Consider the following 243,793-nt stretch of genomic DNA (forward strand, 5'->3'; position numbering starts at 1 on the left):
GTATCTGGACATTCGACGTCGTGGCTCTTCCCTCAAAGGTGAGGATGATAGTTTTTGTTCCATTGATCTATTTATGGGCTCTCAAGTGGCTTATGTCCAATCTTGGAAAGTGGCCCACAGAGTGAAGACGCCTGTGCATGTATTTATTTAATGTGTACTTAATGTTGCACTCCAAGAAGCCCACAATACTTCACAAATCAACCAACTAATTTCAATGGCATTGAAACCACGACGATTGGAGCTGATGGATTTGTTGCAGCCTTCGTCTGCCTTCACAGGCGTTGAGTTCAGAGTAATTGCGTCCGCCTGTTCCACCGCTGAGGACATGGTTGGATTGTTTTTTGTCAGGGACCTCACCCTTGACCACCATGGGTGGCCCTACCAGGAGCATAGCTCCAGATGGCATCACTCTCAGGATCTCAGGACCACACAAGCTTCTCCACCATGACAAGGTGATAATCCACAGAGAAGATTTGAACATTACACTTATGTATATGATAATAAACAGTTGCATAACTCCAAAGGAAATGGGCCAATGACAATTTTTCTCAAGCAAAATACTTCAGTAACAATTGGATCTAGAACAGTGATTCTCAACCTTCCCTTCCCACTCACATACCACCTTAAGCAATCCCTTACTAATCACGGAGCACCGATGGCATAGGGATTACTTAAGGTGGTATGTGAGTGGAAAGAAGGTTGAGAACCACTCTTCTAGCATTTGGCATGTTTACCCTGGAGAAAAAGGGTCTTCCAGCAACTTGGAGCCACTGACAATCCACTGGAGGAACTCAGCAGCATCAATGAGAGAAAAAGAATGGTCGCCGTTTCAGGAGGGAATCCTTCATCACGACTCCAGCAGACTGTTTATTGCTCCAGATTTCAACATCAGTAGTATCCTATGTGCCTCCTTCAGCAACTTGTTTTATTCTTATTAACATTACATTTGACAGGAGATTGCTGGCCACAGATAGCTATATTTTTGAAAACTAGGGAGCTTACAGGCTAAGGTGAATGGTTGGGTAAGTGGAGCTCAGTCTGATTCACCCATGAGGGTGTCAAAGGTGATAAGGAGAAGGCAAGAGAATGGGACTGTAAGGAAAAATAATCAGCCATGATTTGGATAGCGGAGCAGACCCAATGGGCTGAATGACCCAATTCTGCTCCTAACTCATGATCTTATTGAATGCAAACGTCCAACCCCTGCTCCTATTTCTTATTTTCTTCAGCAGTCCCTCATGATCGAGGATCACACCCTTCCACCAATTCGTTGGATTCTGAGGTGGTTGATGAGGATTAAGTTGGATCACAGACCATGCCAAAGATGGTACATGGTTGCTAGCCACAGCAGATGGAATAGGTTTAAAAAGTGGCCCTCTCATCACAGGTTTACTGCTGGGGTTCTGCAGTCTCAGAACACGGACTCACTCAAAGTTCTCAATACACTTCCCAGTGGTTCTCCACTTTGAATAATCATAGACCAAGGATTTCAGCAGAGTCCATCGGGATGCTGGACTTTTTTTAAGCCTTCGAGCACACCTTGGAATCTTTTCCTCTATCCAGCTGGGAACTCATCCTGTGATAGAGCTGACAATAGAGAATATAGCTTGGGAGCTTGGATCAGGCATCCGAGTGGTGTTAGCTGCCTGATGGATCAACTGAGGGCAACAAGGTGGTTCAATCCTGATCTCTGTCTGTGAGGAGCTTGCACGTTCTTCTGCTGACTGAATGGGTTTTCTTGGGTGTGCCAGTTTCCTCCCACATCTCAAACACAAGGTGGTAGGTTAATTGTCAATCCTAAACCAACTGCTGGGACTTAAGGACCTGAGTTACAGAGAAAGGCCAAACACTTTAGAACTCTATTCCCTGAAGCAACAGACAATGGAGGTAAATTTCACAGAGGTGCACAAAATTATGAGAGGTGTAAACAGAGTACTGTAAATGCAGGTAGGCTTTTTCCATTGAGGATACGTGAGACATCTGGGGAAACTTCACAATAAGTGGTGACATTGTGGAACGTGCTGCCAAGTGAAATGATGAATTTAAGCATATAAGAAAAATTTTGATTGGCCCATGGATGGTAGGGATATGTAAGGCTATGGTCTGGGTGCAAGTCAATGGGACTAGGCAGAATAATAGCTTGAAACAAACTAGATGGGCTGTAAGGCCTGCTTTTAGTATTACAGCACAATACAGGCCCTTCAGCTCACATTGTGGTGCTGACCTGTGTAAACCTATTCCACAACAATCTAATTTTTCCCTACCTCACACCCACAACCCTCTAATTTTTTTACATCCATGTGCTTATCTACAAGTCTTTTAAATGCCTTATTGCACCAGCCTCCACCATTAGCCCTGGTTATGGATCCCAGGTACACAACCCTCCCTGAGTAAAACACTTACCTCTGACATCTCCCCTAAACTCTTCTCCACTCACCTAAAACCAGTGTCCTATTGTATTTGCAGTGTTTCAGTGTTGCAATTTTCTGTGCTTCCCATCTTCAAAGTGGGCTGACGAGTCAAAGGGAAGAGGAGGGCATGTGCAGTAAATGGCAAGGCTGCAGAGACTTGAGCTATGGCAAGCAAAGGTTGACAAATTTTACTTAAATTTAAATTTAGATATACAGCATTTAGCAGCTCCTTATGGCCCATAAGCCCATGTCACCCAAATGCACCCATTAACCTACAACTCCCATTTGTTTTCTTTTAAGAATGACCGGAATCCCACACAGACACAGGGAGAACATGCAAACTCCTTACAGGCAGTGCCAGATCCGAACCCAAGTCACGGGTACTGCACTATTTGCTATGCAAACTGTGCCCTGAGATCTTGGATCTTGAATGAGGAAAGGGGGTTTAGCATTGGTAGGATTGCATCTGGAAGCTGTCATGAACACCCTCCTTACAACTAGCAAGTAAATGGTTAACTTGATAGAAAATTAACATGGAAAGGATTTTAAAAAAAGCAAGGACCTGTACTATACTTTCAGCTTTACTGGACAGGGACAATGGATAGAGAACTAAACAACAGTCAGTCGAGCTACCACCATGGTCTAAGATCCCGAAGGCTGGAGATTAGATCGCTGCCTTAACAAGTGTACCAAAAATACAAATGTATCATTTACAATCAACCTGAGACAGATAGTTTGGTCTCTAAATGCACCTTGTGTGGCCCAGTATTTTGTCCTGACTGGCAGGGTTCTGGTCTGGGGGAGATGAGCAACAACAACTTCCATTTCTCTAGCCACTCCCAACAGGTAAAAAACAGCTCAAGGGTATTTCAGTGGAGTGTAAATAAACATTCACCTTGTACCACACAGGGAGAAAGAGAGAAAGTGACCACAAGCTTGGACTAAAGAGTGGGTTTTCAGGAGACACCTTAAAAGTGGATAAAGGAGAGAGCTGCCAGTGGTGAAGGGATTAAATTCAGGGTGGTTAAGAATTCCAGAGTGTTGATGTGCTGGGGGTCCAGTCAGGGACAGGCAGATGAAGGTACTACTACTTGAACAGGCAACCTCCTTTCTTTAGTGTGCAACACCCAAGGGTTTGTGCTGTTGGAATCTTAATTTATACAGTTAGTCATGCTTCCAAATTTCCTTTCAGCCCATCAAGTTCATGGCAGCTCATCCAGGAATCACATTCCCTACTAAGCCAGATCCATCATAGGCTCTGACCTCACGAAGGCAGCCAACATCATAAAGTGCCCCCATCATCCTCTAAACCCATCCGATCCATATTTCTTACATGTTGTAATAGTACCTGTCTTAACCCCCTTCTCTGGCAGCTTGTTACTTCATGACTTGCAGACGTGGTGAAGATCGACTTGGAAGAACACCAGTTTTTATTTGGTGATGCTCCTTGAAGCATTTGGTTTCACAAGGTTGAAGGTGCTGTACAAAGAAAAGCTAACACAGCATCATGGGAGACACCAAGCCATTTGGTTCATAGTGTAGGAACAAGTCTTCTTGATTGACTGTGGTAAAAGTGGCACGTTCCAGGGTGATACCCAGACTGCTAGTAGATCCCGTTCCCTCATAGCTCTAGCAGCCCCAGTTCAGTTCTGATGTCCATCACTCTGTGCAGAGTTTGCACATTCTCCTATGTCCAAAAGATGTGTGGGTTGGTAGATTAATTAGCCCCTGTAAATCACCCCTGGTGTGTCGGTTGTTTAAGGGGCAGAACCCAGGAGAGTTGATGGGAGAATAAAATGGGATTAGTGTGGGATCAGTGTAAATGGATGCTTGCTGGCTGGCATGGATTTAGTGGGTCTGGTTTCCTTGTTCCATGGCTCCATGAACCTCCAGACATTCCGTGCTCATGTTTCCCAATGCAGGTGCCAACCTGGGTCAGCTGCTCTTTAGTTCAAGGGAATAAGGGGACTCGCGATACATTGATTAAACAACACAAAGTCTGCTTGGCTCAACTTGTAAAGTGATCAGGCAGACTCCCATAAAGGCTGGGATTATCCTGTGAGTGATCACATGGCTTTTTGAGCTCCAAAACAAGCTGCAACATTTTCAACAAATATGTGAAGCACTGCTTTCTCTTTCTTTGGTCCAAAGAGTTCACTTGGCAGGCTGACTGTATTGTGTAGAAGCTGATTAGAGGCTTAATGCACATAATGTACTTGTCAATGTGGCTGACGGTGAGGATCAGACCTGACGTGGTTTCTCAGTGCCTGTCAGTTATGGTGTTGTGTGCTCAGACTCACAAAGAAACAGCCTGCACATTGATGGAGGAAGATGCTTGGTCCACGTAGTAAGGGAAGTATCTCCAGGCTCTGGCACTTTCTGCGTTGACTTTGCCCTTTCTCCCCTCTGACATGTGCGTTGGTGGCAGTGGTGCAAACCTGGGAGGGAACAGAGACACGGACTCTCGGCGCTCTTCCTCCTCCGGGTCTTCCTTCCCAGCTGTGCAGCTCCACAGATTTAAACACCCTGTGCAATGGGGCCAGCAGCATTTTGTTTTACATTAAAGACCATTGGAGGTCCATGGCAAAGATGGTGGTGCTCATATTTGTCAGCCCAGATAAGGAGGGGTGTGTGCATCGGGAATCAGGAGAACGGCGTGGGGAACCATGCCCACTACGAGAAAGAGAAGCCTGAGAGAGGACCCTACAGGGGAGGAGACCTCAGCAGTGGGACCAATGAGGGGAACACAGGCCATGGGCTGCTGGAGACCAGCTCATGGGAACCAGGTATCAGGACTAGCATCTGTAAGGGTGCGGATTATGAGTAGGGCTCCCGAAGGGACTCGTGCTTTGACAGCTTCCAGATTGTGTCGAAGTCAAATGCTGATGGTGGAGACTTGGCACTTGGAGCTCAGGTTCACCATTGGACCAGACAAGAGGCTGTGGGTGCAGAGGAGGTGGCAGGATCCATGGACACGCAATGTCTCTGAAATGAGTCTGTTTGCTTCTCTTTCTCGTCTTGATGGGAAGAGTGGGGACCAGCAGTGAGACAGAGACAGGCAGAGGTCTGGAATAGGAAGAAAGCAGAAAGAGTAGAGAAAGCTCCCACCAAACCAGTGTCTGCGGCTGGTTACTTAGATTAGAACCCCTCATTAATGCATCATTACACTGGTTGCTTGGATTAGGATTGACCAATGGAAACAGAAATGTTCACAAATGGACACCCGCTACTCTCTCCACTCTTGAACCAGTCACGCTGCACACTATGGCATCTCCAGCCTCAGCCTTGCCCTTTCCCAGGGTGCCACTCCCCATTCCTTTACCACGGTTACCCCAATACTATTACAGTGCCAGTGTAGTATTCAAATCCACCACTGTCTGAGGAAGATTGCACATTCTCCTTGTCTGCATTGGTTTCCTCCATTCGGTCTGGTTTCCTCCCACCGTCTAAATTACATGGAGTTGGTAGGATAATTGGGTGTCATTGAGTGGCATGGGTTTCACTGGTGGGAATCAGCATCTACTGTGCTGTAAATAAATTTAAATTTCAAAAATTAAAAATTTGAATTGCTTTCAAGGGAAGCCATTCGTTCATCTTGTCTCTCTTCTCTAGAACTTCACTCTGTGTGACTTCTATCTATTGAAATCATCCCAGTATTTCGACACCCGTTTCTCTTCTCATGTACTTAGGTAGGCAATCAGCAATCTAACCTTCAGGCAGTCTGAGAATGGACAGGACTCAATAAAAATCAGCCCCTTCATCTTTAAACAGAGGCCACTGTTCCTTCCAATGGAAAAGAAACCACTGCTCAAACTGATAGGAATTTATTTCTGCAATCATACTTAAAATAAACATGTTAATCTTCTGAAGCATTCCCAGATTTTGTGATCTGGAATTGTTGAATGAAGCTGAGAGTGACAGGTGGTCGTGATTGATATCCTTTGGATCAGTGCAGCCAAGCCCACAAACCATGGCAAAGACCATAACCGACCCTTACTGAATGTCCCCACTTTACTCAGAGATTTGGTCTGCAAAGGCAGAGCTGCAAATTGACTGAACAAGCTTTTTATTACAGCAATAACATTCTTATCTCTGGATCACAGCCAGCTCACTGAATTCCCCGCAGAGCCCACATTTTTGCAAGGAATTTGATTTGTCTCACTGTTAACTCCATGACCCTGAAATATTAAGTACATTTTAACGATGCAGTGTTTTTATTTTCATATGTTTTACAAGATAAATTTTAATAATGAAAGCACAATCTATTGTCTGTTTACTTGACGGTGCAGTATTGATTGCAAGCCCAAGAGAAAGGGATGGGCCTAGTGGATGGATTCCCACCCACACCTCTTCACCAAAACAATGGAGTATTTAGAGTACTGAGCACAGCTTGAGTTACCCAGATGTAGGAAGGTCATCAATAAGTTGGAAGTAGTGCAGAGGAAATTCACCAGGATGTTGTCAGGATCAGAGGGTTTGAATTATAGAGCTATACAGCGTGGAAACAGGCCCTTCAGCCCAACCTGCACATGCTGACCCAATGTCCTACCCTCACTAGACTCACCTGCCTGCATTTGGCCCATATCCCTCTGAACCCATCCTATCCATGTATCCATCAAATTTCTTTCTTAAATATTGTAGCAGTATCTGCCTCAATGACCTCTTTTGACAACCGTTCCATACACTCACCATTCTCTATGTAAAAAGGTTACTCCTCACGTTCCTGTTAAATCTCTCCAGCATTCCACCTCCCCCCCCCCCCCCCCCACCCCTTAACCTATGTCCTCTAGTTAGTGGTTCCTCTTCTCTGTGGGAAAAACATTCTGCGTTCACTCATTCTATTCCTCTTGTATGGATAAGATAGATAGGCTGCAACATTATTCCCTGAAGCAGAAGGGGCTGAGGGGATTAAGTTTACAAAATCATGACGGACATGGAGAAAGTGAATGGTCATAATCGTCTTTCTGCCTTTACCAATTTCAGTTGTCCAGTATCCTTTCACCTTTCAGACTAAGATGTGGGTTTTAGGCTTGTATGGATTTGATATATGGATTGTGTAATTACACAACAGTCACATTACATGTTATTAGGCCATTCAGCCCATATTTCATATCAAGCACCCATTTGCATTAAACCTATTTTGTTCCTCCTACATTCTCCTCAGCTCCCACCCCAGATTCTACCATGCACCTATTAACTCGAAGGAATTCACAGTGGCCAATTATTGAACCAACTGGCATGCTTTAGAGAAAAATGGAGCCCCTGGTGGGAGGGGGGTGGGGGGGAACTCTCGCAGTCACAGGAAGAATGTCCAAACTCCACACAGACAATGCCAGAGGCCAGGATTGAACCAGAGTTTTCATGAGGCAGCAACTCTACCCACTGTGCCACCATGCTGGCCTCCTTCCGAGGCCTAAAAATGTCACCAATGAAAGAGATGACCCGAGAGAAGGAAAAAGGATAAATAGTGATAAGGGACAGCAGAAAGAAGGTCCCTAGTCTCTGGTGTCTCCACAGTTTTGAGTTGGCAGCTGAGATATCTGCTCTGTGCTTTAGGAGATTTGTTAATCTGTCTTCATATCTCACAGCTGGCCTTTTGAAGTAACGTGTAAGTGCTATAACCAACTTCCGAGTTCAAACTGATGATCGCGTCCTGTTCCCTATCCAATCTTGAACTGACAGCACTTGTCAGATCAGAAGGCATGACAGACAGATGGACCAACCAGGAGCACTAAAATGTAGAAGCTTCAGGACAGAGATTCAAAGGGAAAGAATTTTAAGATAAATAAGGAATGAGCCCATGATTCAGAGGGAAAACCTGAGAGTTTGAATCACAGGCTCTTGCTGTGTTAACTTGAAACAAGACGTCTCAATCAATTATTTTTCAAAAAGGTACTAGAAGTATCACTTTTGAGTTCTTCAGAAATGTTGAGACAAACAATAATATAAAAGCCCATTTCACTGGGATTCCAAAGTTTATTTTCTTTAAACGCTCAAGCACTTTTTTAAAAAGATTTTGAGGGAGCACATCCCAACCTAATCAATCATCTTATGAAACTCTCTGGGCTGAAAGGTCAAACGAGGTCAGATCCTGTGTCGGTGGTGACTGACAGGCAGTAACCTCTCACGCTGAACCAGTCATTTTGAAGAAATGAAGGTCAGGACCCTGGAGAGAGGCAGGACTTCCTGCTGGTTCAGGCGACAGCAACTCCCACCCTTGCGGACACTTCAGACCCAACCATCCCAATGGGCGTGTCAAAGAATTTCAGGTCCCTCTTGATGAAAGAAAATGAGGAATGGGCAGCAGGGAACTGTTGGAAGTGGTCCACATGGACGAGGATGAAATGTTGCATTAAAGGTGATGGGGCTGCTGATCCATTAAGAAACTGCATGTGGTGGAGAATCATAGCAACATTGCATCCACTGTGCTTCAGGTTCAATCAAGTGTCAATTGCCACAAGAAACCGTTTGTAGCCTAACTGATGCCTGTAGCCTAAATGGTCTTAGCACATTGCTGTTTGTGGAGTCTTGTTGTGTGCCAATTGCTACAATGCATCGGTGGGTTCATGGGATTATGCAAGAAATCAGTGAAACAAAGGTCTACAGATGCTGGGGTCAAGTGCAGTACACAAACACACTAGAGAAACTCAGCAGTTCGTGCAGTATCTATAGCAATGATCTTCAAACTGCCCCCTAAACTCACATTCCACCTTAAGCAGTTCCAATGCCATAACTGCTCTGTGATTAGTAAGGGATTGCTTAAGGTGGTATATGAGTGGGAAGGGAAGGTTGAAATATTTTGCTTGAGAGAAAAATTGTCATTGGCCCATTTCCTTTGGAGTTATGAAACCGTGCACATAACGAGTCAATTAGGTACGATGAAAACAGTGGTTTTCAAACTTTTTCTTTCCACTCACATACCACTTACTAATCACAGAACACCTATGGCATAGGGACTACTTAAGGTGAAATGTGAGTTATGGGGGGCATTTTGAAAACCACTGCTCCATAGGAAGTAAAGGGTGACCAACATTTCGGGTCTGAGCCCCTCTTCAGCAGTGCCAAAACTCTGCTATCCCTTACCTGTTAGCCTGTGTTCCTCCTCCTTCTCCTTCCCTCCCACCCCGTCTTTTTATTCTGGCTGCTGCCGGATTTTCGGCACTCCTGAAGAAGGGTTCAGAACTGAATTGTGGACTGCCTTTTGCTTCCTGTTGATGCTGCATGACTTGCGGAGTTTCTCCACCATGTTTGTGTATTGTACAAGAATGCATCTGATCTGCTTTTAACCACAGCAGGTCAAAGGCTTCTGCCCACCTTTTGGACCACTTGCAAGCATATTCTGGACGACATACTCTGCCTGCGTCCTCATGCCGGATGAGATGATCATAGGAGAATGATGTTAATTAGAGCCTTAAGGTGAGAATCCTCTTGATGCCTTAATTTTCCTGTTAATAGGCACTGGAAAGCAAGCCCAGAAGCAGAACAGTTCCTATTGATTTGTTCAAACTGGAGGTTCTCCCAATATTACGCGAGAACATTTTTTGCTGTATCATATCCTATTTGCCATTCCAAGAGCAACACTTTTCACCTTTAAGGCATGACAAGATGCCCTTGGTCCTTCACACCAAAGATGATCTTCACACTGAACTACCAAAGGAGATTTCCTGGCATGGGTTAAACTTGGGACAAAGGTAGGAATTAAAGGAGGAAAGAAGCACAATTTTATTTTTTTGTTGGGAGTGGAGGTGAAGGAGTGGGGGGGGGGGGTGGGGTGTTGTTGGGAATAATTCTGGAGCCATGAGATCAGATCAATATGGTGAGAACAATTTTAAACCCATCTCTGACCAGGAGCTGGAAACAGCAGCAATAATCATGCAGTCAGGGTTTTGTGGATTGTAATGCTGGAACTATTTCAGATTATGTCGTCGGCTGGCCATTGCTGGATGATGTTCCCATTGGAACTTATTTTGCCTTCTTCATTCTGTGGTTTTTTTGGCACAACCAAGGAGCGTTATCCTCTGCTCCAAACAAACTTCATTCCAGGCATCAAAGCTCGCCCATCAGTGACTCCCTCTTTTCCTCTTCGACTTATATTTATCCAACTTCACCTTAAACCTATCTACATGATCCATCTCAACGGTTCCCTGTGGGAGCAAGTTCCACATTCCAGTCGCTTCTTGGATTAAGGTTGTTCTCCTCAATTCCCAATTGGATTTTCCGCAGGCCTTCATTTTAGATTCTCTCACTGGCCGGAAATATTTTATGCTTTTATTTGTGCTGCATAGCTTCATATTTTTCACTGTTTACATTCTTTGCACCGCTGACTTTTCAGTCCAGGTTTCAGTGTAGTCTGGGTCTGTCTCGCCACCGTGTGTTAAGAGGAATGAACAATTTTTCATCTTGACAGATCAAAAAAAAAACAAGACCAGCCTTTCTGCCAGTGATGCAGGAGATAAAGGAATTGACCAATGCCTTAATCAGACTGGCACATTCCAGCTCTGACCTTTGACCTGGAGTGATTTAACCAATCCCATTTGGGACAGTTAATGGGCTGTATTAGTGGGGGTGGGTGTGAGCAGGGGAGGGGGTTAGTGAGAGGGGAGGAGCTAGGGGTTCCATCTCCTCATTATTAATGGAAAGATGCATGAACAGCAGAATCAAGCAGACTCTCAAGGTCAAACTGCCCCTCTTCAGTCTTCCTTGCATGCAATGCTATTGGGCAACAATAATACAATGCAATGGTCTACAGAGAGCATAGAGGGGTATAGTGCCTTCAGAGCGTGCCATCTACAGAATGCACTGTGGTTACACCCCCAGCCTCCAGATAGCACCTCCCAAACCCACGAGAACTATCACCAGAGGAGAGCACCACCACCCACAGGTTCCCCTCCATCTAGACTTGGAAATGTATCCCTATTCCTTCATCATCTCTGGATCTAAATGCTGGAACTCCCCCTCCAACAACACTGTTGGAGCACATTCAACAGAAGGACTACAGGCTTATCACCACCTTCTTAATGGCAACCAAGAATAAGAAATAGACATTGATCTTATCAGCAAAACCCAGATCCCAAAAAATAAATAAATGTACTCCATAAATAAATAAAGCTTCCCTCGAATCATGTATTATTAGTGATTGACTGAATGAATGAAGTTTATGGTTGTATACTTGAGTACAAAGTTCAGATGCAATAAGAATCTTACTTGCCGCAGCTTCCTAAGTACATAAAACACACAACGTAACAACACATAAGATGTTAAAAACAGATAATATACAAGTAAAAGGAAAGAAAAATAATAAATATTTACAATTGGAGATTCGTCATAGTGAAATTCTTGTTCAATCAATTACTCAATGCATCTGCTTTCTCAAAATATCAAAGATGTCCATGCAATCACCCTTTTGCCTCCTCTCTTCCTTATAACTCACAAGCGGTTTTGTTGCAACGGAGGCACTCTCTCATAGGACTTCAAAAGATGACAGTTGCAGTGATTAGCTGACTGATTTTACAGTTGTCATTTTTGGAAGACACTCGAGCTTTCAGATGTATTAGCTTGAATTGTAGTTAGATGCACACATTTTGAAAAGTATTTACAATGACAAGTTAGATATGTCTATAATTTGTTCTTCATTCACTGTCTTGGGCCACAAAGCAAGAGGGATTACAATGCATCCATCGATGTGTCATAAAAATATTTCCTTGTGTACTAATTGCTTTAACATAAATCTCTCTAATGGCTTGAGAAAGAATGAGCTTGACACTTCAGTAACTTAAAACCACATACTTGATATCGGAGTAATTCCTACAATTACCAAGGAATCAGCTAACTCTCTCTGCACATTGCAAGTAAGTCTACACTGCTTTAATGCAATGCATTTTATTTACTTAAAAGGGCAAGTTTCAACTACACATATCATCTACAATAGATATTGTGTTCCCAACAAGGTTTAGGAATTGGATTGGTCCCTGAGTAAACTGTGTGTGAGTGTGTGGGGAAGGAGAGGGACATTTTCACCCTAACCCATACAGCATCCAGCTGATAAATCGTGTCGAACCAGATGACCTTCATAGATAGTATGTCACTGAAAATGACCACTTGCTCCATCACGTTTGTGCTGACCCTTGCTCCTCACCTATCCTGATTCAAATCCCTTCCTAAATTCTTCCATCTCAGATATTTATTTAAGGTGTCATCCATGGCAGAGCAGGCTTGATGGGCCAGGTGTCCACTCCAGCTCACATTTCTTATGTTCTTAGGATGCTACAGAAGGAAAGTCTTTCTTTTATACCGCAACGTAAAGTGAAAACAAGACACTCAGTCTGCTGTTCCCACCATTATTTGATCAGAAGAATCTCTTGACATCAAAGATTCATAGAGTCATACATGATGAAAATAGGCCATTTGGCCCAATCCATTTATGCCAACCTAATTGCCCACTTGAGCTGATCCCATTTGCCTGAGTTTGACCCATATTTGTCTGAATCTTTCCAATCTTTGAAATTTTCAAATGTCTTTTGAATGTTGTTAAAGTTAACCCTCAGTTCATTTTTAACTCTTTCTCCTTTAACTTAACATCTAGTTTTAGACACCTTATCCTGGGAAATAAGACTGTGACTATTCACCTCAGCAACGTCCATCATTATTTTATATCCCTCTGTATATTTGGCAGTCAGCCTCCTACGTTCCAGAGGCATGTCCCAGCCTGCTCAGTCTCTCCTTAGAACTCAAATCCTCCAGTCATGGTGACACCCTCATGAGTTTTTCCTTCTTCTTTCCTAGCTTAATGATGTCTCTTCCATAGCTAGGTGGTGAGGACTGCCCACAATGTTTCAAGTGAGATTGCACCAATGTCTTGTTCAGCTGTAACATAAATGGCCCAACTCTTGTACTCGTGATATGGCAGGGTTTCCATGTGAATGAAGTGGATCATAGCAAAAAATATTATCCTTTGTTTTCTTTCCTTATCCTTAGATGTTAATCCTTTATTAATTATTCATTAATAATTAATTATTAATTAGATTTTTGTTCTCGCCCTTTCCCGAACCACTGAAATTTTGTTTCAATAGGAAAAGTTTGGTGAGAATTTTTGGGGATTTTGAACTCCTCAATTGAATTCCTTCCTTGTAATTAGTTGTATTTTATCTCGTGTAATTGAAATGTGTGTCCCATTACTGAGATCTTATCCTGCAGACAAATGTTAAAAGTAGAAGCTGATCCTTCTAACTGGTGACTCCTGGGTTTCTTCACCTGATACAGTGGCTGAACAGATGCTGAAATCAGTCCATTTGACAGAATTACAATCATTGGTTAAGATTTAAAACGCTTTATTTAATTGCAATTTAACAAACTCTATCTGTCGATTCAACAGCCAAGAAAGTGCTCCAGTGCCTCCACCTCTTCAGAAGCCTGAATAACTTTGACAGGTCACCAACATCCATCAACAACTTCTACAGGTTCACATTGAAACCATCCTGTCAGGGTGTATCCCTGCAAGGGACGGAAATTCCTTCACCAAGACCTCAAGGATCTGTATCATTAAATTAGAAATTAAAAGCACTAATGTCGTCCAATACAGGTAATGTCTTGCTGAATCTTCTCTGCACCATTTCAGGGCAATCAAATCCTTCCAATAAAATGGTAGCCAGATAGCACACAACATTTCAAGTGGTCTAACCAGAGATTAAAAGAATGTCAGGAATGGGGTAGGAGTAGGCCCTTCAGCCATTCTATCCTTTCCAGTCTGCCCAGCCATTCTTCAAGATCATTGCTTATCTTCCACCTCTGTTCCTTTACCTGTTTCATCCTCTATGACCAAGAAATCCACCTCAACCTGCCTTGAATGAAATCAGTGACCGACTTTGCAGCTCTCCAATGCAGAGAATTCAAAAGATTCACCGCCCAGTGAGGGCGTCAGTCCTCATCAGTCCGAATTGACGAATCCCTAATTGTGAGACAGTAATCCCTGGTTCTAGACACATCAACTGGGAAACACCCTCAGCATCCATCCTGCTGAGATCTACAAGGGTTTAGTAAGTTTCAATGAGACCAACACTCATTGTTCTAACCCGTGCATTTGTTATCGATGGTCTGTGGTGACATGACGAGGGCAAATATCACTTACATAATAAACAACTTATATGTAAAATAAGGTTGAAAATTTGAAGACAAAAACTCCAAAATATTCTTACCAAACTTTTCCTATCCAAACAAAATTGAAATCCCATCAGTGGTTTGGGAAAAGGGCTCAAATTCCCCCCTCCCCTCCCCAAGAATTAGATCACAGTTTTTTGTAGGTGGTCTCTGCTAATTAAAGAAATATGTCAGGTGATCTGTGCGAGAAAAGGGTTTAGAACTATTGACTGGAGAACATAGTCTTAATCAGTCTTCTCAATCGTGCTTCACAGAATAAGCTCCACCCCAGAGGTTTGGGAAGACACTCCTGTGCAATGCTTTGTACTATAAACTGAGGTGATGGTTGAAAAAGTCTCTGCAATACATTTATCCCTTACTGAATGATCCACTGCGAATGGTTGAAATGAACAGGTATGAAAAATCTTGAAAGAGGTTGGGCAAGAAGATGAGAAAGATGAGGAAGAGGGTGATGTTGATCGAACTCAGTGAGGGAAAGTAGGAGGCAGATAAATATGAGTATAGACAGATTGGGCTGCATTGCCTATATCTGTGCTGTGCATTCTATGCAAACCACATTCACACAGAAAATGGTGGGAGTGTAGAACGAGCTCCCAGCTGAAGCGATAAATGTCAGCTTAACATTTAACAAAAATTTGGGCAGGCATATGAATGGGAAGGATATGGTGTGGGTGCAAGACAGTGGGACTAGACAGAATTATATTTTGGCACAAGCTAGAAGGGCTGAAGGGCCTGTTGCTGAGCTGTAGTATTCTATGGATCTTTGGCTATCTGAATGCTATATGTGAAAATTGTGAATATTTCTCTTTGCCTTTATATTTTATAACCACTTTTTTTTAACCTCACGATACATTGTGGTCATTGAATTTATTCTCTTGTTGGTGGTGTACCTTATGTACTGGTGTGGCTGCAGCAAGTAAGAATTTCAGTACATCTGTATGTTGTACTTATGTATATAACAATAAACTCTCATACTCATCTACTAATTACATTTTTCTCTTGAGTGCTAATTTAATTTGTACTTTTTGTTTTTAATTTTAAACAGCTCGGTGTTTAATATGATCATTCCCTAGAGGCTGTGGAGAAGCTGCCCTCGCTGGAACTCAACACCCTGCTCTGTAACTGGATTCTGGACTTCCTAATGCAAATACCACAGTCTGTCCAGGTCGGTAGCAGAACGTCGAGCACCGTCATGTCGAGCACTGTCTCATCTCAGGGCTGTGTGCTCAGCCTGCTTCTGTTCATGTTACTGACCTACGGCTGCATCACCAGATCCAGATCAAGTTTACAGATGACACAACAGTATTTGGTCTCATCAGCAACAACGATGGGTCGCCCTACAGAGAAGAGGTGGAAAATCTCGTGATATGGTGCAAGAATAATAACCTGAGTCTCAACATGGACAAGATGAAGGAGATGATCGTGGACTTCAGGAGAACCAGGAACAACCACCCTCCACTACACATCAACAACTCTGTCGTTGAGAGTGGAGAGCACCAAGTTCCTTGGAGTTCACTTAACTAGTGACCTATTGTGTACACTCAACATCTTCTCACTTGTCGAGAAGGTACAACAGTGACTGCACTTCCCGAGAAGACTGAAGTGGGCAAGGCTACAAGCCACCATTATGTCAACCTTCTATAGGACCTCTATCAAGAGTGTTCTGGCCAGCTGCATCACAGTGTAGTATGATTTCTGCAGAGAAATGGATTGGTGGACAATCCACAGGACCATAAGAATGGCAGAGAGGTTCAATGGAGTTTTCCTCTCCACCATTGAAGTGATTTCTGAAAAAGGTGCACAAAATCATTGAAGACCCCCTTCCACCTGAACACAGTATCTTTCAGCTTCTCCCATCAGGAAAGAGATGCAAGAGTATCGGAGCCACAGCCACAGGGCTAAGGAACAGCTTCTTCCCACGGGCAGTGAGAATGCTGAACGACCAAAGGAACTGCTCACACTATCAGAGAAACAATTTTTTTTTATTATTTTGTTTATTAATCTATCTATCTATCTATCTATCTATCTATCTATCTATCTATCTATCTATCTATCTATCTATCTATCTATCTAACTATCTATTTATTTATTTGTATAGTTGAATACTTGTCTGCAAATGTTTTGTTTGTCTGTGAGTTTGTTATGTTTGGTTGTGTGTCTGCATGTTTTAAACCGAGGACCAGATAAAGCTGTTTCATCAGGTTGTATTTGTACAATCAGATGACAATAAGTGACTAGTTTGCATGTGTATTTTATGTTCCTGTGTGGCTGCAGTAAACAATAATTTAATTGCATCTGCAAATTGTACTGATGTAAATAACAATAACTCATCATGGTCGGCTCGGTTAGCTTAGTGGTTAGCACAACTTTATTACAGCGCCAGCAACCAGAGTTCAAATCCATCGTTGTCTATAAGCAGTGTGCATGTTCTTCCTGTGCTTGCATGGGTTTTCCCCGGGTGATCCGGTTTCCTCCCACATTCCAATTATATACTGGATTGGTAGGTTAATTGGCTCTTTTTGGACAGTGCAGCCCCGTGGGTCGGTTGGTCCTGTTACCATGCTGTATCTCTAAATTTAAAAAAAATTAAATCATCATATCAGACTGTTTTTTATGGGATTTCCCTGTGTGAAAACTAATGCAGCTGTTCCCCAAGTAAGAAGTGAGAGCACATTTCCTCACTACCTATTGAATGCTTTGGGATGTTCTGAAAGGCTTGAGAAAGGTGTTTCAGAAATATAGTTTTCTTCTTAAAGTTGTGAGGTTTTCAAATTTCTAGATAGTGTGATTCTTACTTGTTTTCTTTTCTTTCTCAAACCACCATGACGGGAGGTATACAATAGGTTATTGGTCTTTTCCTGATGAATTGAGTTCAGCTCAAGTTTATTGACACGTACTGAGATACAGTGAGTAAGTTTGTTTTGTGGGATGTCTAGCAGTGTATAGCAGTGAAAACAGTGCAGGGAGTGTTCCTGGAACTATAACATAATCTTTTTGTTGCTGCACTCCAAGTAAGGAACACAAAAATGTTGGAGAAACAGCAAGTTGGACGGCCTTCATAGAAAGCAAAAGGCAGTTGATGTCTTGGGCATGAGCCCTTCTCCAGGAATAGGTCAATTGCCTTTTACTCCCTGTGTATGCTGGGTGACCTTTTGAGTTTCTCCAGCACTTGTTTGTACTGTACTAGACCCCAGCAACGGCAGATGTTCTTGTTTCCTTTCAAGTAAAGCGCATTGCTTCGTCAGTTAGTTTAAAGTGTTGAGTTGCACTCTTTGCATCTCCTGACCTTTTCCTTGTGGATACTGGTGAGGCCTTGGTTCTCACTCTCTATAAGATACCTAGCCTCTGATCTCTTCTTGTAATCATGTCATTCAAGATGTGGTTAAGGAATACAGGAAGGAGATTGAAAGCCCAGTGCCATAGTGCCTAGATAGCAACCTGTCTCTCTCAACATCAGGAAGGCAAAGGATATGATTATTGACCAGGAGAGGGAGAAGAATTGACATTCCTGTCCCTATCAACAGTGCTGAACTTGAAAGGGTAGTTGGATTCAGGTTCATAGGAATAAACAACTTCAATACTTGACCAAGGACAACTATGTTGATGCCTGGTCAAGAAAGTACACCAAAGCTTCTCCTTTCTTGGAAGACTGAGGAAGTTCAGTATGTCCTCCATTATCCTGCAATTACTACAGGGGCACCATCACAAGCAGACTTGCTGGATCCATCACAGAGTAGGAAGGGAGCTGCTCTGCTCAAGATTGGAAGAAGCTGCCGAAGGTGGTGAATGTGGGTCAGAACATCACACAAACCCTTCCCCTCCATGGACCCCATCTACACCTCCCATTGTCTAAGAAAGGCAGCCAACGTACTGAAGAACCCATCACACCCTGGACACACTCACTTCTCCCTCTCCCATCAGGGAGAAGGCTCAAGAGTGTGAAAGTGGCATCAATAGTGTGGTGGTACACCGCCGGCCTACTGCAGGGGGCAACCTCTTTTCCTGCAGGAGTGTACCGCCGACCTATTGCAGGGGGGCAACCTCTGTACCAGCAGGAGTGTACCAACGGCCTACTGCAGGGGCAACCACTGTACCTGCAGGAGGGTAAGGAGACAGGATAACACCTGGCCAGCTGTCAATCAGTCGGCCTTAATGGATCAAGCCCCATCCGGTCGGGTATATCCCTCTGGGATATAAGCCTGCGCCGGCCTTCCGAGGTCTCAATCAGAGTTGCTGCAGCTACAGCCAGCCTTGCTCTGTGGAAGTCTTTGTGAATTAAAGCCTGCTGTGCAGTCTTTACCTTGTGTGTGTCTAATTCTGTCCAACAGCGCACCACAAATAGGTAGTTAGTTAAAGATAGTTTCTTCCCCACACCCATCAGACTCCTGGCTGAACCCCATAAATATGCTCTTATGTTGCCCTTGCCTCAAACTAAATGCATTATAATTGTACTCTTTGTACAGCTATATTGGTGCCTGCCACATTGACCACCACCAGTGGGCCGATATCACCTCCAACCGTGCATCTTGGCGCTTCACAGTTCGGTGGGCAGCAACTTCCTTTGAAGAAGACCGCAGAGCCCACCTCACTGACAAAAGACAAAGGAGGAAAAACCCAACACCCAACCCCAACCAACCAATTTTCCCTTACAACCGCTGCAACCGTGCCTGCCTGTCCCGCATCGGACTTGTCAGTCACCAATGAGCCTGCAGCAGACGTGGACATACCCCTCCATAAATCTTCGTCCGTGAAGCCAAGCCAAAGCAAACAGCTATATTAATGTTAGAGATAACCTGTTAGTCTGCTTGCAGTTGGACCCAGTTCACTGTGCTCAGTATTTTGTTGCAAATAAACTTAGATTTGAGTTTCTGCTTAATGTTGTACCCATGTGAGGTTGGAAGAGATGGGTGGGGTGAAGAGGGAGAGGATGGCAAGGTTGGAGAGGCCACAGAGGAGGTTTAACAGAATGATTCCAAGAATGAAAAGGCTAACATTAGCAGCTCTTGGACTCTATTCATTAGAATGTAGGAGAATGAGAGGGGATTTCATAGAAACATTTTGAATAATGAATGGATTGGACAGAGTATATGTAAATAAGATGTTTCCACTGTTGGGTGATTCCAAGACAAGAGGGCACAGTTTTATAATTAAAAAGTACCAATTTACAACAAAGATGAGGAGAACTTTCTTTAGCCAGAGGGTAAACGATTTGTGGAATTTGTGCAGCTGTGGAGGTAGGATAATTGGGGGAATTTCAAGGGGAAATTGATAGGTATCTAATTAGTCAGGGTATCATGGGATATGGGGACAAGGCCGGAACTTGGAACTAGATGCAAGAACAGTTTAGCTCAGGGAGGTTTCATGGAGCAGACTCGATGGGCCAAATGGCCTGCTTCAGTTCTGTTTTCTTGTAATCTTGTGATGGTTGGGAACCCAAAGAGATGTATAAGGTACAATTATGAAAGGTAATGAATTGAAAAAGACAGTTGCTGTTGTTGGTAAGACAGGTCTATGAGATGGAAAGGCATTCCTACAACACACCTGTTCCACTGACATGTTCCCACTGGATCCCTGAACAGAGCTGAATAGGACCTTAATTAAAAACATACAAAACAGGATAATCCAATGTTTAATTTTCAGAAATGTCTAGCTCTAACATACTATTATGCTCATTTAGTTAATGAACTTATACTGCAATTGTAAACATTGCTTTCTTAAATATTGTCAACTGGCAACAAAAAAAGGAAAACAGGTGATAAAGCTGGGGGTCGTTCTGCTGCAGAGATATCTGGGCACAGGGGAATAATTGAACAAATGTTTTGGCAACTCGAGTCTGCACTTTCACCATTCAGAGGATGAACTTTGCAGTTACATTCTCTGAGAATAAGATTGCGTTTATTGATATACATACTGTATAAGTACAATGCACATATTCATGAAATTCCTTACTTGCTCAAGCCAGACAGGTACATTTTGTAATAAAAAAATATTATTTAAATTACACTGAAACAGAAAGAAATAATAAAAGATAAATAATAAATATTCACAGTTGCTGTGGTGCTATAATAGTGCCGTCAGGTCTTTTTGCGGTGCCTGAGTAGTTTATGGCTAGGGTTGTAAGGGAGATTCAAGAGCCTGATAGCTGTTGAAAAAAAAACATTCTTTAACCTAGAGGTGCTAATCTTCAGGTTTGTATACCTTCTTCCTGAAGGTAGCAGTGAGAAGACGTTGTGACCAGGTTGGGAGTCCTTTACAGTGATGGCTGCTTTCCACAAAGACCACAGTCTGCCTACGTTGGCAGCAAAACATTGAGCATCATCCCACTGCTCACTGAGTCGTCAGCCCGCTCCTCTTCATGCTTCTAACCCACGACTGCATCGCCGGATCCACTCCAACAGAGTCATCAAGTTTGCAGATGACACAACAGTAGTTGGCCTTATCAGCAACAACGAAGAGTTGAAATTAAGATAAGAGGGGGAATATCTCATTAAATGGTGTGAGATTAACAACCTGAATTTCAATTTGGACAAGACAAAGGAGATGATCATGGACTTCAGGAGGACCACCCTCCACTAGACATTAATAGCTCAGTGGTGGAAAGAGTGGAGAGCACCCGGTCCAATGAGTTACTTAAGAAGTGACCTATTCTGGACATGTAACATCTCCCTACTTGTCAAGAAGGAGTAATATTGACTACACTTCCTTAGAAAGCAAAGGCGGGCAAGGATGCCTGCCACCATTCTTTCAACATTGGACAGGAGTTCTATCGAGAGGGTCCTGGTATGGTTGCTGTAGACATTGGATCAGAGGTCAAGCAGCAGAGAGAATCACTGGGGTTTCCCACTCCACCCCCACCCCCCCACCTCCCACCATCGATGTGATTTACCTGGATCTTTATTAAAACTGTGCTCTTGAAATCAGCAAGGACCCTTACCCTCCCACAAGCAGCATCTTCCAGCTACTTCTCTCGGAAAGGAGATACAGCAGTATCAGAGCTACCAGGCTGAGGAACAACTTCTTCCCATTGGCAGTGAGACGGCTGAATGACTGATTCAAGATTCAATTTATTCTCATGTAATAAAAACATTGCCATATTACATTAAATTGCTTTTGTCTGCTGTAAGCAGACAGATTCGCTGTTGGCACAAGTTACCTGAAGCGCCTCTTACAGTCATTCAGAGAAAGAGAAGCAAAAGAGAGATCCCCCCCAGAGCCACCAAGTGTCCATGGATTCACCCCAACGTTCCCATAGCCTCTGCAGCCACAGAGTCCAGTCCAAATCATCGGCAACGTGAGCTCCAGATCCAAAATTCCAATATGATTAGTAATCCTTCAGTGCCCTCGGCACCCTCTTGTATCCCAGTTCCATTACATAGTACCCCTGCAGCCTGTTTTGAGCCAGTCTCCAGCAGTCCACAGCCTGGTGTGAGTTGATTGACCACAATCTCTAGCAGCCCACAGCCTCCATGGGTTCCTCACTGAGTCGTTCACTGGTCTGCCACCTGTGGGTTGTCTCCTCTGCTTCTCCTTCTCAAATGGTTGGGGGGGGGGGTTAGTCTTTCCATTTTCTGGTGCCCTGCTCCAGTCTCTGCTCCCCTTGAGCCTATGTCCCCTTGCAGCTGCAGCTGATCATAGGCGGTGCTATTTTGGGTTGCAGGATTTTAAATAAAACCACCATCGACTCCTTTAACTGGCCATTCAAAACCCATATGGAGCTGGCTGCCGTTGGACTGGGAGTTGGAGCCCTTGGGAGCATTGTGTCTCCTCTCCTGGCTCTCCATGTGTCTACACCAGCAGTTACTGATACAGCAACTCCATCAGCGCCACCATCTTCGCAACTGCTAGAACAACTCCCAAAGACTCTATTATTATTAATAATATTTGTTTTAATAGATGTATATAGGTTCTGTGCATATGTATTGTTTATCTGATCATACATGATGTATGTTCACACTGTTTTGCACTTTGGACCGGAGAACGCAGTTTCATCGGGTTGTACTAATTGGATGATAAATGAACTTGAACTTGAATTTCTTGAGGCAGTGCCTCACTTGGATCACTCCTGTCGTCTGGCTGTCTGCATACTGGGCAGTGGAAGATTCAAACAACTGAGCTCCTTTTAGCTCTCACCTGCTCTGCAACCCGGTTCATTTGGCATGTGATCTTGGGCTTCTGTGGGAGAGAAGGGTAGGTGATGATAGGTGAAAGCAGATAAGGAGAGGGAAAAGGAAATGGAAGTAGGTGGGAGGAGGAAGATGGAAACAGTGGATGGAGATTTCAAGGCGGGATCTTCTGTTGTTCAATTCAGCCAGTAGTGTACCCGACGACATGCGAAATCTCTTCGGCACAGTAACACACTCCTCAGAAAGAAGAGGTGGTGGTGTGCCTTCTTCAGGGCTGCCTCAATGTGCTGGCTCTAGGAAAGGTCTTCTGAAATATGGGCAGTCAGCAACTTGGAGGTTCTGCCTCTCTCCACCTCTGTCCCATCAATGGAAACTGGTATGTGGTTCCTTAGCTTCTCCTAACATCAACAATTGGTCTTGCTGACACTGAGAGCAAGATTGTGGTTCTGGCACCACCCAATCAACTTCTCAATCTCCATCCTGTATTCTGACTGATCATTTCCAGACAACAACCCCCGCCCATTCTCCCTCTAACCATATGGGTTCCCCCTGTTTCCCAAAGATGTGACTGTTGGGAGGGTATTGGTTCATTGTGGCAGGTGAGTGGCAGTATCCTAGGAAGCTGGTAAGAATGTGGGGAGAATAAAAAAAACAGTCTTCATGAAAAATTTGTGTAAATGGGCACTTGTTGGTGCAGACTCAGTGGGCTGAAGGCCCTGTTTCTGTGTTGTATCTTTCCAAGATTCTATGACTTCAACCCTCCAGTAATGCCTGAAATCACCATTAAAACTCATTGGTAGCTCTTTTAGATAAAATGTAAAAAAAGTCTGGGACAGGACCTGCAGTTTTCAATCTCTGAAGAAACTTGGAATGTAATTTTTAAATTGATTAATGCCTCATCTTTATGTGCTTGCCACTCCCTCCTACAATTTAAAGTAGGCTATAGGGCCCACATCCAAAGTTAAGCTATCTTGCTTTTATGCAGATACATCTCTTTGTTGTGATAGATGCAATAATGGAGATGCAGCTCTAATTCATATGTTTTGGACATGTCTAAGTCTTGAGATGTACTAGAAGGAAGTATTTCAAAATTTTTTGTACTTTATAGAGTAAATTTTAAGCTTTGTTTGGTTTTGAAGGAGAGAGTGGCATAACTTCAATGGCATCTGATTTGCATGTATTGGCTTTTATTTCTCTAATGGCTAGGCAAGTAGTGTTGCTCAGATGGAAGGACATTGCTTCGCCTACTCACCCTCAATGGTTATGTGACATCATGTCATGTTTAAATTTAGAGAAGATTCGACGCTCAATATCTGATTTGGATTTAAATTTTCAAACACTGTTAGGACCCTTTTTGAATTACTTTCAAAATATTTGATTTGGTATTAATGCAGAGGAGTTGGCTAATAAGGTAATTTATTACTGTGACAGGGAATTTTTTTCTCACTTTTATTTACAAACAGCTTCAGTTTTGGTAGTAGTGGGGTTAGATTTTCTTTTTATAAGAAAATAAAACCAAATTGGTGATTATCACATCATACAACACAACAGGATCAAGGGCAGGATGTCCTCAAGATATCCTCAAGGTTCTGGAGAATGTCTTTACAATTTATGATTTGCGTTTTTTTTTAGATACAGCCATTCCGGCCCACAAACCTGCACTGTCCCAATACACCTGTGTGACCAATTAACCTACTAACCCCGTACATATTTGGAATGTGAGAGGAATCCAGAGCACCTGGAAGAAACCCACGCAGACATGGGGGGAATGTACAAATGCTTTACAGACAGTTCCAGATTCAAACCCTGGTACTGTAGTAGCATTGCGCTAACTGCTACACTAACCGTGCCAGCCTTTTGCCCCATTTGTTTACTGTAATACTGACTCCTCTTGTAGCTGCCAACTGTAATTTAAAGCCACTTTTATCCCTAGCATATCCTCTCAAGTTATATTAGAGTTTAAGATATGGTTTCAGAGCTGCGCTGAGGTATTAACATTTCACTTGATCCGTCCTCGAGATTAATTTTCCTTTATTACAAGAAGAAATCTATCAGAGAGGAATTTTAAACCATTTTCAATTGTCAAAATTCCGAGAGAGCACCTTGAAAAATCATTTAGCATAATGAAAGGAATCATTGGTCGCTAAGCAACCTGAGCTGAAAGAGTACTGTCAGGATATCAAGTTTTCCCCAATCTTTATACCGGAGAAGGTACAAAGATATCATTATATCACTGTTACAGTCTGAGATACAGAGGTCAGCTTGAAAGGGTTTAAAGCAGTCCTTATTTATCAGTGAGCTGGAGCTGGAATAATGGCTCTGAAATAGAGGAGATGTGTGAAGGAGAAAAGTAGCAGGTGGGAGCAGTAATATTGCTGTCAGGGTTTGTGGTAAGCAGCAACTATAAGCTGTGATTTAGAGCAGACTAGAACTTTAATATCCCAAATTGTGTGGTCTGAATGCTGCAACACATTGAAAAGATTTTCTTGACATCATTCCCAATATTTACATGATGGATGCTAACATGTTTGGGTTCTGTATTCAATAAAATATATAGCATGGTGCCTGAGTTTTGTGTGGTAGGTGCTGGTTTAAAAATATTAAATAAGTTCCTAAAATTAGTTGCCTTTCTACAGTGCACTGCAACATTCTGTTGTGGTTGTCCACACAAGAGTCATAAACATGCAGAGGACTTATAGTGCAGGACAAGGCCATTTAGCCCATACTGAATGGTTGATGTTCTTAATGCTCAGTGTATTTGATATGGCTGGCACTACTTGACAGTCTTAACCCATTTAAAGGACTGTTCCAACCTTAACCTGACTCACAGACCATCACTAAAACAGCTGCATAACTCTCCCTGATGTACCTTGGATGTGGTGAACATCTTTGTGAAAAGCAGGACATGAGTAGGGACATGTGGCCCTTAGCAGTCATGCATCTATCCAGAGGACCTAGGTTTAAGGTGAAGGGGGAGTTTTAACAGGAACCCGAGGGGTAACATTTTTACACAGAGGGCAGTGGGTACATGGAAAGGTCTGCAGGAGGAGGCAGATGAGAATGATACTATTGCAATATTAGAGGAAAAAAAATTAAACCATGACATGGATAGGATGGGTTTAGAAGGATATGGGTTAAATGTAGGCAGGTGGGGCTAGTGTGGTTGGGACATTTTAGTCAGCAAGTTGTGCAAAGGGTCTGTTTCCTTGCTCTCTAACTCTGTGACTCTATCTTTGCACCTGTATCCAATGCTCTCTTTATTAATGGCTTTCTAATTGCTTACTCCACCCATGGTTGCCATGATGCCTGCTCCCATCTCTGAACTGAGACCAGAAGGCTGTCCTTGCCCTGTGCCCTGACCTCAGGTTGCCCATCAAAGTCAAAGTCGCCTGCTGACATTTTTCCATGCATTGATAAAGGGGTTAAGCCCGAATTGTCGGTTACGGACCTTTAGTTTTGCTATTGACCTGCTGAGTTTCTCCATCATTTTGTTTTTACTTCACAATTTTCCTGTTGCTCAAACATGGTAACTCAGTGGAAGTCAGAAGGCCTGGGATTTATGATCTCACACAGGCCACATGACCAAATTTCCCTTCAGGACCCTTTTTAAATCTTTCTCCTCTTACTTTACACATCTGCCTTCAAGTTTTACATTTTCCTGTTCTTCAGAAAATAAAGTGACTATTCATTTATCCATGCCCCTAAAGTCAGGGAGAGAAACAGGCCCTTGGGTGCACTGAATCCATTCTGAGCTTCAACCAGTCATTTAGTCCAATCCTACATTCATCCCACTTTTATTCTCCCTGTAGCCCATCAACTGTCCCAGATTCTACTTCACACCTATACCCCAGAGGCAATGAACAGAGGACAATTAACCTACTGGAACTAAAAATCATCTATTGGAAGAACTCAGGCGGTCGAGCACCATCAGTGGAAGAAAAAGAATGCTCAATGTATCAGGCTGAAACCCTTCATCAAGACTTGATGAAGGGATCTAACCCAAAACTTCTTTTTCTCCCACTGATGCCCCACTGAATTCTTGAAGATTTGGTTTTTTTTGCTCCAGATTCCAGCATTTGCAACCTCCTGGAAGATCTTTGGGATGTGGGAAGAAACTTGAGCAGAAAGGATGTGCAGAGTCCATCCAGTCTGTACCCAAGGTCGGGATGGAACCCAGGATTCTGGTGCTGAGAGATAGTGACTATCTGAAATACCACCCTGCACCCCTTCCCCGTATCTCTTCACCAGCAACTTCCCAGCAACTGCCTTGTTCGTATCTGAGCTTAGATGGACAGAAAGTTATTATAGGCTATATTGTATTCTATGAGGGCTCTGGTTTCCTCCTACATTGAAAAGACATACAGAGCTGCTACATTGATTGGTCATATAGGTGTAATTGGGCTTGTGTGCAGCAAGGGCCTGTAACTGTGCTGTATCTCTCAATTAAAACAAAATTCATGCAGAGATTAGTAAGAATGTCAAAGTGACAGGAAGAAGGCAGGAAAAAGGGGCTGAGGGGGAAAAAAATGAGCATCTGCCATGATTTGAATGGCAGAACAGACTTGATCGGCTGAATGGTCTCATTCTGCCCCTCCATCTTATTAAAAGCCATTCAACACCTCAAGCTTTCATAGAAGGCCTCAGCCAGCCTGGCAAAGGCACCTCAAATCTCTTGTGTCTATGAGGTCCTGGGCAGCAACCAGGAGCAGAAGCACCAGGCAAGTCCCCCGCTCCCTCTTCCTTATGTCAGCGATGGCTGCCTTACCCCAGACTACTCACCACAGTCCTCCTCCCCACTCAGGGACACACAGAGGGAGGGGTTACCCTGGAGCACTGCACCAACCCAGCACAACATTGTTTAAGACCAACACACAGATATCATTTGAAAAAAAAAGTATCATTTAACCAATTAGATAGTAGGTGGAGGAGCTGCGAGAAATATTGTGGGGAAGCAGTCAGAATAGATGGCATTTGATCGAGGTGTCTGCTGCAGGCATGACCACAGATTCTCACTTCTGTCTAATCTATATTGCGTTGCCTCAGATCTGTGAAATATAATCTTTTCCATTTTGTACTGGAGTTGTAATAATTCCACTACCTATACTATGAGTTAATGGTGCTCTCATCAGTTGGAGGTCCAGATGAAAGGGAAAGTTTTGCTCAAGGACAGTCATTGTCTGCTTAGGAGAAATGATTGGATTACGGCAGGTCTGCCTGTGCTGTTTTGTCTGTGCAGTCCATTGGGGTGTTTGTGATATCCGCCTTGTGAGGCCTACGTCCACGTGTCCATTAATCAACTTGCTCCTTGAGCCTCCGACAGGTCATACCTTTCTTGGTCCATGAGATACTACCCCCACTCCTACCCCTCCTCTGACTCCATCTATTACTCCCTTGGCTTTGGGGTCACAGCCAACACATTTAAAGGCTCATCCCATGCCAGTCACACCTTCCTTACCCCTCGTCTCCTGTCAGGATGAAGAATCACGAGTTTGAGATCATTCACTATCACCTTCAAGGACAGCTCCTCTCCTGCCTGAATGAGTTTACATTAGTACAACAATGATGTCTTTGCTCTATAGAACTTCATCTCTCTCTCTGTGTTTCTTCATTGTTGTATCAAACTGGCTTACTCATAAAACAACTTCTATCAGTATACAATTGGTATATGTGACATTAAAATTGAACTTGATTATGACCAGTGCACAAAATCCAGGCTGTGAGGCTCCTTCAGTCGAATGGTCTGCTTGGCAGCAGAAAGTGTTCTGAAGGAGGGAGCCATCACCCATTGTCAGAAAGTATCCAGCATGCCACAGAAGCATAGCACGAGACAGGCCTTTCTGCCCAAGGCAGTCATGCTGACCAAGTTGACATTCTGGGCTCATCTTGTTTGCCTGCATTTTCCCCATATCCATTAATCATCCAAATGTCTTTTGCATGTTGTAATTATACCCTCCTCGGCAATTTCTTCTGACAACTTATTCCAGACATGGACCACCCTCTGAGTGAAAGAATGATCTCTCAGGTCCCTCATAATCTCTCCCCTCTCACCTTAAACCTCTGCCCACTATGGGAAACAAGACTGCAAGCACTTACCTTATCCATGCTCCTCATGGTTTTATAAACCTCTAGAAGATCACTCCCCGGACTCTTACACTCCAGGGAATAAAGACCCAGCCTTTCCAACCTCTCCCTATAACTCAAACACTTCAGTTCCAGCAGCATCTCGGTGAATCTCCTCTGCATCCTATTCAATTTGCTCATGTCCTTTCGATATCTGGGCAACCAGAACTGCACATACTATTCCAAGTGTGATCTCACCAGCACCTTGTACAGCTGAATCATGAGGTCTCAACTTCTGCAGTGAAGGCCAGCATGCCAAATGCCTTTTTCACTACGTCATCCACCTGAGTCACCACTTTCAGGCACAATGCACCTGTGCCTCTTGGTCTCCCTCTTCTCCATCACTTTCCATTTGCAGCCGAATAAGGGAAGATCCATGTGTTCTAGGGCGACACAGTTGGTGTAGCAGTTAGCACAATGTCTTTACAGCGCCAGTAACTAGGACCAGGGTTCAAATTCCGTGCTGTCTGTAAGAAGTTTGTACATTTTCCCCAGGGGTTCTGGTTTCTTCCCACTGTTTGAAACGTACTGGAGGTATAGGTTAATTGGGTGTAAATTGGGCGGCACACGACTCGTGGGTTGAAATGGCCTGTTACCATGCTACATGTCTAATTTTAAAAATATAAAATCACAGACTGAATCTCCCCTTCAGTTGGAAAGTACGATGACAACATAGGATGATGGTCAATGACCTCAGCGGACTAGACCAACAACAATTGCTACTGCTCATGGCAGCTTGTAGGATCCAGGGGCATATACATTAGATTGGAGAAGGATGCTGAGAATAAAATCCTCGCACAGCAGGAGGATGAATATGGCTTTCTCTTCTCAACATAGACTTCTAAAACCAAATAAAAGTTATAAAAACAGACTGAGAAATGGAGACAATTGTTAGGTTCAAAGAAAACGTTTGGACAGGTACATGGATAAGGAAAGGTTTGGGGAAACGTGGGCTGAATGCAGGCAAAAGGAACTAGCTTGGACTAGATGGGTCAAAGGGACTGTTTCTATGAGATGCTTCAATAAGTGGTTGGTGTTGAGGGTCAGACAGATGCTGATGTTTGTTCTTTGCATTTTAACAAATCTGATCAGACCATTGGCTCTGATCAGGAGTTCAGCAGCGGAGAGATAAAGTGAGCCCATTGACATGATTTTGAATCCCACCATTTCAGCCTGTGGAAATTAAATTCCAATATTAAAATGATACAAAGTGAGAATTGTAACCAGTGTACTGTGGGAATACACATACAGATATCTCATATCCCACAGAGGTAGAAATTCTGTTTGAAGTAACTTTTCCCACTCTCGTTCACTCAGGGGCATGTGAGAATGAAGAGTACATGCCAGCACTCCCAACATCACATGAATTTTGAGCAAGAACAAGTCAAAGGCATATGGCAGACCGCAGATGCTGGAATCTAGAGCCTGCTGGGGGAACTCAGTGGGTCGAGCAGCATCCATGGGAGAAGAATGGTTGACATTTATGGTCGGAACCCTCATCAGGATTTAGAATAAGGAGAGGAGACTATACAAGTTTCTCCAGCAGACTGTAACAGCAAGTTGAAATTTATACCACCTTTAACTTAGCAATTCCTTCAAATAAAACTTGTCAGGGAGCTACAGAAAGAGATTGGTGCAGGCAGCTAGGGGTTGGGCAAGAGCTTGGTGGAAAGAGAGATCATGGGGGTTGAGTTTAGGGAATCTGTTTCAGAACTGAAGATCTAAGCAGGTGAAATAACAGAATTTGGTGGGGTAACAAGTGAATTCAGGCTGATGTGAGGCCAGAATCGAAAGAATGCAGAGATCTCTCAATGCCAGAAACTAGATGTTGGAATGCAATGGGGGTCTCCAAGAATTTAAACTCAAGGCATTGCCAAAACACAAGTAAAGGTTGGTTTCTGAGCTGTGGGGTAATGGGTGAATGGAACTCAATGTGAGTTAAGAGACAAGGAGTGGCAATATGAAGGTTGCATTGTGCTGGCCGAGTGAAATATTGCAGTCTTAGTACAATGTGATAACTTCAGGTGCATGGAATATTTCTGTCACTCAGGAGACAAAATTATTGGCATCTGTGCAGAGGGACAAGCTATAAGCAGTTCATCCATTTCTTCCCATTGCTGGATTTGAAGAAACATCCACTTATGGTTAAAACCAACAAAATAACTCTTTACTCAAATAATTTATAAATATCCATAACATTATTTAATGTTTTGCCCTCTAGATTATGAGATTATGGTTCAGGAGATTATTTAAGACAATCTATAACTTAAAAGATACATTCTGTCTTAATTTTAAATCATACTTTAAGTCTATAAAATGTCATTGATGGAATTATTAATATAATATTTCTATATTTCAGATTTTATTTATTCTTGGGATTTGGTTTCCAAGAAAGTGCAGACGCAATAGAGTTCTCGACGTGCTGGGATAATCCCACAGACGAATAGGAACTTGATTGAGTGGAAAGGCCAGGTCTGATGGTTGGAAGCTGCAGAGGATTCAGACCCAGGAGCCTTGACATTGTATCCATGCTGCCACCTATTGCTCATGTGTAGCACTGCATCAAGAGTTCACAGTGAAAGAAAGGCTTCATTTTGTTCTTTCCTCACAGATGCTGCCTGACCTATGGGTCATTTCCAGAATTGCCCTTTCATTTCATGTTTACAGCAGTTGCCATGTCCTGCATCTTATATCCAGCATTCTTCCTTTATTCATCTTCCTCTCTTCACATTCATCTCCCTCTAATTATATCTCCTCCAGACAGATTGTCACAAGCCTTCATCACAACCTGATTCATTTAGTTACACTTGATTTCTATCCTGTTGTCTATACTCCTTCCCCTTCTCATAAACCTTAAACATGCTTGGTTTCTAACTTTGCTCAGTTCTGATCCAAAGCCGTCAACCTGAAATGTTAACTTTGGATTTAATGCTGTTACCTCCAGAATACTGCACTTTAAAGACTATGGAGTCAGTCACACTGCAAACACAGTACCCGAATCACCAGACCAAATCGTGCGATGGCAGGTCTGATATGTGCAGAAAGACTGGTTAGACCAGGGTTATACCCAGTGGAAGTTAGAATGAGAAGGGATCTCATCAAGATATATACAATTCTGACAAGACTAGTATGTTCCCGATGTCCAGAACCTGGGGTCACAGGCTGAGGATAAGGAGGAAGCCATTCAGGATTGAGAGGAGGAAACTCACTTTATTCAGAGAGTTGTGAACTTGTGGAACCCCCTCCCACAGAAAGTTGTTGAGACTCTTGAGGCCAACTTGCCCATGACAACCAAAATGTGCCACCTACACTAGTCCCAACTACCTGCATTTCACCCATGTCCCTCTGAACCCATCCTGTCCATGTATCTATCCACTTTATTTCTTAAAAGATGCAATAGTACCTGCCTCTACCACCTCTGGCAGCCCATTCCACATATCCACCACCTTCTGTGTAAAATGTTACCCCCAAAACCTTAAACCTATGTCCTCTGGTTACCAATTCCCCTACTCCAGGGAAAAGACTGTGTTCATCCAATTTATTCCTCTCATAACTTTGTACACTTCTAAGAGACCACCCCTCATCCTCCTGCACTCCAAGGAACAAAGCCCTAGTCTACTCAACCTCTCCCTATAGATCAGGGGATGGACGGAATAGGTTCAGCCCTTCAAACCTGTTCCATCATTAAATATGAGTGTGACCTTAGTTCCCTATTTCTGCTTTCTCTCCATACTCCTTGACCCCTTTAGCCACAAGGGCCACACCTCACTCCCTTCTGAATATATCTAATGGACCGGCCTCAACAGCAGTCTGTAAAAGGGAGTTCCAAAGGTTCATAGCTCCGAGTGAAGAAGATGCTCCTCATTGTGGTTTATCTATGATCCTTAGACTGTGACTTCTTTTTCTGGATCTGAGGATTTTTTTTTTGCACCGAGAGTGTTTAAAATCTGTAAGTTGTTGCCAGAGGAGAAGATGGAATCTAATCCCATTACTATGTTCAAGAGGCATTTAGTCAGGCAATCACTGACAAAAGGCAAAGGAGGAAAAACCCAACACCCAACCCCAACCAACCAATTTTCCCTTGCAACCGCTGCAATCGTGTCTGCCTGTCCCGCATCGGACTTGTCAGCCACAAACGAGCCTGCAGCTGACGTGGACTTCTTACCCCCTCCATAAATCTTCGTCCGCGAAGCCAAGCCAAAGAAGAAAAGGCAAGGTATAGAAGGATATGGTCCTAAAGTGGGCACACAGGATAAGAATAGATGGACAAAAGGGTTGACATGAATGCAGTGGGCCAAAGGGCATCGTTTTGTGTTGTAGGACTCTGTGTATTGCATTAGGAATCTACAAACTCCAGACACCAACAAAGCCACCTTTTTGCTGCCTGATGCTACTGTATATTCAGAGAGTAAAAGCTCCAAATGGCTTATGCAACATAAGTCATTCATCTATTGCAGTTAAACATTTATTTTAAATGTTTATTCATTGGAAGGAATAAAAGTTCTCTGTCTGATGGCCTTTAAATTTGTGGCAAAATCCGAAGGGGTGAGAGCCAGCCTTGCCACAGACTGTCAATCAACTGATGATGAGCAGGTGTCGGATACTCACAGGTGAGGGCTGTCACCACATCACTCTCAACAGTCCACTGATTACTTGCCACTTGAAAAAAATTAAATTCATTGCTAGTGGAGGGACAGAACCAGTTCACAGGGCAGTGGATCGATGAGCAGCTGTAATGGTGATGCTTTTTCGCTGATAGGAACACCTACATACACTCTGTTTGTGGGTCTAAACGTACTTCCTGGAGCCAACCATTTCAACTCCCCCCCCCCCCCCCCCCCCCACCATTCCTACAGTGACACATCTGTCCTCAGCCTCATCCATTGCCAGGCTGAGGCCAAATATAAACTTGAGGAATAACAGCCTTTGGCCCATTCATCCTAGACAGCCTTAAACTTAATAGCATGAACATCGATTTGTTCAATTTTAAGTAACCCCTACTCCTATCTGGTTACACTGTTTCTACCTCTTCTTTACCTACTCCTGGACATTTTTTTCCTTTAATTGTTCCCACCTCTCATAGTGGTATCTCCATCTCCCTGCTTCTTCACTTTTCACACCTTCTGCCCCATACCTTATCACCTCTGGGTCCATCCCCCTAGCTTGTTTCCCCTTTATATATGTAATTTCACATTTTTTTTAAATCTTGCGCTTGATAAGAAATGGCGACTGACCACAGATCCTGTCTAACCCACTAGCAGTTCATAGGTTGCTAAGATTTCCTTTCACTGTTAAAAGCTAGGTCAAAGCAGCAGATCAATAAGGAAGCAAGTCTGACTGGCCTTTGACAGAGCCAGAGATGGGCTGACTGGCCTCCTCTATGCTGTCCCATTTTGACTCGAAGGCACTAAACAGAGCACCATTCTTTCAGAACACAAGGCACAGCCAACAATCAATCAGACTCAATTTGTGTTTTAGTTACCGAGGGAATCTGAATTCAAGTAATTAAATACAAGCAATATCGAAATGTTACTGAACTCTAGTCAGTGCAGCAGTGGGTATGACAGTGCACCCTCTGGTTTACTAATCATACAGGGGAAGGTTTTGTCTCCTTACTCTGTTTGGCCTTCATATGAGTTGGACCGAATGACTCCACTCTGTGACTCCTAACTCTCTCCTCAGTGTTGGAATAATTAGAGATGGACACCAATTGCCTGCTGCAGTGACCTCCACATTCTATGAATAAAAAATAATTCAAAGCTGGTGAACAAAAACCCTGTCATGGAAAGATCTCTGAAATTTCATTGTATTTATAATAGTATACTTGTGGCTATGTTTCCATCCTCTCTGGAAATAGGAGTGGGAGGGGGGAGCGGGGTTTATTGTAATATGCATCATGCAATTAAATTAATTGTTTGTTGCAGCTATGCAGGTTCGTAAAATACTTCAACAAACAAGAAGTTTAAATTAAATTAACAGAATAAAAGGAATAAAATAGACATATAAGGATATATAGATAACATTCACAGTTGCAGTCAGTGAAAAAAATAAATGATGATGCTTCAATGGTGCAGATAGATTTGGTGGTCCCAGGGTAGGTTATGGTAGAAAGGGAAGGTTAAGGGGCTGATGGCTGTTGGAAAAATTGTTCTTGAACTTAGATTTGCAAGTCTTCAGGCCTCTGTACCTTCTCTCTGGAGGTTGTGAACCAGGGTGATAGAGATTCTTCATGATGTTAGCTGCCTTCCATGATGTTGCTGGAAAACACAAACTTCCTGCTTCAAGGATAGTTTTTTTTCTCAAAGGATTGTTATCAAATTCTTGAATGGATCTCAGAGGGTGTTGGTGTATGCAATGAGCTGCCAGAGAAAGTGGTAGAGGCTGGTACAATTAGGCACAGTAAGGGCTACACTATTACAGCGTCAACAACCTGGGTTCAAATGTCTGTAAGAAGTTTGTATGTTCTCCCTGTGACCGTGTGGGTTTTCTCTGGATGCTCCAGTTTCCTCCCACCCTCCAAAACGTATGGAGCTTGTAGGTTAATTAGCTGGTATGGGGCTTGACCAGTAAAATTAAAATGTAAATAAATGAGAAGAGATGTGTGGATAGGAAAGGTTCAGAGGGCAATGGGCCCAAAGAAGGCAAATGGGACTAGCTCCGGCAGACAATTTGGTTGGTATGTATGAGTTAGGCTGGAGGTCCTGTTTCTGTACTATGCAACACCATGTGGTTCTTGCACTATGGGGAAGAGCAGAGGGGTAGGACTGATTGAATTCAATGGGCTAAATAGCCTCCTGCTCTGTGAGAGTGTTATCATTTGATGAGTGTACTATCATTGAATTGGCAACCGAACATTGATGGAGGTATTCTGCTTCTTGGGGTTCACTGGCTAAACAGCCTGGTGATTCTACTGATAGCAGGCGATCTCATGAAGCTCCTGATTCCAGCGACAAAACAAATGGCAGGCACACACAAAGTGGCTTGCTGTTGGCCTTCTCTATGCTCGGTCGAGCTGGATTGGAATGATTGAAAGTGGCTCTCAGCCTGGGAAGACCCAGCTGAGGTGCTGTGGCCATCAGGTCCATTATCTGTGGCCAAGACAGGCCACAGCCTATACACCCACCAAGCTGCAGGGCCCCACATTGCTCACCTCCCCTCCTCCCTCCACCCCTTCACAAAATCTGTCCCACAGCCCCCACCCTTTTACTTAGGACTCCGATTAAATAAAGGTGAGTCAATGTTAAAAGTACAAGGTAAAACAATAAGAGAAGGGACCTTGTAACAGAAATGTGTGTGGGGAGGAAGAGACCTTTCATTGTTTAGTACATAAACATCAGAACATGTCAAATATAAAAGCAACAACAGCTGTGTGAGAGACAATGTACAAAGAGCTGGTTAACCCCTATTGAAGGAGGAAACTGCATCTTCCTTTATAACTCTTGTCATTACAAAGGTCCAGTAAAAAGATCTGTCATCGTGTAATATGCATGGCAGCACCAGCATCTTTAGTTTAATTATTTGGCAATGGAGAACTATTTGTGTACTGCTCTGAAAGCTCGATACAATTAACCTTGGAGACAAACAGCCTGAGGTTTGGATTGCGTTGCCTATCTGTTTGCCTTGGCTGATCGTGGGCAAGCTTCAAGCTGCACTCTTGCACAGTGAGGAGAAATGGATAGTAAGCAACCATTGTGTGCCTGACACTGAATTCTGATCAGCAACAAACGGTGATGAAATACAGCTGAATTGTGCTACTGAGTGACAGTCCCAGGTGTAATAATAAACACTGGAAGTTCCACTTCCTTAAATGCAGGACAGCAAATAAAAAGCAGTCACCAGTCCTGCACTAATTAGCTCCATTTTCATCCATTGTCATGGCACTATTTATCAAGTGATTTGACACACGTTTCTGGTTAATGTGCAGGGCTACAACACCAGGTCTTGTTGTCTACCTGCTTTAGACTGCTGATAGCTTCTCTTAAGTGCTGGAGCAGTCCAAGTGGCTGTTGGCAAAGGCAATGACCACATGAGGAATGGTTGCAGTTTCCATAACCTTTGTATGTCAGCGGAACAAAGCAAACACTGGAGGCGGATCCTCGCAGCGTGGCTTGGATTCACAGTGGCTGGTGGTGGAGGGAGCAGTGCCTGGCTTCCCGGAAATGGAAGTGGGGTGGTGGTGGGAGGGGGGTTGGTGTGGGTTTAATAATGTCCCCTCCACCTCTCCATCCTGCACCTCACCACACCTCCCCATCCAATCTCCACCCCTCCATATCCCCCTCAAGAGTTGAACTGTGCTGAATTGTTACATGAACGAAGATACACAAAGTAGCAAACACTGCCAGGTCCTCCCATCCATTTCAGACATCTGGGTGATGCCCTAAAAAGACAGCAACAATCATAAAGGACCCCCATCACCCTTGTCACAATCTCTTCTCGGTGCTACCAAGGTACTGAGGCCTGAGGACCTCCAGCTTATTTCCTAAAGATATCAGGATCTTGAATCTCCCCTTGTTACATTAATCATGGACTGCTCCAACACCATTATTGTAAACCCCTTTCTTGTGTGTGCTATTATAATTATGAATATTTATTAACTATCTTTTGCTTTTATTGTCTCTTAATCTAATTCAATTAGTTTGCTATTATAATTTTTCCTTTAAAAGTACTTTGTCAAGTAAGAATTTTGGTGCATTTGTACTTTATTCAATGTGTACGACAATAAATTCATATGCATTATCAATATCATGCAGTAAAAAGCCATGTTGTGCATGCTATCCAGGCAAGTTAACTCACGCACCACAAGTCTTGCCTTCATGCATTCACAAGCTTCCTAACACCAGGCAGCTGCCCTTTACCACATGTCCTTGCTTTTAACAAGCTGCGCTGTTGGAGATCTGTCCGCTTCCAACCCCAGGGTCCAGGATTGGATGACAGAGTCATTACATCCTGCCATTGACCTGGGTAGATAGACGTGACTTTGTGATGGGTTCCATAAGGCCATAGGATGTATAAGCAGAATAAGGTCATTCAGCTCATTAAGTCTGCTCTGCCATTGGAATCCTGGCTTTCAACCTCATTCTGCTGTCTTCTCCCCATATCCTTAGACACCCTTTCTATTCAGGAAGCTCTGCTTTAAATATGACAAATGACTTGGCCTCCACAGCTGTCTGTGGCAATGATTCACCACCCTCTAACAAAAAAAAATTCTTCTCTTCTCTGTTCTAAAGGGATGTCCTTTTATTCTGAGGCTGTATTCTCTGATCCTAGGCACTCCCACACCTTCACCACATCCACTCTATCCAGCCCTTTCAAGATTGAGTAAAAACACAAAATGCTGGAGAATGCCTCACCTCTGGCCACTTCCCTCCCACGGCCTCCAACCTCATTGTCTCCCTTCCCCATACTGCTTGCTTCTACCTTTTAGCCAAGATACACAAACCCAACTATTCGGGTAGATCCATTGTTTCCGCCTGTTCCTGCCCCTCCGAACCAGTTTAATCCTACCTTGACTCTATCTTTTCTCCCTTGGTCCAATCCCTCCCCACCTACATCTACGACACCTCACATGCCCTCTATCTCTTCAATGACTTCAGATTTGCCGAAATGGACCACCTCATCTTCATGATGGGTGTCCAATCCCTTTTTACCTCCATTCCCCACACAGAAGGTCTGAAGGCATTTTTCTTCTTCCTGGACTAAAGACCCAACCAGTCACCCTCTACCAACACCCTCCTCCTCCTGGCAGAACTTGCCCTCACTCTAAATAACTTCTCCTTTAACTCATCTCGCTTCCTCCAAATCAAAGGAGTAGCTATGGGTATCCACATGAGTCCCAGCTATACCTGCCTGTTTGTGGGCTTGGTGGAGCCATCCATGTTATAAGGCTACACAGGCAAGACCCTTCAGCTCTTCCTCTGGTATATCAACAACTACATCAGGGCTGCATCGTGCACCAGCAATTTCCAACCCATTCACCAACAACACTTCCTCTCTCTCCAGCTCTGGGGACAAGCTTTCCATCGACATATATCACTAAGCCTCTAACTCCCACAACTATCGTGACTTCCTCACACCCTGCCCCCTGCAAGGATTCCATCCCCTTCTCTCAATTTCTTTGTTTCTGCCGCATCTATTCCCAAGATGAGGTCTTCAAATCCAGTTTTTTGTGCTTTTACTTCAACCATGGTGCCTACAGATTTTCGTGATTACTTCCTTTCAATATTCAGTAGGTTTCAATGAGATTCCCCCTATATTTCTAATCACCAATGAGTACTGACCCAAAGCTATCAAATGATCCATATCCATTTATCCTCTGATCCTTGGGATCATTCTTCTTTTAAAATCGTAAGAAATCAATTTATCTATTTAGGTGTAACAATTACTAAAAACCATAAAAAATATATTCAGAGAAATTTTTCTCACCTTAATCAAACACGTGAAAGGGGTATTATCAAATTGATCACCCCTTTCATTGGAGGAATCAACTTTATTAAAATAAATATGTTACTTAAATGTTTAACCTTTTTCAGGCTTTGCCTGGTTTTATTCCTAAGTTTTTTTGATTCCCTTAACTCAATATTATCTTCTTATATATGGAAAAATAAACATCCTTGCCTAAATAAAGTCCATTTACGAAAACTTAAAAAGAATAGAGGTTTCGCCTTACCAAATTTTAGGTTTTATTATTGGGTAGTCAATACACAAAATCTTACATTCTGATTATACTATATTAACCATAAGACTGTCTAGTATGGGTCTCTTTGGAATCTAATTCTGTTACAATATTTTATTTCATTTCTCTACTTGGATCCTCATTTCCTAGATCTTTAAATAAATTAACTAATAATCCTGTGGCTAAACATACTTTGAGGATCTGGATACAATTTAGAAAACATTTTGATTATTGAGATTTTCTCTTTCTAGTCCTTTTTTTCTAATTATTTGTTTAAACCTTCCATGATTGATGTAGCTTATAAAGAATGGTAATAGATTGGGCATTAAATGTTTTAAAGATTTATTTGTCGAGGGAAGTCTCGCTTCCTTTGAACAATTTTCAATTTAATATGGACTAACAAATATTCAGTTCTTTCATTATCTACAGATTAAAGATTTTTTTACATTAATTACATACATTTCCTGAGGACTGATAAGAATTTAATTGATGTATTTTTAATTTACAACCTCTCTATAATGATTCAATATCTTACAATTATGCTGTTGGGAATAAGAGAGGCTCCCTCAGATAAAATTTAAAAAACCTGGGAACAGGACTTACACCTTTTAATTTCTGAAGAAACTTGGAATGTAATTTTCAAATTGGTTAATACCTCATCTTTATGTGCCCGCCACTCTCCCCTACAATTTAAAGTAGCTCATAGGGCTCACATGGCCAAAGTCAAACTATCTTGTTTTTATGTGGATGTATCTCCTTGTTGTGATAAATACAACAATGAGATGCTTCATTAATTTATATATTCTGGACATGCCATAGTCATGGGGAATATTGGAACAAAATATTTCAAACTTTCTTGGTGCTTTTTAAAGTTAATTTTAAACTTAATCCCCTAACTGCTCTGCCCTAATGTTGGAGAGAGTGACATAACTTTAACGGCATCTGAGCTGCATGTATTAGATTTTATTTGTCTATATGGCTAGCCAGGTGGTGTTGCTCAGATAGAGGGACATTACCCCTGTCTAATTATGCTCAATGGCTACATGACATCATGCCATGTTTAAACTTTCAAATTTTCAAACACAGTGGGGAACTTTTTTGAATTACTTATATAATCTTTGATTCATTATGAAGGGTGAACTATTGATTAATGAGGTAATTTATCTCTCTGATAACAATTCTGTAACTTTCTTTTTGGCTAAGCAGCTTCTTTCTTATTAGTGGGTTTAGATTTTCCTTTTTTATAATAAAATATCAATGCAATATAATCTGTTTGATTAAAATGTGGGGTACCTTGGATGAAATTATATGATTTAAGTGCAATGTATCTTTTTTGACTTTTAACATTTATCTGGATGTACTCTGTATTTCTGAATGTGAAATTTCAGTGTTAATAAAAATATTGAAAAAGAGATAATTCTCGAAAGCCACCTCCTGGTCTCCCTCCAATGCCAGATATCCTTCCTGAGATGGGGTTCAAAACTACTTGCAATATTCCAGATGTGGTCTGACCACTGCCTTATAAAGCCTCACATTACATATTTGCTAATATATTCCAGTCCTCTTGGGGAGAATGTTAACATTACACTTGCCTTCTTCTCTACAACTTGCCTTCCTTCACAAAGGAGCTTGAGAACTTCAAAGTTAATTCATTTCAACCATTCGCTGGCAGAACAAGGAGACAAGCCTCCCCTTAGTCCTTGCAGTGAAGAGATTCCCCCCACTCTAGGTTCTACCTGTTTTCAGCCTGTCCTTCCTGCATATGTTGCCTCAGACACTCCCCAAGCTTATATATTACAGCACACCCAAACTATTTCATTCCTGCTGTCATTATGAACATGCATCCTATTACAAAAGCTCCTGGGCATTTACATTGAGGCATTGCTTTGTCTGGAATTCTTAAAGGAACCAGACATCCTTTGCTCCAAGACTTGAGTTTTCTTTGTTCAATTTTTCTCTCTGAAGCCTATAGTATGGACCGAGTGACACAGTGATGCAGCTGGGAGAGCCATTGCCTCACAGCTCCAAAGACCTGAGTTCAATCCTCGCCTCGGATGTTGAAGGTATGGAATTTGACCAATCTCCCTAGGTTTCCTTCAGGTGCTCCAGTTTCCTTCCACATCCCACAGATGTGAGGGTTGCTGGGTGAATTTGGCCTGTGTATGTAGGTGAGAGGGAGAATCTGAGGAATACACATTCAATTGTATGAACTCAATAGACTAAAATGGAAAGGTTAAATAGGTTTGAACTTTTATCCCTAGAGCATCAGAAAATGGGGGTAGATTTGATAATGGTGTATAAAATTATGAATGGTTGAGATAGATTAAATTCAAACAGGATTTGTTCACTGAGGTTGGATGAGAGAAAAACTAGAGGACATGGGTTAAGAGTGAAAAGTGAGATGCTTAAAGGGAACATTATGGGGAACTTCTTCACGTAGAGAATGGTGAGAGTGTGGAACAAGCTGCCAGATGAAATGCTGAATTCAACTTTGAGTTTGACAAAAGAAATTTGGACAGGTACATGGATGGAAGGGGTCTGAGTGCAGGTTGATGCAGAATAACAGTTTTTCACAGACTAGATGGGCTGAAGGACCTGTTTCTGTACTGTCATGTTGAATTTAAATTTTCTTTTATTTTAAATTTAGACATACAGCATGGTAAACAAGCAATTTCAGTTCACAAGTCCATGCTGCCAAATTTACATCCAATTGACCTACACCCCAGTACATTTTGAAGGGTGGGAGGAAACTGGAGTCCCGGGAAAAACTCATGTAGACGCGGAGAGAATGTACAGACTCCTTACACTCAGCACAGGATTCGAACCCCAGTCCCAATCGCTGGCTCTGTAAAAGCGTTGTGCTAACCGGTATGCCAACTGTGCTGCCCATGTTCTATGCTTCCGTAAGGAAACATTGAACTTCAACAGTGTCTTTAGACTTTGGGGGGGAGGGGGGAGGTGAAGAGAGACTACAACCTGTCCACATCAAATGCATGATGTGGAGAGAGCAGGCAGCTTTAAGTTTTTGGGAGGAAACATTTCCAATGACCTGACCTGGGACAAGCACGTCAATGCGATGGCCAAGAAAGCACACCGATGGCTCTATTTTCTCAGAAGACTAAGGAAGTTTGGCTACTTCTACAGGGGCACCCTTGAAAGCAGACTCGCTGGGTGCATCAAAGGGTGGGATAGGAGCTGCTCTGCTCAAGAAGTTACAGAAGGTAATGAATGCAGCTTAGAACCTCACGCAAACATCCCTCCCCTCCATCGACTCCATCTACATCCTCTGCAGCCTTGGAAAAGCAGCCAAGGTAGTGAAGGACCCAACACATCCTGGACACACTTTCTTCTCCCTCCTCCAATCAGTGTGAAAGCACCCACCAACAGGTCTCAAGGCAGTTTCTTCTTCGCAGCCATCAGCCATCAAAAACTTGGCAAACTTCAACAGATGTGCAATGGAAAGTATGCAGACTGGCTGCATTATGACCTGGTATTATAGCAAGATTTTCATTGTAATACTGCCACAAAACAATGAATTTCAGAACATATTCATGACTAAAAATTCTGAATCTGATTCCAATGACCTCTGAGCAAAAAGCCCTTATAAAGGTAGTAGACACAGCCCCGTACATCACAGACTAAACTCTCTCCACCATCAGGAAATTTTACATCGAACGCTGCCATGAGAGAGCAGCAGTAATCATCAAGGATCCACTCCACCCAGCACATGCTCTGTTCTCACAGCTGCCATCAGGAAAGAGGTATAGGTCCCACAAGACTTGTTCCATCAGATTCAGGATCATAGAAACATAGAAGATAGGAGCAGGAGTAGGTCATTCGACCCTTCGAGCCTGCTCCGCCATTCAACGAGATCATGGCTGATCTTAAAATTCAGTACTCCGTCCCCGCCTTCTCTCCGTAACATTTAATACCCTTATACTGAAGAAATAGATCTAATTCCCTCTTAAATATATTTAATGAACCTGCCTCTACTGCCCTCTGTGGCAATGAATTCCACAGATTCACCACCCTCTGGGTCAAGAAATTCCTCCTCATCTCGGTCCTAAATGGTTTGCCTATTATCCTCAAACCATGGCCCCGGGGTCTGGATTTTCCCATCATTGGAAACATCCCATCTGCATCCATTCTGTCCAGTCCTGTCAGAATTTTATATGTCTCTATGAGATCCCCTCTCAATCTTCTAAACTCCAGCGAGTACAATCCCAATTTGCGCAATCTTTCCTCATAAGTCATTCCTGCCATTCCAGGTATCAGCCTGGTGAATCGCCTCTGCACTCCCTCCATTGCAAGAACATCCTTCCTTAGATAAGGTGACCAAAACTGCACACAATACTCCAGGTGGGGTCTCACCAAGGCCCTGTACAGCTGCAGTAAGGTATCCTTGTTCCTGTACTCAAACCCTCTTGATATGAAGGCCAACATACCATTTGCCTTTTTAACCGCCTGCTGTACCTGCAAGCTCGCCTTCAGAGACTGATGCACAAGTACCCCTAGGTCTCTCTGCACTTCCCCATCTCTTAATCTATTGCCATTCAAATAGTAATCTGCCCTCCGGTTTGTATTACCAAAGTGGATAACCTCACATTTATCCACATTGTAGTGCATTTGCCATATATTTGCCATGATCAGTTGCTACCCCTCCACCAACAGACTCCTGAATGACAAACTCAATCGGTGACTCCTTTAAGAACTCTTATTTTGCATATTATTTATTACTGAATATTTATTTTCTACATTGCACAGTCAGTTTGCTTACATTTCATTCTTTGTTTACAGTTCTCTCTTTTGTATGGGTATCTTTACTTGAGTACAGTTTTTTGCATTGCAGATAAGTAAAAATTCTGCCTGGTCTGCAGGATAAAGAATCTCAGGGTTGTATGTGAGGTCATGTATGTACTCTGAAAATAAATCTGAACTTTGAACTCTTGAACGAACCCCACATCAGCAATCCCATGCTGCCTTTGCTGTGTACTAATTGATCTTTTTCCCCATTGTGTCTCTACACTGTGTAATCGTGCTCTTGTCCTACTTTTATGGCTGTGTGTATGTTAGAGTGGACCTGTTGCACTTCACACAGAACACTTCTCACTGCACCAGGTTTAATGTGGCAAGTAAATAAACCTAAAAAAGCATAGCTGTAGAGGGATTAAACTGAGGAGGAGCTCCAGTGCTGTCTGTGTGGAATTTGCATGCTCTTTTGTGACTGTATGGGTATCCCCTGGGTACTCTGGTTTCCTCCCACAGCCCAGTTTGGATGTGCATGTTGGTAGGTTCATTGGCCAATGTAAATTGCCCCTAGTGAAAATTTGTAGTGGAATCTAATATAACTAGTGTAATGGGCGGTGGTTGGTCAGAAGGACACAGAGAGCAAGAGGTGATGCTTCCTTCCTGTTTGACTCAATGATCTTTGAACCATAAGGTAACAGACATTCCTCGTTCCTGGCTTGAGGCAGTGGGGCCTGAAGTGGTGACTTTGCTTTTGTCTTCTGGTTGCACCTTCCCCTCCACCCCTTTGCCTCATCCGTTCACACAGATGGAGTTCTTCAGCCAATGATGTTGGGGAGACCACACAGTTGAGTACCATGCACATTTCTGGTCACCCAGCTCTAAGAAAGGTATCATTAGGCTGGAAAGATTCACAAGAATATTACTGGAGCAGGAGAGGATGAATAGGATTGGACATTCCCCCTGGAGTGTAGATAACTGAGGGAGGGGGAACCTTATAGTGGTTTATAAAATCATGAGAGGATAGATAAGATGAATAGTCTTCACCTTTTTCCCAGTGTGGGGGATTTTAAAAATAGAATCAGTTCAACTGAGCACTCATTTACACAAATCCTGCAGTAATCCCATTATTGTGATTGAAAACCAGAGGCTTCTCCTATTAGAACTCAGAGCCTTAAATGTTGGCTACCAAGAGGGTGGGACTATCAAGACTAACACCCAAGGAGTGGGGCTAAAATAATGGTCAACTCTAGACATTAAGGAATGGAAGGGAGCAAGTTTGACAGCTATAGGGTGTGACATAAAGGGTCAGTTTAGGGTTGAAGCTGGCAGGGGTGACCAGAGCCAAGGTACTGGGGCTGTGAATGATTTTTAGTATTGATGACTAGGGTAAGAAACATTGGACAAAGAATGTGGTTTAGAAGTTCCTGCTCTACCATGAAACAAAACTACATGACGATCTTTAAGGGGATTTTACCGAGTTGGGTTTGCTGTTTAATTTCATACTGGGCAGTTCAAATTCAATCATGAGAATTTTTCCTGTCCTGCAATGGAAGAGAAAGCAGAAGCTGGAGATCGCGTAATCTGCCAAGACCCTGAGATCTCTTCTAATCCCATAAACCAATGGGACCTCCTCCAAACCACCTCAGCATTTCTGAATTTCATTGCCCTGCCATTGGTGTCCAATAAACTCCTCTCTCTTTTCATTCCTCCTTCCCTTTTCATTTTATCCCCTCGCCATTCTCTACCTGCCATTTCCCATACCTTCAGTTTCCCATCCCTTTTCTTCCTTCCCCATATCTCTGCCTCTTCCTCCTATCACCTCCTAGCTTCCTACTTTTTCCCCATCTTGCCCGTCCACCAATATTCATCTATTACCTTTCAGCCTGTGTCCACCCCCTTCCCCCCCTCCATACAATTTTTTATTCAGGCTTCAGTCTTCTTTCCTCCTATTCATAATGAAGAGTTTTAACATTGATTATCTGTTGCCTTCCACGGATGGTGCCTGACCCATTGAATTCCTCCATCATTTTGTGTGTTGCTCCAATTTTCATCCACCTACAATCTATCTCGTTCATCTCCTTTCTCAAGGGTTTACTCTTCTGACCTAGTACCAGTTAGACTCCTTGGACAGCAGATTCCAAACCCACAAGTTCAACCACCTATTGGGTCAAGGGCAGCAAAAGCGGAGGGGTCCACGTCACTGGCCGGTTGCCCAAAAATCCACACACTGAATGATATCACTGCTGCTGAGTCAAAATCCAGGAGCTCCTTCCCACATAGTTGTACCCATGCCTCAAGGAGTCCAATGGTTAAAGAACTCAGCTCACCAATGGGAAATTAAATGCAGATTCAGCTTGTGAATAACATCCCCTGTATGAATTTTTAAAAAGTTAATGACCCTGCTGTTAAACTTTCTTAAGCTATTCTCTTGCCGATGGGACACTGTGTATAACCTGCCCATATTCCTAGTTCAGAACTATGTTTGACCACATTCCAGCTCCCAGTCACATGTCCACCTATATTCCCAGTCCCTGGTACACCTTCTTCCAGAGGGGATGAACTAGCCTGACCCATGTCTTAGTGTCTCTCCTAATGAAACTCGTGAATCTCCTCTCAAAGTGGTGAAAGAAAATTTGGAATGTAATCAAGCCCTGGAACACACTGGAACCCCCATGTAAAGTGGCAGAAGGAGTAAACTAAACTACTCAGTCCCATGCCAGGAACCTGCAGTCTCATCTGTGGAAGAGTCTGCCCTTCTTCCAGATGGCCTCATTGGGCACTTCAGAGAGGAACCACTCAAGTAAAAAGAAACGGAGGACCCCATTGGCCTGCAGTACTACTGGGGTAAGTGGCTGAAATCGATCTCTTACTGATGTCACCAGTGTAGAAAGGCCTGAACCACAGGAGAAAGGTGGGAAAGGAAATGTTTAAAGGAAACATTTTGGGGGAACTTCTTCACATACATAATGGTGAGTGTGTGGAATGAGCTGCCTTAAGTCGTGAATGTGGGCTCAATTTTGACATATAAGAAATATTTGGACAGGCACATGGATGGGAGATTCATGGAGGGCTATGGTCTAGGATCAGGTCATGGGATTAGGCAGATTAATAGTTCGACACAGACTAGTTAGGCCGAAGGGCCAGTTCCTGTGCTGTGGTGTACTAAATTTTATGGTCAATGCTCCACAGGAATACTCTTTGTGCCCCAGCAACAGAGGTGCAGACACACAGTCCCTTGGAAATATAATGCAGTAAATGCCATGCACAGGCCCACTGCTGAGTCACCACCTCTGATCTTTCACTGAGGTGACTTGCCGAGATGTTGGTGAATCGCTCAGTTCAATGAGGCTGTGGGTTGTAGGTGAAGTTAGATGGCCTGCTTTCTCCAGTCTAAGGTTTGCTGGAAATTCAGTAATAAGTGTGCATCCCATGTAACAGTCGAGGCTCTGTTACTTGGAGGAATATAAATATAAATATCAGTTGAGAGCCAAATAAAATAGAAGTGTCTGTTTTGCATTGCCCAGAGGTTGGTGTTGTGAATTCTGGGAACAAACAGCTGTTCGATTTCTGTCTCGTGTCATTGTTTCAAAGTAACACAGACCTCATTGTTTACATTCCTTCACATGGCTCATTGTACACTGCACATTATTCCAATTCTTGTCCAATGTTTCAACAGCCCCCCATCATTAATCATGTAGTCTTGAGGTGAAGAATGCAGACTATCATTTTTCATAAGGGTGCTCTCTCCTTCACGCTCTCTCTCTCTCTCTCTCTCTTTCACACACACACATACACACCCACACACACACACACACACACACACACACACACACACACACACACACGCATGCACGCACACACATACATACATAGACAAGCACACGCACACATGCACCCATGCGCGCATGTACACAAACACCCATACATGCACACACATACACACGTACACGAACGCACACACTCATGCACACATATACACGCACACTTGTACAATCATTCAATGCTGCTTTCACACAACTGCAAAAAGAAACAGCTTGAGAAACTCAAGAATGGCAAACACTGGAATCTTGAGCAAACAAGGAGAAGCTGGAGGGAATCGACAAGTCAGGCAAAGAAATGATCAGTCAACATTTTGGGTCAAGTCAAGTCAGATCAGTTTATTGTCATCTGATTGTACAAATCCTTGGTACAAAGCACGCAAACACACAACCAGACAGATGAGAGTCTCGGATGGTTAGTGTGAGCAGTCCCTTTGGTCGTTCAGCATTCTCACTGCCCGTGGGAAGAAGTTGTTCCTCAGCCTGGTGGTGCTGGCTCTGATACCCCTGTATCTCTTCCCTGATGGGAGCAGCTGAAAGATGCTGTGTGCAGGATGGAAGGGTTCTTCAGTGATTTTGTGCGCCCTCTTCAGACAATCATCCCAGTAGATCACGTCAATGGGGAGCAGAGAGATTCCAGTAATTCTCTCGGCCACTCTTAAGGTCCTGTAGATTGACATTTCTCTCTACAGCAGCTGTACCACACTGTGATGCATCCGGCCAGGAGACTCTTGATACAGCTCCTTAGAAGATTGACATAATGGTGGATGGTAGCCTTGCCCGTTTCACTCTTCTCAGGAAGTGCAGTTACTGTTGAGCCTTCCTGACAAATAAGGAGATGTTGAGTGTCCATGAAATGTCAGTAGTTAAGTGAACTCCAAGGAACTGGGTGCTCTCCACTCTCTCTAATACAGAGTTGTTGATGTGTAGTGGAGGGTGGTTGTTCCTGGTCCTCCTGAAATCAAAGATCATCTCTTTCGTCCTGTCCACATCACGACTCATGTTGTTACTTTCGCACCATTTCACAAGATTTTCCACCTCTTCTCTGTAGTGCGACTCATCATTGTTGCTGATGAGGTCACTTACTGTTGTGACATCTGCAAACTTGATGACACTTGGAGCTGGACCTGGTGACTCAGTTGTAGGTCAGTAGTGTGGACAGGAGTGGACTGAGCACATAGCCCCGAGGATCATGAATAAAGTAATCAGAGACGGGATCTAGTTAAGTTAGTCTCATTGCCTGCATATGGCCTATGTCCCTCCATGCCCTGTTCACGGGAATTGAGGGACATAGGCCTTTTGTCCCTCGTCTAAATGCATCTTAAGCATTGTTACCATATCTGCTTTCACCATTTTCACTGGCACTCCCATATCAGCCAAATCTACTATCAAACTAAACGATCTGGAACTTTGTTTGTTCAAGTTCATTTGTTATTGTACAACCAGATGAAACAACATTTCTCCAGACCATGGTCCACACATATACACACATAATGTACAGCACATAATAACCACATTTATACATAAAAATATAATGTAGAAAAAATACAAACAATGCTTTTGAAATAATTTACTTAGACCCAAGAGAACCAAGGTTATAGGATACCATTCATCAGTCCCGCACCCTGCAAGATAAAGCTATTCCCCAGCATGGCAGTCCTGATTTTGTCCCTCTCCAACCAAATCCTCAACTTCCTCATTGGCAGTCCTCAATCTGTGCAGATTGGCCACATCGCCTCCTCCTTGCTGACCATCAGCGCAGGGGCATGTCAAGGCTACTTGCTTAGTCTTTTTGACTCATGACTGCATAGCGAAATTCAGCTCCAACAACATTTCAGGGGAGCAGGACTCCAAAAAACAGGGAAAACTCCTGCCCCCACCCTCCCCATCCCACTGATAAGCCTAGAAAATGGCCATGCAAGAAGATGACCACAGCAGCAGGCAAGTGAGGGGCTCTGTGGCTGAAGGAACCACACACCCTGCAGGCTGTTGGCCACTTGGCTGGAGGACTCACATAGGCTGCAGGCTGCTGGAGACTGGCTCATGGGAACCAGCTATTGGAATGTGGATTTGAATGGGGATTTGAGGGCAAGAAGGGCCCTAAGGCACTGAAATCTTCCTGATTATATTGGAGGTTTTAGATCTGAAGCTTGGGTTGCCAATGGATTGAACAGGAGTCTGTGACTCTGCAGAGATGAAACATTCAATGTTTCTGAAGGGATTCTCTTTTGTTTCTCTTTCTCTTATTATTGGGGGCACTGGTTCATGATGACTCGTTATTTTCCTTTATGGCAGGCAAAATTTGAGGTATATCGTGTCAATTACAATTTTTGTGTTACATGACAATAAAAGGAACCTTTAAACTTTGAACCTTTGAACTTTACTGATTACAACACCATTGCTGGCCAAATAATGGGAAATGATGAGCCAGAATACACGATGAAGATCAGAATACTATTTAAATGGCAATTGATTGCAACATCCTGTCATGCAGAAGGACTTGGGGGTGCTTGTGTATGAATCAAAAAAGGTTGGTTTGCAGGTGCAGCAGGCTATCAAGAAGGCAAATGGAATGTTGGCCTTCATTGCTAGATTTAAGAGCAGGGAAGTTATGCTCCAACTGTACAAGGTACTGGTGAAGCCGCATCTGGACCACTGCATGCAGTTCTGATGTCCTTACTTGAGGACGGTACAGAGGAGGCTCACCAGGTTATTTCCAGAGATGAGGGCATTGGTCTATGAAGAGAGATTGGGTCGTTTGGGACTGTACTCACTGGGCTTTAGAAGAATAAGAGGGGATCTTATATAAACACATAAATTTATGAAAGACATAGATAAATAGAGGTAGCTAAGTTGTTTACATTAGTAGGGGAGACCAGAATGAGAGGACATAGCCTCAAAATTCAGTGTAGGATGGCTATGAGGAGGAACTGCTTTTCCCAGAAGGTGGTGAATCTATGGAACCCACTGCCCATTGAAGCAGTGGAGGCTACCTCAGTAAATATATTTAAGACAAGGTTGGAAAGATTTTTGCATAGTAAGGGAAGTGAAGGATATGGGGAAAGGAGGTAGGTGGAGATGAGTCTATCATCAGATCAGCTGTGATCTTATTGAATGGTGGAGCAGGCACAATGGTCCAGGTGGCCTCCTCCTGCTCCTACTTCTTATGCTCTTATGAGAATCTGGTCATGTAGAGACAGAACAACAATCTTGCTCTCAACGTCAATTGGAACAAGGAACTTATTGTGGATTTTAGGAAGGGGACTCTGAGGACAATGCACCCGTCTTCATTGATGGGTTGAAGGTAGAGAGTGTTAGTACAAATATTTGAGTCCAAATATCGGAGGATGTCGCCTGGAGCCAGATATCGAAGCAACCGTGAAGAAGGCACACTAACGCTTCTGCTTTCTAAGAAGTCTGAAGAAATTTGGGATGTTGTTAAATACTCTATCAAACTTCTACAGGGAAACTGTGGAATGTATACTGGTCCGTTTTGGAAATATGAATGCCCAGGAACATAGATGGCTCCATCCATGTGAGATGCTGCCTCAAGGAAGCAGCCAACATCATAAAGGGCCTCATCACCCCGATCACAACTTCTTCTCACTGCTACCTTTGGGCAGAAGGTACAGAATCCTGAAGACCAGCATCAATAGGTTCAAGAGCAGTTTTTTCCAATAGAAAGCAGGACTGTCAACCTTCTCTATTACCCTAAACATAAACTACTCAGGAACCACAAAAAGACCTGCCTGCGCTATTGAAACACCTCTTTTATTCTCATGCACTGATTGCAACTATGAATATCTTTCTTTTGTATTTATTATCCTTTTCCACACGAGGGTAATTTAATACATTTTATTGTTTTCTTGTACAAAAAATACCTGTTTTGCTGCAGTAAGTAGGAATTTCAGGAAGAATGTGTATTCTCCTACCCAATCACATACACATTAAAAAGTCACTACTCCTGCCAGCCCTAATTCTCTTCCCTTGTATTTTATAGCTGTGACCTCTAATCCTCAACCCCTTCAAACATCCTTCCACCATCTACTCTCTTCTTAGAGTTGCTCCCATTGCAGAAGCGATGCAGGAGTATCAGAGCCAGCACCACCAGGATGAGAAACGGCTTCTTCCCACGGGCAGTGAGAATGCTGAACGACCAAAGGAACTGGTCACACTAACCATCCAAGATTCACATTTTACCAAAAAAAATCATTTATTTATTTGAATATTTGAATAAACATATGAATTGTTTGTTAGTATGTGTGTCATGCCTGGCTAAGTGTCTGCATGTTTTGCACCGAGGATCGGAAAATGCTATTTTGTCAGGTTGCAATCAGATGAAAATAAATTTGACCTGACTTGATTTGACTTGCACCAAATCACTTCATATACTCCAATCAAATCTCCCCTCAATTCTTTAAAGAAAACAAAGCTTAATTGTCCTTTTGTCAGACTTAAAGGGCTGAATGGCCTGTTCACCTAACTAGGTCTCTTCAGATAAAGCTGTAAATCTAGAGAATGATTCGCTTGAAATATTTGTTCCCAAACATATCTGCCTTTGAGCTAAACCAGATTTTATGGCATTTCCTTTTCATTGCTGTATACATTTAGGAAGCAATGCAAATTGTAATTGAAAAGAGCCAGGATTATCAAACAATGAAGCTTTCTTATTTACACCTTATGCTTCTTTCCTTTGGCAGTTCAACCATTAGATTTCTTAAAAGTATTTCAACAAATTCCCAGAGCGGCTTTCATTTCTGGAAGCAAATTCATCACACCCTCAGAAAGAATTACTAATTGCTAAAACTTTAATGAACATCTTCCCTTGGGCTCTCAAGGGTCAAAGAATAATGTTTTAGTATGTGGTGAAGCTCAATATTGTGATTAAATTCTGGGTGGTCCAGATAATAATTAAACAATAAATCTCTCCAATTTACACATTCTGATTTTCTTCGTGGGTCTACATTAAACACAGCTCATTAATACTGGAATAGGTGATTAAAACCTGATGGTTTTAAAAGGGATTTCAACTAGACCCTCGAGGGCCTTCCATTCTTGGAGCTTCATGATGAAATGTGTTGAGACAAGTAGGTGAAAGGCTCCTACCATCCATACTGAGGCCAGGAATAGAAACTAGCTTGGGGAAGCAAAATCAGCTGCCAGCCAGGTGGGTGGTCCCTTCCAGAGGGAGACCACCTCCTTCCTAAACCAGCCAAAACTTAGGCCCTACAAACAATACAACAGTCAGAAACTTCAACCAGGCAGCCGTAATTCTCCACACTCACCTCCAGTGATCTCAGTGCTTCATTGGTTGCTAAGCACTTCAAGACTTTTGCAAAGTCCCCACAAACACTCCAAAAGTTTTTTCTTTCTCACCTTATTTCCTTTTTTTTTATGCACTGTATCGATGGATTATTATGTTCCTAACTTGAGGAAAAGAGTTTGAGCATCTGTAGCCGTTATGTGGGAAATACAACAGGCAAATTATGCACAGTAAGCTCCCATGCGCAGCCATGAAATAAACTCATAGAGTCAAACAATGCAGAAAAAGGCCCTTCAACCCCATTAGGATTGAAGAGTGTCTGTTTAGATCTGAGATGTTGAGGGATTTCTTCAGCCAGAGGGTGGTGAATCAATGGAATTTATTGCCACAGGTGGTTGTGGAGGCCAGTTCATTAGGTGTATTTTAGGCAGAGATGGGGTTGTATGTGATGTCATGTACGTAGTCTGACAATAAATCTGAAATCTGAAAGAGATTGATAGGTGCTTGATTAACCAGGGCATCAAAGGTTATGGGGAGAAGGCCAGGCAGTGGGGCTCAGTGGGAAAATGGATCAGCTCATGATTAAATGGTGGTGCAGACTCCATGGGCTGAATAGCCTATTTCTGCTCCTATGTCTTATGGTCTTAAATCCATGCTCACCTATTTTAGTTAATCTCAGTTAGACAGGGGATTAAAGAAAGTGCCTGGCACACTTGCCTTCATTGGCCAAGGCACTGAGCACAGGAGTTGGGATATCCTGTCACCGTTGTACAAGATGTTGGAACATTGTGTGTAATTCTGGGCACCTTGCTAAAGGACAGGTGTGGCTTAATAAGAGAGAGTGCAGAGAAGGTTCATCATGTTGGCATATCGCATAGATGAGACTGTTTTCCTTGGAGCAAAGGAGACTGAGGGGTAACCTGATAGAGATTTATAAAATTATGAGGAGCATAGATAGGGAAGATAATCACTGTCTTTATTTCCAAGGGAAGGGGAATCCAAAAGTAGAACCCATAGGTCAACATGAGTGGCGATCTATTTGAAGGGGATAACCTGAGTGGCAAATTTTTTCCACACTGAGGGTAGTAGGTATATTGAAAGAGCTGCCAGAGAAAGTGGTAGAGGTGGAACTACTGTTTAAAAGTCCACCTAGATCTGGGTCAGGCAAATGAGTTGGCACCTTGATTGGCATGAACAAATGGGATTGTTTGACTCTAAAACTTGGTACCAGCACTTGGTCCATTGACTAGATTGTGTCAATGTTGTGATGCTATCTGTCACCACCACCCTCTCAGATGCTGTGTTCCAGATTCTGTCCCCCTTTTCTTTGCCAGATCCAGCCAAAGCCCCTTCCCCCGTATCCTAACCTGTGCTCTTTAGATTTAGACAAAGGTTTCCTACTGTCTATACAATAGGTACCCTTCAGCCTTCTCTTCTCCAAGGGAAACAAACCCAACCTATCCTGTCTTTCCTCATCCCACTTGGAATATTGTGTTTTGCTCTGGTCACTTCACTACAGGAAGGGTGTGGATGCTATCGAGAGGGTGCAGAGGAACTATAAAAAGTTCCAAAAATTCAAACATTCAAATTTATTGTCAGAGAATATGCATGACATCACATACAACCTTGAGATTCTTTTTCTATGGGCTAGGCTTAGTAATCTCTATATTGGTAACTGTAAACTATACTTAAAGAAAGAATGAACTATGAACAAACAGGCTGTGAAAATGCAGATGTAGGTATAAATATACAGTAATGAATAATGAGCAATAATGTCCTTCAACGAGTCTATCACCTATTGTTCAAAAAATCTGATAGTGGAGTGCTAGAAAATATTCCTGAACTTTATAGTTCGAGTTCTGTGGCACCTGTACCTCCTCCCTGGAAGCGAGAACAGAGCACGTTCTGGGTGATGTGAATCTTACAAGGATGTTGCCTGGATTGGAGAGCATGCCTTATAGGTTGAGTGAACATGGTCTTTTCTTCTTGGACCAATGGAGGATAAGTGGTGACATGATAGATGTGTACAAGATGATAAGAGGCGTTAATCATGTGAATGGTGTAAGGTAAAACATCATGAGATGGGAATGTGTAAGGAGTTACCCTGTGCAGGGCTGTAACAAGATGTGAATGCATCCTTGTACTTACAAGATAAGAGAGACATTGATGGATTGAGAGGCAGGAAGCTAGCAGGGAAAGGATAGCAACAGTTTTAGTCATTGGACAAGTAATGATATGATGATGTTCTAAGCACGTATCCAAGGGTATAAAAAAATCACCATTTTGCTGATAACGGCAGAATGCATTCTCCAACTAACATTGTTAGTTGCAAGTGTTACAATCCGGTAATAAAGAACAAAGAACCCTGATTTCGACTCAGTCTGGTGTTTGTCTCACTCATTCATGAACAAAGCAGACCTAACAATGGCCAAAGGCCTTTCCCCAGGGCTGAAGTGGCTAACATGAGGGGACATGCTGTTAAGGTGAGCAAGCACAGAGGGAATGTAAGAGATAAGCTTTTCACACAAAGAGTGGTGGATGCATAGAATGCACTACCAGCAATGGTGGTAGAGGCAGGTACAATAGGATTTTTTAAAGACTATTAGATAGGTGCATGATACTGAGAAATATAGAGGGTTATGCAGTAGGGAAATTCTAGGCAGTTGTTAGAGTAGATTATTGGGTCAGCGCAACACTGTGGGCCAAAGTAGTGCGCTGTAGTTTTCTATGTTCTATGTTCTTAACTGAAACATCATCCCAGTCCACATCCTGGTGAGCCAGGAGACAGAGGGTAGCTGTGGAAGGATGCTTCTCTGGTTAGAAGTCTTGTGACCAGTGGCGTATTGCAGGGATCTCTGCCGCGGTCCTTGCTGTTCATGTCAACCTTTCTATAGGAGTTCTATCAAGACCCTCCTGGCTGGCTACATCACAGTGTGGTATGGTTGCTGCAGAGAAATGAATCAATGGTCAATCCACAGGATCTTAAGAGTGGCAGAGAGGAGCAATGAAGTCTCCCTCCACCCCATCGATATGATCTATTGAGATCATTGGCTGAAGAGGATGCACAAAATCATTGAGGACCCCTTCCACCCTGTACGCAACATCTTTCAGCTCCTCCCATTGGGGAAGAGATACAGGAGTATTAGAGCCACCAACACCAGGCTGAGGAACAGCTTCTTCCCATAGGCAGTTAGAATGCTGAGCGACCAAAGGAACGGCTCACCATCCGAGACTCGTATTTCCAAACCAAAATCTATTTATTTATTTATTTGTATATATGAATTCTTGTCCTGCATCTGTATTGTTTGTCTGTATATGTGTTATGTCTGGCTATGTGTCTGTGTGTTTTGCACTGAGGACCGGAGAGCACTGTTTCATCCACTTGTACTTGTGCAATCAGATGACAATAAACTTGACTTGACTTGTCTAATGGCTGCAGGGGGATAAAAAACTGTCTTTAAGCTTGCTTTCTCATTCTTGAGCCTTGTCTCTGATGCAAAGCAGAAGAAGCAAGTGTGTCTGGGGTGTGATGTGTCCTGCAGTGGTGTGTTGGCTGCCTTTCCTAGACAATTAGGATAACAGAGAAAGCATATGGCATGCATTCCTTTAGAGGCGAGGGTCTGACAGTAAGCTGGGATATCATATTCCTTTAGAGATGAGAGTCCAACTGTAAGCTGGGATATCGGTCCGAGCTGTGAGACTGGCTAGCAGCCTTTTCCCCCTACTTGACCCGTTCGCCCATCAAAGATGTTTCCATTCGATTCCCACTTACAAATAGTTCTCTTGTACAGAATCCTTTCATAACCCAAAGACTGCCTCCATACAAAAATTATGCAAGACATAGATATGAGAGTTAGACTAAATCCTTCCACCTGAGTTGTGGGGTATTGGAAACAAAAGGTGTAGGCTTAAGGTGAGAGGATGGTGTTTGACGCAGAAAGTGGTTGAAGCCAGAGGAGGTGGTGGAATCAGATCCAGTCACTACGTTGAAGAAACATTTAGACAACTATTTCAATAAATAAGTTAGGGAAGGATAAATACCTAATGCAGGCAAATAGGATTCATGTCAATGGACAAAAAAGTAGCCATGGATACAGTGGGCTGAAGGGCCTGTTTCAATGGTGCACAACTCTATACTCCAGGACCCTGTAAATCTCCTCAGCATCAAGCCAAACTCTCCCAAATATTGGCATGACATTGAAACCTAATGTATTCTGAAGGAGTTGTGACAGCATTTCCTCTATTGGGGGAGGCTGGAATGAGAACACAATTGTCTTGGGATTTAAAAATAGAGATGAGGAAGAATTTCTTCTGTCATATAACCACAGAAGAATGGTTATTGAGTCATAGAGTCCCACAGACAGAAACAGGCCCTTTGGCCCAAATTGCACATGGCAACCAAAATGTCCCACGCATGCTAGTCCCATTTGCTTGAGTTTGCCCATGTTCCCCCCAAATCAATTTTATCCATGAATTTGTCCAATTTTTTTTCTTAAACATTGCAACAATGCTTGACTCAATCGCCTCCTCTGGCAGCCTGTTCTATATATCTACCACCCTCTGTGTAAAAATGTTAAATCTCTTCTCCCTCAACTTAAACTGACTCTGGACAAAAGGCTCTGTGTTCATTTATCTATTCCTCAGATAATTTTGAACACTTCTATGAGATCATCCCTCATTTCTTGCCTGACAAAGCTGTTGGAAATCTGATGAAATAGAAGGAAGGACAAACAAAGGAGAGTCAGTGGATGTTGTTTACTTGGATTTTCAGAAGGCCTTTGACAAGGTACAGCACATGAGACTGCTAAGCAAGATCAGAGCCCATGGTATTATAGGAGAGATTTTGGCATGGATAGATTGGCTAACTGGCAGGAAACAGAGAGTGGGGATAAAATGAGGCCTTGTCTGGTTGGCTGCTGGTAAACAGTAGTGTTCCACAGCTGGAACCACTTCTTTTCATGTCAATGATTTGGGTGACAGATTTGATGGCTTTCTAGCCAGGTTTGTGGGCAATACAAAGAGGAGGGGCAGGTAGTCTTGAAAAGGACGGATAGGAAGCAGATTGAGCAAGGAAATGATAGATGGAATACAGTGCAGAGAAATGTATGATCATGCACTTTGGTGGAAGGAATGAGAGGGTAGACTATTTTCTAAACAGACGATGAATTCAGAAATCAGAGGTGCAGGAGTCCTTGTGCAAAATTCCCTAAAGGTTAACTTACAGGTAGAGATGGTGATAAGAAAGGAAAATACAATGGTACCATTCATTTTGAAAGGAATAGAATATAAAAGCCGGGATTGAATGTTAAAGGTAAAGGTAAAGGTTCTATTATTGTCACATAATACTACATTTAGAACGTAACATACATTAAATTCTTTAATTTTTGTCTACTGTAAGTGCCCCTCACAGAAACCTACAGCATCTGGTGTTCCTAGGCGGTCTCCCCTCCAAATACTGAGGAGGCTTTATAAGCCGTTGATCAGACAACACTTGATCACATGTGAGCAGTTGTGGGCTCGTTCTCCAAGGAAGGATGTGTTGGCATTGGAGAGGGTCCAGAAGACGTTCACTGAATGATGCCCAGAATTAAAGGGTTATCATATGAAGAGTGTTTGATGGCTGTGGGGCTGTACTCACTGGAGTTTAGAAGAATGAGGGGATTCTGAAAGGACTGAATAGAGGGAATGTGGAGAGGATATTTCTGGTGATGGGTGAGTCTGGGACTAGAGGGCACACCTCCAGAATACAAAATACTGGCCCGTGATCTTGATGTTTTGGGAGTGAAAGAATTAATGCAGCTGCCACACTGCCTCTGTGTGGTCTCCATACAGCTGGTTGCATCTGCTCCTGGTGAGAAAGTGGCAGCCCCACAGCATGGTGAAGATCTTCAATTCCGACACCTAATTTTTTGGCCCTCTTTCCATGCTTTCCCGATTGCTTATTTTCTTTGCTCCTATTCTTGGCTGCAGACAGGGTTGAGGTTAAGGAAGGGACTTGGGAACAGGAAGAGGATTTCCTCTCCATGGCCTACCCCATTTAGATGAGAGGGTGTGGAGGTGTTGGGAGGGATTGAACAGAGAATGAGGGGGAGGGGGAGAGGGAATGAGAGAGGGATAGGAAAGACAGAGGAAATCATGAAAAAAGATGGGACGAGAGTGGAGGATGGGGAGGACGATGGAAAGTGAGAGCATGGGTGTGGGAACAGAAGAAAGAGGTAAATGGGGATAGGAAGCCAGCACGGAGACCCGAGTTCGATACTGTCTGTGTGGAGTTTGCATGTTCTTGTGGATTTCTCATGCTTCTACCAATGTCCTCCCACATCCCAAAGGCATGCGAGTTGACAGGTTAATTGGCCACAAATTGTCCCCAATGTGTGGTTGATTGGTTGGTTGGTAGAATCTGGGGGGAATTTAATGACAATTACATTGTTTTGAGAGGAGACCAACAGACATCTCAGACATAATACAAGTAATACATAGTACAGAAGGGCCAATTACAGAGATAAGAGGAGTAAAGACAGTATAATATTACTATTTGGGTGTTCAATCAGGAGTCTGATAACAAAGAACACAGAAACTAGGACATAGAACATACAGCACAAGAACAGGCCCTTTGGCCCACGTCTGTGCCGAACATGCCGTCCCAATCAAACGAAAAATTCTACTGCTTGCACCTGATAGATACATCTCTATCCCCCTTCATATTCCTGAATATATCTAGAGGCCCCTTAAACGCTACTTTTACATCTGCTTTCATCACTCCTCCTGGCAGCCTTTTCCAGGCACCCACCACTCTCTGTGTAAAGTATTTCCCTGGCACATCTCCCTTAAACTTCTTCCCTCTCTCCTTAAATACGTGTCCTTTAGTGTGTGACACTTATGCCCTGGGGAAAAGATTCTGGCAGTCCATCCTATCAATGAGTCTCATTATTTTATGCATGTCTATCAGGTCAGCCCTTGGCCTCCTAGGCTTCAGAGAAAACAACCCAAATTTCTCCAACCTCTCCCTGTGACAGCAGCAAAGAAACTGCTCTTGAGCCTAATGGAACATGATCCCATACTCGTGAATCTTCTTCCTGTTGGGAGGAAGATGGGATATGTTGGCTGCTTTTCTAAGGCAGCAGGAGGTATGGATGGAGTTAATGAAGGGGAGGGGCTTGTGTGTGCCAGGCACAATGAAAGAGCAGAATTAAAGGAGTGCAGAGGTTCTGGAGGTGATCAGGCCAGAGAAGGTTACACGGAGAATGGGGGACAAGAGAATGAACTCCAGCGTTCTTCCCACTGTTATCAAACTCCTCAATGAACCCCAGAATGGTAAAATGATTTTGCCTTTACTCCGTACCAACTGGCCTCTCTCTCTAACTTTGCACTTTTGTACTTTTTGTAGTATGCCATACTTGTTGTCCTATGTATGAGTTGTCCACTAGTCTGCTCTCAAAATAATCTGGAATGGGGTGCCAGGGTGAGTGGTGGAATCAGGTACAATACTAGTGTTTAATAAGCATCAGTGTAAACACATGAATAAACAATGGATGTGGATCATGAGCAAGTAGAGAGTTTTAGTATAATTTGGGCATCACATTTGGGACAGACGTCATAGGCCAAAGGGCTTGATTTTGTGAGGTACTGATTGATGTCAACCTGCCAGATTTGTGGTCTGCTCAGAGAGGAGGGGGGCGTGTTCAAAAGGATCTCAGCCTGTACTCCGGACTGGGTTAAAGTAGCCTCTGACAATCAGGAAAATAGATTGTCATGAAAGAAAAAATTACTGCATTGGATCTTATATTGTCAAAGTGTTTCAGAGGTTTGGAGTGCCTCAGTAGGAGATGAAACCTGATCGTTCCAAACCCCTCCCATGTTGGGCCAAGAAAGACACTTACAAGCCACTCTTTCAACTCCTCCTTTGTACTGGAATTAGTTTTACTCTATCCGTCATGTCGAGATCTATTTTTTGCTAAAAAGCTGCCAACAGATATTGGCAACTTATAACAAATGGTGTGTTCAATGGGATTGGCTCGCCCCAAACAGGCACGCGATTGGCTGCCCTGAAGCAGGTAAGGAACACTTGAGAAATGCTGTGGTTTCTAGCATGCCGGAGGCATCACACTGATGGTCTGCTTATTCAGGCCTCCAGCCATTGGCTGAGTCTACAATAATTCCTCGCACATTTTCTTTCTGTTGTTGTGAATTGAGGGAAAGTACCCCCCCACCCCCAGCCCCAAATCACACCCTGACACATAATCTGACTCTATCATATCAGGTTTGCTAAAAAATTACTTTAATGCAGCCTCCCTTTGTGTAACAGAAGTATCAGACATTAAACATTCTGACACAGGAATGTCTGAAAGTGCAACTTGGAGGGATATGTTGAATAGAGGTGGGAAGGCTAAACTGTCCAATGTCCAGGTGTATCTAGTCACCATGTGTGAAAGGGTTATTGGTTTTTGCTGCATATCTCCCATTGTTACTCCTCCCCCATTAATAGAGCTCCCACAGCCTCTAACCCTTCCTTCATTTATAAATCTCTCTTGGCTCCAAATGACCCAATGCTTTCATTTTTTTCTGTCTCCCATGATCCACCATGGCAGTCAGTGGTCAATCCCAGCAGAGAAAGTTCAGGGAGAGTCTCAGAGTCGGCACAACCATGGAAATCATGAATCTGCTGGTTTTAGTGGAAGGTGAGCGAGGAACCCATAGGAGAGGTACAAATCTCCAAGCCAGAAAAAAAGGTTCACTCCAAGCTCCCTGAGGTTGCATTTCAAGTTCAAGTTTATGATACATGTGCAACCAAGCAAAGCAATGTTTCTTCAGACCATGGCAAACACACATACAGAGACAATGCACAGCACATAATAATTATATATATATATATATATATATGTGTATACAGTATATATAAAGATATAATTGAAAATAAATATATAAATATTTTGCAATGATTTATTCAGATACATGATACCTTTCGTCAACCTCACAGCCTGTGGGAAGAAACTATTTCCCAGTCTGACAGTCCTAATTTTGAACTCCTATCCCTCCTTCTTGATGGTAGAGGGTCAAATAAACTGTGTAATGGATGGTAGGGATCCTCAATAATTCTTTGAGCCCTATTTAAACAATGGTCCTGGTAAATGTCTTCATTGGAGGAAGGTAAGACCCCAATAAACCTCGTCATTTTGATGATCCACTGTATTGTAAGATCTCGTCCAATGCTTTGCAGTAAATGGGGGCCTTTTTCTCTATGTCATTGCCCACTGGATGGGTAGATTCACCAGTGGCTTCATATTGCAACTCCAGAATCAGAACATAGAATACAGGAACAAGAGTCAGCTATCTGGTGCGTCAAACCTGCTCTACCATCCAATAAGGTTGCAGCTGATCTGACTGTGGACTCAGCTCCACTTAACCCTTGATTCCCCTACCATTCAACTGGGGAGGCACAGTTAGCATTGCAGTTAGCGCAACACTATTATAGTCCCAGTGACTCGGGGTCAAATCTGGAGCTGTCTGTCTGTAAGGAGTTTGTACGCTCTCCTGTGTCCAGGTGGGTTTCCTCCAGATGTTCCGGTTTCCTCCCACCTTTTAAAATGTATGGGGCATTGCAAGTTAATTGGCGTATTGGGTGGCATGGGCTTGTGGGACGTGTTGTTTGTCTAAATCTATCTATCTGTACCTTAAATGAATTCATTGAGGTATCCTCTAATTGGGCAGAGAACTCCACAGATACACCTCTCTCTGCAAGAAGCCATTCCTCCTCATCTCTGTCTTAAGACAATATCCCCTAGTTCTAGTCTCACCTACCAGTGGAAGCAACTTTCCTGCCTCTATCGTACTTATACCTTTCATGTTTCTGAAAGATCCTCTCTCATTCTTCTGAATTTCAGTCAAGTCCCAGGCCACTCGGTCAAAGGCAGGAGAATTGGATTGAGAGGAAAAAAAAACATCAGCCATCAGGCAGTTGATGTTTTGGACTTGAACCCTTCCTCAGAAAGGAGGCATTGGGGCTGACACACAGTAAATAACTCGAGAGGATGAGACTGAGTCACTGATTTATAGGCTTTTTTTTAACATTTTTTATTTTTCACACTATGAACCATATTGACCAAAATACACACAAACATTTCCCTCCTGAATATACACAGTATCATTTTCTCCCCTTTTTCCCCCTCCCTTCCCTCCCTCCTTCCCACCCCCCTCCCCACCCACTAAACATTCAACATATACGATACATTAAATCCATTAAACAATGTCATCGCACAATGAAAATAAACAAGAAAATAGTGTCATCTACTTTTACACACTGGGTGAGTTCATTTCATCTTCTTCTCATTCTGTCATTTTAGGTGGTGGAGGTCCACGGTAGGATTTCTCTGTTGTGTTCCATGTACGGTTCCCAAATTTGTTCAAATACTGTGATGTTATTTCTTAAATTATATGTTATTTTTTCCAATGGAATACATTTATTCATTTCTATGTACCATTGCTGTATTCTCAGGCTATCTTCTGATTTCCAGGTTGACATTATACATTTTTTTGCTACAGCTAAGGCTATCATAATAAATCTTTTTTTGTGCTTCATCCAAATCGAGGCCAAGTTCTTTACTTCTTATATTACTTAGAAGAAAGATCTCTGGAATTTTTGGTTGTTGCTTTTTGTGATTTTATTTAATATCTGATTTAGATCTTCCCAAAACATTTCCACTTTCTTACATGCCCAAATTGCATGTACTGTTGTTCTCGTTTCCTTCTTACAGCGAAAACATCTATCTGATACTGTTGGGTCCCATTTATTTAACTTTTGGGGCGTGGTGTATAGCCTGTGTAACCAATTATACTGTATCATGCGTAACCTTGTGTTTATTGTATTTCTCATAGTTCCGGAGCATAGCTTTTCCCATGTTTCATTCTTTATCTTTATGTTTAGATCTTGTTCCCACTTTTGTTTGGGTTTACAGCTTATTTCATCATTCTCTTTCTCTTGCAGTTTGATGTAAATGTTCATTATAAATCTTTTAATTATCATTGTGTCTGTAATAACATATTCAAAGCTGCTTCCTTCTGGTAACCTCAGCCTGCTTCCCAATTTGTCCTTCAAGTAGGTTTTCAGTTGGTGGTATGCAAACATTGTACCGTGAGTTATACCATATTTATACTTCATTTGTTCAAAAGATAATAATTTATTTCCCGAAAAACTATTTTCTATTCTTTTGATCCCTTTTCTCTCCCATTCTCTAAAGGAAAGGTTATCTATTGTGAAAGGGATTAGTTGATTTTGCATCAATATTAATTTTGGTAGTTGGTAATTTGTTTTATTCCTTTCTACGTGAATCTTCTTCCAAATGTTGAGCAGATGGTGCAGTACTGGTGAATTCCTATGTTGCACCATCTTTTCATCCCACTTGTATAGTATATGTTCAGGTACCTTCTCCCCTATTTTATCTAGCTCTAATCTGGTCCAATCTGGTTTTTCCCTTGTTTGATAAAAATCTGATAGGTATCTTAATTGTGCTGCTCTATAATAATTCTTAAAGTTTGGTAGCTTTAAGTCCCCTTGTTTGTACCATTCTGTTAATTTATCTAGCGCTGTCCTTGGTTTCCCCCCTTTCCATAAGAATTTCCTTATTATTTTCTTTTGCTCCTTGAAGAATTTCTCTGTTAGGTGAATTGGGAATGATTGAAATAGGTATTGTCTCCTTGGGAAGATATTCATTTTATTACAATTTACCCTTCCTATCAATGTTAGTGGTAAATCTTTCCAATGTTCTAAGTCATCTTGTAATTTCTTCATTAATGGCTGATAATTTAATTTGTATAGATGGCCTAGATTATTATCTAGTTGAATACCTAGGTATCGGATTGCTTGTGTTTGCCATTTAAATGGTGATTCTTTCTTAAGCTTTGTGAAATCCGCATTATTCATTGGCATTGCTTCACTTTTATTTGCATTGATCTTGTACTCCGATACTTCTCCATATTCCTTCAATTTCTTATGTAATTCTTTTATTGATAATTCTGGTTCTGTTAAGTATACTATGATGTCATCTGCAAATTGACTGATTTTATACCTTCTCTTTTATTTTTATCCCTCTTATTTTATTTTCTGTTCTCATCAGTTCTGCCAAGAGTTCTATAGCTAATGCAAACAGTGAGGGAGATAGTGGACATCCATGCCTAGTTGACCTGCTTAATTTAAATTGGTTCGATATATATCCATTTACTGTCACCTTCGCCAATGGTCCCTTATATAATGCTTTAATCCATTTAATATATTTCTCTGGTAGGTTGAACCTCTGTAGTACTTTGAATAAATAATTACATTCTACTCTGTCAAAGGCTTTCTCTGCGTCTAAGGCAACCACCACTGTTGGTGTCTTGTTTCCTTGTACTGCATGGATTAAGTTAATGAACTTACAGATATTGTCCGTTGTTCATCTTTTCTTAATAAATCCAGTTTAATCTAGTTTTGCTATTTTTGGTACACAGTCGGCCAATCTGTTGCTAATATTTTTGCTATTATCTTATAATCTGAGTTGAGTAGAGATATTGGTCTATACGATGCTGGTGTTAATGGATCTTTCCCCATCTTTGGTATTACTATAATTATTGCTGTTTTGCATGAATCTGGCATGTTTTGTGTTTCTTCAATCTGGTTCATTACTTCCAGGAGAGGAGGAATTAATAAGTCTTTAAATGTTTTATAGAATTTTATTGGGAATCCGTCCTCTCCCGGCATTTTATTGTTCAGTAGTTTTTTAATATATCCTGTATTTCCTCTATTTCAAATGATTTTATTAATTTGTTTTGCTCTTCTTCTTGCAATTTCGGTAGTTCAATTTTAGCTAGAAACTCATCTATTTTGTCTTCTTTCCCTTCGTTCTCAGAACGATATGATTGCTCGTAGAATTCCTTGAAGTTTTCATTGATCTCTGTTGGGTTATATGTAATTTGTTTGTCCTTTTTCCTTGATGCCAATACCATTCTTTTAGTTTGTTCTGTTTTAAGCTGCCAAGCTAGTATTTTGTGCGTTTTTTCTCCTAGCTCATAATACTTCTGCTTTGTCTTCATTATGTTTCTCTCCACCTTGTATGTTTGTAATGTTTCATATTATTTTTTGTCCACCAATTCTCTTCTTTTTGTTGTATCTTCCCTTATTGCTAATTCTTTTTCTGTACTTGCTATTTCCCTTTCCAGCTGTTCTATTTCCCGATTGTAGTCCTTCTTCATCTTAGTTACATAACTTATTATCTGCCCTCTGATGAAAGCTTTCATTGCATCCCATAGTATAAATTTATCTTTCACTGATTACATATTTTTTTCAAAGTACATTTTAATTTGTCGCTCAATTAATTCTCTAAAATGATTTATAGGCTTTTAATCACAATGGACAGGGGCCTCTAACACCGTGACCCGGGCTTTCTGTGGAAGGGTCACGGTGTTAGAGGCTTTATACAAGGTCAAAGAGGGAGGGGCCACAGAATGGGGTGGAGCCAGGTAATCAGAAATACAGCAGTTCACCACATGGGGCTCCAGTCTGGATACAGCTGGGGCTGAGATGGAAACCTGAGTCGGAGGCATCTTGAAGAAAGCGTCCTGAACATTGACTTCCGTTTACTTCCCATGGATGTTGCATTATCTGCTGAGTTTCTCCAAGGAGAATATTACCTGAGCTGTTCGGTGATAGTGTGCTTGTTGCCATGGTGGTAGAAACATAGAAAAATAGGTGCAGGAGTAGGCCATTTGGCCCTTCAAGCCTTCACCACCATTTGATATGATCATGGCTGATCAGTACCCGGTTTCTGCCTTCTCCCCATACCCCTTGATTCCCCTTAGCCACAAGGGCCAAATTGAAGCTACTCTTAAATATTAACAAGGAACCGACCTCAACTACTTCCTGTGGCAAAGAATTCCACAGATCATCCACCCTCTGAGAGAAGAAACTTTTCCTCATCTCAGTCCTAAAAAACTTTCCCCTTATGCTTAAACTGTGACCCCTGGTTCTGGTTTTTCCCAGCATTGGAAACAACCTACCTGTGTCTCATCTGTATAATCACTTAAGAATTTTATATGCTTCTAAAAGATCCCCCCTCAATCTTCTAAATTCCAGAGAATACAAGCCTAGTCTATCCAACCTTTCTTCATATGCAAGTCCTTCCATCCCTGGTATCATTCTAGTGAACCTTCTCTGCACCCCCTCTATGGTGAGGATGTCCTTCCTTAGATAAGGAGACCAAAACTACATGCAGTACTCCAGATGTGGTCTCACCAAGGCCCTGTACAGTTGTAGCAGGATTTATGAATTCCTGTACTCTAATCCTCTCACTATGAACTCCAACATAGCATTCACCTTCCTCACCACCTGCTGCACCTGCATGCCCACTTTCAATGACTGATGCACAGCAACACCCAAGTCTCTCTGCATCTCCCCTTTTTCTAAACAGATACCATTTATATAATAGTCCTCTTTCCTGTTTTTACCTCCAATTATCCGCATTTATCCACATTATATTGCATCTGCCATGCCTTGGCCCACTCGCCTAACTTGTCCAAATCAACCTGCACTCTCCTAGTGTCCTCAACCCAGCCAACCCCGCTATCCAACTTCATGTTGTCTGAAAGATCCCACAGCCCAATCACATTGGTGCACTCTCTTCTGCATTAAATGATCCTCTCCTCCTTTGCCTTCTTGGGCTCCTGACCTTCTGAACTTTGCAAAACCTAAACCAAACCTGGCCCACCAAACTTTTGAGAAAGCCAACCATAATAATTTATCAAGCAAATCGTTCTTCAGAGTCCAAACCAATGTGGGGAACCCCACAGTACATAACATTGATTGAATAAGACCTTGTACCAACTGTAGGAAAAATTACCAATGGAACTTACTTTATAAAATCAGGCATTCTTCAGTCTCACAGGGTCAGAATGTCATTTTTCAAGTGGGACCTTAAACCAAAACCCTGTCTGCTCACTCCGAGAAGGGGGAGAGCTCTCTCTGGCTTCGGGGCCAAAGTCTGCCTCTGAATCAAAAGCATCTTGTCATGATCACCATAAGATTGTAAGACCACAAGACATAGGAAAAGAAATAGGCTATTCAACCTATTAAATCTGCCCCGCCATTTAATCATGTTGATCCATTTTCCCACTCAGCTGCACTGCCCTGCTTTCTCCCCATAACCTTTGATTCCTTGGCTAATCAAGAACCTATCATCTCTGCTTTAAACACACGCAATGATCTGGCTTCCATAATCTCATGTGGCAACAAATTCCACAGATTAGCCACCCTCTGGGTGAATAAATTTCTAAACATCTCTGTTCTAAGTGGACACCCTTCAATCCTGAAGTTGTGCTCTCTTATCCAAGTCTCTCCCACCTTGGGAAACAACCTTTCTACATCCACTCTGTCCACACCTTTCATCATTTGAAATGTTTCAATGAGAACCCTCCCCTGCCCCCCCCCCACTCATTCACCTAAATTCCTAGTACAGACCAAGAGCAGTCAAAAACCCTTTCATTCCTCATCATCCCCGTGAACCTCCTCTGAACCCTCTCTACTGTCAGCACATCCTTTCTTAAAAGAGCCGAAAACTGCTCACAATTCTCCAAATGAGGTCTCACCAGTCCCTTAAAAAGCACATCCCTGCTCTTAGATTCTATTCCTCTTGAAATGAATGCTAGCATTTCATTGCTTTCTTCACCACCGACTCAATATGCAAGTTTACCTTCGGGTTATCCTACACGAGGTCTTCCAGGCAATGTTCCCTCTAATTTTTTAGTAGTCAGTGTGTGCAAAGATCTTAAGTTGTGCAATTGTTTTTTCCCTGTGACAGAAGTATGTGCACACTGAATGCTTGTACAAATGTAAACTTGAAATTGTTTCAAGATTTTGGCATAGCCTATCTCTCATGGCTAATCAATGACAAAAGATAAAGGAGGAAAAACCCAACACCCAACCCCCCAAACCCACCAATTTTCCCTTGCAACCGCTGCAACCGTGTCTGCATGTCCCGCATCGGACTTGTCAGCCACAAACAAGCCTGCAGCTGACGTAGACATTACCCCTCCATAAATCTTCGTCCGCAAAGCCAAGCCAAAGAAAAAATGATTGCATTCTACAAAGCAATGTATCTAGTTAAGATTTTGTTCTATACTTTGAATTACTTTGTTCAGTTTGTTAGTTTAGGTAACTAACCTTTTGTGTGCATATTCATTTCCTTTGTATGTTGGTTGCGAAACGTGTGCGCGCGTACACGCACAACTTAGAGTGAACAGTGCTCCCAAGTCCCTTTGCATTTGGGTATTTTCAGTTTTCTCCCAATTTAAAAAATAGTGGGCCCATTTATATTTTCTACAAAAGTGCATGAATTTGCGACATGGTATTTCATTTGCCACTTCTATGCCCATCTCCTAATCTGTAAGTCCTTCTGCAGGTTCCTCAACACTATCTGCTCCTCCACCTATCTTTGTACCATCTGCAAACTTGGCCACAAAGCCAACCATTCCATAATCTAAATTATTAAATATACAACATAAAAAGAAGCAGCCCTAAAACTGATTCCTGGGGAGCAACTGGCAGTCAGTCAGAATATGATCCTTGTATTCCAACTCTCTGCTTCCTGCCAATCAGCTAAGGCTCTACCCATGCTAATATGTTTCTTGTCATACCATGGACTCTTCTTAAGTAGCTTTATGAGGAGCACCTTGTCAAAGGCCTTCTGAAAATCCAAATACACAACATCCTCTGCATCTCCTTTATCCTGCCTGCTAAATTAAAGAATTCCAATAGATTTGTCCAGCAAAATTTTCCCATGCTCGCTTTAACTTATGTGCCTCCAAGTACTCCATAACCTAATCCTTGACAATCAACTCCAAGATCTTCCCAACTACTGATGTCAGGCTAACCAGTCTATAATTTCCTTTCTGCTGCCTCACTCCCTTCTTGAATAGTGGGGTGATAGTTGCAATTTTCCAGTACTCTGGGACCATACCAGAATCTATTGATTCCTGAAATATCATACCAATGCCTCCACAATCTCTACCATTTCTTTCAGAACATGAGGGTGCATTTCATCTGGTTCAGGAGACTTATCCACTCTTCCTGAGCATCTTTTCCCTCAGAAAAATATTTCCTGGGAGCTTGCAGTGCACATTGGTTGCCACCATTCCCACAATATGCGGATTGCAGAAGACACATCGCAGGCCTTCAGAAGCACTGCTGGAGAAGGCAAAAGTGTGGAGAATGGGCCGGCATCAGGGTTAGACTGAGAGTTAACCCCTTCAGACCTGCACTCCCAGATATCTTAATCTCAAATGTAAGATCGCTGGAGAAGAAAATGGATTACCTGAGGCTGCATCTGAACCAGAGAGAACTGCAGGGCTGCTGAGCTCTGGTGATTACAGAAAATGTGGCTCCAGGGCACTATTCCAGATTCAGTGATCCAGCAGGATAGCCTTATCTCCTTCAAGGCAGACAGAGACGCTGCTGCTTCTAGCAAGACTCAAGGAGGGGGACTGTGCATTTATATCAACGAGAACTATATTTTGAGGACCTTCTGCTCAGCAGAAGTACTTCCTGGTGAAATGTAGACCCTTCCACCTGCCTAGGCCACTCTGATTGATGCAGTCTACGTTCTTACTTTGGGTAATGAGAGTGAAGCCACGATGGAGCTCTATGGTTCCATTTGTGAAGCCCAGACTTCCCACCCTGTTTATAGAGAAGTACACAGGCTACATCAGCAAGTGCATTGAGAATGTCACCGAATGCCTCACAACCAAGGCTTACCAGAAACCATGGTTGGATGCTGAGCTCCAGGCCCTTCTCAAAGCTTGTGATGCTGCCTTCAGGACAGGGGATAGGATGGGACTAAGATCAGCCAGGGCTGAACTCTCCCATGCAATCCAGAAAGCAAAGCAAGGGTATGCACAGAAGATCCACAGACAGCTGAGAGACATCGGCGACATGAAACGCATGTGGCAAGGAATCAAGACTACTATGGATCACAAGTCAACCTTGTAAATTAAGGACATTGCCGCCTCAATTCCAGTCAGACAGAATACCTTTTAAGCCTAATTTGATGAGAAGAACAGGACAATGCCAAAGAAGGCTCCATGTCCCCCTTGTGGCACTGATCTCCACCATTATGTAATTCTTCGAGTGTGTGGTGATGGAATGCATCAAAGCACACCTCCCAGAGATGCTGGACCAATTTCAATTTGCCTGTAGAAGAAATTGTTTCACAGAAAATGTTATAGGCTTGTCTCTTCACTCCATCCTGGCCTACCTAGAGAATGATGCCTCATATGTCAGGCTTCCGCTCGGTGTTTAATACAATCATTCCCCAGAGGCTGGTGGAGAAGCTGCCCTGGCTGTGACTCAACACCCCTCTATGTAACTGGATCCTGGACTTCCTAACGGAAAGACCACAGTCTATCTGGGTCGAGCACCATCACAATGAGCACTGGTGCATCTCATGGCTGTGTCCTCATCCAACTCCTGTTCATGCTACTGACCCACAACTCCATCGCCAGATCAAGCTCCAACAGAGTCATCAAGATGGCAGATGACACAACAGTAGATGGCTTCATCAGCAACAACGATGAGTTGTACTACAGAGAAGAGATGGAAAATCTTGTGAAATGGTGCGAGAGTGACAGCCTGAGTTTCAATGTGGACAAGATGAAGATGATCTTTTATTTTGGGAGGATCAGGAATAACCACCCTCCAAGTTCGTTGGAGTTCACTTAACTAGTGACCTATCACAGACACTCAACATCTCCTCACTTGTCAGGAAGGAGAAACAGTGACTACACTTCCTGAGAAGACTGAAGTGGGAAAAGCTACCAATCACCATTATGTCAACCTTCTACAGGAGGTCTGTTGAGAGCATCCTGGGCAGCTGCATCACAATGTAGTATGGTTGCTTCAATGAAATGGATTGGAGGTCAATTCACAGGACCATAAGAGTGGCAGAGAGGATCTCTTCCTCCTCCCAAATGATGTGATCTACTGGGATCGTTTTCTGAAGAGGCCATGCAAAATCATTGAGGACCCCTTCCACCCTGCACACAGCATCTTTCAGCTGCTCCTGTTGGGGAAGAGATACAGGAGTATCAGAGCCAGCTCCACCAGGCTGAGGAACAGCTTCTTCCCACGGGCAGGGAGAATGCTGAACAACCAAAGAAACTGTTCACACTAAACATCTCTTATGTACAAAACAATATTTATTTATTTATTTTATCAATCATACTTGTCCTGCATATGTATTATTTATCTGTATGTGTGTTACGTCTGCTTGTGTGTCTGCATGTTTTTGCACTGAGGAACGGAGAACGCTGTTTCGCCGGGTGGTACCTGTTCAATCAGATGACAATAAATTTGACTTGAACATAACAATGAATGTCCTTCAAAAAGTTACATGCTAAACTCACTTCAGGATATTTTGTGGCCACATATTTAGCTTTATAACTGGTTTGACTGCATGTTCGAAAGGGGCAGCCAATAGCCTCAAATCTAAATCCACTCCATCTACGAAAAGAACCTGAGCATTTCCGCCACCCAGCAAAAGGAAATGTGTCACCACACTTTTTGCTGCCCCAAAAGGCTCCTTCTCCAGGAGAAATGTCTCTAGATGTCGGGGGAGTTGTGCTCCTCAGAGATTTGCTCACTAGAAGCACTGATGCTCTCCACGCTCAAAGAATTCCTTACCTAAGAAATTCCTCCCCTCTCCCTCTCTCCCCCTCCATCTCCTCTCTCTTTCTCTCCCTTTCTTCATTTTATCCTCTTCCTCTCCTGTCTTTCCTTCTCCTCTCGTCTCCCTTTCCTTCCTCTTTTTCTCCGTCTTCTACAATTTCCCCTCTCTCCCCTTTCTCTCTCACCCTCTTCCCCTCCCCTTCTCTCTCCCTCCCCCTATTCTACTCTCTTTCCCTCCCCTTTTCTCTTCCTTTTCTGAAATCTTCTCCCTGTGAGCCCTATGTGTGTTCTTCACAAAATATGTAGGATGCAGAGGGAGTGATAAGTGAAGAGGGCGGGGTGAATGGTAGCCACTGCTGGGAGAGGGATTCCTAAATATTTCCTCTTCTTGACTTGGTAACAGATGTGCTTATTGGATGACGAGAGGTTGTCAGTGCGCTACTCACCGCCGCCTTCCCAAATGCAATTAGGAATGAGTAATAAACGTTGTTCTTGTCAGTAGAATCTTGCTGCAGGCCTTACCTCCAAAGTCCTTGTTCCCTAAGACAGTTCCCAAACTCAAACTGAGGGGTAACATTGGATTTACAGTTGGCTGCTTCCCTGGAGTTATTTACCCATTAAAACTTACTCAATTAGGGCGGGACAATTACAAAAGGGAATACCACACTGTGTTTTCTTAATCCTGTTTTGACCAGCTATTTTTTGTGGGTCAGAGACAGAGTGGTAAACATTAATCTTCCCACTGCAAGACAGAGGAAGAACCAGGAGAGGCAATAGTTCAGAGTCTCTTGGAGTTTCCACTCCAAAAAGTACTGTAAAGTAAAATTCTGATCATTCAATCTCTGGTTATTTGGAGATTCTGATGGTTTGGCAGGTGGCTCACGATAGTCTGGAAAGTGAGCCAGGAACCCAAGACATGATGGGTAGGGGTGTGATCAGAACCAGGGAGCAGAGAACAACTGAACCTGGGCTCTGGACTTTGATTCAGATGTGCTTCCAGAGCAAGGGTTAGGGTCTGGAACAGAGTCACAGAGCTAAAGATGGTCACGCTGGTGTACTTGGCTGGCCGTTGTCATTTAGGTAGTAACCAATTAGATATAAATTTACCTACTAATATCACTATTAAAAATAATACTAAAAAATATTGTCTACAACTGCCAAATGCTGTTGAATATTAAATCCTCCATCTTGGATTTACTTAAACAGTTTCCCAGCCTAAAAATCCTCCGTTAAATGTCTGAGATAGATCTTCACCAAAGAAATCGACTCTGATGGCGGGGCGAACACACAGGGCCCTCAGACAAGCAGAGAAGTCCTGTTCGCCCCCGCATGCCTCTGGTCTTTTCATCATTGCAACGAAGAGCTCAGTCTCAATCCCATAGCAACTTGCAGGCTCCTTGGCTTGGCTGATAAGCCCTGCTCGCCCCCACTTGGTTCCAGCCTTTGCTACACCGTCTGGATCGGTTGGGCCTGATTTGCCTGATGGCTGCCTCCACCAGCATGGTCATCACCAGTGGCAGGGTATGATGTGGTTCCTTGTTCATCCCTGCTTGAGACAGGCCTTCTCCACCCTGTCTCCCATGGTTCAGCTCACCCAGCCTGTCCTTTCAGGGCCTGATGGAGTCAGACACAGCCAGCCTGACCTTTCAAGGCCTGGTAGGATCGGATCCATCAGGCCTGACCTTTCGTGGCCTGAAGCAGTTGGACCCGACTGGTCTGACCTTTCGAGGCCTGTCAGCATTGGGTCCTGCCAGCCTGACCTTCTGAGGCCTGATGGAGTCGGTGTTAGACCCGACTGGCCAGGCCATTCACTGACCGACGTAGTCAGATCAAGATTGTCGGGCCATATGTTGCCGGGTGGGACTGGGTTTGGTCTACCCAGGTGCTCACTGCCTGATGAAACTGGACCAAGTCTGCCCAACTGTTCGCCACCCAATGAGACTAAACCCGGTCTGCCCGACCGGTCGCCACCCGATGAGACTGAACTCGACCGGCTGCAACCACGTTACTCCGTCTCTCAACATTGGAGACAAGCTAGGAGATGGAGTAAACGTGCAGGCATCTCAGTTAAACTAGGGAATTTTACCCACTTCCACTCTGCACCGGTCTTCCTTTGTCGGCAGGATAACGGTGGACTCAGCCGACTTCGCTGATTCATCATAAATCCTACCTTGAGACCAGGTACACCCTTCTCCAACTGATAAGCCCAGACACAAACACTGACGTCAAATCATCAACCTGCAAGTTCCCCGCCAGGCCGTCGGTGAAGCGCGGTGGAGTAGTCTCCCAAATTCTCTGTTCTTTAAAATTGGTCCGATCGTTGGATCATAATAATCATCCCACTAAAATGGCCCTGATCAACACCAGATCCTTATCAAACAAGACTTTTATCCTCAATGACTTTTTCACTACTCAAAGTTTGGACTTCCTACTATTGACAGAAACCTAGTTGTTTCAAGCGTGCTGTGGTCCGACCCCTCCTGAAAAAATCCAACTTAGACCCCACCACACCTAAAAATTATAGACCTGTTTCTAAACTTCTATTCCTGTCAAAAGTCCTTCAAAAAGTTGTTCTTACCAATTGTTGCCCTTCCTACATATCAGAAAGATTTCAGTCAGGTTCTAAGGCCCACCAAACCACAGAGTCAGCCCTACTAAAGGTGTGTAATGGCCTGCTCCTTTCTACTGGTTCAGGTGGCTCCGCCATTCTAATTCTCCTGGACTTTAGCGCAGCATTCAATACTGTGGATCACACTATTTTAATAGACCGCACCCAGTATGGGGTGGGTGTCAATGGTACAGCCTTGAACAGGTTTAAATCATATCTTAATAATAAAACTTTCTCAGCTAATATGAGCAAATGTTCATCTTCCTCAGCTATCCTTTCCAGTGGGGTCCCACAAGGGTCTATTGTAGGGCCCACTCTCTTTTCTTGAAACAAGCTTCGCCTTAGTCATATGATTCAAAATCACAGCATCCTCTTTCCACTGCTGTGCTGATAATAGTCAGCTCTATCCGTCTCTGAAACCTAATGACCAATCAAAGATAGGCAGCCTCACTAACTGTCTGGAGGACATAAAGTGTTGGATGGTTCAAAACTTCTTACAGCAAAACAAAGACCAATTTGAGGTTAAACAATTTGGTCCCTCTAATAATTTTGGTAATTTATCCACCATCATTAAATTCTATGTCAAATCCCTTGGTGCGATATTTGATTCCACCTTCAAGTTCGACAAACTGATTGATGCAGGTAGTAAAAGCTAACTTTTTCCAACTTGCACTATGGCCAAAATCAAATTATTCCTTTCATTAAAAGATTTTGAGAAAGTTAGCCATTTAGACTATTCTAACTCGCTATATACTGGGATTAGTCCGTCTTCATTATACTGCTTGCAACTGACAGGAGCCAGGAAGAGGCATCATATCAGTCCTACTCTGACCTCCCTCCATCAGGTGCCAGTGCAGCTCAGAATAGATTTAAAGCTCTCCAATTTGTTTACAAAGCCCTTAATGGACTAACCCCTCTTATATCACGGATCTCCTAACTCCTTATTCCACTTCAAGACCCCTCAGGTCGGCTAACTTAAGGAGTCTGGCTGTTCCGCGTTCAGATTGTAAACTCAGAGGAGATTGCATCTTCGCTATTGCAACCCCCAATCTGTGGAACAACATTCCTCCTTCTATCAAATCGGCTCCATCCATCAACTCTTTATGATTCAGATTCAAGATGTACTTTTATTTACTAGTGTTGAGTCCTCCTCATGCACCTGATTGTTACCTTGTGTTCTAACCTCTCATATTCCTTTTATTCTGTACTTTAAATAGTTGCCTAGTTGTGATGTCTTTTCGATCAAGGTAAGTTGTTTTAAATGTGCTATATAAACTAAATTAAACTAAACCAGGAGTCGGTAAGGTGAGCAGATTCACATGTGGGACTAGGGTCCTGAGTTCTTGTAAATTTCCCCTTCCTTTTAAACTCACTGAGTTCACTGGAAATTTTAGCACATTACAATAAAGAAATATGAAATAAAAGTGAGTTTTGCTATTGATTGAAGCAACATCAAATAGTGAGGAAAATCAACGTGACTGATTGCTTTTGGGGAATTTAGCCTCAGGTCGTCTTTCCCTGATCTGAAAGAGCAGGTGTTTCGGTCACGTGTGACAGGGCTGTACTCCCTCAGCCCTCTCCTGATTGTTTGCAGGGAGCAGGCAGTTAGTTTAAGCTCTTGCTTCCCCACTGCACCAGCCTCATTTCTGCTCCATATGTTTGACGCAGTGTCTGTCCATTATGATGCCCCTGGCATCCATGCTTGCAAGAGGGACCCAAGACCAGTACATCAGTTGACATCCATCAGCTTGTCCTTCTACAGCTTTGCTTTATGGCCACCCACTCACTCATTCTCTGTTGCATTTGGGATTTTGTTGTATTCCAATCCAAAAATTGGGATACGTTTCTCCATATTTTATGTCAAAGTGCAGAAGGATGCCATTCAGCCCATTGAGTCCATTCCTGCTCTTAGATCCATCAAATCCCCCTATTTATTTCCCCACCACTGTTTCTCTCTCATGTGTCTGTTTTCTTTCCCTGATCCTCCTGCTGCTTACCCTCTCTAGGAGGATGTTACAGCAATCAACTAACGAGGCTGGATTGATGGGAGTTTTCTCCTTGGAGTGTAGGACACAAAGGAGCAACCTCATCAAGGTTCATTACATAATGACGGGCATTGATAGTCACAGCATTATTCCCAGGGTAGGGGAGTCTAAAACTATAGGGCACAGATTAAGACTCTCACACACATTTAACCAGCACATACACAAATGAATTTGACTCCTGGGAGAAGAAATATTCGTGAGATGTACTAATTTCATCTTAGAATATGAGGATAAATAGGGGTCTGCCCCGCCCAAAGTATCAGCCTCATAGACACTTCCAATCCCAGTAACCTCCCTGCATTATGCACACTCACCAGGTTCGATCCTTCATCATCTCCTCCCCCCAACCATACCTTGGGAACCCCTTCACCAGATGGACTTGCAGCAGTTCTTCTCAAAGGCAATTAGGGATGCATAATAAATGCTGGTCTTGCCAGTGTACTCACATCCAAAGGAATGCATGAAATTAAATCTGGGCTTTGAGAAATGGACTGAAGCAAACACAAGAAAATAAGAGCAATAATAGGCCATTCAGGCCCTCAAACCTACTCAGTCATTGAATGTGGTCACCGATGATCTGCTCCAGGTTACAGATCCTCTACTATGTCATTTCCCTAAACCCACAATTCCCCGATGGTTTAAACATTTGTCCTTTTTCATATACTCTCAGAGAGCCAACCTTCATAGCTCTCTGGGCAGAGAATTCCAGATTCTCCACTCTGCCATAATTAGTTCCTGCATTCCCCAGTTTTTAAATCTGGCCTTATTTATTTCCTAGAGCATAGTAGGCTGAGGGGTGACCTTCGAGAGGTTTATAAAATTAGGAGTGGCACAAGATATAATGACGCTCACAGTCTTTATTTTCCAAGGGCAGATGGTTCTAGAACTAGAGGGCACAAGTTTAAGGTGAGCGGGAAGGATTTAAGAGGCATCTTTTTCATTCAGCGGGTGGTCTGCATCTGAATCGAGCTGCTGCAGGAAGCTGCAGAAGTGGGTACAATTTCAACATCCAACATTTGGAAGATATATGATTGGAAGGGCTGGGAAGGATATGGCCCAAATGCAGGCAAATGGGACTAGCCCAGAATGCCAACTTAGTCGGAATGGATGAGTCAGGCTGAACAGCCTGCTCCATACTCTGTGACTGTAAGGTTGACCCCACCCCGCCACTTAATTTTGCCACAAGTGCCCTCATTCAAGATTCTCCCACTAATGAAAACTACCATGTCGTATCATCTTTGGATCTTGTATGTTTCAGAAAGATCACCCCTCTTTCTTCCAAACTCCAAAGAATATAGATCTATTTTTGTTTAGCTGGTTCCTCAAGGGTTAACTCACTTGTACCAGTCAAAGAAAACCAGTCCCAACAGAGCTCAGGGGCCTTGCAAAAGGTGTGTTTTTTCTGCAGACCCATCATCTGGTCCCCAAAGAGCTGCGAGTTTGTTTAATTCCCTACTGATGCCAGACCCTGCTGCTACCAGAATGAGTGATGGGCTGTCAGTGTGATTGACATCATGGTCTTTGGACTTGTTGTGCCAGCTCTGTTTAAGAACTCGCTCTGTAACTTTTGGCTCCTTGATGTTCCACAGAACAGTCAACTCCTTTATCGCCCCAAGTGCGCAAGCTGGAGAGCTCCTCATAATACTTCCTTCTGTGTCTCGAGGTTGCGAGCAGCTCTACGTTTCATCAAGGTGATCCAGAAGCTTACAGTCAGTTTAATCACTCTGTGTACTCCTCCCCCTGCCCTTTACTCCCTCCTCTCCTCTCCTCCCCCCCCTCCTCCCACCTTTTTATCCAGGCACCTGACTTGACAAAGGGTCCAGGCCCAAAACAGTGGCTACACTTTACTTCATATAGATGCTGCGTGACATGGTAGAAGCCAATTTTGGTCTTTGAAACCACCTAATTAACCTACAAATCCCACATATTTTTGGAGGGTGTGAGGAAACCAAAGCACCTGGGGAAAATCCATGCAGATCAGAGGGAAAAAGTACAAACTCCTTACAGAAAGCAATGAATTTGAGCCAGGGTCACTGATGCTATAATAGCATATCGATGCAAACCATTGTTTGCATCAGATCTAATATCTCCTTGCTGCTTGGTGGATCCATTTAAAGCACCTTCAAATGTTGTTTTATTATTAAGGGGCATGAGAATACAGGAAAAAAAGGAACAGGAGCAGGAGTTGGCCATCCAGCCCTTCGAACCTGCTCTGCCATTCAATAAGATCGTGGTTGATCTGGCCATGGTCTCAGATCCTCTTACCCACCTTCTCCCCATAACCTGAATTTCTCTATTACTCAAAAGTCTTTCTGGTTGTGTCTTAAATACACTTAATGAGTTAAATGAGAAAGTTTGCAGATAATAGGGTTGAGTGCAGAACACAAACATGCTAGAGACACTCCTCAGGTCATGCAGCAACCATTGGAAGTAAAGGGTGACCAACGTTTCGGGCTTGATCTCTTTGCCAGGTAGGTCATTGACTGGTGGCATTCTGCATGGATCTGTTCTGGGACCTCTGCTCTTTGAGATTTTTATAAAAAAACAATCACGAGGATGAGGGTGGGTCAGAATGTTTGCAGATGATACAAGGGTTAGAGGTGTGATAGTGTAGAAGGATGTTGTAGGTTACAATGGGATGGAGACAGGATGAAGAGTTAGGCAGAGAAGTGGCAGATGGAGTTCCATCTGGATAAGTGTGAAGTGACACACTTTGGAACGTTGAACATGAAGCCGGAGTATGTAGACTCTATGTCTGCTTTACAGTAGACAAAAGTTAAAGAATAAGATCGTGGTTGATCTGGCCATGGTCTCAGATCCTCTTACCCACCTTCTCCCCATAACCCGAATTTCTCTATTACTCAAAAGTATTTCTGGTTGTGTCTTAAATACACTTAATGAGTTAAATGAGAAAGTTTGCAGATAATAGGGTTGAGTGCAGAACACAAACATGCTAGAGACACTCCTCAGGTCATGCAGCAACCATTGGAAGTAAAGGGTGACCAACGTTTCGGGCTTGATCCCTTTGCCAGGTAGGTCATTGACTGGTGGCATTCTACATTCTAAATGTAGTATTACATGACAATAATGGAACCTTTACCTTTACCTTTAGTTAGTGGCAAGATTCTTAACAGTGTGGAGGGACAGAGGGATCTTGGGTCAAGATTTATAGACCCCTCAAGGTTGCCAGGTGGTTAAGCAGGTATGTGATGTGCTGGCCTTCATTGGTCAGAGGAATGAGTTCAAGAGTCATGAGATAATGTTGCAGATCTATAAAACTCTAGTGAGTCCGCACTTGGAGTATTGCATTCAGTTCTGGTCACCTCAACAGGAAGATGTAGAAGCTTTGGAGAGGGTGCAGAGGAGATTTACCAGGATGTTGCCTGGATTGGAGAACATCTGAAGCAAGGTTGACAGAGCCAGGGCTTTTCTCTTTGGAGCGATGACGGGTGATAGGGGGCTTAAGAGAGGTACATAAGTTTATGAGGGGCATAGTCAGGTGGACAGTCAGCACCTTTTTCCTATGGTGAAAATAACAAGCATCAGAGGTCATCAGGTTAAGGTGAGTGGAGGAAAGTTTAGGGGAGAATTCAGAAGTAAATTATTTTTTTACTCAGAGTGGTGGGTTGCCAGGGGTGATGGTGGAGGCTGGTACAAAAGAGACATTCAAAAGACCTGGATAGCCACAGGGATGTAAGAAAAATAGAGGGTTATAAGTGTGAGGTAGAGAAGAATTAGATTGTTGTCCTCAAATCCCAAAAATGAATGAAAATAACTCTGGGCTTTGACAACTGCTCCACCTGGGCTGAAGCAAACACAAGAAAATAAGACCGAGGGTAGGCCACTCAGGCCATCAATCCTATCCTGTCATCAAATATGGCCATGGATGATCTGCCCCAGGTTACAGATTCTCTTTTGTGTCAGTTCCCCACACCCACAATTCTCCGATTGTTTAAACATTTGTCTTTCTTCATATATTCTCAGAGATCCAATCTCCACTGGTCTCTGGGCAGAGAATTCCAGAAAGATGGTTTACAAAGATCCACACAATATCGCCGACTGAAGGGCCTGCACTGTTCAATGTAAAAAAGAAAAAATATTTCCTATTATTGCCTAAACATCATGGAATACAGGAGTAATTTATGTGGCAATTGTTCTGCTGAACTCAAAGGCACAAAAAAATTAATTTAATTAAAAAATTAATTTTAATAGGGTCGAATATATTTGATTCTGCTGCGATCAGGGAGTTAACAGTATAGACCATTCAAACTAAAATTAGATTAAATGATAACCTTTGGCCTTTAAAATGAAAGAGGTTAAAGTTAGTTGCCATTTAACCTGTGTCATGACCTCGACTGGGCCTTCTTCCTCTTACTGATGAAGGGGTGTCTGGTGCGGGGGATTGAGTTGCACTATTGCATGGATACATGAATCAACAGCACTAAAGTCAAGGCACCTGAGAATGGAAGGGGAGCTGGTCTAGGTTTAACCCATTAACATCAGGGTCTGAGCAATGGCAGTGGAGTTAAGAGCAAAGCTAAAGACAGTCATTCAGATCCCCAGTGAGAGGGTGAACAGATCGAAGGGGGGAGTGCCTGACTGCATGCAACCAGGCATGGGAAAGAGAGTGATTTTGCAGCCAAGAGACTCAATACAGGATCCCACACAGGAGTACACAGAGTGATTAAACTGACTGTAAGCTTCTGGATCACCTTGATGAAACGTGAAGCTGCTCGCAACCTCGAGACACAGAAGGAAGTATTACGAGGAGCTCTCCAGCTTGCGCACTTGGGGCGATAAAGAAGTTGACTTTTCTGTGGAACATCAAGGAGCCAAAAGTTACAGAGCGAGTTCTTAAACAGAGCTGGCACAACAAGTCCAAAGACCATGATGTCAATCACACTGACAGCCCATCACTCATTCTGGTAGCAGCAGGGTCTGGCATCATTTCTGCCTGACCTGATGATTCCCTCCAATGTCTCTCAGTTTGCTTACTTTTCTAGCGTCTGCATTTCTTGTGTTTCTCTAGATCAGTGGTTTTCAAACTGCCCCCTAAACTCACATTCCACCTTAAGTATTCCCTTTGCCATAATTGCTCTGTGATTAGTAAGGATTGTTTAAGGTTGGGAGGAAAAGGTTTGAAAAACCACTGTTTTAATCGTACCTCATTGACTCGTTATGTGCACGGTTTCATAACTCCAAAGAAAATGGGCCAATGACAATTTTTCTCTCAAGCAAAATATTTCAGTAACTGTTGGGTCTAGGCTTCTCAACCTTCCCATTCACATATTGCCTTAAGTAATCCCTTACTAATCACAGAGCAATTATGGCATAGGGATTGCTTAAGGTGGAATGTGAGTTTAGTGAGGCAGTTTGAAAACCACTGCTCTAGATTCTGCATCCGGTTTGAACAAAGCACTAAAGACTAGATATTGAAAGAACAGGCATTGATTAAATAATGCATCCAAATGTTGCTCTCCTGGCAGTGAAGTACTCCCTCTGCAGACTGTAGAACACATCACAGGCAGTAAACTGGAGAGGGAATGTCAACTGACACATTGAAGCAAGCCTGCCTACACATCTGTGTAAAATTACAGTGGTCATGCAGTTGTACAGCATGCTCTTATGGGAATGGGAGAGAGGGAGAAAAAGAAAGAGGGAGAGAAGAACAGAGGAGAAGGTTGAATGAGAGGTGAGAGAGAGTGCAAGAGACAGAGAGAGGGTCAGTCAGAGAAAGAAAGAATGGGAAAGGAGGATGGGTAAGTGGAGAAAGAGTGGGAGACAGGAGAATGAAAGAGTGAGCAAACAGGAAAAGGGGAAGGAAAAAGGGAGGAAAGATAGAGGAAGCAAGAGAAAGAGAGTGAGAGAAAGGGAGCGAAGTAGGGTGAAAGTGAGAGCAGGACAGAGTGGAGAAGAGAGGGAGAGTGAGGGAGGTGGGAGAGAGGTAGTGGGAAAGAGTGAGAGAGAAAGTCTCACTGCTGTTAGAGCCTACTATTTTATGATCATGTCATTTGGAGTGAGACTTGAATCCACCTATCACAGCTTGCCAACAGGGAATGTAATTGTTGAAAGAATTAAATAAATAAACACGTTCAGCAGCTCTGAGCATATAAAGAAACCCAGTTATTATGAACATCTCTCACATTCACTATCATACTCTCGGGAGGGAATCTCCCATTTATACCCAGTCTGTTCCACAAGTAACTCCAAACTTATTGACGTAGAGACATTGAGCACGGAGGCAGGTTGTTCACTGTCCTTGTGCATTCTGACCAGGTTGTCTACCCAAGTTAGTCCTGTTCTCCTGCATTTGGCCCAAATCCCTCTAAACCTTTCCTATGTATTTTCCTGTCTACATGTCTTTTAACTGTTGCAATTGTACTCATCTCTGCTGCTTCCTCTGGTAGCTTGTTCCACACACCCACCTTATCTGTTTGAAAAGGATTCCCCTCAAGTCTATTATAAACCTTTTCCCTCTCATCTTTAATCCATGTCCCTCATTGTTAAACTCCCCAACCCTGGGAAAAACTATTCACCTCATCCATGCTTCTCATGATTTTATAAACCTCTAGATAATCACCCCTTGGCCTCCTACTGACCCAGCCAATCCGATTGCGCTTTATAATTTAAGGCCACGTGTCTCAGTAACATTTTTATGAATTGTTTCTGCAGCTTAATTGCATCTTTCCTACAGCTGGGTGATCAGAACTGCTCACAATTCTCCAAATGTGGACTCACCAATGTCTTGTACAGCAGTAACATGATGTGTGCCAAATATCTTCCTGTCTGCCTGTGTTACGCTTTCAATGAACAATGTACTGTACCTGAGTTCTCTCTACTCCGCAAGACTCTTCAGACCTTCCTGTTTACTGTCCCTCTTGGTTGACTAACAAAAATGCCATCACCTCCTACTTATCAGAATTAAATTCCATTTTCCATTCCTTGGCTATTTCCCCAGTTAATCTACATCCTGTTGTAAACTTAGACACCTTCTCACTGTCCACTACATCACCAATTTTAGTGTCTTCTGCAAATTTACTAAACACATTGTCTTTCAAATCGTTAATGTAGATGAGAGTTAATGTGAGTCAGCATAGATCCCTGTGGCACCCCATTGTTCACAGCCTTCTGTCACCTACCTCCAAGCCAATTTTGAATAGAACTGATGATCTCAACCTGGATCCTAATCTTCTGGGTCTCCCTTCCGTAATGAACCTTATCAAAGGCCTTACTAAAGTTCATGTAGATAATATTCTCCTCCCTGCCTTCAACAATCCTCTCAGTGACCTTTTCAAAAAATTATATATAAATTGTCAGACATGATTTCCAATACACAATGCCTTTGTCCACATGTGTGTGTGTGTGTTTGTGTGTGTGTGTCTGTCTGTGTGCGTGCAAATCTGTGTGTGCATGTGCTTGTGTGTGTGTATGTGTCCATTTTTGAGTGTGTGCATGTGTGTGCACATGATGTGTATGTGTGTCTATGACTGTGTGTGTGTATATGTGTGTGCTAATCCATCTTTGTGTGTGTGTGTGTGTGTGTGTGTGTGTGTGTGTTTGTGTGTGTATGTCTGTCTGTGTGCATGCAAATCTGTGTGTGCATGTGCTTGTGTGTGTGTATGTGTCCATTTTTGAGTGTGTGCATGTGTGTGCACATGATGTGTATGTGTGTCTATGACTGTGTGTGTGTATATGTGTGTGCTAATCCATCTTTGTGTGTGTGTGTGTGTGTGTGTGTGTTTGTGTGTGTGTGTCTGTCTGTGTGCGTGCAAATCTGTGTGTGCATGTGCTTGTGTGTGTGTATGTGTCCATTTTTGAGTGTGTGCATGTGTGTGCACATGATGTGTATGTGTGTCTATGACTGTGTGTGTGTATATGTGTGTGCTAATCCATCTTTGTGTGTGTGTGTGTGTGTGTGTGTGTGTGTTTGTGTGTGTGTGTCTGTCTGTGTGCGTGCAAATCTGTGTGTGCATGTGCTTGTGTGTGTGTATGTGTCCATTTTTGAGTGTGTGCATGTGTGTGCACATGATGTGTATGTGTGTCTATGACTGTGTGTGTGTATATGTGTGTGCTAATCCATCTTTGTGTGTGTGTGTGTGTGTGTGTGTGTGTGTGTGTGTGTGTGTGTGTGTGTATGTGTGTGTTTGTGGCTCTTCATGCATTGGTTGCATAGGCTGGGATTTGGTCCTGTGAGGGGATTCCCTGGTTTGGTATCTGCTCGCCTTCCAATTTTGGACACAATTGATGGATCAGTCTCCCTCTTCTTCCACCCCCAGATTCATAGCTGCAACAAATATCATGCCTTTCCCTTTAAGATCAGTCATTATTCTATCATGTGAGTGGATAAAAAAATAATGTCAATGTATTTGAAGAAAAAAGCAGTTGGCTAAACAGGGCACTTGCAAAGATAATAGTTGCATTCAGTGCAAAAGCCCGTTGGTTACATGTGGTCTGGAATATTCAGTCTTTCTGAAGGTCTTCATTATTTCCACGTTTACTTTCTATCAGCAGAAGGTATCTATTGCTTATTTGCCTTGCTGAAGTTTACACTAGTTTTTCCTGATAGATTTCATTTTTATGTCTGATTATGAAAACACATGACCTTCTCCAAGTTTCATTCATTTTTAAAAGCTCTCGAGTTTGATGAACGTGCAGGGTGGGGTCAGCTAACTTGAATCTGCATGAGTCCAATTAACTTAGATGAGTTTTCTCTGGGTGCTGCTGTTTCCTCCCACCCTCCAAAACGTTTGAGGTTGGTAGTCATTGTAAATGTAATAGGGCGGCACAGATTTCATAGGTTGGAAGGCCTTCTACTGTATCGTTAAAATTAAATCTATACCCCTCATGATTTTTATGGACCTCATTTTATTAAAAAAAAATAAAGTCCACTCTCCACCTCTTAAGCTCCACTCTCCGTCTGCAATACTGAAACATCTCTTTTCCTTTTGCACTAACTGCAAGAAATAGAACAGAATATTGAAATGGGATTAGTGCACAATGCATACGCAGATACCCAGCTAGCCTGAATTTTGAATTCAATGTGAGTTTATTGCCATATACATAAGTACAATGTACAGAGGCAGTGAATTTTTTACTTGTTGCAGCCAAACAGATACATAAGATACACCAATTACAATAGCATGCAGTAAAATCTGCCACAAAATAGGAAAAGCGATATTAAATATAAAAGGATAAATAAATAACCAGATAGAATTTTTTAATAATCCAATAGTTTCGAAGTTACATTTATTGACACCACCCTATCACTTTGAATTCAAGCTTTATTTAATTATTCTTCTGTAATTTTCTGACCTGCCATTGCAATTCGGGATCAATTGGCTGCAACATCAATTATCCATTTTATTTTGAATTTTAATAACCCAGCTCAGTAGAAAGCTCTTTGGCCCATGAGACCTATGGCCATTTAACTTATTAATGCTGCACTTTCTGGAGGGTGGGAGGAAACCAGAGCACCCGGAGATAACTTGCACAGGTCACAGAGAGAACTTACAGACTCCTTACTGACACTGCTGGATTTGAACCCGGCTCGCTGTCAATGTAATAGCTTTGCCCTAACCGGCACTCTAAACTGTGTCTCTGATTTAACAACTGTGCGTCCAACATGGAGCAAATCCTATCATTTGGGCTCAGGGCCCAAAGCTGGGAAGGGTACAGAAAAGCTTCACGACAATGTTACAATGCCTGAATTGAGTGAGTACATTGGGCCTTTTCTCGATGGAATGCAGAAAGGTGAAGTGGGGGGAACCTTATAGAAGAGCACAAAATCATGAGGGGCATTGACAAGGTGAATGGTTACAGACTTTTTCTCATGAAAAGGGAGCCCAAAGCTAGAGTTCACAGATTTAAGGTCACCCCTCAACCTCTTACACTCCAGGGTAAAGAGCTCTATCCTATCTGGTCTGTCCTCATAGCCCACGCACTTCAATCACTTCCTGGAACGAAGATAACAAAAATTACAGTGTGGAAGGGGGCACAAGCTCTCCACACGTCCAGCTATTGGTGTCTGAGTATTTGCTTTCAATTGACAGCTATTCAGGAGCCAGTTAAAAGGACTATCAGCACCTTTTTGTATTGATCTGAGCTCACTGGAGGGGAAGCAGCCCTTTTATTTGTTTTCGACCATGAAGTGGAATGGAGGGGATTACCTGAAGCATTGGCCTTGCCCAGGGTTCAAGCAGTGTTCAAGCAGAGGTGAAAACAAGTGACACTGTTTGAATTGTGATTTGCTGAGATAAGGAGGCTTTGATTAAAGAGGAGCTAATTTTACACAAGGTTAGGGTGATAAGAGGAGAATTTGTCACTTCCTGTTTCCCAATGAACTGAAGGGGTCACTGACTTTAGGTTTGAAGGAAAGCAACTTTATAGGATGGTAATAAGTTTTAAGTTATTTAGTCACAAAATACCTAGTACAGTGAGAAGGATCCTTCTATGAGCAGACTAGCAGGTTATCTTTAACATTCAAAGAGCCATGTTAAAGAGCACAATGAAAAGGAAGATCGATTATATCTCGAGGATAGAAGCAGGGGTAGGCCATTCAGCCCTTCAAACCTGACCCATCTTTCAAGAAGTAAGAAGGAATCTGCTGGAGGGACTCAGCGGGTTCAGCAGCATCAGTGGGGGAGAAAGAATGGTCGACATTTCAGGCCAGAACTCTTCCTCCACACATCAAGCCTTGACAAAGGGTTCTGACTGGAAATGTCAACTATTCCTTTCTCCCACTTTTATCTGGATTCAGACATCTGTGGTCTCTCCTGTATGTATTCAAGAGGTAATGACTGATCATACCAATTCAGGCAGGAAACAAGCATCTGGAGAAACTCAGCAGGTCATGCAACATCTGAGTATGATCCATCCTCATAGCCCTCCACTGCCTCCACGGATGCTAACTGACCAGCAGCCTGTATTTATTACTCCAGATTCCGGCATCTGCAGTCATGTGTGTCTCCACACAAAAGTCAATAACCTGGTTCTGCTATCCCCCTCTTTTAGGACAAAGAAGAATATCTAACTCCTTGAATACATAGGGCAGCATGGTTGGTGTAGCGGTTAGCGCAACAGCTTTACAGTGCCAGTGATCGGGACCAGACCGGGCTTCGAATCTCAAGATGGCTGTAAGGAGTTTGTACATTCTCCCTGCATCTATGTGGGTTTTCTCTGGGGGTTCTGGTTTCTTCCCACTGTTTAAAATATGCCAAGGGTGTAGGTTAATTGGGTGTAAATTGGACGGCATGGACTCATGGACCGAAAAGGCCTGTTACCATGCTGTATGTCTACATTTTTAAAAAATTAATATTAAATGATTTTGCTTCAATTGCTTCTTGTAAAGAAGTATCCATCTCCATCTCCATCTCCCACTGCACAGCAGAACTGACTGGCTATAATTAAGAACTCAGTGTTGGGTCTGTGGGCCTTGGAGCAGATAGGTTTGCCCAACAATCCAATAGAGGGGGGATTTTTTTTGACATACAGCACAGTTACAGGCCATTTTGGTCCACGAGCCCTTGCCACCCAATTATACCCAATTAACCTACACCCCCCAGTACATTTCGAATGGTGGGAGGAAATCCATGCAGACTCGGGGAGAACATACATTTCCATACAGACAGCATGCTATTCAGTCCCATTCACTGGCACTGTAACAGTGTTGCACTAATTGCTATGTTAAACATGCCGCCCAAGTAATAAACAAATTTTGTGGAGATGATGTTGAAATTGACCCCTAAGGGAACCCTCTATGTATCATGATGACATCCTGAATGGCTAAAATACAGCTGAATATAAGAAATTAACAGGACTGTATCAAAACATACGTCTGCAGTGTAAACAGATTTTGGCACATTAGGTTCTGCTATTCCTGGAGTGATCCCAAGTCTGTGATGCTAAGTTTTGAACTACAGGTCGTACCTCTTTAATCCAGCAACTCCCGTGGTCTGGCACGCTTTGAATCTGCCGCCATTAGTTTGTGGATCTGCCACCAGCGTGGTGCTGTTAGCAGGACTAAATTGATTCAGTGATTAAATTGCAAAAATGACAAACAGCAAGTTAAGGATTTCCTACCCTGGATGTTTCTGATCTTTCACTCAAGTTTTCCCAGAACCAACATTGCCAAATATAACACTTTTCAAAACAGGAATCCAATGCCTGAAACCCCAAAATCTCAAATGACTGAAGCTCTTTATCATGGACAACCTGCCGAGATAATGTTCTGGGTGTGAATTACCAACATCCCTGGACTTCAAGTGACTTGCAGGTGTATTGTTGTAAGCTTCACCCTGATACCGATGCTGAAAGGTGAAGTTGTTTCAATGTTATGGGAGCTGCTTCACACAGCCCACATTACAGAGGGTGATGACAGTACCAGCAATGTACTCTTGCCAGAGGTGACTGGATTTCACCTCAAAGAAGGCTTAATGTACTGGACACTCAGGCAAAGCAATCAGCCTTTATTAACCTTTGGCCTTAAGTTGTTCCCACACACGGTGAACCATAGGTTTGGGCAGAAAAATGACCAAGATGTTCACGTCAAAATGGTTAAGCAAATGCAAGCTTTCTGTAGCTTTACCCTAAACAAGATCTTCAAAGTTGCTTTTGTCCAAGAATGTTCATCATCTGTGAAATTTAAATCTGAGAGTTCTTTCTCTCTCACTGGCGCTGCTGATCAAAACAGGTGCCTACTGCTTGAACAGACACCAGTTAATCTATTGCTCGAGGCACAGGTCGGGTCAATAAAATAGAGGCCGCAAAATAAACACAAACTCGCCTCCTCTGCCCTTTCTCTGTTCACTGTGGTAGCTGAGTGAATCCAGGCACTTCAGTGGACATCTTGGAGGCCTTCTGACCAGCTCCTTTGGCAGTGAGAGGGCCTCTGCCAATTCATGAGTAAGCTTTCAACAGCCCCCTCTGCACCAGGCTGACTAAAGAAACGATGCCCCAGCAACCTACTACAGCCGCATAAGGCCACCAGCAGAAGGAGAATTACTCCGTCCAGTCTTGTTTACTTGCTCAGAAGAACCCAAGTCACTTGACAGCCAATGTGCTGCAATATTATCAAGTGCTACAGGTCGAGTATAGCCCCTCAAAGAGCAAGGACTGTCCCAGGCAACAATTTGATATTAATGTTCTCACATCTTTTCAAATCCTATCATACTATTGCCTGGCTCTCTCACTGTAACCCCCACTACTTCTATGTCTCCCTGTAATCCTCTCCTACATCCCTCCCTATCTCTCCAAACCCCTATATTCCTTCTGCAATCCCCTTTTACATCACTTGCTGTCTCGCCAATCTGACTTTCCTCCTGCAATTTTCTCTAGCTACTACATTTATCCCTGACTCTATCATTGTTACCTGCACCCTTCCTTTCCCTGTATCCCTTTCTCTCTCCCTCTTTTTTTCTCTCTCTGTCCTTAAAAACTCTAGTCCTACAGCTTCCCCTTTCTTTCTAACCTTCTCCATCCCCAACAACCTTTCCTGTCTCTGTAACCTCCATCAGTCCTACACTCCGTGATATCTCTGTAGCTCCATTCCCCTTGCCCCTGGTTCTTTTTTTTTCTGTACTTCCTTTCATTGCATTCTCTGTATACAGTGACTTCCTCCTGTCCAAATTAACTCTGAGACATTGCTGCCCATCCAATCCCAATCATCTGGTCCTCTCTGAGTTTAATTACTGCACCATTGAGAGCCATGCCTTCAGCTGCCTGGGCCCTGAGGGGCTGGAGTTTCCTCCACAAACCTCTCCATCTTACCATCATCCTCCACATTTAAGATGTTCTTTGTCTCTCAGTTCAACCTGAGAGAAACATTACATTCTGTCACTTGGCATCAAATTTGAAGAATAATGCTCCTGGGAAGAGTTCTGGGTTGGTTTACTGTCCAAACAGATCCATGCAAAATTCCATGTTAACCTGGTTGATGGCCAGGACTTTGGGAGGGGGCTATTGAAACTTCTTTCCATTATCTCACAGGATGTTCTCTGCTCATCTGTAGCCGAGAAGGGGAGTTGGTTCAAATTCCATCCAAGAACCTGAAGTGGGTGATGAACCAAGTGCCTTCTGACTCAGGGGAAAAGGTGCTACTGCTGAGTTAATGCTGATATTTTAAGGAGCTATGAGAATTTTATTTGCAAAATAGACTTCACTCACCATAATGTATATGTAATGCAAGATCTTTTCACATTCATTTGTATAATGGGAGGAGGGAGAAGAAAAATGTGTCCAAGATGTGATGGGTCCTTCCAAATGTTAACTGCCTTTCTGACACAGTGGGAGATATTGATGGAGTCCATGGAGGGGACTCTGTTTTATGCCCTGGGCTGCATTCACCACCTTCTGACACTACTTCCAATTTTGACCTGAGCTCTTCCGTCCCATGGTGCAATTCATCCAGCAAATATGCTTTTGATAGTGCCCCTGTGGAAGCTGTTGAGGGACATGTGAAATCTCCTTAGTCTTAGAAATTTGGGGTGCTGGAGGGAGTGTCTGGGAGATCCTGGGTTCTGAAACCATTTCCTGTGCCACACAATCATCTTCAAATTGGAGATGAACCATCCAGATCATAGAACATTCCAGAAAGATTAATGTAAAATTCACCATCCCTTTGCATTATTCCAGTCCCTCAACCCCTACCTATAGAGTCATAGAGCATGGAAACAGGCCCTTTGGCCAACTTGCCCATGCTGACCAAAATGTCCCCATCCACACTAGTCCCACCTGCCTGTGTTTGGCCCTTTTCCTTCTAAACCCATCCTATCCATGTATCTGTCCATATTTTTGTCTTAAACATTGCAATAGTGCCTGCCTCCACCACATCCTCCAATAGCCCATTCCACACATCCACCACCCTCTGTGTAAAAAATAGTTCCTGTGAAATCTCTCCCCCATCACCTTAAACCTATGTGCTCTGGTTACCGATTCCATAACTCTGAGCAAAAGACTGCAGTGTTTGCCCAATCTATTCCTCTCATGACTTTGTACACTTTGATTTGGCAGATAATTGAAATTTACAAGGAAAATATTTGGAATTACTTTGAGGAATGTAAAGCACAGAGGCTCCAGGAGTGCGGGCGTATTCTAGCCCTAATCGAACACCCCACATCTTTCCTTCATCTTCTCCATCTCCCAATGCTCTTCAGAAGCTGTCCCTCCATATGCTGCTGTTCTCTCAGATCAGTGCTGGCATTTAAACCTGTCGAAACAAATGACCCGTGAGGTCCACTGCAAAGGCTGACAGAGCAGCAAGGAACTGCAAGGGAAAATGTTTGTTAGCGTTGAACCACAGCCCAGATTTTAAGACATCTTTTCAGCATGGCTGCATCCATGGCAGTTTTCCAAGTTGAATCCAACTTCCTGACCTCATCTCTCCTCCAGTCTTGGAGCTGATTTTGAAACCATCCTCACTGCTGGCTGACCATTGACTGTTGGACCTGTTCTGCTTCTCATCTGTCTGTTTAAACCTGTAGGAACCTATACAAATATTTTCAGCCAGAGTCCAAGACTCAGTGTTGATCTCAGCCACAGTACTTCTTAACAGTTCTCCATAAATCTGCAGCTGCTGTTTTCCTCAACCAGTAATCACCCTGGGAATTGGTTTGGACTTACTTTAGACAAGCACTAGGGGTTTAATTTTCCCTTTATTCCTTTGCATTCTTGTTTTGCTAATAGATAAAAATTGCAGTGATCCCTTAAGGTGTTTAATGCCACACAAAATGCTTTTAGTGTGCCAAGGTAGGACATGCCACAGTAACTCAAGAAGCCGTCTCCAATGCAAAACTTCCGGGAGATGCCAATATTTGTTTTTCATTGTCAAACCCAATTTCAATTACCTCTTTGTTTTGAGGTGTCATTCCCAGTGCAAGAGGATCAAAAAGTCCTATCAGCCCTCAAGTGTTCTCCATCATTCCATTGGTTCACAGCCAATCCGTTATCGAGACTGGGAGACAAGCCCTTGGGCCCACCATATCCATGTTGGTCACCAAGTGACTATCTGTACTCATTCCATTTACCTACCTTGCCTCATGTACTTGATGTCCAGTCAAAGAAAGCTCCAGGTTCTTGGTCAGGGAATCTGCATCTTTGTGTTCAGGTTTGCATTCAGAGACCCTGAGTATGAAGCCACTGAGCAGCCGTTGAAACTTTCCAACAGGAAGGTGGTTGGAACCACTTTGACTGCTTATGCGACCAAAATTATCAGACCAAATTTAACTGTTCATCAGAGCCAGATCCAGCAACGGTAATGGGAAGAGCGAGGATAAGCACAGATAACTTGTGGTTTCTAAACTTGAATAGCAAACCATTTTTATTTCTCACACTCCCTCACAGCTGCCCTATAAATATGCTCTTTGAGAGTAAGGACAAAGACAGCAGAGGCTAAACTGTTAGGGACCAAACAATATGTCTGTGTAGCCTGTGTTAGAGGTGTGTGTGTGTGTGTGTGTGTGTGTGTGTGTGTGTGTGTGTGTGTGTGTGTGTGTGTGTGTGTGTGAGTGGCCACAATGCTGGACTGTTTCACCTGAAAATCAATGGTCTTTTCCAGCCTTTGCTCTCCTGATAAATCCCCAATGTGGCTGCCCCTTTAACTGAAGTGCCTTTGTAGTCTCACACCTACCTGCTATTATGATCTAAAATGCAAACTAAGCCTTAATGTTTGAAGGAAACACACCTCTTCAGTGCATCGCCTGTCAAATTCATACATTTTGATTGCAATAAATCTTCCACAAAAATGTTGATGTGTCACCATGTATTGGATTTTGGACCTGGCTGATGCTTGAACAATGCTGAAAAGCACAAATCCAGCCATGATTGATGACTGTGTGGAGACTAGATGTACAAGATAGGGGCTGGTAATTGAAGATTGGAGATTACAGGAGTGCTGCCGATAGCTCTTGAGGGAAATCCTTCCTATCTCCCTTGCATTAATAGATAAGGGACTAACGTTACATTAACAAAACAACAGGTGAGCTGGGGGTGTGGTCAGTGTGGAGGGTGGTGGTGGGGGGAAAAAGGTATTTTCACCTGAATGGCCATTGCCTCCAGCTCTCTGAACACCCTGGGCTCAGTGGATTGGGTTTCGTTGTTCTACAATAGCTTACGGCCTGCCCTTGTGAGGCGGGGAAGATGCACTGGCAGCGAGATAACATCGGAGGGCAGGGGGAGCAGGGCGGACAGGGACAATGATTGTGCTTGGGACACACACACATCCATCATGAACAAGACAAAGCACCTGTCATCCAGGGGTGGCCATCACCTCTGGGCACCTCTCCACTGAGATTGGGTGACAACAACCCAGCCCAGGGCTCTCCTGCTCCTACCTCAGCTTGCAGACAAATAACACTCTTGTCTGTTCCACTGTAAATAATGTATATTTTATTCCTTCGCTCTTTTTGGGTGCAGCATCAAGGTTATTTGGGAAGAATGGCAAACTTTGACTTAGACACATTAACACTTTGAGGGAACAAGAGTCACACCACACAGAAACAGGCCCTTTGGTCATTTGAGTCCATGGCAGCCATCAATATCATTGAGAAGACATTGGGACAGTAACATACATAGGAAAAGTTTGGAAGGATATGGGCCACGTAAATGGGTCTCCTCAGATAGGTAACCTGGACAAGTTGGGTTAAAGGGCCTTTTCCTGTGCTCTATAATAACTGTAACCAACACCCAACACCCAACCCCAACCAACCAATTTTCCCCTGCAACCGCTGCAACCGTGTCTGCCTGTCCCGCATCGGACTTGTCAGCCACAAACGAGCCTGCAGCTGACGTGGACATTTACCCCCTCCATAAATCTTCGTCCGCGAAGCCAAGCCAAAGAAAGATAATAACTGTAACCATTTACACAAATCCTATTTTTTATTCTCACCACATAATCAACTCTCCCTGAGATCCTACTGATTGGCCACACTGGAGGCCAGGTACAGGGACGTGGAGGAAACCCACATAATCACAGTGAGAATGTACAAACACCTCACAGACAGCGCCCGAGGTCAGGACTGTACTCAGGTCGCTGGTGCTGTAAGGCAATGGTATTACCTTTCCAAGTACCTTTTCTGCTGCTCTGCATTTGGGATCAATAGTGTTTGAAGGTGTGAGCCAGGTTTTATTTATACACACCAACCCTTCTGATGCACCATGGGGAGGATCAGAGATGCCCACTAGTGTTGGCATGTGATAAGCCCACCTCAGAGTGAAGACAGGTGCACTGCTGGAAAACAAAATCACTATAATCCATAAGATAACAGCAGTGATGGTAAAGAAGGAGGCCATTTGGCCTATCATAACTGGTCTGGAATGTGCTATTGTTCCTAATCCTACTTCCTAATTCTCAGTCCCTGGCCAAGTTCAAGTTTATTGCCACACGTACCAGGCACAGTGAAAAGGTTTGTTTTGCGTGCTATATAGCCAGTCAACCCATACATAATGCAACATATTAAAAACTCAGTGCGCAGTGCAGAGCTACGGAGGGAGCTCAGTTAGAACAGAACAGGGGCAATGTTACTTCACTGGTGTGGTGTTGTTCAGGAGACTGAGAGGAATGGGAGAGAATCTGCTGGTGTGTCATCTCACCCTCATGAATCCACTTTCTCATGGGAGGAGGGTGACGAGAGTGTGGCTGGAGTGGGATGTGGCTTTTCCAAGTAAGTGTAGATGGAGAGGACAGGGATTTTGTGTGATGGTCTCTTTTGCGATGCATACACCTTATCTGCAATACCTCTGCCTCTGTATCTGTCCATCATCCATTATCCCTCCCTGGTTCACCAATCCTTGACTGCCCCCTGACCAACCCCTCCCACCCTGTCCTCATTATACTGGCAATCTTCCCTCTGCACTCTTAGTCTCAATGAAGGGCTCAAATCTGAAATGTTGACCATTCTCCTCCCATGGATGCTGCTTGACCACTGAGTTCATCCTGCAGATTCCAACATCTGGAGTCTCTCCTGTGTCTCCAACTGAACTCGGGTGGAAGGAAGGCAGGTGGGGGGGAAATCAAAGCCCCTACCTGAGAAGGTGGTGCAGGTAGAAAGTCCTTTAAAAGGAGGAACATGATGTTCAATAACTGTGAACTGTGGAGTGATCTGAGGACTGGGATTAGCCTGGAATTCATTCTGACTTGGACGGGCTTTGAGAATTGACCATGAGACCCCACCCCTTGACCAGAAAGAAAAGCAAGTGAGCATTAAACCAGAGAGCTTTGCATTGACAATGCAATTGAGATTGCATAGAATTACTCCTTATGTTTGTTAATTTTGTTTCAGCATGTTAATGCATTCTGCAAAAAAAATAGTTAAAATCTCTTGTTTAATTGTGGTTCTTTGAGCCTTAACCTGGAGTTTAACAACTTTTTTTAAAATCATTGCTTCATTCCCAACCAATTCATCAAGAGTGACATCTGCGGGTGTTAGCAGACATCAGTGCTGAAAGATACTTTGGCTTAAAGTCGTTCTCTGAAGAAATAGTGATCCTGTAGCCAAGGCAACCTATAAAGTGACTGGTCTTGTGTTCGGAGGCCATGCCACGACTTCTCTATGTTTGAGGTGGAGCCAATCAGTAGAAGGGTTTAATGTTTCTCTGGCAAGTGGCAGGCTGCAATTACTGCTAAAGTTGTTGTTAGCTATAATCATTTTCTGAGTTTTAAGTTGAAATCTGGAAGGACAGGGCCTGACCAGAAATACAGTGCCGTTCATCATAATTAATTTCAGGTCTGAGAGCTGTAAATGGTGCAGCGGCAGCGTATAAATCATTTCCTCTATCCCAAGGGGAGTAAACTTTACCCCAATCCATTTTTCAATGTTGCTACAATCTGGTCTTTTTTTTTTTGCAGACTTCGGAATAAAATCAGGAATGAAAAATCTATGCTTCAACAAGCCATCTGTCTGTAGGTGATGTGTGTTGAGACCTGATGGACCTCTAATCTGGGCTGTTTACCTTGGGAAAAGTTTATGAATTAGCCATTGCCAACTCTAGACACAGCCATGTTTGCCAATCTTATGCCTAACTTAAAACCAATGTTCGAAGCCATCTATAGCCTCTGGTGAATGGAATTATTTATTGTCATGTGCATGGATATACAATGAAAAGCTTTGTTTTGTGTGCTATCCAGATAAGTCAGCCTCTACATAACAAAGCAGGTAAGGCAAGAATGGGCCACACAGTTAGCACAGTGGCTAGTGAAATGTTACTACAGTGTCAGCGACTCAGGTTCAAATCCAGCGCTGTCATTTAGGAGTTTGTATGTTCTCCCCTTCTCCAGTGTCCATGTGGGTTTCCCCCAATTCCAAAGATATACAGGGTTAGTTAGTTAGATGGATGTATTTGGGCAGTACGGGCTTGTGGACTGGAAGGGCCTGTTAACGTGCTGTCTCTGATAAATAAATGTTTCTTTAAAAATTATAAAAACAGTGTTTCAACAAAGCAAAAGCACAGAGTATAATGTTAAACAGAAGAGTTAAACAATGCATACCAATGAGAGACCCAATTAAGAATCTGATAACAGCAGCAATGAAACTATCCTTGCATTCGCAAATCAGTATCAAACCCTACCTTATGCCATTCTCTGGGCAATACATGGGCATTACTGGCATGGCCAGAATTTACTGCACATGCCTAATTACCCTTGAGAACATGGTGGTGAGTTGCCTTCTTGAACCACAGCAACACTTCAGGTGAAGGTGTTCCCATTGTGCTCTTGGGAAGGGTGTTCCAGGAATCCCATCCAGGGGCAATGAAAAACCATCCCATGGACCTCTTGCCTATGGTTTCCATGGGGAGAAGCGAGGAGCTTTGTGGGAATAGGAGAAAAGAAAGAAGAACCTTCCAAATCCCACAATGTCCTAAACACTCCCCTCAACTAATGAAGGACATCCTTGCACAGGTTGGAATGGAGGAGGTGTAACAGTGTAGCGACATAAAGAGGAAACAGGCCCTTCAGCCCATCTTAACCCATCAACTCGTACGCTTTGAGATGTGAGAGTGCCCGGAGGAAATCACATAAACATAGGAAGAATGTGCAAACTCCATGCAGACAGCATCCAAGGTCTTAACTGAGCCTGGGTCTCTGTAGGTGTGAGGTAGTGGATCTACCAGCTACACCACTGTGCTGTGCAGGTCTCAAAGACTGGGATTTGAAATAGTTCATTTGGAACTAACAGGCCCTTGGAAGGCAGTACAATACAGCATTCAACCTTCACTGATTAGCAAACCAAAACTCCAAGCAATGGATACCACTGTGCTCGTGAGGCAAAACAGACTACAGACACTGAAATCTGGAGCAAAAATTGATGGCTATAGATGGCTTTGAACATTGGTTTTAAGTTGGGCATGAGATTGGCAAACATGGCTGTGTCTAGAGTTGGCAATGGCTAATTCATAAACTTTTCCCAAGGTAAACAGCCCAGATTAGAGATCCATCAGGTCTCAACACACATCACCTACAGACAGATGGCTTGTTGAAGCATAGATTTCTCATTCCTGATTTTATTCTGAAGTCTGCAAAAAAAAAGACCAGATTGTAGCAACATTGAAAAATCTGGAGCAACAAACTGCTGGAGGAACTCAATGGGTCAGTGGCAACTGTAGAGGCAGAGGTCCTGTTGCAGGGTGCTGATGTAAAATATTGATTGTGTCTCAGCCTCCACAGATGCTGCCCGACTTACTGAGTTCCTCTAGCAGCTTGTCTTCTGCAGACACCACATTACAGTCTAATTAGGGGGATGGTGGCAGCATCAACAGCTCCAGCTGCCCTTGTTAGAATGTTGGGTTGGGCAGGTCCCTGGGATTTGTTTTTAAGGAGGGAAAGTGTCCCCTTGACTCCCCAAGTCCACACAATCAGAACCAGCCATGTCTACTCACCCCACACTAATCATATCTTATTCTTGCTCCCTGCTGGAACAATGGTAAGTCTTATATTTCCACAGAACATTCATTTACGTATGCTAGAACTATGAGGCTAAAATTATAATTTATTTAAAATTAATTTTTATTTTGAATTATCCTGTCCAGTGAAGTTTTCCCTGAATAAATAATAATTTTATGTTATTTGGGTTCCTTGAGTGTTATCTGATGTAAGCTGAATCGATGATTATGTAGTTATGATATTATTGTATTTTAGTTATGGGATTAGATTAGGTTCGGGGGGGTGAGAGGCTTTAGTTAATAGTTTTTTAATATTTTTTACTATATATCTTCAGCATACATTTGTTAATATTGTAATGTGGTTTACTTATCATTCTTACTTATTATAATCTTATATATGTTGATTAAATAAAATAATCAAAAAACAAAAAAAAAGAACTTTCATTTACCACCTATCCACAGCTACTGACATGCACACATGAGATTTAGGGATCACAGCAGTCAATGTGCATATGAGAGCTTATTGCCATATACAGTACATAAGTACAACATACAGATGTACTTGCTGTACTCACTCAGGTATAAAAAATGAATCAACTGCAAAAGTGTATACAGCATTAAAATACCATAAAATGCGGACTAACCACAAATATTAATATTTATTTCCTTATCCTTTCTTATCTCTTTTTCTTCCTTGGCATGTTGTGATCAGCTCCTGAATGAACCCCACAATGGGCGGCAGCCACCCGGGTTCAAATCCTGCACTGTCTGTCTCTCTGTTCTGTGTGGGTTTCCTCCAGGTGCTCCGGTTTCCTCCCACCCTTCAAAACGTTCGGGTGGTGGGGGAAGTGGGGGGGGGTTTGTAGGTTAATTGGGTGTATTTGGGTGGCACAGGCCCGTGGGCCAGATGGGCCTGTTACAGTGCTGTATGTCTAAATTTACATTTTAAAATAGTGCTCTCATTCTGCCCTTGTTTTGTACTACAGTATTTGATCTTTTTTTATCTCGATATTCTGTAATTGTGCACTTTGTTCTTTGACTTTATATGGCTGTATTAAGGTTACAGGTGACCTGTTAAGACTGCTCACAGAATAATCTTGCCATAATGTGTCAGTTAAACTTAAAAGTAACTGGCACAGGTCATCCTGGTAGAAGAGGCAACCTGGGACCTCATGGTTAAATGTAGTCATAGAAACAAGCCACTGAGTCTGCACCAGCCATTAATTCCCAACCCCCCTCATATGCTGCACCAACTCCCCCCACATTTGAACTCGGTTACATTATGAGGACCAACCTACCAGCCCGCACACCTTGAGGATGAAGCAGGAAGCCCACCAGCCCCGAAGAGAAAATAAAAAATTCCGCACAATCAGCATGAGAGGTCAAGATCAAAGGAGCTGCGAGCCACAGCCGCGCCACGGTGCCGTCCCTGAACGCCTCTCCGATTGGCCCTCCACCCTAGCACAGGAGAGCTTCTTGGTAATTTCCCCTGAATCCTTCGATTTTAGCATGTGCACCAAAACCAGGCCTCTCCTGTGGAAGTTTTTAAGGAAAACATTCCCTTCCAAAGATAGCAATATGGGAAAACCTCTGCAAAAAAAAATATATATATATATTTATTTTTCATGCTGTCTGGCTTTGGACATATTTCTAGATTTGTTTCCAGCACAGTTAGGAGTGGCTCCATTCTGCTTGTCTCTGAGGTGCTGCTTATTTTTAGGTGACTGAACTTTGAGGGACTGCACAACAGGCCATATTAATCAAAGCTGTAAACCCTCCTGGGCTCCGGGCAAGAGTTGTGCTTAGAAAGGGCTCCTGCTATCCTGGGGTAGTACTGTTGCTTATATCGGCCACTTTAATTGAAGGTTCATCTATCATTGTAACAGGGCCTGTTTCATTGCATTTAAGCTGCTCTAAAGTGCCAGAACAGTGGACGTTTAAGGAGCACCAGCCACAGCTGCTTCATATTCCAAACCAGTCATCTCGCTCCTCTGGACCCCAAGTTCATTCCCAAAGCCTGGAGTTTCTCATTTTATTGAAAGGATTTTTTTTATGGAACAGCTTCTGGGTTGCCCTTCAAAGGAGCTGAGCCTGCAGCTGTTTGCTCACCCCCATCCCCCACTTCCCTGACCCAGTTCAGGAAGGCAGGGAGAACAAAGAATGTCCCTGTCCCGGGTCAACCAGACAAAGTGGTTCTCTTGGGGGGTTCAGGTTCCCACTGGGAGAGGCTAATACTCACCAGGGCAGATGTGAGGAAGGGCTGAGTTGCCACAGACGTTGGTCCTCAGCTGCAAGGGCAAACCAGGCAAAGAGTGCAAACTCCACACGAACAGCACCAGCAGGTGCCAAGGCATCTTTTCCATTCACACAGGAGAGAAAATGTTAAAGATTTCCATTATACGTTTTTGAAAAAAAGAGCACAAAAGCTTAAACACAAGAAGGAGAGGTCCTTGTGCGGCTTTGTAAGTCATTGGTGAGGCCACAGTTGGAATATTATGCATGATTTTGGTTGCTACAAATGCAGAAAGAAAGAAATTAATTGGATAGGGTGCAGAGGAGATTCACCAGGAGCACCTCCGTTTTGAGCTGCACGGAGGGATGGCCCGATAGAGGTGTATAAAATTATGAGGGGCATTACATGGGGACATAAAAAATAGGAGTTGGCCATCTTGCCTGTCGAGCCTGCTCTGCCACTCAATGAGATCACAGCTGATCCGGCCATGGAGTGAGCTCCACTTACCCACCCATTCCCCATAACCCTTAGTTCCCCTACGATTCAAAAAATATTTGTGTTTTAAATTCGTTTAATGAAGTGCCCTCTACTGCTTCACTGAGGTGAGAATTCCACAGATTCATCACTCTCTGGGAGAAGCCTCAACTCTATCCTAAATCTACTCCCCCAAATCCTGAGGCAATGTCCCCTAGTTCTAGTCTCGCGCACCAATGGAAACCATGCCCCTGTTCCTTTTTATCTAATATTTTCATAAATATATGTTTCTTTAAGATCCTTCCTCTAAAATCTAATGACGAAAGTCCCAGGTACCCACTCTTTCCTTGATAGGATGAGGGAGAAGGGAGAGACTTCACAGAAATTGGAGATCGATTTGGTGCCCTCTCCCCCATCACTTCTCAGCTTCTACCCTCCCACTGTGCCCACCTGTTACCTATTACCTGTGCTTTTCCCTTTCCCTTTCCCTCACCTCCCACTACCTTTCTTATTCAGATGTAACCCTGGTTTTTGGGCTCTCCCAAGATAGAACTCAGACCCGAGGCGCGGACTGCCTATTGCTTTCTGCGGATACTGCATGACCTGTGGAGTTACTCCAGACTTTGGTGTATTGTAGTTTGGGTGCTGCACGAGACTCCAGCATTTGCAGACTTCTTGTTTACATGGCACAATATGCCAAGTGTGGCCTCAGTAATGCCCCAATAGTAATATTAATGCCCTGAAGGATGAAGGCAAGTGTCCCAAGCACTCTTCCCTACTCTGTCCACCTATAAAGAGCTACATCCCTGCACCCCTACATCCCTCTACTCCATAGTGCCGTGTTGTTAACAGAGTAAGTCCCATCCTGGTTTGATTTACAAAATGCAGCACCTTCCACTTCTCATTGGTTTAAGAAAAGTTTAGGGAAGATTTTGGAGAGAATTTTTCTTTACTCAGAGTGGTGGGTACCTGGAATGCATTGCCAAGAGTAATGGTGGAGGCTGGTTCGATAGGGGTGTTTAAAAGTCTCTTAGACTGAAAAACCTCACAAAGATAAGCGTATACAGAGCCGTTGTCATACCCACACTCCTGTTCGGCTCCGAATCATGGGTCCTCTACCGGCACCACCTACGGCTCCTAGAACGCTTCCACCAGCGTTGTCTCCGCTCCATCCTCAACATCCATTGGAGCGCTTACATCCCTAACGTCGAAGTACTCGAGATGGCAGAGGTCGACAGCATCGAGTCCACGCTGCTGAAGATCCAGCTGCGCTGGATGGGTCACGTCTCCAGAATGGAGGACCATCGCCTTCCCAAGATCGTGTTATATGGCGAACTCTCCACTGGCCACCGTGACAGAGGTGCACCAAAGAAAAGGTACAAGGACTGCCTAAAGAAATCTCTTGGTGCCTGCCACATTGACCACCGCCAGTGGGCTGATATCGCCTCAAACCGTGCATCTTGGCGCCTCACAGTTTGGCAGGCAGCAACCTCCTTTGAAGAAGACCGCAGAGCCTACCTCACTGACAAAAGGCAAAGGAGGAAAAACCCAACACCCATCCCCAACCAACCAATTTTCCCCTGCAACCGCTGCAATCGTGTCTGCCTGTCCCGCATCGGACTTGTCAGCCACAAACGAGTCTGCAGCTGACGTGGACTTTTTACCCCCTCCATAAATCTTCGTCCGCGAAGCCAAGCCAAAGAGACAGGTACATGGATATAAGAAAAATGGAGGGAATGAGTGTGTGGGAAGGAAGGCTTAGATTGAAGTAGGTTCACATAGTTTGGCACAACATAGTGGGCCGAAAGGCCTGTATTGTATTGTAATGTTCTCCGAGTTGAACTCGTCTGCTATTCCTCAGCCCAGTTCCCTGTCTGATCGAGATCCTGCTGTAAACCCAGGGAACCTGTCCACCATAACTCATATTTTCTGTCATCAACAAACTTGTTCCTTGTCCAAATTATTGATGTACATGGCAAAGTGAAAGGATCCTAGAACTTTCTCCCCATGACTGCATGAGTTTCCCCAGTTTCCTCCCATATCCCAAACAAGTGCAGGTGGGGGTGGAGGTAGGGAGGGGGTGGATGCTGGGGGTGATTGGCTGCTGTAAGTTGTCCAAGTGCAGAGGTTATGGCAAGAAGAATCAACCGGGGGTTGAGGGAAGGAGACACAGGAGATGGAAGGTGCTGGGATCTGGATGAAAATAAAACTTGCTGGAGGAACTCAGCAGGTCAGGCAGCATCCATGGAGGCAAAGGGAGAGTCAATGTTTCCAACCCTAATGCAGAAGCTCAACCTAAAGCTGTCCCTCTGCCTCCACAAATGTTTCCAGCAACTTGTTTTAGACAAAAAAGGAGTTGATGGGGAGTGAGGGGAAGTTGATGGGGAGTGAGAGGAAGTTGATGGGGAGTGATGGGGATTTGATGGGTAGTGAGGGGGAGTTCATGGGGAGTGATGGGGATTTGACGGGGAGTGATGGGGAGTGAGGGGAAGTTGATGGGGAGTGAGGGGAGTTGATGGGGAGTGAGGGGGATTTGATGGGTAGTGAGGGGGAGTTGATGGGGAGTGAGGGGTGTTGATGGGTAGTGATGGGGAGTTGATGGGTAGTGAGGGGGAGTTGATGGGGAGTGATGGGGATTGAAGGAAAGTTGATGGGGAGTGAGGGGAGTTGATGGGGAGTGAGGGGGAGTTGATGGGGAGTGAGGGAGTGTTGATGAGGAGAGATGGGGAGTGATGGAGATTTGATGGGGAGTGAGAGGATGTTGATGGGTAGTGAGGGGGAATTGATGGTGAGTGAGAGGGTATTGATGGGGAGTGAGGGCGTGTTGATGGGGAGTGAGGAAGAGTTGGTGAGGAATGAGGGGGAGTTGATGGGAGTGTGAGAGGGTGTTGATGGGAGGTGTGGAAGAGTTGATGGGGGCATGAAGGTGGATTAATGGGGTGTGAGAGAGAGTTGATAGGGGCGTGAGAGGGTGTTGATGGGGAGTGTGGAGGAGTTAATAGGGCATTAATGGAGGCATGGGGGGATTGATGGGGGGCTGATAGGGAGTTGATGTGGGGTGATGGGGAGTTATTAGGTGGGAGGGGTGTAGATGGTGAGTGAGAGGAAGTTGATGGGGTGTGAGGTAGAGTTGATGGAGTGTGAGTGGGAGAGTTGATGGGGTAAGAGAGTGTTGATGGGGATGAGAGGCAGTTGATGGGGTGAGACGTGTTGGTGAGTGATAGACTGAGTTGATGGGGTGAGGGGAGTTGATAGTGAGTGAAGAGGTTGATGGGGGCAAGGGGTGTTGATGAAACATGAGGGAGAGTTGATGTGGGGGGTGAGAGGGAGTTGATGGTGTCGAGGGTGAGATAGTCACAAAGCAACAGGGAAATAAAGCTGGGGGGATTGGATTGATGAAATTGTTCCTCTGGGAAATGGTGTGGATCTGATAGACCAAATGGCTTCCCTTACAGACATAAAATATCAAAGTGCACTTTGATTTCCTGTACTTTGGCACACAGCTGTTGCTGGCTCTCGAACCAAGTTGAGTTCAAGATCTCTTCTTGCAGCTGCCTGACTGTGTCATACCTAAATCTGGACTGTAAAATCTGGACAAAGGAATGCACAAAGTGCCTATGCTCATAAACGATTTATTCTAAAAGCTGTAATTAAACCTCCCTTTGGAATACAAAATGGGAGGTCGTGTGGGGAGGCTTCTGAACTCGGTCTGAATCCAATCTCCTCAGCACAGCCAGATGCCGCCACCTGCAGGCGTGCAGACTTACTTCAAGGCCCCCTGCAAGGAATGCTGAGCTCCTGGCTCTCACGTGAGTTAACCATTCTCAACCCTTTTTTTGGCTGTGGCCTCCTTAGGTCTCTGCTCAGAGTTTATGGGCCCCCTTCCCTATGAAGCATTCAAGGTTAGTTGGATTCTTCTGCTGATTTTAGCCCGTGACCCCTCTTAAATGTGCTGTGGCCCCCAGGAAGGCCGTATGGCCGCTGTTGAGAAAGGCAGAATTAGACTCAGATTACCACTGGATGCCATCTTTAGTTTATTTCATCCCACTGTGTGCCATCTGTGATCAGCAGGATTCTTGGGGAAGTTGAGGAATATGCTGATCGATCTAAAGGAGAATGGAGGACAGGAATTAGATGTGGAGACACAAGAGACTGCAGAGGTGCTGCAATCTGGGGGCCAGTCAGTCTACTGGGGGAGCTCAGCACGTCAGACAGCATTGAAGGAGGTAGAGGGATGGCTGACATTTCAGGTCGAGAGCCGGAATCAGGATTAAATGCGAGTCTCAATAAAGGGTCTCGGCCTGAAATATTGACTGACCTTTTCTCTCCACAGATGCGGTCTGACCCGTTGAATCTCTCCAGCCTCTCATTAAAAATTATCCTATTGAGCTGCAGCGCTGGCTCATGAGGCCAGACAGCTTACTTGCATTTCTCTTTTCTCTTTGTTCAAACCATCCATGAATTCAACATGAGCGCTGTGAACATTGTCATTTGTTTTTTACTTTCTCAGGATGTTGTATGACTTGCTGAGTTTCCCCTGCACTTTAGAGTCCTGCACTAGACCCCAGGCTCTACAGACTTCTCCCACAGCACCTCCTCTATCTGCAACCCCTCCCACTGAGGATAAGGCAGCAGATGCATTGAAATGTCACCCTTCCCCACCAACTCATGTCTGATCCTGATTTTAACTTCATTGTCACTAGGTCTAAATCACAGAACTTTTCCAATAGAATGCTGTGAATGCTATCACAAGAAGGACTGCTATGTGTGCCCACTCCTTTTCAAGGACAAATGCGCTTTGTGGTCAGCTGAGAGATCTTGGAATTTGTATTCACGTCCCTCGGTGTCAATCTCTCTAGTGACCTGTCCTAGTCCACCCATGTTGATGCAATGGCAAAGAAAATGCACCAGTGCATGCACTACCTCAAGAGACTGAGGACATTTGACATATCATCTGCATCTCTCCACAACATCTACAGGTGCGTCATTGAAAGCATCCTGTCAGGTTGATATGGGGTGGTTCAAGAGCCTGATAGCTGTTGGAAAACATTGTATCTCATTGACTGAATCACTCCCAAGAAATCCCAGGATTTTCCATAATTTTGTTTTGATAAGCAATCACTGATTAACAGGAGGAATTAGTTCACTGCCAATCTGTTGTTTGCACAGTTGCTGAGAAACCACAGGGTTCAACAGACAAACACCCAGCGTCAGGAAGCTGTGGTGCTGGTGGAGAGGGAGAGGAGTCTAGGTTTGCAGTATCTGTCCTGAGAGAAAGAGACATTGTTCTTGAATGAAACCAAAGGGGTGGGGGGTGGATGGAGGAGGAGGAAGCAAGTGACTTCACTCATTTGCCGGGATTAATGAGAGGAAATTGGCTTGTCGAGCTGGGAAAGAGTAATTAAGTGGTAAGGTGTTGACAGGCAGAGATGGTCTGTGGCATGGAGTGGGGAGCCACACCAGCGCCACCTCCTGGGCAGTCAGAAGGAGGCACTTGGTCACTGAAAAGAAAGGATGTGTGGCTCTGTGTAAGCATTACAGGATTTCCCAAGCACCACTAATGCAGTAGTCATAATTGTAGCAGTCTCATCCATAGCCCAGAAGGAGAACATTCAGCCCATCTTGCTTGCTCTTTAGTACAATCCAATTATTTCCAGATGCCTGCTCTTTCCTCTAATGACGTAACTTTCCCTTCAATTATGTATCCAAGTACCTGTTCGATCACTTTTTATTATATTGCTTCTAGTGGGACATCTTCTATTCAACCTGATGTTATTAAGTTAGAGCATTAATCCTGTTTGTCAAGGTCCGTTTTATGTGGGTCACGTCTCCAGAATGGAGGACCATCGCCTTCCCAAGATCGTGTTATATGGCGAGCTCTCCACTGGCCACCGTGACAGAGGTGCACCAAAGAAAAGGTACAAGGACTGCCTAAAGAAATCTCTTGGTGCCTGCCACATTGACCACCGCCAGTGGGCTGATATCGCCTCAAACCGTGCATCTTGGCGCCTCACAGTTTGGTGGGCAGCAACCTCCTTTGAAGAAGACCGCAGAGCCCACCTCACTGACAAAAGGCAAAGGAGGAAAAACCCAACACCCAACCCACCAATTTTCCCCTGCAGCCGCTGCAACCGTGTCTGCCTGTCCCGCATCGGACTTGTCAGCCACAAACGAGCCTGCAGCTGACGTGGACTTTTACCCCCTCCATAAATCTTCATCCGCGAAGCCAAGCCAAAGAAAGAATAATCCATTAAAATATAATATACATGATATTCTGTACTTCATCTTTTGATTGCTTACTGGTAGTGCAAAACATTGTATCCAGCTTATACTGTACACGTAAACAAATAAAAGAACTGTAAACAGATAATAAATGTAAACAAAATGACTATGCAATACAGAGAGAATTTTTAAAAGTGCACAAGTAAGAGTCCTTAAATGAGTCTCTGATTGAGTTTGTCATTGAGGGGTCTGATGGTGGAGGGGTAGCAGCTGTTCCTGAACCTGGTGGTGCAAGTCTTGAGGCACCTCTACCTCTTCCCTCTGCTGCCTTCTTCGGACACTGCCTCACCTGCTGAGTTCCTCCAACATGTGTGTTGCCTGAGTTTTTCAGCATCTGCAGTCTCCCTTGTTGACCTCAGATTGTGCATTGGAGGCTGACTGAAGTGCATAATGAGGCCAACAGATGGCGGGATTGTATCGTTAATACCAGTATCATCTGAAGGCAGCAACAAGAGGGATCCATCTCTTTGAACCTAGTGTCTGGCAAACATCAAAAACCTGATTTAACTCCTGGTTGTCTCTGGCGGCGAATCTCTGCAGTCCTTCAGCTGAAGGTGCTTTCACACTCCTGTGAGAAGGGAATTCCACAATTTAGATTCTGTATTGCTGAAGGATTAAAACTATGGTTTCTGAGACAACGAGCATTGAACAGTACAGCACAGGAATAGGCCCTTCGTCCCAACTGTCTGTGCTGAACATGCTGTCCAAATCCAACTAAAAACCTGCCGCTTGCACATGATCCTTAACTCACTACTCCCTTCATATTCCTGTGTCTATCTGGGAGCATTGTTGTACAGTACATACTTCCACTTCCCTCCCCAGCCCTGTGGAAAAATATTTGGCCCACACATCTCTCTTGGTTGAGGATATGGGTTAAAGGTGAAATGTTTTAAGGAGAACATTAGGGGGGAATTTTCTTCGCTCAGAGGGTAGTGAGAGTATGAAACATGCTGCCAGCAGAGATGGTGGATGTGGGTTCAATTTCAACATTTAAAAGAAGATTGGACAGGTACATGGATTGGGGGGGGTGGGGGGAGGCATGGATGAGGGGTGGGGGGAGGCATGGATGACAATGGCTCAGGTGCAGGTCAATGGCAGAATAATAGTGCAATACAAACTAGATGGGCCAAATGGCCTGTTTCTGTTATATTCTATGCCTCTAAGCTTTCTTTCCCCCCCACCCCACCCCCACCCCATACTTTAAACATGTGATGCTTTTGCTCTGGGGAAGATGGGAAGTTACAGGAGATGTCAATACCTGCACAGTGTGGGTACAGGGCGTATCCCCTCAGGCAGTAGGAGGTTAAAAAGAAAATCTTCTGATGCTGGAGTCCAGTGCAGACACAACAGTGCTGGAGAAACTCAGCATCGAGAACATCTACAGAGAACGCTGCCGTCGGAGATTAGCAGCAATCATCATCCACACCACCCAGCCCACACTCTGTTCTCACTGCTGCCATCTGAAAAGAGGTAGAGGTGCCTCAAGACTCGCACCCCCAGGTTCAGGAACAGCTGCCACCCCTCCACCATCAGACCCCTCAATGACAAACTCAATCAGGGACTCACTTAAGGACTCTTACTTGTGTAATTTATTGGATTTTTTTCCTCTCTCTATTGCAGTCAGTTTGTTTACACTTATTTGTGTTTACATGTGTACATTGTGTACTTTTTTTTGCACTACCAAATTTGTGGTAATTCTGCCTCGTCCGCAGGAAAAAGAAACTCAGGGTTGTACGGGATGTATGTACTCTGACAATAAATCTGAAATCTGAGCATCCATAGGAAATAAAAGGCAGTCAGCACTGCGGACCTGAACCACTCATCACGAATGTCAAAAAACAGCCAGATGCTTGAATAATAAAGGTGGGGGAGGGAAAGGGCGGGGGGGGGGGGGGGGAAGCACAGATTAACAGGTCAGAGGTCATAGGTGGATGCAGATGGGAGGGTAGAATAGAAAGAAGCTGAGGTGAGAGGGGCAGGGGTAGCTCTCAGAATGGAAGGGGATGGGCAGTTGGAGGAGGGAAGAGGCATGAGAGAGAGAGAAAGAGACCAGAGGAGGGGGTAAACGGAAATTGGAGGTCGATATTGATGCCGTCCAGATGGAGCAGGCCGAGAAGGAATATAAGGTGTAGTTCCTCCAACTTGAAGCAGTGCATGAGGCCATGGACAGATGTGTCAGTGCGGCAACATGTGTGGAATTAAAGGGGTTCGCCACTGAGAGATCTGTTTGTTACTGCGTGCTGAATAACTAGACGAGTCAGTAGATGAGATGAACCAAACAACTTTATTGTACACTCTTTAATTAAGAGAGAGAGAGCGAGCCCATGACATGGCGTCTGCTCCCTGCTAGTGCTCAATTCAACTAAAGCGCCCTCATGGAGCTCATGGATGCACAGTGTGCGGTTGCGAGCACGGTGGCTGCAATGCAATTGCAGTGGGTGCAAGGTCCTTCCTGTTCCAGAGGATGGAGTGAAAGTGCTCAAGGAAACGATGAGTACTGTAACAGGCAGAAGGAGCTTTCTTTCCAGCATTGAATAGTATGGCAGGCCAATGCATTCAGTACCATCAACCCAGATAATATAACAGTGGCCAAGCTGCTAAATTTAGTTAGTTCATTCAACTAATAACAATAATTATATGGGAGGGATTTGATCAGGGGCTACTGGCATAAGATATTTTGTAAAACATTGATAAGGCCTAATTTGAAGTATTGTGTGCAGTTTTGGTCACCTAACTACAGGAAAGATATCAATAAGATTGAAAGAGCAAAAGACTAGCAGAAAGAACAAAGTAGCCAAATTTATGATTAAATCAATGCAGGAAATGCAACTTTTGGATATATGGAGGAGACAACACCCAAAGGAGAAGGAATACTCATATTATTCAAGTAGACATAAAACATACTCAAGGATTGACCTGTTCCTGTTGTCAGCCCATATCCAAGGGAGAGATAGGAAAACGGAATATAAAGCTAGATTATTATTGGATCACTCACCCTTGTTATTAGCAATAGAGCTGGAGGTCATCCCACCAAGAACGTATAGATGGAGATTAAACTCCATAATACTTAAAAGGATTTTAGAGAATTGATTGAGTGCCAAATTAAAATGTACTTTGAAATAAATATGGAATCAGTGAAAGATAAATTCATATTATGGGATGCAATGAAAGCCTTCATCAGAGGGCAGATAATAAGTTATGTAACTAAGATGAAGAAGGACTACATTGGGAAATAGATCAGCTGGAAAAGAAAATAGTAAGTACAGAAAAAGAACTAGCAACAAGGGAAGATATAACAAAAGGAGAATTGGCAGACAAAAAAATAAAATACGAAACACTACAAACGTATAAGGTGGAGAAGAACATAAAGAAGATAAAGCACAAAATACTAGCTTGGCAGCTTAAAACAGAACAAGCTAAAAGAACTGTATTCAGATTTTTATCAAACAAGGGAAAAACAGGGGCGTGGCAAGATGGCGTAAGGTTCAGACGTGCCTTCCAGTCCTCTCCTGACTCTATCTTATTGTTTTGTCTAGAAATACCCGTTAAAATTCTTTAAAAGTTTAGATAACTTCAGTGCTGTTAATTTAACTTCTGATGGTACAATTGGTGAAAAAGAGCAAAAAAAAAAAGACAACAGATCATCAAAAAATTACATTTTCCAAAAGTTCAAGTTTTGGAGCCTACCTGTAGAAAAAACACTGGGACTCAGCGTGAAATGGATTCCAGGTGAGAGGTACAGTGTTCGGATGCAGACCTCTATGTTACATCGGTAAAGCCCCCTAAAGAGGGCGCCAAACAGCCTTTAGAACAAAGAGTTACTCAGGTTCGCACATGCGCAGTAGCATCTGACGGCAATGTTATGAATGAACCGCTTATAGTATCATCAACTGAAGTATTACCAGCTGAAACACCGGCTGGGGAAAGGCATTTGTCAACTGTAGTGGTGGCGCTGCAAACTGCACCTCTTGAGATAGAAGTACCTATACAACTTGATGTACTGGGAGAACTTAATACATTATGGACTGGGGAAAACCCCGGCCAGCGTCCTCCAGTCACTGCTGGAGAGGCTGTGGCTGGGGTTTCCACACGCAGTCATACTACAAGGAAGGCAACAAGAATGAAAGAAGGAACAGAAGATCCTTTGGTTATGCAGAAGAAGCAGGAATCTGTTGAGCCAGAATCTCTTCCAATTGAAAAGATTCTTGTGAATCTTGAATCTAAATTATCTTATACAATGCAGGGATTATCCAAGATTATGACTGAACTTGGTACTAGGTTTAATACCTTGGTGAAAATACATTCTCAACAGATGGCTGAGTTTGGAGCTTTTAAGCTTGAAGTGAGAGATAAATTTAATTCGTGTGAAGAAGATATAGACGAAATACGGGATCAAGTTCTTGATGTGACCAAAATGGTTGAAGACTTACAAACTCAAAATAAAAATTTGGTGAAAAAGATTGATTATTTGGAAAACCAATCCAGACGGAACAATATAAAGATTATTGGTTTGCCAGAAGGTATGGAGGGACCAGACCCAAGAAAATTTTTTACTGAATGGATTCCGCAGGTGCTGGGTCAAGAACATTTCTCGGAAGGTATAATACTGGAACGTGCTCACAGAGCTTTGCGTAGAAGACCTATTTCAGGTCAAAGTCCAAGACCTGTTTTGGTTCGTTGCTTGAATTATTATGACAGAGAAATAATTTTACGAGTGGCTATTAGAAATGCACAACAGAGAAAATCACCCTTGATGATTCAAAATAATCGAGTTTTCTTTTATGCGGATTTGAGTCAAGAGGTTATGTTCCAACGACGGGCATTCAACCCTGCTAAAGAGTTGTTGTGGAAGAAAGGTTATAAGGCAACCTTTAGATATCCAGCTGTTTTGAAGGTTTTTCAAGATGGTTACTAACCAAAGTTCTTTGATTCTCCAAAGGAAGCTATAGCATTTGCTCAAGAGCTGCCAATCACTCAGTTTCAACAGAGATATAGTCCACCGTGATCTCCAAGGAGACAAGAGATGGAAGAAAAGAGCCGTCCTCCAAGAAGGAATGGTCGTAATGGTGACTCGGCAGTTGGAGCTGATTAAAAGAAGAGTTGTCCTTTTTTTTCTAATGCTTTTTTTCAAAAAAAAAGGGATATTAAATAATGATGATGTTAGCTTAAGATGAAGTGAGAGTTGGGGGAGAGAACTGGATAGGCACTATTTTCTGAAAGTCATCTGCTACGTGAGAGTTATCTCACACCCATTTTTTTTTTGGGAGTTACCACATTGCGCGGTTTAGACGGGAGGGGGTATTTTTAATCTCCTACCCATTTTTTTTTGTTTTTTTTGTATTATTAGATTAAAGAGTGAAGGGGTTTTTTTTTGTTAAAATATTTTTTTTTCCTTTTTTTTTCTCTTTTCTTTTTTTTCTTTTTTTTGATCGTATTAAGAGAGGATAAGGGGGTAAGAGTTAGGGTTTTTTTCTAACTGTTGAAAGACATGTCAAAATTTAAATTTGCTTCTCTTAATGTTCAGGGTTTGAATAATCCTATAAAGCATAAGAAAGTACTTGCTTATTTTAAAAAAATTAAAGTAGATGTGGCCTTTTTACAGGAAACTCATTTGACAGATAAAGAACATTTGAAACTTAAGCGGGACTGGGTTGGACAAGTCTTCTATTCTTCATTTAATTCAAAGGCAAAAGGAGTTGCGGTTTTGGTACATAAGAATTTACCGTTTCAATTGCAAGATGAGGAGAAAAATGGAGGAAGACTACCTAAGTTGAATTGTATGATCTCTAATGAAGCCTGGACTTTGATTGATGTTTATGCTCCAAATGTTGAAGACACTGCTTTTATTACAGAAATATCTTTATTATTGGGACAAGCTAATTCCAATGTGATGATTGGGGGGGATTTAAATATGGTATTAGAACTGTTATTGGATAAGTATCCAAAGGTAATTAAGAAATCTAAGATGGCAATACATATGGCTAATATGATGAAAGATTTGAATTTAGTTGATATTTGGCGTAGATTTAATCCTACACAGAAAGACTTTTCTTTTTATTTTTCTCGACATAATTCTTTTTCAAGACTTGATTATTTTTTTTAATTTCGGCACATTTACAGGATAAGGTTATATCTGTGGATTATAAGGCAAGGTTAGTCTCGGACCATTCATTGTTATTACTGGAATATCAAAGTTCTCAAGTTACACTTGAGATTTAATACTATGTTACTACAAAAGCCAGAATTTATTGTTTATTTGAGAAAACAAATTGAGGAATTCATTGCTAATAATGTTCACTCTGTTTCTGATCAGTTTGTTTTGTGGGACGCAATGAAAGCTTTTTTACGAGGTCAAATTATCAGTTATGCATCCAAACTGAAGAAAGAGAGAGTTAGAGAAACTGAGGATTTGGAGAAGAAAATAACAATCTGTGAAAAAGAATTTCAAAAGAAAGCTACTGAATTCCAAAAGATCCAATTAACTAATTTAAAGTTGAAGTATAATAAGTTACAGTCATATCGATTTGAATGTTTGTTGAATCGTTCAAAAAATAAATTTTATGAATGGGGCGAGAAAGCTCATAAACTATTAGCTTGGCAATTAAAAAAAGAACAGTTATCTAGGATTATACCAGCTATTAGAAATAAATCGGGTATTACTTTTAGTCAAAAAGAAATTAACGATGAATTTTGTAATTTTTACAAAAAACTTTATTTGACTGAATGTAAAGAGATAAAAGAAGATGCAATAGACTCTTTATCTCAAGTTATCTCAAGAAGACAGACAAGAGTTAGATAAACCTTTTACGGATAGTGAAATTGAAATGGCTATAAAAGATATGCCAAATGGAAAAGCGCCTGGTGGAGATGGTTTTTCTATTGAGTTTCACAAGACTTTTTATGTTGATATATCTTCCTTATTTAAGAATGTAATACAACAACTTTATGATACTTTTCAATTACCTGAGTCCTGTTCTAATGCTATAATTACAGTTATACCAAAAAAAGATAAAGATCCCTTACAGGTAGCTTCTTACCGTCCTATATCTTTGTTAAATGTAGACTATAAAATAGTGGCTAAAGTTATGGCTAATAGGTTAGCTCAGTATTTACCAAAGATAATACATCGTGATCAAACAGGTTTTATAAAAAAATAGGTATGCTTCGGATAATATTCTACGATTAATTACTTTGATAAATAGATCTAAATCTCAGAAGAATTATCCAATGGTGGTTTCATTGGATGCAGAAAAGGCATCCTATAGAGTAGAATGGAAGTTTTTATTTAAAGTACTTGATAAGTTTTCATTTGGTCTCTCATTTATTGGTATGATTAGGGCTCTGTATAATCATCCGAAAGCTAGAGTTGTTACTAATGGTTTGCTTTCAGAATCCTTTAATTTAACAAGATCTACTAGACAAGGATGTCCATTATCACCCGCCTTGTTTGCTTTAGTTATTGAACCTCAAGCACAATTAATACGTCAGAATGATAGTATCAAAGGTATGAGAGTCTTGAATGAAGATTATAAAATAAGTTTATTTGCGGATGACGTTTTGCTGTATTTGGTGGATCCTGATGTTTCTCTGCCAGCACTTCAAGATTCCTTAGAGATTTATGGTCAATTATCTGGTTATAAGGTTAATTGGACTAAAAGTGAAATTTTATCAATTAGTAAAGATGATTATTCAATGTTTAGAAATATTACGAATTTGAAGTGGACGAAACAAATTAAATATTTGGGAATTAATGTTAATACTGACTACCAAAATTTATATTCACTTAATTATCTTCCTTTAATGAAGAAGATTAAGGCAGATTTAGTTAAATGGAAAGATTTACCTTTGGGTTTATTAGGAAGAATTAATACTATAAAAATGAATATTTTTCCTCGTATACAATATTTATTTCAATCAATTCCTTGTTGTTTACAAAAAAGATTTTTTAAGGATTTATATAAAGTAATTAGGGATTTTTTGTGGAAAGGAAAATTTCCTAGGGTGGCATTGAAAAAATTGATGTGGGATTTTCAATTTTGAGGGTTATGGCTACCTAACTTTCAATTTTATTATGAAGCAGCTTAATTTAGATTTCTTAGCGCATTAATGGCCACACAAGATACGCCTAGTTGGGCACAGATAGAATTGGCAGTTATTTCTGAAAAATTTTCGAATGAATTTTTATTTCGATGGAATAAAAATTTGTTACAAACTTATGATGTACCAATATTGAAACATTTAATGAATTTATGGACAAGTAAATTACATAAAATGGGATTGAAAAATAAGTGGTCAGGAAGATTACCATTATATAATAATCAACTTGTTCCTTTCATGGTATCTAATACTATTTTGAAACAATGGGAGGAGAAAGGAATACATAATTTATCTGACTGTTTTTTAGAAGGTCATTTTTGTTCTTTTGTAGAATTGCAAAAGAGATTTGAAATAAGTGGTTATTCTATATTTGTGTATTATCAGTTAAGATCTTTTGTAAAACAGGTATGCGGTCGTCAAATGAATTTACTGTCTGATACTGATTTTGAGAAATATGTACTCTCATTTCCAAAAAAGGGTTATATATCAGGTTTGTATCGTATTTTGTTGGAAAGTGAAAGTAAAATAGATTGGGATAAAGATAAAATGAAATGGGGAAAAACATTTAAGTTGAACAATAACTGAAGAAGATTGGTCTGAAATCTGCCATAATAGTGTTCGAAAATTGATTAATGCTAGATTGGCGATGATTAATTATAGTTTTATACATCAATTATATTTAACACCCGAAAAATTTAAAAAATTTGGTTTTAGTAAGTCAGATCTTTGTTTTCGTTGTGATCAGGTTTCTGGTACTTTTTTTACATGCTGTTTGGTTGTGTGATCGGTTACAACAATTTTGGAAAGGTATTCAATCTGTATTTAATAATCTATATAATCTTCATATTGTATTAGACCCTGATATATTTTTATTAGGGAATATGCAACCGGTGATTGATTTAGAATTAGATAATTACCAGATCTCTTTTATTTACTTAGCGCTGGCAGTGGCCAAGAAATGTATAGCGATTACTTGGAAGAATAGAAATGTATTGTCTTTAGATAGGTGGTATTCAGAGATGAAGTTTTGTTTGGTTATGGAAACTTTTTCTATACAAGATAAGATGTATTTTTATAAGTTAAAGTGGACCCCATTTATCGATTATATACAATTTAAATAAGTTTGAATTAATCATTTTTTTTCTTTAAAAAACTTTTTTTTATTATATATTTTTTCTATATATGTTTTCTTTTTTTTTCTTTTTTGAGTTTTTTTTTATTAGTTGGTTTTTTTTTGTTTAAGTTCTTTTTACTTTTGTTTTTTCATTTATATTCTTATATAGTAAAAAATTTTTGGATTAATAATTAATACTTAATTAATATTATTTTTGTTTTTTTATATATATATCGATCTTTTTTTAAGATATATATTTTTTATTTTTTTTATTATACTAATAGTATTAATTTTTCACTCTTTATTGTGGGGGTGGGGAGAGGGGGGGTTTAGGGGTTAAAAATAGTTTTTTTTTAGTCTTAGTTTTTAGTTGTTAGGGGGAGATGCCGAGATTGGTACTGTATTAACTATGTTACTTTGTACTTGTATTACTTTATTTTGTATTTTTTCTGTACGTGAATTACTTACTTTCTTCATATGTTAAAATTAATAAAGAAAGTTTTGAGAAAAAAATACAAGGGAAAAACTAGATTGGACCAGATTAGAGCTAGATAAAATAGGGGAAAGGTACCTGAACATATATTTTATTAGTGGGATAAAAAACTGGTGCAACATAGAATTTCACCAGTACTGGACCATCTGCTCAACATTTGGAAGAAGATTCACATAGAAAGGAAAAAAAACAAGTTACCAACTACCAAAATTATTATTGACACAAAATCAACTAATCCCTTTCACAACAGATAACCTTTCCTTTAGAGCACACATGTCAAACTCTGGCCCGCGGGCCAAGATATAATTATATTTGGCCCGCAAGATCATTTCAAAAATGTATTAGAGGTGGCCCGCCCTGCAGCGAGAGCTGATGCTGTTTTTTGGTAATGTCACCCCCACCATCCTCCCCCTTCATTGCACATCCTTCCCCATTGTAACACGAGAAATTGTAACACGAGAAGTCTGTCGATGTCATCAGCCAGCAACCCAGTTGGAAGGCTCCCTGCACAACCAGTCACTTCTCCCACCTGTCGAGCGGTGCAGCGGATTGGCGAGCGCCTGTGATTTCCTGTCAGCGCTACGGTCATGGCAGGCTGCGCACAGCCCCCGGGCAGCATGAGCCCCGCGCGACTGGCACCGGACGGCCCTTCCACAGCGCGAGCGCACTTCTCCCGGTCACCACGGCCTTCAGCGCTTGCACCCGCGTGTACCCCAGGGACGGCTGGTTCGGCCCTGCATGTGAAGAGAGAGATGGTGGCTGTCCGCAAAGGCTGATCGGCAGCGCGCTGGGCCTGAGTGGGTGGGTAAGCAGGGGTGGGCAGAGGTTGTAGGTGAGGAGTAATGGGCAGGGGAAGTTATGGTGGTGCGAGGGGCAGTTAGAGGGAGGGATGAGTAGAAGGAGGGGTGGATAGGGAAGAGGTAAAAGGGGAGGGGCAGGATGAGTAGGGGAGGGGTGATTAGAGGGTGAGAGACGGGTAGAGAGAGGAACAGGTTGAGGGGAGAGGCAGTAGAGGGGCGTGTATAGGATGGGGTGGGTAGAGGCAGAGCGAGTGGAGTGAGGGATGAGTAGAGGTTGGGTAAAGGACTGGTCAGGTAGAGGGATGGTGGGTCGAGGGTGAATAGAGGCCTAGAGCCTGAGGAGTGAGCAGGAAATGCTGAGTCCTGATGCAGGCCAAAATGGACACAGCCTGTGAATGCTGACTACATCTCCACAGGGACCAAATATGTTTCCCTCAGGTCAAGCAAAGGGTGAACTTGAGCTACCTACTCCTGACCTGTAACATTATCCTCCTAAAGTTATATCCTAAAGTTTAACATTACATATGTTGAAAGAAGAGAAAATATGCAGATGTTGTTGAAAATTTTCAATAAATATTTAGTTTGGCCCATGACTTAGTCCAAGTTTTAAATTTTGGCCCTCTGTGAATTTGAGTTTGACACCCCTGCTTTAGAGAATGGGAGAGAAAAGGGATCAAAAGAATAGAAAATTGATTTTTGGGAAATAACTTATTATCTTTTGAACAAATGAAGTATAAATATGGTATAACTCATACAATGTTTGCATACCACCAACTGAAAACCTACTAAAGGACAAATTGGGAAGCAGGATGAGGTTACCAGAAGGAAGCAGCTTTGAATATGTGATTACAGACACAATGATAATTAAAAGATTTATAACAAACATGTACATCAAACTGCAAGAGAAAGAGAATGATGAAATAAGCTGTAAACTCAAACAAAAGTGGGAACAAATTCTAAACATAAATATAAAAAATGAAAAATGGAAAAAGCTATGCTCCGGAACTAAGAGAAATATAATAAACACGAGGTTACGCATGATACAATATAATTGGTTAAACAGGCTATATATCACGCCCCAAAAGTTAAATAAATGGGACCCAACAGTATCAGATAGATGTTTTCGCTGTAAGAAGGAAATGGGAACAAAAGTATATGCAATTTGGGCATGTGAGAAAGTGAAAAAGTTTTGGGAAGATCTAAATCAGGTATTAAATAAAATCACAAAAAGCAACATACCAAAAAATCCAGAGATCTTTCTTCTAAGTAATATAAGAAGTAAAGAATTAGGCCTCAAATTGGATGAAGCACAAAAAAGATTCATTATGATAGCCTTAGCTGTAGCAAAATAATGTATAATGTTAACCTGGAAATCAGAAGAGAGCCTGAGAGTACAGCAATGGTACATAGAAATAATAATGTATTCCATTGGAAAAAATAACATATAATTTAAAAAATAAAGTCACAGTATTCGAACAAATTTGAGAACCGTACATGGAACACAACAGAGAAGGCCTACTGCGGACCTCCACCCCCTAAAATGATAGAATGAGAAGATGACAAAATGAACTGACCCAGTGTGTAAAAGTAGATGACACAATTTTCTTGTTTATTTTCATTGTGTGATGACATTGTTTAATGGGTTTATTGTATTGTATATGTTGAACGTTTAGTGGGTAGGGAGGGGGGAGGGAAGGGACGGGGGAAAAAAGGGAGAAAATGACACTGTATATTCAAGAGGGAAATGTTTGTGTGTATTTTGGTTAATATGGTTCATACTGTGAAAAATAAAAAAATTTAAAAAAAGATTGAAAGAGTACAAAGTACAAAGCTCTGTGTCCCCCCCCTGGTGAACGGGCCCTCCGCATAGGGTGTGGAGAACCCTTCACAAGACAGCGGGACCAGACAACATATCTGGTTGGGTGATGAAGGACTGCACAGACCAACTGATGGAGGTCCTGACAAACATCCTTGTGGTGATATGACCCCCTGCCTACTGCAGGGGGCGTTCTCTGTACCTGCAGGAAGACCACCTAAGGGTCTGACTCTCAATCAGCTGACCTGAATATAAATCTGAGCCAGCCCCTCCTGAGTCAGTCACATGAGGAGCCACCAAGGCTTGAACTGGTGTTCAGACTTTTACTGGAATAAAGCCTGTTGTACAATCTTCTGAGTTTGTGCTTGCTCGCTGCTACCTCAGCATATCACAATTTATTCCAGTAAAAATTTAAAAGAGAGACCATGGAGAAGTTTCTGATGATTGGGAGCCTGGAGATTGACCCCCAACACCCAGATGCCCAGGCACGCTTCAAGATCTGGAGTCACGCGATTGAGGAGATCATCCTAACACAGGCGGAGGTGATTAACACCAACCAGAAATGGTTCATTGTGCTCCACACCAAGCTAGGTTCATGAACTTCCCAGGCTATCAAGGACTGCATGGACTACGAACCTGCGATGGCCATCTTGGAGAGCATGTACAAGCCCACAAAAAACATGGTCTACGCCCGGTACCTGCTCAGCATTAGGTCAGGTCCCAGCAGCCAGGTGAGATGGCAGATGCCTATCTGGGGGCCCTGCATGAGCCAACCTGCCCACCCAAGACAAATCAAGACTGGGGTGACCGAAGGGGAAGTGGAGCGACTGATCCAGGACACATGTTTGCGAGGGCTGAGCTCGAGGAGGGCCCAACAGAAGCTGCTGGAGGAAAACATTGCCTCACTTACCAGGACAATGGAGGTGGCCCACAACCTGGAGGCTGCAGCTCATCATGCAGAGGTCTTCGATGCCCGACTCCCCCAACCCCCGGCCTGGCAGATGCAAACGACTGCTGTCACCAAAGGGCCCTATGTGGAGGAGACTATTGCAGACACTGGTGCAGCTCGCCTCTGTAAGCACTGTGGGTCCCAGTGTGGGTCAGACAGGCAATCCCACAAAGGCTGCCCAGCAAGGAATTCACATCGCTCCCTATGCAGGAAGAAAGGCCACTTCGCTAAGGTGAGCCTTTCCAGGCCTGTCAGGAGCACCACTGCCCTCTACGACTAGCTGGGAGCCCTCCCAAATGCTGCCACATGCGAGGACCGGGTGACGCCATTACTCACCCGCCACTTCCACCCTCACTGCTGACATCACTTCCGGCCCAGCCACCGACCTGCACCACTGCAGTGTGCTCACACTGGGCGGCTCCACCATTTTCCTCCGGATGACTTCCACCCGCACCAATGACGTCACTTCTGCTCATTCGAGTGACGTCACCTCCAGCTTCACTACCGGTCGGGTCACCCGACCACACCAATGCCACATGCGTCCACTGGGCATCACCATTTTGGGCCAGCCGACTGCCACAACGCGCGCACCATATCGATGGGATGACATGGTCAACATGGGTGCATACCTGATCATCCATCCGACACACCCCACGCCCTGGAAGTTAGCCGCTGGCTGCTACTCATGACATTCATCAGGGAGCAACAACTCGGACCATGAGATGGTCCTCGGGTCCACCACGTTAAAAAGGGACATTTCCCATGGATTCCGGCGCTCAGTAAACCTGACAGTGGGGGGGGGGGAACATACCAAGGGTTCAGGCTCCTGGTCATGCCCCAGCTCTGTGCCCCAGACCTCAGGGCTGGACTTCCTTCAAAGCCTCACCCTCACATTTGGCGGACCCCTCTCACTGCTCACACTCCACAGGATGCAGCCCAGCGACAGCCCACAACCCACCTGTGGCCTCTCCACGCTACGAGTAACCCTTCCCGCCCTTTTCAACTACCTTACGTCAGACTGCAAGCCCATAGCTGCCAAGAGCATGTACTATTAAGCGGTCGACAGGGCCTTCATTAAGGCAGAAGTGAGGCAGCTTCTGGCAGAAGGTATCAGAGAATCCAGCACCAGTCCCTGGAGAGCCCAAGTCCTAGTGGTAAAAGGGGGTAGCAAACCAAGGATGGTCATCGATTATAGTCAGACCATTAACTGGTACACCCAACTGGAACACCTACCCCGAATAGCCAACACGGTCAATGATATACCCACTATAAGGTCTTCTCAACGATTGACCTAAAGTCAGCCTACCACCAGCTCCCTATCCATTCCCGGGATAAACCACATACCGCCTTCGAGGCAGACAGGCACCTCTACTAGTTCCGCTGGGTCCCGTTTGGGGTCACTAATGGGGTTTCTGTAATTCAGCAGGAGATGGACTGCATGGAAAACTGGCAAAATCTAAGAGTAACCTTCCCATATTTGGACGATGTCACCATCTGCGGCCATGATCAGCAGGACCACCATGCTAACCTGGAGAGATTTCTCCAGACAGGCGAGGAGCTGAACTTCACTTACAACAAAGAAAAGTGCCGTGTTCAGCACCACCCGCCTCGCCATCCTAGGGTACATGGTGGAACACGGTGTCATTGGTCCTGATCCAGAACACATGCGTCCACTAATAGAGCTGCCCCTTCCCCACACGCTCAAGGCCCTCCACAGGTGTCTTGGGCTTTTCTCCTATTACTCCCAGTGGGTCCCCTGTTTCTCGGACAAGGTCTGCCCACTGGCCCAAGCCACCACCTTTTCTCACGCCCCCCCAAGGCACAAGCAGCTTTTGCTCACATCAGGCAGAACATCACTGATGCCACGATGCATGCCATGGACGAGGACACCCCATTCCAGGTGGAGTGCAATGCCTCTGATGTTGCCCTCGCAGCCAGCCTCAACCAATGGGGGGGGGGGGGGTTACCCGTGGTTTTCTTCTCCAGGACCCTCCATGGTTCCAAGCTCGGACACTCCGCCATTGAAAAGGAGGTCCAGGCAATCGTGGAAGTGGTCCACCACTGGCACCACTACCTGGCAGGCAGGAGGTTCAACCTCCTCACCGACCAATGTGCAGTGGCTTTTATGTTCAGCACCACCCATAAGGGCAAAATCAAGAACTATAAGATCTTGCACTGGAGAGTCAAGCTGGCCATGTTCAGCTTCGAAATCCAGTACAGACCAGGGAAGTTCAACGACCCCCCTGATGCCCTGTCCCGGACCTGCACCAGAGTGCAGTCCAACCAACTACAGGGACTGCATGACACCCTTTGTCACCCGGGCGCCACTCGCCTGTACAATTTCATCAAGTCCAAGAACTTCCCCTTCACCCTCCAAGAAGTCCGGTCCATGACCAAGTCATGGAGGGTCTGTGAGGAGTGCAAACCGTGCTTCTTCTGCCCACCATAGGCCCACATCATCAAGGCCACTCAGCCCTTCAAATGGCTGAGCATCAACTTCAAGGGCCCCCTGCCTTCCAAGAACAAGAACGTCTACTTCCTCACGGTCGTAAAGAAATACTCCCGTTTTCACTTCCACAGCCAACGTTATCAAGGCACTGACGCAGATGTTCACCATGTTCGGATCATCCACAGAGATAGGGGATCTGGCTTCATGAGTGAGGAGTACCTGGTAGTGCGAGGCATTGCGACTAGTCACACGACTAGCTTCAACCTGAGGGGCAACGAGCATGTGGAGCACAAAAACGGGGTGATCTGGAAAGCAGTCCTCCTGGTCCTGAGGTCCAAAGGCTGGTCTGTTGACTACTGGCAAGAGGCCCTTATTGAGGCATTCTACGCCATTAGGTCACTCTTGTGCATAGCTACTAATCAGGCCCTTCACGAGCGCCCTTTTTGTTCCATCGGAAATCAGCGACTGGGGTCACCCTCCCAACTTGGCTCACATCTCTGGGACCGGTGCTCCTCCACAAACACGTGGAGGCCCACAAGTCTGACCCACTGGTTGAGCAGTTGCTCCTCCTCCACGCCAACCAGAACTAAGCCTACATCAGGTACCCCAGTGGCCGTGAGGACACTGTCTCGACTAGCGATTTGGCATCAGCAGGAGCCCAAACCCTGCCCCCCCCACCACCATGACTACCCAGACCAACCTCCCCACCATGGATACCCTTGACCCACCCAGGATCCGGGGGCCGACCTCCTCCCTCCACCCTTCTAGAGAACCCCACTCCTAGTGGACCACACCCACCCGGCCACCCCCCTCCCCCCACAGACAGACATACAGATAGACACCACGCTGCCCACACCAACGACGCCTCAGGTACCCAGCACCCATGCCCTCACTGACCTTTGACCAGGAGCCAACCCTGTGATGGTTTCAGAAACCTGCAAGAAGACCACCTAAGGGGCTGACTCCACCTGGCCAGTTGTCAAACAACTGACCTGAATAGACCACCTAGGGGGCTGACTCCACCTGGCCAGCTGTCAATCAGTTGACCTGAATATAGACCTGAGCTGGCCCCTCCTAAGCCAATCACACAGGGAGCGACCAAGGCATGGACTGGTGTTCAGAATTTTACTGGAATAAAGTCTGTTGATTAGTCTTTTAGTGCCTGCTTGTTGCTACCTCGGTGCAACACAATCTTCAACTTTGCAGCAGTCCATCATCCCCATGGGTTTCAAGGCCACTATCATCATCCCATGAGGGCCATGATAACAGGCCTGAATGACTACCACCCTGTGGCATTGACCTCCACCTTTAAGAAATGCTTTGAACATCTGGTGATGGAACACATCAAAGCTCAACTCCCAGAGATGCTGGAACCATTTCAATTCACCTAAAGAAGCACCCTTGTTCCTCCACTCCGTCCTAACTCACTTGGAGAATAACGACTCATATGCCAGTCTGCTGTTCATCGATGTCAGCTTGGCATTTAATACAATCATTCCCCAGAGGCTGGTGGAGAAGCTACCCTTGCTGGGACTTAACACCCCTCTCTGTAACTGGATTCTGGACTACAGCCTGTCCAGGTGGGTAGCAGAATGTTGAGCTCTGTTCTACGGAGCATTGGCACACCTCAGGGCTGTGTGCTCAGCCCACTTCTGTTCACACTGCTGACTCTTGACTGCATCACCAGATCCAACTCCAACAGTGTCATCAAGTTTGCAGATGACGAAGGAGTCACGTGATGGAGTAGTGGCCGGTAGGGTAAAACCAGCCCTCTCCAGAAAAAAAAGTTAAAAAGTCAAGAAAAGACAAAGTTCAACAAATATATAATAAAAAATAAAGTTGCAGAGAAGAGAAAGAAAATGGCACCCAAAAAGGAAAAAGTAAAAACAACGGGGAAAAAAAGAAAAGACACCGGAAAAGAAAGGAGAAGGCCTTACCTGCACGAAGGAACAGGGAGCCGTGGTGGCAAAGAGTGCCCAATCTCCGAGGTTGGTGTTGGCCCTGCGGAGTCGCGACCTCCTGACTGGTGGACTGCAAAAATGGCCCTTTGAGCCAAACAAAAGTGTACAACTGCGCAATCTAAGGTAAAGGAAAACACCAACGGAAGGGGGGCTCAGCCGAGGAGCAGGCAACCACGGTGCAACCAGCTGAGGGACACCCGACACCAGGGCTCTCAGCTGGAAGATGAGGAAGGCGGCAGGAGAGGAAGTGAAGTACCAGGTGAGAAAGAAAGTCGAAGGGGTGACGGCAAGAGGAGCAGCAGCAGGAGGCCCAACAGATGAGCTGCTCAGAAGGAGAGGTCCAACAGCAAGAGGCCCAGCAAGAAGAGGCCCGACAATGTGAGACAAGCAACTCATCAGGAAAATCAGAATAGACACAAATACAAAGAAGAGAAGAAGAATACTCAAACACAGGTACAGACACAGAAGAGGAAGAAGAAGACCAAGATCTTCACAGAGAAATAGAAGGTAAAACAGATGAACAGAATATAGATAAAGCTTTTTTTGAAGAACAAATGAGAGCATTAAAAGAATGGTTGTTATTAGAATTTAGTCCAATTAAAAGAAAAATGAAAAGAACAGCATATAAAATGCAAAGATTAGAACTAGTCATGACAGAAATAGGAAAAAGAGTAGAAAATGTTGAAGAACGAAAAACGGCTGTAGAAATGGAAGTAAACGACTTGAGGAAAATTGGAAGTAAGTGACAAAAAAAAGAGACACAAGAGATGTTAGCTCAGAAAATTGATATGTTGGAAAACTATAGTAGGCGAAACAACATAAAAATAGTGGGCCTGAAGGAAGATGAAGAAGGCACAGATATGAAGGAATTTATAAAAGAATGCATCCCGAAGGTCCTGGGAATGACAGAAATGCAGGAAGAAATAGAAATAGAAAGGGCACACAGAAAACTAGCTCCGAAACGACAGATACATCAAAAACAAAGATCCGTTTTAGTAAAATTTTTGAGATATACGACAAGAGAAAATATACTGGTGCGGGCAAGGAATAAAATTAGAGAAGATAATAAACCATTGGAATACAGGGGTCAAAAAATATTTTTTTTACCCAGATATAAGTTTTGAACTCTTAAAGAAGAGGAAGGAGTTTAATACAGCAAAATCGATCCTATGGAAAAAAGGTTATAAATTCATGTTAAGACATCCAGCTGTGCTTAAAATATTTATCCCCAGGTAGCAAAACAGACTGTTCTCGGATCCGGAGGAGGCACAAAAATTTTCAGAACGTTTGTAGGACAGAAGGAGAGATGAAGAGATGTAATAAGAATGAAGAACGGAGATAAAGTATATATAAAGATGAAAAAACAATGTATATGTAAAGAACTAAAGAAGGAAAAGAGAAGGGAAGGAAGGAAGTAAGGGGAAAAAAAGGGAGAACTTTGTTAAATGTGTAAAAAAAGTGTTTTCTGGGGGGTTGGGGGGGAGAGAATAACTGTCACTGCAAAATCAGTTGACACTTACGAACAGGATTGCAATCCAAATGGAAAGGGGAGTTGTGGTTGCCCGGCAAGGGATAAGGGGCAACTCAGAGAGAGGGGGCATTTGGGATTAAGGTAATATGGGATGTGGGAGTTGTTGGAGTATTTTAGGTTTTAAATGTGTTGTCATACATTGAGTTTAAAAAGGGAAAACTGAGAGATGAGAATGGTGAAAAGGTGAGGAAATGGAAATGAGGTGTAAACAAGATATGACATGGCCACGTTGAACTATATGACTATAAACATTAATGGAATACATAACCAAATTAAAAGGAAGAGGCTATTAAATTTACTGAAAAAAGAAAAAATAGATATAGCATTTGTGCAGGAAACGCATCTAACTGAAGTGGAACATAATAAATTAAGGAGAGACTGGGTAGGACACGTAGCGGTAGCATTCAAAAGCTAGAGCCATATTAATTAATAAAAATATACCAATCAAAATAGAGGAGGAAATAATAGATCCAACATGGAGGTATGTAATGATAAAGTGTCAGATATATTCAGAATTTTGGAATTTGCTCAATATATATGTACCTAATGAAGAGGATCAAAAGTTTATGAAGGATATTCTTTTGAAGATTGTAGATACACAAGGAAATATATTGAAAGGAGAGGATTTTAACCTTAATTTGGATCCAATGTTGAATAAAACTGGACAAAAGACAATCAAAAAGAATAAAGTGGCCAAATTTATGGTTAAATCAATGCAGGAAATGAAACTTATGGATATATGGAGGAGGCAGCACCCAAGAGAGAAGGGAATATTCATATTATTCGAGTAGGTATAAAAGATACTCAAGGATTGATATGTTTTTGTTGTCGGCCCATATTCAAGGGAGAGTTAGAAAAACTGAGTATAAAGCTAGACTACTATCAGATCATTCACCCCTATTATTAGCAATAGAACTGGAGGACATCCCACCATAAACATATAGATGGAGATTAAACTCCATGCTACTTAAAAGACAGGAATTTAGGGAGTTTATTGAACACAAATTAAAACATATTTTGAAATAAACACGGAATCAGTGAAAGAAAAATTTATATTATGGGATGCAATGAAAGCCTTCATTAGAGGGCAGATAATAAGTTATGTGACTAAGATGAAAAAGGATTACAATTGGGAAATAGAGCAGTTGGAAAGGGAGATAGTAAGTACAGAAAAGGAATTTGTAAAAAGGGATGATGTAACGAAAAGGAGAGAATTGACGGACAAAAAAATTAAATATGAAACATTACAAACATTTAAAAAATTAAATATGAAACATTACAAACGTACAAGGTGGAGAAGAACATAATGAAAATAAAGCAAACATATTACGAACTGGGAGAAAAAACACATAAAATATTAGCCTGGCAACTTAAAACAGAACAAGATAAAAGAACAGTATTGGCATCAAGGAAAAAGGACAAACAAATTATACATAACCCAATAGAGATTAATGAGAACTTTAAGGAATTTTATGAACAATTATACCAAACTAAGAACGAGGGGAAAGATGACAAAATAGAAGAGTTTTTAGCTAAAATTGAACTGCCGAAATTGCAAGAAGAGGAACAAAACAAACTGATAAAACCATTTGAAATAGAGGAAGTACGGGATATATTTAAAAAGCTGCCAAACAATAAAATGCCAGGAGAGGATGGCTTCCCAATAGAATTCTATAAAACATTTGAAGAGTTATTAATTCCTCCACTCCTGGAAGTAATGAACCAGATTGAAGAAACACAAAACTTACCAGATTCATGTAAGACAGCAATAATTACTTAATACCAAAGACGGGGAAGGATCTATTAATACCAGCATCATATGGACCAATATCTCTACTTAACTCAGATTATAAGATAATAGCAAAATTATTAGCATACAGACTGGCCGACTGTGTACAAAAAATAGTAAAACAAGATCAAACTGGATTTATTAAGAAAAGACAAACAGCGGATAATGTCTGTAAGCTTATTAATCTAATTCACGAACTTCAAGGAAATAAGAAGCCAACAGTGGCTGTTGCTTTAGACGCAGAAAAAGCCTTTGACAGAGTAGAATGGAATTATTTATTTAAAGTATTACAGAGGTTCAATCTACCAGAAAAATATATTAATTGGATTAAAGCAACTAGGCAGGGATATCTATTATCCCCCTCATTGTTCGCCTTAGCAATAGAATCAGAACTGATAAGAACAGAAAATAAAATAAAAGGAATAAAAATTAAGGAGTATAAAATCAGCTTTTTTGCAGATGACATCATAGTATACTTAACAGAACTAGAAATATCAATAAAAGAATTACATAAGAAATTGAAGGAGTATGGAGGAATATCAGAGTACAAGATCAACGCAAATAAAAGTGAAGTGATGCCAATTAGTAATGCGGATTATGCAGAATTTAAAAGAGAATCACCATTTAAATGGCAAACACAAACAATCCGATACCTAGGTATCAGGTAAGATAATAACCTAAGCCACCTGAACAAACTAAATTATCAGCCACTAATAAAGAAATTGCAGGAAGACTGAGAACATTGGAAAGAATTACTGCTAACGTTGATAGGGAGGGTAAATTGCATTAAAATGAATGTCTTCCCAAGGATACAATACTTATTTCAATCATTGCCAATTCTCTTAACAGATAAATTCTTTAATGAACTAAAGAGAATAATAAGGAATTTCTTGTGGAAAGGGGGGAAACCGAAGGTAGCGTAAGATAAATTAACAGAGAGGTACAACCAAGGTGGTTTGAAGTTACCAAACTTTAAAAATTATTATAGATCCACACAATTAAGGTATTTATCAGATTTTTAAAAACCAGACTGGACTAAGATAGAACTAAATAAAATAGGGGAGAAGGTACCGGAACATATACTTTATAAGTGGGATGAAAAGCTGGTGCAATATAAAAGCTCACCAGTATTGCATCATTTACTTAATATATGGAAGAAGATCCAATTAGAAAGGAAAAAAAAACAAATTACCAAATACCAAAATTGTTATTGACACAAAACCCACTAATCCCTTTTACAATTGATAACCTTTCCTTTAGTGCATGGGAGAGAAAAGGAATCAAAAGAATAGAAAATTCTTTTTTGGGAAATAATTTATTAACATTTGAACAGTTGAAGTACAAATATGGAATAACTCATGGTACAATGTTTGCATATCATCAACTGAAAGCTTATTTACAGGATAAATTAGGAAACAGACTGAGATTACCAGAAGGAAGCAACTTTGAATGTGATTACAGACACAATGATAATTAAAAGATTTATAACGAGCATGTACATTAAGCTGCAAGATAAGGAAAATAATGAAAAAGCTATAAACCTAAACAAAAGTGGGAAAAGGATTTAAACATAAAAATAAAAAATGAAGCATGGGAAAAGTTATGTTCCGGAACTATGAAGAATACAATAAACACAAGGTTATGCATGATATAGTATAATTGGTTACACAGGTTATATATCATGCCTCAAAAGTTAAAAGAATGGGACCCAACAGTATCAGACAGATGTTTTTGCTGTAAGAAGGAAATGGGAACAACAGTACATAAAATTTGGGCATGTGAGAAAGTGGAAAAGTTTGGGAAAGATCTAAATCAGGTATTAAATAAAATCACAAAAAACAACATACCAAAAAATCCAGAGATCTTCCTTCTAAGTAATATAAGAAGTAAAGAATTAGGCTTCAAACTGGATGAAGCGCAAAAAAAGATTTATTATGATAGCCTTAGCAGTAGCAAAAAAATGTATAATGTCAATTTGGAAAATGGAAGAGAGCCTGAGAATACAGCAACGGTACATAGAAATGAATAAATGTATTTCATTGGAAAAAATAACATATAATTTAAAAAATAAAGAGCCTGAGAATACAGCAATGGTACATAGAAATGAATAAATGTATTTCATTGGTAAAAATAACATATAATTTAAAAAATAAAGTCACATTATTTGAACAAATTTGGGAACCATACATGGAACATAACAGAGAGGGCTTGCCTCGGACCTCCACCCCCTAAAATGATAAGAAGACAAAACGACTTGATCCAGTGTGTAAAAGTAGATGACACATTTTTCTGGTTTATTTTCATTGTGTGAAGACATTGTTTAATGGTTTTATTGTATTGTATATGTTGAATATTTATTGGTTTTGGAGGGGTGGGAAGGGGGAAGGGAGGGTAGGGGGAGAAAATGCCACTGTGTTTATTTAATGAGAAACGTTTGTATATATTTTGGTTATAATATAACCATATATTATGGTTCACAGTGTAAAAAATAAAAAAATATTATTATTTTTTAAAGTTTGTAGATGACACAACAGTAGTTGGACTCATCACCAACAATGATGAACCACACTAGAGAAGAGGTGGAAAAGCTTCTGATATGGTGTGAGAATAACAACTTGAGTCTCAGTGTTTACAAGACAAAGGAGATGATCACGGACTTCAGGAGGACCAGGAATGACCTCCCTTCATTACACATGAACAACTCTGTAGAGGAGAGAGTAGAGAGCACAAAGTTCTTTGGACTAGTGATCTATCCTGGACACACAACAGCTCCTCACTTGTCAGGAAGGCACAACAGCAACTGCACTTCCTGAGAACACTGTAGTGGGCAAGGCTACCGGCCACCATCTGTCAACCTTCTACAGTAATTCTATCAAGAGTATCCTGTCTGGCTGCGTCACTGTGTGGTACGATTGCTGTAGAGAGGTGAATTGGAGATCAATCCACAGGACTATAAGTGTGGCAGAGAGAATCAATGGGGATTCCCTTGCTCCATCGATGTGATCTACAGGAATCGTTGTCTGAAGGGGGTGCGCAAAATCGTTGAGGACCCTTTCCACTCTACACACAGAATCTTTCAGCCACTCTGGTTGGGAAAGAGCTAAAGGAGTATCATAGACAGCAACATCAGGTTGAAAAACAACTTCATCCCATGGACAGTGAGACTGTTGAACGACGAAATTAACTGTTCTCATTAATCATCCGAAACGCTACTATTTATTAAACAATATTTATTTATTTTTACATGTGTGTATGTGTCCTGTGTATGTATTGTTTGTCTGGATTATGTTTGGTTGTGTGTTTGCATGTTTTGCACTGAAGACGAGAGAACACGGTTTCGTCAATCAGATGATTAACTTTAACTTCAGAAGATTTATTAGGGTGTGGCCTGGACTTCAGGAACTGAGTCAAAGGGAAAGGTTAAACAGGTTAGATCTTTATTCCCTAGAGCGTAGAAGAATGAGGGGAGATTTGATAGAGGCATTTAAAAATATGAGGAATAGAGTTAGAGTAATTGCAAGTAGGCTTTTTCCACTGTGATTAGGTGAGATACAAAGGACATGGGTTAAGGGTTAAAAGGCAAAAGTTTAAGGGGAACATGAGGGGGAACTTCTTCCCACAGTGAGTGGTGGGAGTGTGGAACGAGCTGTCAGCTGAAGTGGTAACTGTGGGTTCAATTTTAACATTTAAGAAAAATGTGGACAGGCACATGAATGGGAGGGCTATGGTCCTCGTGTAGGTCAGTGTGACTAGACAGAAAAATGGTTTGGCATAGACTAGAATGGCCTGTTTCTGCACTGTAATGTTCTATAGTTCTGTAATGATATTGTGGTGATATGTAATTACACCACTTGGTCACCAGGGGGTCATCCCGGTGACCTTGTATATAAAGCAGTCTAGAGCTACAGTCTAGCCTTCCAGGTTTGCCTTGCAGAGTCAAGACCTCTTAGTGTACATATTAGTTTATTAAAGCTGTCTTATACTCGGACTGCTGTTGTGGTTATTGTCAGTACAATTTAATAAACTAATATGATAGCTACTAGGATGGAAGCTGCTTCTGCAACATGCATTCCCGACCACCTGGAGACTGTTCCTGAGAAATGGAATCCGGGTTTGACTAGCACGCACGATCTTTCGAGGACAGAGACGGCGAGGAACCGCTGTACTGGAATCATGGTGGAATGCAGGGAAGACCACAGAAGTACGATAGGGTAGGTAAGAAACAGCCAAGAACCCTGCCTGCCCATGGGTTCGCCGGTACAGGCGGCGCCGACCCTAAACCCCGGCCCGATCAGAAAGGGGCCACTACACGTGCAGGTGGAAGGATCTCCACAAGTCATGCTCCAGATCGCCATGTATGTGCAGAATTCCCCACCACTCCAGCCAGGGAAAGCAGACACCGCTACCGTCACTCCCCCAGCACCAGTTTCCCCAGTTCCACGGAGACCTGACGCTACCGCTGGGATCCCCCCTAAGCCCGCTGCAAATGTCCCAAAGCCAGAGACTCAGCCAACAGACCCAAGCACCCAGGTTACTCCTCCAGCAGACACAAGCCCCACAGAGGTTCTACCAGCAGCTCCCAGAACCCCAGGGTCCACCCTTGCTGCACCTAAATGATCAGAGACTGCAGTTTAGCCATGTGCTGCGACCAGACAGGCTGGAGCTCGACCCCAGAAATCCCGGAGCCAGCATGCACTTCAGCTGCTGAATTATATTGAGGTGCTGAGGCATCGGATAAAGAGCTATTAATGCTGCTGTTAGTCCAGCTGGGAGACCACCCTTACTCCCTTATACAGGATGCCAGGTCCTACCAAGAGACAATGAGCATTTTACAGAGGCATTACAGTAAGGGACAAAGTGAACTCCACTCCCTGTACAGACTCATGACCAGGTCACAACAAGTAGGGGAGTCTGCCAGAGACTTTATACTCTCTCTGAAAGGCCTGGCGAGAGGCTGCAACTTTAAAGCAGTATCAGCTCAGGAATATGCGAAGGACCTTATTAGGGACAGAATTGTTGCGGACATATGGTCCACTGAGATGAGACATCGATTGCTGGAGAAAGGAATGGTGGGGCTAGATGAGGCAGAGGCTATTGCAGAAGCTTTAGAAAGCACCAGGAAAGAACTGGAGGAGTACTCACAGGACCCTGTGGCTTGAACAAACGTCACACTGCTGGACTCTTTAGCCCCACGAAAAGAAAAGTATGGTGCCTCACAGGAATTCACAGCAGCAGCACACCTTGAGGGTCCCAAGTGCTTTTTCTGTGGACAAAGAAAGCACCCCAGAGCCCTCTCCCTGCCAGAGAAAATGTCTGTTCCAACTGTGGAAAACGTGGACAAAGCAGCAGGTATGGATGGAATCCCCCCCAGAGGTCTGGAAGGCTGGAGGCAAAACTCTGCATGCCAAACTGCATGAGTTTTTCAAGCTTTGCTGGGACCAAGGAAAACTGCCTCAGGACCTTCATGATGCCATCATCATCACCCTGTACAAAAACAAAGGCGAGAAATCAGACTGCTCAAACTACAGGGGAATCACGCTGCTCTCCATTGCAGGCAAAATCTTCGCTAGGATTCTCCTAAATAGAATAATACCTAGTGTCGCCGAGAATGTTCTCCCAGGATCACAGTGCGGCTTTCGCGCAAACAGAGGAACTACTGACATGGTCTTTGCCCTCAGACAGCTCCAAGAAAAGTGCAGAGAACAAAACAAAGGACTCTACATCACCTTTGATGACCTCACCAAAGCCTTCAACACCGTGAGCAGGAAAGGGCTTTGGCAAACACTAGAGCGCCTCGGATGCCCCCCAATGTTCCTCAACATGGTTATCCGACTACACGAAAACCAACAAGGTTGGGTCAGATACAGCAATGAGCTCTCTGAATCCTTCTCCATAAACAATGGCATGAAGCAAGGCTACGTTCTCGCACCAACCCTCTTTTCAATCTTCTTCAGCATGATGCTGAACCAAGCCATGAAAGACCTCAACAATGTTTACATCCGGTACCGCATGGATGGCAGTCTCTTCAATCTGAGAAGCCTGAAAGCTCACACCAAGACACAAGAGCAACTTGTCCGTGAACTACTCTTTGCAGACAATACCGCTTTAGTTGCCCATTCAGAGCCAGCTCTTCAGCGCTTGACGTCCTGTTTTGCGGAAACTGCCAAAATGTTTGGCCTGGAAGTCAGCCTGAAGAAAACTGAGGTCCTCCATCAGCCAGCTCCCCACCAGGACTACCAGCCCCCCCACATCTCCATCGGGCACACAAAACGGTCAACCAGTTTACCTATCTCGGCTGCACCATTTCATCGGAGGCAAGGATCGACAATGAGATAGACAACAGACTCGCCAAGGCACATAGCACCTTTGGAAGACTACACAAAAGAGTCTGGAAAAACAACCAACTGAAAAACCGCACAAAGATAAGCGTATACAGAGCCGTTGTCATACCCACACTCCTGTGCGGCTCCGAATCATGGGTCCTCTACCGGCATCACCTACGGCTCCTAGAAAGCTTCCATCAGCGTTGTCTCCGCTCCATCCTCAACATTCATTGGAGCGACTTCATCCCTAACATCGAAGTACTCGAGATGGCAGAGGCCGACAGCATCGAATCCACGCTGTTGACGATCCAACTGTGCTGGGTAGGTCACGTCTCCAGAATGGAGGACCATCGCCTCCCCAAGATAGTGTTATATGGCGAGCTCTCCACTGGCCATTGTGTCAGAGGTGCACCAAAGAAGAGGTACAAGGACTGCCTAAAGAAATCTCTTACTGCTTGCCACATTGACCACCGCCAGTGGGCTGATATCGCCTCAAACCGTGCATCTTGGTGCCTCACAGTTCGGCGGGCAGCAACCTCCTTTGAAGATGACCGCAGAGCCCACCTCACTGACAAAAGACAAAGGAGGAAAAACCCAACACCCAACCCCAACCAACCAATTTTCCCCTGCAACCGCTGCAATCATGTCTGCCTGTCCCGCATCGGACTTGTCAGCCACAAACGAGCCTGCAGCTGACGTGAACATTTACCCCTCCATAAATCTTCAATCGCGAAGCCAAGCCAAAGAGAAGAATGCAAAAGTCTGCAGAAGCCCCAAGGCCACAGCCAAGGCCCATTCTCATGCTAATGAGATGCGGGAAAGGTCTTCTTTCTCCACAGACAAACAGAAGAAGAATGCCATGTGCAGCCGGCCATCATGGACAAATGCTACAAAGCAGAGGACACAGTCCTCAGGAGATGAATACGACGTTGAGTACTATCGGATGAAAGGACACGAAGGAAATGCCAGACATGCTTCCCTACGCACGAATCAGGCGAGTCCACACAATTTATCTGACACCACTGTGTGCATCAAAATTAATGATGTGAGGGTAAATTGTTTAATAGATAGTGGAAGCACTGAAAGTTTTATTGACCAAGGGTTAGTCAACCGCCTTGCCCTCCTTACATGCCCAAGTGAGCACCAGATCCTGTTAGCAGCCAGCAGTCTTGCGGCTGAGGTAAAACAGTTTTGCAGGGTTACTCTAGAAATCCATGGCACAAAATATGAAGGGTTCAAATTACTAGTACTCCCTCACCTCTGTGCCCCAGTATTATTGGGGTTAGATTTTCAGTGCCAGTTAGAAAGCATTACAATAGTGCACAACGGGTCTCACCCCCCACTACGCCTTACGAAGAAACAACACTGCAGCCTGTCTGTCCTGAACATAGAACCCCCTCCGCTGTTCACACACCTGACCCCAGAATGCACACCAATAGCCACAAAGAGCAGGAGGTACAGCCCAAGGGATAGAGCCTTCATTAGGACAGAAGTCCGCAGGCTACTACAGAAGGGCATCATAGAGCAGAGCACCAGCTCCTGGAGAGCCTAGGTGATTGTAGTAAAGTCAGGAGAAAAACTGGGCATGGTAGTGGATTACAACCAATCAACAAATTTACACAACTAGATGCCTACCCCCTGCCACACATAGCAGACATGGTCATCAACACTGCGCAGTATAAAGTGTTCTCCACCATAGACCTGAAGGCAGCATACCACCAACTGCCCATTAGAAACAGCGATTGCATTTACACGGCATTTGAGGCAGATGGCAGGCTGTATCAATTTCTGTGACTTCCCTTTGGTGTTACCAACGGAGTGTCCCTGTTTCAGAGTGAAATGGACCAAATAGTAGATGAGTTCCAACTGAAAGCGGTGTTGCCTTCAGGAGGATCAGGACATGAATTTAAAACGCTTCTTCCAGGCAGCCGAGGAAAGGAATCTAACGTACAACAGGGACAAATACGTCTTTAGCGCCAGGAAGTTGCCAATCCTGGGCTACATAGTGCAGAACGGAGAAATCAGCCCAGAACCAGCCCGTATGCGCCCTCTCCTAGATCTCCCAGTGCCACACACGCTGAAAGCACTAGAAGTTGTTTGGGGCTGTTCACTTACTACGCCCAATGGGTCCCCAACTACGCTGACAGGGCCCGCCCACTTATAAAAGACTCAGTTTTCCCACTGTGCCCAGCAGCCACCAGAGCATTCAGGGACATTAGGGACCATATCGCTAAAGCTACCATGCGATCCATGGATGAGTCGATCCCGTTTCAAGTGGAAACGGATGCATCTGATGTGGCTCTGGCAGCCACCCTAAACCAAGATGAACGAATTTACACAAATTTACACAACTAGATGCCTACCCCCTGCCACGCATAGCAGACATGGTCATCAACATTGCGCAGTATAAGGTGTTCTCCACCATAGACCTGAAGGCAGCAAACCATCTTGGTTTAGGGTGGCTGCCAGAACCACATCAGATGCATCCGTTTCTACTTGAAACTCATCTATGGACCGCATGGTAGCTTTAGCGATATGGTCCCTAATGTCCCTGAATGCTCTGGCCTTTTTCTCGCGAACCCTACAGGGGTCAGAAGTAAGATACTCAGCAGTAGAGAAGGAGGCCCTAGTCATTGTGGAAACAGTAAGGCACTGGAGACATTATCTGGCATGCAAACACTTCACCCTCATCATAGACCAATTGTCTGTGGCTTTTATGTTCGATAACCAGAACAGGGGGAGAATTAAGAACGACAAAATCCTGCGCTATACCACCCCGGGAGACTCAACGAGCCCCCAGATGTACTGTCCAGAGGCACTTGTGTCATCCTTAACCACACGTCCCAGTTGCAGAACTTGCACAATGAGCTGGGCCACCCGGGGGTCGCGAGACTGTTTCATTTCATTAAAACCCAAAACCTCCCATTTTCAGTAGAGGAAGTGAGGTCAGTGAACAAGAGCTGCCCCATCTGTGCAGAATGCAAACTGCAATTTTACCGGCCAGACAAAGCCACCCTGATAAAAGCTACCAAACCTTTTGAGCGCTTCAGCCTCTATTTTAAAGGCCCGCTCCCGTCCACTAATAGAAATGTCTATTTCCTAAACGTAATAGATGACTATTCCTGTTTCCCCTTCGCAATCCCATGTTCTGATGTATCAGCAGCCACTGTTATAAAATGCCTCCAAACCATCTTCAGCATATTTAGGTACCTGAACTACATACACACAGACAGGGGTGCTGCATTCATGAGCGCAGAAGTACAGCAGTACCTGCACGAGAGAGGGGTTGCTACCAGCCACACCACAAGTTACAATCCTGAGGGAATGGACAAGTCAAAAGGGAAAATGCCTCTATTTGGAAAATGGTCCTCTTGACTTTAAAAGCAAAAGACCTGCCTGTTACTAGATGGCAGGAAGCATTGCCAGAAGCCCTACACTCCATACGTTCTTTGTTGTGTACTGCCACTAACATGACCCCACATGACCGTATCTTTTCTTTCACAAGGAAAGCCACGACGGGCAGAGTGCTGCCTAAATGGATGATGACACCGGGACCTGTTCTCCTCCGGAAGCACTGCAACCCCACAAAGCTGACCCGCTGGTGGATCAAGTGGAGTTGAGGCACACGAACCCTCAGTACGCCTTCGTCACATTCCCAGATGGAAGAGAAGACTCGGTAGCCACCAGGGATCTTGCGCCAGCCGGATGTGTGAACAACGTGGAAGAAACACAGATGTCTACGGATCAACAAGGAGCGCAGCAGCAGTCACTAGAACAGTCGTCCATCGAGTCAGCCCAGAAGACTATACCACCCACCCCAAAAATAAGGACCCCGGGTATGCCCGCCCCACAAAATATCACCACCCTAGACTTGATGGCAGGACCTAATCCCATACAAGAGGATTCCCCAGCTCACACGGCCACATGACCAACCAGTACTTCCCACTCCCACACTTCCACCGAAAGGCAGACCGCACTCCCCACCCCTATACCACTACCGAGGAGGTCCAGAAGGCAACGGAAGCCACGAAAATTTTGGACTTATGAACTTACAAACAAGGGAAGGACGGGGAGGGGAGAATAACAATTTTTTTAAGGGGGTGTGAATGTGGTGATATGTAATTACACCACTAAGTCACCAGGGGTCATCCCAGCAGTCCAGTGCTACAGTCTAGCCTTCCAGGTTTGTCTTGCAGATATTATAGTTCAAAGACAAGCAAATTACTCAATAGCTTCAGGTGTATTCTGAATTTCCCTCCTCATTGACTTTACAACACTTAAACTGAGATTTTATCTCTTTGTTCTTGATTCTACAACCATCAGGGGAAATTACCTCTTAGTAACTGATATGTTTCAGTAAGACCACCTATCCTTCTAAACTGCAGAAGTATGAGACACAATTTTCTCCAACTTTTCAAACCCTTCATCCCAGGAATTACCAAACAGTGGCAGTTCAGATACTATACAACCACCCCCCCCCCCCCCACCCTCTCCATAGACTCCATCTACACCCCCCTCCTTGGAAAAGCAGGTATGGAGGCGTGCAATCAAGGAGATCAGAACACCACATCGCGCAGAATACGCAAACAGAGATCGCTAAAGCAACTCCCAGGACAACGAACCAGTGGGGGTAGAAGCTGGGGGAGCCAGCATCAGGCCAACAGCCCTAAAATGGCATTGGTCAAGCTGTCCAGCTAACTCAGCAGAAACAAGCTGGGGAAGAAGGGCATTCATATGCATGGATGTTCCCGCCCGCTATTGTTATTCAGTCTCCTGCACTTTCTGACAGTATATCAGTGGAAAAAAAAAGGCAGGAACTTGAACAGTATAAAAGCAACCTTTCCAGCCCTAATAAAGGAGTGAGCTTAACCTGCCACATTGTGTGTGTTTCTTTGTAGCGGTTGGCTACACAGGCAACATATTAAATGACTCATCCTCCCCCAACACAATCCCCTCTCTGGTCAAGAAGTATATTTATGAATGTGAGATCACGCCCCGCCAGATTTAAGGACAGTTTCTTTCCCGACATCATCAGACTCCTGAATAAGCCTCACACTGGCATAATAATGTCTTTGCTCTGTCCTAATTGATCTCTGTAACTCTGCACTCCAAACTGTTTTACTGCTGTACTATGTGTGGGATACCTGGACTGTTTGTAAAACAAGCTTGCTCACTGCACCTTGATTCATGTGACATTGTGACTATAAACATTACAATTCAACTTCCTTTTGGTCTTTTTTTTTTTAAACGTGATGGTGATTTCTTCCTCCTACCTTTCAGGCTGTGAGTTTGTCTCCCAATACTTTATAAATAGGGGGAAAAAATCCCTACCTCTCATACTTGCTTCAAATGCTGTAACCCTAGCTTTATTTTTTTTGTTAATAGAACCGTTATTTGCTTCTCACCCAAAATGCTAATAATTGTTGATGATTAAGGTTAGTGAATCTTTTAAACTCCTATCACCACCCACCAGGCACAGTTTTTGCTGCTCACTCTATAATCTTCATATCCCACTGCTCTTCTGCATCTATTAGATACACACTCTTTACTGCCCTTCTTTCATCTGCACATACTGATTAAAATTATCTATAAATATAAGAGATTAAAATATCTATGGCCATGGCAGACATCTTTGTAAGCCGCTGATTCAAGAAGGCAGCCAAAGTTCCCATCGCCCTGAACACAACCTCTTCTCACTGCTCCCGTCAAGCAGAAGATATAGAAGCCTGATGTCCATCACCTCCCAGTTTTATTTTAAAAACTTTATTAAAATAAAACCACTTAGCAAACATATTACAATATTTCAAACAATCCAAATACCTATGGTATTTTATAGTAAGGAAATACAGAAAAAAGAAAAGCCTCCTGTTCATTTTCCCCCCCCCAACCCACGACAAACTAAAGAAAGAAAAAGAGGGACGAGAAAACAACAACAGGAGTACTTCACTTTCTCATACTTTTAAACATATAAATATTTATAGAGACCTATAGAAGGGTATGTTCGAGATTCATTTAAATTTTAATACCAACAATTTGTAAATATGGGCTCAATATTTCAAAAAGTATATTTATCTCTTAAATTGTAATTTTTTCAAGTGGAATCCAACTCTGAACTTCTGCATGCCATCTGTCCATTCCCAAAACAATATCCAATTTACAAGTTAGAGCAATAAATTTTCTAGCTATTGCCAAGGCAATTTGAACAAATTTTACCTGATACATATTCAGTTTTAATTTAGATTTAATCCCTCTAATATCTCCCAACAAAAATAACATTGGATCCTGTGGGAATTTTACTCCAGTTATTTGTTATAATAAATTACCCATTTCAAGCCAAAAAAGTTTCATTGTGGAACACTGCCAAGTTGAATGCAAAAAGGTTCCAACTTCTCATCCACATCTAAAACATAAATCTGAATTAGTTCATATATAATTTTTTTGTGGTGAATAAAATATCTCACATCACCTTCCTGTTTAAGGGCAATATTTTCTCCCAACAGCTTGTAAACTTCCCCATACTACTCTAATCATAAACTATACCAACCCAATAAAAAGACTTGTCTGCACCTTAAACATCACTTTTTTTTCCTTGCATTAATTGTACCTGTGAATATTTATTATCTATCTTTTATATTTAATATCTCTTTGCAAGGCAATGTAACACATACTATTATAACTGTATTGTTACGTAATTACCTGCATAGCTGCAGCAAGTAAGATATTTGGTGCATAACTACATTGTGGTTGCATGTATGACAACAAACTCATTATATAATGCAACTTCAGCCAAATTTAATCGCTTACTGTGCCTTGCTGATAGAAATAAATTGAAAATACTTGTGTTTGTCCTCTGGAAACTTTCCTGTTATTAGCATGTAATATATATTGTAAATCCAAAATGCTAACTAAAAGCTATCACTATGTAGACAACCACCAAAACTGCAGCTACTGGAATCTTGAGGAACTCAGTGGGTCAGGTTGCCCGGGTCGAGACGCTTTTATCCAGACGCAATGTATGAAAGAGCATGCATTAAGGCGCCGATCTGATCAAATGCTGCTATTCATTTAGAATTATTTTCTCGTGCTCTTGCCAGGTCTTTCCCGAGCGAGCCTTGCCTGCCCATTAGGCGCACAGTGCATTTCACGCTCAGGGCTCGCGCCGCTGCTGCATCATGCTGCCCCGGGAGACGCAGGGCTTCCGAGAAAGCAGCAGGGTCACGTGCCAAGGTGAGACGGCCTGCAGCAGGCGAACGTATACATCGCTCATTCAAAACATCTAACACTACAAAAAATAAAGAAAAATAAAGAGCGGAAATAACAAATCATAAAATCTTAAACTAGGCCTTTATTTTCAAAATAACACTGGTGACAACAATATCCATTTTCCAATCCATATATTAGTGGTTAATTCTTGAACTATTTCGCGTTTGCGGAATGCAGCTGTCCTGGGAGGTAAAAAGCACATAGGGCTGTCTGGATCACGTGATCAGAAATTCCTGAAAGGTGTTGCCGCCCTCCTTCAGCGCGGATTGGTCAGTCTCCAGTCGAATGGGCGGTGCTCGTGTCGCTGTGGCTCGGCGATTGGGCCGCCGTCGGTCCCAGTCGATATAAAGTGACATGAGACTCTGAGGGTCTCAGCTGCCTTCACGGCGCTTGCGCGGTTGGAGTTAGGAGGCAAGACTTGCGCTTGCGCGTTGCGGTCGAGCCGGCTGGGAGTTGGGGGAGGGGGTGGGCAAGCTTCGCCGGTGTGGACTATCCCGTGGAGCGTGCGGTGACTGCAGCGACAGCATGGCACAGATCCTGCCCATCCGCTTCCAGGAGCACCTGCAGGTGGGGCAACTCATCCCACCCATTCCGCGGCTGTGGAGTTGGGGTCCGGTTGGCTGGACAAGGGGCGGTTGGTAAACAACCGGGGCCTAGTTGAGGTGGGACACTGGTTGTGTCAACTCAGTGGCGGTTGTAGTCGGTCCAGGCTGTAGTTGTGTCAACACGGATGATGGGATGGAGCCTGGTTTGGGGTGTTTGTTGTGTCAATACGGTTGGGTGTGGGTTGGATATTCATAATCCCCCCACCACCACCTCGTCTTTGGGGATGGGTTATTGATGATGCCTTCACCCAATGGCTGCTGGATTGAGGGGGATATCGAGTTTGGAGGTAGTATATGGACTAATTCCGTTCTTTCTAATTCGCTGTGTAAGAGTGGCAGACGAAGAGGGGTTGTGGGATCCATTTCCCCCTTCAGGGTGCGCGTTATTCTTGCAGATGTTTTTGTAAGGTATATGTGCTTTTAGTATGCGCAATTCTTCACACATGATCAAATAGGGAGAAGCTGGAGAGATTCTGGGGAGCGGATTGTGTCGGGTTGTGACTCTGGAAAGATGGACATCTGCGCTTTCTCTTGAAAGAAACTGTGGCATTCTTGGCTCTCTTTAAACTAGCTTTAATTAAATGACTTCAAGTGTATTTTCATATCCACCAGTCACTGTATTAAACCAGATCTGCTTCACTGCAGTGAGGATTGAATTGACTCTGTGGTATAATAAACTTGGCAAATGTGCTGTTTATTGATGGGGTTTTAAAGTAAATTCAATAGGTCTTTCTCTGCATCCCTGCTCTATATAAACATTCATCAGATTAAAGTGAAACTTGCAGTAGGAAAATCAGGAACATTCTTAAGCTTGGCTAAAATTATTTTTTACCTTGCTTAAAAGCAACCGTTTCCACTTCAGGGTATTGCCATTCCAACAAAATGTTGATGTTTCAGCCTATTTGTGTTTTTTTTTTTAATCATGGTACCCTTTTGCTCTCTGTCAGACTTGCAAATTTGTGAAGCTGAATGTGTATGCTAGTGATGGTGCCAGGGCTATACAAGATTCTCTCTGCAAACAGATGAGTCTCAAATCTCAAGCATTCCTTGCATGCTAATCTCTGGACTCTCTAATCTAGGAGTTACAAAATTATTTTGTAGTGCTGTAGTTGATTTCCTGCATTCTGGCCTAGGGTTTGAAATGTTCACTGCATTTTGTCAGATATTGCTAGACTTAAACTTTCTGTTAATTGTCACACCTTGTATATTGTCATTTTGGTATATAAGATGACATGACATTTAACTGATCAGCATCTGTCATTTTGTGAATTGTAATTGCAGAGTTACAATTTAAATTGAAAATTCATTGGCTTTATCTTTAATGTTTCAAATTGATCATAAGCTCAGTTATCAGATGGTCTCAAGGACACTTCTGCAGCTAACTGGGCAATAAGAGCAAGATTCAGTACATTGTCCACCTTGTAATATAAGTTTTGGATTTAATCTGGCGCAAAGTACAAAGGGTGTTTGATGGTTGTAGACTGGATGGGTCAAAGGGCCTATTTCTGTGATGCATCTGATTCTGTAATCTGCATGCAGATCTCGCTGGTATTGAGAAAGAACAGGCCTGTCATTAAATTGTCTTGATGTAGTTGTTGATTACTATAGGTTGATCCTCCTGAATCCAGTGACATTGTGACCTGGCCATTGATGGAGCACCGAAAATGCTGGAAAAGAGAAAATGCACAGAAAATAGCAATTAAAGGTGCAATTAATGCCTTGAACAGTCCCATTTTCTGAGCTAAAAAGATCAAATTTATCACAAATCAAATCCTGGTTGGAATAGTGGTTAGCTTAACACCTTCACATTGCCAGCAATCCGGGCAGGGGATTGAAACCCGAGCTGTCTAAGGAGTTTGTACTAATGGCAGCAGATTCAAACTTGCTGGAAAACAGCACTGGATAATAGAGGTTCAACATGTAATCCTTTTGGTAAATGGTAATTGTATGCTTGGGTAGAACTGATGCATAACATGAGAAAGTGATCTAATTGCAGGAATTAATAAACTTGGATAAGAACAATGCAGTGATTCACCCATTACTGAAAGCTGGTCTGTGGCTCAGTTATTTGTCAAGATTCAAGGTTCTTTTGTCATGTATTAATACATAATGTAATTGTACACAAAATTTGTCATGCACAAGAATTGGCTCCAGAAACTTGCCCATTTCTCTGATCATGTTTGTAACTGATCTATATTCTGATGCCTTCTTTGATAACCCTTATACTGTACCACTCTGCCAATCTTTGTCATCTGCAAACTTGCCTGCCCACCTACTTTTCATCCAAGTCAATTGCATACATCACACAAGTGATCTAATTCTGATCCCTTTGAGATACCTCTGGTCACAGTTCTCCAGACACTAGCCTGTCTTCTATGGACAAGCCAATTCTGAATCCAGACTAATTCTCTGTGGATCCTATGTGCCTTCTGGATCTGCCTACCATGAGAGACCTTGCCAAATGACTTGCTATGAAATTAAACATGAAACTCTATATATATATATATATATATATATATATATATATATATATATATATACACACACTGTGATTGTAGTAAAAATGCAGAAATTCTGAAATCAGCAGGTCTCGCAACGTCCCTGGGAAGGAGGTCTGGTGTTTCAGGCTTGAGCCCTCTTTCCACATGCTATATCATGTGGACAACATCCAATGCCCTACCCTCATTAGTCACTTCCTCAAAAAACTAATAATTTGTAATTTTTCCCTCAAAAACGTGGGGACTATTGCTAATCTGACCATCTTTCATGTGTGTGAATCTTATCTCAATGCATCTTCTGATAGCTTCCCTACTCCTGATATAAACCTCACCAAGTCTATAATTGTATTATCTACATTCCTTTTGATCAGAGAAACAACTTTGGATGCTATCCAGTTCTCCAGGACATTGCCTGTTGCGAGTGAGGATGCATAGATCTTCACAGCCCCAGCCATCTTGGATTTTTTCAATTACGTGGGTAATATCCCATCAGGTCCTGGGCACTTGTCCAAGCTCTTCAAGCACCCTCTTGATCTCAACATGTTAGTGAATATCAGTGCTCTCATGTTCTTGGTGAATACTGATGTAAAAGTATTCATTTATTACTTTACCCACTTTCTCTAGAATTATAAATTCCATCTTTTCTCTGAGTGGTCCTATCTGTAGAGAGCTATTCTCTTCTGAATGTCAGAATGTTTAACTTAGATTGTTGATGCTCATCTTGTTCTCTGATCCATAACGAAATCCAACAGTAAGTTCCATTTAATGTTGTTTATTGACATAAATACTATTTTGAACTGTGTTGAATTTCATCTTTGATAGAATACAATTTCTTTAGTTGTAGAAGCATTGTTAATTATTACAATTCTTTGAAATTACTTGATAACTTGAAATGGGTGAATACAACTAACCTGATACTGGGTTTCTTACTGTGATGGTTCATCTCTTTTATGTTGAACTTGTATTTGCTGTATACATGAACAGAACTTGGGTGAATGTCTGCATTGATAGAGGTAGCAATTGCTGATCCTGTCTCCAACAATTCATTAATTGTCTTCATGAAAACTTGTGAAGAGAATATGAAACTCCTGAGGTGCTTCTGTAAGAGAATACACAGTGGCTTCAGGAGGCTGAGTAGACTAAATGGAGTAAGGCCATTGTAGAGGGAATATAATGAGGAAAGATGTGAACTTATTTTCCCCTCAAGTTTCAAAGTGAAGAATATAACCATTTATGGAGCGGAAACAGGCTATGTTGGCCTTTCGAGTCCGCACCAGTTCACTGATTTTGTGTGCCCTCTTCAGGCATTGATCCCGGTAGATGTGTTTTTAAAAATTTGCTGTTTTGAGGATCTTGGATGTCCTTGAAGACGAAGCACTTTTTACAGTAATAGCAATCAATTCAGTTGTCAAGCAAGCATTATACAAACTATTGCATGAGTAAAGATGCCTTGGTGAAATTGTAAAATTAGACTCCACCTGGAATATTGTATTCCAGTATGGTCTCCCTGCTTTAAGAGAGACTTGCTACAGAACATGTCCAATAAAGATTCACCAGATTGATTATGTTTGTCAGGAGAGATTGGGCAGGCTGACCCTGTGTACCGACCAGCCGGAGTTTGGAAGAATGAGATGATCTCATTAAAGCGTACAATATTCTTGAAGGGTCAATGTTGATTCTGAAACCAAAAGCACAATATTAAAGGATGGGTTATTCTGCAAAAATGAGCCATTCCTTCTAAGAGGGGGGTCATAAATCTTTGAAACTCTGTTTCACTGGCTTGGTCACTGAATGTCCATAACATTGACAGATTTTGCATAAGAAGGGAATTGAGGAATGAGGTTGGTGCTTGATAAAAGGTGCTGAGGTGAAAGATTAACTGATTGTGTTGAATGTTGGTGCAGGCACATGAGATTGAACAGCCTACTTACAATTCTTTTTTGGCTTAGTTGAATGCTGCTGGGCTTTATGGTACCAACTGCTAATGTAGGAAACTGATCAATTAACGGATAAGGTTGGGGTTGTGTATAATATGAAAATTTCCTTGATGTGAAATTGGTTTCACCTTGTCTGTTAGCCATTCTGATTTGGTATAGTGAGATGGTCCTTCCAAGAAGCCATTACCATCTTTTGTCTAATAGTTTGGGTTTTTTGTAAGTGATTAGGGAGCAAGATGTATCACTCAGTCCATCAAGTCTGTTCAGTCACCTAGTTGTTCTGATTGTATCCTCAGCTACTTGTTTACCTACAGTAACATTTCACCTTATTGTTTACCTACCTGGTTCTACCTTGGATATGTCTAAAGGCTGCTTCCATCATTTTCTGAGCAGGGAGGAGAATGGGATAGTCTTGCATCTTTGCCTAAATTGGGAACATTACAAAGTCAGAACCTGGACCCCTTGACTCTAACCAAGGCTTTGTGGATTTTTTAATGCTTGCTGTTGGGTTAATCCAGTGTGAGCTTGTTTTTCTTTTGAATTGAAAGCAGTACTTGCCAGCCTGAATTGAGGTTTAAATGTGAGGCAGGTTTTTGTCTTAACATTTCTAAATGGCAGTGGATATGAAGCCAGGAAGCAGTCATAAGATGGTTGGAATTGGAAGTGGCTGGCAAACACTGGGGGGGATACTTCCTTTCCTGTGACAGAGGTAGGATATTGTGGCAATGATTGAAAATCATGTTGCCCCACAGTTGTGGTTTGAGGTTAGGCTAAACTCTTTAACTGATAATAATTTTGATATGGTGACTAAATAACACCAAGTTCCACATACTACATCAAAAATATGACCTGAATCTCCACAAATAGTAGACATTAATTGGTAAAGCTAGGTTAGTTTTCTGGTTTTTACTGGATGAATTCTGTAAAACCCCATGTTCTGTGCTGGAAATTGGTGATTTTTCTTGAAATGGAACAAAGATCATTATTTTGCCTTGTTTGATTCTTCAAACTTAGAAGGGAAGAACTGTGTTGTACTTTTAACTAAAGATAACAAGAAACAACTTGTTTTGGTGATTAAGTCAAAAGGAAGGTGACTTCGTGCATGGTACTATGCTTTTAATTTTTCAGTTCTTGCTGATGTTTTCTTGAGGTGCTGAGGTCTCCTGCAGTTAAAATTTTTCAAGAGGTAAAATAGTCAACCAGATTAAATTTGACTTTGCCAGAGGAGGCAGATCAGGTGGTTAAATTTCAAACTTTGTGGTTCCTCCAGTTTATATTAAAAAAAATTTCTAGTAGCTTGAGTAAACCTATCTTTAATACAGTGGCAGTCAGTGGAAGCTGTGCCACAAGATGCAAAATCAGAACTGACTTTGCATCTTGCTAGCTAGATCTTGCTGAAATGATAAGAATTAGTTTTGTGCAGTTTATGTAGCTCTTTTTGCTGGGGTGATTTAAGCTGTTGGAAACTTTATTTCCATTTATTTTAGCTAGAAACTTGATTTAAAGGAAAGAAATAGAAAATTGCACTTGCCTAAAAGTTGGTGACCACTCAAATTAGAAATGGGTCATGGCTGATATTTCAGACTTCCTTCAGTTATTTTAAACTTGTCTGTCATTTTGCTGTCTATTTAAAACAATGCTGTTTAGATTTGGAAGCCAATTAGCTCAAAGCAATTTTTCATGGTGGCAAGAATAAATATGGCATCCTGAGTTGAGGCACAGTATAAAAGCAAAGTAATCCTGATGCATCTAATAATATACAGTAATTTTCCCATAAGGTAAACCAGGACCTGCATATACAGAAGAGCTGGTGAAATTCAGGTCACGCAGCATCTACAGGATATCAAAGACCAGTGAAGTTTTGGGCTTGAGCCATTTTTTTTCAGGACTGGCAAAAATCAGCCAGACGCTTGAATAAAAAATATAGTGGGGGAGAGCACAAGCTAACAGGTAAAGAGTAGATACAGGTTACAGGTGGACAAGAAAAGCTGAAATGAAAGGTTGTGCAGGCAGTGGGCCAAGAAAGTTGACTTTCTGATAGAAGGAAGGAATGGGGAACTAGAGGGAGGGATAAGGAGGGATGAGAGAAAGAGGCTGGGGGAGGGTTACTGGAAATTTAAGGTTGATGTTGATGCTGTCTAGTTGGATTACTCCTCTGTAGTCTATAAATTTCAGGTAGCATCCTTCCTCACCAAATGATCCACCCTAGTGCTGCAGCATTTCACCTGTGAATGAATAAGGGCTTCAGTCTGAAACTTTAGTTATCTTCTTCTCCTATGGACACTGAGACCTGCTGAGTTTCCTTGACATTTTTGTGTTATTATAATCAGTCTGCAGACTTTTGTTTCACTGTGAATCTGTAGGGGTCATTTACACCATTCAATGTTCCTCATATGGCCTCCTTTCATCGTGGAAAATGAATGCCTTCTGAGAGATTGCTTTGTTGAGTACATTGCTCGGTCTGCTGAAACAACAAGGATCTCCCAGATTCCAACCACTTCGATTCCACACCCCATTGCTATGCTGACATATCTGCCCATGACCTTGTACTACCAAATTGAGGCCACCCACAAATTGGAGGGACAGCATCTTGTATTTTATATCTTGGCACTTTCCAACCAGACATCATCAGTATTTGACCAACAATTTCTGGAAATCCCCTCACTTGGTCTCTTTCCCTTATTCCTCCATCACCCTCCAGCTCCTGATCCCCTTCTCTTCTCCATTAATACTGTATTGGACGATTCCAGAACTTAACAATTTCTCCTTAAAATCATGATCGTCCTGTACGCTAGGTCTAAAATTTGTACCTTGACAATGGAATCTCAACCCTGCTGCCATCTTCCTTCCGTAATCTTGAACATACTCTAATTAATCAGTCAAGTCTCAGCGCTCCACATGGGGTCCATCCACCCAGTCTAACTGCTGTCGGCTCTGTGCAATTTTTAAACAGCCTGTTATAGGAGCTAAGGGTTTTATTTTAAAACCTGCAAATAAAATGAAAACTTTTGCATGGTTATTTGTTATTAAAATATTGTGCTTTGTTTTTAATTGCATACACTGGTAAGTGCCAGATTTTAGGGTTGTCTTCTATAAAGGGTATCACTCAAAATCTACATTTTAGGTGGAAATACCAGGTGTCCTATACTCTGGCATATACAGGATATGATATTAATGAACAGTATTTGATGCTTTTTTTATGAAATCCAATACATTTTTGACCAGAGTTGAAATCCTTGGAATTTTCAGCAGTTAATGGAAAGGTTCTTCAACTCCTCCCTGTTCAGTTTTTGGAAAACTGATTTGAAATAGTGTTTGAACTTGGATCCTTTACAGATTTTTATTGTTCTGTATTGAGGCTAAAGAACAAGTTTGTTTTAATGTTGCAGCACTGGGGAGAGTGTTCAAATGCTTCAGATTTGCCAGTCTGAAATTGTACTACTGTGATTTTCCAGGGTTTTGCACCATAATTAGGTCAATAATCATTCCTATCACTCGGCTTTCCAATGATTCTTGGTATTTCAATCTGTGTGGCATTCTAATCTAGTATTCTGTGTGCAAAATACCTAGAGTACAGAGAAAGATTGAAGAGGTTAGGACTTTATTCATAGGAATGTAGATGGTTGAGAGGGCCCCCCTCCCAAGAGAACTGGCAATCCCGCTGCGGGAGAATCCCCCCAACGGCTATATTGTTTTTGGTTGGAGGGTCCTTCCTCTCTGCTGAGGTGCCTGAACCACGATTGGTCTGTCCAGATGGGTAGGTTTTAAGCAGTCAATTTTAGAAGCTTACTTTTTACCTCTGATATCCATAATGGACATTGAACCATACATCTTAGTACCTCGAAGGGACCCTCATATGGATGCTGGAATGGTGCTTGGTGTGCTCCTTTCTGTACGAAAATGTACTTGCAGTCCTCCAAGTTTTGGGGTATATAGGACCTAGCCTGACGATGTTGAGATGTCGATATGGGTACTAAAGAACCGAGCTTCTTGCGGAGCTTGCTTAGGACTGCTATGGGTGTCTCCTCCTGTCATCGTGAGTCTAATACAAATTTTTTTGGAGCCATCAGGGGTGTGCCGTAGACCAGCTTTGTCGATAAGGCACCTATATAATCCTTGTCTGTTTCTGTGCCCAAGAGTACCCCTGGCAATTCATCAACCCAGTTAGGTCTCTGCAGATGTGCCATAAGGTCTGATTTGAAATGCCCGTGGAACCTTTACTAGTCTTGAATTGTGGGTGGTACACACTTGTCTGGTGCAACTTGCTTCCAAGCAGGGTGGCCATTGCTGACCATAGGCTTGATGTGAATTGGGTACCCCTGTCAGACATGATGTGTGCTGCCAAACTGAAACATGTTATCCAGGTGGAAATGAGGGCCCTGGCAGAGGTTTTGGTAGTCATGTGTGCCAGTGGAATAGCTTCTAGCCACTGCATGGCCTGATCCACTATAGTGAGAAGAAAACTGGAACCACATGACACCAGCAGGGGGTCTATAACGTCCACGTGTACATAGTCAAATCTCAGATGCGTCAGCTCAAAAGATTGTAGTGGTACTTTCATGTGTTTGGCAACGAGTGCATCTCTTCACCCAACTGCTGACAAATCTGTTGGCTACCATCTGGACAGTCATTCTGATCGATGGATGTGCCCAGCTGTGTACCATGTTAAATATCTGCTGCCTCCAAGACAGTGGAACGATTGGGCGAGGCAACCTGTAGATAAATGACACAGGAGTTTGAGCTCCCTGGGCCTACTGGAATTTCTTCCAGCTGCAGGTGAGAGTCTGCTGTTCCGTTACGCAGAATTTCTTTGGCTATTGCAATTTCACAAGCACAATATAGTCCAATCCTTGGGCTGAGCCTTAGCTGCTAAGGTCTGCACAGATTGTATGGCCGGGCAAAACAGTACATCTGCTACTATGTTGGCCTTTCCCGAGATCTGTTCATGGCCATTGTGAACTCCGAAATGTATGATAAATGTCTATGTTGATGATCTGACTGTGGATCTGATACCTTAGTAAAGGCAAATATAAGCAGCTTGTGGTCTGTAAAAGCTATGAAATGCCTGCCTTCTAGAAAGTCTGTTAGCTAGGTACAGGGCAAACAATTCTCAATCAAAAATACTGTTCTAGAGTTCTGGTGGTCTTGGGTGCTTGCTAAAAGCCTATGGTTTCCAATGCCCATTGATATAATGTTCAAGCACCCCTCATATTGTCGAACTGGACACATCCAGTCTCAGGGCTGTCAAGACCTCTGTTCTTGGGTGGACTAGCAATGCAGCATTAGCCAGTGCTTCCTTGGTGTTCTCAAATGCTGCCAACGATTCTTCATCTCCAGTGACATCCCTTGCCTCCCCTGACACCACGGCAAAGAGGGGGCGCATGATGCGAGCCACTGATGGTAGATACTGGTGAAAAAGGTTCACCATTCTCAGTAACTCCTGGAGGCCTTTAACTCTGCTGGACTTAGTGAATGCCCAGATCGCCTCGACGTTTGCTGGCAGTGGCTTTGCTCCATGTTCGTCAATTCTATGGCCCAGAAAGTTGATGGTTGCTACCCCAAATTGGCACTTGGCTGGGTTGATGGTCAGCCCAAACTCATTCAAATGAGTGAAAAGCTTGCTGAGGTGGGTCCGATGTTCCTGACGACTGTGGCTAGTGATAAGTATGTCATCTGGTATATGAAGGTAAAGTCAAGATCATGTCCCACTCTGTTCATTAAACGTTAAAAAGTCTGCATGACGTTCTTGAGCCCAAGAGGCATCCTTCTGAATTCAAAAAGGCCAAAAGGTCTAATAATAGCTGTTTTTGGAATGTCATCCTGGTGGATGATACCAAGAGACCAGGTCCACCTTGGAAAAGATGCAGGTTCCCTGAAGGTTGAATGGAAAGTCCGCTAAATGTCGTACTGGTTAGCAATCCTATGCGGTCACCTCATTCAACCTGCAGTAATCACTGCAGAGTCTCCATCTGCCTAAGGCCTTGAGTAGCTTGTGGAGTGGCGATGCCCAGGGGCTATCAGACTGTCAGACAATACCATATCCTCTATCCTTTTAAATTCTTTGGCCAGATGACATTTATCTGGAGGGAGCCTGTGAGCTCAGGCATGCAGCGGTGGCCCTTCGGTTGGTATACAGTGCTGCACCCCATGTTTTGGCATCACTGAGGTGAATTGTGGTGTAATTATTGTGGGAAATTCTTCCAACAACCTGGCAAATTCATTCTCCGAAAGAGAAACAGTCTAAATGCAGAGCTGGCAGTTTGGCCTCACCTTGGATGAAGGTCTGGAAAGTGTTGGTATGAACAAGCCTTCATCCCTCTAGATCAACAAGCAGGCCATGTGCTCTGAGAAAAATCAGCTCCCAGTAGTGATTGTGCGACCGTGGCCAATGTGAATATCTGCGTGAACATGGCATCACCAAACTGAAGTGGGATTTTACACGTGCCAAATGCCTGGATAGTACTGCAGTTTGCAATTTTCAATGGTGCCCTGGGTTTTCTGTTGTGTGGCAGGCCCATAAGGGGGAAGCACACAAGGGGTCCTGTCTCCCAAGGGGTCCTGATCTCTGCCCCTGTATCCACCGAAGAACATGTCTATCCCAGACATGTAAAAGGCTGTCTCGATGGCCATCCGCTGCAACCATTAACAACGGTTGGCCCGGTGTTTCCCTGAAACGTATAAGGAGGTTGGCAGCAATGAGCCCCATTGTTTGATGGTAGAAACATCAATGGATGCTATCTTCTCCCTGTTGTCTCCTGGCCATCTGACAACGGATTTGATTGACCCTGTTGCCAGTCTAATGTTGGAGATGCAGAGTCCTGCTGCTGTGAATGGGATCTGGTGACCTCTTCTACGGATGTCAAGCTTTCTTGCTTGGCCACAATAGAATGTCAGCACGGGCACTGACTTTCCATGGGTCACTGAAATCTTTGTCAGCCAGCAGCATATGGATATCTTTTGGAAACTGCTCAAACATGAGACCGAGCTTATGCCCTTCTGCTAGTACTAGCATTTCATTCATGAGCATGGAAGGGATCCTGTCTCCCAAGCCATCTAAGTGAAGTAAATAGGCCGCTCGCTCATGTCATGAGAGGCCAAAAGTTGGTTGAGCAGTGTCTTGAGTACCATATACTTGTCCTCCTCTGGAGGCTGTTGCAGAAAATCAGAAACTCGGCATGCTGTCTCTTGATCCAGGGCACTCACTGCATAGTACTACTGTGTGGAATCAGATGTTATCTGCCTCAACTGGAATTGGGCTTCTACTTGATCAAACCATACGTTGTGAAGTCCAAAACGTTGGAAGCTTCAGAGCCACTGCATGCATTGAAGAAAAATTTTCCACGTTGGGGTCATCAATGTAGCAAAGTATTCTATATTGAGCTACTCCAAATGTTGGTGTACACGTTGTCAAGTTGACGTATACTGTCAAGTCTAGTGCAAGACTGACACCTCCAGGCTCCAGAAGTGACATCTTCAGCCCAGATGATGGCCTGTGTTGGATGCAGGTCAATTTCTCACGTTTTCCACAGCATGTCTGCGACTTTGGGAGCTGGTTCGCTTGCTAGTAAGTGGGTTGCAACATTGTCGTGTTTGAACTTAACAAAATATACTTTTGATCAGAAGTAATGTTCACGCAACAAATGCTCCAGACAGTTTTTCAGGTGTTGGATTTCGAGATGAGTTGCAATGAAAGGATATTCAATTTCAATTGGAATATTTTGTTTTCACTGATTATCTTTCACTAGCTATACAAAACTTCTCAAACTTGGAACTTGTTTGGAAGCTTGTCTGCCTAAGGGAAAGAAGTGTAAAAACTTGTTAAAGTGTAAGTTAAATTGATCACTTGAATAATGTATTTCTGGAAGATTTGATTGAGCAAATGCACTTTAGAGGTTGCAGCTTGAGCAAGCAACTAAATAGCATTGGTATGGGTTTCAATTCCGATCCAAGTGGCATACTCAGTGTCACCATGTGGCAAGGGAGACAAGTGGATAACTATCTACATTTTAATTGTTATACAATTCTTATCAAAAGGCTTTTTTCAGATGCATTCTCCGCTAAGAATGCGCCTGAAGAAGCAGAAGCGGCCCTTTAAATTGCAGTTCGGTGGCAGCGTTGAAAGCGCAGTGCTGGCCACCTGAAAGAACAGTGTGGCGGGATGCGCATTCCAGCTCCTGTCCCTTGGGCTGTCAATTCAGGATGGCTGGCTGTCAGGTGGGACAGCTCCACACTGATCCCGCTGCCCTGCTTTCTCCCCACTCACGGGGCTGGAGCGGCCGGTGGCGGAGTATGGGGGCTGGAGTGGACAGCGGGGAAGGAGGAGGCTGGAACACCGGCGGGAGAGAAGGAGGCGCTCAAGTCGGGTACTGGCATTGTTTCGGCCAGCACCCTTCTCCCCGCCGGCCACTCCAGTCCCCTTCTCCCCACTCCTGAAATCAGTCTCGACAGTGTGGGGACAGCCCGCACGGGCTGCCCGACAGTGTGGGGACTGATTTCGTGAGTGGGGAGAGAGCGGGATCAGTGTGGGGATGGTCCCGTGTTGACAGCTGGCACCGCTGCTCGACAGTGTGGGGACTGGGAGAGAAGCTAAGGCGCTGGCCAGCTGACTGTCATTCAGTTGGCTGGGGAGGCCACTGTGCTGCGGGGATGATCCCTCTCAGAGGAGGTTTACCAAACTCGTCTTGCAGGTGCCTCCTGCACATTCACATGGCCTTTCCACAGCTGTATTTTGCCATAGTATGCAGCTTTACAAGCGGATCAATTGGCCACCTAAAAGTGCCTAAAGTAAGCAACTCTTTGAATTCAATTATTTAATTCTAATTACTGGGCAAATCCAGTGTTTTGTACATCAGTGTCAGAAAAAAGCATGTAGGTGCCTTACACAATTTAATTTGGAGGAAAAAACAAACCACAACATGATTGGCAGCTGTCCCTCCATTAACTGGGATCAAAATGTGTTTTTTCATCCTTCAAGCTCCAGAACCAAGGAGTGAACCCTGCTAACATTGGATTCAGTACCCTTACTATGGAGTCTGACAAATTTATCTGCATCAGAGAGAAGGTTGGAGACCAGGCACAAGTTGTTGTTATTGACCTGAATGACCCAACGAATCCAATTCGACGTCCAATATCTGCTGACAGTGTCATCATGAATCCAGCAAGCAAAGTGATTGCTCTGAAAGGTATGGATCCATGAGTAACTCACATTCCTGAAATAGAGAGCTTTCCTAACAGCAAATTAGTAACTTGATGTACTTGGGTACTGTTTAATATTATTTGCATCCATTTTGTGTAACTGATCATATACTTTTCTTCCTGCTCTCTTGTCTCAATTTCAGATGGTGAGTTCTTTGTTCTGTGGCAGTAAAACCTCTAAGCGGGGTCTTTTCATTGTGTGCAAACCGTATCCACTTAATATAGGCTCTTTCTAAATAAATGAATTGACCAATGCCCAAATCTATCCAAATTTGCAGGAGAATTCAAAACTCAACCTGGTGAATTACAAGATCTTTGTACAGTATATTAGTTAAGCAAGCAATTTTGACAGCACATTAGAATATATAGCATCGCACTTGAAACGTGTCACTGGATTTAAAGCAGGGGTTACTGGACTGGCATACATGCCACTGCTGAGGTAACATATTCACATTTAGCATCCTCTTGAGAAGGTACATGGATAAGAGTTGAAAAGATGTGGGCCAACTGTAGGCAGATGGGGCTACCTCAGTTAGTCAACTTGCTGTATCTCTTTCAACCAGCTTTGGCATTGACAGATTTAATTTTCATTTGAAGTGCAAAAGTTGCAAGTATTCATCTTGAGACAATTGGCAAAAGCAACGAGAGTGAAGGTAGTAGATTACTTTGGCACTTTTGGGTAATAAACCTCGTCTAGTTGGTTTGGAATGCCATATTGTAACTGGAAGTGTATCAGTTCTTCTTGGGGAGTCTGTCAGGATTGAGGATTACTTGCTTCCAATCTATTTCTGAGAAGATGTGAGTTCTTGTATGGTTACATCTATAATTATATGTATCAGTTCTTCTTGGGGAGTCTGTCAGGATTGAGGATTACTTGCTTCCAATCTATTTCTGAGAAGATGTGAGTTCTTGTATGGTTACATCTATAATTATAAGCTTGAAATTTTGATGTTGATTGAAGCTGATTATTAAGAATTTGAATTGCAGATTCATTAATAGCACTTAATGAGGTATGAACAGCTGAGATCTAAAAGGGTAGAAAAACTTGAACTTTTGAACTAATGCAAAGTTGAAATTGTGGGCTAAATCTACAGATTGCACATAAACATGCTCCTGTTACTAATTGACCTGCCTTATAAATAGGTGGCTTCTGTAATGGTCTGGAAACTTGCATTGGCAAATTGCAATGCCAAATCACAAGATTTGTTGAAAATAGTGGCTTGGATAGCGTACTCGTCCAATTATGGGTGATCCATGTTTACTTAAATGTGATCAAGTTGCTGATAGTGGTTTGCCATCTGAGAATGACCCTTTAATTTATGCATGTAATGTCCTTTGTGTGCTTTGCACTGTAATTACATTGGTGTATTGTTAGTTTTCTGCTAAATGCTTGCATTTCTTTTCTGGAGTCTCTTGCTTTGGCAGTATCCAGAAGTGGAATTATTAGAGCAAGATTTTGTTTTGTTGCGCTGTGATATTGTAAAGATTAAGGTTTATTAGCATGTGGTGGTCTGATCAGTGATTCTATTGAATGTATCCTACACTGATTAGTTTGAAATTTCAGCTGGTACAGATAATTTGAACACACCCACCTCATTAGTCCCTATCCCCCAAAATAGTTCCTAACCGAGTGAAAGAACTCTCTTGCACATGGATGTTGATGCAAAAACAACCCCTACTATTGCCACTAAGAAACCTCAGTTATTTCTTGATCCCTCCAATGAGGTTAAGAACAGCCAAGGTGCTTGAGTTAATTTTCACAAGAGTTGAAGTGAGCCAGCTGAACTGCACCATGATAACTCTGGTAGCTCTGCACATCAATACTTTGAAGAGCTCTGCCATTAACTGTATACATTTCCCTTGCATTCCAAAATGCAACACCTCACAATTGTCTGGATTAAATGCCATCTGCCACTTTTCTGCCCATGTATGTAATTAATCTATGTACTGTAATATTTGATAATGCTCTAACAATCATCTACACATTTTTCATTTGTCATTAATGTATGTCACAAACAGGGGTCATAGGCATTCAGCCAGAAAAGCATCCTTTGAACTCTACCCTGTATGAACCAACAAATTTTTTGTCCAATCTATCAGCTTGCATGGTTCCCATGCATCTATATCTTAATCAGTTTGCCATGAGAACCTTGTCAAGTTCCTTGCATTTGGCATCAACTGCCTCCTCTTCATCAACCATCCTGATGGGAGGCTTTTCTACCGCTGATGGGAGGCTTTTCTACCGCTGATGGGAGGCTTTTCTACCGCTGATGGGAGGCTTTTCTACCGCTGATGGGAGGCTTTTCTACCGCTGATGGGAGGCTTTTCTACCGCTGATGGGAGGCTTTTCTACCGCTGATGGGAGGCTTTTCTACCGCTGATGGGAGGCTTTTCTACCGCTGATGGGAGGCTTTTCTACCGCTGATGGGAGGCTTTTCTACCGCTGATGGGAGGCTTTTCTACCGCTGATGGGAGGCTTTTCTACCGCTGATGGGAGGCTTTTCTACCGCTGATGGGAGGCTTTTCTACCGCTGATGGGAGGCTTTTCTACCGCTGATGGGAGGCTTTTCTACCGCTGATGGGAGGCTTTTCTACCGCTGATGGGAGGCTTTTCTACCGCTGATGGGAGGCTTTTCTACCGCTGATGGGAGGCTTTTCTACCGCTGATGGGAGGCTTTTCTACCGCTGATGGGAGGCTTTTCTACCGCTGATGGGAGGCTTTTCTACCGCTGATGGGAGGCTTTTCTACCGCTGATGGGAGGCTTTTCTACCGCTGATGGGAGGCTTTTCTACCGCTGATGGGAGGCTTTTCTACCGCTGATGGGAGGCTTTTCTACCGCTGATGGGAGGCTTTTCTACCGCTGATGGGAGGCTTTTCTACCGCTGATGGGAGGCTTTTCTACCGCTGATGGGAGGCTTTTCTACCGCTGATGGGAGGCTTTTCTACCGCTGATGGGAGGCTTTTCTACCGCTGATGGGAGGCTTTTCTACCGCTGATGGGAGGCTTTTCTACCGCTGATGGGAGGCTTTTCTACCGCTGATGGGAGGCTTTTCTACCGCTGATGGGAGGCTTTTCTACCGCTGATGGGAGGCTTTTCTACCGCTGATGGGAGGCTTTTCTACCGCTGATGGGAGGCTTTTCTACCGCTGATGGGAGGCTTTTCTACCGCTGATGGGAGGCTTTTCTACCGCTGATGGGAGGCTTTTCTACCGCTGATGGGAGGCTTTTCTACCGCTGATGGGAGGCTTTTCTACCGCTGATGGGAGGCTTTTCTACCGCTGATGGGAGGCTTTTCTACCGCTGATGGGAGGCTTTTCTACCGCTGATGGGAGGCTTTTCTACCGCTGATGGGAGGCTTTTCTACCGCTGATGGGAGGCTTTTCTACCGCTGATGGGAGGCTTTTCTACCGCTGATGGGAGGCTTTTCTACCGCTGATGGGAGGCTTTTCTACCGCTGATGGGAGGCTTTTCTACCGCTGATGGGAGGCTTTTCTACCGCTGATGGGAGGCTTTTCTACCGCTGATGGGAGGCTTTTCTACCGCTGATGGGAGGCTTTTCTACCGCTGATGGGAGGCTTTTCTACCGCTGATGGGAGGCTTTTCTACCGCTGATGGGAGGCTTTTCTACCGCTGATGGGAGGCTTTTCTACCGCTGATGGGAGGCTTTTCTACCGCTGATGGGAGGCTTTTCTACCGCTGATGGGAGGCTTTTCTACCGCTGATGGGAGGCTTTTCTACCGCTGATGGGAGGCTTTTCTACCGCTGATGGGAGGCTTTTCTACCGCTGATGGGAGGCTTTTCTACCGCTGATGGGAGGCTTTTCTACCGCTGATGGGAGGCTTTTCTACCGCTGATGGGAGGCTTTTCTACCGCTGATGGGAGGCTTTTCTACCGCTGATGGGAGGCTTTTCTACCGCTGATGGGAGGCTTTTCTACCGCTGATGGGAGGCTTTTCCTACCGCTGATGGGAGGCTTTTCTACCGCTGATGGGAGGCTTTTCTACCGCTGATGGGAGGCTTTTCTACCGCTGATGGGAGGCTTTTCTACCGCTGATGGGAGGCTTTTCTACCGCTGATGGGAGGCTTTTCTACCGCTGATGGGAGGCTTTTCTACCGCTGATGGGAGGCTTTTCTACCGCTGATGGGAGGCTTTTCTACCGCTGATGGGAGGCTTTTCTACCGCTGATGGGAGGCTTTTCTACCGCTGATGGGAGGCTTTTCTACCGCTGATGGGAGGCTTTTCTACCGCTGATGGGAGGCTTTTCTACCGCTGATGGGAGGCTTTTCTACCGCTGATGGGAGGCTTTTCTACCGCTGATGGGAGGCTTTTCTACCGCTGATGGGAGGCTTTTCTACCGCTGATGGGAGGCTTTTCTACCGCTGATGGGAGGCTTTTCTACCGCTGATGGGAGGCTTTTCTACCGCTGATGGGAGGCTTTTCTACCGCTGATGGGAGGCTTTTCTACCGCTGATGGGAGGCTTTTCTACCGCTGATGGGAGGCTTTTCTACCGCTGATGGGAGGCTTTTCTACCGCTGATGGGAGGCTTTTCTACCGCTGATGGGAGGCTTTTCTACCGCTGATGGGAGGCTTTTCTACCGCTGATGGGAGGCTTTTCTACCGCTGATGGGAGGCTTTTCTACCGCTGATGGGAGGCTTTTCTACCGCTGATGGGAGGCTTTTCTACCGCTGATGGGAGGCTTTTCTACCGCTGATGGGAGGCTTTTCTACCGCTGATGGGAGGCTTTTCTACCGCTGATGGGAGGCTTTTCTACCGCTGATGGGAGGCTTTTCTACCGCTGATGGGAGGCTTTTCTACCGCTGATGGGAGGCTTTTCTACCGCTGATGGGAGGCTTTTCTACCGCTGATGGGAGGCTTTTCTACCGCTGATGGGAGGCTTTTCTACCGCTGATGGGAGGCTTTTCTACCGCTGATGGGAGGCTTTTCTACCGCTGATGGGAGGCTTTTCTACCGCTGATGGGAGGCTTTTCTACCGCTGATGGGAGGCTTTTCTACCGCTGATGGGAGGCTTTTCTACCGCTGATGGGAGGCTTTTCTACCGCTGATGGGAGGCTTTTCTACCGCTGATGGGAGGCTTTTCTACCGCTGATGGGAGGCTTTTCTACCGCTGATGGGAGGCTTTTCTACCGCTGATGGGGGCTTTTCTACCGCTGATGGGGGGCTTTTCTACCGCTGATGGGGGGCTTTTCTACCGCTGATGGGGGGCTTTTCTACCGCTGATGGGGGGCTTTTCTACCGCTGATGGGGGGCTCTTCTACCGCTGATGGGGGGGCTCTTCTACCGCTGATGGGGGGGGGGCTCTTCTACCGCTGATGGGGGGGGGCTCTTCTACCGCTGATGGGGGGGGGGCTCTTCTACCGCTGATGGGGGGGGGGCTCTTCTACCGCTGATGGGGGGGGGCTCTTCTACCGCTGATGGGGGGGGGGCTCTTCTACCGCTGATGGGGGGGGGGCTCTTCTACCGCTGATGGGGGGGGGGCTCTTCTACCGCTGATGGGGGGGGGCTCTTCTACCGCTGATGGGGGGGGGGCTCTTCTACCGCTGATGGGGGGGGGGCTCTTCTACCGCTGATGGGGGGGGGCTCTTCTACCGCTGATGGGGGGGGGGCTCTTCTACCGCTGATGGGGGGGGGCTCTTCTACCGCTGATGGGGGGGGGGCTCTTCTACCGCTGATGGGGGGGGGGCTCTTCTACCGCTGATGGGGGGGGGGCTCTTCTACCGCTGATGGGGGGGGGGCTCTTCTACCGCTGATGGGGGGGGGGCTCTTCTACCGCTGATGGGGGGGGGGCTCTTCTACCGCTGATGGGGGGGGGGCTCTTCTACCGCTGATGGGGGGGGGCTCTTCTACCGCTGATGGGGGGGGGGGCTCTTCTACCGCTGATGGGGGGGGGGCTCTTCTACCGCTGATGGGGGGGGGCTCTTCTACCGCTGATGGGGGGGGGGGCTCTTCTACCGCTGATGGGGGGGGGGCTCTTCTACCGCTGATGGGGGGGGGGCTCTTCTACCGCTGATGGGGGGGGGCTCTTCTACCGCTGATGGGGGGGGGGCTCTTCTACCGCTGATGGGGGGGGGGCTCTTCTACCGCTGATGGGGGGGGGGCTCTTCTACCGCTGATGGGGGGGGGGCTCTTCTACCGCTGATGGGGGGGGGGCTCTTCTACCGCTGATGGGGGGGGGGCTCTTCTACCGCTGATGGGGGGGGGGCTCTTCTACCGCTGATGGGGGGGGGGCTCTTCTACCGCTGATGGGGGGGGGGCTCTTCTACCGCTGATGGGGGGGGGCTCTTCTACCGCTGATGGGGGGGGGGCTTTTCAGCCTATAATTTCCTGGATTATCTGTTTTTCCCTTTCTTGATCATCCCATCTGGCCTTGAGGATTTTTCCACTGTAATGTTCCTCAATTAATTTTTTGAGGCATAAAAAATAGTCAGGTAATTTGTTTACCAGGCAGGTCATAAAATGGGAGTATTGCAGCAAGTTTTTTATTTCTAGTTTTGTTGGAAAAGCAACTGCTTTTTTAAAAAGTCTACATTGTGAAGATAATTCGTAAGAACTTTGACAAGGTATATTTTGTGACTGAGGTGGTACTTCAGTACTGTAGACATCAGTCATAAAAAGGGGTTTGCAACACTCCAGTGTACACCATACCAAATCTTGCAGTTTGAAAGTGAGGTAACTCAATGCTTTGAGATGAAAGCTTTGGTTATCAGTGGCTTAGACTTCTACACTATTGCTGCATCAAGAAGTTTTCCAAAAAACTTGTATATTTTGGAGGTGAATGAGTGAGGTGTACTCCAATCCCAAAGGTTCAATTGCAATCCAATCAAGGCTTTCAGAACTGGTTTGAACAATAACTTGGAAACAGTGAAACAAAGAAAATCTCAGTAAGGAAATTTTGAGTCCCCTTGCATTCAAATTGTTCTGTTTTTAGCTGGAATCTGAACCAATATTATTGGACTAAAAGCTTAGTTCACCACTGTTTGAAGAATTTCCTCCTACCTAACTTTTATTAATCCCATTTGTTTCAATACTCACATGTTGGTGAATCAGGTTTTTTTTGTGCAGAGGTACTTTGGATTTCATTATTGAGTGATAATTAAATTAAAAATGTGGAGAGCAGTGAAGTTGGAGAGATGAGTCTAGTTTTATTCTAATATCAGATCACCATTCTTTCTCCCTGCCAACAGCTATTGTAGTTATAACTCATTTAGGACATTAACTTCCAGCAGTGATGGGGGGGTGGTGGGGGGATACTGGCCTGATTGGTACATTAACTTTTTTTCTTTTACACATACAATAGCTGGAAAAACACTTCAGATATTTAACATTGAAATGAAGAGCAAAGTGAAAGCCCACACCATGGTTGAAGAAGTGACTTTCTGGAAGTGGATCTCTTTGAACACTGTTGCCCTTGTAACTGAAACTGCAGTATTCCATTGGAGCATGGAAGGTGACTCTCTTCCACAGAAAATGTTTGATAGACACACAAGCTTAGCAGGCTGTCAGATCATTAACTACCGGACAGATCTTCAACAGAAGTGGTTGCTACTAATTGGAATCTCAGCACAGGTAGATTGTTGTAATTGGCTTTCTGCTAATTTTATAAATTAGCATCCTTCAGCATACTCTGTGGTTTTGAACACTGTTAGACTGAGCTGTGTAGTTTTTTTTTAATTGTTATGGGCCCAAACTCCAGATGCTTAAGTGGAGTTCTGAATGTGGAACTTTTGGAGATGCAGACCCTGTTTCTGCCATTCAAGTTCACGAGCATGGCACTATTTCAGGGCATTGGTATCTTGGCCAATACTTGCTAAACTTGACCATTAAAACAGTGAATCAATTTGTTTTTTCCCCTGTCACTTTTAGAATTTTGTTGTTATTGAATGTGAGCATTCCTGAAATTAGTTTTTCATTAGGAAATATGAAAGCATAAGGGAGGGATGTTAACAACCTGCCATGGAGATGAGATGGATATGTGTATGCAGGGGAGTACAATTTTATCCACGTTTGTACACTGTGCTGTCCCTCTTCGATTTGACTCTACCAAAACCTTTAGAAGTGTTTTCTACAGTTTAATGCTGAACTACACTTTTTCCACTAGTTTTTTTGACATCAACACTGATGGTGGGGGTGGGGTGGGGGGGAGAGATGGTATTCAAATCACTGCCGACTGATCTAGCAGTGAATGGAAAAATGCTAGTTAATGTCATGTATGATCTGCCAAGATTATTTTCCAGAGGAGAGCACTACTAGCTCCAGTGTCACTTGGGTTAATGAGATACTGGTTCCTTTGGCTTGAGGCTTCTGTTATTATCTAGAATGGCCATAGTTTCCCTTTCAGTAGATATTAAAAACGTTTGTAGAGCAGCTGAAGGAGGAGGGATAATTTGTGTCAACTGGAATCTATCCAGCCAATCCAGAAGCATTTGGTCTGAATTGCATTCTACACTGGAATATCTAACTAACCAAGTTGGATTATGACGCAAAATGCCCATTTCAATCTAAAAACTGCTGAAAAACATTTGTTTGTGCTAGCCGCGTGATTTGTTAACAAAGGTCCATCATGGTCTCATCTAAACTTTGGAGAATTCTGGACAGTTTTTTTGTGTTTTTGCTAGTCAGGTGTGGGTTGTGGTCATTTGGGGCTTCAGTTATTCCCCACATTTGGGGCTGATGCAGTGAAGTTCCTTTCTGTTCTTCTAGCAAAACAGAGTGGTTGGTGCAATGCAGCTATACTCTGTGGACCGAAAGGTATCGCAGCCAATTGAGGGCCATGCTGCAGCTTTTGCTGACTTCAAACTGGAAGAGAATCCTCTGCCATCAACACTCTTTTGCTTTGCAGTTCGCAGTCAAGCTGGGGGGAAGGTGAGCTTTTTTTTTGTCAGCACTTTAATCTACATATTGTAGTAATCTTGAGCCATGTGTTTAAATCTATTGATTTCAATCTCCATACACGTTTAAATACACCTTTCCAAACCTTGATGGCTTTACACTTGTTTTTAAGGCTGAATGAATGTCCTGGCTTCTTCAAACTAACATACAATTTCTTGCAGTTGCATATAATAGAAGTAGGTCAACCTGCTGCTGGAAATCAACCTTTCACAAAGAGAGCAGTGGATGTGTTTTTTCCTCCTGAGGCTCAAACCGACTTTCCAGTTGCCATGCAGGTAAGCCATCAACTTACCAGCTGAAACTTCATACTATGTTGTATCATAGAAAACATAGAAAATAGGTGTAGGAGTAGGCCATCTGGCCCTTCAAGCCTACACCGCCATTCATTTTGATCATGGCTGATCATCCATTCAGTACCCTGTTCCAGCTCTCTCTCCATACCCCCTGATCCCCCTAGTCACAAGTACTAAATCTAACTCTCTTAAATATAGCTATGGAACCGGCTTCAATCACTTCCTGTGGCAGAGAATTCCATAAATTCACCACCCTCCGAGTAGAAAAAATTCTTCCTCATCTCAGTCCTAAAGGATTTCCCCTTTATCCTTAAACTGTGACCCCCTGGTACTAGACTTGCTCAACATTGGGAACAATCTTCCTGCATCTAGCCTGTCAAATCCTTTAAGAATTTTGAACATTTCTATTAAATCTCCTCTTAATCGTCTAAACTCCAGCGAGTACAAGCCCAGTCGTTCTAGCCTTTCTTCATATGCAAGTCCTGCCATCCCTGGTATCAATCTGGTAAAACTTTTCTGCACTCTCTCCATGGCAATGATGTCCTTCCTCAGGTAAGGAGACCAAAACTGAACACAGTACTCCAGGTGAGGTCTCACCAAGGCCCTATACAACTGTATCAATACCTCTCTGCTCCTGTACTCGAATCCTCTTGATATGAATGCCAACATACCATTTGCCTTTTTTTACTGCTTGCTGCATTTGCATGCCCACTTTTAATGACTGATGCACAGTGACGCCCAGGTCTCTTTGCATCTCCCCTTTTCCTAATTGGTTACCATTAAGATAGTACTCAGCCCTCCCATTCTTTCCTCCAAAGTGGATAACCACACATTTATCCACATTATATTGCATCTGCCATACATTTGCCCACTCACTCAACCTGTCCAAGTCACCCTGCACACTCTTAACAGCCTCTACACAGTTTACAATAGCACTCTGGGATGCAGACCATCTGGTTAATCCCTTCAATTTATCCAACACAACATCATAACTTACACTTATTTTCCCCAGAACTTTTGTCACATTAGCCCCATGGTCCCCTATTATTTGAAGATTATGTTGAAATTATTCATATTTTCCCTAGTGAAGACTGAACTAAAGTAGTTATTTAATTGGTCTGCCATGTCCTTGTTCCCCATGACCAATTCACCTGTTTCTGACTGCAAGGGACCCACATTTGTCTTTACTAGTCTTTCTCTTTACATATCTATAAAAACTTTTGCAGTCAATTTTTGTTCCCTGCCAACTTTCTCTCATAATCTCTTTTGCCTTTCCTGATTAATCCTTGTCTTCCTCTGTAGAACTCTGAATTTCTCCCAATCCTCTGGTATTCTGTCATTCCTGGCTAGTCTATACACTTCCTCTTTACACTTGATACTCTCCCTGATTTCTCTTGTTATTGAAGGATGTACGACCCCCCTTGATTTATTCTTTTTCCAAACCGGGAAGAACCAATGCCGTATTTCCTCCAGGTGATCCTTAAATGCTTGCCATTACCTTTCTACAGTTAATCCTTTAAGTAACATTTGCCAATCTAACTTAATCAGTTCGCATCTCATACCCTCAAAGTCTCCCTTCTTTAAGTTCAGAACCTGAGTTGGAGAATTAACCTTGTCACTTTCCATCCTAATGTAAAATTCCACTATATTGTGGTCACTCTTGCCCAAAGGGCTTTGCACAACAAGATTGTTAACTAACCCTTCCTCATTACTCAGAACCCAGTCTAGAATGGCCTGTTCCCTCGTTGGTTCTTCAACATACTGGGTTAGAAAATTATCCTGTATACCTTCTAAGAAATCATCCTCATCAGTACCCTTGCAAATTTGATTCATCCAGTCTATATGGAGATTAAAGTCACCCATTATAACTGCTTTGTCATTGTTGCACACATTTCCAATTTCCTGTTTAATGCCATCCTCAACCACTCCTACTGTTAGGTGGTCTATATACAACTCCCACTAACATCTTCTGTCCCCTTGCATTTTGCAGCTCTACCCACATTGATTCCACATCATTCAAGCTAACATCCTTCCTTTCTATTACTTTTAACTCTTCTCTAACCAACAATGCTACCCCACCTCCTTTTCCTTTCTGTCTGTCCCTCTTGAAAATCCATGAATGTTAAGCTCCCAGCCTTGGTCCCCTTGAAGTCATGTCTCTGTGATCCCAACTATATCCTAGTCATTTACAGCTATCTGCACATTCAAATCATCCACCTTATTATGAATACTCCTTGCATTAAGACACAAGACCTTCAAGCTTGTTTTTACCAGAGCCTTAACCCTTTCACCATTATGCCCTTTTACATTTTTGGCCTGAGGTTACATGCCTGCCTCTTGCTTTTCACCCTCCTATCTCTGATTTCTTCCCTCATGTTAAACCCCTCTGTCTCTCTACTCCTGATCCCACCCCTCTGCCACATTAGTTTAAATCTTCCCCAACAGCACTACCAAACACTCTCCCGAGGGCATTGATCCTGGCCCTGCCCAGATGGAGACCATCCTGTTTGAACTGATCCCATCTGCCCCAGAACTGATTCCAATGCCCCAAGAATCTGAACCCTTCCCTCCTATACCACTTTTCAAGCCACATATTTAGTCCTGCAATTCCTACTTGGACTAGCTCGTGGCACTGACAATATCCAGAGATTATTACCCTTGAGGTCCTACTCAACTTCCTTCCAAGCTCCCTGAATTCTGCCTGTAGGGTCTCCTTTGTTGTTGGTACCAACATGGACCACGACAGTTGGCTGTTCACCCTTCCCATCCAGAATGCCCTGCAGCCTCACCATGATATCCCTGACCCTTGAACCCGGGAGGCAACACACCAACTCGGAGTCCCGTTTACGGCCACAGAAGCTCCTGTCCCCCTTGCGATTGAATCCCCTTGCGATTGAATCCCCTTGCGATTGAATCCCCTTGCGATTGAATCCCCTTGCGATTGAATCCCCTTGCGATTGAATCCCCTTGCGATTGAATCCCCTTGCGATTGAATCCCCTTGCGATTGAATCCCCTTGCGATTGAATCCCCTTGCGATTGAATCCCCTTGCGATTGAATCCCCTTGCGATTGAATCCCCTTGCGATTGAATCCCCTTGCGATTGAATCCCCTTGCGATTGAATCCCCTTGCGATTGAATCCCCTTGCGATTGAATCCCCTTGCGATTGAATCCCCTTGCGATTGAATCCCCTTGCGATTGAATCCCCTTGCGATTGAATCCCCTTGCGATTGAATCCCCTTGCGATTGAATCCCCTTGCGATTGAATCCCCTTGCGATTGAATCCCCTTGCGATTGAATCCCCTTGCGATTGAATCCCCTTGCGATTGAATCCCCTTGCGATTGAATCCCCTTGCGATTGAATCCCCTTGCGATTGAATCCCCTTGCGATTGAATCCCCTTGCGATTGAATCCCCTTGCGATTGAATCCCCTTGCGATTGAATCCCCTTGCGATTGAATCCCCTTGCGATTGAATCCCCTTGCGATTGAATCCCCTTGCGATTGAATCCCCTTGCGATTGAATCCCCTTGCGATTGAATCCCCTTGCGATTGAATCCCCTTGCGATTGAATCCCCTTGCGATTGAATCCCCTTGCGATTGAATCCCCTTGCGATTGAATCCCCTTGCGATTGAATCCCCTTGCGATTGAATCCCCTTGCGATTGAATCCCCTTGCGATTGAATCCCCTTGCGATTGAATCCCCTTGCGATTGAATCCCCTTGCGATTGAATCCCCTTGCGATTGAATCCCCTTGCGATTGAATCCCCTTGCGATTGAATCCCCTTGCGATTGAATCCCCTTGCGATTGAATCCCCTTGCGATTGAATCCCCTTGCGATTGAATCCCCTTGCGATTGAATCCCCTTGCGATTGAATCCCCTTGCGATTGAATCCCCTTGCGATTGAATCCCCTTGCGATTGAATCCCCTTGCGATTGAATCCCCTTGCGATTGAATCCCCTTGCGATTGAATCCCCTTGCGATTGAATCCCCTTGCGATTGAATCCCCTTGCGATTGAATCCCCTTGCGATTGAATCCCCTTGCGATTGAATCCCCTTGCGATTGAATCCCCTTGCGATTGAATCCCCTTGCGATTGAATCCCCTTGCGATTGAATCCCCTTGCGATTGAATCCCCTTGCGATTGAATCCCCTTGCGATTGAATCCCCTTGCGATTGAATCCCCTTGCGATTGAATCCCCTTGCGATTGAATCCCCTTGCGATTGAATCCCCTTGCGATTGAATCCCCTTGCGATTGAATCCCCTTGCGATTGAATCCCCTTGCGATTGAATCCCCTTGCGATTGAATCCCCTTGCGATTGAATCCCCTTGCGATTGAATCCCCTTGCGATTGAATCCCCTTGCGATTGAATCCCCTTGCGATTGAATCCCCTTGCGATTGAATCCCCTTGCGATTGAATCCCCTTGCGATTGAATCCCCTTGCGATTGAATCCCCTTGCGATTGAATCCCCTTGCGATTGAATCCCCTTGCGATTGAATCCCCTTGCGATTGAATCCCCTTGCGATTGAATCCCCTTGCGATTGAATCCCCTTGCGATTGAATCCCCTTGCGATTGAATCCCCTTGCGATTGAATCCCCTTGCGATTGAATCCCCTTGCGATTGAATCCCCTTGCGATTGAATCCCCTTGCGATTGAATCCCCTTGCGATTGAATCCCCTTGCGATTGAATCCCCTTGCGATTGAATCCCCTTGCGATTGAATCCCCTTGCGATTGAATCCCCTTGCGATTGAATCCCCTTGCGATTGAATCCCCTTGCGATTGAATCCCCTTGCGATTGAATCCCCTTGCGATTGAATCCCCTTGCGATTGAATCCCCTTGCGATTGAATCCCCTTGCGATTGAATCCCCTTGCGATTGAATCCCCTTGCGATTGAATCCCCTTGCGATTGAATCCCCTTGCGATTGAATCCCCTTGCGATTGAATCCCCTTGCGATTGAATCCCCTTGCGATTGAATCCCCTTGCGATTGAATCCCCTTGCGATTGAATCCCCTTGCGATTGAATCCCCTTGCGATTGAATCCCCTTGCGATTGAATCCCCTTGCGATTGAATCCCCTTGCGATTGAATCCCCTTGCGATTGAATCCCCTTGCGATTGAATCCCCTTGCGATTGAATCCCCTTGCGATTGAATCCCCTTGCGATTGAATCCCCTTGCGATTGAATCCCCTTGCGATTGAATCCCCTTGCGATTGAATCCCCTTGCGATTGAATCCCCTTGCGATTGAATCCCCTTGCGATTGAATCCCCTTGCGATTGAATCCCCTTGCGATTGAATCCCCTTGCGATTGAATCCCCTTGCGATTGAATCCCCTTGCGATTGAATCCCCTTGCGATTGAATCCCCTTGCGATTGAATCCCCTTGCGATTGAATCCCCTTGCGATTGAATCCCCTTGCGATTGAATCCCCTTGCGATTGAATCCCCTTGCGATTGAATCCCCTTGCGATTGAATCCCCTTGCGATTGAATCCCCTTGCGATTGAATCCCCTTGCGATTGAATCCCCTTGCGATTGAATCCCCTTGCGATTGAATCCCCTTGCGATTGAATCCCCTTGCGATTGAATCCCCTTGCGATTGAATCCCCTTGCGATTGAATCCCCTTGCGATTGAATCCCCTTGCGATTGAATCCCCTTGCGATTGAATCCCCTTGCGATTGAATCCCCTTGCGATTGAATCCCCTTGCGATTGAATCCCCTTGCGATTGAATCCCCTTGCGATTGAATCCCCTTGCGATTGAATCCCCTTGCGATTGAATCCCCTTGCGATTGAATCCCCTTGCGATTGAATCCCCTTGCGATTGAATCCCCTTGCGATTGAATCCCCTTGCGATTGAATCCCCTTGCGATTGAATCCCCTTGCGATTGAATCCCCTTGCGATTGAATCCCCTTGCGATTGAATCCCCTTGCGATTGAATCCCCTTGCGATTGAATCCCCTTGCGATTGAATCCCCTTGCGATTGAATCCCCTTGCGATTGAATCCCCTTGCGATTGAATCCCCTTGCGATTGAATCCCCTTGCGATTGAATCCCCTTGCGATTGAATCCCCTTGCGATTGAATCCCCTTGCGATTGAATCCCCTTGCGATTGAATCCCCTTGCGATTGAATCCCCTTGCGATTGAATCCCCTTGCGATTGAATCCCCTTGCGATTGAATCCCCTTGCGATTGAATCCCCTTGCGATTGAATCCCCTTGCGATTGAATCCCCTTGCGATTGAATCCCCTTGCGATTGAATCCCCTTGCGATTGAATCCCCTTGCGATTGAATCCCCTTGCGATTGAATCCCCTTGCGATTGAATCCCCTTGCGATTGAATCCCCTTGCGATTGAATCCCCTTGCGATTGAATCCCCTTGCGATTGAATCCCCTTGCGATTGAATCCCCTTGCGATTGAATCCCCTTGCGATTGAATCCCCTTGCGATTGAATCCCCTTGCGATTGAATCCCCTTGCGATTGAATCCCCTTGCGATTGAATCCCCTTGCGATTGAATCCCCTTGCGATTGAATCCCCTTGCGATTGAATCCCCTTGCGATTGAATCCCCTTGCGATTGAATCCCCTTGCGATTGAATCCCCTTGCGATTGAATCCCCTTGCGATTGAATCCCCTTGCGATTGAATCCCCTTGCGATTGAATCCCCTTGCGATTGAATCCCCTTGCGATTGAATCCCCTTGCGATTGAATCCCCTTGCGATTGAATCCCCTTGCGATTGAATCCCCTTGCGATTGAATCCCCTTGCGATTGAATCCCCTTGCGATTGAATCCCCTTGCGATTGAATCCCCTTGCGATTGAATCCCCTTGCGATTGAATCCCCTTGCGATTGAATCCCCTTGCGATTGAATCCCCTTGCGATTGAATCCCCTTGCGATTGAATCCCCTTGCGATTGAATCCCCTTGCGATTGAATCCCCTTGCGATTGAATCCCCTTGCGATTGAATCCCCTTGCGATTGAATCCCCTTGCGATTGAATCCCCTTGCGATTGAATCCCCTTGCGATTGAATCCCCTTGCGATTGAATCCCCTTGCGATTGAATCCCCTTGCGATTGAATCCCCTTGCGATTGAATCCCCTTGCGATTGAATCCCCTTGCGATTGAATCCCCTTGCGATTGAATCCCCTTGCGATTGAATCCCCTTGCGATTGAATCCCCTTGCGATTGAATCCCCTTGCGATTGAATCCCCTTGCGATTGAATCCCCTTGCGATTGAATCCCCTTGCGATTGAATCCCCTTGCGATTGAATCCCCTTGCGATTGAATCCCCTTGCGATTGAATCCCCTTGCGATTGAATCCCCTTGCGATTGAATCCCCTTGCGATTGAATCCCCTTGCGATTGAATCCCCTTGCGATTGAATCCCCTTGCGATTGAATCCCCTTGCGATTGAATCCCCTTGCGATTGAATCCCCTTGCGATTGAATCCCCTTGCGATTGAATCCCCTTGCGATTGAATCCCCTTGCGATTGAATCCCCTTGCGATTGAATCCCCTTGCGATTGAATCCCCTTGCGATTGAATCCCCTTGCGATTGAATCCCCTTGCGATTGAATCCCCTTGCGATTGAATCCCCTTGCGATTGAATCCCCTTGCGATTGAATCCCCTTGCGATTGAATCCCCTTGCGATTGAATCCCCTTGCGATTGAATCCCCTTGCGATTGAATCCCCTTGCGATTGAATCCCCTTGCGATTGAATCCCCTTGCGATTGAATCCCCTTGCGATTGAATCCCCTTGCGATTGAATCCCCTTGCGATTGAATCCCCTTGCGATTGAATCCCCTTGCGATTGAATCCCCTTGCGATTGAATCCCCTTGCGATTGAATCCCCTTGCGATTGAATCCCCTTGCGATTGAATCCCCTTGCGATTGAATCCCCTTGCGATTGAATCCCCTTGCGATTGAATCCCCTTGCGATTGAATCCCCTTGCGATTGAATCCCCTTGCGATTGAATCCCCTTGCGATTGAATCCCCTTGCGATTGAATCCCCTTGCGATTGAATCCCCTTGCGATTGAATCCCCTTGCGATTGAATCCCCTTGCGATTGAATCCCCTTGCGATTGAATCCCCTTGCGATTGAATCCCCTTGCGATTGAATCCCCTTGCGATTGAATCCCCTTGCGATTGAATCCCCTTGCGATTGAATCCCCTTGCGATTGAATCCCCTTGCGATTGAATCCCCTTGCGATTGAATCCCCTTGCGATTGAATCCCCTTGCGATTGAATCCCCTTGCGATTGAATCCCCTTGCGATTGAATCCCCTTGCGATTGAATCCCCTTGCGATTGAATCCCCTTGCGATTGAATCCCCTTGCGATTGAATCCCCTTGCGATTGAATCCCCTTGCGATTGAATCCCCTTGCGATTGAATCCCCTTGCGATTGAATCCCCTTGCGATTGAATCCCCTTGCGATTGAATCCCCTTGCGATTGAATCCCCTTGCGATTGAATCCCCTTGCGATTGAATCCCCTTGCGATTGAATCCCCTTGCGATTGAATCCCCTTGCGATTGAATCCCCTTGCGATTGAATCCCCTTGCGATTGAATCCCCTTGCGATTGAATCCCCTTGCGATTGAATCCCCTTGCGATTGAATCCCCTTGCGATTGAATCCCCTTGCGATTGAATCCCCTTGCGATTGAATCCCCTTGCGATTGAATCCCCTTGCGATTGAATCCCCTTGCGATTGAATCCCCTTGCGATTGAATCCCCTTGCGATTGAATCCCCTTGCGATTGAATCCCCTTGCGATTGAATCCCCTTGCGATTGAATCCCCTTGCGATTGAATCCCCTTGCGATTGAATCCCCTTGCGATTGAATCCCCTTGCGATTGAATCCCCTTGCGATTGAATCCCCTTGCGATTGAATCCCCTTGCGATTGAATCCCCTTGCGATTGAATCCCCTTGCGATTGAATCCCCTTGCGATTGAATCCCCTTGCGATTGAATCCCCTTGCGATTGAATCCCCTTGCGATTGAATCCCCTTGCGATTGAATCCCCTTGCGATTGAATCCCCTTGCGATTGAATCCCCTTGCGATTGAATCCCCTTGCGATTGAATCCCCTTGCGATTGAATCCCCTTGCGATTGAATCCCCTTGCGATTGAATCCCCTTGCGATTGAATCCCCTTGCGATTGAATCCCCTTGCGATTGAATCCCCTTGCGATTGAATCCCCTTGCGATTGAATCCCCTTGCGATTGAATCCCCTTGCGATTGAATCCCCTTGCGATTGAATCCCCTTGCGATTGAATCCCCTTGCGATTGAATCCCCTTGCGATTGAATCCCCTTGCGATTGAATCCCCTTGCGATTGAATCCCCTTGCGATTGAATCCCCTTGCGATTGAATCCCCTTGCGATTGAATCCCCTTGCGATTGAATCCCCTTGCGATTGAATCCCCTTGCGATTGAATCCCCTTGCGATTGAATCCCCTTGCGATTGAATCCCCTTGCGATTGAATCCCCTTGCGATTGAATCCCCTTGCGATTGAATCCCCTTGCGATTGAATCCCCTTGCGATTGAATCCCCTTGCGATTGAATCCCCTTGCGATTGAATCCCCTTGCGATTGAATCCCCTTGCGATTGAATCCCCTTGCGATTGAATCCCCTTGCGATTGAATCCCCTTGCGATTGAATCCCCTTGCGATTGAATCCCCTTGCGATTGAATCCCCTTGCGATTGAATCCCCTTGCGATTGAATCCCCTTGCGATTGAATCCCCTTGCGATTGAATCCCCTTGCGATTGAATCCCCTTGCGATTGAATCCCCTTGCGATTGAATCCCCTTGCGATTGAATCCCCTTGCGATTGAATCCCCTTGCGATTGAATCCCCTTGCGATTGAATCCCCTTGCGATTGAATCCCCTTGCGATTGAATCCCCTTGCGATTGAATCCCCTTGCGATTGAATCCCCTTGCGATTGAATCCCCTTGCGATTGAATCCCCTTGCGATTGAATCCCCTTGCGATTGAATCCCCTTGCGATTGAATCCCCTTGCGATTGAATCCCCTTGCGATTGAATCCCCTTGCGATTGAATCCCCTTGCGATTGAATCCCCTTGCGATTGAATCCCCTTGCGATTGAATCCCCTTGCGATTGAATCCCCTTGCGATTGAATCCCCTTGCGATTGAATCCCCTTGCGATTGAATCCCCTTGCGATTGAATCCCCTTGCGATTGAATCCCCTTGCGATTGAATCCCCTTGCGATTGAATCCCCTTGCGATTGAATCCCCTTGCGATTGAATCCCCTTGCGATTGAATCCCCTTGCGATTGAATCCCCTTGCGATTGAATCCCCTTGCGATTGAATCCCCTTGCGATTGAATCCCCTTGCGATTGAATCCCCTTGCGATTGAATCCCCTTGCGATTGAATCCCCTTGCGATTGAATCCCCTTGCGATTGAATCCCCTTGCGATTGAATCCCCTTGCGATTGAATCCCCTTGCGATTGAATCCCCTTGCGATTGAATCCCCTTGCGATTGAATCCCCTTGCGATTGAATCCCCTTGCGATTGAATCCCCTTGCGATTGAATCCCCTTGCGATTGAATCCCCTTGCGATTGAATCCCCTTGCGATTGAATCCCCTTGCGATTGAATCCCCTTGCGATTGAATCCCCTTGCGATTGAATCCCCTTGCGATTGAATCCCCTTGCGATTGAATCCCCTTGCGATTGAATCCCCTTGCGATTGAATCCCCTTGCGATTGAATCCCCTTGCGATTGAATCCCCTTGCGATTGAATCCCCTTGCGATTGAATCCCCTTGCGATTGAATCCCCTTGCGATTGAATCCCCTTGCGATTGAATCCCCTTGCGATTGAATCCCCTTGCGATTGAATCCCCTTGCGATTGAATCCCCTTGCGATTGAATCCCCTTGCGATTGAATCCCCTTGCGATTGAATCCCCTTGCGATTGAATCCCCTTGCGATTGAATCCCCTTGCGATTGAATCCCCTTGCGATTGAATCCCCTTGCGATTGAATCCCCTTGCGATTGAATCCCCTTGCGATTGAATCCCCTTGCGATTGAATCCCCTTGCGATTGAATCCCCTTGCGATTGAATCCCCTTGCGATTGAATCCCCTTGCGATTGAATCCCCTTGCGATTGAATCCCCTTGCGATTGAATCCCCTTGCGATTGAATCCCCTTGCGATTGAATCCCCTTGCGATTGAATCCCCTTGCGATTGAATCCCCTTGCGATTGAATCCCCTTGCGATTGAATCCCCTTGCGATTGAATCCCCTTGCGATTGAATCCCCTTGCGATTGAATCCCCTTGCGATTGAATCCCCTTGCGATTGAATCCCCTTGCGATTGAATCCCCTTGCGATTGAATCCCCTTGCGATTGAATCCCCTTGCGATTGAATCCCCTTGCGATTGAATCCCCTTGCGATTGAATCCCCTTGCGATTGAATCCCCTTGCGATTGAATCCCCTTGCGATTGAATCCCCTTGCGATTGAATCCCCTTGCGATTGAATCCCCTTGCGATTGAATCCCCTTGCGATTGAATCCCCTTGCGATTGAATCCCCTTGCGATTGAATCCCCTTGCGATTGAATCCCCTTGCGATTGAATCCCCTTGCGATTGAATCCCCTTGCGATTGAATCCCCTTGCGATTGAATCCCCTTGCGATTGAATCCCCTTGCGATTGAATCCCCTTGCGATTGAATCCCCTTGCGATTGAATCCCCTTGCGATTGAATCCCCTTGCGATTGAATCCCCTTGCGATTGAATCCCCTTGCGATTGAATCCCCTTGCGATTGAATCCCCTTGCGATTGAATCCCCTTGCGATTGAATCCCCTTGCGATTGAATCCCCTTGCGATTGAATCCCCTTGCGATTGAATCCCCTTGCGATTGAATCCCCTTGCGATTGAATCCCCTTGCGATTGAATCCCCTTGCGATTGAATCCCCTTGCGATTGAATCCCCTTGCGATTGAATCCCCTTGCGATTGAATCCCCTTGCGATTGAATCCCCTTGCGATTGAATCCCCTTGCGATTGAATCCCCTTGCGATTGAATCCCCTTGCGATTGAATCCCCTTGCGATTGAATCCCCTTGCGATTGAATCCCCTTGCGATTGAATCCCCTTGCGATTGAATCCCCTTGCGATTGAATCCCCTTGCGATTGAATCCCCTTGCGATTGAATCCCCTTGCGATTGAATCCCCTTGCGATTGAATCCCCTTGCGATTGAATCCCCTTGCGATTGAATCCCCTTGCGATTGAATCCCCTTGCGATTGAATCCCCTTGCGATTGAATCCCCTTGCGATTGAATCCCCTTGCGATTGAATCCCCTTGCGATTGAATCCCCTTGCGATTGAATCCCCTTGCGATTGAATCCCCTTGCGATTGAATCCCCTTGCGATTGAATCCCCTTGCGATTGAATCCCCTTGCGATTGAATCCCCTTGCGATTGAATCCCCTTGCGATTGAATCCCCTTGCGATTGAATCCCCTTGCGATTGAATCCCCTTGCGATTGAATCCCCTTGCGATTGAATCCCCTTGCGATTGAATCCCCTTGCGATTGAATCCCCTTGCGATTGAATCCCCTTGCGATTGAATCCCCTTGCGATTGAATCCCCTTGCGATTGAATCCCCTTGCGATTGAATCCCCTTGCGATTGAATCCCCTTGCGATTGAATCCCCTTGCGATTGAATCCCCTTGCGATTGAATCCCCTTGCGATTGAATCCCCTTGCGATTGAATCCCCTTGCGATTGAATCCCCTTGCGATTGAATCCCCTTGCGATTGAATCCCCTTGCGATTGAATCCCCTTGCGATTGAATCCCCTTGCGATTGAATCCCCTTGCGATTGAATCCCCTTGCGATTGAATCCCCTTGCGATTGAATCCCCTTGCGATTGAATCCCCTTGCGATTGAATCCCCTTGCGATTGAATCCCCTTGCGATTGAATCCCCTTGCGATTGAATCCCCTTGCGATTGAATCCCCTTGCGATTGAATCCCCTTGCGATTGAATCCCCTTGCGATTGAATCCCCTTGCGATTGAATCCCCTTGCGATTGAATCCCCTTGCGATTGAATCCCCTTGCGATTGAATCCCCTTGCGATTGAATCCCCTTGCGATTGAATCCCCTTGCGATTGAATCCCCTTGCGATTGAATCCCCTTGCGATTGAATCCCCTTGCGATTGAATCCCCTTGCGATTGAATCCCCTTGCGATTGAATCCCCTTGCGATTGAATCCCCTTGCGATTGAATCCCCTTGCGATTGAATCCCCTTGCGATTGAATCCCCTTGCGATTGAATCCCCTTGCGATTGAATCCCCTTGCGATTGAATCCCCTTGCGATTGAATCCCCTTGCGATTGAATCCCCTTGCGATTGAATCCCCTTGCGATTGAATCCCCTTGCGATTGAATCCCCTTGCGATTGAATCCCCTTGCGATTGAATCCCCTTGCGATTGAATCCCCTTGCGATTGAATCCCCTTGCGATTGAATCCCCTTGCGATTGAATCCCCTTGCGATTGAATCCCCTTGCGATTGAATCCCCTTGCGATTGAATCCCCTTGCGATTGAATCCCCTTGCGATTGAATCCCCTTGCGATTGAATCCCCTTGCGATTGAATCCCCTTGCGATTGAATCCCCTTGCGATTGAATCCCCTTGCGATTGAATCCCCTTGCGATTGAATCCCCTTGCGATTGAATCCCCTTGCGATTGAATCCCCTTGCGATTGAATCCCCTTGCGATTGAATCCCCTTGCGATTGAATCCCCTTGCGATTGAATCCCCTTGCGATTGAATCCCCTTGCGATTGAATCCCCTTGCGATTGAATCCCCTTGCGATTGAATCCCCTTGCGATTGAATCCCCTTGCGATTGAATCCCCTTGCGATTGAATCCCCTTGATCTTCCCTCACCCCCTCCAAATCCTATCCCAATCCTGCTAGCTCCAATTGGAGCATCTGACAAGCCCTAAGCGCACTCTACTGCCTTCCTCGTACTGACAACCTAGCTCGCAAGTGTCTCATTTAGCCCCTAGATGCATTGTTCCACCGCCTTCGTTGACAACCTGGCTCACCTCCACATAAGTGGCCCAGTCAAGCCCTCGGTACACCTTCCTCGTGTTGGCAACCCGGCTCACCATGCAAGTGGCGACCCTGAAACAAATGCACACATTGAGGGGCATTGCTTGTTCAGCAGGGGCAAACCTGTACATGTCCAACAAGTCTCAGCGCTTCCCCACGGGGTCCATCCACCCACTCTTATCTGATTTTATTTGTTTGTTTCCTCTAGTTGTTTATGCTGGCTATTTGAGTTTCTGGTTGCTTGAATTCTGGATAATGTGCATTCTACTGTAATAAATGCAGGCCTTTCCAGCAATGCTTCATGCTATTGGTGGAGGGGGGGAGAAAAGAGGAGGAGGAAGGTCCTATGACTTTTTTGCTCCTCTACAAATAATAAACAGCACACTAGTATCCAATGTGATGTTTACTACAATAAAATAGTTCAATCTATACCAAAGCAAAAAATTGAAATCTTTGGCCAAAGAAGTTTGGGGGTGTTCTCATCTGTTGCAAGCTCATGATTTTAAAGGATTTTTTGTCATAATTCTTACCACTTCTCTATCCTGTTAAATTATTAATATCCTTGAAATTTGTGCATCTTGCTAAGGGTCTGTTTTTTTTTTGGCAGATTGGAGCTAAATATGGTGTTATATATCTGATTACAAAATATGGCTACATCCACTTGTATGACTTGGAGTCTGGTGTTTGTATCTACATGAACCGCATTAGTGCTGAGACCATTTTTGTGACTGCTCCCCATGAACCTACATCTGGCATTATTGGAGTCAATAAAAAAGGACAGGTATTACATCTATTGCAGTTGGTTTTAAAACATTTATCTTCAATGGAATTGAAGAAGCTGTTTTTTTTTTTTTTTTTTGAAAGCCAACGTTGGTTCACAATTACTCCTGAATGTTTAGCTTGCAAGTGCATTCACATTTTATTCCTGAAACATTGACTCTGGATATAGGCAGTTGAGCAACCCTCCAGAAATTCATTAAATTTCAGTGATTCTTCGGTATGGTCCTCATTTACAGAGGAGCCTTGATTTTATGATACGCAGGAGATTTTACATGTGGGATGTTTCATTCTTTTAAGTCTGGTGTTGCTGCATCTTGCTGCCATCCTGCCCTTTGTCCAACTAATGTCCTGTAATAGTCAAGTTTTTGGACTTGTGGTAAACAAAGTTATAGAATTTCATTTATGTTATTCTAAGTGTTACATGACAATGATGGAGCATTTACTTTATAATTTATCTTTATGCTGATTGTTTGGCTTAATTCAGCAAATTTTTTCCCCTGCAGGTCCTTTCTGTCTGTGTGGAAGAAGAAAACATTGTTAATTATACAACTAATGTGCTCCAAAACCCTGACTTGGCTTTGCGTTTGGCTGTAAGAAGTAACCTTGCTGGTGCTGAGGAGCTCTTTGCAAGGAAGTTCAATACCTTGTTTGCGCAAGGAAGCTATGCTGAAGCTGCTAAAGTAGCTGCATCTGCACCAAAGGTATGTCCTGATTCGTGCGCATCAGTCCCTAAAGTGAGCTCATTATGAAGGTGGACTTCTTCAGACTTGTTAGAGTTACAGTGTACAAAAATTGCCATTATGATTTGTTTAAAATGTATTTTAGATGTTGGTTCCCTTTTGGGTCACTTTTTTCAATTGATCTTTTGGAGCAGTTTGTACTTAAAGGAACTATTATAATATTCATAACTTGATATTTGAATATCTGCCATGTTTTATAACTGAAATTTCCTCTGCATCCTTTCCTCTGCATTCTTCCCTACAAGAGACCACCACTTTAATTTCCCTCCTCTGTTCCTCTGTCTATTTTGTCTACTTCCATTACACATTTTAAACAATATATCATTAGTAGTCGTTCAATCTTCTGCACCCTCTGATAGGTAGGAATGATAGAAGAATGGTCAGTCTTTACAGTTTCCTCTTTTAGCATTTGAAAAGAAAATTTAATCTTGACAGTATTAATTTTAAAAGACGCCAGATCCCTTAAACCTTCTGTCATGTCCAGTATTTTCTAATTCTGTGGCAGCTACAAAAATTTATTCATACTTTTGCTGGCTTCTTCATCCCATAAACCAACCTCTTTGATCCCAATGCCCAATATTCCTTATTCTGCTTTGTTCTTAAAGTTTTGTATTTTCTTTAATTTACCAATGTTTTCTTAAATTCCCATTTTAATTTTGCTCCAATTTTCTGTACATTCTTGTAGACTTTGTGCTGTATTAATTTCCTGATGTTTAACATTAACCTTTACGTAAACTTCAACGCTCTTATTATAAAAATGGCAGTTCCACGCTTTTTGTAGGTGCCTTGAACTTGTGCCTCCCATTGCTCAATTACTTTTTTGTTTTCAGTCTATTTGCTAAACTATTTGTCCATCAAAATTTGATTTGCTCTTTTTGTTTGGGGGGGGTGGTAATTGTCAAAAGTAACTAAAGTATTGCTTTCCTATTGGCCATCCACCCAGCATAATTTGCTACAATTAAATCCATTAGTACCTTGGCCCATATGAGTTGGAATTTGAGAGAGGTGGGATCTCATTGAAACATTTTGAATGTTGAAAGGCATGGACAGAGTAGTAAATGGAAGGATGTCCATTTAGAACAGATGTGGAGAAAATTCTTTAGCCAGAGGGTGGTGAATCTGATCAAGAGCTGTCAAATGCTCCTTGTATGATAGTCCTTTCATTCCTAGAATCATCCTTGTGAACTTCCTCTGAACCTTCTCCAATGTCAGCTCATTAGGAAACAAGGTTGTGACAGTGGATTTTAACATTCTGCATATTGACTGGGGCTCCTATACTGTAAAAGATCTGGATGGTTTGGAATTTTTCCACATGTGTTCAGAGAGGTACTAACTAGAGAGAATACAATACTGGATCTCCTATTGGGGAACAAGACAGGACAGGTGTCAGAGGTATGTGTAGGGGAACATTTTGGGTCCAGTGATTGTAATGCCATTAGTTTCAAGTTAATTATGGAAAAGGATAGGTCTGAGCCTCGGGTTGAGATTCTAAATTGGAGAAAGGCCAATTTTGAGGAAATGAGAAAGCATCTAGATTGTGTGGAATGGGATAAGTTCTTTTCAGGCAAGCATGTGTGAGGTAGGTGGAGGATCTTCAAAGGTGACATTTTGAGAGTACAGAGTTTTTCTGTCAGGATTAAAAGCAAGGTTAGCAGGCATAGGGAACCTTGGTTTTCAAGGGATATTGGAGATCTAGTTGGGAAGAAGAGAGAAGTATACAGTAGGAACAGGTGCTCATCAACTTGCCTGTATTTGTCACCTTTTTTGACTGACATTGTTGCTTTGTCACATCCTATTGATGGCAGTTTTTGCCCTCTCAGCCTGATCTTCCAGACAAACTCCCTACAAGCTATCCCTGCTTGTGTGCCAACTACTTCCTCTGCTTCTTTACTTTGGTTCATACTGCCCTGTAAATTGAGTTGAAATCTCCCCACCAAGCACATCTCTCTAACAGGATATTGGTTGCCCTCAAGTTCAGGTACAAACTGTCCCACTTGTACATGTCACTCCTTCCCCAGAAAAGATTCTAATGATCCAAGAACTTTAAACTCTGCACCATCTCTTCAGCAACACATTTTTCTGCACCATCTTCCTGTTCTGACTTTCCCTAGTTTGTGACACCAGAAGTGATCAAAGATTGCCACCTTGAAGGTCCTGCTCTTCAGCCTTTTTCCTAAACTTGCTTTGTAGGACCTCTTGACCTCTACCCCACTCCTGCCTATGTTATTGGCAGCAATATGTACCATGACATCTGGCTAATCAACCTCCCTCTTAAGCATATTCTGCAGCTACTGAGATATCCTGGACCAGAGCACTAGGGAGTCAACACACTATCCTGGGGTCTCTTTTGCATCTCTCATAGTTTCCCCTGGCTATCAAGTCCTCTTTGATGATTACTCTACCTCTTTACCCTTCCCTTCTGAGGCTTGAATCAGGGCAACTATGACATTGGAAGCCTTGGCAAACTTCTACAGGTAAATAGTGGAAAAGTGTTGACTGGCTGCATCAGGTCTGGATTAGAGGCACCAATATCTTTGCGTGCAAAGCCCTGCGGAGGGAAGTGCACACAGCCATGTGCATCACAGGCAAAACTTTATCCACCATTGAGGAAAATCTATATGGTTTCACACCACCCAAGATGTTCTCTGTTCTTGCTGCTGCTGCCATTGGGAGAGAGGTATATGTGCTACAGAGCTTATACCACCAGGTTCAGAAACAGTTGCTATCCCTCCATCATCAAACTCCTAAACAACATTCAATCAGGGGCTTGTTTAAGGACTCTTGGACATTATTACTGAATACTTTTTTCAGTATCTGCACAATCAGTTTATTTACAGTTCTTTATTTCAGATTTATTGTCAGTACATACATGACATCACATACAACCTTGAGATTCTTTTTTCTGTGGGCGAGGCAGAATTGCCACTTGGCAGTAGGAAAAAAGTAAATGGCGATAGATTTAAAAAAAAAAACATCAGTGCAAAAGTAAGATTACTTAAATAAATCCCTAATTAAATTTGTTGTTGAGTCTGATGGTAGTTTGCATTTCTTTTTGGATACATTTTTTGTGCAAACTCAATAAGTAGAAATGCCTGGTTTGCAGGAAAAATAATCTTGGGTTTGTATGTGATGTCATGTATGTACTCTGACAATAATTTGAATTTTTGTTGAGGCCAAGTCATTGGGTGTAGGTAAGGCAGAGATTGATAGGTTCTCAATTAGCCAGGGCATCAAGGTTATTGGGAGAAGGTACCAGGGAGTAGGGCTGAGTGAGAGAATGGATCAACTCATGGTGTGATCTGCCTATTTCCACTCCTATGTCTAATGGTCTTGAAGTTGTGTCTAGAACTATCGAAGCCTGAAATCAAATTCACTTGAACCCACCTTCTGACATCTTAAGGTTTAGATCTTGGGATTCTCATCCTTGTTTTAATCCTTAATGACTTTCAATACTGTCTCAACTACCTTCAGGCCCCAAATCCTCTGTTCCTCTTTTTATAAATCCTTTCCCCACACTTGCCCAACTACAGATTGGCAGATTTGATGTTGTGACCATCAATGAGTCATGGCCAAAGGATAGATGTAATTGGGAGCTTAATGTCCAAGGATACACTGTATATCAAAAGAGAAAATAGGCAGAGGGGTGGTATGGCTGTTTGTAAGAGTCCTTAGGAGCTGATTTGATGGCTTTGTCATAATTGTTTGCATAAGTGAGTGGATTCTCATTGGGATTTGTTCTACCTAGTTGTAAAATCTGTAGGCAGCACAGGTGATCCATGTCATGCGTCCGATTTCTTTTCTGACTGATTGGTCGGATCTTGAAAGTCAGACATATTACTTTGGGCCTGCGCTCGCCTCCCCCACCTTCAACATCTTCATGTCCTGAAAATAGAACACATTTGGCAGCAGTGGTGTCTCAGTGCCATCCTGGCCACGGCCATGTTGGTGTGTCAAAATAAACAATTCCTGGCTCTTTTGGACCTGATGCACATCTTTAAGTATTTACATATTTTTTAAATTTGTAGTTTATTTTCTCTTGTGGATGATCATAAGTTATACAAGTCATAAATAGGGACCACGTGTAAAGCTATAGTGAAAAATCAGTCCATCAATATGTCAATTGTCATATTTGTTTAACTAATTTATTCCATTGTATTGAAGTTGGTGTATAAATCCTTTAGAATTAATTTAAAGATCTAATCTACATTAAAGGAACAATTTTTAAAAATTCTATGGATTATTAAATTGTCTTGTAATAAGCTATAACATGAACTATATTGAAAATGATATATGCATGCTGCTAAGTTGGTGACCATTTGTGTTCAATTATTAGGGCATCTTGCGGACTCCAGACACCATTCGAAAATTCCAGACTGTTGCAGCCCAGCCAGGGCAAGCTTCGCCCCTCCTTCAGTATTTTGGAATCCTCCTTGATCAGGGACAACTTAACAAATACGAATCCCTGGAACTTTGTCGACCTGTCTTACAACAAGGCCGCAAGCAACTCCTGGAGAAATGGCTAAAGGAAGACAAGGTACTGTATTTTAAGGCATCTAGGACTCCCCTCCCCCTCTTATTTTTGCCTCAAAAACTACCCTGGCTCTTATACACAAAGGTGACATTTTGGTGCTGCCATTTTGGGCACAAAAATACAAAGTGCTCAAACTACTTGACCAGCTTCAAGAAGCCCACGGAAGTGCTGCAACTGTCTAGGAAATGGGCCCACATCTTCATAGATCACCTTCCCTCAGGTAGCCCATGCTTTCTGGAGCTACTTTTGCGCTTTTTTCCTCCCCCCTCCCCCCCCCACCCCCAATCCCCATGAGAAGGCCGACCACAGCAGCCCCACCAGCAGGACAATGGCCGTGTTTGTAGTACACACTGATAGAAGGATCAATCGCTTGCTCTGAGGAGAATACTAGGCCTCGACGATCAGCTTCCACGCTGAGCCTTTGTTTGAGCATGACCCCCCCCCGAGCAAATTGAATGAGGGGCAGATGCTTGACAGCCGCTCTCTTAGTGCCAGCCACGTGCCTCATACGATTTACTCAGGGGGGCATGCTCATCAAATGAAGGCTCAGTGTGGAGCCTGACCACTGAGGCACAGGGACTCTCCTCAAAGCAAGCGATCAATCATCTGCTCCCCATGGTGGTGGACCCTGGTGACTGACTTCTTTCTCTCCTGCCCTTGCATGCCCGTAGGCCCTGGAGTGCCTGCATTTGCATGGTTGGAGGGAAGCAACCTGAGCATCAGCAGGCAGGAGAACATGTTGCATGTGTGCAAGGAGGCTTCACCATCTCAGCCATGCAAGACTGGAAGGTTTTCTATGTGAATAAAGACACATTATTTGCAAAGGTCCTTGCAGGAGGAACCTGTTCGCCAACTTACTGGGTACTTGCAAATACACTAAAACAAATTTTTCTTAAAATGGGGTGGGGGCCTTGTTTGCCATCAAATACTGTATTTCGTTTACTTCTTCTTTGGCTTGGCTTCGCGGACGAAGATTTATGGAGGGGGTTAAAAGTCCACGTCAGCTGCAGGCTCGTTTGTGGCTGACAAGTCCGATGCGGGACAGGCAGACACGATTGCAGCGGTTGCAGGGGAAAATTGGTGGGTTGGGGTTGGGTGTTGGGTTTTTCCTCCTCTGCCTTTTGTCAGTGAGGTAGGCTCTGCGGTCTTCTTCAAAGGAGGTTGCTGCCCGCCAAACTGTGAGGCGCCAAGATGCACGGTTTGAGGCGATATCAGCCCACTGGCGGTGGTCAATGTGGCAGGCACCAAGAGATTTCTTTAGGCAGTCCTTGTACCTTTTCTTTGGTGCACCTCTGTCACGGTGGCCAGTGGAGAGCTCGCCATATAACACGATCTTGGGAAGGCGATGGTCCTCCATTCTGGAGACGTGACCCATCCAGCGCAGCTGGATCTTCAGCAGCGTGGACTCGATGCTGTCGACCTCTGCCATCTCGAGTACTTCGACGTTAGGGATGTAAGCGCTCCAATGGATGTTGAGGATGGAGCGGAGACAACGCTGGTGGAAGCGTTCTAGGAGCCGTAGGTGGTGCCGGTAGAGGACCCATGATTCGGAGCCGAACAGGAGTGTGGGTATGACAACGTTTACTATGAACTTTGGGATAATGCAAAGCATTTAGATTATTGTCTCAACATTATAAAATTCAATATCATTGCAGCTTTGATTATTTGTACAGTGCCTTCAAAACTACATGTTGATAAAATGCTCAGTGTTGCTGTTGTATTTTAATTGTGTAGCTTGAGTGTTCAGAGGAACTTGGGGACTTGGTGAAGACAGCTGATCCTACACTTGCTTTAAGTGTCTATCTACGAGCCAGTGTGCCAAATAAAGTAATACAATGTTTTGCGGAGACTGGACAATTTCAGAAAATTGTACTTTATGCAAAAAAGGTATGTTTCTGGACTATTTCTTTGGAAATTGTCTGTTTGATTTTTAGTACACCAAAACTTTCCTAGTTGTGTTCTGGCATCTGTCTTCTAAGGATTTTTGCATGCAATTTGTTTCTCTCCTTGCACAAAATACAGTAAAATTCCTGGTGTCCAGAATTCATGCAACTGGTGAAAAAATCAAGGAAAATAGTTTAAATTTTTAAATTAATTATGATAATGAAATAGGTTTTAAAAACCACAAATTTACAATTGTAACACGAACCTTTAGTGAAGATGGGAGCAAATATTCAGCCAGCAAAGTACCTTGGTCATACTTTGCTCATAGCAGCTGTTTGAATATTTTTTGTTTGAATAAAGTGGCGTCACCCAGGATGACGAGCTGGTTGATGCCGTTTGCCTTTGGGGTGATTCTTAAAATGTCTCCTTTTCCCTGCTTAGTAAGAGTTACCCCAGTCAGAGGCTTTATCTGTAAACTTGGGAGTGGGAGGGCAGAGAAGGGTTAATTATACTCTTTGTCTTTTGTGTGGCTCCTTGGAGAGGAGGAACCTGCAAATGCAGCAGCAGGTTAAAGGTTTTCAAAGAATGTAACTGAAAATAAAGTAAAATGCTTTAAAGCTTATATAGTCATGCAAGTGAAGTTTGTTCATTGCAAGTACAGCATAGTATTTTTGTCTTTTAGACTGTTTATTCTCAATGCAGGTTGGGCATCATAAGGAGTAAATCTCCAGCAACTGGAAAATTCACTCATCCAGTGTTTACCAATCCCCATAGATGCTGGATACCAGGGTTTTACTGTATTGTGCAATCTCATCTATTATATGATGTCAGACTGTCAAAACATTGGTATTTCGTTGTGGGGAAATTACTTGGTCATGAAACATTTACACCAAGTCAGAACTTGTATCAATGTGTTAACAGGTTGGTTACACTCCAGACTGGATCTTCCTACTGAGAAATGTTATGCGGGTGAATCCAGACCAAGGTCTTCAGTTTGCACAAATGCTTGTCCAGGATGATGAACCATTGGCTAATATCAGTCAGGTAAGTCCCTCCTTCTGTTCTGTATCTGAAACCTGATCTGTTGGTGTCGCTTCTGAGATTATCACGTGAGAATATGCATTGAGGATAAAATTTGGAATATTAGTTGCGTGCTGTTGAGATGGTGTCTGGTTAATGGAGAGTGGTGGAGGAATATCCTGGTTTGAAAAAGTAAGGGGTGAGATGGAGTAGAAATTGATTCTTTCAGTCTTTACCAACAATAGCCACTTAACCTTTATTACTTAATCAGCAAGGGTTTGGCTTAAATGTGTGACTTCTCTGCAGACTTTGTTTCTGTAAGCTTTTGGAATATTGGAAGTTGCATTTGAAACTTTATTGCTTTTTATCCAGGTAACTTTTTCATCAGTTTAATTGCTAATACAACGGTTCAGACAGGTTTGTAATAGCACTGTACAAATAGAAGTGACTCAGGAATAGTGATGACTTCAAATTCACCATATAGGTGATTATAGAATGTTATGTACATCTTTAAAGAAAGATCATGAAGGCTTTTGAGTTTAAAAGAACCCTGACACAGCAGTTGAGCCTGCTGCGCCATTATTGAACTTTTAAATTGCATCCTCTCCATTCTTGTAACCTTTGCTCCCTTGCTGTGCATAAAACTGTTTTGCTTTTGTACTCCTAAATTAACATTCTCCACAGAGGCAGTGAATTCCAAACATGTAATTCTGAGCCAGAGTGTCAAATAATTTCCTTGAGGTTGGACTAATCATTAATGTCATTGGGGTCTCTAATTTGTGGAAGATATCAACACAGTCCAGTTGATTTTTTTCAAATCAGATCTCTTGCCTAAAGTTATCAGTTCTTACTGATTCAGAGTGGGACCCTTTTGGATTCCAACCAAATGTTTGTTCCAACTTCAATCAATTAACTTTACAAATCCAAAATCCAATCAGGAACAACTTAATTTGTATTTGTTAAGTGCTGGCATGTCATAGAGTAAGTTTTTTCAGACTATTGCTTTGTGGTCTCTTGCAGATTGTGGATGTTTTTATGGAGAATAACCTGATCCAGCAGTGTACTTCTTTCCTTCTGGATGCTCTGAAGAATAATAGACCATCTGAAGGTCACTTGCAGACTCGCCTACTTGAAATGAATTTGATCCATGCACCACAGGTGGGTCATGTATCAACTAGCCAGTTTTGTGCTACTAATATAGTCTATAATGTTGGTTCTTTTGTTTCGTGATTGTTAGAAATGCAGTACTAGTTATTTCTTTGGTATTAGAAGAGTGTCCTTCAGATCACCATTTGTGATTTCAGGTTAGATAGGATAAGATTTTCCAAGGTCATTTAGCTGTTTTTAATTCTGTTTAATGCTGTAGTTACTGTCTTAAAAATTGGCTTTCCCTTTCCACTTGAAAGGGAGGGTTTAAGGGTTTTTTTAAAAACTAGGTATGAAATTAAAACAGTTTACAAAATGTGGGCTTTGCCTATTTGTACATCCTTAACTGTCGCTGATATAGTGTTGTTTTCACTCCATGTGGTGGTGCGCTTATGGTGTTGGTGGGTTAAGAATTCCAGAATTGGGTACAATTAGTGAATAAAAGTAGTTCTCTTGAATGCAAATCTAATCCAGAAATAATTGTCAATTCATGACCAGATTGGTCTTTGTAGGAATTGCACCAAAAATTTCATGGCCCATTCATTTAGTACATTAGTTTGTACCCACTGAAATGTGGAAGATCAATGGTGAATGATGGTAGCTTCAAAACAAAATAATGCTTGCAATAATGCAGCTATAATGAATTTTGAGCACTAAACTTGAGTCCAGCTAAACCAAAGAGAAGCAAATGTCACTTTGTTGAATCAGGATGTGGAGCTTTCTTAATTCTCCCATGGTATTATAATGGAAGCTCACTTCTTCAATTTTCCCATGTTCTGCTGCAATGCCATCTGGAATTGTCATGTATGAGCTTCTGGGTTTCACTTAAGCTTTCAGTTACAATTTTTTAATAAATTAGGGAATTCTTGCTGTATGATAGCTTTTGCAATGAAGACTTGAATCATAATGTTTAATTTTTGTTGCATCTTGAATAAGTTTGTATGTTATCCAATAACTGGAAGCTAGATTTACTTGAATACTTTTATACTAGTTCAGCAGCTTTTCTAGATCTAGATTTGACTCTGTGTATATACTGTAATGTGCTGACTGATTTTACTTTATTATTTCTGCATCTTGCAAATCTGGTCCATTTTATCTTCTGAATGCTTAATAGGATTTGTACGTAAATATTTAATTTGACTTAATAGGATTTTTTTTTCTCAGGTTGCTGATGCAATCCTTGGGAATCAAATGTTCACTCACTATGATCGAGCCCATATTGCCCAGTTGTGTGAAAAAGCAGGCTTACTACAGAGAGCTTTGGAGCATTATTCAGATCTGTATGATATTAAACGAGCTGTTGTCCACACTCATCTTCTAAACCCGGAGGTAAGTGTTGAAAGTGCGCTAAATAAAATGTATTCTCTTTCCAGGAAAATGGTTGCTGTCATGACTCAGTCCATTGGAGTCTTAGTGGTAAGATACCAAGGTTTTATTCAACATGAAGTACCAATTTGGGAGGTTCTTTTTTCTTTGGCTTGGCTTCGCGGACGAAGATTTATGGAGGGGGTAAAAAGTCCACGTCAGCTGCAGGCTCGTTTGTGGCTGACCAGTCCGATGCGGGACAGGCAGACACGATTGCAGCGGTTGCAAGGGAAAATTGGTTGGTTGGGGTTGGGTGTTGGGTTTTTCCTCCTTTGCCTTTTGTCAGTGAGGTGGGCTCTGCGGTCTTCTTCAAAGGAGGCTGCTGCCCGCCAAACTGTGAGGCGCCAAGATGCACGGTTTGAGGCGTTATCAGCCCACTGGTGGTGGTCAATGTGGCAGGCACCAAGAGATTTCTTTAGGCAGTCCTTGTACCTTTTCTTTGGTGCACCTCTGTCACGGTGGCCAGTGGAGAGCTCGCCATATAATACGATCTTGGGAAGGCGATGGTCCTTTGTTTTCCCCATGTTGAAACGTGTGTCCTGGGGTTAAATGCTGACCATCCTCAGGTCCTCTTCCTCTTGTTTGTTAATCTATTGCCATCTGTGAGTCTGACATAATTCCACAGAATTATCATGCCTTATCAGACTATTGCTTGACTGGTCTGTTGAGCAGCTGTCTCAATTTGGATCCCAGTTGGTCATGAATTGGAAGCAATGTGTTTGATTTCATTATTCCTGGCATTCTAAAGGGCATCAAATCAAAGTCATCAAATAATTGAATGCCAGACAAGGCTGGGATGGGACACTTTCTCAAACCAAATGTTTGTAGTTATAGATTGATTAACTGAAGTTAAATTGCACAGCTATGTTGGGATTTTCATGTTTCTGCATTGGTTACGTTAATAATTAGTACAGTGGTTAGTACAATAAAAGATGTGATAGCACTTGAGATTGAGATCTACAATCATGTTTCCATGACTGAAAAATAGTGGAGATTTCCATTTATCTTGGAATAGAGATCAAGACTAGTTCCTCAAGGAACCCATGTCGAGATCTCTGCAAAGAGAGAAATCAGTTGAGGCAATTCTTATCTGACCCTTTTACCAGTGTGGGTTGGGGAAAGTATGGAGGGTACAAAATTCTTTCCTGAGGGTGTTGGAATAGAAATGCCACAGCCACAACATTGAGCAATGGAAGGCAGGAAGAACCTAAATAACTTGATGCATGAAGAATTGAATGGCTGCTTTCCTGTCACGTTTTTATTTCACTTGTTGTCCACTTCATAGTAATCTGTTTAATTGTTTTTCTCCCTTCTAGTGGCTTGTGAACTACTTTGGTGCACTATCAGTAGAAGATTCTCTTGAGTGCTTGCGTGCCATGTTATCAGCAAATATCCGCCAGAATCTGCAGCTCTGTGTGCAAGTAGCATCAAAATACCATGAGCAGCTTGGCACACAGTTGTTGGTAGAACTTTTTGAGTCCTTCAAAAGTTATGAAGGTAAGCTTTTTCAGTACAAGATTTTATGGTTTACCTTTTTGGCTATTTTGATTTTTTTTTTCTTTGCATAATTTGAGGGCTGTTTCTGCGTGGACTGGTTTTTTATTGTAATTTTGGTGGCTAGTGTTCCATTATATGAAGTTGGCGCTTAAACATTGTGCACTTTTGTTATTTTGAAGATTGAATTACACTGTTCCAATATGTAATTTGGAAACTTTTTTAAAAAGCAATTGTGATTTAAAAATAATTTTGAAAAGGCTATTTTGAATAATCAGTGGTCCTGAGTTTTTCAGCTGACCAGCACATTTTCTTCAATCTGCTTTTATTCCAAGTTGGTCTTTTCATTCTTGGTTTTCAATTGTATCTTTTTAAACTGATTTTTAATGGCCCAAAAATTTAAGGGAGTTGCTAAGTACAGTCAGATATTTTTTCCAGTTTCACAATTATGTTCAGAAGTTTTAATAATATAGTTGCTACATGAAAAGTTAATTTAGTTGTTTTTAATAGGTAGTGTAAATGTTCTGTGTGACCATTAGTACTGAGGACCAAGTGTCTATGCCATGCAAAGTTGACAAAGATAGTTACAGGACGGGCATTAGTGGACTGAGCTACTAGTGGTGGGGAAATAAACTTCTTTGGGTCTCAATGAGGGATTTGTATGTAAGCCAGCACAAATAGCCCATGCATTTAGAGGCCTGGGCTGTCATTTAAAGCAAATGACATCAAAATAATTTTTTGACATCACTTGATGTGAGCTGTGCTTTCCTCTTGGTACAATTTGATTGATTTTTTTTTTTAAAAGGTATTACTTTGTACCAAGTTATAGGCGATGTGTTTAAATTAAAATGAAACAATCTGCTGGAGGAACTCGGCAGATCAAGCCTCATCAATGGGAGAAAAAGAATGGTTGGTTTTGGGTTGAAATCCTTTGAGGTCTGTGTTTTGACCTTGACCCCAAATATCAAACATTCTTCAATGATGCTGCTTCACCTACTGAGTTCCTCCAGATCTGCAATCTTCTGTGTCCTCATTTAACATTGAGATTATCTCATCACTGGTTTGCTATTGGATAGGTATATTTGTCATGAAGTCCATTAGTTGAAGTAGTTTCTGGCATTGACTTGCATTTCAAACTTGATGCTATTCTACATGAACTTTCTATCATTGTTCTGCAATGGAGATGTGGTTTAAGACAATTGTCCCTCAATGCACTTGCCTTCCCATTTAGGGCTATTTTATTTCCTTGGATCCATTGTGAATTTCAGCCAAGAACCAGATGTTCACTTCAAGTACATCCAGGCAGCCTGTAAAACTGGGCAGATTAAGGAAGTTGAACGTATATGTCGTGAGAGCAACTGTTATGATTCGGAGCGTGTGAAGAACTTCTTGAAGGTATTTGCAAGATATTTGTTGCTATTGCTTCACACATTCAAAAATCTGAAAAGTACATTGCTTAATCATGTTTTGGACTTTGGAACTTGACTACTCCTTAAGTGTAGAACTGAGAGTATGTATTGGCAGCATCTTTTGGGGTGACGTGCAGCACTTGTGGAAGAACCTCCACAAGAGTCCTCTGAATGCTCAATTTGTTCTGTATAATTCAGTTAATTTACTGCTACCAACCCCTGATTTCAGCTTGTACTCAGTTGGATTGTACCAGAGTTCATCAAAGTAAAAGATGCATAGTTAATGAGATCTGAGCCCATGTTATTGGGGTTGTAAATCCTTTTTAAAGTGAATGCCTATAGCCAGATGGTTTTAACCCACATTTTTTTCCAGAGCTAATACTTGAATTTTGTATGTTCAGTGTTTGTTGCTGGAGATCACTGCAAATAAATCTGGATAAAATGATTATTCTGACTTTTCATTGGCTTGTTCTTGTAAAGCCGGGGTCTCAAACTCAATTTACCTGGGGGTCGCTGGAGGTAGAGTCTGGGTGAGGCTGGGCCACATCAGGTTTTCCACAAAAGAAGCTCTTACAAAAACATTCCAATGCTATCAAATGTCTTTATTTTTATTTTTTAACACAGAATAAGATGAAAAGATACATTAATTAACAATTCATAAGAAAAAAAATAAAATCAATCAGTAATAAATTTAAAAAAATGAAAATAATAATAATGAAAATAATAATACAGCAGATATAGAAGACTGAAGAAACCACATAGTTGCTGATTGGAGAAATGTAATTATTATTATTCAGATTCAAATGTCTGTATTAACAGTTCTTTAACCTTTAACTTTCTGAACATGAATGGAACATAAACTGTTATGAACTTGTCTTCTTCTGCCGACTTCTTACTGCTAGAGATCTGGCAGCGCTTCCTCTCACATAGCCGAGCCACATTTGGCTTAAGGGAGGAGGCCGTTGAGACCCTCAGTAGGGCTTGAAGATGCTCGTCAGTAAGTCTGGACCTGTACTTGGACTTATTGAAGTTCAAGGTAGAGAAGAGCTTTTCGCACAAGTATGTGCTCCCAAAAAGACACAGGGTCTGCTTGAACATTCGGGAAAGCTCAGGGAAGCTGGGGGGCAATTCTCTCAAAAATTGCCCAAGCTTGTCTGCTTTTCCATTCACCTCCCTTGAACTTGGTTTTGAGTTCAGAGTTGCACTGCAGGTCAATGTTTAGCTGATGCGTCTTTTCCGCTTCTTTCTCTGTCCCGCTGAGCAACAACTTCCGGGTTCAGACTGGACGCCGAAGCGCGTGAAGCGGGAGCGGCCACGGAAATTGCGCATGTGCCGCGTGCATATAATGACAAATAGAAAATGCACAAAAATATGCTTATATTCGCAATAAGCCCAGCCGATGTCCCGCCCCCGAGAGCAATATACCCCACCGTGATTGGTAGGTTCGTTCAGCTCCGCACACAACACTGAAAAATGCCAATCATATCATTGTGTGCAAACCGTATCCACTAACATTAAACTTTCATATTAAGGCGGGGCCACAAACTATCGTCCCGCGGGCCCCAAGCTTGAGACCCCTGTTGTAAAGGCCCCTTGGATGAATGGTTCAATTTTTGTGTAAATTTCCACTTAGTACTGGATAAGTAGTTCAATATTATATAGATGGATATTATTCATCCTTTCATTATCGTTGCAGATGTTTAAGATCACTTAGATTAATAGCATAATGTCTTTATTTTCAATACATCAGAAATGCTCGTAACCTGTCAGATTGACCTGAAATTTTAATTTTTCTTTCAGCCAAAAACCCTTCAATGCTACTTGAATAAATGTTATGTTTATTCCACTGCTGCCTGACTGGAGGGTTCCCAGCATTTTGTTCTGAATTTCCACCATCTCCCATCTTTGATTTGGGTTCTGCAGTTGAAGGCATGAGAGACTGCAAATCAATGAAATTTAACTTTTGCCTTTTTCATAAGCCCAGCGTATATAATTTTTCTTTGCATACAGGAAGCCAAGTTGACGGATCAGCTCCCACTGATCATTGTCTGTGATCGATTTGATTTTGTTCATGACCTGGTTCTGTACTTGTATCGCAACAACCTACAGAAATACATTGAGATCTATGTTCAGAAGGTGAGTGGAATGAGTAAACCTATCCATTTTAAACAGCTGCCATATGGACAGTTGCAATCTGCTGTGTACACATTAGGATCAATTATTTTTTGAAATTGATGGATCTTTGCTGTATTTCACTGCTGTAGAGTGGGTTGTGGGGGTCAAAGATCCAACTAATTGGTTTTAAAACTCCTAGCACAAGCACTCTATGTCATAAGGCCTTCAGTCTTTTGACTCTGTAAAAGGCATGATGAATTACCTCATGAAATCTGGGATTTTTTTGGTCACAAACTTCAAGCCATTTTGGCTAATATTTCAATTTCCCTGATCTTTGTCAACTTACAGAATTTGCATTGCAATGCTGAAGTGTTAAATAAACACCTGTACATTTAGGAGTAATGGGCTGAGACAGTCACAAATGAACACCAATTGATACACCATGTTTTTTTGTGGCAAATTCATTGTCAACTCTCCATTGTGTGCAGGTGAATCCAAGCAGGCTACCAGTGGTGGTAGGTGGACTACTCGATGTAGATTGCTCTGAAGAAGTTATAAAAAACCTCATCACTGTAGTCCGTGGTCAGTTTTCAACTGATGAACTTGTGAATGAAGTGGAGAAAAGGAACAGGTAATTAAAGCCATAGAATTCTTTTATCCATGTTCTTCCTTTAGGCCTAAGGTAGGCAAATTTCTCTTGTAGTCACCCACTGCTTCAGACCAGATGGTTTGTCTGTTTAATCCAAGGGTGTCAAACTCAAATTCACGGAGGGCCAAAATTAAAAACTTGGACTAAGTCGAGGGCTGAACTAAATATTTATTGAAAATTTTCAACAACATCTGCATGTTTTCTCTTCTTTCAACATATGTAATGTTAAACTTTCTTATTAAAATAAATGTTTAATAATAGTTTTGGATAAACTCTTTCATTGTCATTGTCATTGGCCCATTTCCTTTAGCGTTCTGAAACCGTGCACATGACGAGTCAATGAGGGATGATTAAAGCCGTGGTCTTCAAACTTTTTCTTCCCACCCACAGACCACCTTAAGCAATCCCTTACTAATCACAGAGCACCAATGGCACAGGGACGCGAGTGGAAAGAAAAAGGTTGAGAACTGTTGTATTGTGGTAACTCCACATCTGATTAGGTTAATTGTTAGGCAAGTGGTCAGAGAAGGACCCCCCCACCCCAAGAAAGGCTTAAATCACAGGAACAAAATAAGCTTCCGTCTCACTGCTCCCAATCTTGCACACAGTCCTGATGTGGAATGTGGGGTCGCAGCTCCTCGTTCACCTGAGTTCAGGTGCTGTCTGTGTGGAGTTTGTACGCTCTCCCCTTGTCTTGGACCAACAGGTCGGTCGCCTGACGAAGGCACCCGAACCCCCTGTTGAAACGCCGGTGTCCGTGGCGGTGGAGGAATTGGCTGAGAAGAGCGCGTTGCTCCCACCCCCCTCCCATGGTTGGAGAGGGATTAAACTGTGATCTCACGGCACCGGGCTAGTCTCCAACAAAAGGAGCGGGAGGCAGGGTCCGCCGCGCATGGAGCAAGGGGGAAGGCATCGCCAACGAGACGTTCGGTCCGTCATCGCCGCTGAAGCGCAGACCCGGCGAGGATGGTCCCCAACTCCAGCCGTGTCTGTGTCCGGGAGCCGGGCGGGCTGAGTGCGGCGCTCCGATCCCCGGGATTCAGGACTCTGAGATCCCTCCACACCTCCGGCATCTTCATTTTCACCTTCAGTGTACATGCGCTATACTGGTGCGGCGGCCAGCGGGCCAACTCTAATATATATTTAATATGATCTTATGGGCCAAATATAATTATATCCGGGCCAGAGTTTGACATATGTGGTTTAATCTCTCCTTCTCCCAAAGTGCAAAAACCTGGAGGGGTTTAGAAAACTTGGTATAAAGTCAGTCCTGGCTATTGAGATGCAGCTTGTCAGGCATTTTTTTTCCTATCTCCAGAAATGTTTATAATTTTTAGAAGAACCAGTAACTGTGGGGTTTGGGTCAGTGTTGACAAAGGTGGAGATAGATGCATAATAAGAAAATATTGAGATGACAGACCAACCTATTAAAATTTAAACAGATTTTCAGTGCAAGATTTCCTGCACTGAAAAATTTGCATTGGTTAGCTTTTGGCACGAAAGTAAATAGGACTTCTGCTGAACATTCTAAAAGATCAGCACTTCTAAGATTGCACTCCCTCTAGAGCAGTTTGTGCCTCACTTTTGAGTGGCACTAAAGTCTATAACATTAAGGGAAAGTGCTACAGATTGAACCGCAGCAGGTATTTTCTTCACTTTCTCACTGAGTAATATTCATGGCCAGAAGGTTTAAATTGCCTGGACTTTGGATATCAGGATGAGTAACTTGTCCATGGTTTGACTGAATATACATACTGAGAATTATGAACATGACACAAAATCTAATCACAATGCCACTTGTTGGGTTTTGTTTGTAATTTTCTTGCCCTTTTTTTAAAACAGATTAAAATTGCTGCTCCCCTGGCTGGAAGCTAGAATACATGAAGGCTGTGAAGAACCAGCAACCCATAATGCTTTGGCTAAAATCTACATTGATAGCAATAACAACCCTGAACGCTTCCTGCGTGAAAATTCTTACTATGCCAGTTCTGTGGTTGGTAAATACTGTGAAAAGAGAGATCCACATTTGGCTTGTCTTGCCTATGAAAGAGGCCAATGTGATCTGGATCTGATCAAGGTTGGTGTATGGTTTCTCTGGAATTAACAAATAGATTGGCTGGGTAAAATTTGCTTAATTCTGTATAAATCTAGTTTAATCTTAGATGTTAAATGCAAGAATGGGTAACTGCTGTCAACCTGAATGGAGAGCTAGCTTGTCCTCTATTTTCCTACATTGAGATGTGTGACATAAAGCTGATGGGTTTAAAAATGTTATTTCATGTTGGTGTTGATGGATTCAATGAACCAAATCCTTTACAAAAATATAAACTAAAAGATACCTAATATTTGGAATTTGATAAATGGCATGTTTTCCCCAATCCTTTAATCTCATTGGTATGTGAAATACTAATTGAGTTGAAGCTGCAAAATAAGAAAACATTTCATTGATTGCTCTGTATGATTTTGCACTCTAGGTTTGCAATGAGAATTCACTGTTCAAGAGTGAGGCTCGGTACCTTGTACGTAGAAAAGACCCTGAACTTTGGGCCAGTGTCCTTGAGGAAAATAATCCCTTTAGACGCCAGCTGATCGACCAGGTATGATTGTTGTACGGGCCCCTTGTGGATGCTAATTCTGATCTTAACTGCTGCAATATTGACGACGCTAACGATCTGAAATGGTCCTAAGGTATATAATTAAACATCCAGAATCTCTGCTCTCTGAAACTTGTGATGCTTGTTCATCTGTGGCCTACTTGTAGGGAAAGGGCTAGAAGAAAGTTTATAGGGTACAACTTTAATTGTAACTGTTCTAAATAAATACACCATTGATGTAGATCCTTAATTTCACTTGTTGATTATCAGCACCTTATTTGAATATAGCAGCAGTTTTACTTGATAGAATAGCTGAATGAAATGCCAGCTAATCTTCAGTTGAATGCCAGGTAACTTGTAACTGAGATTTGAAGATGTTAAGTATCAATTAAAAGGATCAAAATATTTACATCAAGACTCCCAAATTGTGATAAGTTAAAGGCATGTAACAGGCTTTCAGTATCAGGTTTCCATTCACTTTGACTGTCCTATCCACGAGAATTTGCTGATCCCCAACCAATTGTGCTTCGTTCATCCCTCAATCCCATTCCTTTACTGTATTCCAACCTTTGGCCCTAACTTGAATGCTTGCCTGACAGTCTTTGCTTTGTTTTTAAAATTTATACTTCTATACTGCGTCCTAAAGTGGAAACGATTATTTTCAGGTTGTACAAACAGCCCTCTCTGAAACCCAGGATCCAGAGGAAGTATCTGTTACTGTGAAGGCTTTTATGACTGCTGACCTCCCCAATGAGCTGATTGAGCTGCTGGAAAAGATAGTCTTGGATAACAATGTCTTTAGTGAGCACAGGTAAAATAAAAAAAAGCTAATTGGCGTAACTATTGTAAGCAATTTAAATCCGTATAAAACTTTTGGAGTGTTGTTCAGCCATTGACTTGACTGCACTGTAATGAGTGTTAGTTTAAAAAAAAAGTACATTGAAATGCTGGAGGAACTCTTTTCAGTCTCCATAGGAGACAAAGATGTATTGCTAACATTTTGGGCCTGCGGCCTTCAAGGAAAAATTAGAACAGGAGGTATCAGAAAATCTCAGAATTCAAACAATGGGGGAGGAATCCAGACCAACAAAAGGTGTGAATTGGAGATTAGGTAGAATTTATCATGCCTGTGCAAAAAGACTCTGATAAAGGAGCGAAGATGGGAAGGAGGTTTTTTGGGGGGAGGGTACTGTTTTTAACAAAAGCCAGAGGAGTCTATATTAATGCCATCTGATTGGAGGATCCCCAGTCAGAAGATGGTGCTGTACCTCCAATTTATAGGGGGTCTCAGTCTGGCAGTGCATGATGTGGACAGACATGTTGGCAAGGGAATGGGATAGAGAATTGAAATGGGTAGCCACTGGGAGATCCACACTATTATGGCAGAAAGAGCAGTGGTGCTTAACAGTGAATTCCCAGTCTGCGTCCAGCCTCTCTGATGTAGAGGAGACTACAGTGGAAGCACTGGATGCAATAGATGACCCCTGCAAGTTCACAAGTGAAATGTTGCTTCACTTATAAGGACTGTTTGGGGACTCCAAATGGTGCTGAGGGAGGTGGTGTGGGCACAGTGGAGCATGTCCTGCAGTCACAGGTAGGTCCCAAGAGGCCAATTTGTGGGGAGGGAAGAGTGGGCAAGAGTCACTGAGGGAGTGGACCCAGCAGGGAGGAGAGGGAAATGTGTGTAGTGGTATCACATAGGTGGCAGAAATGGCAGAGGAGGATGTGTTGTATGTGGAGGCTGGTGGGGTGGTAGGTGAGGACAGGGGAATCCTGTCCATGTTGTATGTAGGGGTAGAGGGGTTAGTCTCGGATGTCACTGTAGAATTAAATCCAAGGATGCAAACCCATTGAATTCAGCTTTTAAGTACCATAAATGCATCTGGATGGAATTGATCTTGAAATTTTGCAAAAATGTAAGCTGTATAAGGTTAGTTTATCGATGAAGTTCTAAACTGTAAAGAGGTTAGATAAAACATTGGTTATGTATTTTTATCTTTATATTGCTTGACCTGCTGAGTTTCTCCAGCTTTGTGTTTTTACTTCTAAATACTTGTCATTTCTGTTTACTTCAGTTGAAGATGCAATAAGATTATTTTTAATGGCATTTATGACATTAAATTTTATTGTCTTGCACAGGAACCTACAGAACCTGTTAATTCTCACAGCCGTTAAAGCAGATCGTACACGTGTTATGGAGTACATTAATCGGCTGGATAACTACGATGCTCCTGATATTGCTAATATTGCCATCAGCAATGAACTTTTCGAAGAGGCTTTTGCCATCTTCCGAAAGTTTGATGTGAACACATCAGCTGTACAGGTAAGATATTTCATTGTTCTTTGGTTACTTCTGAGGACCTGTGAAATGGCACAATTGCTTGTTTTTGGTGTAATGTTCATGGAGTTGTTTCTATTTTTTCTGATCTTGCATTGTATTGATTTGGAGCTTTTAATTTATCTTTGGTATTAGGTTTTGATTGAACACATTGGAAATCTTGATCGCGCTTACGAGTTTGCAGAACGTTGCAATGAACCATCAGTCTGGAGTCAGTTGGCAAGAGCACAGTTACAGAAGGATCTGGTTAAAGAAGCCATAGATTCTTATATCAAGGCTGATGATCCATCTGCCTACATGGAGGTTGTGAAAGCAGCCAACAAAAATAGTGAGTATTTTAATTTTTTTTTTTAATTTAGACATAGCACAGTAACAGGCCCTTCTGGGCCCACAACCCCATGCTACCCAAATACCTCAATTAACCTACAAATCCCATATATTTTGAATGGTGGGAGAAAACCCAGGCAGACATGAAGTGTACAAATTCCTTATAGACAATGCTGGATTTGAACCTAGGTTGCTGGCGGTGTAATGGCATTGTGCTAACGGTGCCACAAGTTATGGAGTATGCTCGTTTATAACTGAATCAATTAGGTTCAGTATTTTAATTAAATTGTTTCTGGTTTACCTTTAGACATCAATTTTTCACAAGTTGGCCTCTTGCCCGATTGGTTTGATCTGAGGGATGGATCTCAAGTACCACTAGTCTGCTTGCACCAGCCTGCCACTGCAGACTATGTGGGAGAGTACTGCAGTGTTTCTTGTGGAAGCTCACTCTACCTTCCAAATCTGCTGCCAGCCCCATTGTGGCCTCTCTATCCTTGCAAATTATAATGCTTCTGCTTTTCCTCTGTACTTCACTGTTCCATTCACTTCAGTCACCTTTGAAATTGTCACATTACTAAAACAGCCTGAATCCAAGTCCAAAGACATCCTGTTTTATAACATTCCCTCTCCAGTTAACCAGAGTGCCATTTTCCAGTTAGCCTTTGCCACTGGTTCCATCTTGGCTATTAGATGAGACTAGAAAACCTTCAATAAATTCTCTGCTCTTGCACTATTGATTTCAGAAAGACCTGCCTTTGAACCCATTCTATTTCTCAATCTTTATTATCCTTGGATGAATTGTAATCAGATTCTAAATGTTAACAGCACCTATTTACAACTGTATATTAACCCTTCTGCCTCCATGTTGACCTATCTGTCCTGGTAAGGTGAAATTGGTCCAATTAAATGATGGAAAGTGACTTGTGCCCATATTGTTTCCATTACCACCAACACAATTCTACTTTCTGGTCAAACTTGGGATAAATTGCAATCTGAAAAGTCATTCCCATATTTATACACTACTTTAAAGGGATGTGTTAATGAATAAGCAACTTCTGCAACCCTCTTCAACTTAAACCTGAGCACAATCTTGAGCTTCCAGCTCTTGATGTATTTTTGAAGTACTTAACAAAGTACATTTCAGTCAGGTTCTCGATTGTTACTATTCTTGAATTAGAAACTTGGCAACTACCCTTGAAATAACCTTGTCAATTTAATGTTTAGCAAAGGATAACAAATGCCTTGTGATGTTAGATACCTACACTTTGAAAGAACCACAAGATATTTTGGGATCTATCTTGTAACAGATGGGACCTTGCTATTATCTGAAAGACCTGGCAATCCAATAGTGTCTCAGTACTGCAGTGGAGTATTGGGTTAGATTGGGATTTGAAACCAGAATCCTCTGACTGTCCAGCGACTAGACCAAAGCTCCTGGCATGTAGCATAAAGTAGAAAGCAAATTGCATGCCTGTGTGATTTGCTGATTAAACTGAGCCAAGCCAGCATGTTGAACATTAAAATAGGTTGTAATGCCTGCTTACTGAATGGCTTGTGCATTGCCATACTGCTATGCTGTTCAGAAGTAACCCTTTCAGTGAGGTCAAGCATATGTTTCTACAGCTACCCTAACACCTGGAACATGGAACCATCTGAATGAGCTGGAACGTTAACAAAGATAGTGTTTTAAATGGCCAATCTCTTGATTGGAATGAAGATTCATTCCCCAAAATGAGCTTGAATATATTTTTTCAATTATTCCATGTAATTTGAAATTGACATCCTTGAGATTCACATTCATTCACCATATGTACTGCCACCCAAGGTGCTACCCTTCATTTTTGTTTTTTCCCCCCTCCCCATAAGCATAGTATCATGAAAGCTCATTTGATTGAAGATTTTGATCAATGCAGGATTAATAGTGGGTATGTAATCTACCTCTACGCTCTAGATAACTGGGAAGACCTGGTGAAGTTTCTGCAAATGGCCAGAAAGAAAGCCAAGGAGTCGTATGTTGAGACAGAGTTGATATTTGCTCTGGCAAAGACTAACCGTCTGTCTGAGTTAGAGGAGTTTATAAATGGACCCAATAATGCCCACATTCAGCAGGTGAGTAATCTCAGGGGCACTGCCTTTTAAACTTGTTGGACACCAGCCATTTTTAATCTCTCGTAACAGTAAATTACAGTATGAAGCAGCTGGTCTAACAGTAAATTACAGTATGAAGCAGCTGGTCTAACAGTAAATTACAGTATGAAGCAGCTGGTCTAACAGTAAATTACAGTATGAAGCAGCTGGTCTAACAGTAAATTACAGTATGAAGCAGCTGGTCTAACAGTAAATTACAGTATGAAGCAGCTGGTCTAACAGTAAATTACAGTATGAAGCAGCTGGTCTAACAGTAAATTACAGTATGAAGCAGCTGGTCTAACAGTAAATTACAGTATGAAGCAGCTGGTCTAACAGTAAATTACAGTATGAAGCAGCTGGTCTAACAGTAAATTACAGTATGAAGCAGCTGGTCTAACAGTAAATTACAGTATGAAGCAGCTGGTCTAACAGTAAATTACAGTATGAAGCAGCTGGTCTAACAGTAAATTACAGTATGAAGCAGCTGGTCTAACAGTAAATTACAGTATGAAGCAGCTGGTCTAACAGTAAATTACAGTATGAAGCAGCTGGTCTAACAGTAAATTACAGTATGAAGCAGCTGGTCTAACAGTAAATTACAGTATGAAGCAGCTGGTCTAACAGTAAATTACAGTATGAAGCAGCTGGTCTAACAGTAAATTACAGTATGAAGCAGCTGGTCTAACAGTAAATTACAGTATGAAGCAGCTGGTCTAACAGTAAATTACAGTATGAAGCAGCTGGTCTAACAGTAAATTACAGTATGAAGCAGCTGGTCTAACAGTAAATTACAGTATGAAGCAGCTGGTCTAACAGTAAATTACAGTATGAAGCAGCTGGTCTAACAGTAAATTACAGTATGAAGCAGCTGGTCTAACAGTAAATTACAGTATGAAGCAGCTGGTCTAACAGTAAATTACAGTATGAAGCAGCTGGTCTAACAGTAAATTACAGTATGAAGCAGCTGGTCTAACAGTAAATTACAGTATGAAGCAGCTGGTCTAACAGTAAATTACAGTATGAAGCAGCTGGTCTAACAGTAAATTACAGTATGAAGCAGCTGGTCTAACAGTAAATTACAGTATGAAGCAGCTGGTCTAACAGTAAATTACAGTATGAAGCAGCTGGTCTAACAGTAAATTACAGTATGAAGCAGCTGGTCTAACAGTAAATTACAGTATGAAGCAGCTGGTCTAACAGTAAATTACAGTATGAAGCAGCTGGTCTAACAGTAAATTACAGTATGAAGCAGCTGGTCTAACAGTAAATTACAGTATGAAGCAGCTGGTCTAACAGTAAATTACAGTATGAAGCAGCTGGTCTAACAGTAAATTACAGTATGAAGCAGCTGGTCTAACAGTAAATTACAGTATGAAGCAGCTGGTCTAACAGTAAATTACAGTATGAAGCAGCTGGTCTAACAGTAAATTACAGTATGAAGCAGCTGGTCTAACAGTAAATTACAGTATGAACCAGCTGGTCTAACAGTAAATTACAGTATGAAGCAGCTGGTCTAACAGTAAATTACAGTATGAACCAGCTGGTCTAACAGTAAATTACAGTATGAAGCAGCTGGTCTAACAGTAAATTACAGTATGAAGCAGCTGGTCTAACAGTAAATTACAGTATGAAGCAGCTGGTCTAACAGTAAATTACAGTATGAAGCAGCTGGTCTAACAGTAAATTACAGTATGAAGCAGCTGGTCTAACAGTAAATTACAGTATGAACCAGCTGGTCTAACAGTAAATTACAGTATGAACCAGCTGGTCTAACAGTAAATTACAGTATGAACCAGCTGGTCTAACAGTAAATTACAGTATGAACCAGCTGGTCTAACAGTAAATTACAGTATGAACCAGCTGGTCTAACAGTAAATTACAGTATGAACCAGCTGGTCTAACAGTAAATTACAGTATGAAGCAGCTGGTCTAACAGTAAATTACAGTATGAAGCAGCTGGTCTAACAGTAAATTACAGTATGAAGCAGCTGGTCTAACAGTAAATTACAGTATGAAGCAGCTGGTCTAACAGTAAATTACAGTATGAAGCAGCTGGTCTAACAGTAAATTACAGTATGAAGCAGCTGGTCTAACAGTAAATTACAGTATGAACCAGCTGGTCTAACAGTAAATTACAGTATGAACCAGCTGGTCTAACAGTAAATTACAGTATGAACCAGCTGGTCTAACAGTAAATTACAGTATGAACCAGCTGGTCTAACAGTAAATTACAGTATGAAGCAGCTGGTCTAACAGTAAATTACAGTATGAAGCAGCTGGTCTAACAGTAAATTACAGTATGAAGCAGCTGGTCTAACAGTAAATTACAGTATGAACCAGCTGGTCTAACAGTAAATTACAGTATGAAGCAGCTGGTCTAACAGTAAATTACAGTATGAAGCAGCTGGTCTAACAGTAAATTACAGTATGAAGCAGCTGGTCTAACAGTAAATTACAGTATGAAGCAGCTGGTCTAACAGTAAATTACAGTATGAAGCAGCTGGTCTAACAGTAAATTACAGTATGAAGCAGCTGGTCTAACAGTAAATTACAGTATGAAGCAGCTGGTCTAACAGTAAATTACAGTATGAAGCAGCTGGTCTAACAGTAAATTACAGTATGAAGCAGCTGGTCTAACAGTAAATTACAGTATGAAGCAGCTGGTCTAACAGTAAATTACAGTATGAAGCAGCTGGTCTAACAGTAAATTACAGTATGAAGCAGCTGGTCTAACAGTAAATTACAGTATGAAGCAGCTGGTCTAACAGTAAATTACAGTATGAAGCAGCTGGTCTAACAGTAAATTACAGTATGAAGCAGCTGGTCTAACAGTAAATTACAGTATGAAGCAGCTGGTCTAACAGTAAATTACAGTATGAAGCAGCTGGTCTAACAGTAAATTACAGTATGAAGCAGCTGGTCTAACAGTAAATTACAGTATGAAGCAGCTGGTCTAACAGTAAATTACAGTATGAAGCAGCTGGTCTAACAGTAAATTACAGTATGAAGCAGCTGGTCTAACAGTAAATTACAGTATGAAGCAGCTGGTCTAACAGTAAATTACAGTATGAAGCAGCTGGTGGTTGGGTATAAAACCAATTCCAGAAAATGGGAGTCTTCGAGTATTTGCACTTTTTGGTAGTCCCTGAAAACAGTCACTGTTTGTTGATAGTTGCTGAAAATGGATACTGAGTCCAAAGGGTTAAAACTTGTCTTGAAGCATGGATCTTTTAAATTACTACACTGTCTATAGTTTGAACAGGGTACTAAACCATAGTCAACAATTATTCAGCCTTTGGTTTTAAATGACTATTTAAATGTTCATACATTTAAAGCCCACAAGTTGAGGTGGAAGTAATATTTCAATCTCCAAAAGAGGGGGGTTTGAAGTGTGCAATTAGAAAACCTTCTGGAAATGATCAGATCACTTTGTTAGCAGAAAACTCAAAGCCATTTTAAACAAAGAATTCTGGACATGGTTAGAAACCTGGAACAGAAAATGCTACAAATACTTGCACCAGACAGGATCTATAGTGTGTAAAAGTTAATGTGTTGGAATGATGACCTTTCATAGCATTAATAACTCATGGACCCAAAACTAGTTTCTTTCCAGTGTTTTTAAAATCTAAGCTTGTAGCTGAAAATTAAGCAGTAATAAAGGTAACTGACATGAAGTTTTCTACAATATTGTATCCTCTGGTACTTTTAAGAAGTGGCTTAATTCTGTATTCCTAACTAATGAGGATTCATTTATACCTCTGAACCGTAGGTTGGTGATCGCTGCTATGATGACGGCATGTATGATGCAGCCAAGTTGCTTTACAATAATGTTTCCAACTTTGCGCGTTTGGCTTCTACTCTGGTGCATCTCGGAGAGTACCAGGCTGCTGTAGACAGTGGTCGGAAAGCCAATAGCACCAGGACTTGGAAAGAGGTATGAGCTCTGGAAAATGTTTTAAAGCAAGCTTTACCCAGTTGCCTAGAACTTACTGGATTGGATTTTTTTGTAATCTGTTTTTTGTAAAGTTCATCCAAATTAACAGCTAATGAAATTCCATCTAAACTCTCCCACTTTGTGTGACCTCAAATCTTTTGATAACATTTTTAATCTCTTCAGGTCTGCTTTGCTTGTGTGGATGGACAAGAATTCCGTCTGGCCCAGATATGTGGGCTGCACATTGTCATCCATGCTGATGAGCTTGAAGAGCTGATTAGTTATTATCAGGTAATTCTACCTCAATAATGATTCACATCAACTATACCCTTAACTGCTGATGCACAGCCTATTGAATGTTAGCAAAACTAGTGTTGGACCACCAGGAGCAAACCCATTCTCTCTATAATGGGTACAACACAATATTGCTTCAGTATTCCACCCACATTTAATGTACTGCTTGACATTAGTGTGACCAAGTGAAAAAAATCATCAATCAGCAACTGATGTAAAGGGGTGAGGGGAGAAGAGTAAAAACTGCTGGGTGACTCATGCCACATTTACTCTAGGAAGATTGCAGTCATGTTGATTCAGTAAATGCAGGATCTTCCATGAAATACAGAATGCATTATGACAGGAAATGCATCCTGAACCCTTTGCAGAATTTACCAGTGCTGACAAAGTAGAATAACTCCTGGTTGATAAAACAAATTTGCATCCAAGGTAAATTTCCCAGTGCTAGTCCACAGCTGTGCATTGCTTAACTGACCAAACATGTTCTTTTGTCAGCATTGTCATCTACAAAATTGTACACAGAAATAGGAGCAGGCCATTTGACTTAAATCTGTTCTGTTCAATATGATTGGGGCAGATCTCTTATCAAATTCTGTTTTGCTGCCTTTTGACTTTCTTCTGATTGGGGGGGAACTTTCTCACCTCATTCCCATGTTGTGCTCTGGATCCTGAGACTAATTCCTAATTTTCTGTTCCTACAAGCCCAAATGAAGGCTCAAAGACCAGTTTTTTTTCCTCCACAGCCATTGGGCTCCTGAATGAACCCCACAACAGTAATTATAATGCTACTGTTGCTTGGTAATCATTGATTTCATTAAACGAGAATAGAGTTAAATGCATTTGTTACAAGATGCTGAGTATTGTGAGAAGGGTTTTTCTGCAAGCAAGCAAACATCTTTAGAGCCAATTAGGACCAAACAAATGTAGCATTATACAGTGGACTTCATTCTGCAGGTTGATGACTACAGGGAATTTGGTATCTCCATAATGAAGATTGAGGAAGCTTGATAATGGCAGTTGCTGGGAGAATTATCCTCTATTGGAGTCATCTATATTTGGCATAATCAAAGATCTGTAATAAATGTATTGTGCAACACAGAGAACAAAAAGAAAATCAATGTGTACAAGAAGACTCCTTAAATTAGTCTGAGTTTGTCATTGAGGAGTCTGATGGTGGAGGGGTAGCAGCTGTTCCTGAACCTAGTGTTGCAAGTCTTGCAGCACCTATGACCTCTTGCCTGATGGCAGTAGTGAGAACAAAGTGTGTGCTGGGTGGTGTGGGTCTGATGATTGCTGCTGCCTTCTGACAACGAAATTTTCTGTAGATGCACTCAATAGTGGGGAGGGTTTGTCTGTAATGTCCTGGGCTGTGTTGACTACCTGTTTGAAGGGCTTTGCGCTCAGGGGTATTGATGTCTCCATATCAGACCATGATGCAGCTGGTCAGCACACTTTCCACCACACCACTGTAGAAATTTGCCAGGGTTTCTGATGTAGTGTTAAACCCTTACAAACTCCTAACATGCTTTCTTGATGCCATTGGTGTGTTGAGTCCAGGAAAGATCCTCTGAGATGGTGACTCCCAAGACTTAGATTTGCTCACCCTCTCCACCTCTAATTCCCCCATTGATCACTGAATTGTATACCTCTGGCTTTCCTGAAGTCGACAATCACCTCCTTTAGTTCTGTTGACATTGAGTGCAAAATTGTTGTCAATGCACCGTTTAGCCAAGTTTTCAATCTCCATCCTGTAGGCTGACTCATCCCCTTCCTTTATAATAACCCACTACCATGGTATTGTTGGAAAATTTGAAGATGGTGTTATTGTTGTACCGAGCCATAGTCATTGGTATAAATTTTGTTGGATGGATGGCACTTGCTTTGAGTAGAATTCTCATTAGAATTTTTTCCACTAACAAAATGGTGGCAAGCAATGAGAGCAGCATTGACATTTCCTTTGTTCTGCCTACATCTATTTTCCAGCAGTCTTCGAAAATACTTCCTGATGTTAACTTTTTGTTTCTTCTAGGATAGAGGATACTTTGAAGAACTAATTGCCCTCTTGGAAGCAGCATTAGGCTTGGAGCGAGCTCACATGGGGATGTTTACAGAGCTGGCAATTCTCTACTCCAAATTTAAACCTCAGAAGATGCGAGAGCATTTGGAGCTGTTCTGGTCTAGAGTTAATATTCCAAAGGTATTAATACAATTGTTTATACATTGGAGACAATTTAAGGAAAAACTCATCAATTGGCACAACTTTAGGATGTGGGCACACTCTGCACTGTACCAGAGATCAAGATTGAACCCAGGTTGCTGGACCTGTACCACTGGAACTGCCCTGCAGGATATCTCTATGTAAAGCTGCAAGAGTTTACGTGTTGTGAATTTTATTTTCTCAACTCTAATCAAACTTGTACTAGTTTGTTGATCAGTTAATGAGCAGTTTGTAACCAGATGTTGTAGCTGGTGTTTTAATTTGGTTTAAAAAAAAACATTTTGATCTTGCTCGAAGTTGTTTATTTTTGAACCTTTTTTTTATGATCCCATTTGAGCCCAAACTTGTTTTGTAGGTTCTGCGAGCTGCTGAGCAAGCCCATCTGTGGGCTGAGCTGGTCTTTCTATATGATAAGTATGAAGAGTATGACAATGCTGTAATCACCATGATGAATCACCCCACAGATGCTTGGAAGGAAGGGCAGTACAAAGACATTATTGCAAAGGTATTTACAAATAATGCTGCAGTACACTGCCTTGCCCAGGGTGAAATGTTTTAACTATTTGTGGTTATTACATTATTTAACAATCCTTGGTGTCAAAAACCTTTAACTTTGATATGAGCATTCTTGCTATCCACTTGTCAATGGGAGACTAGTGCATATTAGCACTTGATGAGCAATGACCTCTTGAATTTTGTCCTCAGGTCGCCAATGTGGAGTTGTATTACAAAGCCCTACATTTCTACTTGGACTTCAAACCACTATTGATCAACGATCTCTTGGTGGTGTTGTCACCACGTCTTGACCATACCAGGGCAGTCACCTTTTTCAGCAAGGTGAGCCATTATTTCCAGTAAAGTCCATAACAAATTTTGTTCAAGATTGCTCCATTTTTGTCCCATATTATTGCATTGTCTGATTACAGGTGGACCAGTTGCCACTCATTAAGCCCTACTTGCGATCTGTTCAAAATCACAATAATAAATCTGTGAATGAGGCACTGAATAATCTGCTTACTGAAGAGGAAGATTACCAGGTACATCGTATACTATTATACAAGTTCAGGAAATATTTTAAAGCAAATTGTGATTCATTACCATATGACCTCATCTATCCTTCAAATGCAGCTATTCAGCTCAGTCACTCAATACCACTTGCTAGGATACCTACATCCAATTATTTATTTGTGAATAGTTTACTTGCCTACACAAAGAAAGGCCATCGAAATATTGAGACATGTCAAAATTTGGAGCGTAATCCCCACAGATAGTTTTACCATCTGAATTTCATTGGGTTTCTCTTCATGTTTCTGTACTTTGAGAAAAGGGCCCATGCCTGTTTGTCATTCAGTTCTAAACCTAGTTCATCTCTCATTCCAGTAAAATCCTTGCACTTTATGCACCATCTGACTACTGTAAAAGAACCAGTGCTGCAGCTGCAATCTAGCTTTCAGTTAAGTTTTGATTCCTCAGTATGAAAGCACTCTGAGCAGAGAATGATTTTGGAATTGCAACATTCAGAGTTCACAACTTGGGGCCAGATTTGTGTGTGTGTATGTATGTGTATTAGATATATAGATAGATCGATTGATCACGATCGATAGAGCTCATATATATTCTTCTTCTTTCTTTGGCTTGGCTTCGCGGACGAAGATTTATGGAGAGGGTAAAAGTCCACGTCAGCTGCAGGCTCGTTTGTGGCTGACAAGTCCGATGCGGGACAGGCAGACACGATTGCAGCGGTTGCAGGGGAAAATTGGTGGGTTGGGGTTGGGTGTTGGGTTTTTCCTCCTTTGCCTTTTGTCAGTGAGGTGGGCTCTGCGGTCTTCAAAGGAGGTTACTGCCTGCCAAACTGTAAGGTGCCAAGATGCACGGTTTGAGGCGATATCAGCCCACTGGCGGTGGTCAATGTGGCAGGCACCAAGAGATTTCTTTAGGCAGCCCTTGTACCTTTTCTTTGGTGCACCTCTGTCACGGTGGCCAGTGGAGAGCTCGCCATATAACACGATCTTGGGAAGGCGATGGTCCTCCATTCTGAAGACGTGACCCACCCAGCGCAGCTGGATCTTCAGCAGTGTGGACTCGATGCTGTCGACCTCTGCCATCTTGAGTACTTCGACGTTAGGGATGAAAGCGCTCCAATGAATGTTGAGGATGGAGCAGAGATAACGCTGGTGGAAGCGTTCTAGGAGCCGTAGGTGATGCCGGTAGAGGACCCATGATTCGGAGCCGAACAGGAGTGTGGGTATGACAACGGCTCTGTATACGCTTATCTTTGAGGTTTTTCAGTTGGTTGTTTTTCCAGACTCTTGTGTAGTCTTCCAAAGGCGCTATTTGCCTTGGCGAGTCTGTTGTCTATCTCATTGTCGATCCTTGCATCTGATGAAATGGTGCAGCCGAGATAGGTAAACTGGTTGACAGTTTTGAGTTTTGTGTGCCCGATGGAGATGTGGGGGGGCTGGTAGTCATGATGGGGAGCTGGCTGATGGAGGACCTCAGTTTTCTTCAGGCTGACTTCCAGGCCAAATATTTTGGCAGTTTCCGCAAAACAGGACGTCAAGCGCTGAAGAGCTGGCTCTGAATGGGCAACTAAAGCGGCATTGTCTGCAAAGAGTAGTTCACGGACAAGTTTCTCTTGTGTCTTGGTGTGAGCTTGCAGGTGCCTCAGATTGAAGAGACTGCCATCTGTGCGGTACTGTATATATATATATATATTGGATATCTAACTGGGCTTAAAAATATCCAAGATGTTTAACCAAATGAATAAAAAAATGTGCTTTAATGAGCAATGCTGCATGTATTTTTAAATTTATTTATAAGTGCAGTAAAAACAGATTCCAGCTATTGAAACCTGTGGTGCCCAAATATCAAACCAACCCCATAAGTTTTTTTGCAAGTGGGAGGAAACTGGAGCATTCAGAAAAACCCCAAGCAGGTCACGGGGAGAATGTACAAACTCCTTGCAGAGAATGCCAGATTTAAATTCTGGTCACCAGAATAGCATTGTGTTACCAGCTATGTGAACTGTGCTAGCCTAAATCTAAAATTTTTGCAGGGCCTTAGTTCCACACCACATTCTTGCTAGATATTTGATTATAGGAGCAAGTGTTCACACACACACACACACACACACACACACACATATATATATATATATATATATATATATAAACAAACTTGGTAACATTTTATCAGAGATTTGACTTGTTCTGATATGACTATACTGAATGTTTCTTCACAACTTGCAGGGTTTACGTACTTCCATTGATGCGTACGATAACTTTGACAACATTAGCCTTGCTCAGCGCCTAGAGAAGCATGAACTAATTGAATTTAGACGCATTGCTGCTTATCTCTACAAAGGTAACAATCGCTGGAAGCAGAGTGTGGAATTATGCAAAAAGGATCGTTTGTACAAGGCAAGGGACTGTCTAATTGTTCTGCACATGCTTTACTGAAAGTTGTCCTGTGGCTTTGAAACATGATTCTGGATATCAATGTTTTCTAGGATGCGATGCAATATGCAGCAGAATCGAAGGACACAGATCTCTCAGAGAAGCTATTGCAATGGTTCTTAGAAGAGGGCAAGCAAGAATGTTTTGCATCTTGTCTGTTCACGTGCTACGATTTATTACGGCCAGATGTGGTTCTTGAGTTGTCATGGAGGCATAATATAATGGACTTTGCAATGCCGTACTTTATTCAAGTTATGAGAGAATATCTCACCAAAGTGAGTAGGCTTTTAAAAATCTTGATTGTTGGAAATTTTTTCAATTCACCTTGTGACATTGGAAAGAAATTAATGTTATAGTTAAAATGTTCCATTTGAATCAAGTGCAAAGGGTTCAAATAGTAAACTGAGCAATTATCGGCCTGTAAGTTTGACGTCAGTAGCGGGCAAACTAATGCAAAATGTTCTTAGAAATGGTGTGTGTGTATAATGATCTGGATAGACATGGATTTGTGCATGGAAGGTAGTGTTTGATAAATCTTACTGAATTTTTTTTGAAGTGACCAGGAAAACTGACGAGGGTAAGGTGGTGGATGTTGTCTATATGGACTTCAGTAAGGCCTTTGGCAAGGTCCCACACAGGTGGTGAGTTAGGAAGGTTCAATCATTAGGTGTGAATATTGAAGTGGTAAAAATGGATTCAATAGTGGTTGGATGGAAGATGTCAGAATGGTGGTGAATAACTGTCAGGTTGGAGACCAGTTACTAGTGGTGCGCCTCAAGGATCTGTACTGGGTATGTTTGTTATATACATTAATGATCTCAATGGATGGTAAATTGGATTAGCAAGTATGCAGATGATATTAAGATAGATTGCAAGTTTTGGGTTGTTTTAGGGAAGAGCAAAGAAGGGCCTAAAGTTGAGGTTCTGGATTGGAGAAAAGCATATTTTGAAGGAATAAGAAGGGATTTGGGGAGTATTGAGTGGGACAGGATATTTTCAGGTAAGGATGTTAATGAAAAATGGAGGATATTCAAAAAAGAAATTTTGAGGGTACAGGGTAGTTATGTCCCAGTGTGGATCAAAGGAAAGGCTGGAAGTCATAGGGAGGCTTGGTTTTCGAGGAATATTGGAAATTTGGTTAGGAGAAAAAGGGAGGTGTACAAGAGGTATAAAGAGCAGGGAGCTGAGAAGTTGAAGGAGGACGACAAAGAGTGTAGAAGGAATCTTAAGAAAGAAATTAGAAAGGCCAAAAAAAGGCATGAAGAGGCTTTGGCTGACAGAGTAAAAATAAATCCAAAGGGTTTCTATAAGTACATTAAAAGTAAAAGATTAGTGAGAGATAAAATTGGACCCCTTGTAGATAGCGAGGGTAAGCTGAGTGAGAAGTCTGAGGAAATGGGGGAAATTTTGAATGATTTCTTTGCCTCGGTATTCACTAGGGGGAAAAAAATGTTGAACCAGTTGAAGTAAAGAAAAATAGTGGGGAGGTCATGAAGCATATAAGGATAACCGAGGAGGTAGTGATGGCTGTGTTAAAAAAGATAAAGGTGGATAAATCTCCCGGACCGGACAAAATATTCCCTAGGACACTCGGGGAGGCTAGTGGACAGTTAGTGGGGCCATTAACAGAGATATTTAGGATGTCACTGGCCACGGGGGTGGTGCCAAAGGATTGGAGGGTGGCGCATGTGGTTCCTCTGTTTAAGAAAGGGTCCAAATGCAAACCTGGGAATTATAGGCCTGTAAGCCTGACGTCTGTGGTGGGCAAGTTGATGGAAAGTGTTCTGAGGGATGCTATTTACAAATTTTTGGAGGTACAGGGATTGATAGGGAGTAATCAGCATGGTTTTGTCAGGGGTAGATCATGCTTGACAAACCTGATTGAGTTCTTCGAGGGGGTTACAAAAAAGGTTGATGAAGGGAAAGCTGTGGATGTTGTCTATTTGGACTTTAGTAAAGCTTTTGACAAAGTTCCCCACAGGAAGTTAGGGAAAAAAGGTGGAGGCATTAGGTATAAATAAAGAGGTAGTGCAATGGATTCAGCAGTGGTTGGATGGGAGGTGTCAGAGAGTAGTGGTAGATAATTGTTTGTCCAATTGGAGGCCGGTGACTAATGGAGTTCCTCAGAGTTCGGTCCTGGGTCCACTATTATTTGTTATATATATTAACGATCTGGATGTAGGGGTGGAGAATTGGATAAGCAAGTTTGCAGATGATACAAAGATTGGTGGTGTTGTGGACAGTGAGGTAGATTACCGTAGATTAAAAGGTGATTTAGGAAGGCTGGAGGTGTGGGCTGAGAAATGGCTGATGGAATTTAATACAGATAAATGTGAGGTGCTACATTTTGGAAAGGCAAATTTAAATAGGTCATATACATTGAATGGTAGACAATTGAGGAGTGCAGAGCAACAAAGGGATTTAGTTATGGTAAATAGTACCCTCAAGGCTGATACTCAGGTAGATGGTGTGGTGAAGAAAGCATTTGGAATGTTGGCCTTCATAAATCAGAGTATTGAATTCAAGAGTAGGGAGGTTATGGTGAAATTGTACAAGGCATTGGTGAGGCCAAATTTGGAGTACTGTGTCACCAAATTATAGGAAAGATATAAACAAAATGGAGAGAGTGCAGAGAAGGTTCACAAGAATGTTGACAGGATTTCAGGGTCTGAATTACAGGGAAAGGTTGTGCAGACTGGGGCTTTTTTCTCTGGAGCGTAGAAGATTGAGAGGGGACTTGATAGAGGTGTTTAAGATTTTAAAAGGGACAGAGTAAATGTGGATAAGCTTTTTCAATTAAGAAAGGGGGAGATTCAAACTAGAGGACATGGTTTAAGATTGAAGGGGGAAAATTATAAGGAGAACATGAGGGGAAATTTCTTTACGCAGAGGGTGGTGGGGGTGTGGAATGAGCTTCCGGCAGACGTGGTCGAGGTGGGATCTTTGGTTACATTTAAGGAAAGACTGGATCATTACATGGATAGGAGGGGACTAGAGGGGTATGGACTAGGTGCTGGTCAGTGGGACTAGGAGGGTGGGGATTTGCTACGGAATGGACTAGTAGGGCCGAACTGGCCTGTTCTATGCTGTTATATATGGTTATATGGTTTTGAAAAGCTTCATTACCTGAGAGATTTGGATAAATTAAAAGTGAGCTGAAAGTTGGCAAATGGAGTTTAATGCTGACAAATGAGGTTCCACATTTTGATAGGACTAGTCAAAATAGGACATGGTGAATGGTAAGGTGTTATAGAATGGAATTGAACAAGGAGATCTAGGAATAATGGTACACAATTCCTTGAAGGTGGAATCTCAGGTGGATAGGGTAGTGAAGAAGGCCTTTGGAATTCTGGCCTTTATAAATCAGAACATAGAGTATAAGAGTTGGGAGGTAATGTTAAAATTGTACAAGACACCAGTGAGGCCAAATTTGGAATATTGTGTTCTGTTCTGGTCACCAAATTATAGGAAGGATGTGAAGAAAATGGAGAGTACACAAAAGATTCACTAGAATGATACCTGGGTTTCAGCATCTAAGTTGTAGAGTTTTTTTTAAAGTTAGGTCTTTATTCCTTGGAGTGTAGAAGGCTGAGGGGGGGATTTGATAGAGGTCTTAAAATTTTGAGGGGGATAGATAGAGTAAATGTGGGTAGACTTTTTCCATTGAGGATGGGGGGAGATTCAAACTAGAGGACATGAGCTGAGAGTTAGGGGGCAAAAGTTTAGGTGTAACACGAGACAGATTCTCCACTCAGAGTGGTGTCTGTGTGAAACAAACTTCCAGTGGAAGCAGATACAATAAGACAAAAATTGGATAGCTATATGGATGGAAAGGGTATGGAGGGTTATGTGCTGGTCACTGGGACTAGGAGAGTGCAAGAGTTTCAGCATGGACTAGAAGGGCCATAATGGCCTGTTTGTGCTGTAATTGTTATATGGTTATGATGGCAAGTATTTTTTTGTGGAGCTTGTTAGATAAGGGTTTGGCAGATTTCAAAACGTTGAGGCTGAAGGTTCATTGGGTGCCATGGGCATGTGGGCTGAAAGGTCCTTTTACTGTAGCTAATTTTTAAATTATAAATTTAATTTAAATTTCCATTTGATGTTTAAATGCAGGTCTTTCTGGCAGCTTATTGAGCCTGCGCATTAGTTATGCACAGTGCCTTTTAACTTGAAGTTTGGAGTAATTCCAGATCTTTACATATCAGGATGAGTGCAAGTGAACTTGAGGATTTTCATTTGAGTGATCAATATTTTTAAAATCAATGTATGGCATTGGATATCTGGCAGCTTCCGTTAGTTGTGGAAATTTGCAATTTGGTCAAGGATCAGCTTTAGCGTTCAGATATGATTCCACACTTTGTACAGTTTGTATGTTGGCTGAAGGAGTAATGCAAAATAAACATTAAAACGTATTTGAAGAATAAATTAAGAACTTGGCTTTGTTTGCAAGAGTTGCAGTGGTAGATTAAACTTTATATTTCTAATCAAAGTTTCAGGAGTTTAAATATTTCAGGCTTACTCTAGATGAATGTTTCCAGCGAATTAAGAAGCTGCATTCCATTTTAGTGTTCACTTCTGCATGGGATTAGTTGCATGAAACTTTAATATAGAGTTGAAAATGGTCTTGCATCACAAAATGACAATGAAATCACCCAGATTACATTGTTCTGTGTAAAGGTTTAGAAAGTTCAGTTCTTCTAGTTAGAATGTGTCTTGGTCCAAGGCTTAGATTGTACACAGCTGAATTGCCTGCAAATTAGGATAATTTGATTTTTCACTGGGAACCAATGAGTGAAATGGAAACTAGAGCTTGAGGGCACAATTTAAAATTTAGACCTCTGGAATGAGTTAATCATTGTTTAGAACTTGCAATGGTCAACTGATGGATCAGTTCTTGGTTTTCACGTGTCAAATTTTTATTAACTAAAAGATATGGGGAAAAATAGCTAATTCAGATTATGATCTAATAGAATGGTGTGCAAGCTCAAGTTGAATCACCTGCTTTTCATTTTCAAACTTGGTGAGTCATATAGGTGTTTGAAGTTTGCTCAAAATAAAATTGAAGGCTACTCTGTACCCTTGTTACTTTGAAGTTGTATAATTATTCTGCATGGGTCTTGATTTTTCCTGTGATTTTTAATCTGTGCTTTTACTCTAGGTCTCAAGTTTCACCTCTGAATTTTCTTGCAGGTTGATGAATTAATGGAAAAGGTGACCATCTGCTTTTATGCTAATGTAGTTGGGCTCCCTCAGCCCATAGCCAGTAGCTGCTAAGGGTTTTTGTTGCTCTTGGAGGGAGATTTTTAACCTTGAATGCTCTGCAAATGTACTAACATGAAATGTTAAATTATTACCAGTTTTACAATTAACTGCTTGCAGTTTTTCTAACTAGAACATTTAGGTTCACTAACAATACAGATGTCCTGAAGTCTTGATTGTGAAACATAATGAAACGTTATTGTTTAAATAGTCCTTTCTCACCCTTTTCTATAACATGCATGCATCTGTCAGCTTTTTAAGACCAACTTGTCAGCCTGTTTTTTTTAAAAAAACTCACTGCCTCCACAATACTCTACCAATTATTTTCCAAGTCAACAAATCAATTGAGTCTAAATCTTTATATTAAATGTCACCTTTTTAAAACCAATGGGTTGCTTAAAAAAATTCCGTGTTAGTTATTTTAGCAAGTCTCTACAGGGAGAAATTTGCTGCTTTGCCAGTTCTGCCCCGCATCCCACATACAGGTGGTGAAGCAGACTGCAATTTACACACCACTTTTCTTTTCATCACCTGCCAGTAGGGGAAAAAAATGAGGAAAACTTTAGGCATTTGGTGGACCTTCATCTTTTGCAAGGTGTTCATAACACTTGTGTTGCATTATATTTGTTTTAACTGTTTTATTGTCTTCATGTGTCTTGTCTCTTGCCTTCCCTCATTTGGATAATCTAAACAAAATATTAGTTGTAAACTGCCAACACATTTATTGTAGACTAAACTTCTATTTTTCTTTGGTGGCTCTTGTGGATGTTCAATTCTTTGTACCTTGACTGTGTGCCTTGATGGGTTATTTTTAACTTTAGAAGCAAAAATAGTGACCAGTATATTTACGGGCTTTTTTTTTACATTACAGGTTGATAAACTTGATGCTTCAGATTGTTTAAGAAAAGATGAAGAACAAGTAACTGAACCAGCTCCACTAGTATTTGGTAAGTTTCCTTAGCCAAAATGAAAGCTAGCATGGATTAGATTCTGATCAACTGAAATCCAGTGAATGTAATATCTTGATCTCACTGGTCACAATTAGTCACTCCAATTCATTGCAATGAACTGAACAATTTTCAGCCTAATGCCTAAACTCTTTCTCTGATCACATTCCATGAGTTCCAGATTTGGAAACAAGAAATTTAATTCCTTTGTCATGTAGTGCTATAGACTCATTAAGTTTAATAATTTGACATTAAGCAGAATAAATTGGGACTATTGGGTGTGACTAGTGGCGGGTCTCCATGGGTCAAGATGATACTTGAGGTTTCATACCTCCAAGCTAAAGTAAAATATTTGCAGCTCCAACAGACACTATAATCCTCTGCTGGGTGGCATGAAGTGTTGAGGGAATTATTTGAACAGGAATATTCTAAATGAGGGATTTGGACACTCTTAAACCTCTAATTGTATTACTGTTGTTTTGAAAAACTAGTCACCAGATAACATTTGGCAGTAAGAGGACCGTAAAGTTGCCACTGCATTAGTGGAGATAACATGTTCCAACCCTTAATTTTATATCCACACATTTAGAACCATATAACATCACACCACAGAAAACAGGCCATTCAGCCCTTCTAGTCTGTGCCAAAACATCATTTTTCTAGTCCCACTGACCTGCACCTGTTCCATAACCCTCCAGACCTCTCCCATCCATGTATCTATCCAATTTATTCCTAAAACATCAGATAGCTGCTCATTCTACACTCTCACCACTGAGTGAAGTTCCCGCTAATTTTTCCTTTCACCCTAAAGCCACATCCTCTTGAATTTCTCTCCTAATCTAAATGGAAAGGGTCTACCTGCATTTACCTGCACATTAATTTTGTAAACCTCTATTAAATCTCCCTTCATTTTCCTACGGTCTAAGGAATAAAGTCATGACCTGTTTAATCTTTCCCTGAAACTCCTGAAGACCCAGCAACATTCTAGTAAATCTTCTCTGCACTCTTTCAATCTTACTGATATCCTTCCTGAAATATGGTGACTAGAACTGCACACAATACTCCAAATTTGGCCTTATCAGTGTCTTAAACAACCACACCATAACATCCCAACTCCTGTTCTCAATATTTTTGGCATCTTGGCCTTCATAAATTCTTTACAACCCTGTCGACCTGTGACACCACTTTCAGGGAATTGTGTATCTGTATTCTCCGATCCCTTTGTACCTCTGCGCTCAGTGTCCTACCGTTTACTGTTTATGTCCTTCCTTGGTTTGTCCATCCAAAATGCAACACCTTGGACTGTCTGCATTAAATTCCATCTGCCACCTTCTGGTCCATTTTTCCATTTGGTCTAGATCCCTTTTGAAAGCCTTCATCACTGTCCACAATACTTCCAATCTTAGTGTCATCAGCAAATTTGCTGATCTAATTTAACACATTATCAGACAACAAACAACAATGATCCCAGCACTGATCCCTGAGGCACACCACTAATCAGTCCTCCAGTCTGAGAACCACAGTCTTCTCCTATTCAGCCAATTTCAAATCTAGTTTACAAACTTTCTATGGATACTTGGTGTCTGAACCTTCTGAGCTAACCTCCCATGTGGGACCTTGTTAAAGACCAAAGTCCATGTAGACTGCATCCACAACCTTTCCTTCATCAATTTTGTTGGTAACTTCAAACAAAACTAATATTCGTTAACATGACCTACCACCCTCAAAGCCATGCTGACTGTCCTCATTGTATATTTGATCTCTCTCAAAACACCCTCCAATAATTTACCTACTGACGTCAGGCTCACTGGCCTAGAATTTTCTGGTTTACTTTTGGAGCCTTTTTTAAACAACTGAACAACACGAGCTAGCCTCCAGCACCTCACCTATGGCTAAGGACATTTTAAATATGCAATTTCTGCTAGTCTCCCTCAAGGTCTAAGGAAATATCATGTCTGGCCTGGGGATTTATCTACCTTTATTTGCTGAAAGGCAGCAAGCACCTCCTCTTAAATCTCTGTATATTCCATGTCACTACTGCTTGATTCCCTTCCTTCCTTGTAAGCTATGCCAGTTTCCTAAATAAATACTGATGCAAAAAAACTTATGATCTCCCCATCTCTTCATTTGTTCCTTGTTTTCTGTATCTGCTATATACCTCTTTACCAGATTATCAATGTTCCTTGAAATCCAAAGTTCCCTATGCCTTTTAACTTTGCCTTTAATCCTGACAGGAACATGCAAACTTTCCATTCTCAAAATTTCATCTTTGAAGGCCTTCCACTTACTGAACACATCCTTGCCAGCAACCAATTTATCCCAATCTGCTCTTCCTAGATTCTTGCCAATTTCCACAAAAATTGGCCTTTCTCCAATTTAGAATCTCAACTAAAGGACCAGACTTTTTCTTCTCCTTAATTAACATGAAACTAATGACATTATGGTCACTGGACCCAAAATGTTGGCCTACACATACTTCTGTCAGCTGGCCTGTCTAGCTCCCTAATAGGAGATCAAGCATTGCCCCCTCTCTTGTTGGTACCTCCATATATTGATTTAGTAAACTTCTCCTGAACACATTTGACAAACTCCAAGCCATCCAGCCCTTTTACAGCATGGGAGTCCCAGTCAATATGTTATCACAATTTTGTTTCTTGTATCGGTCTGCTATCTACAGATTTGCTCCCCCAATTCTCTGACTATTGGGTGGCCTATAATACAGCCCTATCAGTGTGGTCACACCATATGGCCTCTGTAGATAAGCCCTCTGGGATGAAATAGGCTGTTTGGCCCATTGAGTCTGCCCTGACATTGAATAATGAGCTGATCCATTTTCCGATTCAGCCCCACTGCTTGGCCTACTCCCCACAACCTTTGATGCCCTGGCTAATCAAGAACCTATCAATCTCTGCCTTAAACACACAACCACCTGTGGCAACAATTTCCACAGTTTCACCACCCTCTAGCTAAAGAAATTCCTCCACATCTGTTTTTAGTGGATGCCCTTCAATCCTAAAGTTATGCACTCTTGTCCTCTTCTTCCACCATGGGAAACTACCTTTCTATGTTTACTGTTCATGCTTTTCAAATTCAATGTTTCAATAGATTCCACCATATTCTCCTAAATTCTGTGTACGGGCTAAGAGCAGTCAAACTTGTGAACCTCCTCTGAACTCTCTCTAATGTCTGCACATCCTTTGTTAAATGAGGTCTCATCAGTGCCTTAAAGCCTCAACATCACATCTTTGGTTTTATATTCTATTCTTGAAATAAATGCCAGCATTACATTTGCCTTCACCACAGACTTGATCTACAAGTTTACCTTCAGGATGCCTTGTACGTGGACTCCTATGTCCCTTTGCATCTGGGAAATTTTGCATTTTCTCTCCATGTAGAAAATGATTTGCCTTTTTACTACTTAGACGAAATTGCACTTTTGACATTGTATTTCATTTGCCACTTCTCTGTTCATTCTCCTAATCAAAGTCCTTCTTCAGTCCCCCTGTTTCAACAACATTACATGCTCCTCCATTTGCCTTTGTACCATCTGCAAACTTGGCCACAAAGCCATTCATTCCATAATCTAAATCAGTGATGTACGAAATAAAAAGTGGCCTTAACACCAACCCCTGTGGAACTCAACAAGCCAACCAGTACATGATACCAGTACACTGCTTCCTGCCAATCCTCTACTCACTGTTTCCTATTTTACCATTGGATCTCATCTTGTTAAGTAGCCTCATGTGGGGCACCTTATCAAAGGCCTTTTGAAAATTCAAATGCACAAAATGCACTTAGCCTGTTTTTCACTTCCTCATAGAATTCCAATATGTTTAGAACATGGAACAATTACAGCCCATTAGCCCTTGATGTGCTGATCTAAATATTCCTTACAAAAAAACTAAACCCTTCCTATCTCCTAACCCTCTTCATTTCATCTATATGCCTGTCTAAGAGTCTTAAATGCCCTAATGTTTCAGCCTCCACCACCATCCCTGGAAAGGCATTTCAGGCACCCACAACACTATTTTTAAAAAATGGTGCCTCTGAGTTTCCCCTAAACTTTCCTTCCTTCATTTTTTACATGTCCTCTGGTGCTTGCTATTCCTGCCCTGGGGAAAAAGGTGCTGGCTGTCAACCCTCTAAGTCTCCTCTCATTCTTTGCTCCAAAGAAAATGTTCCAGCTCTACCAACTTTTCCTCCAGGCTTGTTTTCTAATCCAGGCAACATCCTGGTAAATCTCCTCTGCACCCTCTAGAGCAGTGGTTCTCAACCTTTTTCTTTCCACCCATGTACCACTAAGTATTCCCTGTGCCATAGGTGTTCTCTGAATAGTAAGGAATTGCTTAAGGTGGTATGTGGGTGGAAAGAAAAAGTTTAAAAACCACTTTTAATTGGACCTAATTGACTTGTTATGTGCACAGTTTCATAACTTCAAAGGAAATGGGCCAATGACAATTTTTTTCAAGCAAAATATTTCAGTAACAATTGGGTCAAGAGCAGTGATTCTCAACCTTCCCACTCACATAACACCTTAAGCAATCCCTTACTAATCACAGACCCCTGATGGCATAAGGATTACTTAGTGGTATGTGAGTCGAAAGAAAGGTTGAGAACCACTGCTCTATAGCTTCCATACCCTTCCCATAATGAGGTGACCAGAATTGGAGGAGCAGGCTCGATGGGCCATTTTTGGCCTACTCCTGTTCTGACTTCCTTTGAACAAGATTTTCTAAGTGTGGTCTCACCAGAGATTTGTGGAGCTGCAACATGGCACCTCGACTTTTGAGCTCAATCCCCCATTAATGAATCCCAGCATTTCATAGGCCTTAATTATCCTATCAACCTGCACAGCAACCTTGAGAGATGTATGGATTTGGACCTCAACAACCTTCTGTTCCTTCACACTTAAGTATCTGACCATTAACCCTGCACTCAGCCTTCAGATTTGACCTTCCAAAATGTATCACCTCAGACTTATTGAGTTTGACCTCCATCTGCCACTTTTCTGCCCCACTCTGCATCCTGTCTATATCCCTTTGCAGCCTCTGACAAACTTTAGCACTATTCATAACTCTTCTAACCTTCATATCATAGGCAAGTATGATGAGTTTGCCAATCTTTCAGCTTCATGAAAGTCATTTATAAAAATTACAAAGAGCAGGGTTTCCAGAATGGATCCCTGCAGAACTCAAGTTGCTTTTGCCTTTAGGCAAAATACTTTCTATCCTACTACTCTCTGCTTTCTCCATGAAACTTTTTATCCATAAAGGCATGGTTCCATGGATCTCATGTCTTTCCGAACAGGTCTCTCATGGGGAACCTTGTCAAATGCCTTTCTAAAATCCTTAGACCACATACCTCCCTACATCAATTTTTTTGTTTTTTTTAATGAGGTAACAATCAAGTTCGTGAGGCACGACCTTCCTTTCACAAAGCCATCCTGACTATCCCTGAGTAGACTGCTCTTACAAATCCTCAAAAATCCTATCCTTTCCTCTCCAAAAGTTTGCGCACTACTGACATAAGACTCAAGTCTATAATTCCCAGGATTCTCCTTCAACATCCTCCACATTACTTCTGTGCTTTCTCTGTGAATCTGTTCGCAATTTACTCTCCATAATTTCTGCCTCATCCTATTGTATTTAGCCCTTCCCCAGTTAAACACTTTCTCATTTGGTTTGCTTTTATTATTAAGAAACATTTTCTCTTGAGGAAACCTTGCTGGCTTTGACTTGTCATGTGCTGCCAAGTACTCTTGTCATTTCATCCTTAACAATTAACTCCAACATCTTCCCAACCACTGATGTTAGGCTAACCGGTCTATAATTTCCTTTCTACTGCCTCCCACTCTTAAATAGTAGGTTGACATTTGCAATTTTCCTGTCTTCTGGGATCATGCCAGAATCTATTGATTCCTGAAAGGTGATTACCAATGCCCCCAAAGCCTCTACAGTTACTTTCAGAATCTGAGGGTGCAATCCATCTGGTCTGGGAGAAATATCTGCCTTTCAACCATTCAGCTTTCTGAGCACCTTTCTTGAAATAGTAACTGCACTCACTTCCCTGATACCCTTGGACATCTGATACACTGCTAATATCTGTTACAGTGATGACTGATGGAAAATACTCATCTGGCTCCTCTGCTATCTTATCTCCCATAATTATTGCTCCAGCATCATTTCAGTTTACAATATTTACTCTCCCTTTTTTTACTCTTTATGTACTTGAAGCTTTTTGTGTCCCCTTTATTTCCTAGTCTACTTTCATACTTAATATTTCCCTCAAGTTTTTCTTAGATACCTTCTGCGAGTTTTTAAACAACTTCCCAACCATCCAGCTTCCCACTAATTTTTACTTCCTTGTATGCTCTGTATTTTGCTTTTACGTTGGCTTTGACTTCCCTTGCAAGGCACATTTGTGACAATTTTCCATTTGAATATTTCCTTTTTTTGGTATGTTTTTATCTTGTACTTTCCTCGTTTCCTACTGTCCTCCCTACTAATGCCCCCTTCCAATCTACTTTGGCTAGTTGTTCTAAACATAGAAAACATAGAAGATAGGAGCAGGAGTAGGTCATTCGACCCTTCGAGCCTGCTCCGCCATTCAACGAGATCATGGCTGATGTTAAAGTTCAGTACCCTGTCCCCGCCTTCTCTCCGTAACCTTTAATACCCTTATACTGAAGAAATAGATCTAATTCCCTCTTAAATATATTTAATGAACCTGCCTCTACTGCCCTCTGTGGCAATGAATTCCACAGATTCACCACCCTCTGGGTAAAGAAATTCCTCCTCATCTCGGTCCTAAATGGTTTGCCTATTATCCTCAAACCATGGCCCCGGGTTCTGGATTTTCCCATCATTGGAAACATCCCATCTGCATCCATTCTGTCCAGTCCTGCCAGAATTTTATGTCTCTATGAAATCCCCTCTCAATCTTCTAAACTCCAGCGAGTACAATCCCAATTTGCGCAATCTTTCCTCATAAGACATTCCTGCCATTCCATGTATCAGCCTGGTGAATCGCCTCTGCACTCCCTCCATTGCAAGAACATCCTTAGATAAGGTGACCAAAACTGCACACAATACTCCAGGTGGGGTCTCACCAAGGCCCTGTACAGCTGCAGTAAGGTATCCTTGTTCCTATACTCAAGCCCTCTTGATATGAAGGCCAACGTACCATTTGCCTTTTTAACCGCCTGCTGTACCTGCATGCTCGCCTTCAGAGACTGATGTACAAGTACCCCTAGGTCTCTCTGCACTTCCCCATCTCTTAATCTATTGCCATTCAAATAGTAATCTGCCCTCCGGTTTGTATTACCAAAGTGGATAACCTCACATTTATCCACATTGTAGTGCATTTGCCATGTATCTGCCCAGTCTCTCAATTTATCCAAATCACACTGGAGCTTCCTGACCCCCTCTTCCGTGCACACAACCCCTCCTAGCTTAGTGTCATCTGCAAATTTGGAGATATTACATCCAATCCCCTCATCCAGATCATTAATGTAAATTGTGAACAGCTGGGGTCCCAGTACAGATCCCTGTGGCACCCCACTGGTCACCGCCTGCCACTCAGAAAATGAGCCATTTATCCCAACTCTCTGTCTTCTACCTGCCAGCCAGTTTTCAATCCACATCAATACTTTGCCCCCAATCCCATGAGCCTTGATTTTGGAAGCCAGTCATTTATGCGGGACCTTATCGAAGGCCTTTTGGAAGTCCAGGTACACCACATCCACTGGCTCTCCCCCATCTATTTTACCTGTCACCATCTCAAAGAATTCCAATAGATTTGTCAAGCACGATTTACCTTTTGTAAATCCATGTTGACTCCGTCTGATTCCTTCTCTGCTAGTCATATGCTCCGCTATTACATCCTTAATAATGGATTCCATCATTTTGCCCATCACTGATGTAAGGCTCACCGGCCTATAATTCCCCGCTTTTTCTCTACCCCATTTTTAAATATTGAGGTAACATTAGCTACCCTCCAATCCATGGGTACTGATCCTGAGTCTATCGAGTTCTGGAAAATAATTCTTAAAGCATCTGCTATCTGAGTGGCCACTCCCTTAAGTACCCTAGGATGTAGATTATAATGGCCCTTGGGATTTATCTGCCTTCAATCCCATCAATTTCCCCAAGACCATGTCCTTAGAGATACTGATTTCTTTCAGTTCCTCCCTTGCATTAGTCTCTGTTTCCCAACATCCTTGGGAAGTTATTTGTATCCTCTCTTGTAAAAACAGAACTAAAGTAAGAATTTAATTGGTCTGGCATTTCCTTATTCCCCATTATATATTCCCCTGATTCCGACTGCAATTGTAATTCTTATTGCACTATGAACCATATCAGCCAATATATTTACAGATGCATCTCTTTAAGTATTCACAGTGACATTTTCTCTTTTTTTCCCCCATCCCTCCCTTCCCCCCTTCTCACCCCCCTCCAAAAACAGTAGATATTGGACATATAAAATACAATAAAACAATATCTTTATACAAAAGGAATACAAACAAAAAAGACATCATCTACTTATCACATTAAATTTGATAGTGTTTTTCTTATCATTTTAGGTGGTGGTGGTCCGAGGCCTGCTCTTTCTGTTATGTTCCATATATGGTTCCCAGGTTTTTTCAATCATTGTAACTTTGTCTTTTAAATTGTGATTTTTTTTCCCTCCAATGGGATACACTTAAACTTGGTTATATATTCCATTAATGTTTATAGTCACATGGTCCAACGTGGCCATCTTGTATCTTTATTTTCACTTCTTTTCCACCTCTTCAGCACCTCCATCCCCTTTTTTTCCATTACTGTTTAAGTTTTCCTTTTTAATCTCAATATATGACAACGCATTTAAGGCATGAAATACCCCAACAATCCCCACAAGCAATAACCCTTTAACCACAAATGAACCTCCCCTCCTTGGATTGCCTCCTGTCCCTTGACGGCAACCACAACTCCCTTTTCCATTCAGTTTGCGAACTTACAAGTGTCAACCCGATTTCGCAGTGACCATTATTCTTCCACTCCCAGCCCCCCCATAACACTATTTTCCTATACTTATAACAAAGCTCTTTTTTTCCTTCTTCCCTTTCTCTTATCCATCTTTAAATCTTTATATATACATCTTTATATTTTTACATATTTTTGCATATTTTCTTGCTGGTCATCCTTCTTGTCACTCCTCTCCTTCAAATGTTCAGCAAATTCTTGGGCTTTCTTTGGGTCTGAGAAGAGTCTATTCTGTTCCCCAGGAATAAATACTTTGTGTACTGCTGGATATCTTAATATAAAGTTATACCCTTCCATAAGATTTGTTTTCGCCGTGTTGAATTCCTTCCTCTTCTTTAAAAGTTTGAAGCTAATGTCCAGGTAAAAAAAAATATTTTTTGTCCCTTGAAGCTAATGTCTGGGTAAGAAAATATTTTTGGTCCCTTGTATTCCAATGGCTTATTGTCTTCTCTAACCTTCTTTCTTGCCTGCTCCAGTGTGTTTTCTCTTGTCGTATATCTTAGAAATTTTATCATTATGGATTTTGGTTTTTGATGTGGTGGCGGTTTCAGTACTAGTGCTCTATCTGCTCTTTCGATTTCTATTTCTTCATGTGTATCTGTCATTCCCAGCACCTACGGGATCCATCCTTTTATAAATTCCTTCATATTTGATCCTTTCAGGCCCACTATTTGTTGTTTCGCCTACTGTCGTCAATCTTGTGCCCCTCCTACAACCAAGTTTCACCAATGGCCACAATGTCATAATTCCCCATGCTAATGCATGCACTAAGCTCGCCTGCCTTTCCTACAATATTTGCACTGAAATAAATAACTGACTTTCAAACTGCCCCTAAACTCTCATTCCACCTTAAGCAATAACTATGCCATAACTGCTGTGATTAGTAAGGGATTGCTTAAGGTGGTATGTGAGTGGGAAGGGAAGGTTGAGAGCAACTACTTTAGACCCAATTTTTACTGAAATACTTTGCTTGAGAAAAATTATCTTTGACCCATTTTTTTTGGGAATTGTGAAATCGTTCACTAAAAATTAGATATGATTAAAACAGTGTTTTTCAACCTTTCTCTTTTCACTCGCATAATACCTTAAGCAATCCCTTACTAATCAGAGCACATGGTATAGGGATTACTTAAGGTGGAATGTGAGGTGGTGGGGGGGTTGGGAGGGGTGGCAGTTTGAAAACCACTGAAATAGGTGAACCAAAACATTTCTACCACATAGAACCTGTTAACTTCTAACATTGCAAACAATTATCACATGGTTTTTTCCCTCCCCCACTCACCTATATGCTTTGCCACTCTAGTTCCCATTCCCCCGAAAGTCTAGTTTAAACCCCCCATAGTAGCACTAGCAAACCTTCCTGCAAGGATATTAGTCTCTCTCCAGTTCAGATGTGAAGCATCCTTTTGGAATGGGTCCCACCTCCCCTGGAAAAGAGCCCAATGATGAAGAAATGTGAAGAGGTCCCTCCTGGACCAAATCTTTAGCCACATGTAAATCTGCATCATCTTCCTATTTATAATCTCACTAGCACGTGGTATGGGTAGCAGTCCTGAGATCACAACCCTGGAGGTCCTGTCCTTCAACAGCACCTAACTCCCTGAATTCTCTTTTCAGGATCTCCTCACCCTTCCTACCTATGTCATTGGTCCCTATGTGGACCACAACATCTGGCTGCTTACCCTCCCTCCTGAGAATGCTGTGAACTCTATATGTGATGGTTTGTACTTTGGCACCATGGAGGCAACATACCATCTGAAAATCTTGATACGTTCCATGGAACCTCTTTGTCTCCTAACAATGGAATTCCCTATCACTGCAGCTTGTCTCTTCTCCTCTCTTCCCTTAGCCACCCGACCAGACTCCATGCCAGAGACCTGATGTCAGTGGCTTGTCCATGGTAGGTTGTCTCAACAGCATCCAAAATGGTATACTAGTTATTGAGAGGAATGGCCACAGTAGTCCCTGCATTGATTATCTGTTCCCTTTCCCTCTCCTGACTGTCACCTAGCTACTTTCCTTCTGCTTCCTAATTGTGATAGCATCCTGTAACTCCTGACTGTCACTCCCCTCTGCCTCCCAGAATGGGTCTGGAGGTCATCCAACTCCAGCTCCAATTCCTCAACTTGGCCTGTCAGGAGCTGTAGCTGGATGCACCTCTTGCAGATGTAGTCTTCAGGGACAGTTGTGCTCTCCCAGTTTTCCAACATCCTGCATTTGGAGTATTCCACTGCCCTAGCTGCTCTTTTTGTTATTATACATAGATCTTACCTGGTCTTGGCTTATCTGGGGTGGGGCGGGGGGGGGGGGAACTCATCCTCAGCCTCTCGGACCAAACTCGTAATGATTCTATATCTTCTGATCCTGTCACCTCTTTCTAATGATTTAATCTTATTCCTTGCCAACAGAGCCATGCCACTCCCCTCTGCTTACCTCCTATCTTTTCAATACACTGCATCCTTGGATATTAAGCTCCCAATAATATGTTGTTTAGCCACAATTCAACGATGCCCATGACATGCCTGCCAATCTGTAGCTGTACTATAATGCCATCCACTTTATTTCTTGTGCTGCATGTATTTAAATATCTTTAGCCTTGTATTACTTTTTAAACTATCTTTGATGCATTGAAACTCATTGCAATTATAGCAATATGAACCACAACCTCTGGCTGCTACCTTGCCCAGTTAGGTCATTTCCCCCCATAGCAGTATCCAAAGGGATACATTTGTTGCTGAGGTAACCCTGCGTTGACTTTCTCCCCTTGCCTCTCTCTGTTCATTCATCTACTAGCTGAATCCTGTTCTCTGGGTGTAACCACCTGTTTAAAAGTCTTATCCATGACTTGCTCAGCCTCCTGGATGATCCTCAGTTCATCCAACTCCAGTTCCTTAATATAGTCTTTCAGGAGCTGGAGTTGACTGCAATTCCTGCAGGTGTAGTCATCAGGAGAACCAGATTCCATGAATTCCCACATCCTACAAGAGTACCATTCCACTACCATATCTGCCATCACTCCTGTATTGTACTAAAGGCAATCAAGATGAAATTGGGAATAACGAAAGGCAAAACTTGCCTCCCTTACTTGCTGCTTTGGCCTCCGCCTCTTCTTGCTGAAGCCTCTTGAGTCTCAGCTCCCTACTGCAACTCTGATCCACTCACATTATAGCCACTCCACTCGTATCTCACCAATTTAAACAAATCTTTTGCCATACTCTCATTCCAACTCCCTGTTGTTGCACTTAAGATCCCTTCCCTTTATTGGCTATAGCTAATTAGCCAATGGAGAAATTTAAACAAACCTACTTTTGTGTGCTTTTTAACACTACTTCTTTCCAATTCCCTTTCTTGCAGATCCTGATGAGAAGCCAACAAACATGCTTTTTAGATGCTCTTCTTCTTGTTCCAACTCCTAGCCTCCATTCCTGACGAGACTGCTTTGGTGAACTACAACACTTTTGGTTGCAGTTGATTTCTGGCTCAGGAATGGGGGTGATCTTCCTCTGGGAGAAAGGTTTCCTTAGATGAAGCTGATCGTGTTGCTGGAGGGGAGATCCATCTTCTGGCTGGCTTGTATTCTCCTTCTCCCAGAGCTGCGGGATTCTGGCCTCCACACAGCTCCTGGTCTTCCAGAGCTAGGTGTTGCTGGGTGATTGTCCCTTTACTATATCTCTCAGCTTCACCTTCAGTTGCTGTTTGTTGGTCCAGATTCCAAATGTCTTTGTCCATGCAGGATTTTGTCTCTTGACTTAATGGCCCAGGAAGGTGAATATGTCCACAACTGTGGCTTAAACATGCGCTGTTATCACTCCTCTGTTGGAAGGTTGAAATGGCTGTGCTTTGAATAGTGAGAATGGAGCCATGTTCCCCTTCTCCTGGAAGTCCCGAAGCATCTCCTGCCATCACGCTGGGGTTTTGAATGTCAAATCTAAGCCTTACAGCGTGTGGGTACCTCCAAATTATGTGGAGCAGGCTAAGTGGAGATTGAGCATCCAATGGCAACCTGTTTTGTGCATCAGTTGACACTCAGTGACCTGATGTATTCCAAACTTCCCATGAACCTGACATCAAACTTTAGTTCATTCTTGAAATTTGCAGTTTGGTATATTTTCCATTCCATTCAAGCCATGATTTTCCAAGCCTCCAAAATTAGATGTGATTTTGATGACTCAGAGTTTGGAGCATCATGTGTGGCTGTTAACATCAGTAGAAGGTGGAACAGGGCTCCACAAACTGATCTCTGCTGGGGAAAAATCAATTTAATTATTAAACAAGTTAGGACTTTATTATCCTGGAGCATAGGATATTTGAGAGAGATGTACAAAATTAAGGGGAATAGATTAAGTAAATGCAAATAGTCTTTTTCCTCTGAGGTTGGGCAAATCAAGAACTGGAGGACACTGGATAAGGATGAAAGATGAACTGTTTAAGGGGGATATCCTGGAGAGTTGTGAGTGAACAACATGGTGCCAGGCAAAATTGTGAATGAAGGCTCAATTTTGACATTTAAGACCAGTTTGGATAGGTACATGTATGGAATGGATATTTTTTTATAATTTTTTAATTTTTCACACGTGAGCCATATCAACCAAAATATATACAAACGTTTCTCATTAAACATACACAGTGGCATTTTCTCCCTTTTTTCCCCTACCCTCCTTCCCACCCCCCTTCAACCCAATAAATGTTCAACATATACAATACAATAAAACCATTAAACAATGTCTATACACAATGAAAAATAAACAAGAAAAATGTGTCATCTACTTTTACCAACTGAATCAAGTCGTTTTGTCTTATCATTTTAAGAGGCAAGCCCTCTCTGTTATGTTCCATGTACGGTCCCCAGATTTGTTCAAATAATGTGACTTTATTTTTTAAATTATTTTTTCGAATGGAATACATTTATTTATTTCCATGTATCATTGCTGTATTCTCAGGCTCTCTTCCATTTTCCAAGTTGACGTTATACATTTTTTTGCTACTGCAAAGGCTATCATAATAAATCTTTTTTTGCACTTTATCCAATTTGAGGTCTAATTCCTTACTTTTTTTACTTGGAAGAAAGATCTCTGGATCTTTTGGTATGTTATTTGTGATTTTATTTAATATCTGATTTAGATCTTCCCAAAACCTTTTCACTTTCGTACATGCCCAAATTACATGTACTGTTGTTCCCATTTCCTTGCAGCGAAAACATCTATCTGATAATGTTGGATCCCATTCTTTTAACTTTTGAGGCGTGATTATATAGCCTGTGTAACTAATTATACTGTATCATGCGTAACCTTGTGTTTATTGTATTCTTCATAGTTCCACAACATAACTTTTCCCATGTTTCATTTTTTTTTATCTTTGTTTAAATCCTTTTCCCACTTTTGTTTGGGTTTGTACCTTATTTCATCATTTTCCTTGCAGCTTAATGTAAATGTTCGTTATAAATCTTTTAATTATCATTGTCTATAATCACATATTCAAAGCTGCTTCCTTCTGGTAATCTGTCTGTTTCCTAATTTATCCTTTAAATAAGCTTTCAGTTGATGATATCCAAACATTGTACCATGAGTTATTCCATATTTGTTCTTCAACTGTTGGATGGAATGGATATTGAGTGCTATGGTCCAGGTGAAGATCATTGGTTCTAGGAAGAATAATAGTTTGCAGGACTAAATGGGTTAAAGGGTCTGTTTCTATGCTGTAGTGTTACATTCCTTGAATGCAGAAGTGGATACTAAAGAACTGAGCTGTTTAGTATTTATAGATCTGTACCAATTGTTTATGGGCAACTTCAGTGGACTATCCTGTTAAACCATTGTAAGTTATTGGTGAGCATCTGTAACTGACCATAGTGCACTGATCTAGTTTTTTATGCTTCCCTTTTTCTTGCTCCAGGTCAGCAATTGATGTTGACAGCAGGCCCCACTCCAGTCCCCCCTCCGCCTGCCTATGCTTATGGATATCCAGCTGGCTACACTCAGCCTGCTTATGGCTTCAACATGTAGACAACACTACAGCTTCTCACTACTGCTACAGAATCCATAAGAGCACAGATACCTGGCTCAACAGCACCTCTACAGCATGAGGATTTATAAAGGACTCCTGTTACTGTTATTTATTACATTGTTACATTTCAACTTGAAAGTGCAGCTTTTTTAAAGTTAGAAAATACAACTTGTTAAGAGGCACTGATTAGAATTTAGGGCAAGTGTACACTAGTTTCTGGAATCTGGTAATAATTTCCAGTGGGTGATCTGCCCAATTTATGACACTGGTTTAGTGCAATGTGAACTATATCCTTGTGTACAGCTCACCCTCCATGCAAAGAAAAATGTTACTGAAAACAGCATTTAAACGCTCCCTGGATTTGAGCTTGAGGAATTATTTTATTGCCAGTATCTGCATGTTGCCAAGTATTTATAGTATGTGGCTAAAAGTGAATGCAAAAAAACCCACTTTGCATTCTTTATTGGTCTAGCACTGAATAAACATTTGGCCTCAAAGGGTTCTGACTTGGATCAATGGATATCCATATCATTTGGAATCTCCTTGCCAAAAAGCTGTATGGTACTGTTAACTGAGGGAAACCCCACTATGCCTCATGTTTAAAAAAAAATAATTGAGGAGCCTTGTTGCTAAACATGAGTATTAGGTTTAGCAAGTGCAATTGAGTGACAGCAATGTTTTGTTGAAGCTTTGTTCTTTTTTGGATCCTGAGTGAGACACAACCCTGCCAAATAGTCTTCATTGAACAGCACTGGTGGAATATGCCACAGCAATGCAAACAGTCTAGTTCTGCCCAGAATGTAATGCTGAACAGGATAGCAAGATGCCTTTTCGATGGGGACATTGTGCTGTTAACGAAAGCTACAATATTAAAGGCATTGTGAATATTACCTTGCATAACTGTACAAATTTATTGGTAAGCAACTTAAGAAATGGATATGTATTTGATTGTCCCCTTCCTGCTGCCCTCATGATTTGCCACCAGAGGGATAAATAAAGTTTACACAAGTAATTCTCATTACTCTTGGGTTTCTCTAGACCGATTGTCTTGTCTGAAATGTACAAGGTTGTTATTCTGATATTGACTTTCCTTTGTGCAATGTTTTAATTTAGAAAAGTACTGGTTGACAGTTGTTTTGCATGGGGACCAAAGTGTGGCCAGAGCCAGGGAGAGTGGGCTGGTGACTCAACCTGGGACCTAGGACTGGGAGAAGCACAGGAGGCAAAGATGTCTGTAGAGTCTATCTCTAAATACCTCAAGCATGGGCAATAAATGCTTCTGTTGCCAGCAATATCCATTCTCTGTAAAGTCGAAATTATACTGTTAAACCCAACCCTAATCCTCCTGTCACAGAGCAATCCTTCCCCAAACATACTGGCATTCTCTCAATTGGATCATGTGACTAACTGAGCTACTACCTCTGGCCCAATCTCTTGCAAAACCCACAGGTATGCCAACCCTGGGGCTGGGTATATAAAAGTTGGGGGATGTACCCTGATGCTAGATAATCAGATGCCTGCAACTATTTTCAGATAGGAAATGATTAGGCATGGATCCCTGTGATCAGTCCCATGGTGAAAATCTATCACTTGAAGGGTCATGATCCAAAACATTGACAACTTAATTTCCATGTGTTGCCTGACCTGTACAATCCCTCCCTCTGCTATGTTCAATCAAGATTCCAGCATCTGCAGCTTAACTCCTTGATTTCCTTGTTCCACTTTTCCTTGTACTGTATTTCCTCCAGTAGGTGGCAGCAGTTCCTGTCCTAAGTGTACATGGAGCTCTGTTTATACTGGTCACATTCACTGTTTCAGCGCAGCCAACAAGTGAAGTTCATGGTTTGTACTGCCTGCTCCTGCTGACAGTTGCATTGCTGGTAAATTATCCTCTTTTTTAAAAAAACTAATGTTGGAATCTTAAGCAAACAGTGAGAAGCTGGAGGGACTCAACAGGTCAGGCAGCATCCTTGGAGAGAAATGGACAATGTAATGGGTTGAGACTGCTAGAATTCACAATCTTTCATTTTCAACTAATAGCTGTTTCCTGACCTGCTAAGCCCTCCATCTTCATCCTTCATTCCTTCTCCTTCTCCCCCCACACCACTCCCCCTCCCAGATCATAGTCACCCCATAGAAAGAGGCCTTTTGTGTTTGCACCTGCATCAATCCTGAATTCTCACCCCCTCTCCTACTTGGCAATTTACAGCACCCAGTTAACCTACCAAACTGTGTCTCTTTGAGATGTGGGAGGAATATGGAGCACCTGGAGGAAAGACAAGCATGGGGAGAGTGTTCAGACCCGTCAGGGTTGATCTTGGGTTGCTAGAGTTGTGAAGCAGCAGGTCTAGCTGTGTCATTGACACTTGGGGAACTCTGGATTAATTTCTGGACCAGCCAAAACTATTTGAAAACCACAAATTCAACCAGCTTCAGATTATCCTCCAGGATATCCTGATTACAGCCTTTATTTTGGCATCTGCTTTCAAGCCAGCGGATCACAGACTTGTGTGGACACATGTATTCTATTTCCCCATTTTAAACCGATTTAGCTGATGCAAGTTTATTGTGGTGGGTTCTCGGCCTAGACCACAAAAACCATACATGCAGAATAAGAAATAAAATGTCATTTGAGGCAGCTAGAATAATACTGTAAATAGCAAACTTTAAAAAGTCCACTTCACTTTTAAATTGTATCAATGGTTTGAAGACTGCAGATGTAAAGAGGTTGATGAGTGGGAATATGGTACCTTGGGTAGGCAGCTTGAGCTCAAGGGTCGATTTCTTGTCTGTGCAACTCTATTAATATTCTTGGGAACCTGGAAATGCTGCCTTGGACACTGGGAAAGCTGGAATGATAAGGCTGGATGTTTTGTCTACTCCCATTAAACAGCTGGGGGTGACAAAACTATTCACACCTGAATGAAGTTGAACAGACCAGTTGTTGGTAGGGGGAGGGAGTGTATTGGCAGTGGGAATGAAGGAGTAATGAAATTAATACAAAATAAATCGCAATCGTCAATAAAAGTGTATGTAATTATAGAATGGGAGAGAGTAAGACTATTCAGCCCCTTGAGCCTATTCTACTATTCAAGTTCAGACATGATCCAAGGATCAAAATCAGTCCTATTGTTCCTGTCCATAACACTGAACTCCATTACAGTCCAAGAATCTCTGACTTAGGCCATGAATTCCAAAAATTCACAGCCCTCTGAAAATAAATACCTGTATTTTCAATTAAACACCCAACATGAACTGTAGGAAATATTTGTATAAACAGTTAGCATTACTACTAGAGTGCCAATGACCCCACTTCCAAGTGAGTTTCGACCCATGTTCCAAAGATGTATGGGGTTTGTAGGTTAATTGATCACATGGGTGTATTTGGGGCAGCACAGGTCTGAAGGGGCTGTTGTCATTGCTGGAACTTTTTTTCTAAATAGAGTTTCTAGACCTACATAGATTAATTTGTAAGCAATAAACTGCTGAAGGAACTCGGCAGATCAGACAGCATCTATGGAGGGAAATGGACAGTCGAAGGTTTGGGTCGAGAACCTAATTTGGCACCGAGAAGGGGAGGGATCAGTAAGGATGATGGGCAGATGTGGCCAGGTGGGGGGAGAGGGAGGGATGGAGTTGGGGACAGTCAGGAGATGGATGGATGGAAGCTGACAGGAAGAAGAGTAGATGGAGCCAGTTGCTGAAGGAGTGGTGAAACCATATAAAGGGGGGGACGGTGACCCGATGGGAACAGTTGGGGAGGGAATATGATGGGGGGGGGGGGGCAGAACTGAATGTGAGAGAGGATGTGGGTGAGAAGGAGAGAATAAGTTACTTGATATTAGTGTATTCAATATATTATGAGGGGGTGCTCTTCAAATTTGTGTTGGGCATTGGAGGGGGTCAATGACTGATAGGTCAGTATGGGGATGAGAATTAAACCAAGAGTTGCAGCTGGACAGAGCAGTGATATGCAGCAAATATGGCTACCTAGGCTGCATTGGATATTGATGATGTAGCTGCAGTAATTATGGGAATGAATTTGTATATTGTACTTGTGTGTATGACAAGGAATACTCTAATCTCATCATCAAGAAGGCCACATTGACAGCACCAAATGCAATAGACACTATTGGAGGAGGGTCATGTGAAACAGCCTGGATTTGTTAACCAGAAAATGAGCAGATTGAGATGGAGTAGGGAATCCAGCAATGTTTTCACTTCAGATTTTAGGTTCTGCAGTTTTTCATTTGTTTCCCACTCATCTGTCTGAGCAGTGTAGGAGAATCTGTGTGTCCACGCAAGTGCACACACACGCTGGAGAGAGGAATGGGGGAAATAAATGAATGAATTGAAGTTTGTCTTGTATGCAAGTACAATGCATGGGTATAATGGAAGTCTTTCTTGCTGCTGCTTCCCAGTTATGTAAAAACTAGTACATAAGATATAGGAGCAGAAGCTGGCTATTTTGCCCATCAAGTCTGCTCTGCCATTCCATCTCGAGCTGATTTATTCTCCCACTCATTCCCCCCCCCCCCCCCTCCACTCCCCTGCCTTCTCCCCATAATCTTTGATACACTGATAATTCAGATGCCTATCAATCTCTGCCTTAGATACACTGATTAACCTGGCCTCCAGAGCTGTCCATGGTAGCACATTCCAGAGGTTTACCAATCTGGCTAAAGAAATTTATCTGTATCCCTGTTTTAAATGGGCACCCTTCAATCATGAAGTTGTGCACTCTTGTCCTAGACTCCCCTACCATGGGAAACAACTTTGTCACATCTATTCTGTTCATGCCTTTCAGCATTTGAAATGCTTCTATGGGGTTCCCCTCATTCTTCTGAACTCTAATGAGTACAGGCATACTCTGTATAACACAGTTAATACATTCCAAGCAAGTTCAGTGTTATGGAAAACCCCACTGTTCAAAGCAGTGTTACAATACACTTTAATGTAATACGTTCCATGCTATAAAAGGGATATATAAAACTGATCTTTTTTGGCAATAAGTGAACATCATTTATTTAAGAAAGTATTTGTCTAATGTATTTTGTACTTCTTTACCCTTCATCATTCATATCTTTATAACATCGAATAGCATTTTGAAATTCTTGCCAAACTCTAATGCTTCTCTCGATGTTTGGTTCAACATCCTTGTGGTAATAGGAAGCGTCATTGATTTTTCCAATAAACATTGATAATTCCTCAAAGGTGAATTCTTTCATTGGTACTTCATTAACATCTTCATTTTGCAGCTCATTTTCATATAAACATTGTTGATCCATTTCAATGAGAGTTTCATAATTCACTTGAATGCGAATTGATGCATTGGTGTAATTGTCACAGTCCAAAATTTCAAATCCCAGATCTTTTCCAATGTCTTGAGAGACAGTTGTAATTTTCCTTTCAAAACTAGTGGTATCACTTGCATTATGTGGTAGAAGATCATGCCAAACAGCCCTCTTGTTGCTTGCAGTCACTTCAAGCCATGGTTTACTGATGTTTTTGACTGCATTCTTGTTATAAACTTTCCAAAACTGTTAAAAGTTTTGGGATTTTCTCCTGCTGTAGCTTTCATGGCTTTGGAAAATGTTTGTTGCAAATAATAAGCCTTTAATGTGGCAATGACACCCTGATCCATGAGCTGCAGAAATGAGGTGGTGTTAGGGGGACAATAAAAATTGTTTTGACATGTTCATTCAACTCAAACAGCAGTTGCATGAGCAAGTGTATTGTCAAACAACAATAACATTTAAAAACCCAAGTTATTATCTCTGCAGTAACGTTGGGTTGCAGAATTAAAAATAGGTTGTGAACCATTCTTTCAACAATCGTCCTATTTGATTGCCATATTACAGGAAGTGCACTTTTTGCATAGCCTTTAAGAGAATGGTACACAAGCAGAGGCTTTAATTTAAAGTCCCAAGATGCATTTTTGCCAAGTAGAACTGTCAATTGGTCTTTCGAAATTTTATAGCCTAGTTGAGATTTTTCTTTTTCAGCTTTTTTTTAAAAAGTGCGCGATAGCATCCTTTTCCAAAACAATCCGGTTTTGTCAACATTGAAAATTTGCTCATCTTAGTAGCCTCCTTAGTCAATCACTTAGTTCAGTCAGAAAGCTTGCAGCCTCAGCACTTGCAGATTTACCAGTAATTCGAACATTATGGAGCCCCATGCGGTTTTTTTTTGAAGTTGTAAAACCAACTACAACTTGAAGTTTCCCCTTCACTTCTGTTTTCTTATCTTTCAATGACCAATAGAGGTTTGTTGCTTTAGCTTGAATTGTCATTTGAGTTCATGGAATTCTTTCCTGGTTGGAATTTTGTTTTGAATATTGTATTTAATTTTTTTGTACCTGTTTTAATACAGCAAGTGACAATTGTATGTTCAAATTGGCTATTCATGCCACAAATTATACCCCAATAAACCCCACTAGCACCTCCCCCCCCATAATAATCCCAAAAAGAGAGAAAAAAAAAAACAACAAAAGAAAAAGAAACAAAGTACAGAAAATTTAGAAAGAGAGAAAAAACAAACTTGGTTACCAAAATATTGTTGCCATTCACACAACTTTGCCTTCTCAATATCATCATTTATTTATTCCAAGGAGTTAGTAAGGTTCCATGAGGTTCAGGGAAAGAACTATAAATTCATACCTATTGTATGTAAGTATGGGCACCAAATTTTCAGAAAGATTTCACATTTATTCCTTAATTATGTAATTTTCTCAAGAGGTAAACAATTATGTATTTCCACATGCCATCTTTCCATTCCTAAATGGGAATCTGATTTCCATGTCACTGCTATACATTTTCTTGCAACTGCTAATGCAATTTTCATAAATTCTTTTTGGGGGTGGGGGGGGGATCAATTTCAATTTTGTCTTATCACCAAAAAATTACCCAATAAAAAAAGTATTGGATCTTGTGGAAGTTTAACTCGCATAACTTCTGGAAATTTTCCTAATTCTATCCAAAATAGTCTCATTTTTGAACATGACCACGTAGAATACAAAAAAGTGACTACCTCTTGACTACACCTAAAACATTTGTCTGATGAATCTGATTTCAATCTTTTTAATTTTTGTGGAGTAAGATACAATTGATGGAAAAAAATTATACTGAACCAATCTAACATTTATTGTATTTGTCATGCTATCATAATTCCTGCCAGTATTTCTCCCTAATACATACATTCAAATCCATTTCCCATCTCTGCCTAGATCTATGAATTCCTTGCTTCAAAGTTCCCTTTTGTAATAATACCGCATGCAGATATAAATTTCTTAATAAATCTATTACAAATCAAAGTTTCTATTTCACTTCTTTCAGACAATAACATTGTTGGACTCTATTTATATCATAACTGGTTGCAATCTTCAATCTAGATCATTAGAAAATGTTCCATATTTTCCATTGCAGAACTTCTATGTCTACAAATCACTTAAGTCATACAAGATGCTGTTAACATTCCATATTCCTTAATTTTATCTGTACTCTTGATTAGAGTTCGAACAGATTGTTCTTTCATGCCTTTGTCTTGTGCTAT

At 42.8% G+C, this 243,793-nt stretch overlaps 1 protein-coding gene and 2 long non-coding RNA genes across 6 annotated transcripts; 2 read left to right on the top strand and 1 right to left on the bottom strand.

Moving 5' to 3' along the window:
* Positions 1-105,910: 105,910 nt before the first annotated feature.
* On the bottom strand, positions 105,911-142,414 carry LOC138759939 (uncharacterized). The gene is made up of 3 exons (XR_011355251.1): positions 142,288-142,414; positions 108,789-109,067; positions 105,911-106,323 (listed from the first exon to the last, which is right to left on the bottom strand). It is a non-coding gene; the product is annotated as an uncharacterized lncRNA (long non-coding RNA).
* A 144-nt stretch (positions 142,415-142,558) lies between these two features.
* Positions 142,559-143,151, top strand: LOC138761058 (uncharacterized). The gene is made up of 2 exons (XR_011356091.1): positions 142,559-142,834; positions 142,916-143,151. It is a non-coding gene; the product is annotated as an uncharacterized lncRNA (long non-coding RNA).
* A 156-nt stretch (positions 143,152-143,307) lies between these two features.
* Positions 143,308-237,263, top strand: cltcl1 (clathrin, heavy chain-like 1). Of its 4 annotated transcripts, none has more exons than XM_069932616.1 (33): positions 143,309-143,651; positions 157,099-157,306; positions 164,638-164,906; positions 166,041-166,202; positions 166,391-166,504; positions 181,192-181,365; positions 181,868-182,065; positions 186,438-186,638; positions 188,370-188,522; positions 189,441-189,563; positions 190,560-190,697; positions 191,850-192,014; positions 193,367-193,547; positions 194,776-194,939; positions 196,964-197,089; positions 197,557-197,699; positions 199,560-199,794; positions 200,192-200,314; positions 200,977-201,122; positions 202,451-202,634; positions 202,785-202,977; positions 204,928-205,085; positions 208,876-209,040; positions 209,224-209,331; positions 211,364-211,531; positions 211,908-212,057; positions 212,258-212,389; positions 212,479-212,589; positions 214,801-214,971; positions 215,061-215,282; positions 220,201-220,221; positions 221,141-221,216; positions 236,132-237,263. In XM_069932616.1, the coding sequence occupies exons 1-33, from the start codon at positions 143,610-143,612 to the stop codon at positions 236,239-236,241; spliced, it is 5,034 nt and encodes a 1,677-aa protein (XP_069788717.1). In that variant the 5' UTR covers positions 143,309-143,609; the 3' UTR covers positions 236,242-237,263. The 4 variants fall into 4 exon arrangements, with proteins under 4 accessions (XP_069788720.1, XP_069788717.1, XP_069788719.1 ...); XM_069932617.1 differs by lacking the exon at positions 143,309-143,651 and adding an exon at positions 143,787-143,976; XM_069932619.1 differs by lacking the exon at positions 236,132-237,263 and having other exon boundaries at positions 143,308-143,651; positions 220,169-220,221; positions 221,141-221,221.
* The last annotated feature ends 6,530 nt before the right edge of the window (positions 237,264-243,793 follow it).

The sequence above is a fragment of the Narcine bancroftii genome, chromosome 4 (genome assembly GCF_036971445.1).
Source record: "Narcine bancroftii isolate sNarBan1 chromosome 4, sNarBan1.hap1, whole genome shotgun sequence".
NCBI classification, from domain to species: Eukaryota; Metazoa; Chordata; class Chondrichthyes; order Torpediniformes; family Narcinidae; genus Narcine; species Narcine bancroftii.

Coding starts and splice junctions, on each gene's coding strand:
- cltcl1 (XM_069932616.1), top strand. CDS start 143,610: ATGGCACAGATCCTGCCCATCCGCTTCCAGGAGCACCTGCAG. Junction 214,972..215,060: donor AAAAGGATCGTTTGTACAAG/GCAAGGGACTGT, acceptor AATGTTTTCTAG/GATGCGATGCAATATGCAGC. Junction 220,222..221,140: donor TTGATGAATTAATGGAAAAG/GTGACCATCTGC, acceptor TTTACATTACAG/GTTGATAAACTTGATGCTTC.